Raw genomic sequence first — 288,358 nt, 5'->3', positions numbered from 1 at the left:
TAACACTTTACTCCACGGCTGAGAAGAGGAAACAGATCTAGTTAGCCAAGCCTCTGGGAGTGAAATGTGGGCCCTTCATTAAAAACAGAAGGAATCCCTTTGCAAATAAACTCTTGGAAAGAAACCTGGGCTAAGCCTTCTCAGAGACTTTGAGTTTTCATTGATTCCTTTGCATTCTATTCAAGTTTCTTGTTTGCAAGGCATAGAAGTTCTTCAAGCTAGTTCAGATCAAGGATGGTGGGGACATTGGAATAACTCAGAAATATTTACTGAGTATCCACTATGCTCAATGTGGATTGAGCATGTCTGTGATATAAGCAGACATTGCTCCACTATGTGCCAGGTCGTGAGCTAGTAGTCCCAGAAGCAGTGACCACACTGGACACAGGGCCTGTCCTTATAGAGCGTATAGTCTAGCAGAAGAAAAGCACTACACTCACAATTACACGATTTGTTATCTAATTCTTAGTGTGATATGCACTGTGAGGGAAAGGTATGAGAGACTGTGAGATTTACTGGGGTGGAAGAAATTTTCCTCTACCCTTTTAGTTTCTTCTGGCTGGTCTAAGAATTCAATTGACATGAGACAGATTAACAGGAGAAAATCAAACAAAGTTTACGAACACGTATACATGGGAGAGACCCAGGAAAACTAACTCCCAAAATGGACTAAACCCTCACCTTTAATACCAAACTTCAGCTAAAGACAAAAGAGGATACTCACGGTAGTGGTTTGGGGCTTCAAAGGGGAGAAAGACAATTCACATGGAGGTGGAAAAGAACATATTTTGTAAAAAAAAAAAGTTTGCTGCTTCGTGCAGAGACAATGGGACACAGAGAGTAATTATAACAGACTTTGCTGGGTTCCTCCCTGTCTACACACCTAGTTCTCACTATAGTTACCAATGATGGTAGCCTCCTGCCTGGAACTGGTCCTCTATCTACACTCTTTAGGCAGCCAGGGGGAAGGCCAAAGCTTCTTCCTGAGTCTTTTTTGGACCTTGATTGTTTTCAGCTCGAAATAATCCACATGCCAAAGAGACATCTTGAGGTGGTAAATATTTCTCTCCTACAGATCCCATAAGGCCTCAACCTAATGAGACCGGAGGAAAGGTCAGAGAAAGAAGTGATATTGAAAAGACTCAGGAGGGGACTTCCCTGGTGGTCCAGTGGTTAAGACTCTGCGCTCCCAATGCAGGGGGCCCGGCTTCCATCCCTCGTCAGGGAACTAGATCCCGCATGCCGCAACTGAGACCTGGCATAGCCAAGTAAATAAATAAATAAAGTTTTTAAAAAACCACTCAAGAGTATGCCTTTAGCTGGGATGAGGGGGGCTTATCTGGTACCTTTGTTTTTCTTCCTAATTCCCTTATCAGGCAATGCATTCCAAAATCTGCATGGAAATTGAAAAATTAAAACTCAGAGACAATGTCAAAGAATAATTCTACAAATGTATTTTATATTCCCAAGATCCTTCAACCAGAGTGCTCAGGTATTTTCCCTGAACAGATGTTCCTGGATCTTCCATTCACCCAGGGGTTTATTTCTTGGCTGCTCCAGACAAAATGCTGTTTAGCCTGACATTTAAAATGTGTGCGTCTATAGCACTATACCCAGAAGGCACCCCAGAAAGGAACTTTCATTGGTAAATGCACTGCCTTAGTCATGGGAATGGTATGACTAACAGGTTGTGTGAGTGCTGATTACTTAAGTATGACATTATTGAATTTTCAAGTTTTAATTTTCTATCTTCACAAACAACTGTCTTAGTCTGTTCAGGCTGCTATAACAAATTACCATAGACTGGGTGGCTTAAACAACAGAAATTTATTTCTCAGATTTATGGAGGCTGGGAAGTTCAAAATCAAGACACCAGCAGATTCAGTGTCTGGTGAGAGCCTGATTCTTGGTTCATAGACATTCTTGGTTCACAGCGTCTTCTTGCTGTGTCCTCACGTGGTAGAAGGGGCAAGGGAGCTCTCTGGGTCTCTTTTAAAGGGCACTAATCCCACTCGTGAGGGCTCCACCTTCATGGACCTAGTCACCTTCCAAATGCCTCACCTCCAAATACCCTCACGTTGGGGGGTTAGGATTTCAACGTATGAATTTGGGGGAGATACATTCAGTCTATTGCAGCAATTATCTATTTCTATAGTACTGTAGAACTAGTTACACTGTTGGCCTATGTTTCACACTTTACGTAGAAGGTATCATGTGCTTTTGACAGTTCTATTGTGTTTGCACAGTTACTTCTGTTGGGACTCAAGGCAGGCCAACCCCCCAAATGTCACAGTGGCATATTGATTATTTTGAATTAAAGTTAGTTAAGAAATGGTCAACGTAAGAGGGACACTCTGACCTCCTTTCTGTCTCCTTGAAAGCAGGAAATAAATCTCATGTGAAAGGTGCACGCTTATCACCAGAGATGGGGAATTCAGGCCAAGAAGACTGTAGAAACAAACCTTGTTACTTCTTTCATTGACTACCTCAAGCTCATACTCTGTTTAAATTCTTCTCTAATTGAGCACCCAAAAACTACATTTCTTTGTCCTGTCAATTCCTTACAAATTTATTGTTTCATTGTCTAAAAAGTATAAAAGTTGCCTACTTTGGCCACTTCTCACGTTCCATTTCTATGAGACCTCTGTGCGCATGAACTGAAATTTGTTTCTCTTTCTCCTGTGAATTCGTCTTGTGTCAATTTTATTATTAGTCCAGCCACAAGAACTCAAGTGGGGGAGAGGAGGAAATTTCCCCCTCCCCGACACTTTCCATCTGGGAAGTTGGAGAGGAGGCCCTTGCATTGACCCCTGCCCACTGCAGCCTCAGTCAAACATTGCCTCTGACTAAGAGCAACTGCCTAAAGGTGACAAAGCATCAGCAGACACTGAGCCTCTGGACAGGGTCCCATTTTACCCTTCCTACAACCATCTCTCCGTTGTATCCAGGATAACTACTGGATAGAGGAGGGGCCTCTTCTCTTCCCACAGCCGTTTCTCTCTTGCACGCTTATGGCGCCACCAGTACAGGCAGAGTTGTCTGGACTAAGAAAGCAAACTTACCTCAAATTTGCCCAAAACTCAGCACTTTCCATTTTGCAGAAACTTTTTTCAGTTATAGTTGCATAAAAGAATATTTCCTCTTTAAATTTCACTTTGAACTGTACCTTTGGCTGAATCTAAATATCAGAATGAAACTCAGTGAAAACCACAGTGTAGACCCCAAAGAAGTAAAGGTTTACTTGAAACCTGAAGATTTTCTCAAAAGTTTTTGAGAGGGTGCAGATAGAAAGAACCAGCCTCACTCAGAATTACAATAAGGAGTGACATCTAAAACCACAGGTTCTAGGTCTTGGCCACCACGAGAGGTGGGTGGTGAAATAAGAATCATAATAATGATAATAATAATAATTATCACTACTACAACTACTCCTGTGTATTAAGTTTTTACTGTATGCCAGAAGGTGTTATGCGAGCAATTTTTCAAAATCTCATTGGCTCATGCCAGCAACCGTCTGGGTAATTGTGATTAAGACCTCACTTTACAGATGAGGAAATGAGGCTTAGCGAATTCAACACAAATGGCCCATATTCTCACAGGCTGTAAGTGTCAGAGCTGGGATTGAGACCTACATTGACCTTATGTCAGTGCCCGTGTTCTTAACTGAGGCCAGGTAAAGTGGGAAATATTTGAAGTCATAATAAGCTGATTTCCAAATCAGGGGAGCAGAGTGTCCTTATTATGTCTGGATTCCTATAAATTAATGACAAACATCACACCCGTTATACATATACAATTGTATACATATATACTCTCTGAAGTTGAGGATGCTGGTGCTCTGGTTAACTCTTATTCTGACTACATGTGAGGCTCACCCTTATTGAAGTGCTTCTTACTGTGTTAATAAAAACATGTTTTATGGCCTGACCAGAAATGCTCTGTCTTGGAGCAAAGAAGGACTAGGGGGAGGCAGCCTGATAGAGGACTGTAAGCTTCAGCTAGGTTAACAAAAGTATTTTGGTTTTCTGTGGAGTGACTACAACACGCAAAACTGCTTATTTTGACAATACACTTTGGGGCTGTTGTACATGGAGAAAAGCTGGGACCAGGAAGGTAGATGAGTAATGATAGCACTAATAATAGGCATGTATGCAGCCCTTCTCAGTTGACGAAGGACTTCATATATGGAATCTCTCACTTGGTACAAATGTTTTTCATAATGGTTTATGTTGAAATAATTATAAATTCACAGGAGGTTGCAAAGAAATACACAAGGAAGTCCTGAGCAGCCTTCCCCTAGCTTCCCCCAAAGTTAACATCTTACACAACTATAGTACAATATCAAAGTCAAGAAAATTGCTACTGGTAAAATCCAGAGATCGTATTCAAGTTCTACTTGTTACATACATACACTCTCGTGTTTCTGTGTGTGTGTGTGTGTGTGTGTGTGTGTGTGTGTGTGTGTATGAGTGTGGGGGTAAGACTCCATGCAATTTTATCACATGTGAAGGTTTGTAGAATCATCACCACAATCGAGACGCTCAACTATGCAATTACCACAAAACTCTCTTGTGTTACACTATTATAGCCACACCCATCCTCTCTCTCCATCCCTGGCAACCACAAGTCTGTTCTCTATAACTATCATTATAGTTTTGTCATTCTGAGAATGTTATATAAATGGACCTATACAGTATTTATTCTTTTTAGATTGGCTTTTGCTCCCTCAGCATAATTCCCTCGAGACTCATCCAAGTTGTTGCATATATCAGTGGTGCATTCCTTTGTATTGCTGAGTTGTATTCCACAGTATGATTGTACCACAGTTTGTTTAACCATTCACCCACTGAAGGACATATGGATAGTTTCCAGTTTGGGACTATTAGAAATAAAGGTGCTATGAACATTTGTGTACAAGTTCCTGCATGTGAATTTAGGACCATAAAGTGGTTTGTAGTATTCCTTTATTATCCTTTTCATGATTACAGGATCTGCTGTGATATTTTTATTTTACTCCTGATGCTGGCTATTTGTTTCTTCTCTCTCACCATGGCTCACGAGCCCAGCCGCTCTGTGGCATGTGGGATCTTCCGGGACCGGGGCACGAACCCGTGTCCCCTGCATCGGCAGGCGGACTCTCAACCACTGCGCCACCAGGGAAGCCCTGTGTCTTCTCTCTTTGTACCTTTTCAAATTTGCTAGAGGTTTATCAATTTTATTGAGTTTTTTCAAAGAACCAGCTTTTTGTTTCATTAATTTTCCCTATTGATTCCATTTTCAATGTCATTGATTTCTGCTCTTATTATTATGTGCTTCCTTCTACTTTCTTTGGATTTATCTTGCTCTTCTTTTTCTAGGTTCTTAAAAAGATTAACTTATTGATTTGAGACTTTTTTCCTTTTCCAATGTAAGCATTTAGTGATGTAAATTTCCCTCTCACCACTGCTTTAGATCCATCCCATATATGTTGCTACGTTGTATTTTCATTTTCATTCAGTTTTATGTGTTTTTAAAATTTCCTTTGAGACTGTCTCTTTGACTCATGGATTATTAAGTGTGTTGCTTAGTTTCCAAGTGTTTGGAGATTTCACTTTTATCTTTGTTATTTATTTCTAGTTTGATTTTGGCCAAAGAACATATGCTGTATGATTTTAATTCTTTTAAGTTTGTTAAGGGTTTTTTGTTTTGTTTTTTATGACCCAGGATATAGTTATATTTTTGAATATCCCATGAGTGCTTGAAAAAGAAAAATTGTATTCTGCTGTTATTAGTTGTAATGTTCTATATATGTCAATTAGATCCTGTTGGTTAATTGAGTTAACATTGTCTATATCCTTGCTGATTATCTGTCTAGCAGTTCTATCAATTGTTAAGAGTGGGGTATTGAAGTCTCCAACTATTATTATGGATTTGTCTAGTCCTCCTTCATATCTATAGATTTTGCTCACAGCTGTGTTTTTTGCTGGTTTTCTTCATGGAATGACACTTTTATCATAATGTAATATCCTTCTTTGTCTCTGGTAATTTTCCTTGCTCTGAAGTTTACTTTATCTGGTATTAATATTGCTACTTCTGCTTTCTCTTGATTAATATTTGCAAGGTATATCTTTTTCCATCCTTTTACTTTCAAATTGACTATATTGTTATATTTGTAGATTATTGCTTAGAGACAACATATAGTTAGGTCATTTAAAAAATCTATTCTGCTAATCTTTGTCTTTTAATTGCTGAATTTAGGCTATTTACATTTAAAGTAATAATTGAATTGTTAAGACTTAAGTCTGTTTTTTCAATATTTGTTTTATGTTTGTTCCCTGTTTCTTGTTCTTTTTTTTTTTTTTTTGCGGTACGCGGGCCTCTCACTGCTGTGGCCTCTCCAGCTGCGGAGCACAGGCTCCAGATACGCAGGCTCAGTGGCCATGGCTCACGGGCCCAGCTACTCCACGGCATGTGGGATCCTCCCGGACCAGGGCACAAACCCGCATCCCCTGCATCGGCAGGCAGACTCTCAACCACTGTGCCACCAGGGAAGCCCAATTTCTTGTTCTTCTTTTTCCTTCTTCTTTTCTTCCTGTGGGTTACTTGAACAATTTTTTGAATTCTACTTTATTTATTTATAATGCTTTTGAGCATATTGCTTTGTACAGTTTTTTTTAGTGGTTGCTATAGGTATTACCACACACATACATAAATTATCACCTACCAATATTGGTGATATTTTACTACTTTGTTGACATTTTACTACTAATGTTGACATTTTACTACTTTGAGTGAAGTACAGAAATTTTAATTCCATTTAGGTCTCTTTACCCTCCTCACTTTTCAAATATAATTGTCTTAAATATTTCCTCTGCATGCATTGAGCTCCATATCAGGTAGTGTTATATAATTTGCTTCAGTCATAAAATATAATTAAAGAATCATGTGGTGAAGGATAGTCTATAATGTTTACTTCTAGTTTTACCCATTACATGCTCTGTTTTCCTTCCTGAAGATTCCTGTCTTCTTCTGGTATTTCCTTTCTCTTTAGAGACTTTTATTTAGCTACTCTTTCAAGGAAGGTTTGCTAGTGGCAAATTCTCTTAGTTCTCCTTAATCTGAGAATGTCTTGATTTCTCCTTTGTTCCTGAAGGATAATTTCTCTGGATACAGAATTTTTGATTGACATGTATTTTCTGCACTTGAAAAATATTGTTTTATTTCCTTTTGGCCTCCAGGCTATCATATAAGAAGCCCACTGTGATTTAAATTGGTGGTCCCCTATAAGATTACCTATAATCCTGTGATCTTCTTTGGTTGCTTTCAAGACTTCATCTTAAGTTTTTAGGAGTTTCATGATGCTGTGTCTTGGTGTGGACTTTTTTGGGTTTTATCCTAACTGATATTGGCTCAGCTTCTTGAATCTGTAGGTTTATATCTTTTATCAACTGGGGGGCATTTTCATTCATTACTACTTTGAATGTTTTTTCAGTCCCACTCTCTCCTTCCTCACTTTTTGGAACTCATAATTTTTTTATTTGTTTCAAGAGAATTTGTAAATTCAAGAGAATTTGTTATAGATTGTTGAAGCATTTTTATGACATCTGGTTTACAATTCTTGTCAGATAATTCCAACATGAGATTCATTTCAGTATTAATGTCTATTGATTGTTTTTTTAATTCAGATTGTAGTTTTCCTGGGTTTTGGTACGACAGGTGATTTTTCAAATTGTACCCTGTATGTTTTGATTATTATGTTAGGAGACTCTTGATTTTATTTAAATCTTCTATTTTAGCATGTAGTTGCCCTGCTTAGTTTAGTGTGTAGGTTTTGACCTACATGTATGGGCTTTAGTTCCAATGAAAGTTAGTTTTCTGAGCCCTTAGAAGCCATAATCCTGTGGTCATCTGCTCTGGGTTTAGGCCATCTCTCAAGATTTTAGAAACCCCTAAAGGAACCTGATTGCAGTGTTGTAAGCTTCTATGAAGTCCCAGGGGTTTCTATTCAACTACAATTTTCCAAGACCAGAGACATAGCTCAAAACCCACTGTTCTACTACTATAGTTACTACTATTTTGGCAAATTATATTGACTAAAGAGAATGTCCTCACAATGGTTGATGTTGACATTTTTATCCTTTCTGCCTAAAATGGGTCTATGCTGCAAATTATACCTTCCTAAACAGCATGCATATACCTTTTCCTTACTAATATATTTTCTTACAGAGTTTGCTTTGAAACAGTTTGTCAACTTCATGAAATGATGCTAGTTCATCTGAAATATTTATTATAACAAATACATTTTAACTTTAACTAAGAATTTTAGAGGATAATCTTTTTTATTATCTCTAAGAATTTTATAGGATAGTTTCATTGATAGACTAAGAGAAGTAGTACTGTATAACTTTCCCATACCATTTTCATTTTTAAAAAGTACTTTCCTCCCTGTCATAAACAAAATGGTGGGTACAGTTTTAGATAGGGTAGTCAAGGAATGCCTTCTCAAAAGAAGGTAATATTTGAACTGAGATGATACAATGAGAATCTAGCTATACAAACATCTGGGGGAATAGCCTCCAAGACAAAGGAAACAGAAGTGCAAAAGCTCTGAGATGGGAACATGATAAGTGTATTTGAGAAACAACAAGGAAAGAAGTGTAGCAGCATGAGTAAGGAGGCAAGTAATAGTGGAAGAGATCAAAGAGAATGACAGGAGTCATTCCTGTAGGACCCTATAGGCTATAGTGAGGACACTGGATTTTATTCCAAGGGATTCCACTTAGATAGGTAATAAGGCTTTGGAGGGCTTTGAAAGGATTTTGAATGACGTGATCAGATTTTCGTTTTAGAATGATCACTCCGGCTGTGATGTAGAGAATAAATTGAAGTGGGGTCAAGAGTATAATCAGGGAGAGCAGTGAGGATGCTATTACAGTGGTCCAAGCAAGGATGACTATTTTCTCTGGACCATGCTTAAACATATAGCCCATTGGTTTGGATGTAAGTGATGAAGAAAATGTGAAGGGTTAAGAATGACTCTTAGGTTTTTGCTTGAGCCACTGTTGAATGGTGAAGTCATTTACTGAGATGGGGAAAATTGTAAGAAAAACATGTTTGTGATGACAGGGAATCAAGTGTTCCACTCTGGCCTTGTTAAATTTGAAATGTCTTTTAGACATATAAAGGAAGTGGTTAAACAAGAGGTAAGATATATGAATGTGGAGCTCAGAGAAGAGGTCTGGACTAAAGATGAAAATGTGGGAGTCATCAGCATGCATAGATAATATATAAAGCCATGGGACTGAATGAAATCATTTAGAGAGCGCAGACAGATGAAAGAGCCCAACCTTCAAACTCTAGAACACTCCAACATTTAGAGGTGGGATAAAAGGGGGAAAAGTAGCAACAAAACGGAAAAAAGTAACCAGTTGGGTAGGAAAATATGGTTCACTGAAGTTAGGAGAGGAAATTATTTCAAAAAAGAAGAAGTGTTCTGGGACTTCCCTGATGGTGCAGTGGTTAAGGATCTATCTGCCAATGCGGGGGACATGGGTTCAAGCCCTGGTTCAGGAAGATCCCACATGCCGCGGAGCAACTAAGCCCGTGCACCACAACAACTGAGCCTGCGCCCTAGAGCCCACAAGCCACAACTACCCAGCCCGCGTGCCACAACTACTGAAGCCCGCATGCTCTGCAACAAGAGAAGCCACCGCAATGAGAAACCCATGCACTTCAATGAAGAGTAGCCCCTGCTTGCCGCAACTAGAGAAAGACCACACGCAGCCAAAAATTAAAATTAATTAATTAAAAAGAAAGAAGTGTTCAATCATGTTGAATGCTTAAGAGGTTGAATAATATGAAAATAGCAAAATGACTATGGAGTTCAGTAATGTAGAATTTATTAGTGACCTTGACAAATGTATTTTCAGTGGCGTGGTGGGGAATAAAAGTCCAACTGGGGAAGATTGAAGACTGAGTGGGTTAACAGATGAATGGATAAAAAAATATGGCATGGGCTTCCCTGGTGGCGCAGTGGTTGAGAGTCCGCCTGCCGATGCAGGGGACATGGGTTCGTGCCCTGGTCCGTGAAGATCCCATATGCCGCGGAGCGGCTGGGCCCGTGAGCCATGGCCGCTGAGCCTGCGCGTCCGGAGCCTGTGCTCTGCGGCGGGAGAGGTCACAACGGTGAGAGGCCCGCGTACGGCAAAAAAAAAAAAAAAAGGCATGTCTGCACAATGGAATATTATTCAGCCATAAAAAGGAATGAAGTACTGATACATGCTACAACATGGATGAACCTTGAAACATTACACTAAATGAAAGAAGCCAGTCACAAAAGACCACATATTATATGATTACATTTAAATTAAAAGTCCAGAATTGGCAATTCTACAGAGACAAAAAGTAGATCAGTGGTTTCTTAAGGTGTGGTAGGATGAGGGATATGGGGGTGATAGAATAAGGGTACAGAGTTTGTTTTTGAGGATGAAAATGTTCCAATTCTATGATTATACTAAAAACCATTAAATTGTACACTTAAACTGGATGAACTGTAAGATATGTGAATTATAGCTTCAATAAAGCTATATTTTTCAGAAAAAAGAGTGAATGGGAAATGAGAAAGTGGAGAGAGTATAGACAATCCTGTGCAAACATTTTTTTGCAAAAATTTTGCTTTGAAAAACAAATTTTACTTTAACAGGTAATAGCTGGAGGAGTATATAGCATCAAAAGAGAATTTGTTTTAAGATAGGAATTATTAGAATGTGTTTGTATGTTTATGGAATTGATGCAATAGGAAGGGAGAAATGAGTGATGCATGAAAGAGAGGTGATCTCTGAAGGTATTTCCAACTACCTGCAGGGTAGATCCACCTGGAGGTTCTATTGGCTTTAACTCAAAATTATATCCCAAATCCATCTAGCTCTTTTCACCTCCACCACTACTATCTTGGTCCAAGTCATCGTCATTTCTCAGTGGACTACTGTAACAGCCTCCTAACTTGGTCTCTTGGCTGCCACTCTAGGTGCTCTCAAATCCATTCTCTACCGTGCAGCCAAAGTGATCTTTCTAAATCTTGATTCCCCTGATTAAAACCCTTCAATGACTCACCATTTCCCTTACACTATAGTCCAAGCTCCTTAAGTTGGCCTACAAGAATCTCCAAGATCTGACCCCAAGTCTATGTCCTCATCTCTGACCTTTCTCCCCTTTACACATTAGGTTCAATCATTGTGACCTTCTTTCTGATCCTGGAATTCATGGATATCCTCTCCTCTCACAACCCACTTCCCACCTCATCACCCTGTAGCATGCCTTACTTCTCCTCATCTTTTAAGACATTTTTTCTAGGTTGTCTTCTTTGACCACCAATATTAAATTATGTCCCCTTCTATGTATTCCCATAACCCCCTGAGCTCTTGCTCTCACTGTGCACTGCATACATTTTTGTATCTGTTCAATGATCTCTCTTCCCCAGTAAAGTATAAGCTCCAGGGTTATGAGCAGGGTTAGTTTCTTCTGCGGGCTGTGAGGGTGAATCTGTTCCAGGCTTTTGGTGTTTTGTGGGCAATCTTTGGTGTTCCTCGGCCTGTAGAGCCATCACTTTGATCTCTGCCTTCATGTTCACATGGCATTCTCCCTGTGTCCAGATTTTCCTCTTTTATAAGGACACCTGTCATGTTGGCTCAGGACCCACTCTAATAACTTAATTTTAACTATTACCTTTTTAAAGATCCTGTTTCCAACTAAGGTCACATTCTGAGTTAGTGGAGGATAGGACTTCAGTGTATCTTTTTTTGGTCAGGGGTGGGGTGGGGAGAAGCACACAATTCAACACATAATACTGTTCTATCTCCAGTACCTAACCCAGGGCTTGGCTCCTGGCCTCTAATTCCCACAATGAATACTGAATGAATGAACGCATGCATGCCTGCATCCATGGACGAGCCTTAGGGCATCTGTGAAATGATAAGAAATGTGGTGTGTGTGTATGTGTGCATGCACACACATGTGCGTGTGTCCATGCGTTTTCCTGGGGAGAGGCCCCCTAGCCTCTGGTCCAATTCTCAGTAAGCTATGACCGTAGAAAGGCTGAGGCCCACTAGCTAATAGGGAAAACATGGCACATTTGCTATGGTATGGGGGTCCTTCATCATATGGCCCCACCTTGCTCTGCAGCCTGGCCTCTTAAACCTCAAACCTCATGTCTCCAGTCACACTGAACTACCTGTGGTGCCCTCCATGGGTCATTCTCTTGTTCACCTCTGAGCCTTTGCATATGCCATTCTCATCTCTGCCTCATCCAGGATCCACCCTTGTTCATCTGGCAGATTCCTACTCATCTTTTCAAAAATCAGCTATGGGGTTAGCCCCTCCAGGAGAGCTTCCCTGGCCTCTCTGGGAAGCATATCCGCTTCTGCGATCCCATGTTCACACCTTCACTAAAGCACCTGCCGCTGACAGATATGTCTGTTTCCTCCACCGTTTCCTCCGAGATCCTGGAGGACAGGGACAAATGCTTACTCACCTCTGAATCCCTACACTTAGGTAGGTGTCAGTCACAGAACATACCTTCAAGAGTGAATTAAAAAAAAAAGAATCACTGCCCTGGGGAAGATGAATTCCAATGTAAAGAATAACCTTCCCATTTCAATAATAAAATGTGTTGCTTAGTGAGCTAAATAGTGTTCATCTTCTAGACATTGCATGGCCACTCATGATGGATGATGATCTAGGAAGAGGATATGCACAGATTGGAGGTTAGGCTGCATCTGATCTCCTAGTCCTCTACCATATCTGAGAGTCTCTGATTCCATAAAAACACTACCTTCCTCTTTTCTTTACTTTTGAGTGGAATAGTGCTTCTGGACTGGAGGGCATATCACCTTTGAACTGGCTGAGTAGGCCAGGGTTAGAAAAGGTACTTTCCAGAAGTTCACCATCCCAGGCAGACTTACAGTGCCTGGCTTTGCCTTCTCAGCACCTCTGACTTCCCATCTGAAAACTGACTAATACTTGCTAATTGTATGTTCTGAGATCCTTTGATGAAAATGCCATAGTATGTAAGTATCAAGTACTGTTATGAATAATAAAAATGGATGAAGTTTCTGTTGCTTACTCCTTGAGAGACATTATAGAAAATGGTTGTTTCTTGCCAAATCACAAGTCATATCTGCATTGCAGAAAGGAGACTGATAAAACACAATAAACCCCTCAGTCCTTTACATTCAAGGTAGCAATGTATTTGCTTTTCCAAGACTCTCCTTAGTCCGTTCTGGCTGCTATAACAAATTACCATGGAATAGGCGGCTTATAAACAACAGAAATTTATTTCTTACACTTCTGGAGGCTGGGAAGTCCAAGATCAAGGCAGCAGCAAATTTGATGACTGGTGAGAGTCCACTTCCTGGTTTACAGATGGTGTCTTCTAGGTGTGTCCTCACATGGCTGAAGGAAATGAGGGATCTCTATGGGGTCTCTTTATAAGGGCACTAATCCCATTCATGAGAGCTTCACCCTCTTGACCTAATCACATTAAGGGTTAGGATTTCAACATACAAATTTTGATGGGGACACATTCAGTCCAAAGCATTTCCTGATTATAAAAATGCCATAGAACCTTTTGGTGTTATTGTGGGTTGTGCTCAGCAGTCTTTCATCAAAGACAATGAAGCCTCACTGCAGCCGCTGTCTAGTGTTTTGTCTACCTAGAGCAGCACTCCCCTTCTGGAAAGTGCTCCTTTCTCCACTCCCACCATGCGGTTGAAGGACCACTGCTATGTTCTTTCAAAACTCTGTTGCCTGGACAGTGATTGGTAAAGATGCAGGCGCCTGATCCAAGCTAGGCCAATCAAAATCTCTCCTGGTACTTCTAATACATTAGAGCCAGTAGAAATTCCTCTCTGACATCAACTCTGGGAGGCGTGAGTACAGATCTGGCCAGCTACCATGTATCCAGCTGTGTGAAAGGAATTAGTCTGAGAGTATGAGGCTGACACTCAGAAAGGCAGAGATGGGAGTCAGAAAAAGAAAGGGAGGGGGAAGGGAGAAAGAGAATCCTGTCAGTTAACAGAGGCTTTTGTTCCAGTTGTCCTTGACTTGCCCATGGCTTGGTTACATTAACCAATAAGTCTCACTTTTTTGCATAAGCAAAATCCAGCTGGGTTTAAGTGTCTGGCAGCCACAAGAGTCATGACTAATATACATATGGAACATGCTATTCGCTCCAAAAATGAATGAAGAGCCTTATAGTCTCCAAGTACTTTCAACTCAAGACAGAGTATTTTCTTTTTTTTTAAACCACTTTATTAAGGTATGATTGACATACTAAAAGCTGTACATTAAATATCAACATATACAACTTGATGAGTTTAGAGATAAGTACACACCTGTGAAACTCTCATCACAACCTTTGCCATAAGCATATCCAACACCTCCAAAATTTCTTCCCACCTCCTTCACTATTATTATTATTTTGTGGTAAGAACACTTAAACATAAGATTTACTCTCTTAGCAAGTTTTCCAGTATAGAATAGAGTATTGGTAACTACAGGTACCATGCTGTACAATAGATCTCTAGGACTTATCTTTTTTTTTTTTTGGAAGTATAGTTGATTTACAGTGTTGTGTTAATTTCTGCTGTACAGCAAAGGGATTCAGTTATATATATATATATATATATATATATTCTTTTTTATATTCCTTTCCATTATGGTTTATCTCAGGATTTTGAATATAGTTCCCTGTTAAGACTTATTCATCTTATAACTGAAACTTAGTACATTTTGACTAATATTTCCTTCTTTCTCCATTCCCCCAGCCCCTGACAACCACCCTTCCATTCTCTGCTTCTATGAGTTTGACTATTTTCAATTCCCCATAGACGTGATATCGGGTGGTATTTGTCCTTCTGTCACTGCCTTAGTTCACTTAGCATAATGTCCTCCAGGTTCATGAGACAGGATATTTGCTATCAAAGGGGCTTTTCTCAAGATCGTCCACTCTCCCTCCTGCAGTAATGACCTGGAGAGTAAAAGGAAAGAGAATGGACTGACTTGGACATGAAAGGGACTTTACAGGTCACAAGGTCAAACCTTCATTGTACAGAAGGGGAAATGGAACTCCAGAGAGGGGAAGGGACAATGCTCCCAAAGTCACACAGTAAGTTAGCAACTGGGCCAGAACTGGATTCCATTTTCCTTCTCTCTAGTTTTCCACAGGCCCCCAGTCTGAAATTATATAAATGAAATTGCAGTGCATTTTTCTTAAAACACCAAAGTTTATTTTCTTCATGAAATACACATCAACTCCCACCCCCCATTCATTCTATCCCTTCAAGTTTATGAATATGTAAAATGTCAAGAATTTCAAGTTATATATCTTCTGGAAAGTTATGGCCATGACACTTAAGATTTTAGTTCTACAAACTATTTTGATTCAAATCCATTTCTTGACTTAAGCATGAAGGGCTAATGAAGAATCGTCTCTAGTCTTTTCATTTTTCCTCTTGTAAAGCCACTGCTGTATGTAGCCTTAAAAAAAAATGATGTGACCAGCTTTCCTTTTGACAATTGTATCCTTAAGACTTTCACAAACTGATGACATTGTCATTGTTGTGAAATTGTCCTGCAGCCATTGTGAAAATATAGCACATATCTTGGAATTCATGATGAGATTCACATCACTGTCAGGCCCTTAAATATTTCTTCAGAAGGAAATGTATGCAAGTAACAGATCATTGCTGGTTACCAACCTCTCAGTTGATCAACCAAGCAATCAATCCCTGAGTGCCCATTAGGTATCTAGTACTCTTCTAGTTGTTTGGGTAACAAAAGAAATGTAAAGGCCCTGAGACACTTAAGATATATTACTATAGATATACTTTCCATTTTAAACTTGCAGCAGCTTCCTTATGGCAGTTACTCTTGTTTACAATAGGAAGCTACGTGCTACAGTGGAAAGAACACAGGCTTTGGAATTGGGCTGTGTTGGAACTGAATGCCCATTACTAATTGTGCAAACCTGGAGAAGTTACAGCCCACCACCGCCCCTCACTCTCCTCATCTGTAAAGTTATTATAATAAGCAATATATCTAGGGCTTCCCTGGTGGCGCAGTGGTTGAGAGTCCGCCTGCCGATGCAGGGGACGTGGGTTCGTGCCCCGGTCCGGGAAGATCCCACATGCCGCGGAGCGGCTGGGCCCGTGAGCCATGGCCGCTGAGCCTGCGCGTCCGGAGCCTGTGCTCCGCAACGGGAGGGGCCACAACAGTGAGAGGCCCGCGTACCGCAAAAAACCCAAAACAAAACAAATAAGCAATATATCTATTCATAATACTATTAATTAATAAATAATATAACTCTTCTTAATAACTTATAATGTATACCATCAATTCATAATCAATGTTAATGTTATTAATTAATGCTAATATTATTAATCAGCATTGTTAATGAATGTTAACATTAATAACTATTACCGTTAATGTTGATATTAATTAATGTTGATGCTATTGATATTTATACTTATAATAAATAAAGTTATTATTATTGTTATTATAGCAATAATACATATCTTTCAGGGTTGTTCTGGTAATGAAATCTTTTACCTGGCATATAGTAGGTGCTCAATAAACGCTAACTAGTATTATGATGGATAACCGAAATATATTTAAGTCCAGTTGTTCAAGAAAATGTGGTAACTCAGGGAAGTTTAGCAGGCATTTTAGGCATCTGTAAAGTATAGGAATTAAGAGCCTGGGCTCTCAAATCTAACAGAACTTGGGTCCAATCCCAGCTGTAGCACTTTAGCTGTGTGACCTTGGACAGATCACTGAACTTCTCAAGCCTCAGTCTTCTCATCCCTCAAATGGGGATAACATAATCCACCACATAGAGTTGTTGGCACTATTTAATGAGATAACAACTGGAAAGAATTGATCACAGTGCATTTGCTCACGTGTGATGTTGTTAGGACCTGCTCTGTAGAAACACTATGGCCACTTCATAAATTCCTGTTATTTTTTAAAATTTATTCATTTTATTTACTTTTATTTTTGGCTGTGTTGGGTCTTCATTGCTGCGTGCAGGCTTTCTCTAGTTTTGGCGAGCCAGGGCTACTGTTCATTGCGGTGTGCAGGCTTCTCATTGCGGTGGCTTCTCTTGCTGCAGAGCACGGGCTCTAGGCGCGTGGGTTTCAGTAGTTGTGGCTCGCAGGCTCAGTAGTTGTGGCTTGTGAGTTTTAGAGCACAGGCCCAGTAGTTGTGGCCCACGGGCTTAGTTGCTCCACGGCATGTGGGATCTTCCTGGACCAGGGCTCAAACCCGTGTCCCCTGCATTGGCAGGTGGATTCTTAAACAGTGCACCACAGGGAAGCCCAAATTACTCTTATTTAGACATCATTTTTCTCTCCAGTATTCACAGGTAGAAACAACTGAGCCACTCTTTATATTCATCTGCTTTTGTCATAGGTGTCTGAAAATAGCATAAAAAAACAGAGATTTAAGGATTACTTTTTTTTTTTTTTTTTTGCGGTATGCGGCCCTCTCACTGTTGTGGCCTCTCCCATTGCGGAGCACAGGCTCCGGATGCGCAGGCTCAGCGGCCATGGCTCACGGGCCCAGCTGCTCCGCGGCATGTGGGATCTTCCTGGACCGGGGCACGAACCCGTGTCCCCTGCATTGGCAGGCGGACTCTCAACCACTGCGCCACCAGGAAAGCCCCAGGATTACTTTTAAGAAGTACTTAACGATTTTCAGGATGATGCATCAGATTTCAAGAGGTCTCTATTATTTTTCAGAGCAAGAGATATAGGCATTCAGCAGTAACTTTTCTGGATACTAATGTACTAAGCAGTCTACTGTTTGGGGGACTTTCCAAGAGGAGACACATTGTAAATATATTAAAATGTTTACAATGAAATAAAATTAATCCTCTAGGTACTGTGAGATCGTGTGCAGCTAATATTTTATCATGAAAATACAACTGCTAGTATAGTTCTAAAGGAAAGAAAAGACAAGGTTGAAAGATTGCACTGTTTCAAATACATTTTGTAAAAAATAAAAATAAGATTAATTTAAAAATTTTTACTGCATTAAAGTTCTAAAGTTAAGTTTCTTACAATAAATATGTTTTTTTAATTAAAAAAAAAGATTGCACTGGACGTGGTGTCAAGGAGGAAGCAGAACAAGCTGACATTCGTTGACTGTTGGCCACATTACATGATCTCATTTAAACCTCATGACACCCCCATGAGGTGGATGCTCATGTTAGTCCCATATTACAGAGGGAAAAAACAGGCCCAGAGAGATCAAATAACTTGTCCAAGAGCACACAGTGAATTAGTGATTCAAACACGGGTCTAATAGAGAACAGACGTGTGGTTGCCAAGGGGGAGGTGGGGTGGGGGAGGGATGAAGTGGGAGTTTGGGATTAGCAGATGCAAACTCTGATATACAGAATGTATAAACAATGGATAACACAGGGTACTATATTCCATATCCTGTGATAAACCATAATGGAAAAGAATAGGAAAAAGAATATATATATACGTATAACTGAATCATTTTGCTGTACAGCAGAAATCAACACAACATTGTAAATCAACTATACTTCAATAAAATGAATTTTAAAAAAAGCATGGGTCTATTTAATTCCAAACTCCACACTCATTCCAGATCTAGCCCTTGCACTGACGCCAATGACCTGAGTGCTCTTGGACATGTCATTCAGTTTATTTGTGTCTTGAATCAATTAGGTAGCTTTGGGCTTCAAGGAGTAGAGTAACTAACACCAGTTTAAACGACAAATACATTTAATTTTCTCACATAATAAAAAGTTTGGAAATAGTTCCAGTGAGGAGACCGCAGCTCAAGCCCCACCCCCTTCTCTCTGTCTTTGCACGCTGCTACCTTCAGTGGGTAAGCATGGTCTCCCACTCAGCAGTGCACTCAGCTGCTCCAAGCATCACACAATCAATCACCTGCCAACTTCCAAAAGCAGCAAGTGGGTGTAGGGGAGAGACTTTCTATTTCTATGCCTCTCTCTTTGATCAGAGAGGAAAACCTTTTCCAGAAACCCCCCCAGTGGACTTCCGCTTTGTCTCATGGACCCAAACTAGGCCACATGGCCACCCATAACATAATATGAGAGACGGGTTTACCATGCTTGGCTTGAACAAGTAATGACAGTGGCTGGGGACATCTTCCCTGAGATCAAGGGCTCTTGGCTTGAAAGCCAGACACTATCAGGAAGACATGGAGCTGAGAAGGCCGTTGAGCAGGTACCCAACAGCGCCTGACTCGGGCCTCCGTTTCCTTAACAGCAAATGAGTAAGTTGCTCTGGGCCAACTCTCAGTGAGATGGAAGAGGAGGCTCTAGCTGCATTAAAAGACAAAACAAAAGAAAACCACACTTAATCACCAAATACACTTAATCAGCATATGTGTGGCCAACTCAAGCTCCTTCCCCATCCTTCAAACTACACTGGCCTTTTAAAGTTCTTTCCTCCATCAGAGCTGACCTTGATATTCCTTCTAAACTAAATGTTATGGATGGTGGTCCTAGGGGTGAGAGGGGATATGAAGGGCCTTGTCCTTCCCTGGCCTTTCCTCTCTCTCCTCCCCCCTCCCCCCATCTGAACATCTGATCGCAATCAATCTGGGTTTGGGAAGTTGTCCTGTTCCTATGCTGTTCATAGAATGTAATAAGATACAGTGGAAATAGTCCACTGCAGTAGCGTAAGAGATCCAGAACGGATTGGTTTTCTGTTAGATTTCTAAGTGAATTATACTTGACCTCAAGTCTATCTCAGTCAGAAAATTTTTTTAATTTAATTAATTTACTTATTTTTGGCTGTGTTGGGTCTTCGTTGCTGTGCGCAGGCTTTCTCTAGTTGCGGCGAGCGGGGGCTACTCTTCGTTGAGGTGCACAGGCTTCTCATTGCAGTGGCTTCTCTTGTTGCAGAGCACAGGCTCTAGGCGCACAAGCTTCAGTAGCTGTGGCACGTGGGTTCATTAGTTGTGGCTTAGTTTCTTAGAGGAAACAGCAATGAACAAGACAAAGATCTTTGACCTCAAGAAGTTTATACACACTCTCTGTTGGGGGAAATGAACATCCTCCAGTGAAAGCACAGAGGATGAGAGCATGAAGGAATTTTAAAGAGCCTCCAGGTTGGTTCACCCTCCTCAATGGATTGATGAAATCTTGGACCCAGAGGAGGTATGTTATTTATTGTACCTGAAGATACACAGCTGGTCCGTGGAGCTGGAATTTGAACCCATATCTCTTGAGTAATCATTGCCTAAGTTGCCTACATGGGTGGCTCCTCAATGGAGAAAGAATGCTTGGTGGTCTGTAGATGTGTCATCAAAGGTATCATCAGGGACTTCCCTGGTGGTGCAGTGGTTAAGAATCCGCCTGCCAATGCAGGGGACATGGGTTCGATCCCTGGTCCAGGAAGATCCCATATGCCACAGAGCAACTAAGCCCGTGCGCCACAACTACTGAGCCTGTGCTCTAGAGCCTGCGAGCCACAACTACTGAGCCCGTGTGCCACAACTACTGAAGCCCATGTGCCTAGAGCCCGTGCTCTGGAACAAGAGAAGCCACCGCAATGAGAAGCCTGTGCACCTCAACAAAGAGTAGCCCCCGCTCGCCACATCTAGAGAAAGCCCACGTGCAGCAACAAAGACCCAGCACAGCCAAAAATAAATAAGTAAATTTATTTTTTAAAAAAAGGTGTTGTCAGATGAGTGCAGGAAGGGGGGAGGGGAATGTTGAAGTGGCTTATTCATCAGACAGTAGTATTCTCCCCAAACATCTCAGCTTATGCATTAATTTCCTAGGGTTGCCGTATTAAATTTCCACAAAGTGGGGGGCTTGAAACGATGGAAATGGATTCTCTTGCAGTTCCAGAGGCCGGAAGTCTGAAGTCAAAGTGTAAGCAGGGTAGGCCCCTTTTTGGAGGTGCTGAAGGAGAATCAGGTCCACGCTTGTCTCCTAGCTTCTAGTAGTTGCTGCTAACCCTTGGCAGTCCTGGCTGCTTCCTAGCCCCTGGTGGTGGCCAGCAGTCCTTGGCTTGTGGCTGCATCACTCCAGTCTCTGCCTCCAGCTTCACATGGCTCTCTTCCCTGTGTGTGCCTGTGTCATCACACAACCTTCTTATAAGGACACCGGACTTCAGACTTAGGGCCCACCCTAATCCAGTATGACCTCATCTTAACTAATTGTATCTGCAAAGACTCTATTTCCAAATAAGGTCAAGTTCTGAGAGGACATGAATTGGGGGTGGGCACTATTTAACTCAGTACACCTTATATTAGGATTTAGTACCAGCAGAATTAGGGTGGGTGTTTGAATGATGTCTAGACTCTCCTTTAAATTTTTCTTCCTAGGGCAAAACAAACAAAAACAGAACTCCAGGTTTGGAAGGAATGTATGTAATAGCAGAATCTGAATGGAATGCTTCTTGTTGTTATTTGTAACTCCTCTTTTCTTGGAAAGTACCTAAGTGGGGAACTTGTTGATAGCTTCCTATTAGAAGATCATTTTAATGATTGGCCTCTGATTCTTCCTGGAATCAACTAGTCCATTCTTGAGACATCTTGGTATTGCCCCCCTTGCCTTTCTTTTTTCTTTTTTAAATTTTATTTATTTATTTATTGGCTGCGTTGGGTCTTTGTTGCTGCACGCAGGCTTTCTTTAGTTGCGGCGAGCGGGAGCTACTCTTCATTGTGGTGCTCGGGCTTCTCGTTGTGGTGGCTTCTCTTGTTGCGGAGCACAAGCTCTAAGCACACGGGCTTCAGTAGTTGTGGCACGTGGGCTCAGTAGTTGTGGCTCGCGGGCTTAGTTGCTCCACAGTGTGTGGGATCTTCCCGGACCAGGGCCCAAACCTGTGTCCCCTGTATTGGCAGGCAGATTCTTAACCACTGTGCCACCAGGGAAGCACCCCCTTTGCCTTTCTGCCAAGTCACATATTAACATACCAATTAGCTTCCAGCAACATTAGCAGGTGATCATCACAATTTCACAGAAAAGATAGCTGATCTCATCAACTTGGGCAAAGATTCTTGCAAGCAAATACCATGAATGGTCTCTTTACCAGTTATTGACACAATTCAAGTAGAATTTATGTCCATCTATTCTCATGGTCACTGTTTCCAATCCTGCAGATCAAAACCAGCTCACGTGGGATTCTCTGACTAGGGAGCAAATTCCAGGGCTTCCCCATCCTGTGGCTCCTCTGAATTCCCTGAGGCCAGTTGAAGGGACCTGCTGGGGAGATGGCAGGACCTCATTCACAGCGCAGCTTTTCAGCTGCAGAGTTGAGGAAGATTGCACAACTCTGCTACCAAAAGAGCAAAGCCGTCTTACCATTGATTTCATCTTTGAAATAGAAATCTCAAAAAAGAGACTGCTGCTTCTGGTGAGAAGTACAGCAAAGGCCCTTGTCTTAGGTAAAGTAGGGGTAATGGGAATTCAAAATCAGATCATGATGAACGTTTGAGCCTCTTAGATGATCTGGAGAATTTTCTTCTTTCTGCTCAGGATTACCTATTTTGTTTGCTTCATGACAACAAAAACCCTCTCACCATATGCCAGGGAGAAAGCTGAATGACACGAAACCAACCGTTGAAATCCTTAGGTTTGCTCAGGTTCTGGTATAGAGGAAAAATTCTATTGCCTCTCAGTATTGTTTTTTAAACCAAGCATGTCCAGTTTGTTCTTCCCAAATATGCCAACCAGATAGATCACGGCACCAAATAAGAAATAAAGCTTCCTAGTAATTCCTAGGTAAAGAGTTGCACTGACAGATATTGCAGATTGATTTCGTCCTTATCAGCAGACAAGTCGTTGGATCAGGATTTGTGCAAAAATAAGCCAGAGTCTAAAAGGTCTTCAGAAGATCTGTTTGTTGCTGGTGGTTTGTAATTATTTCTTTCATTGAAAGAGGAGAAACTTTTCCCCCACTGTGGCACAAATCTGAATATCCTTTCTCCACTCTGCACTCCTTACCCAGCCGGTCCTCCTCAAACAACGAATAGAGCTCCAAAATGAGTCCCAGGCTCCACTCCGATTGGCCTGCAATGTCCTTGAAGTGCAGTCATACATAATGAACATAATGATGGAGGTCAGGGGAGGGGGTGTAGCTCATTCTCTCCCTTTCCATTGATCTTTAAATAAACAGATGCGTTTTTACTACCTTTCTCACTTTGGGCAATTTTTTCTCCCTGTCATTTGCTGTATGGGAAAAATGTAGCTTCATTAAGCTTTTTCTTACAAAGCATGAGCTTGCAAATATCAATAGACATTTGTGTGTGTATGTGTTTGCTTCTCCTTTTCCAGCTCTATTGAAGCTAAATTGACATATAAAATTGTAATACATTTAAGGTGTACGGTGTGGTGATTTGACATACATAAATTGTGAAAGGAGTCTGACAATCAAGTTAATTAAGACATCCATCACCTCGTATAGTGAACTTTTATTTCACTTATTTATTTTTTGGGGCAGCAAGAAAACTTAAGTCCTACTCTCTTAGCAAATTTCAATTATGCAATACAGTATTATCAACTAGAGTCACCATGTTATACATTAGATCCTCAGAACTTATTCATCTTATAACTGAAATCTTGTACCCTTTTACCAATCCCTCCCCATTTCCCCACTTCCCTGTTCCTGGCAACCACTATTCTACCATCTATTTCTATGAGTTCCACTTTTTTATTTTTAAGGTTGCACGTATGAGTGATACCATGCAGTATTTGTCTTTCTGGCTTATTTCACTCAGCAGAATGCCCTCCAGTTTTATCCATGTTGCTGCAAATGGCAGATTTCCTTCTTTTTTTAAGGCTGAGTAATATTCTGTTGTATATAGATATCACTTTTCTGTATTCATTCATCTGTTGATGGACACTTAAGTCATTTCAATACCTTGGCCATTGTACGTAATACCACAATGAACATGGGAGTACAGATATCTCTTCTAGATAATGGTTTTGTTTCCTTCATATACCTCCATACTGTTTTCCATAGTAGCTATACCAATTTGCATTCCCACCAACAGTGTACAAGGGTTCCCTTTCCTCCATCACCTCACCAACATTTGTTATCTCTTGTCTCTTTGGCAATAGTCATCCTAACAGATGTGAAGTGATATCTCACTGTGGTTTTGATTTGTATTTCCCTGATAATTAGTGATGTTGAGCACCTTTTCACATACCTGTTAGCCATTTGTATGTCTTCTTTGGGAAAATGTCTATTCAGGTCCTTTGCCCATTTTAAAATTGGGTTATTGGTGGATTGGGGGAGAGGGGTTGCTACTGAGTTGTATGAGTTACTTGCATATTTAACCCTTTAATACATATGTAGTTTGCAAATATTTTCTCTCATTCTGTGGGTTGCACTTTCATTTTTTTGATGGTTTCCTTTTCTGTGAGAAGCTTTTTGGTTTGATGTAGTCCCCCTTATTTATTTTTGCTTTTGGTGTCAAATCCAAAATATCATTGCCAAGATCAGTGTCAAGAAGCATACCCCCCCTAGGTTTTCTTCTAGGAGTTTTATGGTTTCAGGTCTTACATTCAAGTCCTTAATCCATTTTGAGTTGATTTTTATGTATGGTTTAAGATAAGGGTCCAATTTCATTCTTTTGCCCGTGGCTATCCAGTTTTTTCAACACCATTTATTGAAGAGATTATCCTTTCCCCATTGTTTTTTTTTTTTTTTTTAGTCTGCCCTACCATCTGTTGTGCTGGATATTACCACCATCTTGGCCCAATATGACCTTCCCACTTTTCTCTGGGTCTCCCTACTTTCCACCTCCATCCTCTCATTATATCTTACCTACACTTGGAAACAACTCTAGTTTCTCCACTTACCTTTATCAACAAGTAATCCAAATATCAACTGCATATATAAATCCTTAGAAATCTCAGGTCTGACTCAGTAATCTATGACCTTTGAAGTCCAAAGTTTTCCTAATTCTCTTTATTATTTTTGTTTCTAATTTCGATGTACTTACACTCTCAGGACCTCCACTCTTCTCAAGTTCGTCTTCCCTGCAAAACCTGTCAACCTAGACATAGACTTAAGGGCCACCCTCTAATTATCTCATTGGGAATATAGTTTTTTAAAAAGCCTCAGCAAGCCTTATGGACTTTATTAAGGACTCTTTAAGATAACCCATCCCCATTGTATATTCTTAACTCCTTTGTCAAAAATTAATTGACCATACATGCATGGGTTTACTTCTGGGCTTTGTTCCATTAATCTATGTGTCTGTTTTTATGCCAATATCATATGGTTTTGATTACTACAGCTTTGTAACACAGTTTGAAATCAGGAAGTATGATGCCTCCAGCTTCTCTTCTTTTTTTCTCAAAACACTTTAGATATTCGGGGTCTTTTGTGGTTCCAAATAAATTTTAGGATTGCTTTATCTATTCCTGTGAAAAACGTCATTGGAATTTTGATAGGGATTACATTGAATCTGTGGATTGCTTTGGATAGTATGGGCATTTTAACAATATTAATTTTTCCAATGCAAGAACATGGAATATCTTTCCATTTATTTGTGTGTCTCCTTGGACTTAAACTACACTTTAGATCAGTTGAACCTGACACACATATACAGAACATTCCATCCAAGCGCAGCAGAATACACATTCTTATCAACTGTACATGGAGCATTCTCCAAAAGTAGATCATGTTAAGTCATAAAATGTCTTAATTCATTTAAGAAGACTGAAAGCATATTAAGCATCTTTCTTCCATCAATGTCTTATAGTTTTGAGTGCACAGATCTTTTACCTCGTAGTGTCCTTTTCTAGCTTTGGTACCAGGGTAATGCTGGCCTTGCAAAATGAGTTTGGAAGTGTTCTCTCCTCTTCAATTTTTTGGGAAGAGTTTGAGAAGGATTGGTATTAATTCTTTTTTAAATGTTTGATAGAATTTACCAGTGAAGCCATCTGGTCCTGTACTTTTTTGTTTGGGGGAGTTTTTTTTTTTCTGATTCAATGTCCTCACTAGTAATTAGCCTGTTTAGATTTTCTATTTTCTTATGATTTAGTCTTGGTAGGTTGCATATTTCTAGGAGTCTAACCATTTCTTATAGGTTATCTAATTTGTGGTATATAATTGTTCATAGTAGTTTCCTATGATCCTTAGTACTTCTGTGTTATCAGTTGTACTGTCTCCTCTTTCATTTCTGATTTTATTTATTTGAGTCTTTTTTTTCCTTAATTAGTCTATCTAAAGGTTTGTCAATTTTGTTTCTTTTCAAAAAGCCAGCTCTTAATTTCATTGATCTTTTCTATTATCTTTTTAGGCTCTATTTAATTCCTCTCTAATCTTTTTTATTTCCTTCCTTCTAATAACTTTGGGCTTAGTTTTTTCTTCTTTTTTTAGTTCCTCAAGGTGTAAAGTTAGATTGTTTATGAGATCTTTCTTTTTTTCTTAATGTAGGTGTTTTTCACTATAATTGCCTTTTAGAGCTGTTTTTGCTGTATCCCATAAGTTTTGGAAAGTTGTGTTTCCATTTTCATTTGTCTCAAGATATTTTTTATTTCCCTTTTGATTTCTTCTCTGACCCATTGGTTATTCAAGGGCAAGTTGTTTAATGTCCACATATTTGTGAATCTTCCAGGTTTCTTCTTATAATTGATTTCTAACTTCATACCATTGTGGTCCATAAAGATGCTGGATATGCTTTCAGTATTCTTAAATGTGTTAAGACTTTTTTTTGTGTGTGTGTGTGTGGTTTGCAGGCCTCTCACTGTTGTGGTCCCTCCCTTTGCGGAGCACAGGCTCTGGACACGCAGGCTCAGCGGCCGTGGCTCACGGGCCCAGCTGCTCCATGGCATGTGGGATCTTCCTGGACCGAGGCATGAACCCATGTCCCCTGCATCGGCAGGCAGACTCTCAACCACTGCGCTGCCAGGGAAGCCCCTGTATTAAGACATTTTATGACTTAACATGATCTACTTTTGGAGAATGCTCCATGTACAGTTGATAAAAATGTGTATTCTGCTGCTCTTGGATGGAATGCTCTGTATGTGTGTTAGGTTCAACTGGTCTAAAGTGTAGTTTAAGTCCAAGGTCTCCTTATTGATTTTTCTGTCTGGATACTCTATCCATTGTTGAAAGTGGGTATTGAAATCCTCTACTATTATCATATTACTGTCTATTTCTGCCTTCAGATCTGTTAATATTGCCTTATATATTTATTTAGGTGCTCCAATGCTGGGTGCATAAATAATTACAATTGTTATATGCTCCTGATAATTTATCAATAGATATTTGGATAAATAAATTATGGTGGATCTTTCAAAGGAAGATTTTTTTTGGCTAAAAAGCCAATAAAAAGCAGGAAGACCTCTATGTATCCACATGGAAAAATCTTTTTTAATACAATTTTTAAAAAATATTTATATATTTATTTATTTGTCTGTGCTGGATCGTAGTTGTGGTATGCAGGATCTTCATTGCCGTGTGTGGAGTCTTCATTGTGGCATGCAGGATCTTTAGTTATGGCATGTGGGATCTTTAGTTGCAGCATGTGGGATTTAGTTCCCTGGCCAGGGATTGAACCCAGGCGCTCTGCATTGGGAGTGCGGAGTCTTAACCACTAGACCAGCAGGGAAGTCTCTTTTAATACAATTTTTAAAGGTTACTTCCCATTTACAGTTATTACAAAATATTGGCTATATTCCCTGCATGGTACAATACGTCCTTGAGCCTATCTTAACACATGTAGAGATCTTTGAGATATAATATTAAGTGAAGAAAAAAGGGGGACACAGAACAATATGCATACTATAATCCCATTTGTGTAAAAAGAAAAAAAAGGAAAGAAAGTCAAAGATATGTATATGTGAACAAGTAAAGTCTGTAAGAAAACACAAGAAGCCATTGACAGTGGGTATGACCTCTGGGGAGGTTGAGGGGATAGAGATGTTCTCATTTTGTACTTCTTTAATTTTGAGGGGTTTTTATTCCTTACAGCTACTAGGTATTACTTTTGTAATCTTCATAAGCCTTTTAAAAAGTTAAATATATACAAATATTTGCAATAATACGCAAGTGGAAAAAAGGGAAAGAGAGTTGAAGGATCCCAGAAATCTGTATTTTCAAGAAATATCCCAGAGAATTCTGATGCAGATGACCCAAGACATTTTGACACATTTGGTCTATCTCTTTATGTATGTGGGTGCGTGTGGGTGTAAATTGTGGGACACTTGAAAGTAAATTGCAGACATTTTACCAGCACTTCACTCTTATATACATCAGCATGTATCTTCTAAGAACAAAGATATTCTCCTACATAAGCACAGTGCTATAATTACACCTGAAACATTTAACATTGATGAAATATTAATAACAAACAGTCCAAACTAAGATTTCCTAAACTGTCTCATAATACTTTTTCTTATCTTTTCATTCTGATCTCCAGTCGAGAATCATGTATTGCATTTAGTTGTCTCTTTTGTCTCCTGTAAAACAGTCCTCCACCCCCTTTCATTCCCTACCTTTTGAGTTCCATATTTGGGGAAGAACTACCTGCTCTACAGGTGGAGTTCTTGTTACATTTTTCCCTCTCATTCTACTCTTTTTCTAGTGTTTGCAAAAATAAGTCTCCAATTTCTGCCATGATTCTCTATTGAACCCACCAAGATCAGGCTTTTGCTCCCACATTCCATATTCGTATCAAGGTCATCAATGACCTCCATGCTCTCCCACGGCCTCCACATTCCCCAGTGACCTCCATGTTTCCAAATCCAATCGTCAGTTTTCAAGTCTTATCTTCCTTGACCCATCAGTGGCATTTGACACAGTGAATTACTTCACTTCCTTGATAGACTTTCTTCCCTTAGCTTCCAAATCAACATTCCGCCCCCCTCCCCTTGGCTTTTTTTCCCTACCTCACTGGCCATGCCTTAGTCTCCTTAGCTGGCTCCTCCTCACCTTCCACCTTTAAACATTGGAGTGCCCCCAGCCTCAGACCTCTGTTTCTACCTTTACTCACTTGTCTGCTTCTACTCTAACCTCATACAGTCTATTCTCGAAACAGTAGCTGGAGTGAGCCTTTAAAATGCTTAAGTTAGACCATGTTCCTCCTCTTTTCTCCTCAAAACCCTCCAGTGGCTGTTATCACAGGGTCCTTCCTCCATAGTTCCAGCTCTCTTGGGGCTCCTGTAATGCTGTTTCCTCTCTTTGCCTCTTCAGGCCCAGGGTCACCTGCCCCTACCCCATCCCTGTGATCTCTGTGGCCTTGTCTCCTATTACCCTTCCCCTCGGGTCACTCCATTCCAGCCAGTAAGTCCCCTTGATGTGTCTCAAGTCTGTTTCTGCTTCAGGTCTTCACTCTTGCCCCAGATAACCACATCGGTTGCCTCCACTTAATTAAGGGCCCTTCCCAAGTGTCACCTTCTCTGAGAACCTTGCTTCTCCACCGTCTGTAAACTAGCGACCCGCCTCCACCCTGCCGGGCACTCCCCAGCTCTCTTATCCTGTCTTACTTTCTCCATATCATCACCTTGCATATTATGAATTTTTTGTTAATTTGTTTACTGCCTGTCTGCCTGCACTAAAATGCAAGCTCCAAAAAGGAAGAGGTTTTGTTTTTTTCACAGCTCCAAGCCCAGTGTCTAACCCGGCATATAGGAGGCCCTAAAGAAACATTTTTCTGAATGATGGAATGAATGAATCATGTATGTATATAAAGGCATAGAAGAAAATCTGTGTGAATACACACTGAACTGATCATAGCGGTACCTCTGGGGAGTGGGATTATGGAAGGGGGACTTTCACGTCTGACTTCATACGCTTCTCTATTGTTTGAATTTTTATAGCCAGGACATATTATCTTTGTAATTAGAAAAATACAAACAATAGGCATTTTAAAAAGAACAAGAGCTTTAAAAAGCCAAAAAGCTGCTTAGGAGAACGGGTCGGGCAGCAGGTGGCAGAGTTGTTTCAACTTTTTCTTCCCTCTGCCAGGCTTTTGTGCATCAGACCCCACAGACGTGCCGGGCTGCTCCTGGCAGAATGCCAGTAAGAGTGGTGTGAATATAGGGAAAAAAGGCTGCAATTACCATACAGCATAATGTGACCAGTGGTTATATCTGTGTGTGGGGTTACCACAGATATTTTTTTAAATCTTCTTTACGTTTTTGTGTATGTTTTGATTTTTTTCCATAAGGACATGTAGTACTTGTGGAATATGAAAAAGAAAAGCACTTCGTTTTTTTGTTTGTTTAATTAAGTTATTTATTTTTGGCTGCATTGGGTCTTTGTTGCTGCGCGTGGGCTTTCTCTAGTTGTAGCGAGTGGGGGCTACTCTTCGTTGCAGTGTACGGGCTTCTCATTGCGGTGGCTTCTCTTGTTGTGGAGCATGGACTCTAAGCGTGCAGGCTTCAGTAGTTGTGGCATGTGGACTCAGTAGTTGTGGCTTGTGGGCTCTAGAGCTCAGGCTCATATGGCGCACGAGCTTAGTTGCTCTGTGGCATGTGGGATCTTCCCGGACCAGGGCTCAAACCCATGTCCCCTGCGTTGGCAGGTGGATTCTTAACAACTGCGCCACCAGGGAAGCCCTAGCACTTCGTTTTTTAAAAGAAAAAATTTAAAGGATGTCAAGTCCTGCCTCCACAAGCAGGAGGCTTCCCCAGGCCCAGATTTTCGACTCTTCTACTGCATTGCCCTGCCCATGAGAGCACCAAGGATGTGTCTTCAGCTAACTTCAGAACAATAAGCTGGGCGTTCAAACTTATCAATGTCAGTAGACTGAGGAATCACCTCTGCTTCCAGTTACTAAAAATTTCCCAGGACTTAGCTGAGGAGTTTGGAGTTATTGTTTTGAAGCCTTAATAGGTTCACAACTACAGCCTGTGTACATTTCCATAGATACATATCTAAAGAAGAAAATCTAGGAAAATGTTTTCATCAGACACTTTTCCCTTACCCTTCTCCCCAAGCTTTTCTCTGCTTTAGAACAGCTGTTCTCACCAGAGGCAGTTCTAAGCAGCATGGTTTTGTCCCTGCTAACATCAACCAATGATTAAATGAAGTGTGCAGCTCTACGTGGCTGAGACGAGAGGCAGGAGGGCCAGGCAGTGCTCATGCTGCCAGCTAAGTGTGACCGTCACTTGTATCACTGGACCTCCAGGGTCTACATGCTTATTTCACCTTCGGTTTAAGATTTTGTTGTTAGTGCCCCACCCCAGCCCTGTACACATTAATGTTCACCAACAGAGGAATGGATAAAGAAGATGTGGTGCATATATACAATGGAATACTACTCAGCCATAAAAAAGAATGAAATAATGCCATTTACAGCAACGTGGATGGACCTAGAGACTGTCATACTGAGTGAAGTAAGTCAGACAGAGAAAGACAAGTACCATATGATATCACTTATATGTGGAATCTAAAACATGACACAAATGAATCTGTCTATGAAACAGAAACAGACTCATAGATATGGAGAACAGACTAAGTAGAATTTAATCCAAGAACACAAAGTTGATTCAAATTCAAAGACCAATGGATAAAGAAGATATGGTATATATATACACAATGGAATATTACTCAGCCATAAAAAAGAACAAACTAATGCCATTTGCAGCAACATGGATGGACTTAGAGATTATCATGCTAAGTGAAGTAAGTCAGACAGAGAAAGACAAATATCATATGATATCACTTATATGTGTAATCTAAAAAAATGATACAAGTGAACTTATTTACAAAACAGAAATATTGTTAAAGATGTAGCAAGTAAATTTATGGTTACCGGGGAATGATGGGGCGGGGAGGGACAAATTGGAAGATGGGATTGACACATACACACTACTATATATAAAATAGATAACTAATAAGGACCTACTGTATAGCACAGGGAACTTTACTCAATACTCTGTAATGACCAATATGGGAAAAGAATCTAAAGAAGAGTGGATATATGTATACGTATAACTGATTCACTTTGCTGTACACCTGAAACTAACACAGCATTGTAAATCAGCTATACTCCAACATAAAATAAAAATTAAATTAAAAAAAAGATTTTGCTGTTAGTGCCCTACCCCTGTACACCTACCACACACAGACATACACACATGTGTACACACGTGCAAGTGCACAAACACGTAGCTCTGGACAGGAAGCACATGAGGCACCTCTGCCCCTCTGTATTTTCACCTGTTACCAGGCACCTCTTCCATCCCCAACTCATGCTGCCGGATCCCCCCAGGGCTGCCTGGCTAATGTCCATCATCCTATTGAACTTCCACGGCCCCAACCCTCCTCCATTCCCACTCCCAGCCCCTCACTCTATCCATACCATTCTTCACGTATTAATATTTCAGTCAGAGCTCCTTTGGATGCAAGGAACAGAGACCCACTCAAGCTGGTTTAACAACAAAGTGTGTGAGGGAGCAGAAAGGTGGGCACAAGTTATTGTGAGGAGACACAGATCTCATGGCACTCCCAAGAGAGCTGCCACAGTGGGACCTGGGATAGGAAATGAGGCAGCCGCAATTTTTGACTTTCCTTCCAGAGGCCTACGTTGTCTCTCTTGGTGTCTCTGCTCCTCTCTGCATATCTGTTCCATTCTTCTCTTTCTCTTGACTTGTTTCCTCCTAACTTTTGCTCAGGGATGGTCCCTCACATTTGGTCCAGCTCCAAGTCTGCCTGACAGCCTTTAGGTACCATCTTAGATGATGGCTCAGACTCTCGGCTCCCCAGTACCATATTCCCAAGAGGGGAATCTGATTGCTCAAGTTCATCTTCTTCAGCCAGGCCACAGGAGTCCTGAATAGGGCACTAACCTGCCTATGAAGAGGCCATCATTGCTCAAATGCCCACCAATCCAGCTGCAATCAGACAAGACTGGAAAGGGTGTGGTCTCATGGACATTTAGGGTCACAGGAGCGATGGGCTGGGCAGATTCCCTGTGGGTGGGCAGGCAAATTATTAGCATCTCTAGTACAGCAAGCCTGGAAACTGTGCTCTGATGATAACCTAGACCAAAGGGCTCTGTCTATCTGCAGGGACTTGCAAATCCTGCATGATATTCTTGTGCCCAGTCTATTTTCAGAGACTCTTACAATTGTCCTAAGATCCATCAGGCCTACTAATACCTGTCCCAGCCCCTGTCACCAGTCCCACACTGACTCTATTTAAGCATCTTTGTTGAAACAAAATGTGGTATATTCATACAATGGAATATAATTCAGCCATACAAAGGAATGAAGTAATGACCTGTGCAAAAACAGGGAGGAACCTTGAAAACATTATGCTAAGGAAAAGACACCCATCACAAATGACCACATACTATATGATTCCATTCATATGGAAGTCCAGAATAGAGACATCTATAGAGACAGAAAGATTAGTGGTAGCCCAGGACTGGGAGCGGGGGTGGGGTAGGGGAGTGACAGCTAAACGGTACAGAGTTTCTTTTTGAGGTCTTGAAACTTCTAAAATTCTAGAATTTACTGTGGTGATAGTGGCCCATATCTGTGAATCTACTAAAATTCACATTTCCCCAAAACTCAAAGTGGCAGAACTGCAGAAAGACTTTTTCTTGGACTAGTGAGAAATTGTTCAAACGAGGGAAAAATATTAGACACCCTAACTTCCAGTTAACTTTGCCTCATCACGAGATGAGTCATGAAATACACAAAGATACAAATCCCAGCAAAAGATAGTCAAGCGTGGTAGTGAAATTCCATCCCAGAGCGCTTGGTCTTCCCACACGAGTGTGAAGAATGAAAGCATAAGGGGATACATGCGTGGATGATGGCGTTAGATTCTGCCAAGGAGTCGTTAGAGTTTAATAGAGCAATTTCTGTCGTTTGTGGGAAGTGGCACATTTAGATGTGGGACAGGCTGCGGCCAGTAAGTCAGAACTAGTTTTGGAAACTCGAAAGTGGCCCAGCTTGTTTGACGGGCCCACAAGTGATGTTCTGTATCACAGCTGCATTTGTAGAACTTGTAGGGTATTATCTCAAAGTATTTTTAAGGATAAACAGAGCAGTAAAATGTTTCCAAAACTAATAGCGTAAAGAAACATAGGGAAAAGACCAGTGCAGCCGTATAGGAAAGAACCAACGGTAGGGCAAGCTTTTTCAAGGCTGACCTTCATAGAAGCTAATTTATATTATTCAGCTCTCCTTTTGAAAGTTCAGTGTCTCCTTTAGAAGTTTTCAAACGTATTTAACCATTAAATATTTTGAAAATGATAACCTATAGCTAGCACTCCAACATGGGCTTACGGATCACTCATGCAAATAGTAGAAAACATTACGTGGTTTTCACAATTAGTTGGTGCTAAAAAAACTGATTTATATGAAAAATATGATTTATATGGTTTATATGCTGATTTAGCCATTATTACAAAATTTGAAAATGGAGAAACTAAATCACTCTACTTGCCACTAAAAAGTACAACATATAACAAGAAAAAGCAATACTTATTTACATTTTTGTACAAAATATGATACATATCACAAGATATTTAAACATGAGAACAGTGAGGTATTCTTTTAAAGCATTCCCCACAACACTCACTTTATATTAGGAATGAAGTCCCATGATCCCTGTGTTAAGTATATTAATGTTAATAATAAAATAGTAAGTTTCTTCTTGAACTTGCTTTCTTGCCTGGTGATGTGAAAATCCTGTTTTACAAAAGTCTGCCTGGCAAAAGAAAGTACACAAATTGGCAGCATTTGGAAACGCTTAGAATAGACTGCTCTGACATTCATGAATTGTTCGGTATGCTATAGTTGTTTCCCTCCGATTTTTAGAAATTGGGTTGGGATGGGCCATCCTCACTTTGAAGTATTCTGGCTTCTTATTTGCTTGATGCAGGTACAGTTTGAAGACATAAATCTCTGCTTCTGGTGTCAAACTTCCTTCTTTCTGTCACAAGCTCACAGGAAATGAGCGGATGAAATAGACACATCGAATAGATAAGATATAATAAATAATAATATCACAAATACATGCCACCGGAAGGACAGACACTGCCCGTTCTGTCACCTCTACACCCCAGAAGAATTAGTAAATCCTCACCCAGCTTCCCTTTTCAGAGACTGTAGGAGGTAGTCCTGCCCTGGAATTTGACCCAGCCTCGAAAATAAAGAAAAAAGCTTTCCATTTCAAAGCTTCTACCAGCTCTTGGAGTAGGTGGTTCTGTGATAGGTTTGCACAGTCTGAAAGCAGAAGGGGAAACAAAACACAGGCACTCGCTTTGGGTGACAGTGGAAGTTGGCGGGGCCAGCTGGACAGGTTTCGAGAACCTTTGGAAGATGTTCCTCTTCCTCAGTTTGAATTAGACTGGACCGTCCTTGATAATTAATGGGGACCTATGTTGATCCCAAGAGGGGCAGATCACGTCCTAAAGGTATAGGCTTTTGAACCCGCCTGCCTAGGTTCACAGTTACCGTTCACTAGCTGTGTGACTTGGAGCCTCAAATATGTCACCTGTATAATGTTGATAAAAATAGTCCTTACATGATGCAGTCATTGTAAGGATTAAATTTCCATCTCACTGAGACGAAGACATCATCATCTGTAGGATAGACCATTATTTTATGTGCTACTAAAAGAGAAAAAACCAAACTACCCCTTAAACTCCATACGTCACTGATTTTGAGACATCCTGGTGGCAGAAATGTTAAAGTGTGATAAGGTGCTTACAGCAGTGCTTGGCCTATAGGAGGTGCTCAAAGTTTGCTATCACGGGGTGGAATCTCCAGGAAGATAGTCATTCCCGTCTTGAAAATGGAGGCCTTATTTAGAAAGGAAGCCCACAGCCTTCAATAGGGCAGAGTGAGACTAGGAACCGGGACATGTCCACAAAGGACCCTTATGGAGGGGTTAATTCTTTCATGCTTTTCTGTTGAACACCACAAAGGCCAAAGCCACTTTTAGTGTATAGTTTTGCATCCTGTCTCCGTCATTGTAATCTGTCTAGTCACCCTCATCCCCAACCCTCCAATACTCCTACAGAACTCTGCGTGGTGGAGCTCGTGAGGACTAGAAGGGGAACAGGGTCTGCTCCACTTTCAGCTCTGAGCTCGGGCCCAGGCAGAAGAGTGGCAGCACACTGGGAAGGACCATTGTCCAAGAGCCCCACGTGGTGACAGGCTCAGCAGTGAGCAGTGGCCTATGTGGGAGAATGGCTGACCCACACCCAGAGAAGTGGCTGATCAATGGACATCCGACTGAAGAGCAAACGTGAGGGCGCAAAGCTTCTTCCTCGGACTTTAGGAAAAAAGTGATCCTGGGGGTGGCAGAAGTGACTAATGCTTAGGACACAGAGCTGATGAAATTAGAAGACACCTTACACAATCCATGGCAGCAGTCATTGAATCAGATCAATATCTTCTCTATTTTGTCACTTTTAAAAAGTACGTTTCCACGTTTCATCATTTCTGAAATCAGAATGTGTGATTATGATGATGGTGAGATGTGATGACGACGATGATGATAATAACGATGGCTAACACTTATATACAACTTAATGTGTGCCAGGTGTCATTCTGAGCGCTTTATCTATATTAACTCATTTATAACCCTAGGGATTAGATTATCCCCTCTTTGACAGCTGAGGAATCTGAGGCACAAAAAGGTGAAGTCAGTTCTCCAAGATGTCTCACGGGCACACCTACTAAGTGGTAGAGTCACGACCCTAACCTCGACACTGTCATGCAATTTACCAAAACCATGGGATTTATGTTCTTTCCCCAGAGCTCTTTCTAAACCAATGGTGCCTCTTAAGCTACCCAATAGTACCTTAGAATCGAGGAAATCCAAGTGGTGGTTAAATGGTGCCTACAGTCCGATTCCAGCCCCACCTTCATGCACTGGGGACCGCTGAGGGACAGTGTAGGACAGTGCCAGAAGACACAGCCAGGGGCCTCTCCGTGCATTTGAGCCCCCTATGCCCTCTGATCCTCGGCTTCTTATAAAACGAGGACATTCATAACATTTTCTACCTCACAGAGCTGCTGTGATGATAAAAAGAGCTACTCCATGGGAAGTTCCTGGAACACAGCAAGTGCTCCTTAAATGGAGACCATTTTCATCTTTCATTTGACCTCCTGGTGTGCTCAGATGATGGGCCTTCCCCTCAGTGTTCAGTGAAGGGAGTGGTTCTTACTCAGTGAAGACTAGCATCTTTAACTAGTGCCACCCTTCAGTCAGCCCAGGCTCTATAGACTTTTCCAGTAGTTTAGAGGGTGCAGCAGTGGAAAGGGCTCCCTGCGAAGGCCATGAGGCACCCAGGGAACCACCGCTACCCCATGCCAGGCACAACTTCGTTCCAGATGGGAATGTATGACATTTGCTTACTTAAACTCAAAAACAACTCCTCTAGATTTTTGTTTCACGTCGTTCACCTTTTTCGAATGTTTCAAACCTGACTTAGGTCTGTGAGATGCCCCAGAGGGCTTTGTTAGGAAACACAAATACTCAGGTCAATGGAAAACAGACACTGCCATCTTGAAGCAATGGGTGACCATGCCAAGAAATACCTTCGAAATTAATGATCCACGTGCTGAAGTGGACCAGAGGGGATGTTGGGAGTGAGCCCATGGTAAGCAGACAAACCCGCTTCTCCCAAGCTTATTTCCTCCTGTTCTCTCCGTGGAATAGAAGACAAGGTTTTAATCCTCCCCAAGGTAAAAACCCTTTGTTATGGGTTACTATCATGGAATCAGTAAATTTTAAGAAGGGGTTGGAGAAAAAAAGTGTGGTCAAGAAGGGAGAGAAAAAGGTGCCGGACGACCCTAGTGGTAGGACATCTCTGTGGAGGAAGGGGAAATAGAATTCGAGGTTGCACTGTTGTTGCGTTTTCTTTTATAGGAGACATCTTTTTTTGTTGTTGTTGTTGTTGTACGCGGGCCTCTAACTGTTGTGGCCTCTCCCGTTGCGGAGCACAGGCTCCGGACGTGCAGGCCCAGTGGCCATGGCTCACGGGCCCAGCCGCTCCGTGGCATGTGGGATCTTCCCGGACCGGGGCACGAACCCGTGTCCCCTGCATCGGCAGGTGGACTCTCAACCACTGCGCCACCAGGGAAGCCCCTATAGGAGACATCTTGAAATTGACCTGCGGATTATTGTAAATAACTACAAGTTTGGCACCTAGCTCCCAGAGACCATCTCATCCCATTTTGCTACAAAGGTCAGTTAGGATGTGCCTCTCTGGTTTCTATTTTCACTTTGACCTACTCCTCTGGGAATGTACATGGATCTTTGGTTTGAAGATTTCAGATTCTCCCCCTCAGCAAGTGTCTCTAGGAGCAAGACCCAAACCACACCCAGCCACCATATCTTTGCCCCTAGTAGCAAACTCATGACCCTGTCATTATAAGCACACTGCTTCAACCAGCTAACCAGGTACAACTAAGCCAGCTAAGGCGTCAAGTCCTGCCTAAGAGTCCCAGGTAGGATTTCTTCCTCTATATAATAGCCGAACTCTGGATCTCATCCCAGTATTCAGCAAAATTTTGCTTTGGCTCAGCTTTTCTGAAAATGAAATCAGTCATCTCTGAAAGGTAAAGTGTCTGCTAGGGCCACCTCTGGGCATGGTGCCCACCCAACTCATAGTTTCCAGATAGTACTGTGGTGCTCATTTGGCCTTTAGAAGTTGACAGCCTTGATTCTCTGAGGAAGAGGCAGGTATGAAAAACACTTGGGGGAAATGTGTGGGTGGGTAACAAATAATTATAAGGCAGACATTTGGTGAACTATTGTTCTAGGTGTGTTGAATCCTTAGAGGATAAGTCACCACCTCCAATCTTTTCTGGAAGTAGCTGGGGAGAAGATAAATAATACATGAAATGAGCGTCACAGGTAGAGTTTAACAAAAACACACAAGAGCAGCTAGAGACACTGAGAGCTGGGTAACACTCGTCACAGACAGTGGGAGAAACAAGAATAGCATAATGATTAAGGGATAGGCAGTGGAAGGGGGCTGCCTAGGTTTAGATCCTGCCTTGCTATCCATAGGTCAGTAAGTTAATTAACCTCCTTGGGCCTCAGTTTCCCAATCTGTAAAATGGGTATAGTAAGAGGAGAGCTACCTTAAGGAATTATTGGAAGATTAAATGTGTTATTATATAGAAAATGATGCCAACACAGCTAAGCATATGATAAGTGCTCTATATCATTGTTTCTGAGTTCCAAATGTTTCTAGAATGTTCAACTGACTTTGGCTGCTATGCCAGTTTAGTGAGCAGCCATTACAAACAGAGCAATTCAAAGGCGGATGAGAGGAGAGCTGCTGTGAGTAAAACTTCCAAATTCAGGTCACCGATTACCGCCCGCAAAGTCTTATTCTACACACCCACATTTTGGGGGCAGGGGAGAGTGGGGAGTGTTTCCGCATGGAAATTAAAGATTGAAATTGCTTATTTCAGGAAAAGCAAAATTAAACAACATGGAGATACAACTGGGGCCGTCCCCCACCTACTTCCTAGGCAGCTTCATAGGAAGCTGGCATTGGCCCTTTGAGCAATGCGGGGTCATCTGGGTCTGGTTCTGTCACACACCTACTCTTTTCTATTCCACCATGTAACAAAGAACCAAGTCACCATTCTTCGGTTGCCGATCACTTTGATGAGTGCAACTCTTCATTTCCTAGTAACCGTTTCCTTCCTCATTACTAAGCCCTACCACCCGAAGGCCTCTGAGCTCTTCCACTCTGACTCAGAACAAGAAGCCCGCATGGCAAGCCCGACGCCATGAATCAGAGCTTTTCCAGTGTTTGTTGATAGGAAGGGAAGAATGCAGATATGGCAACAGTGATCACAATGTCGACGGCTTTGGAAACCTCTCAAACCAATTTCTAGTTGCTCGTCATCTAAAGATTGTTCCTGAGGGGTAAAGCACCTTGATGTGAAGGCGGAAACGATGATGCAGAGACTACGAAGGGCTCCCTCTCTACCCCACCTCATCCTATGTCCCACTCACTCCCCTGGCCCATGTGTGCTTCGTCCCTCTGGACAGGAAGAAAGGATTCAACACCAAATTCGCGTGAAGGTATTGGTGGTCCTAAGTGTGACTCCCTTAGGTAGGATTTACAAATTATTTTTGACCTCACCACGTAGCTTGTGGGATCTTAGTTCCCCAACCAGGGATTGAACCCGGCCCCCAGCAGTGGAAGCATGGAGTCCTAACCACTGGACCGCCAGGGAATTTGCTGTGTTTACAATTTGAAGGGAATCCCAGCTAGGCTAAGGAATCTCTAGTGGTGGACACCCAAACCTCTGTGACCTCTAGTTCCCAAACCCCAGAATGACATGAGCTAGTCTAGATGAGACCTTTCTCAATGATCCCAACTAAACCATTTCCCCCACCCTGGTCGTTCTCTAACCAATGACCCCTCTTCATTTTCTTCATAAGTCTCATTACTATCTAAAATCGTCTTAATAATTTATCTATTTATTTGATTACCGTTTGCCTATCCTGTCAAGTATGGTTTGTTCATTCCTGTATCCTTTAGGGCCCAAAACAGTGTCTGTCACATAATAGGTGCTCAGTAAATATTTGGAGAGCGAGTGAAAGAATAATGAACTGAAATGATTTTTTTAAAAGTTCTCCTGAAAATAAATTGTTCACCTCCCCATAGCCTTTGATAATTCAGACTCTGTACATTTTTTTACGGGGCAAACAAGACTACCCTCTGTCCCACCTGTACATTAAATTGCATATGGCTGTGGCTATGATAAGGAGCACCCGTTATATTGTCACCATCGTCACTCAAGGTACTTTTGGCGAGAGGTAAGCTGGAGTACCGGCCGCCAGAGGCCAGAACGCTCTCCTGGATCTGTACACACCAGCTTGGGGCTGGAAGGTAACACTTCACTTCTAACGTAATTGAAAGGCTGAAGAGGAGTTTGAAAGATGAAGATAACAGGTCTCCACACGACAACCCCACAGAGCTGAAAGTTCAAAGGTTTCCACTTTGTTAGATGTACATCTTCTAATGATCCCCCGCTCTCTATGGCCTTTGCCTACAATAACCCTCACAACAGCAATAAAGTGTGTAGGTGGCGAGTATTATTAGGCACATGTGCAGGTGGAGAAAGTGAGGCACGGCCAAGGCAGGGTGAGGTGAATCAACAAGCTGGCTTCTTGCGGACTCCGTTCAAGTCACCGCTCATTGAGTGCCTGCCTTGTACAAGGCATGATTCTCCAGCCATGTTAACCAATAACCCATGTTATTGCTCCCTTTCAGACAGACCCGGGCTTGCTTGGCTCAGGACTGGAAGAGGCTTTTCTGACAACCTACGAGCTGAGCATACGGCCAGAAACGAACAGAGCCGGGAAGACCAGAGCCCCTGAGATGACACACAGTGCTTAAGAGTGGTGGGTTTCCTGTGTAGAATGAAAGGAAGCTTCTGATTGGTTCATGAACACAAGGCTCACTCTGGAGCCAGGCACTGTGCTTCCCCTGCATTATCTCACTGGGTTCTCATAACCCTGAAGATATAAAGTATCTCTATCCCCCTTTTACAGATGAGGAAACTGAAGTTTACTGACTTGCCCGAGATCACAGAGCTAGTAAGTGGCAGAGCCACTTGAACAGGAATCACCGTGTCTCCCTGATTCTGGAGTCATCCTTAAGGCATCTGTGTTTCCAGCTGAAGACATGCCAACCGGTTTGCTACAGCATTCGGGCAGGGCACTGGGAATCTGTCATCCTACACAGACCAGAAGGCTCATTCAGCTGGAGCTCCACCATCACTGTTGGCTTCAATGGCCGCATGAACAGCACAAGCGCTCGAATGAGGAATGAACGCATGAATCATGTCGGTCTTGAATTTAATCTTTGAGAAGACGGAACCACGTGTTTAGAGGCTTCTGCTGGAAAGTAACATTTTATGACGATTTCTAGCCAACAGCAGGTATAATTTGTAAGTTCCCACACATAAAGGGCTGGCCTTCAGCTGTGCGATAAATGAGCCTCTCTAGGAAAGTTTTCCCCCAATGGTTCTGGAAAGTTGGGATTGCTTGCCTCCACTGTCTTCTCTTGTATGCAGTGACTAAGCAGGAGTAAGTTGCAGTGATCATGAGCAAAGGCTCTGCAGTCAGGCTGCCTGGATTCTGTTCTTGGCTCTGATTCTCGTTAGCACTATAATCTTAGGCAAGTTACTTCATCTTTGGGTACCTCCATTTCCTCCTCTGTCTCGTGGATTAACTGAGTTATTGTTTGTAAAGCACTTAGAACCTGGCCTGTAGCAACACTCCATAAGTTACCATGCTGCTTCAAGTAAGGAATGATCCTGTGATGAAGAACTGGCCTGCCGACAGACCACCACATAAAAGAAGCAGAAGCGCCAAGTTGAAGGTTAAGCCTACGAGTTAAAACTTCCGTGCACCAAGTATTTCTCTTTCGCCTTTCCAGTGTTTGTTGTTGAATTCCAGAGTAGTAGTTAGATTGTGCCCCACCAGAAGCCATACTCTCTGACACCAAAACTCAGAATTGCCCACCTCCGTCTTCTAGCAACTCTGCCTAGGTGACTCAGCACTCACTTTCTAATTCCCCCATAGAACTCTAAACCCGAGGCTGGCCTGAACCACAACAGTGGGTGACATTGGCAGTGTATTTTGGGTGGCCCCTCTCACTCCTTCCTTCAGCATCTCCCTCCTCCGATTCTCCCTGATACTCTGTGCCCTTGTAATGACCCTGCCTGGGCAGGGCTCCTTGCAAAGAGACACCCATCAGGCTATTGGTCTAGGGCTCCAGACCTTCCCCAAATGGGATTCTGGTTGAGCAAAGCCTACATCCCCAGTAGCTAGTTGGATTCAAATAGCCTAACCCCGCATTCACGAAACAAATGGGCTCCACCTAAAATTGCTTCCTAGGGACTTCCCTGGTGGTCCAGTGGGTAAAGCTCCACGCTCCCAATACAGGGGGCCAGGGTTCGATCCCTGGTTGGGGAAGTAGGTCCCACATGCATGCCGTAACTAAGGAGTCCAAAAGCTGCAACTAAGGATCCTGCAGGCCACAACTAAGACCCGGCACATCCTAAATAAATAAATATTTTAAAAAATAGCTTCCTAATCTTTGTGAACTGCAGGACTGATCCAAGACAATTTTGTCATCACCAAGTTGTTTTTCTCCATCCCCCCCTCATGATGGACTCCTTCCTCTTGCCAGTCCACCCTTGATAGGTAAGACCTCTATTTTTTCAAGGTCAGCCATAGCAAACCACATCTTAGGAGCATCTGAATAGGAGGTCTATAACATCTCTATTATGTTCTCAGTGGTGAAATATTTGATGCCGTTATTATCTTTTTTTTAATTTCTGAGATAATCTGTTACCATTTTTTCCCTGAAAGTTAAGAGCTTTGGGGAATTTTATATTGGAAAGCTCCAAAAGATTGAAAAAAAAAAGGCATGGTTATCTTTTCATGGATTCAGAAGAGCACATATTTTCAGTAAAATATAATATCAATTCATGCATGTGGAGAGTTTTCATGAAACATTCATCTATTCTTATGAAATGTTGGGTTTTGTGCAAATAGAACTATATGGTGCATGATTTTAGTATTGAATTGATGGATCTCCTCCCTGAGATCTGAGTTCTCTTACTTAACAAACACTTCCCTTCACTCGGCAGCCCTATACTTGGATTTGTTTGCACTCTTCCGCTCCTCTACACTGCTCCCATCCCACTCCACTATCAGTTGCTCATTCCTGTTTATTGTAGAAACAAAGAAAGACGGGACTTCCCTGGTGGTCCAGTGGGTAAGACACCACGCTCCCAATGCAGGGGCTCCGGGGTTCGATCCCTGGTCGGGGAACTAGATCCTGCATGCATGCCACAACTAAGGTCTGGAGCAGCCAGAATAAATAAATAACTATTTTTTAAAAAAAGAAATGACGACAACATGCTATGGGGTAAATTATGTCCCTCAAAATTCATATGTTGAAGTCCTAACCCCCAGTACTTATGACTGTATTTGGAGATGGGAGTCTTTAAAGAAGTAGTTAAGTTAAAAAAGGTCATGGGTGTGGCCCTGATCCAATATGACTGGTGTTCCCTATGAGAAGAGATTAGGACACAGAGGCACACAGAGGGAAGACTATGTGGAGACATGAGAGGAGATGGTCATCTACAAGCCACGAGGATAATCCTCAGAAGAAACCAACCCTGCAGACACCTTGATTTTGTATGTCTAGCCTCCAGAACTGTTAGATAATAAATTTATGTTGTTTAATCACCCAGTCTGTGGTACTTTGTTACGGCAGTCTACAGTCAATTAATATTATTCTTTTTGGATAGGTAAGGTGATCAAATATCCAAGTCTTTAATGACCTGTATATGCCAAGGGGCCAGGTATCCTGGGGCAAGTCCTCAAGAGGACAGATATATTCCAGGGCTCAGGGTCACTGATGTGAAATAGCTGTGGTTCAACCAATGGTGACTACAGAGCTCAGCACTTTGTCCTCACAGCCTGGGACTCTGGCCCCAGGAAAGTCTATGTTGTGATCCACTCAGTTTATGGGGAACAGTGAAGCTCAGGGGGGCACATCCATTTTGTGGATGCCCCTCCCTTCCCAGCACAGCCCACCTAGTCTGAGGCATGTAGTGAAAAGAGGTACCAGCTGCAACTGGAAACAATAGGCCTGATTGCCTTGGCCATTGACACAGACTCAGGTGAAGAGCCCAGAATAAAGGAAAAGAACTCTCTCTAGGACCACAGCAGAGAGACAAAGGCCCTGGACTGAGAAACCTGGCTTCTTAATCTGGTTCTCAAGGACCTTGAGCAAATTACCCAACCTCTCAGGGCCTCTTTTTCCTTATCTGTAAAAATGAATGGGTTGTACCCCCTTCCTGCTAAGGCAGGATTTCTCAAGGTGGGATCAGCATGAACCAGCTGCAGCCCAATCATCTGGGATACCTGTTCCCAATAGCATCCTGGGCCCTAACACGGACAAACCAAATCAGAATCTCCTGTGTTGGAATCTGCATTTTAGCCCATTGCTCCAAGGTCTCTTTCAACCCAGTATCTCATGAGTCTATGACCTGTTACCTACTCCACCATCCCCATCATCCCTTTAGAAACAGGATGACTTTCTCCCTGGACCCTTCGCTGTTCTTAGCTTCCGGTTTGATCCTCAGTGCAGCTAGTATTGTGCTTTCTGGCTCTAAAAGCCATATTTCTCCTTCCAGCAAAGGATGGCCCAGAGCAAGGAGAAAAGCAAAAATAAAAGTTTGGTGGGAAATAATTTCGAAACTTCTAAGTTAACATAAACTTTTGATATTGTCTGGCTTTTAATTTTCCAGAACTTGTTTGTCCTTCATGAACACAAATAATCAGTAGGTAGCCTCACTAAAAATTTCCTTGAACTGGTTCCTTTGACTGAAAAAACAACGGAGAGAAGGGTAGGTTCGCTAATCATTTGAGTTCTACCTCGCATAATTGTTTTGCATATCAGTATTTTGGCCTTTCCTGCTAAAGGTCTTTCCTTGGGTTTGCAAACAGGAGTTTGAGAAGAGTCCTGGTACTGACTGAGCTTTCTTGGTAATGTCACATAATTTCCAACCACAAAGTCAATTTTCATTTGAGTCAGAGCAATTAGAGGAAGACAATGGCTGTGGACAAAACGACTGAAATATTTTATCGAGGAAGCCAAATAGGTAATTCGAATGGGAAAAGGTCTTTTTTACAATAATGGGGTACAAGCTGCCACCTTTTAGCAGCGAGAGGCCCAGAAGATGTTCTTAAAGAAGAGGAGAAAATATGAGTATTCAAGACTCCCTCTCCACAGGTTATAGGGAATGGCATTGAAGGCTGCTTCCCTGGGTCCTTCTGTAACATCTGTTTCTATAATTCAAAGTTGAAACCTTGATTTCCAGTTGATTTAGCACTGCCTGTATTCCAGTGCCTGGGTTGGTGCCTCAGGGAAAGATGTTTATTTCAACTGGTCCAGCATACTATTGATCAGAGTCCCAAGATCACAAATACACATGATCTTGGCCTCAGTATAAAAACATACTGTAGAGTTAGCTAGAAGAGTGCAGAACACTCATTTTTAGCCAAGCTGAGCTTTAACTAAAGGCGTGGTACGCTGTTTAGAGGACAGAATAGCTAAAGCCACCAAATGTTTAAATGGCCCTTTTCACTTGAGAATACTGTCGCTGGAAGCTTTGTTACTTCCTGAATCCGGGCAGCCAGCGATGAAGAATTCTTTGGATGAAGGTCATGCTTTATTCATGAAATTCAGGATACTTTAGAGGGTCCATACTTTTTCCAAGAGGACCACAATGCAAATGACTTGGATTGATAATGCTTGTGGAAATCAACAAACACAAATTATAGATTGCAAGAACGTCTAAACGTTTACTGGTCTCGAAGTAAAAGGTAGGGTTGGAAGTTTTCAGCGACGTGACAAAATGCAGTAACCCTTATCAGAACTACAGAGTCTGGATGACACCTCCATCAGCTGAGCCACTTAGAGTCAGAGAGTTTCCGCTTCTCACCTTAAGGTGTAATGTGATACCCTTCAAGAGGCTAGCATCTTGGGGCTTCCCTGGTGGCGCAGTGGTTGAGAGTTCGCCTGCCGACGCAGGGGACACGGGTTCGTGCCCCGGTCCGGGAAGATCCCATATGCCGCGGAGTGGCTAGGCCCGTGAGCCATGGCCGCTGCACCTGCGCGTCCGGAGCCTGTGCTCCGTAACGGGAGAGGCCACAACAGTGAGAGGCCCGCATACTGCAAAAAAAAAAAAAAAAAAAAAAAAAAAAAAAAAAAAAAAAAAAGAGGCTAGCATCTTCTCACTTGGTTACCGCAGAGGAGGTAGGGTATAAACCCATCAGGTCACCTTCTCCATCAAACCCACCAACCAGATTAAAAGGTGTGGGAGAAGCGTCCACATATACAAGCCCCGCATCAAGGCCATCGAAACAGCTCTTTAGCTGGGAGTAGGTCATATAGGTGCCAATACAGAGGATGGCAGATGTGGGTCACTGAAAATGACTCGTCCCTTGGCACTCACATGTACTCCATTGCTCATGGAGGGGTACCTGTGTAGACAATCCTGAACCTGACGCTACTCAGGCCTTGGAGCTCCAACTTAAGGGTCTTTGAAGAAATAACTATCTCCACCAGAGAGAATAGAAACGCTTTGAGAGCAGCAGCCATGTCTTAAACCTCTTAACTCTGCACTTACTGCAGAGCAATAGGAGAAAAATCACAGTCTCACAGTGGTGTGATGTTACTAAAGGAAGCATTCTATTATGTTGCCTTTTAAAACGGTGGTTATTAAAATGTGGGGTAACATAGAAAGATGCTTATTAGGAAAGAGTAAGTAAAGATAAACACATGAGGTGATGGAGGTGTTAATTAACTAGCTGGGGGAATCCTTTCACAAGGTATATGTATATCAAATCATCACAACATATACTCTAAATATCGTACAACATTGTCAATGATACCTCAATAAAGCTTAAAAAACAAAGGTAAGTTTAAAAAAGCAGGATACAAACATGTGGGTTCTATAATTACAAGGAACATTTTTGTGTGAAGAAAAGATGAAGGAACTATGACAACAATGGCTATGCTAGAAAGGCAGGTTTGTGATTCATTTATTCCTTTTCTCTTTCTTTTCTTTGGCAATATCATTAAAGAATGTGTTTTCAGCATTTTATTTAAGAGAAGGGTTTCTGTCCAGTTATTGTAAAGCTAAGTTCCCAGGCTGGCAGCATGAGTTGATTTTTTCTCTTGCCTAACTCAGTCTTCCAGAAACGGAGAATCTCAGCGAGGTGAGCAATGCTTCATCCTAAAAAGGTTGCCTAGGAGAGGGGCTCCGCTGGGCTCTTGGCTGGCGATGAGTAGGCTCAGAGAAACTCTGAATCACCCCAGAATGAGACGATCAGCCTCAGTCCCGTCAGTTGCTCTAAATTGAGGTCACGGTGCAGCCCATTCTTCCGTGTGCCTGCCAGTGCAGTCTCAGCTGAGCCAAAGGAGGAGGATAAGGTCCAGACGGAGGCCCCTGATTTCAGCGCCAAGGGCATGGGCCTGAGGTAGGGAAAAGGGACGTGGAGGCTGCTGGGTGCGAGCTGGTACCTCCATTTCTCGGGAAGGAATATGACCTTCGTGGCTAGGACTTGCCGCTTAGAGCTTTCCCCGGTCCCCACAGGTCATCCAGTGAATCTAGGTTGACCAAAATATTTTGTGAGGGCTGCTTACTACATTGACAAAAAAAAAAATCTCGAAAATACATTTGAATCAATCCAGCAATTGTTTATTGCAAAAAATGAGGGGTGGAGGAACAGGGCACCCAAGAAGCTTAATACCTAGTACTTGCTGAGGACAAAAGAAACAGGTAAGTACCAGTGCCTGGTGCTACAGAGTGAAGTGCCACATGAATGGAAGAGAACTCCAAGGCTACCATGACAACCTCCAAATTTCTCTGCCACCCGCAGGGCACTGGAGCTGATTTCATTTGATTATTAGGCTTTGGTATTTGATAGTTATGGAATTTGCCTCTGAGAGCCAGGGCCCTCTACATATGATTTACAGAATCAGTTCCTCATAGGGACAAATTGGGAAACAGCTTAAGTAGAAAGATGCTCACGCCCACACAGTGTTCAGGGAGAAAAGGGGTCATAAACTTACATATTCAGTTGGAGTCCAGTGATGCCTTATGTATGCATATTTATTTCTTTATTGAGAGAGAGAGCATGCAAGCTGGCGAGCCTGGAAGGAAACACTCCAAACTGTTATCAGTGGTTATCTTTGGGTTGTGGGTGCTTCTTGTTTCCTCCTTTATATTTTTCTGCATTTTAAAGTTTCCCACAATGAGCACTTATCACTTTTCTCATCAGAAAACCAGAGCTCCATCAGGCATCGGTGGGTGAAGCATTCTAAAATGTAGAGGTGTCTGTGAAAAATAATAAAATGGGTTTAAGAACAATTTTAAAGAAATCCCTGGCTAACTGAAAATGAATTCTTAACAGCAATTAAGCCTCTTGGGGTAAACTTTTTTCCACTGAGATCCAGGGCGGCAGCCACACCCTCCCATAAAGCTGCTCTAGTATCTGAGCATCTTGACAGAGGGCCCAGGGCCTGAGCAAACAGGAGCTGAGGGCCTACTGTGTGCCCAGCAGTGCATGGGGAGGGCTGGGGCTGCCCTTTCTGCTCTCCATTGTCAGTGAACCCAACGCCCACTACTTAGAGGAGGAATTTGCATTTTATCTGACTACATCCCTTTCAGCATCCTCTACTGTAGTGAGAGCCACCGTAGCACAGAGGTTAAAAGCACAAACCCAGGAATCAGACAGATTTGGATTTTCGTCTGCTTTGGGCTGCTTACTAGCTTGGCCAGTTAACTGGACCCTTCCCGGCTTGGATTCTTTTCACAAGTGGCTGCTGGGAGCTTCGAATGAGGTAAAGCACATCAACTCCTCAGCATGGACTGGGCATGTAGTAAGTAGTCAGCCCATGTTCGTCCCATCCTATTTCCTTCCCACTCTCACCCCAGGTTCTGAAGTATTGCGGTATCTTGTCAAGGGTCAAAGAGGAAAGAATCTCAAAAACATAGCCATACAAGGCACCGGGTGAAGAAAGAGGATGGCAATGTGGGATGCAGTGAAAATATTTGATACCGTTTCCTGGCCATCCACAAGAAGCACAGATTTTCTGTGTGTAAGGAAGGGCCATGTTGTGTGGTAGATGATTCCGTTGCCATGGAGTTTAGAGAAAAGAGAGCTTCTGGAGGAGCTAATGCTGGGGCTGGCTCTTGGAGGGAGGGGTATGAAGGAGGTGTGAAAGGAGAGGGGGATATGGCAGGTAAGGTGAATGAGAGTGAAGGCACAATGGGGCAAGAGGGATGCTGGGCTGTCGGCCTAAATAAACAGCTTACTTACAGCAGCAGTTGGTGGGTAGAATATAGGAACAGCAGAGACCCTCGGGGAACATTCTGTGGTCCAAACTTCTCATTTTACATCAAGAAAAACTGAGACCCAGAAAGGGAAGGCCACGCGGCGACACAACTGGTCAGGAGCACAGCCAGGACGAGAAGCTTGGACTGGGACAGCCTTGGGGGCAGGGCTCCCGCCTTAGTCAAAATTGAGTGGGGGGGGAATAGAGGGAAAATGGGGCATGACTGCTAAAGGGAATGTTCTAGAATTTGAGGGTGGTGATGGTTGCACAATTTGTGAATATACCAGAAAGCCCTGAACTACACACGTTAAATGCACCCAATTATATGCTATGGGAATTATATCTGAATCAAGGTGTTATAAAAATACTGAAACCCCAGGGCCCATCCTGGGTCGTGGCCCAGGACGGGGGTTCAGCGGCTGGGAGAGGAATGGGGCAGGTGAACGGCAGGACAGCAGAGTGCGGTACCGTTCAGACCATTTCGCCACTGCGAAACCACTCACACCAAGCAGAAAAGCCTGGGTGCCTCCTAGGTGAGGTATTGAATTCATTCTCTGAAGTTCTCAGGTCTGGCCTTAGATGCCATTTCTCCCCCTCCTTCCCTTGCTCAGGATGCCCTTGATCTCTTCATAAACACTTGAGATCAGAGGGTGCCCTGATCGTAGGGGCACCAGGTGTTAGGTTCCGGGTGCTGGCAGGGCGCTAGCTGGGGCTGTGGAGACCCTGGGGTTTGGGAACTACTTGGGCCAACAGAAGCCCCAGGCAGCTCCCCCATGGCCTCTGGCAACACAACAAACCCCAAAGAGGGGTTCAGCCTTGATGTTCACCTGGGTTATACAGCTTTGCAACTTTCCACAACTTTTTGTGAAGTTATAAGGGCTCCCTCTTGACTATAGTGGTAAAGTTTTTGGTGAATCAAATCACATATCCCCACAACTATTTTTCCTTAGTTCTCTTTCATTTTTCATTCACTCACTCATCCCCCCAAACAGAAATGGCCCTTGCCCTTGTGGACTTTAGGATCTAGTGGAAGAAAGATCAATCAAATCATCACGGTGGTAGGCAGAATTCTAAGATGGCCCCCCAAGATTCCCATGCCCTGGTGTACATGCCTTCTGTAAATCCCCTGCCCTTGCACGTCAGCAGGACCTGTGACTACGATGGGACATCACTCCTGTGATTAGGTTACATTATACTGCAGAGGTGAAGGGATTTTGCAAATGTAATTAAAGTCCCAAATCAGTTGGCTTTGAGTTATTCAAAAGAGAGTTTATCCTGGTGGACCTGACAATGCATCACCAAAAGAAATTGTAAGATGACAATTTGGACAAATGCTACAGGAGGGGAACGCATGGTGCTATGAGGGTCTGCAATGGGGATCTTTGAAACAACAATCTAATACTCAGCACATTATGTTCTGTTTTCCAGGTGCTGTTCTTGGTGCCCTGTTTAGGGCTCACAATAGCCCTAGGAGCAGAGACCCATTGTTGGCCCATTTCACAGGTGATGAGATGACGGCATAGAGAGTTTAGTAACTTGTCCAATGTTGTGTGCTTAGAGAATGATGGAGTTGGGATTTGAAGCCAGGAAGTGTGGCTCTTGTTCTGAGGGTCCAACCAAGCTGCTTAGCCCAGAAAAACATTCCTTGGGTGGGCAGGTGGGCAGTGCTTGAGGGCAAACAAGAAGTTTGAGCTTAACCTTTCTTGCCTCTTTCCCCCTCTTTGGTTTCTATGGTACTGCCCAATCCTGAGTCTCTATTCTTTGACCCTGCCTTGCTTCTCTTCTTTCTTGTACCTAATTGTGAGATTCCTCCAAGTTATGGTTACTTGCTCTCCGCCCTCTCTTTTTTTAAGTTGTCTTTCTTTCTGAAAGTGCATTCACTCTAATGAATGATCTTTTAGGTACTGTGAGTCACTCAGTTAATTTTTAGTCATGAATCAAAGCTGATTTCAGAATCAAATGATGTACAGTCGACCCTCTGTATCCTCATCTGTGGAATCCGCAGGGTTCTACACCTGCGGATTCAACTAACCACTGACCGAATATTGACCCTCTCTATCCACAGATGCAGAGCCACAGAGCATCCACGGATACAGAGGGGGATCACTGTAAAGGACTTGAGCATCTGTGGGTTTTGGTATCCGAGGGGAGTTCTGGAACAAATACCCTGTGGATACTGAGGAGTGACTGTATATGTCAATTTGTGTAGAGGTAGTAAAAGTAACTTGAGTGAAGTGACTACTACACCAGTTTGCAATTCTAGCTACTCAGTAGCATCACGTGGGGAAGCTGCCCAGGTGATTCTAATGTGCAAATGGGGCTGGGAACCAATGGTTAATACAACCAGTGAAGCCAATCAGTACAATCTTCCTAAAGACCTTCTTAAAAGAGGGTCTAGGAGTTAGCATAGAGGGGTAGTCAGGAAGTGTTACTTTGTTTACAAGACCATGCATGAACAAACAAGCTAGAGCGGCAGTAAAAACATTCTACATCCACTGGTGCAAATGAAGAAACCGGGAAAACTGAAAATTGACAGTATATCACTTACCTTAGTGTGCTGCACACAGTGTTAATGAGTGTTACACAGGTGAGAAAAAAGGCAGTAAGAGGTGGAGGGGGAGCTGAGTGTACTGTGATAGCACTTCATATATATATATATAAAACTGAATCGTCAGACACTGAGAAGTATATATTATTATCACTATTTAAAATATTAGGAAACTGAAGCACATAAATGTATGACATGCCCGAAGTTAGAGATAGTAAGGCTGAACTATAAATTAACTTATGAATGAAGACTGTCACTATTCTTTCTCTTCTAAAAGCATTATCAGGGGGACTTCCCTGGAGGTCCAGTGGTTAGGACTCCACGCTCCCAATGCAGGGGGCGCGGGTTCAGTCCCTGGTTGGGGAAATAAGATCTGGCATGCCGCATGGTGAGGCATAAAAATAAATAAATAAAATAAAAGCATTATCAGAAATTGATGTTGAATTGTTTTGCTTCTTCACCATTTATCACAATAGTGTTCTGTTACTAAAGGGAATTCAAATAATAGATTTTCTAATATTAAGCTATTTTTGCATCTTGAATGAGTCCCTCTTGGTGAAGGTATGAGTATATTAACATACTGCTAGATTCCATTTACTAGTATTTTACTTAGCATAGTTTCAGAAAATATTTATGTGTGAAACTGATAGGCAGTTCAATTTTCCATGTTCTTTGTGAGGTTTTTAAAATTTTATTTTAACACAACACTGTTAATCAACTGTGCTCCAATATAAAATAAAAATTTTTTAAATTAATTAAAAATTTTTTATTTTATTGTGGTAAGAACACCTAACATGAGATTTACCCTCTTAATTTTTTAAGTGTACACAATTTTTAAAGCGTACCTATTGTGAGTATAGGTACAATATTGTACAGCAGATCTCTAGAGCTTATTCATCTTGCTTAACTGAAACTTTTGCCCATTGATTAGTAACTCCCCATTTCCCCCATCCCAACCGCTGGCAAACACCATTCCACTCTTTGATTCTATGATTTTAACTATTTTAGATACCTTATATAAGTGGAGTCATGCAGTATTTGTCTGTCTTTCTGTGACTGACTTACTTCCACTTAGCATAATTTCCTCAAGGTTCATCTATGTTGTCCCATACTGCAGAAGTTCCTTCTTTTTTAAGGCTGCATAGTATTCCGTTATATGTCTATACCACATTTTCTTTATCCAGTTGTCTGTCAATGGACATTTAGGTTGTCTCCACATCTTGGCTATTGCTGCAATGAACATAGGAGTGCTAATATCTCCCTGAGATCCTTATTTCAATTCTTTTGGTTATATACCCAGAAGTGGAATTGCTGGATCATATGGTAGTTCTATTTTTAGTTTTTTGAGGAAGTTTCATACTGTTTTCCATAATGGCTGCACCATTTTGTATTCCCATCAACATGTGCAAGGGTTCCATTTTCTCCACATCCTCATCAACACTTGTTGCCTTTTATTTTTTTTGAGAATAGCAATTGTGACAGGTGTGAAGTGATGGCTCATTGTGGTTTTGATTTGCATTTCCCTGATGATTAGTGACATTGAGCATTTTTTATGTATCTGTTGGCTTTTGTATGTCCTCTTTGGAGAAATGTCTATTTAAGTCTTTAGCCCTTTTTAAGATTGAGTTGTTACTTTTTGTTTTCTTTTTTGGTAATAATTCCTTATATATTTTGGCGAATAACCCCTTATCAGATATATGGTTTGAAAATATTTTATGCCTTTTCACTCTTTTGAATGTTTTCTTTACTGTACAGAAGATTTTTAGTTTGACATAGTCCCACTTGTCTATTTTTGTATTTGTTGCCTGTGCTTTTGATGTCATATCCGTGAAATCATTACCAAGACCAATGTTGTGAAGATTTTCCCCTATGTGTTCTTCTAGGAGTTTTATAGTTTCAGGTCTTCTGTTTAAGTTCTGAATTCATCTTGAGTTGATTTTTGTGTATGGTGTAAGATAAGGGTCCAATTTCATTCTTTTGCTTGTGGCTATCCAGTTTTCCCAACATCATTTGTTGAAAAGACTATCCTTTCACTGTTGTGTATTCTTGGCACCCTTGTCAAAGATAGTAGACAGTATATATGTGGATTTACGTCTGGGCTCTCTGGTCAGTTCCATTTATCTATATGTCTGTTTTTAGGCCAGTGCCATACTGTTTTGATTATTGTAGCTCTGTAATATATTTTGAAATCAGGAAGTATGAGGCCTCCAGCTTTGTTCTTCTTTCTCAAGATTATTTTGTCTATTCAGGGTCCTTTGCAGTTCCTTATGATATTTAGGGTTTTTTTTTCTACTTCTGTAAATAAATCCATCAGGATTTTGATAAGGTTGCATTAGATCTGTTGATCACTTTCGGTACATGGACATTTTAATATTAAGTCTTTCAATCCATGAACATGCAACGTCTTTCCATTTGTTTGTGTCTTGTTTAATTTTTTATTAATGTTTTCTAGTTTCAATAGACAGGTCTTTTACCTCCTTAGTTAAGGGTATTTTACTCTTTTCAGTGCTATTATAAATGGGATTGTTTTCCTAATTTCCTTTTCCAATAGTTTCTTGTTAGTGTTTAGAAATACAACTGATTTTTTTGTGTTATGAGTTGTGAAACTTTACTGAATTTGTTTATTAGTTCTAACAGTTATTTTTTAAAAACATCTTTATTGGAGGATAATTGCTTTACAATGGTGTGTTAGTTTCTGCTTTATAACAAAGTGAATCATCAGCTATACATATACATATATCCCCATATCTCTTCCCTTTTACATCTCCCTCCCCCCCACCCTCCCTATCCCACCCCTCTATGTGGTCACAAAGCACTGAGCTGGGGCTTCCCTGGTGGCACAATGGTTGAGAGTCTGCCTGCCAATGCAGGGGACACGGGTTCATGCCCCAGTCTGGGAGGATACCACATGCCACGGAGCGGCTGGGCCCGTGAGCCATGGTCGCTGAGCCTGCGCGTCCGGAGCCTGTGCTCCGCAACGGGAGGGGCCACAGCAGTGGGAGGCCCGCGTACCGCAAAAAAGAAAAGAAAAGAAAAGAAAAGCACCGAGCTGATCTGCCTGTGCTATGTGGCTGCTTCCCACTAGCTATCTATTTTACATTTAGTAGTGTATATATGTCCATGCCACTCTCTCACTTCATCCCAGCTTACCCTTCCCCCTCCCTGTGTCCTCAAGTCCATTTTCTATGTCTGCATCTTTATTCCTGTCCTGCCCCTAGGTTCTACATAACCTTTTCTTTTTTTTAGATTCCATATATATATGTTAGCATACGGTATTTGTTTTTCTCTTTCTGACTTACTTCACTCGTATGACAGACTCTAGCTCCATCCACCTCACTACAAATAAGTGAATTTCATTTCTTTTTTATGGCTGAGTAATATTCCATTGTATATATGTGCCACATCTTCTTTATCCATTCATCTGTCAATGGACACTTAGGTTGCTTCCATGTCCTGGCTATTGTAAATAGAGCTGCAATGTACATTGTGGTACATGACTCTTTGAAGTATGGTTTTCTCAGGGTATATGCCTAGTAGTGGGATTGCTGTGTTGTATGGTAGTTCTATTTTTAGTTTTTTAAGGAACCTCCATACTGTTCTCCATAGTAGCTGTATCAATTTACATTCCCACCAACAGTGCAAGAGGGTTCCCTTTTCTCCACACCCTCTCCAGCATTTATTGTTTGTAGATTTTTTGATGATGGCCATTCTGACTGGTGTGAGGTGATACCTCATTGTAGTTTTTTGTTGTTGTTGTTGTTGTTGTACGCGGGCCTCTCACTGCTGTGGCCTCTCCCGTTGCGGAGCACAGGCTCCAGACACGCAGGCCCAGCGGCCATGGCTCACGGGCCCAGCCACTCCGCAGCATGTGAGATCTTCCTGGACCGGGGCACGAGCCTGTGTCCCTTGCATCGGCAGGCAGACTCTCAGCCACTGCGCCACCAGGGAAGCCTCTCATTGTAGTTTTGATTTGCATTTCTCTAATGATTAGAGATGTTGAGCATCCTTTCATGTGTTTGTTGGCAGTCTGTGTATCTTCTTTGGAGAAATGTCTATTTAGGTCTTCTGCCCATGTTTGGATTGGGTTGCTTCTAACAGTTTGTTTTTTCTTGTTTTTTTTGTTTTTTTTTTGCGGTATGTGGACCTCTCACTGTTGTGGCCTCTCCCGTTGCGGAGCACAGGCTCTGGACGCGCAGGCCCAGTGGCCATGGCTCACGGGCCCAGCCTCTCCACGGCATGTGGGATCTTCCCAGACTGGGGCATGAACCCGCGTCCCCTGCATCGGCAGGTGGACTCTCAACCAGTGCACCACCAGGGAAGCCCCTAACAGTTATTTTTAATGGAATTTTTAGGGTTTTCTATATATGAGATTATGTCATCTGCAAACAGGGATAATTTTACTTCTTTTCTGATTTGGATGCTTTTTATTTGTTTTCCTTTATTTGTTTTCCTAATCTGGCTACTTCCAGTTCTATGTCGAATAGAAGTGGCAATAGTGGGTTCCCTTGTTTTGTTCCTGATCTTAGAGGAAATGCTTTCAGCTTTCCAGCATTGAGTATGGTGTTAGCTTTGGGCTTATCTTGTATGGCCTTTATCATGGTGAGGTACTTTTCTTCTATTCCTAGTTTGTTGAGAGTTTTTAATCATGAACAGGTGTTGAATGTTGTCAAATATTTTTTTCTGCATCTATTGAGATGATCATGTGATTTTTTTCCTTTCTTCTGTTAATGTGGACCATCACTGATTGATTTGTCTTTGTTCAACCATTTTTGCATCCTGGGTATAAAGCTCACTTGGTCATGGTGTTTGATCCTTTTAATGTGCTGTTGGATTTGGTTTGCTAATTTTTTTGTTCTTTTTTTAAATTTTTATTTTAACAATGTTGTGTTAGTTTCAGGTGTACAGCAGAGTGATTCAGTTATATATACACATATATCTCTTCTTTTTCAAATTCTTTTCCCATTTAGGTTACAGAACATTGCGCAGAGTTCCCTGTTTTACATGGTAGGTCCATTTTGGTCCATTTTGGTTATCTATTTTAAATATAGCAGTGTGTACATTTTGGTTATCTATTTTAAATATAGCAGTGTGTACATGTCAACCCCAAACTCCTAATCTATCCCTCCCTCCCCCATCCTTCCCCCACTAATATGTTTTTTGAGGATTTTTGCATCTATGTTCATTAGGGACATTGGCCTGTAGTTCCCTTTTCTTGTGGTGTCTTTGGCTTTAGTATCAGGTATCATTATCCTGGCCTCATAAAATGAGTTTGGAAGTATTTCTTTATCTTCAATTTTTTGAAAGAGTTTGAGAATGAATGGTATTTACCAGTGAAGCCATCTGGTTCTGGGCTTTTCTTTTTGGGGAGATTTATCACATCTTCTTTACCCATTCATCGATCAACAGACCCTTAAGTTGTTTCCATATCTTGGCTATTGTAAATAATGTTGCAATGAACATGAGGGTGCATATATCTTTTGGAATTATTGTTTTTGTTTTCTTTGGATAAACACCCAGAAGTGGAATTGCTGGATCATATGATAGTTCTATTTTTAACTTTCTGAGGAACCTCCATATTGTTTTCCATGGTGGCTGCACCATTTACATTCTAACCAACAGTGCACAAGGGTCCCCTTTTCTCTACATCCTCACCAACCCTTATTATTTCTTGTTTTTTGATAACAGCCATTCTAACAATTGTGAGATGATGGCTTATCGTGGTTTTGATTTACATTTCCCTGATGGTTAGTGATGTTGACCATCTTTCATGTGCTTGTTGGACATCTTTGGGAAAATATCTATTCAGATCCTCTGCCCATTTTTTTAATCAGATTGTTCCTTTTTTTTCTTTATTGAGAGGTTTTTGATTATCAATTCAATCTCCTTATTCATATTGGTCTATTCAGATTTTCTGTTTCTTAATGATTCAGTCTTAGTAGGTTGTATGCGTCTAAGAATGTACCCATTTTTCTAGGTTATCCAGTTTGTTGATGTATAATTCTTCATACTAGTCTCTTATGATCCTTTTTATTTCTGTAGCATCAGTTGTAATGTCCTTTCTTTCTTTTCTGACTTTATTTATTTGAGTCTTACCTTTTCTTTTCCTTCGTCTAGCTAAGAGTCAGTCAATTTTGTTTCTTGTTTCAAAAAACCAACTTAGTTTTGTTGATATTTTTCTATTTATTTTAAATTTCATTTATATCATCTCTAACCTTTGTTATTTCCTTCATTCTGCTAACTTTGGACTTAGTTTTTCTTCTTTTTCTAATTCCTTGAAGTGTGAAATTAGGCTTTTCTTTTGTCAGAACTCAATATTAATATTATGCTGGCTTTGGTTTAAAAATGGAGATCTTATTTTTCACTGTTCTAGAACATCTTTTTTAAAGTAACAAGATTGCCTGTTCTGGGCTTCCCTGGTGGCAAAGTGGTTAAGAATCTGCCTGCTAATGCAGGGGACACGGGTTTGAGCCCTGGTCTGGGAAGATCCCACATGCCATGGAGCAGCTAAGCCCATGTGCCACAACTACTGAGCCTGTGCTCTAGAGCCACAACTATTGAGCCCGTGCGCCACAACTACTGAAGCCTGTGTGCCTAGAGCCCGTGCTCCACAACAAGAGAAGCCACCACAATGAGAAGCCCGGACACTGCAACAAAGAGTAGCCTCCGCTCACTGCAACTAGAGAAAGCCCGCACACAGCAACGAAGACCCAATGCAGCCAAAAATAAATAAATAAAATAAATGTATTTAAAAAAGAGAAAAGATTACCTGCTCCTTGAAAGTTTGAAAGAATTCATTTATGAAGCTGTCTGGGCCTAATGCTGTTTTTTTTTTTTTTTTGAATTTATTTATTTATGGCTGCATTGGGTCTTCATTGCTGCACGTGGGCTTTCTCTAGTTGTGGCGAGTGGGGGTTACTCTTCGCTGTGGTGTGCAGGCTTCTGTCATTGTGGTGGCTTTTCTTGTGGCAAAGCACAGGCTCTAGGCGTGAGGGCTTCTGTAGTTGTAGCACATGGGCTCAGTAGTTGTGGCTTGCAGGCTATAGAGCGCAGGCTCAGCAGTTGTGGTGCACGGGCTTAGTTGCTCTGCGGCATGTGGGATCTTCCCGGACCAGGGTTCGAACCCATGTCCCCTGCATTGGCAGGTGGATTCTTAACCACTATGCCACCAGGGAAGCCCTCTAATGCTGTTTAGAAGAGTTAGCTATTTAAAACATTCCTTGTTCTTCCCTGGAGGTCCAGTGGTTAAGACTCTGTCCTTCCACTGCAAGGAGCAATGGCCAAAACCCCCCAAAACGTTCCTAGTTTATCCTATAGGGGCTTAAGTCAGCCCAGGGAACCCCATGAGGGACAGAAGAAATTTATTCTACTCTATCAGGCCAATTCTTTGCTCTTCCTGTTCACTTATTTACTCATTAGTGATATCCTTCTGTTCACCTGGTAAAACTTCTCTCTTCTTCTTATCCAAATATAGATTAGTTCTAAAATAATATTTACTGTGAAGCGTTTTTCCAGGGCTACATCTAGGGACATGATATACTTAGGGGCACTCCCAGTACAATGGGTATGTGATGCAGATTCTTTATATATGCAGGCAACTTTTGAGTTAAAAATGTTCTGGACTGGGCTTCCCTGGTGGCGCAGTGGTTGAGAGTCCGCCTGCCGAGGCAGGGGACACGGGTTCGTGCCCTGGTCCGGGAAGATCCCACATGCCGCGGAGCGGCTGGGCCCGTGAGCCATGGCCGCTGAGCCTGCGCGTCCGGAGCCTGTGCTCCACAACGGGAGAGGCCACAACAGTGAGAGGCCCGCGTACCGCAAAAAAAAAAAAAAAAAAAAAAAAAAGTTCTGGACTTCCTGAGATTGACATTAATTTTTCTTCTCTGTTTCCTCTACAGCCTTTTCCCAGCTATTGAATCAGATCCCCTGTGCTAGAGGAGACTGCTATAAGAAGAGGCACAGAACTAGGTGAGGGGGTGGGGAGAGAGTGGAAAACTATCAGAAACCTAATTGGGAATTATATTTTCCCTGCCTCCCCCCCTCCCACCCAAAAAGGCCTACAGTTCTTCCGGGCCATGGTTTGAGCCTGCCATTCTAGAATGTTCCATAATGCAACGATTACTTTCCTGCAGAGGTCATGAAACGTAGACTTTTGGCTTTCCGGTCTTGCTCAGAGATCTTCTACATTTCAGTGAAATACCAGTCCAGAAGCTGCTTTGAAAGGTGTCATATGCTGTCCCCAGCCTCGGTTTAGGAATAACTTGTGCAAAAGCCGCAATTGCTCTTCTTCACAAAACCTCTACTGTGGTTTTTGCACATCACTGCTACCTTGCACACAGCCTTTCCTCTTTCTTACAGGAGTAAGAGAAAGTCTTAGCACTAAGTCAGCTCTGTTCACATTTCCGGTTTCAGAGGAGCTAACTCTGAAAATGCAGTAATTTTCCTTGTTCACCAACTTTGTGGATACGCACCCCGCGGCTGGAAAAGTCTTATGCGTCCTAAGCTGCAAATGATAATTTTGCTCCCAGTTGGGAGTAGATTTTGAGAAAGGTCTTTTGTTCAGAAGTATGAAAATAGGAGCATTGGTAATTGACATTTTGTACCTGGTGGCTACTAATGATGTAAACCTTGGAATGCTGGGGGCAGAAGCATCCAGTGTTGGAGAAGAAGACAAATATTCTCTCGACTGTCCTCCCATAGAGCTCCAAAGCCTGGAAGACATCCTTTCCCAGAATACACGTGGTTTGACCTGGACACAGAAATGTGTGCTCTCGAAACACTTTTGCTGGACAAGAGAGATCACAAATGTGTGAACTCTCTTGTCTAGCAAATTAGCCAGGAATGGTCTTTAATTAAGACAGTGGTGCAGGGGTGTGAGAGTTCCTTTTTAAGGCGACTTCCTTAACTTCAGATAATTGGCCCATAATTCTTTTTTTTTAAACCTTGCTCTTTTTTAAAATAATTAATTAATTAATTAATTTTTATTTTTGGCTGTGTTGGGTCTTCGTTGCTGTGCATGGGCTTTCTCTAGTTTTAGTGAGCAGGGGCTACTCTTCGTTGCGGTGCGCGGGCTTCTCATTGCGGTGGCTTCTCTTGTTGCAGAGCACGGGCTCTAGGCACGCGGGCTTCAGTAGTTGTGGCCCACGGGCTCAGTAGCTGTGGCCCACGGGCTCAGTAGTTGTGGCTCGTGGGCTCTAGAGAGCAGGCTCAATAGTTGTGGCGTATGGGCTTAGTTGCTCCATGGCATGTGGGATCCTCTCAGACCAGGGCTCAAACCCGTGTCCCCTGCATTGGTAGGTGGATTCTTGACCTCTGTGCCCCCAGGGAAGTCCCCATAATTCTTTTTAAGCTTCCTTTTCTTGTCCTGGCTGTGTGGGAAAAGGTCAGGGAAGGGGAGAATTGTGAAAGTCTTTGGGGTCCCCAGAGCTCTGCTCCCTGACCCCAGTGCTCAGAAGACCCCACGCCCTCCCTTCTCCAATTTCTTTGCTGGCTTCTGGGTTTCCGGAAACCCAGCCCTTCTCAGCCCTGAGAGTAGCCACACCCACACCTTCTCAGGCAGGGCAAGGAGCAGCCTGCCCTCTGGGAGCCCCCCAACACACACACACAAGGCCTTGTGGGAAGGTGTCACCCGTGTGGAGGGCCGTGGGAGGCTATCCTTAGGAGGGGATGTGAGAACTGGGGGTTGGGCTTCAATGACAGGCAGTGGTGGGAGTGTTTTCTGCCTGCCTCACCCCACTTCCTTTTTCCCATTTGTTTCAAGAAGTCTTCCTTCTTGACTCACTTTTGGACATTTTCTGTACTTCTCGTGTTCTCTTTCTGAACTGTGACCCTCTTCCATCCACCTTGCTGCCATCTCCTCTATGTGAGCATGTCTCTGTGTCAAGATTTCTTTTTTTCTGCAGTTTAATTTTTATTTGTCTACAATTTTTAAAGGTTACTTTCCATTTACAGTTATTACAAAATATTGGCTATAGTCCCCGTGTTGTGTGTCAGTATTTCTTTTCTAATTTCTTTTTTTTTTTTGGCTGCACAGCATGCGGTATCTTAGTCCCCCATCCAGGGATCAAACCCACACCCCCTTCAGTGGAAGCACAGTCTTAACCACTGGACCACCAGGGAAATCCCTTGTGTGTCAGTATTTCTTTTCTTTCTTTCTTTTTTTTTTTTTTTGCGGTACGCGGGCCTCTCACTGTTGTGGCCTCTCCCGTTGCGGAGCACAGGCTCCGGACGCACAGGCTCAGCGGCCATGGCTCACGGGCCCAGCCGCTCCGTGGCATGTGGGATCCTCCCGGACCGGGGCACGGACCCGTGTCCCCTGCATCGGCAGGCGGACTCTCAACCACTGCGCCACCAGGGAAGCCCCGAGTATTTCTTGATATGTCTTATTCCTTGTCCCAGTCCTATTTATTCCTTGTCCCAGAACCAATCATTCTGAGGCTGACAAACCCACCCGTCGGCAGAGCCTGCCCTCCCCCGACCCTGGATCTTTATGTTGAGCGGCATTTTTGTTGGACAAGGAGCCCTTTACAGACTGACCTTGAACGATATCCCTTGGGGGCCACTCTGTAGGTGATGTGAGAGGCCAGCCCTGGAAATCAGGTACCCTTTACCGGGGGTAGGGGTCAGAGGAGCAGGTTATATGGAAGGACAGGGATTGAGGAGAGAGTGGGGCCTCTCCAGCAGCCCTGCTGCCGTCTGCAGAGCACAACAGCTTGGTCTGAACAAAAATGTTCCTAGTAGCAGAAAATGCTTCTAGGGAGGAGTTTGCTTTTGTTACATCCATTCACTAGAAAGGTACTGATCACCTACCGTATACCCAGCACCATTCTGAGTGCTGGAGATACAAGGGCTAGGAGAACAAGACAGACAGAAAGCATTGTCTTTATAGATCTTACATTCTAGAAACTGCTCCTGGACCAGTTGTTAGGACCGTGAGTGCTAGTCACAGCCCCATGAGTTATTAGCTATGAAACCTTGGACAATTCTCTGAGTCTCAGATTCTTTATCAACCAGAGGGCTATGCGGTTGAATGGGTTGAATGTGTTGATGGAGATGGAGGTGTGCTCTTTGAAGAGTATCAAATACCACACAAATACAGGCTTTTATTATTGTCTACCCTCCCCACTGCCAGGGCTTTTCAGGAGTATTTCCTAGCCTTGGATCTACAAGAAATGAAGGTACTCTGGGGCTGTTTAACTTGGAAAGATTCTGTGAGTGTATGAGCGTACTGGTGATTAAAGATAGGTAGATGGATAAATAGTTGATAGGTATATAGAGATATATATTTTTTACACAAGTAATACATAGCCATGTGGGAAACTTAGAAAATACAGACAAGTTAAAGCAAAAGGATAAAATTCTCCCAAAATTTACCACCCAAAGACAAATCTTGGGGGTGCCTTCCAGACTCATTTTTCTACGCACATATAGACCACTGTAGAGCATAACCAGAGGGACCACATAGTCCCCAGGCTTAAGAGTGTGTCCTCTGTTGATGAGCATCTTTCTCCTCATGTCTCAACTGGAGCAGCATTTCAGAAGGTGGGGCCATTTATTTCTTCCATTTATGGAAGTGTCATGTTAGTTTCCAATGGCCTCTGTAACACAGTGCCACAAACTGGGTGACTTACAACAACCGAAATGTATTCGCTCACAGTTCTGGAGGCCAGAAGTCTGAGATCAAGGTGTTGGCAGGGACATGCTCCCTCCAAAGGCTCCTTTTTGGCCTCTTCCAGCTTCTGGTGACAGCCAGCAATCACTGATGTTCCTTGGCTTGTGGCCACATCACTCCAACCTCCACCTCCATCTTCAGATGGCCATCTTTCCTCAATTTGAGTCCAAATTTTCCTTTTCATGTAAAGACATCAGTCGTTGGATTAGGGCCCATCCTAATTCAGTATGGCCTCATCTTAATTTAACTAATATCTGCAGAGATTCTATTTCCAACTAAGATCACATTCACAGATTCCAGGTGGACAAGAATGTGAGGGGGACGCTATTCAACTCAGTACAAGTGTCAACCCTGTTGCTTATTTAAACACGCTTCAGATACGGTTGGATCCCCCATGTCAAGAGAGAGGTCTCCAGGCATCAGTGACCCTGTGACAATAGGAGGCCCCAGGGCTTCCTGCTCCTCCCAGTCAGAAAACACTTGATGTCAAAATCCCTGACTGGATTAGACGTTGCAATAGATGTAGACGTGCTCTTGTGGGAGCCGGTCTAAATCCGCACTGGACAAGATGGCACTGTTCGCTGTGGGATATTGTGAAGGAGGAAAGTTTTCAGCTCCGTTTATTTACAGGTGAACGCCTGTGTTGCAGCAGCTCTCCAAGGTTGTGGTCATCGTCAACTATTAACTTCTGGGCAAAAATTAACATGCAGAGAGTGGAGGGCAACACACAGCTAATTGCTAACTACCACTCATAGGCACTTTGGAGACACTCTCAACTCACTTTTACACAAGCAGAACTATGGGAACATTCTATTTTTGCCACGATATTTGCACTAACATTGCATCACAGCGGTCCTTCTAAGTCAGTAAATGTATTTCTGTACCCAAATGTATTTCACTAGGAATCCTAAATCTTTTGATCCAACCCTTCCACCTCCCGCCCCACCCCCGTGGTCCCTGACATCTTACCATCTCACTGACTCTCCCCGCCTTCTTTTGCACCCTCCACCCTGCCAGAGGAAAAAATAGGCTTCCTGCCCCTGGCGTCTCCTTAATCAGATGCAGACATGGCTGGATGTTCTTTGCTGGACTGCTGAGTCAGAAGCCTGGATGGGTCAGCTCCAGTCTTAGTGAAGTGGCTCAGGAAGGAAGTACTGAGAGAGATGGGTGCCCGGTGCCGTCGGTGGATGGGAGCTGATGGCAGTGAGAAGACCTGAGCCTTCTGAGAGGCAACCTGATTCCTGGGAAAGAGCATTGGCTGGAAGTCTGGAGGCCTGGGGTGGTCTCTGCTCTGTCACTAACTTGCCGCCTGCTAACCCTCGTAAGTCATCCCCTTTCTTTGAGCCTCAGTTTCCCCGTTTCGGAAACCTTGAGGCTGGCCCCAGGAGACACGGTGGGAGAACTAGAGGGCTCCTGAGTCAGTCCCCATGAAGAAGACAGTCTCCTGTGAGGAGACCTAGGACATGAGTCAGGAGCAGAAGCGCTCATTTCAGAAATAGCCCCAGTGGGTTGTCGGAACGGACCACAGGAGGGATGAGGGAGGGACCGCCCTAGCCTGGGGTCAGAGCTGAAGAAGGCAGCTTGGAGGAGAGCAGTTAGAAGCTGGGGGAGGGGGAGAGAGAAGAGAGAACGCTGAACAAGTTAAGTCAAGAAGGTTTAGGGTAGGGGTAGATTAGGGGCCCCAGGGAGAGGCTATGCGGAAGGGTTTGGGGCATAGGAGCTAGGAGCCAGTCTATTGAAGTCCTGGACTCTGGAGGGAATGCAGAAGGCAATCTGAGATTGCAGTGAGGGAGGTGAGAAATGAGCTAGAACCACACAGACAAGTATCATATATTCAAGCGTATCAGGCTGATCTCTGAAGAAAGATGGGTGCCCAAAATGTACACGCCTGTACAGCACTTGATCCCTGAGACCCTTCAACCTGGAACAAAGGGGATGTTTTAACTATAAAGGCTTCATAAGGAGATGCTCCACCTTAAGGGCACAATGGAAAAACCTGAGGTGCTGTGCAGAGCCCAGAACAAGGCTGTGGTCCCAAGAACGCAGCCTCAAGAAGAGAAAGAGCCCCTGGTCTCCAGCCTCTGGGGCCTTGTACATGCTATTCCCTGTACCTGGGATGCATTCTTCCCTCACTCAGAAAATTCCTTCAGGGCTCGGATGTCACCTCTTCCAGGAACCTTCCTGGACCCGCTGGTGCCGTCACCTTCCTTCTCCTGCGTACACCCGCAACCCCCTGCACTCACTCTACTGAGATGCTTCCCCAGTGCACTGTGGGGCTTGTGTCTTTCTGCTAGACACACAGCAGTAGGTGTTTAAATCATACAAGGGATGCAGTAGCATCTGAGAGCCCAGTTATGACTAGAATTTCTTCTAGAATTTCCTTCAAAGCAGGCTTCTCCTGCTGTTTGGTGGGGGTGGGGTGGAGGGAGCAGCAGGAAGTGAGGGCACAGAAACTCTAGGACACAACTCTAGAGTATTTTTCCTTAGACCTAGAGAAAGAGGAATCACTCATCCATTCTCCCTCAGATACTAAGCCGTTGACTGCCTCAAGGACAACCTTCTCTTTCATGCCTTCTTTCCAGGCTTTGCCAGAAGGGCAGAGAGACACTGATGAACCAGTGTCAGGCATGGAGCAGAGAGCCTTACGTAATTTTCTCATCTAATCCTCAGGCCAACCCTATGAAGCAAGAACTATTATTATCCTTGCTTTATAGACAGAGCAACCGAGGCACAAAGAGGTTCAATAATTTGCCTAAGATCCCACAACAAGTACCAAAATCTGGCTATTTCCACCACCCTAATCTGCCTCTCAGAAGAATTGTTGCACTCAAAGAATATCCCCTAGTCTGGTTAATGGTGTTATTATCTTCAAACAATTTTCTTAAATGATTATGTTCTATATTTATGGAAGATTTTAGCATCCAAGAGGACGTGGATAGCAAGTGAGCACATGCAGAGATGATCAACATCATTAGCCACTAGCGAAATGCAAATCAAAACCAGAATGAGACAATACTACAGACCTATTAGAATGGCTAAGATAAATAATACTGATGATACCAAGTGTTAGTGAGGATAAGGAGCAACTGGAACTCTTAGTCAAAGCGATTCTTTGGTGATAGAAGGCAGAATAGTGGTTACCTTTGTGAGAAGTGGAGGTGATTGGAAGGAGACAAGAGGTGGGCTTCCAAGATACTATTAAAAATCTACAAGTCTACAATTTGGGTGATGATTACAATGGGTGTATTTACTTTATGAAAATTCATTAAGCTTATGATTTGTGCACTTTTTCTGTATGTAAAAGTTTACTTCCATAAGAAGTTTATTTTAGGGACTTCCCTGGTGGCGCAGTGGTTAAGACTCCACGCTCCCAATGCAGGGGATGCAGATTCGATCCCTGGTCAGGGAACTAGGTCCCACATGCATGCCACAACTTAAAGTTTGCGTGCCACAACTAAGGAGCCCACAAGCTGCAACTAAGGAGCCCGCCTGCCACAACTAAGACCCAGCGCAACCAAATAAATATTTTTAAGTTTGTTTTAAAAATTACAAAAGTAAAATATGCTCATTATAAAAATAATGCAGGGACTTCCCTGGTGGTCCAGTGGTTAAGACTCCATGCTTCCAATGCAGGGGAGGGGGGTTCGATCCCTGGCTGGGGAACTAGGATCCCACATGCCACATGGTGTGGCCAAAAATTTTTTTTAAATTTTTTAATAAATAAAAATAATGCAAAGGGCACAGAGGTATAGATTAAAAAGTAAAACTTGCTCCCCATAAACTCCATTGTATTGCCAGTGGTAACCACTGTTACCTGTGTTTCTTGTCTCCTTAAACACATAAACAAATACAGCTTTTTTCTTACACTAATGGAGAGTGGAGTCATGGTGCCTAAAATTTAGAAACAAAGAGTAGACATTTGCCCAGAAAATTCACCTTGGAGACATGGGATGGAGGTAGGCAGCTAGAGATTGAGGATTCTGATCATACTCTCAAAACTAATATCTGAAACGAGGCCAACATTCCAATTATCCCCATCCCCAACCAATTCATCCATGCTGGAGATGATTATCACCAACCCTCTCCTATCTTACTCCTCCTAAGCCTTTGGCATGTCAGAGTGAGTACAGCCGACTAGAAAGATAGCTGCAGAAGGAAAAGGGGTGGAAGATTCAGACTAGAAAAGCCAAGGACAGTAGATAGACAATGAACATGGGGATTTGTCAGTGGGGTGCTAGAAGTCAGGATACAAAGTTATGACAGGTGTATTTTCATCTAGGAAGCCTTCCTGGACATTCTCTCTATCCTACTTCCCTGCTGGGTAGATCCTCTTCCTTAACACTCCCACAGCATTCTGTCTTCACCTCTACCGTGGTACTTCTCACGTTGTTTCATGGTTGTCTGCTCATGTATTGATTGGCTTCTGTAGACTGGGAGCTCCTGACAGGGTAGGGACTATCATTTTTATCTTTGTATCCCCAGCATCCAGCTCAGCACCTGGGCCACAGTAGGCACTCGGTGAATGTTAATTTGAGCAAATAAACTGATTGAAGGAAATGTCTCCTGAAAATGCTTCTTACCAATCTCGTCTGCAAGTGTAGCGTCTGGATGGAAGCAGCAGAGATCACATCATCTCTGGCTTTCTGCTTCAGACCTGCATGGAGAATCCCACACAGTGCAACCAAAATCGGCAAGGCCACACGGGACTTTGCATTGGAAGCTTTACAATGTAAGGCCTGGCTTTGAAGAGGGTGCATAATACAGACAATTTTCTATGCATTGATCTGACTAATGGAAAATAAACAATAGCTTTTATTTATTTTATTATTTTTTTAACGTCTTTTGGAGTATAATTGCTTTACAATGTTGTGTTACTTTCTGCTGTACAACAAAGTGAATCAGCTATATGTATACATATATCCCCATTTCCCCTCCATCCCACCCTCCCTATGCCACCCCTCTAGGTGGTCACAAAGCACCGAGCTGATCTCCCTGTGCTATGCGGCTGCTTCCCACTAGCTATCTATTTTACATTTGGTAGGGTATATATGTCAATACTACTCTCTCACTTCGTCCCAGCTTCCCCGTCCCCCCGAAGTCCTCATGTCCATTCTCTACATCTGCGTCTTTATTCCTGCTCTGCCACTAGGTCCATCAGTACCATTTTTTTAGATTCCATATATATGCGTTTGTTTTTCTCTTTCTTACTTACTTCACTCTGTATGACAGACTCTTGGTCTGTCCACCTCATTACAAATAACTCAATTTTGCTCCTTTTTATGGCTGAGTAATATTCCAGTGTATATATGTGCCACAGCAATAGCTTTTAACTTACCTTCCTTTGACTGTGATGTGTTCAGGTTAACATGTTGATTGGTCAAGGTTTAAAAGCATATATATATATATGTGATTTTTAGCCTTCCAGATCCCACAGATATGCCTGGAAAGAAACTTTAAAAAGTGAATAAGTATAAATCACTTTGCTGTGCAACTGAAACTAACACAACATTGTAAATCAAATATACTCTAATATAAAATTAAAAAAATAAAAACAAAAAAAAGTGAATAAGGACTTCCTTGGTGGTGCAGTAGTTAAGAATCCACCTGCCAATGCAGGGGACACAGGTTCGAGCCCTGGTCTGGGAAGATCTCACGTGCTGCAGACCAGCAAAGCCCGTGCACCACAACTACTGAGCCTCTGCTCTAAAGCCTGCGAGCCACATCTACTGAGCCCGCATGCCACAACTACTGAAACCTGCACACCTAGAGCCCATGCTCCACAATAAGAGAAGCCACTGCAATGAGAAGCCTGCGCACCGCAACAAAGAGTAGCCCCCGCTTGCCGCAACTAGAGAAAGCCCGCGCGTAGCAACGAAAACCCAACGCAGCCAAAAATAAATAAATAAATTTATATAAATAAATAAATAAATAAACAAATAAAACCCCCAAATTCATGGGTCCAGCCCAGACCCCTACCCCCCAAACTCCAGACTCATAAAAAGAAAAGTGAATAAGTATAGGGTTATTTGTTGCAACATTGTTTAATATCATATGACTGGAAACAACCTAAATGTTCATCAAGAGGAGGCTAGTTAAACGATGGTGTGTCATTCATACATGGAATACCATGCAGTTGTAATAAAAAAAAAGGGAGCACTGGGCTTCCCTGGTGGCGCAGTGGTTGAGAGTCCGCCTGCCGATGCAGGGCACACGGGTTCGTGCCCCGGTCCGGGAAGATCCCACATGCCGCGGAGTGGCTGGGCCCGTGAGCCACGGCCGCTGAGCCTGCGCGTCCGGAGCCTGTGCTCCGCAACAGGAGAGGCCACAACAGTGAGAGGCCCGCGTACCGCCAAAAAAAAAGGGAGCACTTTGCTGATGTAGAGTAATCTCCAATGTATAGTGTTAAATGAAAAAACAAAGATGTAGACAGTATATTGTATACTACTGTGTGTAAAAAAGAGTGTCAGAGAATATCTATGTATTTGCTTGAAGGTGCATAAAAGCATCTCTGGGAGGTACATAAGAAACTGACAACACTGGTTGCCAATGAAGAACTAGGAGGAAAATGCAGAAGGAAGACTCTACACTGCACACTCTTTTCTATCACATATTTAACCATGTGAATGTGTTACTCAGTCACAAATAAATGTAAACCGAATGAAATCACAGCAACAATGGGAAACAAGAAAAGGTGACATCAATGTGAAATAAATTTTGAGGGATACCAGGAAGCAAGAAACCCAATGAATTTGGGCTAACAGAGAAATCAGAGCAGAAAACATTGCAATTCAAGAAATCAGAAGCAAGAGTGGGTTCTCTCAAGGAGGCAGCAATCTCAGAGTTGGTAAATGCAGAGCAGGGGTGGGCAGGGAAGGAATCATTATGGCAACTCAATAAAGAGCTGCAGTGGAACAGCTAGGACAGGTGGACCCCTTTTCTCCCTCTCTCCCTTCCCCCATGGACCCTTTGTCAGCAGCAACATTGGGCCTTTGCCCTCAGGCTAAAGTTGCCCGAGGAGGACTCTAGGGAGTGTGCTGAGACCTCCACAACGAATAGGCAAAAGAAAACAAAAGGAAAACCAGCCTCAGTCAAGAGCGAAACCCTCTAAAGGTCTCCACCCCCAGAGAAAAGCCCTCCTTACTTTATCAGTTGTGGGGGTCCCGGCCTTCCTGCCTCTCAACCCACATAACCTAAAGGGAAACCTGCCTGTTGACAAGCTCTACCCACTTAAACAGAACCCACAGCCGGCCCTCCCATTCCGGGGAGAGGTTTGTGGGGGAAACAGATCAATGCAATTGTAGAGGAAACCCATGCCATCCACCCATGAAAGCTAACATAGATCTTCATTCATAAATATGACCAGACAACTAAGGGTCACCAGACATTTGAGGAAAACTATCAACATGAAGGAGAAGGACCAAAATAAACAAATGGAACTGACCCCAGAGGAAAGAGAGATAATTAAAGGAATAGAAGAAAACGTAAAACAAATATATTGTGATTTGTATCGCCAGAGAGCCTGGCCAGTGCTGTTCTACCAGATTAGAATATTTTACAACTTCCCCTTCTATCCCCTGAAAAGAAAACTAAGTAATTGGGCAAAGATTTACTAATTCCTTACAATGTGTCAGGAAGCAGGGATTCTGAGATTTGTAATTATCTTTCCTCTAGAAGCTAATGGTAGGGAAATCTGACAAGTCAGTTATGATGTAATGTGTCGAATTCTATGATAGATTGAGCACAGAAGAGGGCACCTTGTCAGCTGGAAGGGCACGTTTCACAGAGCAGGTATCTCTTCAACATTAGTGGATAAAAAAGGAGGGAGTCATGATGTTCATAGGGGAACAGCTTGAACAAACACAGCACATTCGGGGAAATAAGCTTAGCGGGACATGGGTGATGTTCAAGTCTGAGCATGAGTGAGTGGTGGGGGATGAAGACAGAAAGGTGGGCAGGGCTGGGAACCTGTGCTATGCTTACAGTGGAAACACTATCCTCTAGGCTAGGGTTTTCCAGACATGTTCAGGGAAAAGAGTCCTTGAGAGGCCCTTTGTAGAACAAACAAAATGCTGATATATTTAACTCTTTCTTATGTACTGGAAATAACTTTCCTAGCAGAAACTCTGACTGTGTTCTAGGTTATCAATATAAAATCACAACCACAAGCCTAGTCACATCAGAATGTGTGCGATCCATTGTTTTTTTCGTTTTTTCCCTGATGCTTATTTGTTGCAGATCAATCGTCAGCTAGAAGAAAATCAGTAGTAGAAAAGGGTGACAGAGATTTGAGAAAACTTTATGCAAGAAAAACTGAAAAATGAAACAATTCAATCCCTTCACTTAATTCTTTCTCTGAACTAAGAAAAATATAGTCAGTATTTGACTTTATCTGCAGGCATTCCCCTGGACTCCCCAGGTCTACAGATTTCTCGGTAACCTAGTTTAAAAATCACTTCTGAATGCATTAGGCAACTGAAGATCTTTAAAGGGGACCCAACACCAGGGCCAGGCCACTCCTTGTTGGGGGAGAGACACACAAAGGACATCTGGTACAGAATCAGAAAGTAGAGCTAAAATGTGGAAGCTGGATAGGTAGCCAATGTTGCAGCAATCTAGAGGACCAGGCAGAAGAAGGATGGGAGAAAGAGGAGGCTTCAGGGATTACAGGACCATCAGGCTATTCCGGAGCTAATCCCATTCACATTGAACATGCCAGGAAACTGTCAACCTGCTTCCCTGGGTCTAATGCATCGTCTTAGGGGGGTAAAATCAGGTTAGATAATACGGTCAGTTACAGGATTTAGAGTTAACATTCTTCTGGTGATGTGGAGGACGGATGGGGTGGGGCGGGAAGGGAAGCGAGGCAATCAATTAGGAACGTACAATTCAGTCATGCAGGAGAGAGGGGATGAGGGCCTAGACTAGAATGTTGCCCAGGGGGATAGAAAGGAGTGGTGGCAGTCGAGAAGCTTTGGGGATGAGGAAGCCACTGGGATTGGGGAGTAATCTGGGCAAGAGAGAGGAAGGAATCCTTGATGACTCCCAAGTCTTGGACAATTATGTGGGTGTAGTAGTACCATTCACTGAGATGGGGAGAGCCTGGAGGGAGAACAAGTCTGGGTTGGAAGTGGAGTGGGGAGATGAGTTAAGTTTGGGGCATGCCAAATATGGGGTGGTTTGGGGGTATCCAAGTGGACACATTCAGAGGTAGCTGCACTTACAAATCCACAGTTCAGGGCTGCAGTTATACATTTGAGGTTTATCACTATAAGGTGATAGTGAAAACCATGAAAATGGATGGGAACCATCCAAGGCAAACATGTAGAATGAGAAGAGGGGAGGGGATGAGCATGAGGTTGGGAGAGACCAAAGTTTTAAGAGGTACAAGGGAAAAAGGAATCACATGAAGAAGGATTCTGAGAGGCAAGATGGGAGAGTTTTCAGAAGGATGACAACAAAATAATAGGTCAACAGACTACTGGAAATGTCACTGAAAATTAACTCTAAAAAGTATTCAGCCCAAGTGAGAGAGTGGCATGGCCCTATATACACTACCAAACGTAAAATCGATAGCTAGTGGGAAGCAGCCGCATAGCACAGGGAGATCAGCTCCGTGCTTTGTGACCACCTAGAGGGGTGGGATAGGGAGGGTGGGAGGGAGGGAGACGCAAGAGGGAAGACATATGGGGACATATGTATATGCATAACTGATTCACTTTGTTATAAAGCAGAAACTAACACACCATTGTAAAGCAATTATACTCCAATAAAGATATTAAAAAAAATAAAAAGTATTCAGCCCAAACTATTGTGCTAATAATGGTGGAAGCAGTTTCAGGGGGATATTGTAAGCAGAAGTCAGGAAGTGGAGGCAGGGAGATTGGACAATTCTCTCTTGAAGTTGGTCACGTGAACAAACGTGGCATTGTCGGCAACTCTGGTCCCTTCAGCGACCTCTCTCTCGGGGCTAGACTGATCTGATGGTCACAGGGTCCTTGCAGCTCTGGCATGCTGCCATGGTATGAAGCTGCTCCTGGAGAAGTCCTCGAGCCCCTTTTAGTTCTTGTGATAATTTTCCTTTAGTGGAACTAAGGTTCCTTGTCTAAGAACTGAAGCCTCTGACTTGACTGATCAAAGTTTATCACATGCATTGAAGCCACCTACTTGGCAGATGTAGTGAGATCTGCGCCCAGGACAGGATGCTGGGGCGTGGGAGGGGAAGACAGCAGGTGGTAACTATGCAGATAGCATGCCTATCAGAGGAGTTTGTTACATTTCCTATTTGTGTCTCAAAACAATCTTATAGGAATCACCAAAGCAATCTTATCATGGTTTCTAGACCAGGTTGGGATGTGGGGTAGGGATTTCCACAGCTACTTTTATTTCGAAGGCCATCTGATAAGACCATCAAAAGCCATTCAGAAACGCGTAATTCTACACACTTCAATGATTCAATTCGTTGTCAAGACGCTGGGTGTTTTTGATGTTGTTCATTTGTTTTTTGCTAGTATGTAAGGACTTGGCAATTATTTGGAAAACTCGTTATCATAGGCTAAACAAATAGCATAAAACCCAAGGTGAGAGTGTTTCTCTATATCTTAACAGCTTTCAAGCATCTTTCATGCACATAGGATTTCATAACAACCTAGAGGATAAGCAAGGTGGGTACAACTGCCCATTTGGATATGAGGAAACTGAGATCTGCAGAGGGAGAGTGATAGGCTCGAGGTCCACAGCAATTTATTGGTACACCAAGGGCTAGAATTCAGGTCTCTTAACTGCAGCCTATTTTCCCTAGTCCAAACGGATACATTGGCATCAACAGTTATCTGATGGACTGGAACAGTGTAGACAGACAACTTGGCTAAATCAAGCTAATATTCCTACTTTAACTTCAATCCCAGAGTTTTGGCCTGAATTACCCCAAGACGCTACTTCTCTTGGCCTTGGAAAAGGGTATTTTTCTTGAATTATCTTTCCAGCTAAATTTTCTTTACTAATTGTCAGCACTCCTCTTTGCTTTATGCCATGTAGACTTGCCTCGAAAAGCCGCCGGGACTTCGTTGGGTTTAAAGATGAAAGAAATGTTAACAAGCAGTTAGCCAGTGGGAAGCCAGTCGCAAAATCGATCCAAGCTTTTGTTGATGTTTCTTTCTTTCCCCATCTACCAGGTTCCCGATTTATATTAGTAAGATTGAAATTGAAATAATTCTATTGCTGGTGGATTCATTTGGCTCTTTCCTTGAAACTGGTGAACCCCAAACGTTAGACAGCGATAGGAAAGTACTGCCATTGTCTGTTAAGAAGTCTATGACATTTCAAGGCAAGAATGAATGTATGGAAGAAGAAACTTGTTTCTTCTTTACTAACGAAAGGGAAAGCCTGGAAGTGAATGAGATGGGTAGGTAAAAAAAAAATAGAAAAAAAAAACCTTTACGTAACTTTTTTTGCCGGGAGAGAAGACTGCGAAGCACATTTTCCAGGAAGTGTGGGCTGCGACGATTGTGCGCTCTTAACTAATCCTGAGTAAGGTGGCCACTTTGACAGTCTTCTCATGCTGCCTCTGCCACCTTCTCGGTCAGAAGACATCATTTCAACTCGAACGCAGCATGATCGAAACGTACAGCCAACCTTCTCCCCGCTCTGTGGCCACTGGACCACCCGTCAGTATGAAAATTTTTATGTATTTACTGACTGTTTTTCTTATCACCCAGATGATTGGGTCAGCGCTTTTTGCTGTGTATCTTCACAGAAGATTGGACAAGGTAAGATGAACCGTAGGCCTTTATTAACTAAATTTGGGGTTCTTATAGATGTGTGGGTTGGTTGGTTTTAGTTCTACCCAAATGATGGACAATGGTAAGAACCCAAATAGATAAGTGGTCTTGTGGCGCAGTGGTTGTGGGCTAGTTAGTGAGATGTTCCACTCTTTTCTCTGGTCAAGAACCTTGGCTCTGGAGTCAGACTGCTGGGTTCAAATATTGACTCGGTCCCCTACTAGTTCTGTGATCCCAGGCAAGTTATTTGCCATTTCTATGCCTCAGTTTCCACATTTGAGAAATGGGGATGTTAATGGTACCCACCTCATAGATTAAATTCAAGCTAAGACCAGAGCCAGGCACAAAATAAGTACTATGTAGGCATGAGCTATAATGATTTGCTAAGGTTTTGCTTAAAAAGTAAACTATTTTTTTTTCTGATGGAGACAACTGTTTTTCTTCTAAATCTCCAACTAGACAAGGAAAGCATCAATCTGAGCTGAAAATGCATAGTTTCAGGTTAGCATAGACATGGGTAAGTCCCTGAAAGTGGCGTTCTCTGTATAATTCTTCAAATGCTGATTGTAGTTGCAAGCTGCTCAGTTTCCCGCTGAGATGTTTTACGTTCTCAAACGGTTGGACATACAGAACAAAAGAGTGGAGGAAGTTAGCAGGTCGTTCTGCATTCTTAAGAAAAATAACCATTAGGATTTATCCTGTTTCCATGCGTTTACCCACCTCCACTCATAAGCATTATTGGCTGTGTTGAAAAAATCCCAATCATAGATGAAAAGGAGAAATTTGGTCCATTACTTGGCTGTTCCTAAAAGTCTAGATGTGGGAATTGTGGATGCACAGCATCTGAAGACTGCGTTTTCTCAGGGATGTGCGAGTGGCCATTATCGGGATGCCAATCTTGAATTAAGACTAGGAGGTTACCTATTGGGAGAAGGTGGAGCTGGAACAATTGAGGCAATTCTTGGGTTACCCAGATTTCAGGTTTCACTGCTGAGAAAAGAGCAGGGGTCTGGGTCTGCTTGTTTGTTTGTTTGTGTTTGGTCTGCTGGGCTCTGCCAATCAAATGCCTGGACATAAGCCTAGCCTCTAGGGGAAATACTGACCTGGGTAGATTCAAGTTTACCCTGGCACTTGGGTGTTCTCTTAATGACGGTGAAAGCCACCGGCTAGCTGGATCTTGTTTTGAATCTAAAAATGTAATCTGAATATAAGAAAATAGCACAGAATTAGTTGATTAAACAAGTGAATTCCATCTATTTACTTATTCTAAGACATTGGAAAATAAAATATCTCATTACCTTTGGGAATGAAAGATGATTTCTTTAAAAATGAAAATGTTTTCTGCAAATACTAAACTTAAAAAGAGAGAGATGTAATTAGAACTCAAGTTATTGATACACATTGCAAATTACCTTCACCAGAGCACTGCAACACAAACACTAAAACTAAGTGGGCAAATTAGCTCAGCAGAAAACTATTTTATAGACTGTGTTTATAATGACCAATCATTACTGAAGCAATGGGAAATATGACCATTAGAGAATGTTGCTGCTACAATACACGGGAAAAAGTACCCTTTGTGATGAAATTTCATTAGAATAGCTGTGATTTCTACCTAGCATTGCAGACCACATGACATTTTCTTTGCTGGCTTTTGTAGAGTTTTTAAACTGCTAATACCAGATATCAGTAATCCAGTATACTAACTTGTTATTATGCCCCGTTTATATCTGCAAAGTCCTCCTCATGTCGTTGAGGCCATGAAGTGATTGTAGAGGCAGACAGAAGTACAATGTCTCATGTCCCTGTTATTTCATAAATAGATAGAAGATGAAAGGAATCTTCATGAAGATTTTGTGTTCATGAAAACGATACAGCGTTGCAGCAAAGGAGAGGGGTCCTTATCATTACTGAACTGTGAGGAAATTCGAAGCCGGTTTGAAGACCTGGTCACGGTAAGGACCTCAGTTGTTGGGAAAAGTGTCACTGAAAAGTTTTGGTTGAGAAAACCTGCTAGGTTGGGACACTAAAACGTGACCATGTAAAATTTAAACATGTGTTATATATATACTATAGATGCATATCGCCATCATATGTACATACATGTATATATGGGTATGTGTATCAAAAAAACAGAAATGAAGCCAAAATCCTACGGTTAAAAGGGAAAGGAAAGTTGGAAGTGTGCTCGTCGAAAGGAATGCCCTTAAGAAGAACAAAAGTGACTCTCTCTGGGGAAGATACACACTCTCATGGACACATTCACACATGCACATGAGCTCAGACATGCAGATGCCTCAGGGGAAAGGATGAAGTCTACCAAGTTTGTTTTTTGCATTTTCTTATCTTTCCATCCAAACCTTGATGCCTTCCCACTGTGGACCCAGGGTCTGGTCCCCATTTCCCAGAGAAGCGATAACCATTGGCCACTGCAGCGTTGTCAGGCCACAGGTTAAGGGTTTGCCTTTACTGGGGGCGGTGGGGACTTCTGAACACTGATAGACTCTAACATATGAAGGAACGCTTCTCTCATGATGGGATTTCAGGTGCCATGTAAGTGAAATCTTTTCCTTTTACTGTGAGGAGAGGTGTGGGCAATTGGCGATGGACTGTCTCAGTACCGCTCGAACCAGACCCTGTATCATACCACCTGCTCATGGAGTCAGTCCCCTCTAGGGCCAATCAAGACCTGAGGCAGAAAGTCTGAAGCCTTCTAGCCCAACAGACTGGTGCCCAGCATGAAGTAACTGCAGTGGCCTATGATAGGTACCTAAAGCAAGAGTTTCTAGACCGTTTACTGAGGACATGCCCACAACATTAATTCCATCGCTGTAGACAAGGGGTCTAGGAGCTCTTTCTCCAGAAGAAGAACAGCAAGAAGCCTTTCTGCCTGTTTCCCCCTCAGAACACTGAGTCAGATACCTTGGGCCCTCCGGGGACTTGGGGGTCGTGACTAGGAGGCCGCATCCAGGCTGAGGGCGGCGCTGTGCCAGATGGGTGGGTATCTGGAGAAACCAACAGGAGTTAGCTCTCACATGTGGATAATATGTAATTAACCTGGGAGTGAAGGACCTGAGAGCTTAGTTCTGAGCTTATTCCTGTCCTCCTGTACTGTCCCCGGTGTGTCATTTTTAATCCAGTAGTGAGGACTCCGAAAGCTTATTCCTGGGTCACCTACGGGGATCTGAATGAAGCTCAAATCTCTTGCTGGCTTTTAGGTTCTTTACACTAATCTATGTTTTAGAGAAAGACTCCTAACTCTTTATTTGCAAGGCCTGAAAACGATTTGAGTTTCTCTAGTTCTTCAAGGCTTCTGGCCAGTATTACAGGGTATTGGAAGGTGTTGCAAATTTAAATGGGAATAAAGCCACTTTGAGAACAACGCTTAATAATCCAAGTAGCATATTTAATGTGCCGGGCTGTGTGACCTTGAGCAAATGACTTCACCTCTCTGGGCCTCATTTTTCTCATCTATCCAATGAGAGGGCTGAGATGATCTGCCAGGGCACTACCAGCTCTGACATCCTGTAATTATGTGATCAGACTTCAGTTACCCGCAAAGGCAGTGAGAGTGGCTGTTGGTGTCTTCCCTCCCTCCCTCTTTCTTACTGAGAGTTTTACATTTGTACTGCCAGTTCCTCATGGCTGTATTTCAGGTTGGATATGTAAAGCTTCCCAAATCAGCTACCCAGGACAAAAGTAAGGAAGAAAGTCAGTTTGGCCTCTTTGCTTATGCTTGCATGAAAAAAGTGACAGCTCCCAAGTTTCATACTCTGGAAAGGCAGACCTTCTCAGGCATGTCCGCCAGGGCTCCTTCCGTGCAACAGAGGAAGCCCCTTGCCTCCAGTGCTGCGGGGTGGAGTCCGAGTCAACGTCATCTGCGCCAACGATGCGCACGACAATCAGACACAAAGTACTCCAGCTCCCCAGTCCTGTTCCAACGATTGACCCCCGTTCCAATATCTATTCCCCGAAACTTCTCATTCTAAAACAATATTTTGGACTTTTTTTTTAACCCAACAGGCCAACTACAAAATAACCCCCAAACTGGATTATTTATATTCTTAGCTAATGTTAGCAGCCTTTCTTTCTGGGTCACAGTCTGATTGGTCCAGAACAACCCAAGGCCTGAATCACAGGAAGGGGTCTTCGAAATCATCAGATCCAATTATCAACCCAGAGCTGCTTCTTCTCCCCACAGCCGCTACCCAGAGGTCACTCAATCTCTGTTTGAACACCTCTAGTGACGGGGAACTCATTATTTCTTGAGGCAGGTCGCACCAAGCTGTCACTCTGGGTGGAAGATGGGATTCGGGGCTGATGTTAGAGTAGATGAAGGCGGCATTTTAAATAGTATAATTACACATTAAAACTTTCTCCCTCCCCCCAGCTCCCTGCTAGAATGATCAGTCCCATGATTGTCTGCTCGCCAATGCCCGAGGTGTCTTTGATAAGGTCAAAGCATCTCCTTTTCGAGTTAAAGGTCAAGCTATCCAACCCTGCCACATGGAGTTCCCACTAAGAGAGAAATAACTAATTCCAGATTTTCTGAAAGTCAACTTTCAAAAGTCTTTCAGTTGAGGTGGGGAGTGAAGCAAGAGGGGTAAAAAGGCTCTGGGGAGTGTGGCTGGGGCAGAGTTCACAGAAAGGCAAGGCCGGGTGCATAAAGGGCAAACTTTGCTGACTTCACATTTTCATGTTGGCCAAGCCCTGACACCAATGCAACCACCTAGCCTAAAAGTATCTCACCCTCGATCACCACACTCCATCTTTTGAAAAGACACGAAATATTCATTTGTTTGCTTGTTATCTCACAAACATTTTCCTGTTGCAGCACTTTCACACTGCCACACTTCAGCTCAAGTGGAAAGTTGAAGCTCTGGGCCCCGTGAGAGTTTTGAGGCGCGGGCCCCCGGTTAGGCTCCATGACTTACACCCTCACATCTGGCACTCAAGCCGAGCGTACAAGGAACCCCTCAGCAGTAACAACACTAATACCTTATTGGGGAGGAACGAAAAGGAAGGGCGCTGTAGAAAATTGATTCCAGGAACTGGAAGGCACACAGGACTTTGATTATCAGAAGACGTGAAAATACTATTGCCTTCCTTATCTGTGCTCAGAGTACAGCGTTAAGCCCAGCCTCGGAACGTGATCTCAGTTTCTACTGTCGGCTTCAACCTCAGATTCCTTGGGTGACCTCATGCCTGCCCGTTAAGCCCACCGTGCCTTTTATTCAGTATCTTTAAATCTTTAAAACGGCAACAGCAGCCTTTATTACCTTCCAGTCTGTGTAGATGGTACTCTCTGCTATAGCTTCTTTAAGTGCCTCTAGCCTTCCTGCAGTTGCTAATGAGAAGAAACCCCTTAAGAAGTGCTGCGTTTGGCTTGGAATGGAACATCAGCCGCATTGGGAGATTACCTGAGTTTCCTATACGCGCTGATGATTCTAAGTAAGAACGGGCCACACAAGGCAACCAGCAACAAGAGAATCTCTTCAGCCCATTGACGGGGACAACAAAATTTTTTTTTAAAGTCTGAGGATCTTTTCATAGTCTGGGATTTCTTCCCAAGGTCAAACTTACTATTTCCATTTCCTAAGAGATTTCAGACCAGTTTTATTCTAATAGATACATACCATGGTTTATGTTAATAATATTCTATATACCAGTTCCCAGGGTAGAATCTGCTCCCCATTCAGCATTATTTAACTCGTCAAAGCCAGGGAGGTTGGGGTCATAGGAGGGGTCAGGATGGCAGTCATTGGTCTGGAGAGAGCACTGGAAGATAATAAAGCCCAGATTCTGTTTCCAGGTTCACCCCTGGGCTTTCTGGGCTGTCAGCTCATCTGTCAAAGCCATGGGCTCCTAATCGGTAGGATGGAATTAATGACAGGACCTGAGTCTATATGATAATCTTCACCAGAAACAGGCAACAGAGTAATGGCAGGTGCCAAATGAATGAAACCTCCCTCCAAAGCCCCCGCCAGGGTTCCTGTCAAAATGACCTTTTGCCATGATTCTTATTTTAGGGTATAATGCAAAGCAAAGAAGTGAAGAAGAAAGAAAAAAACTTTGAAATGCACAAAGGTAGGTTGCTCTTTACCATTTCTATAAATACTTAAAAACTAAAAGGAAGCTTTAGGCCGATCATACTGAACAACCCAGTGTTGGATCAGGGAACCTGTAGCCCTGGAAATAAAACAGGAACACAATTGCCACATCAATACCTTCTCTGGTGCCTGTGATTTAGAAAGGAGTTGTATGGACATATTTATAGTGAAGCCTGTGTTCCTTTAGTGCTGACGATACCAAGTATGAAGAAATCACATTATTTTCAACACCTTAATCAAAGCAACCAAACAGCCTAGTACCACCTACAGAGGATAAGATGACAAGACGGTCAGCATTTGGTAGCGGTGTCATTCATCACTCAACGAGAACAGTTTTTTCATGGGGAAACACGGCCAGGGAGCCTCGGAGACCCAGGAGTGATTCAGTGTGACAGCGCTGTTCTTTGCCCTGTTCTTGAGGTCAGAGCATCTCAAACATCCCAGGGTTGGAAGGGACCTTGACGGTTCTCAAATCCTGCACCATCCCCGGATCACGAATCTCCTTCACAACAGCACTGACCATTGACTGTCTGATCAAACATGCCTAGACACCTTCTAGCTCATAAAGCAGCCTGGGCCATCTCTGAAAAGCCCTAATAATTATAATAATAAGATTACTCTATACCCGAGAGAAGGCTTTTCTCCTCTGGAGTTGACATTTGTTCTTATAATCTCCACTAACTGAATCGAGTTCTGCTCTTTGGAGCCATACTAAAGAAAGTATATAATTCCTCTTCTACACAGCAGCTGTCCATATGTTGAAAACAACAGTCATGGCCCCTGAGCCTTTTCTTCTCCAGGGTAAACCTTCTCAGTGTCTCCCATTGTTTCTCCTATGACCCTTTCCAGGCTTTTTCTTGTCCTCGTTTAGGTCCTTTTCTGGACACACTAACTTTCTCTGTTCTTTTTAGAATGTAGCACCCCAAACCAAATACAATAATGCCTGGAGTGACCCAAGCAGCTGAGTATGGGGAAAATGGAGTGTTGGTAGATGGGTGTTGTTAGATAAACTGCTATAGCACAAAGTCAGCGTAAAAGCTGGTATGGCTTGAGTAAATTTAATACACACAAAGAAATACATACATACATACAGAGATACAGATACTGTTTTCTGAGGCAAAGAGCTTGCTTTAACCATTGGTTTGGATGCAAAGGGTCACCTGATTTCCATGAAGGCGTTGCTTTCAGAATGACTGTAAATATGTTGAGTGGTACCATGTTGTCTGTTAATTGCTGTGAAATTTGAGGAAACAGTTCATGTGGGTGCTGCCTAGCAGTCTTTGGGAAAATGATACACTTAACAAAGCTGGTCATTTAGGTCATGCAGCTTGACTCGTTATTCATAGGACACCTACAGAGTGTCCAGCTCCAGGCTCATTACTGGGAAAAAAAACCAAACCAACTTCCACACCGTGTCTGCACTTAGGAGATTCAGTATGTGTAATTAAGGAGCAAACCTTTTACATGAGCAACAATTAGAGGTAGATATAACACTGTGGCCAGTGCTTGACCAAATCAGACACCATAAGCATTTTACTAGCTAAGTGTGCAGACACGACCTTTGGGCCCACTAAGATGACCAATGGATGGGAGTTGTTCTTAAAATCAAGATTCAAAATGTGTTTAATGAAGATCATTTTCTTTAGCCTGTGTCAGTCTATGTAAAGCGGAGTCAAGTACTGAATGACGAGTGGAAGAATGGGCTCGGTGTAAAGAGCCGACTCAGTTGTTCAGATTTTAGAAACCAACATTCCCCTCTGGTTTCGAGGGATTTCAAGGCCATCTTATCCTTCCTTTCACATAACCTATTTAAGTACAGTCTCTGTGACCCAGCTGCAGAACTAGACCAAATCGTTCTGTGGCCAGTTTTGTGTTTCTTTGGCCTGACAGTTGGTCTTTGGTTTCATCTCAGGTGATCAGGATCCTCAGATCGCGGCACATGTCATCAGTGAGGCCAGTAGTAAAACAGCATCTGGTAAGTCCGAAGCATCTGAGCATCAGCCACCCGAGGGGGAAGGCCAGGAGGCTAAAGCAAGGCAGCCTAACAATTAGGCTCCCGTCTTCCTCCGGGGGCCAATTTACAAAGCTACCCAGACATGCCTCGTGCACTTGCCCTTGTCTTCAAAGTAGGCTCAAATGCACAGATGGGACTTGAAGGGACAAAAGGAGGTGGGAAGCAATCCCGATGTTCTCATTAGGTTCTTGCTCTGTGGCTGATTCTAAATGATGAATTACTGGGTGGAGGGACCATTATTCTGATAACACGGAAGAGATGGCACGTAGTGACCTGCTAACTGGGAGCATCCCTCGTCCTAACCCCTCTTCACTATATGCAAATGGGCCTCAAGGGGTATTTCCTGCCATCTGCCAATCCCTGTATGATTAGCCCCAGCTTCACTGGGGCCAACCTCAGGGAAATTAAGGGTAAAATCATTCTGCAAAGATCAATAGATGCCAGGATGTTAGATTTTCCAATGAAGTAACAACAGACGACATACTGTAATCTTTTCAACTCTCAATGATTTTCTTTCCGTATACGTTCTGCCATGTACCCCTTTCTCATAAAATACACTTATGGGAGAATATCACAACCATATCTGGTATGTCCAGGGTGGTCATCCACATGATACAGTCTCATCCAGATTGGATGGATGCCAGCAACAGAGACACCTCCTAGAAGAATAGCTCGCCTTGCATACATTTCACAATGCTCACATATTCTGCCGAAAGGCCCATGATGACTGTTGGTCCTAGCATGGTTGACAGTCCGCATCACAGTATGTCTGCAGGGGATCAGGTGAGAAGAAAGTCACATTTCTTACCCCACAAGCCTCTCAGATCTACTTGGTCACGCTGCTCCAAACTTGCCCTACATCTCACAGCAAGGATGAAAATTAGGTAAGGACTTACAAAGATAAACTTTGTGGACTCAAAGATAGGGAACCTGCCCGTGTTTTCTCAATCAGATGGTCCAAAAGCGAAAACATCATAATGAAGCATTTCTAGAGTGATCTGGAGGCCCAAGAAATGTCAGGCATTGCAGGATGCCTTTCCTAATTACTAAAGGATGAGTCTTAGCAGGTGGGGTCTTGCACCCTGATAGGCCTAAGAGCACCAAATAGGAGCTCAAATAAAAGCCCAAGGAAGCAAATGCATCGATACTTTCACTTCTCCCCACCCTCCACCCCCGGCAGTCTAGCTGTCTGTGGGGGCTGAGATTTGAAATCGGCTGCACACACTACTTTGAACCCAGTCAACATCTCAGGCGAGAAAAATGGCACATTGTTGGTGGGTACTTCGGCTTAGCCACAAGAATACAGGCACTTTCAAGTTGGTGGCGCCCACTACAATGGGAGATCAAAACACACAGTGAAATGACAGGTTTATTTTCATACTTCCTTGCCTAATTTTAGTCCCTGCTGTGGGAGGCGGATCGGGTTTGCTAGAGCATGATCAGGTAGGAAGAAATGGGGTCTTTTCTCTGTGCTGAGCTGAGCAAGAGAGATCGGCAAGTCTTCGACTTGGGAAAGTTCAAGGAAAGCGAGATACGAGTTAGTATTAGCAAGGACTTTGAGTATTTTGGAAGGCGTGATTTATGACCTGGGATTTCTAAGTCATTCACATTCTTTTAAGTTCAAGGGCAAACTGGCTTTAAGAGCTCTCAAGGGGAGAAGGAAACTCACTGGGCTCTGTTACTTGAGTTAATCTTCACATGTCTCTGAAATAGGCTGTAATATGAGCCCCGTGTTACAGGTAAGGAACTGAGAGGCTCAGGGAGATTGACTTGCCCAAGCTTAAATAAGGCCTGGATGGGAACCCAGCTCCGTCTGACTGTGCAACCCATGCTGATCGGTCAGCCGTGGCTCCTCCATAGACTGAGGGCTGGATGGGTCTTTCAGAATCCCTGACGACCCAAACTTCCACTCCTATGTGAAGCCAGTGTCCAACACGAAACCATATCGTCTGTTAGAATCTGAATCATGTACGCTCCACCTGACCACGGTTTTTTCCCCTCTCCATTACAGTTCTCCAGTGGGCCCCCAAAGGATACTACACCCTAAGCACCAACTTGGTAACCCTCGAAAACGGGAAACAGCTGGCCGTGAAAAGACAAGGACTCTATTACATCTACGCCCAAGTCACCTTCTGTTCCAATCGGGAAACTTCGAGTCAAGCTCCATTTATAGCCAGCCTCTGCCTAAAGTCCCCAGGTGGATCGGAGAGAATCTTACTGAGAGCTGCAAATACCCACAGTTCCTCCAAACCGTGCGGGCAGCAATCCATTCACTTGGGAGGAGTCTTTGAATTGCAACCGGGTGCTTCGGTGTTTGTCAACGTGACTGACCCAAGCCAAGTGAGCCACGGGACTGGCTTCACGTCGTTTGGCTTACTCAAGCTCTGAACGGTGTAAGCTGGCAGGTTGCGGCTGGGCTGACGCTGGCTGTCTTCACAATCCAGCAAAGCACTTAAGACCGCCCCACCGCAGCCCGTTGGACTGCCTATTTATAACCCTAGGATCCTCCTCATGGAGAACTATTTATTATACATCCCAAGGCATGCAGGGCTGCAATGAGTGAATTACCGGGCGGAGGAAACCCCTGTTCCATAAGAGCTTATATTCTGAAGCAGCAACCCCACTGATGCAGACATCCAGAGAGTCCTATGAAAAGACAAAGCCATTACACACAGCTCGAATTCTGAGTAAACAGCAGAAAATTAGCCAAGTTTAGTTTTGTTTCTTTGCGTGCAGTGTCCTTCAGTGGAGAATGTATTTGATTTCTCAGTGAAGATGCCGGAGGGAAACGCGGAGCCTCAGCTCACATTCAATTACGGTGGATTCTGGGTCCCTGCGGCCACGATGGAGGTGGGGCAGACTTTAGAAAGTATAATGCAATGGAGAACCGAAAACCCTGCTCCCCGCCAGTCACCCTGACACTCATTCGCATCCTTTCTTTCTCTCCTACACACACACACACACACACACACACACACACACACACACACACACACACACACACACACACACACACACACACAGAGTCAGGCTGTTGCTAATCAAGTATCTTATTTCAACCCTGTTCCTATCTCCACCACTGTCGATGGGGTAGGCGGGCAGGGGGGCAGCTCTGAGGCTTCCCACTCCTTCCAGAGAAATGACTGGATTTAAAGGAAATCTATTGTATCTACCTGCAGTCCCCATTGTTTCCAGAGTGAACTGGTGATTATCTTGTTATTTATTTTTTGAATAATAAAGATCTCTTAACATTATTGTGGTTACTTAGCATCTGAAGCCCCAGGCCAGGGGGGAGGGGGATCACTTGGAGGGAATGTTCCCAACCCTTGTGATACTTTCAGAAACTTGGTTCTGAAGCTTGTAGCACCACAAAATATCTTGGTGACAGCACACTCCCTGGAAGGCTGTGATAACCTTTGATGGATGACAGGAAAGCAGAGCCAGTGAAAAACCTGCTCAGGAAAGGTTGCAGAGGATTGAAAAAAGGCTGGGCTTTTTCTTGATTAATCACAGCTAAGCGAAGCTTAAAGAGAAGCAGTTGCTCATCTTTTTAATAGCTGTCAAGGCGGTTCTGCCTTAGGTGAGAGGACAGGGAACTGGGACAAACTGAAGGGAAGCATTGGCCTCTCAGTCTTGTCACTTCCAGTCAAGGGGCTTTTCATGTAAGAAGCCCAGAGTGGCTTCGTCATCCTTACCGGTAGGGGGCCCTTCTTAAGGCAAATACCACGTGTCCAGGCAGAAAAATATGACTGTAGCAATAAGACAGGGGCATGAGGAGAGTTGGGGGCAGCTCTACGGCCGCTGGCCCTGCTCTTTGGTCCTCGGGATGGCACAGTCCCTTCCTGGCTGAGTGACTTGGAAGGCCTTAGAGCATGAATTTCTAACACAAGGCTGAAGTCGTGCTAGACAGACTTGCTGGGCTGTGTATAGATACTTTCTCCAACAAGAGAACTTTGGTCTGAGCCCTCGTGACATTTGTGGATTCGAGGACTCAGTCAGGGATGTGTCCACAGTGCGATCTTGTCCTCTGGAGCAAAGATCCTTCTTCAGCGTTGCCCTCGGCACGGGAGACTTGAAGGAAGGCGGGCAGCGAGCAGACACTGCTCATGACGTTCTCACAGGTAGACCAGGACCCGGTCTAGCTGATGGGAGGGCTTGGCCCAGTCCCGAGGGAAGAAGACAGTACACAGGCCATGAATGTCCCTCCCTCAGGGTAGCTAAGCGCCCACTTTGGAGCACAGCCATGGGTAGGCAAGAGGGTCATAAGAAGGGAACTCATGTCCAGCCTGGACAAACCTTTTATAGTCTTTACACACTCACATCCTCTGTTTAAACCTTGCCCCTGCACTTCACGCCCCCTTCTTCTTCTTTGGAAATCATTATCTCCCAGACCATCTCTACCTCTAGTAACCATGTGGCTATGGCTAACAATATCTGTTATCAGAAGGAATGCTATAGACGCAGAAACAAATTTTCTAGGCGAGCTCCTCTGCTCCCATGCTTTCTGCTGCCCTCTACATGCCAGTTCCCGCAGCCCCAGCCCAGAACTTTCTCCTAAGCTTCAGGTTCACATAGCCAAGTGCCTTCAACCCCTCAGACGGCTTCCTCCTGACGTCACCCTTGCCCTTCCCAAGAACTCCAGGGCCCATCCCTCCCCCTCTCCTCCTCCTGTCCTACCTGCTCAAAGGGGGCTGTCTCTCCCAGCGCATGGGTTCAACGACCCCCTTTGTGCTACTGACGTTATGCCTTTAGTCCTGACCTGCCCCCTGGAGTGTGTCCCCTTCTGCCCGCATTTCCGAATGGTGGGCCCAGGAGTCAAATCCAAGGCATCCAAATGGAACCCTTGATCTCCCCACAGCCCACGATGGGACCCACTTTCTGTGTTGCCCATTCCGGTGAAGGGCAGCCTCACCCCCCCCCCCCCCCCGCTTCCTGAGCCAGAAACCAGGCTTGACTCTTCACTGCCCTCCCTCCCACGTCCAGTCCTACCAGCCCAACACATCAACCTTATTTCTTAAATACCTCTTAATCTACTTCTTTCTGTCTCCACTGTCACGATCCTAGTCCAAACTCCTGTCATCTCTCTTCTGGAAGATTACAACGGCCTCCTAGACTCTCTGCCTCCACCCCGTTCCCTCTCATCCATTCTCCATGTGCGGCCGGAGGTGAGAGCGAATTCTTTTTCTTTTCGGCTGCACCACGTGGCATATGGAACCATAGTTCCCCAACCAGGGATCGAACCCGCGCCCCCTGCAGTGGAAGCAATTCTTAAATACAATTCTGATGTCACCACTCTCCTACTTCTTAACGACCTCAGAATAAAGACCCAAATAATTAACTTATTTCTTCTCCTGCCGATACCTCTCTCAGTGCGTTAAGTTCCAAACCTCAGTTCCTCTAAGCAAGGCTACAAATGCTTTGCTGCCTTAGGAGAGATGGGAATGCTATTTTCTCTGCTTGTGGCTCCCCTCCCCTCCCCGCTGCCCCCCGCACTTAGGCTCACAGCACTTACAGGGTGGAGGTGTTTCCTCTGATGCCGGGAGCTGCTTCTAACCCAGGAGTCCATGAAATAATTCTGTGTGTTGGTTAAAGCAAGAATTTGCACTGCCTTAGGCCTTTAAAGCAGTCTGGGAGACACAAAAAGGGGACATGATTTTTATTATGTCCTTTTTTTCTGTGAAGCACATCTAGGCTCCACAGACAAGTCATTTCATCTCTTCTGAGCCTCAGTGTCCTCATCTGTAAAGTGGGGATGCTAAGAATACATCCTTTGCAAAGTTTATGAGGATTTGATGAGACCATTCCCAGAAAGCCCGCAGGAACAGATTATCCTATAAAGAGCACGAAGGTGGGTCTCCACGTGGTCCCCAGCACACCAGCCTGCACCCAGGGGCATAGGTAAACAGGATGGCATCTTAAAATGACTGAAACCTCTGAGACCAAGGCGAATGAATGCCTGGCGGCCCAGGTACACATGAAAGGCCTTGCCCATGTCGTAGACCAAAGACCACACCCAATTTGAAGCAAAGCGAAAGCAAAAAAAAAGAAAAAAGGCAAGATTAGAGTACATACCGAACACTAGAGCAGGCCTGTGTGTAGCAAAGACTCTTTCTTATAGTTTCCTTGTCAAAAACGATTAACCATCGGAGGCTGGGGATTGCCAAATTTTTCAGTAGGCTTGAGTAGTTCCATCTTTACGATATTTAGGAAGGTTTAAAAACAAAACTATGATCACTAATTCTCAATCTAGAGGACATCAGCTTATAAACTTCCCCCTTCCAAGATAAACAACAAGGTCCTATCGTATAGCACAGGGAACTATATTCCCCTGATACACCATAATGGAAAAGAATATGAAAAAGAATATGTATATGTATGTATAACTGAATCACTCTGCTGTACACCAGACACTAATACAACATTGTAAATCAACTATACTTCAATAAAATAAATTAAAAAAAAAACTTCCCCCTTCCATACCGCACTTCTCTGAGTAACCCCAAGAGGCAATTCAGCAACTTTCAAGAAAACCAGTTAAATATATAGCTGCTTTCCATTCCCCATTCCTGGAGCTCCACTCAGTTATCTGTCATATTTTTCCTGCTAATGTAACCCCACTTAAAATCCAATAATTTTTGATCACTCACTCCTATCCTCTGTACCTCTCTGATGGTAAACCTCTTTGAAATCCAACATGAAACCTTTAACACATCTTCGATCTGATTCACATTATTTATTTATTTATTATTTATTTTTTTATTTTGGTTGTGCTGGGTCTTAGTTATGGCACGTGGACTGTTAGTTGCGGCATGCAGACTCTTACTTGCAGCATGCATACAGGATCTAGTTCCCTCACCAGGGATCGAACCCCGGCCCCCTGTGCTTGGAGCACGGAGTCTTACCCACTGGACCACCAGGGAAGTCCCTGATTCACATTTTTTATTACTAGGAGTTAAAGACTTGGTTTTTTATCCATTCACCCACCCATCCAACACTGATTGGGATGATACATTCTGTGCTATGCACTTGATGGATATGATCCAGTCCCTGCCCTCAAGTAGCTTACGGAATGTTGCATCACAGGTGTGCAAATGTTGAAAGCCCAGCGTGAATGCCGCAGCGGGGGTCAGGACCAGTGTAACAGGGAATACACAGGAAGGACGTGTAACTCGGACAAGCGGGGCAAGGTAGGTGTCAGGAAAGGCTTTCCAGGACAGGTGGCACAGACTGAGTCTTGAGGGACGTTGAGGGGAGGAGGGGCCACAGGGAGGAAAGGAGGACCAGAGGGAGAGCACAGAGCATACGAAAGCAGAGATTGTGAAGCTGGATAAAAGGTCCAGGGGAGCAGCAGCAGGAGTCAGCTCGCAGAGGGCCTTGTGTGAGAAGGAATCTTGGTGTACAGGTCAAACAGCACATGCTGAAGCCCAATCTAGGAAGAGCCTTTGTGCTTATTTGGCAGACAGAAGCTTCCCTCTGAGCTGCTTGCCCAGAGGGGCTGGCTCTACAGCTTGGCCGAGGTTGCCTGCTTGCCAAGAGCTGGGTCAGACTGGACCCTGCAGGCCTGGAGGCTGCTGAAAGCTTAGAAGCCCACTGGCCTTCCGCTATTGGCACCAAGGCAAGTCTTCACAATTCTTCCAGACAGAGAGCAGAGACCCCAAATTATGGGGAAAGTTGGCTCATTCAATAAATATTTCTTGAGTAGGTTCTACGGGCTTGACCCTGTATGAGGCCCCGAATTTACATGGATGAAAGGAGCCTATTCCCCCCTTTTAAGGTAATTAACATTTAGTGTGGAAAAAGACACAAGCAAATAAAGTGCAGCGTGATGGAGTCTGGATTCCCTGAGGAGGCAACACTCGAGCTTTTTTTTTTTTTAATTTATTTGAAAATTATTTCAAACGTACAGAAAAGTTGCAAAAATAAGAACAGTACAAATAAAAAGTGGTTTCTGAATCATTTGAGAGTAAGTTGTGTACCTCACGGCCTTCACCCCTAAATACTTCAGCGTGTATTTCCTAAGAATAAAGATATTCTTATTTATAACCACAGGTACAGTTATCAACTTCAGTCGATTTAACATTGATATTGATCTTCCATTTGTATTCCAATTCAGGTAAGTCATCCAATAATATCTTTTATAGCATTTTCCCCTCCAGCACGGGATCCAGTCTAGGGTCGGTATTGCATTCGGTTGTCATGTCTCTTTAGTCACCTTTAATCTGGAACATTTCCACAATCTTTGTCCTTTTTTTTTAATATAAATTTATTTATTCATTTACTTCTGGCTGCGTTGGATCTTCATTGCTGTGTGCGGGCTTTCTCTAGTTGCAGCAAGCGGGGGCTACTCTTCCTTGCAGTGCGCAGGCTTCTCATTGCGGTGGCTTCTCTTGCTGCGGAGCACAGGCTCTAGGCGCGTGGGCTTCAGTAGTTGTGGCATGCAGGCTTCAGTAGTTGTGGCTCGGGGGCTCTAGAGCACAGGCTCAGTAGTTGTGGCGCACAGGCTTAGTTGCTCCGCGGCATATGGGATCTTCCCGGACCAGGGCTCGAACCCAGGTCCCCTGCATTGGCAGGCGGATTCTTAACCACTGAGCAGGGAAGTCCACAATCTTTGTCTTTAATGACATTGACTTTTTAGACTAATATAGTAACAATCTGTCCCCTTTAAAAAAAAAAGTGTTCCTTATTTTGAGTTTGTCTGATGTTTCCTCATGATTAAATTCAGGTTATGCTTTCCTGGATGGAAAACTACATAAACGATGTTGTGTCCTTCACAGCATATCACATCTGGAGGCACATGATGGCTGTTTGCCTCCCGCTGTTTTTTTTTTTAATTATTTAATTTATTAATTTATTTTTGGCTGTATTGGTTTTTTGTTGCTGCTCGCGGGCTTTCTCTAGTTGCAGTGAGCGGGGGCTACTCTTTGTTGCAGTGCACAGGCTCCTCATTGCAGTGGCTTCTCTTGTTGTGGAGCATAGGCTCTAGGTGCACAAACTTCACTAGTTGTGGCATGTGGGCTCAGTAGTTGTGGCTCGCAGGCTCTAGAGCACAGGCTCAGTAGTTGTGGCGCACGGGCTTAGTTGCTCCACAGCATGTGGGATCTTCCCGGACTAGAGCTTGAACCCATGTCCCCTGCATTGGCAGGCAGATTCTTAACCACTGCGCCACCGGGGAAGTCCCTGCCTCTCATTGTTGATGTGAATTTTGATCACTCAGTTAAAGTGCTGTCCAATTTCCCCACTCTATCTAGAGTTACTATTTTCCACCTTGCAACTAGTAAGCACTCTTTGGGGAAACACTTTAAGACCATACAAGTAACTTGCTCGTCATCAACGTTTCCCTCTATATTTTAACACCCAGTGATAATTTTTGCCTGAATCGGTCTTTACTATGATGGCTGCAAAACGGGGATTTTCCAACTCCAGAGTTCCTTCCACGTTTACCAGTCAACCCTCAGCATGGTACTGTAAACAAGAGCCTTCCCTTTCTCCCCACTTACTTATTTATCAATATGGACACATAGATTTCTACTTTTTCCAATGTTTTCAAATTCATTACTGTATTTTCGTGCTCAAATTTTCCCTTATTTGGCCAGTAAGAGCCTCTTCAAGTTTGCACCTGTGTCTTTGTAACATGCCCCTATCATATTTCTGAGCATTACTTTCTGGCAGAACAAGATGTGCCAGGCTCATCTTGTACCTTTCCTGCCTCAGCCGTAGAATCGGCCATTTCTCCAAGGAGCCCTCATTCCAGTGCAGAGTATAGGGTTTAGAAACCAAGTTCTGGGCACAGCTGTGTTCATTGCTATTAGGATGTCACTTCCCCTAGGAAATGTATGTGTTTAGATGCCTATGTATATACATGTAGGTACTAAAGCTGTCAGCCTTAGCAAATAAAATTTCAGGGTAGGGACTTCCCTGGTGGCACAGTGGTTAAGAATCAGCCTGCCAATGCAGGGGACACAGGTTCAATCCCTGGTCCGGGAAGATCCCACATGCCACAGAGCAACTAAGCCCACGTGCCACAACTACTGAGCCTGCGCTCTAGAGCCCACGAGCCACAACTACTGAGCCCGCATGCTGCAACTACTGAGCCCACGTGCCATAACTACTGAAGCCCATGCACTCTAGGGCCCATGCTCTGCAACAAGAGAAGCCACTGCGATGAGAAGCCCACACACCTCAAAGAAGAGTAGCCCCTTCTCGCCGCAACTAGAGAAAGCCTGTGCACAGCAACGAAGACCCAACACAGCCAAAAAAAAAATTTTTTTTTAAAATTCAGGATACCCAGTTATATTTGGATTTCAGGTAAACATTGAAAAACTTAGTATAAATATATCCCATGCAGTATGTGGGACATGATCTATACCAAAACATTATTTGATGTACAGCTGAAACTCCGATGCAACTGAGCGTCTTGTGTTTTATCTGGCAACGCTAATTCATACATACACACTACATACATATAAATGTACACATATACATGCAGAGATACATATGTACATGCATTTTAGAAATCAGGAGTTCACATAGATACTTGAGCCGACTCTAAATGGAAAGGAATGAATTTGCTTGATGGACAGGGATGGGAAAGGGATTCTAGGCAGGGCAAATGGCATATTATGGGACTTAAAAGAAATTCAAGGAGATCCAACTTTACTGAGTGTGGCGGGGAGTAGCAAGAGATTAAATTTTTAAACAGGTGAATGACATAGATCTTTTAGATAATCATTCTACTGGCACCAAAGAGGCCAGACTATTGGCACCCAAGAGGCTAGACTACAAGAGGCAAAGAGATGCATTAGTCTGAGGGAGAGATGATAAGCATCAAAAATAGGCAACGGAGGATGGGGAGAAGTTCAGGGGTTACAACAGAGTTAAAAATTTTAAGACTTGATGACTAAATGTATAACGGGTTAATGTATAAATTTATACAGGGTTGAGGGAGAGGAAGGAATAAAGGACAATACTTGTTTTTCCGGTTCGGGCAACTAAGTGGCCAGGGGTGCTATGTACTGGGATAGGAAACATTGGAAGAGCAGATCTAGGACTACGAATGAGGAGTGCAGTTTGGGACATGCTGAGTTTGAGGTGCTGTAGGACGTCCAAGCTGAGATGTCCACAAGGTAGCTGCATCCATGGGTCTGGAGCTCAGGAGAAAAGGTCAGGATGGAAAAATATGGACCAGGGAGTCATCTACACTTTGATGAATAAAGTTATAGGAATAGACAAGGTTGTCTAGGAAGAGGCTATAGAAAGGAAGAGAAGAGGCAAAGAGTGTCAAGGATCAGCGACATTCAGGGGACAGGCAGGAGGTAGATCCAGCAAAGGAGACTTTGGGATGGTCAGAAAGGTTGAATGAACGCCAGGAAAGCTGGGATCATGAGAGCCCAGGAAGGAGAGATTTATCAAGGAGGCAAGGGTCAGAAACTGCAGAGAGGTCAAGATGGGTATTGAAAAGCGCTCCCTGGATTTGTCAGTAAGAGCTCATCAGTGACTTCAGGAGAGTAGATGGCCGAGGTAGAAGCTGACTTGGCAAGTACCAAGTGCAGAGGAGGAGATGCAGTAGCAAGAGCATGGTTTCGAGAGGCAGACGGACCAGGGTTTCAAATCCCTGCTACACACATACTAGCATATTGTTCAACCACTGTACCTTGGTTCACCTGTGAGATGGGGATAACAATAGTGAATACCTCATAGGGTTGTTGCAAGGGTTACAGGAGCTTAACTATGTAAAACAGTGCAGAGCCTAGCACATGGGAGGTGCCACGTTACAGCTATTGCTTCGGCTTCCTACGCTGAGGCAGAAAGGTAATATCAGGTGCCTATAAAATTGATGGCTACAGGGGCTTCCCTGGTGGTGCAGTGGTTAAGAATCCACCTGCCAATGCAGGGGACACAGGTTTGAGCCCTGGTCCGGGAAGATCCCACATGCCGCAGAGCAGCTAAGCCCGTGTGCCACAACTACTGAGCCTGCACTCTAGAGCCCGTGAGCCACAACTACTGAGCCCGCGTGCCACAACTACTGAAGCCCGTGTGCCTAGAGCCCGCACTCCGCAACAAGAGAAGTCACTGCAATGAGAAGCCCGCGCACCGCAACGAAGAGTAGCCCCCCACTCGCCACAACTAGAGAAAGCCTGAACGCAGCAACAAAGACCCAATGCAGCCAAAAAAAAAAAATAGACAGCTACAGAAGTGGAAGTCAGGGGGCTTCCACTGACTATGGCTTCAAGGTCATAACACGGCAGCTGTAATCCAAATCCAGTTTCAGAAGATGCTGCTGCCACTACAGTCTGTCACCCATAGGTAGTACAGAAGCCACGAACATATCCTTGGAACTTCCTGCCAGCCAACAAGCCCCAGGAAGATAGCCTCTGCTAACTGAATCTTTTCAAACATTGCACAAAGACATCTCATTGGCAGAAGGGAAAATGTATCAGAACCCACACTGTATCGGAACCCTAGCTGCAAGGGAGTCTGGGCTAGGTGCTTTTTTAGCCTTGGGGTTGCGGGTGGGGGGAGGAATGGATGCTGAGTAGTAACAGATAATATCCAGTGTATCTATCTTGAGGGTGGAGCAAATATTTTCATCCTGACCGCTGACCCCAGCATTCCACCTGTGGTCAAAATAGAGCAAAATTGACAAAATCCTGCAAAATACAAAGAGGGATGGAAACCAAACAAGGGATACGCTCGAACAAGAGAGTGAATATCTCTTTCTCTTATATTGGAAGGAAAATGGTGAGAAGAGGTACAGACAGTTTATAGGTTGGGGGCAGGAGGAGAGGGGTGGAGAAGTTACAGAAGGTTCTCTCTCAAGAGATGTATTATCTCTTTAAAGTGGGGAACAAATATCATCTGGCCTGAGTGAAAAAGGTAGAAGCTGGTTCAGGGGCCTGATGAGCATGGATAGCTAATGAGGGAAACAGAAGAGGAAGCTGACACAACATGAGAAATCTTTCTGCACACCAGCTAGCAAAAAAAAAAAAAAAAAGAAAGAAAAAGAAAATGAAGAAGAAACACAGGACTTATTTTATAAAGCATTGTTATTCTTATTTATTGAAAATGTCCAGTTTAAAAGTCTTCAAAATAAAAACAAGTTAGAAAATTTGAGCTGTGTAAGAAGGGACATGACAGAAGAGGAACTGAAAGGCCTCGAAGGGCAGCAGTTTGACTACAGAGTAACAGGGACCCATTTATAGAGTACTGTAAACAACACAACTATGGAGACACTGCCGTCAGGTTAACATGGCTTCATTTCCCATATAGGATTATCGAGTGGGAGCGCGGACACCACTCTGCACGAGCTACATTACCCAGAGTACACAGGGCCTCTCATCAGAAGGGCCACGTCCCCAAAACATGCATATGGACACGTCTCTTTAAAATAAAGACCTTTCAATATTTTAAGCAATCCTATATACCTTATCAACTAAAGTACTTTGTAATCACAAAAATGTTTCCTATGGATATAGTTTGCACATTTATTGCAAGCCATTGACTAACCACAGACAGGGCAGATGCTATGATCTGTGTTGCTGTTACTGTTGTTTTCCATTTGGAGATGAAGGACGGCATCTCTAAACTGTTGGGCTATAAACAGAACAACAGCCATTCCTAGCAATCTTGTTCGGTCTTCGGCTTCCAAAGACAGCTGGGTGTGGCTGGCTGAGATTGGTCTGCAGGAACAGTCCATTTCCCGTGGACGGTGTCATTTCTGCTGTGCAGCAAGCAGTCAACAGCCCCGTACCATGTAGTTATGGGAACTGAGACCCACCCTGTACTAGAAAGGAAAAGGGCTTAACAAGCTGGGGAGTTCAAGCTTCAAGTTTGGTTCCTAAACAACACTCACAAAACCCACATTTATAGGCACCCATCAAATGTATGTGGGAGACGACTTTGCTCAGTCCACTGGTCCTTGGCCTCTCTTTCCAGCGATCTCCTCCACCTGGCCAAACTTCCCGTCTTTGGGACAGACAGGGGCAGGTTGCACTGCTCTGTCCTACAGCCCCAGGCCAACTTTCAACTGTGCTGAATTTGGATGTGTGTTGCCCTCCTGTGACCCTCTTCTAAACCTGGCTTATCACAGTTCTAATTTCCCAGATGCTTACAAAGGCGAGGGTTTGATTCAACAAGCAACTTGAGTCAACCAGTTCCAAATAATCAGCTTCACTAGTAGCCAGCACACAGCTACTAGAGCGGCCCTTTCTTTCCGGCTATCCAAACTGGGCCAACAGCACGTTTCTGCAAACAATGCTTAGAGTCCTACTCGAAGAGGCTGGTGACTATCACAGCTTCTCACAGCATATATGGTAGAGCAATCAAGGGAATTAAAGCTGTCTGCTAGGGCACAACATCTCCTCAAGTGTGGACTGAAGGATGAGAAGTCGCAGTTTGAATATGTGATGTAGAAAAAAGTAAGTGCTCACAGTCTGTATTTTTAAAAAGCAAAGCACAGACACACCAGTTGACACACCGCTTGGTATGCTTGGCTAAAAGCACTGCGGAAATAGAAAACTTACACGCAAGGCAGAAGGTTAGGGACAAAACCTACCATGCACTGGCAAGAGATGGGCAACTCTGCTACTGAAGGGGAGGACTGTCCAGTGCAATTTGCTAATGGATTTGGTGTTGGCATGGGTGACCAGAGCTTCTGTCCCAGAGTTAAAATGTAAACCAACACGAAAGGAGGGAGGGCACTACGGTTTTCTTGGTCTTATAGACAAAATAGGGTAGTCATTAAAAAAAAGTGTGCATTGAGGACGGCCCAGGGAAGGGCAGCTGGATCACTGGGCAAACTGTGTTAGCCTTTCACCCTACGCCAGTCGGAGTTCCAGAAGTGTTGCCTTCAGTAAATCAGGTACTGAGGGGCTGCCAGGAACAGGAAAGCATTGGGGGAGAAAGTCAAGTTCACATTTAATAAGCCATGGCCGGCCACTTTGGGACAGCAGCCAGCCCAAAAAGAGTGACCCGAGATAATGGCTGGTAAAGAGGCACTATGAATTGAAAGCCATCTGAAGGCCATGTAAGTCATTTGCCTACATTAGCTTCCCTTTGCTTACTGAATGGAAAAGACTGGGGAGATGTTCACCCCCTCTTGCTTTGACCTCTGTTAAAAAAAATAACCAACCAACCAATAACCAAACAATAACAAACACTGAACCAAACAGAGAGAGAGAGAGAGAGAGAGAGAGAGAAAGAGAGAGAGAGAGAGAGACACTAAGATACGAAATAAAAACCAGAGAAGTGAGCAAGCTGAGTCAGATCACTCAGCTGGACACTTCCCGATGCCCTGCGGGCACCCTCCAGCCGCACTGTGATGGTTATGGGAGAATGGAGGGCTTGCTACTGGACTCGGCCCGCATACACTCATCAGTTTGCTTCAACAGCCTCCGGACCAGCTTTTCTAGGTCCCTTCTTGATTTCAACTCTTCTTCCAGGCACTGCTTCATTCTTTTATTCTCCTATGGTGGGAAAAGGTTGGTTGGTTACCAAACAAAGGGACCCCGCCTCAGGGCCCCTCCTGCTCGGTCTCTTGGCAGTGACAACACTTTCCTGCCTCAAGTTCCTCTCCCTCAGCTTCTAAGACAAGGCAGCCTCTTGATTGTTCTACTTCTCGCTGACCATCCCTTGAGATATAATACAAGCATTCTCTAGGGCTCTGGCCCTGGCCCTCTTCTAATTCAACACACTTTTCACTTAGTGTCTCTTCTCTTTCAACTCAAATAACTACATGGGTGCCTCCCCTGTCTCTCTGGTACTGACCTCATCTCAGCTCATGAGCACCAGGTCCACAGTCCCCAATGCCAGCTTAGATGTGTCACAAGCACCTCGGACTCATTACGCCCTAAAGTGAACTCAATCTCTCCCCCACCCCCCAAACTTCTCTTCCTCCTGTGGCTCTTGATTTCCGTGAAGGGCACCACCATATCAAAGTAGATACCCAACACCCCTACACTGTTGGTGGGAATGTCAGTTGGTGCAGCCACTATGGAAAACAGCGTGGATGTTCCTCAAAAAACTGAAAATAGAACCACCATATGATCCAGGGATCCCACTCCTGGACATATACCCAGACAAAACTATAATTCAAAAAGATACGTGTACCCCTATGTTCATAGCAGCAATATTCACAAGAGCCAAAACATGGAAACAACCTAAGTGTCCATCAACAGATGAATGGATAAAGAAGATGTGGCGCATATATACAATGGAATATTACTCAGCCATAAAAAAGAATGAAATAATGCCATCTGCAGCAACATGGATGCAAGTAGAGATTATCATACTAAGTGAAGTAAGTCAGAAAGAGAAAGACAAATATCATATGACATCACTTATATGTGGAATCTAAAATATGACACAAATGAACCTACCTATGAAACAGACTCACAGACATAGAGAACAAACTTGTGGTTGCCAAGGGGAGGGGGATTGAGGGAGGGAAGGACAGGGAGTTTGGGATTAGCAGATGTAAACTATTATATATAGGATGGATAAACAACAAGGTCCTACTGTATAGCACAGGGAACTATATTCAATATCCTGTAATAAATCATAATGGAAAAGAATAGGAAACAAGAAGGTCTCTATGTGTATAACTGAGTCACTTTGCTGTACAGCAGAGATTGGCACCACATTGTAAACTAACTATACCTCAATTAAAAAACAAAAAAACAAAAAACAAAGTAGATACCCAGGTAAAAAGACTCATCTTCCATCCCTGGTTCTTTCTTAATCCCCACATCATGGTGCCATTTTCCAAAGGCTCTAACTCTGCGATGTGCCTTCCTTTACATCTGTGTCCCTCCTCCGTAGCCTGAGCGGCTCTCCCTCCTCAGCTCAGGACTTTATCACGTCTCACCCTGAGTTTTATAATAACCTCCTAAGTGGTCTTCCAGCCTCTGGTCTCTCTCCCTTCAATCCATCCTTTACCCTGTCACCAGGTACAGTCAGTCCTCAAACCCAAGGGAGAGTGTCCCTCATGGAGCACTGGATCAGATCTGCAGAGGAGCCCACGAATCATGATTTATGGTTCTGTTTACACTTACATGCTCATGACTGACTTATCTTTTCTTAAATTCTGTTTGCAAAAGTCAGGGAACATGAAGTTGTAACTAAGTTTGTGATCCTATTGTAAATCCCTGAATAGGTATATAGGCAAGCTGCAGAAATTGAAACCCAAGGCCACGTGGTAAAATCAACAAAACCCACCTGGCTGACACAAGGGAACTAAGAACCCCCACCTCACCACCTTGCTCCTGGCCTTCTCCTGAGGGCATCTACCAGTGCGCAGCAGGGAAGAGGGAGCAGGCCCGTTAGGATCTGAGAAAACGACTTTCGAATTTCATTACCTGTTTCAGCTCTTTGACCTCATCCTTCAAGGCATAAACAGTATCGACAAGGCTCCTAGAACACAAAGATAAAGTTCATAGATTAATAGATGGCACTGAGATATTGTTAAGTGATACTTAAGAAGAAAAGCAGCTTTATAGAAATACAGATCCTGAAAAGCGGTGGTCTTGCTGGTGAATCGGAAGAGATACTGCTATGAATGGTCCTTGTGTTTCTCATTTTTATGGGCTAACAACCAGCATCACACAAGCTCTTTCTAACACCGTGTCACCGCACGTTTTCTACACTTCCCTCCTCCTCTGCTGCTTGCTTCCCAGCTTAGGCAAGTACTAAAAAAATAAAACAGACTAGTGTATTGTACACCTGTAACTTATATAATACAGTACATCGACTCTACTTCAACTTTTAAAAATAAATAAAAAGAAAATGGGGGGGAAGGGTAAGCTGTGACAAAGCGAGAAAGTGGCATGGATACACTACCAAACGTAAAATAGATAGCTAGTGGGAAGCAGCCGCATAGCACAGGGAGATCAGCTCGGTGCTTTGTGACCACCTAGAGGGGTGGGATAGGGAGGGTGGAGGAAGGGAGATGCAAGAGGGAGGAGATATGGGGATATATATATATATACACATATGTATGTATAGCTGATTCACTTTGTTATAAAGCAGAAACTAACACACCATTGTAAAGTAATTATACTCCAATAAAGATGTAAAAAAAAAGAAAGAAAGAAAAGTCAAGAAAAAAAAGAGACTAGGGCTCCTCATAAGGTTTGATTTCTCTCTTGGGGGCAGGAAGGACCATCACCTGACATATTGTAATGAGAGGTGTCACCAGGCCCTGCCTATCCTACGCTATCTGTGCTATGGCATTGCCCTTCTCACCTATCTGACCCTACACCATCGTACATGACACAAACACAAAGTCAGGGGCATTATTTCTAAAAGATTCCATATATTCCAAAAAAGGATAAAGCGCCTTGGCAGAACTGTGGAAGAGTCATTTCCTCTCTGGCTCTCTCCCTGGACAAGGACATTGGAGATCTGGGCTCCAGTTCTGACCCTACGACTTGCCAGTCCTCTAACCTTAGGTAACCAGTTTTCTTCTCATCCTCTCTTGGTCTTATTTTCTTCACATACAAAATGGGGATAATATCACATTCCCTGAAAACCTCATAAAGTCATTGTAGGGGTTAATATAGCTATAATAATAGTAATTATAACGATCATCATTTATTGAGTAATTATCATGTGCTAGCCTTTGTACTTCTTATTCCATTTAACCTCACAAAAACTCTGAAAGTATTACTATCATACCCATTTTACAGATGAGGAAACTGAGGCACAGAGAGGTGATGGAACTTGCTCCAGGTCACACGGCTAACAAGTACCAGAATCTGGAGTTGAATCAGGGCTGTTATTCTCTTGAGCCCAAGTGCTGTACCATTTGGTCGTATCACTTCATACACCAGATGGAAAAATACATTGACGATGCCAAGCACTGTGAAACACGCTGTCCTATGCAAATTTAGGCCTGACTTCAGAAATGACTCAAGTATATACAAGTACTTAACCTGATTTTCCCCCGTTAGGTCACCCTCACTATTGTGCAAAGCTAAGTCAGGGACATAATTTCCCTGAATCTCAGTTTCCTCATCTGTAACAGTGGTGAAAGTAACGTTTATCTCCCAGGATTGCGGTAGGAGTTTAAATGAGGTCAAGTATGTGAAAATCCAGTGCCTGAGTCAATAAATGTGAGAGGCATCCCTCTGGGCAAGGGAATTGGTGCCATGGCCTTCCCAATGCCTCCAAACCGCATGTGGAGTGGTATTCTTGCGTGCCCTGAAGTCCCTTCCTGACCTCCTCTGCCTCTCCTTTCCCCTTCCCTTTGTGGCGGGCAGCCCTCCCCAGGCTCCCAACTGTACAGTCAGCCAAGAGGGCCACATTCTCAGATAAGGAGGGACTGTCCTTCCGTGCAGGCTTGGCCACAGCCACGTTGCCCTGCCAGAACCTTCTTTCCAGCCCCCAGAAAAATCAGAAAAGGTTTAGCCCGCTCTACGCACTTTTCTTCAATGATGGTCTGGCCGTTGCTTCTGGTTTCTTCAATGATGAGTTTCTCTTCCTCGGGGAGTAAGACTTGGGGAACGGAATCCTTGCGAGCACCTACAGACAAGGGCGGCAAGAGGCGAGGGAGGGAGTTTACTAGGGGAAACTATTTGTTGGGGGTTAGCTCCTTTCTACCGTGGTTTTTGAGGGGTCTTCATTGACGGCATCCGGCTGCCTGGCGCCCCGAGAGCAGTCATCCAACATCTGCTGACGAAATCCTCCTGACGGGAGAAATTCGAAATGGCCAAATACACTGATTCCATCCTGGGGGCCGGGGGCACATTTTGTATTCAGAAACACAATGTGAAAAGGCTGCTGTGAGAATTGTCCTCAACCAAGACCCCATCTTGTCCTGTTTTGCCTCTTCCAGAGCAAAGAGCCAGCCAGTGACCATTCCTCCCTGCGCGTCTCTGGGGAACGGCACGCCACACCCCGTGGGTTTTGTATTTGAGTAAAAATCATGCAGAACGTAGCACTGCACTGGGACGCAGCATGCTTAAAGGGCCTCAGAAGCATCACTCACTCCCATTTGTTCTCTTTACCATCCTACACGGTGAAGCAGGGTCGGTGAAGACCATTTTGATGGAGGGTAGAGGGGGCGTTGGGGAGATGATCACAACAGCAGCAAAGATGCAGGCGTCCTTACTGCTCTCCGCTCACCATCTCCAGGCTCTGGGATGGAAGAGGTGACAGAGCAGCCATGGGACCTGACCAGACAGCTCTCCTGCACCTGCAACCTCCCCGTCCCTTCTGGATCCTTCCTCTCAGAGCCACTGGCTTCCTCTCTTCTAAGCCAAGTTCCTTCCAGTTGTGAACACTCAGTGCCTTCACTCAACCTCCATCCCTTTCCCGAGGTGGATGTGTCCCTGCCTTCCTCGGGGCCCAGTACTTCGTAGGTGCTTAATAAGTGCATAGCAGGCTGGCCGACTAACCAACCGACTGGATGCAGCGAGAAACAATAGCGGCCGCTTCTATGGGTGCAGGACTTCTGGCTGGAGAGGGATGGAGGGTGTCGGTCACCAGGATGCGAAAACGCTTACCACGTGCCAAGCACTATGCTAGACACTTTCCACACAAAAGAGGGAGGCCAGGGAGGACGGGGGTGGGGGAAAATGAGGTTCTTGAGGCCAGAATGCCTGCCCGCACCTCTGAGCAAATCTCCCGTCTCTGTCAGTGTGAGGACAGGAGGTGGCGGGAGGTGAGGTCGGATTTCGTATGACGGCTGCTGCTTCTGGCGTCTCCTTGCCCCCCTCTCTTTTTCCTCGTTTTTGCAATAAAAACTGCTCTCACTTTCTTTTCCTGACTCCTCGAACCTTGTTATCAGGGCTGGGCATGCCCAAAGCCAGAGGCAGGTTTGGTCTGAGAAGCAGAAGGTGTGACAGTCCCCCCTTCAGAGTCAAATGTGTCAACTTCCACATAGAATGCTTTCCCCATGACGACCTGAGAGACATGTTACTTTGGAAGCATCGGTCAGGGCAGTCCACTGAGGAAGCCCTGCCCACACTCAAGCCAGGCCTCAGTGGCTGTCCAGATGGAACATTATGGAGAGCTTATCTCCTACACAGATGCAAGACCCTCACACCAGCTGTCCTGAATGCCCATAATAATGAAAGACCAAGGACATAAGCGATGTGACCTGGCTTTTCTAAAAGCACAAGGATGAATCAGAAAGTATTATCTCGCTTTCAGTTTGTAGCCTGAAAGTTGTTGGGGGAAATACCCTCACCTAATGGCTCCCTGATAAATTGTAGACATTCTCAAAAGGCCCTGCTAAGCAGCTACATTTCCAGATTTTCAGAGCAACTCTGAAACTTGAGTTTGGTGAAGCTCTGTTTGCTTAAATATGCAGCTGATCAAAGATAGTATTTTGACTTCCTTTCCAAATCTGCCTATAAGAAGAGATTAGCATCAGTTCACAGACACAGGAACTCTCTGGGCTCTTTAACTAGTGTTGGTGAAGGTATCTGCGTACTTCAAAGGAGAGTGACTTTAAAAAAAAATTTATTTTCATTTCTATCACCTCCAACTTTTTTACTCTTGCATCTCTCTTTGTCTCTGGGTGAAAAGAAACAGTGGGTAAACAAACCGCTTGGTAGCTAAAAGCAGCTTATCTGAAAGATGCAGCCCTGTGCCCGCCCCTCTGCTGCAAGTCACCTGCTTTACACACCCTGCAGCCCATCTGGGTTGCTGTTCTCTTTTTCTAAGAGGCAGTGAGCAGTAGCAGAGAAACATCACTCATTAGAGAAAGTGGTTTGGGGGAACCTACTTGAGCCGTGGCCTTGTTGAAGGTTGGCACTGGTACAGTAGGCTTCGATCACTTTCAGAATCTGAGCGTCCTCTTCCAGAGCAGCCGTACCTGTCAAGTGTAACGAATCGTGACTCCTCAGGAGATACATGCCTCCGGACCCTCGAAATGATGCAGTGCACTCGGGTGCCAGGCACTGGCTTCTCTGACCAGTGGCCTTAATGAAAGGCAGGAGAAAAAGCTGACCGGCTGGCATGGTGGAGCAGAGACACATCCACCTTGGGAAAGGGATGGGGCACCAGTGAGTTCAGCACCGAGAGTGGCCTGCTCCAGAAGCCACTTGGAGTTCGAAATTGGAGGGTCCTGCCAGTGTCTCAGAGGCTACAAGGCCAGCCCTGGGCTTGCTGCTGGCCCCAGTTCTCATCCCATACACCACACCCTTCCTCTCCATCAAATTTCAAGGCTCACTTTCTCTAGGAAGCTTTCCACCATTAATCCCACCCATTTTTTCCCAACCAGCCAGCCTAGTCACTGATTCTCCCTCTCATTCCCCCAACCCCCTCCAACTCATTCTAGAAATGACTGTTAACACGCTGCTGTGCACATCCAGGGGTGAGGTGAGGGGTAGGGGAAGCAGAAGCTAGAGTCCAGCAAAGATTTATCCAGACTGTATTTCAGACTGATACACACAGCTCCGTCACCCCTTGGTGATACATCACTTACTCCTTCATGTGTGTCCCAGAGTACCTTGTTCCCAGAGAGGCAAATGTGTGCGTATCGATTGGCTGACCGACTTTGCAGCCTGCCTCTAAACCCAGCCCTGTTTCTATATGCCAGCAGGCTGCCTCCTTGACTAACTGAGAACATCACTGAACATTAAAATTCCAGAGGATCTCAGGCTTTGGGCCTATTTAGTCGATCTCAGTAAAGGCAAGTATCTCAGGTGTTAGAAACTAAGAGGGAAGAAAAAAATGTCTCCATAGCAAATGGGTCCCTTTAGTGGTTCTAAACCAGGTAGAGCCAAATGTTCAACATGAAAACTATATAGATGGTTTGTCTGCCTAAGACAACATGAAAAGCAGCAGGAGACAGCTTATTGCAAAAGCTGAGAGGTGGCGGCCAAGCCTTCCCATGCATTTTTCTTTATGTCAAAGGTGATGCTGAGAACATACTGCTCGAATCCTCTTCTTTCAAAAAATTCCTCATCCATAACCAACTTTCTAAAAGTACGAAACACATACTTTTGCGGATGACATATTCCTCCTCCGATGGCTTTCTTTCGGTCTTTCTTTTGTGAAGAAACTTCTTCATCGTTTTGGGGCTTTTACCAGATTCCTGTAAGGATAGAGGTTTCTTTATGAATTAAAAATTTCCCCAAAACACAAATTAAAAAAGCAAATGAAATTAAATAGAATGGCTCTCTCTTATTTTTGACAGTCTCATTTAGGAGGGTATCAGGATTTAATACTATACACAATAAAAATGGTTCCAATAAACTCTAAAAGGTTAAACGAAACCGAGGCAATGCTATTGTCCTCTCAATTGCCATAGAGATGGGAATAAGAATGGTGTGGGCCTACTGCAGATACGGCTGCTTCTCCAGGAGGCCAAATGCCTTTAGGGTACCATCTGCAGAGAAAGTAATGGATGTCAATCCTAGAGAAATAACAGTATTTCCTAACTTGGTTTATATTCCCCACTGATACAGCTTTAAGGGAATGAAATAACAATTGTAACTATTAATGGGGTATGGACCACTTTTTGAAGAGCTTCAAAACTATTTAAATAAATTCTCCTTAGCGACAGTTCCACAAAGAAGAATATCAATTTCCATTTGTGAGACAGGAAAATTAAGGCAGAGAGACTAAGTAAATTCCCTGTAGTCAGAGAGAAGAGCCAAATGAAGGATTTCCTGATAAATAATTTGGGGTTAGGCATAGCGTACCTACAGCAAGCTTAAACATACATCTATAAAGTTATATTTTTAATTAGTAGAAAAAAGAGAGATGAATTATTGGATTTGCCTTTGCCATATGAATAACCAGCAGGTCTAAAAAGGTGCTCATTAAGTACCCAAGTAAACGGTGATCATCTTATTCCAATCTCCCATGCAATGTATATACAGGATGCATGGTTAACAATCACTACCTTAAAAATAACTGCAACAAAGAATTTAATTTCTTCCACTTAGCCTCAGTGATCCACTTAGACTTGAAAACAGACAGACATGAAAAATTCACATGTGACAAAAATAACAGGAAAAATAGAAAGAGCATATAAAAAACCCCACGGAAAACAGACATTTTAGAGGCATTAGAAGATGACATTTTCGCACATATTTCACAAGAGCCTACTTTTCTGAAGAAAGTACTTACATGTCAGAATTGTATCTTCATATTTTAGCCACCAATTGTAACAAGGGACAAAACAAGCATAAAGGAAAGCTTCATTCATCAAAGGTTACAGCACAGCATTATATGATGTCACTGTACGCCAAAGATATCGTTCTACCCTTACCTTTAAGATATAAGACATCCTCTAAAGTGAATATGTAAAGAAAGAGAAGATGAGCGTGAGAGGTCGATGGTTATAATGACCAAATCCATTTATCAATAATTCTAAAACAACATTTGAAATGTTAGTGTTATCATAAATTACACAGAGAGAATATCATCATGTTTCCCACATTAGTTTCAGATGCAATATCATCATGCAAAAGCCCAAGGAATACAGTTCTGTGCAGAAAAACAAATGCTGAAAATAACTGAACTACACATCTCCCAGCAGAAACAAAGTGATCATGCCTTAGTTTTAATGGATTAGTTCTGTGAAGGATTAAGTCAACTTTACCCTTCAAAGCTCACCTTAATTTGAACTTAGTAACTGACAATTACAAAATATCCATCATTAAAAAGGGGACTTAGGTAACTATGAAGTGGCACTCCTGATTTAGGTAATCAGAGGAGAGAATTGGATAACTGCAGGAATCACTGGTCAGTTTCCAAAGCCAACCTGTGGGGCTGTTTCCTGGCCAAATTCTGAATAGAGGTACGTAATAAAGATTTGGCTCAAGGATTATTTCTCCTATCATGTCAGGTTAAAAGGATCAAAAAATCCTCCCATATCCAAATATTGTCCTACTTTTACTGCACTAAGAACTGGAGGCAACAATTAAGTGAAACAATTAAGTGAAGCATGGTGTTTTAAATCAAAAACTCAAAATTGAGCTAAGTCTGCGCCACTCATCAAAACACACATTTGACACAAAAACATATGCTGCCTTTGCACCATAATTCTAACACACGTCTCATAATTGTCACAGACTTAAATCTTCACTCGGTAAGACCTATTTAAAGAATAGTTACTAATATATGAGGATCTTTTCCGAAAGCTGAAATGATGAGAAACTTGTTAGGGGGAAAAAAAAAAAAACAAACCACCGTTTGGATGGAAAAGGTAATGCTCTGCACAGTTATGGAAGATAGTGACTGACATTTCCTGACTGCCACTTCTAGACAAAAAAAAAAAAAAAAACACCTTGAAATCCGCATTCTACCCAAATATCAGATGTTCTCTAGGGTTGTCGCTTAAAAGCCTCTTTTTAAAAGACACTCCTTTCACTAAATTCTTTTTCTCTTTCCACTGCAGCAAATAATTCAGACTTTCATAGTTCAGACCCATGGCTTGGACCCATAAGACTTTTACTGATTTGGTTTAAGGGATCAAAATGATTCCAAATGCAGAGTTGGGACTGCTTGGTTAGCAATTCAATGCTAACGAAGTGGCATTTGTTTGAGATGTGTGTACATCATGACCTATTTATAGAATTATCATATAATCATAAAGGCAAGCCAGAGGCACTCCAGGGGGAGACCAGGGAAACTCAGGCAGTGCACAGAAACCTTGTGGATATTCAAGAAATATGTGTAGATGGACAATGCGGAAATGGAAAATTAATTTTAAAAAATCACTGAGTCTAGCAATTCGAGATTGACTGACATGTATCACCTATCATCAATTCTAGCACATGCCCACAGAACTCTTTGTAATAAGCTACGAAATCAGCTTGTCTGAAGCATTTTATACCATATGTAGCAAAATTACCTCTTTATAACCTAGCGCTGCTGATGGTCTAAGTGGAGGCGCAGGTCGCAGACAACTTAAGCTCCACGGTTTTATAATTTGAGGAGGCTCCAAGGGTCCTCGGGGCTGTCCAGTAGAGCTAAAAGACTGGGAGAATGTCTGATGAGATGTTGGCAATCTGCCATCTGAACCCGACCCCTGGGCCACACACTGAGAGAACAGCAATAGCTTTGTTGCATCCGCAAAGGCAGCCCCGGAAAGGAAAAGACGGGAAAACAAGTCTCCAGTTGGAGAACTGGCGCTTTCCAGTCAAGACTCTGGGGTCTCTAAGGAACAGCACAAAACTCACTCCACATCCCATGATCCTGCCCTCCCTCTGTCCTGGAATTTCATTCAAGTTAGGTGTTTTCTCCCCTCTAAGGGAGGAAAGTGGAGTAACAGTCAACATTTAATGAGTTTGGTCATGTGTGTGGCACTCAGTTAGGCACTTAAATAGGTTATTTCCTGAGAAGAACTTAAGACAAACTTTAGCAAAGTGAAGTAACCAGCCAGCAATTGGCAAAGCCAAGATTTGAACCCAGATCTGATGCCAAAAGCCCTTGTTCTTTCCACCACACACTGTGCTCAAAACTGGAATTTGGGCATCACAGGTTTGAGTGTTAACAGACAACACAGCACATCTTCAATCTCACTCGGCAAGTACAGTAAAATCTCATCAATTCAAATTCCGTGAACTCTAAATTTATGATAAAATGGAAGGAGACAACGCTCAAAGTTCACCCTTAAAGGTTACTGAGGGAATGTGATGCATAAATGAGATTGCATGGAGATGTTCAAGTACTCACGAAGGTAAACTATTTCCTTTGACTTAGCACATTATTAAAAAGAACGTAGTGGTTGCTGATTAAAATAAATGCTGTTTATCATTAAAACATCTTAGCAGGACTTCTGGCCAGAAAAACTTTGCTAGCAGTTAGTTGGAGTACCTTAATACTGTCAGACAAAGCTGCACACCTCTAAGTCAAACTCTGTTCATTGGGATGGGTCTCCCTCCATAACAAGAAACCAGAATTAGTGAGGTTTGACTGTACTTCAAACCCTACAAATACAGACTATGCAAAGGCTAAGGGCATGCTCACCACTTCTTGTAAGTCCTCAGCAGGCAAGATTTGACAAGAGACTCAATAATCCCTGGACAGGACAGATGGAGTACTTACGGAATGAGCACTACAAGATGATGATGATGTTTTGGATAAGGAACTGCAAGAGGCGGGTCCTCTGATCAGCCTGTACAGATGCTCCAGCCAATCCTGGAAGCCTTGGTTGTTGCCGCAGTGGACCACAATTCTCTCTACTATGTTACCTGCATCACCCGATCAGGAGCATTTGGAAACAAAAGGCAAGGAGGAGCTTGAGCTTGCCTCATTCATAAACACACTTCATTGCAGCTAGGACTTGGGTGTCTATTTTCAGGCGTTTTCATACCTATGAGCTAACCCTGTTGAAACTTCTCTATCAGGAACAGATAAGCTCTGATAATAAAGTAAAGACATAAATGCTCATATCTGGTTTATAAAACCATCCTGGATTTCTACCACTTACAGAATCTTGGAAGTAGTAGAAAACTTCACGCTAAACAAACTCCCAATCCAAAAATGTAAGCACAGGGTCCATCTAGTTCATAGTCTAAAATGAGAATATTGTATTGCTTTACCCAATATCAAAGATGAAGCAAGGGCTTCCCTGGTGGCACAGTGGTTGAGAGTCCGCCTGCCGATGCAGGGGACACGGGTTCGTGCCCCGGTCCGGGAAGATCCCACATGCCGCGGAGCGGCTGGGCCCGGGAGCCATGGCCGCTGAGCCTGCACGGGCCGGAGCCTGTGCTCCGCAATGGGAGAGGCCACAACGGTGAGAGGCCCGCGTACCGCAAAAAAAAAAAAAAGAAGCAGCAAGATCCAACTAAGACTGGTTCCAGTCTCTGGGCCAACACCAAATCTCGGGCTCCCTATTGGGAAAGAAGGGGGTAAAGCCTGCGGCCAGCATCCCAGTGTTAGCCATCGTGTCGTGTCAGTGCAAAAAGTGCAACCATCAGGTGGATATCAAACAGGTTTGGAAAAAGGGACAAGAGGCCAAAATGTCACAGAGCATTATGGAGGTGTGGCATTTTGCTCAATTTGTGAAGAAAGTTTCACGGCTTTTCAGCACTTTTTAAAAACACACCCAAATCTTGCTAATTCATAGGCTGGTGATAAAATGGCTCCTCTGCCACCAGGGAACAGACGACAGAAGGGAGAGAAAATTACATTTACATCGGTCCATTTTGTTATTTCTTAGCTCTAACAGATAGCTCTTATACAAGAGAAGATTGAAACTAATGGCAAAGCCGAGGCTTTTGAATGACCAGGAGGTTTCCCTGCTATTGCTGTAGACTAATTAACCCAGGAAATGTAATATGCTTTGCCATGCCCATGTAAAACTTGCTCACGGATTTTATAACAGAAAATAATAGCACTTCTTTATTTCAACCCCACTGCATTTCAAAAAGAATTTGAAGTAGCTACATGAAGAAGAGAAAATTACCTACCAGTGATTTCAAATGTGTAGTCATTCCCTTCAATTTCATCTAATCTAGTCACCACCATTCCTGCTATTGGTATTTTTCCCTACCAGAAAAAGAATATCCCCATTAATTCTGTGGTTATACATGTCTCTGCTTATTTGTTAGATTTTCTGACCCTCTTAGGAATCACTGGTGAATTATGGAGAGACATATTTCTTTGGTCTGTCCATAGATAATATGTTTCCCCACTTTAAATTTTAATCAGACAAGAAAGCAAGGGGAAAATGGGGGTTGTGTTTTGCTAACACACCCTAAACCATAAGGTCAGGATTTAATCACAGTTTACTTTTCTAACACATTTTCCTGATCATCAGAAAACAAAGTAGAAACTCGAATTTCATGAAAATTAGTAATCGCTAGGCCAAGATAGGATATAGGCAACAGTAACTTACAGTACTCCGTGTTTTGGGAGCAGACTAAAGGAAGTTGAATTTCCTAAGGAGCTGAATGACTTCCATCTCAGAAACTTGAGTCACGTGATGTGACTGTAATAAGACAACCATAGGGGCAAGTCTCAACTTTATATTTTCTCAGCAATAATGATATGATATGGGCCTGGAAAATTCTGTTGCTAATTCATCTAGTTGCAGACTTCAATTTCTATTTACACATTCATAATCTAGCTTATAACCAGAGCAGTGGACATTCAGGATACACTCATTATGCTAACACATACACCTCTGAGAGAAGGAACATCTGCTCTTATAAACTGTTTAATTACATGAAGGGCCAGACAGAACATTCTGTCTTTTCTGGCTGGAGCTTTTAATGCCGGAGTGGAAATATTGCATCTGGATGGAAACCTGTTTTCATTACGGGTCTTGCTATTTGCTTTATATGAAATCTACTAACCTGATAGATAAAGCCACTCATCCGAGGACTTGCAGATAACATTATCAAGACACTTGAAAATAACATGAGGTACCGCTCCTCTTTTTCCTGAAGTGGAAGGAAAAAGATTAAATGAAAAATATAAATTGCACATTTTGCTTATTAAGAATTTCTGGAATCATTTTTGTAACATAGATCTTATATAAGGCAATGAAACACAGTGATTTTTTTTTTTCAGTACATGGGCCTCTCACCGCTGCGGCCTCTCCCGCTGCGGTGCACAGGCTCCGGATATGCAGGCTTAACGGCCATGGCTCACGGGCCCAGCCGCTCCGCAGCATGCGGGATCCTCCCGGACCGGGGCACGAACCCGCGTCCCCTGCATTGGCAGGCGGACTCCCAACCACTGCGCCACCAGGGAAGCCCCCACAGTGATTTTTTTTTTTAAAAAAAAGGATATCCAACTTAAAAGTATAAAACGCATTTAATTTTACTTTGAAAATGGATATAGGCCCCCAGTTTATCTGTGTCCTTCCTATACATAAGAGTTGAATACAAACAACCACGCTTGTTTCCCAAGCACGTAAGCCTGAAAAGTCACACAGTTAATGCCTTCCTGCCCAAGGTGCAACCAGAGCACAATGTAAGTCTCAATGTTCTCAAAGTGAAAATGATTTTACTTTGAAAAGTGGCCAAATAAAGGGGTTTTCAGGTGATAGGAAATTTATTATGCCCTAACATGTATGGTAAACTCTTCCTAAAATTACCGTTAATCAATAACTACACAATAATTATTATACCCATATAAAACAAAGAAGGAAACACTTTTTAAAATGGCACTAAAGGAAATTTTACACACGAAGGCTTCTCTGAACCCCTTAGACATGCAGTGAGTAGATGCCAAAGATTGCACTGGGCTCGTGCATCCGGCCATCTTAGCTACAATTATCCTCATGCCTGGCTCCGTCTCCTTTCTCCCGCTTGAGAAGAGCAACTTTCAAGGCTAATTTTTCTAAAGTGTTCTGCGTTCTCTCACATATTTCTCTTGCTTGGTCTCATCTCCTGCTCTTGCTTCCAGCTGCCTCTCCTGTCTAACTGGCTTTTTCTGCTGCCTTTAGCATATGTACATCTCCTGTCCATTTCATAAGCTTTCACTTGCCCCCTGTGGCGCCTTAGCCATAACACCCTATTTCTTGACATTTTATTGCCAAATTACTTGCTGCCTTTGTTTTCTCCCCATTGATCCCTCTCTAACTGCACCCCTGCTGCTCTCTCAAAGTCTTCAATCACTGCCTTCTAGAGAAATCCAATGGCTTCTTCCCAGTCTCCATACTCTTTGACCTCTGACCCTTCTGCAGCACTCAGCAGGCTGACCATTTTCAAATGCTCCTCCTAGAATTTCCACGACACACCACACTCCCCTGATTCTCCTCTATCTTCTGCTTTGTCTTTTTTTCTTTTTTTAATCTTTTGGCCTCGCCGTGCAGCATGCGAGATCTTGGTTCCCCGACCAGGGATCGAACCCCAGCCTCCTGCACTGAAAGCGTGTAGTCTTAACCACTGCACAGCCAGGGAGTCCCTGCTTCGTCTTTTTCCGGCACTGATTCATCCTTGCTTTACCCAAGAGGTTTATCCCAAAGGTATGAAAGACTGTTAGAGTCGCTGCATTAACCTTCCACAGGGTATCTGCATTTTAAATGAGATTGCTTTTTTTTTCCAATTTTTAAATTGAAGTATAGTTGATTTACAATGCTGCAAGTGTACAGCAAAGTAATTCAGATACATATTCTTTTTCAGATTCTTTTCATTTTAGGTTATTACAAGATATTGAATATGGTTCCCTGTGCTATATAGTAGGTTCTTGTTGTTTATCTATTTTATGTATAGTGGTTTGAATCTGTTAATCCCAAACTCCTAATTTATCCCTCCCCGCTTTCCCCTTTGGTAACCACAGTAAGGAATCTCTGACAGAGACCTGTCAGGGAGTAGAGGAAGATGTTTGGGGAGGGAGAAGATGATGGTAATACCCCATAAATCACACCAGGTGATGTAATCAACCTTCTTCCCCCACCCCGCTCCCTTCCTAAAAGACATAATCCATCTTCAGGCTTCTGTGCTTCTCTCTGGATATTTACTTCCCAAGAAGGCACATCTGTCAGGGGCATGTAAACCTCTGCCTCTAACTCTGACCTCCTACCCACATTTCTATACCGTTTCAACAGCTGCCTACAAGTCATCTCCTCCTGGATACCCACCATCACTTGAAAGTTACCAGGTCTGAAATGACATCCGTCATTTCCTCTAGCCTCTGGCTCACCACTTCCTACAGGCTTTCCCTTCTAAACAGGTCTCATATTTGCCCCTTAAGTTTCGTTCTCTCTGCCACCACCTTCCTGGGGGGTACTTACCACTTTCCAACCCAGATGGCCTGTCTCTAGCCCCATCCCCTCCAGTTTAGCTGACATACACAGCTGTCAGGTTGTCACTGTCACAACGAAACGCCCCTTTCGTTTCACCCCTGTTTCTCTACTACTCAGGCCTCGCATGGTTTCCTGCTGAGTCCAGCTGAAATATCCTTGGCTGACATCCGAGGTTCTTCACAACCTGCCTCTCTTGAACCCAATGAATTTGCTCTTTCACTCTGCCCAGGATGCTTCCTCTGCTCCTAATAAACTGGCTGGCTCAGTGCGCTGAAGAAAAAAGGCCACATCCCTGCTCTCTCCTGAGATAAGAATGACCTCTCCCTTACAAAATCTCCCCCCTCTCTCTTCACGGCCCCCTCCTCAAGTCCTATCTGCATACAGTCTTTTCTTGGTCTCTCCCTTCTCTGAACTTCTGTGGAATCTATTGTAGGGATGGCATGATACGGCATTGACTATTTTGGTTTGTTTTCTAGCTGCAGCTTGGGTTTTAATCTGTCTCTAATGAGTTCTTTGAAGGCAGAGATCATGGCTGTTCTTTTCTCTTAACTGCTCCCACAGCACCAAGCAGAGGGCTGGGCAAAGAACAGGTGCTCAGTTTCTGATGCGAAAAGTCTGAGCATTTGACCTTGATGGAAGAAGAAATAAAGGAAGAAATATATAAAAGACAGAAGAAAGGGTGTTGAGATTTGAAACCTCTTACCTCACATGTTCCATACTGCACCATTACTTGTGACATAAAGATCACATTTCCCAAGGTTTTAATATCCTCCCCTTCCCATGCCTGAATAGGTTCCGAAAGTATCTGCAACTCCAGCTGTTTTCTCTTTCTGAGGTCTTGGCACTGCCCCTACAGAACCAAAGCAGAACATACTGAAATAGGAATTCTTCTGAAACAGACCTAAAACAAGGCTAAAGTAAGAAGCGGCTCTTGACTATCAGATTTCCGCTGAGTCCCTATTCTCACCACGAGTCCCATCACCTGGTCCGTTCCGGACAGACGGAAAGATTCACTACCTTAAATCTCTAGCCTTCAGCCCCTAAACATTTTGTAAGGAGGAGCCATTTCTCATTTTGCAAAACATCAAGATAAAGTGGTAGAAGGAAGGGGGTTGCCTCTCCCTCCCCACAAGGAGTAAGGGAAGACAAGTAGCAGAATCACATCAAACAGGACCAGTAGGTTCAGATCTGCTGCTCGGCGTCCCTGCTCGCTCCAGCTCCTCTCCATCTTGCCTACCTTTGCATAAATCGTGCTTTGTTACAAAGCAATTTTATTTTTCTAACTCAGTTTCCAACCAAGTGACATCTTACTTTACAAAATGACTCCAAGAGTTATCGAAAAAGAGAAAATTAAACTCCTTCTGCCGCAGTGAATCAAACTGATCTTATAATGAAACACAGGCACTGCCCTATACTTTGTTTGGGGACCAGTAGTAGATTGCTATGAAAAAGTACTAAGCTAATTTTTATCCCTAAAAGGATTGGAAAAAGGGATACAACTGAATTTCACAAATACAAACTGAAAATACAAGCCAAGAAATAACACGTGGGGTATGACTACTATATATTTGTACACAGTATATACTATATACATATATATCTCACTGCTTCAGAAAATGTGAAGTTATCTTAAAATAATTTAACAGTATTCACTCCAAACTGAGTATGAAAATAAGCATATGGTTAGTTATGTTCCTGTTTCCAAATGACTATCATAGTGTTTTGGGGCATGTTTTCTATAAAAGCTCTGCTGCCCCTTTCAGGTAAATGGAAACTTGAGGAAATAAATTCATTGTACACATATTTTTGAGGCCTAGAATGGGAATAAGTATACTATAACCGTCAAAGCAAGTTTTACAACATGTAAAATGATTAGAATGAAATATCATTTTTCAAATGAGACATTTTATACTCAATTTACATAGGAAAAAAGAGAAGGGATACAAATAATTATAAATGTCATGGGTTTCAGTGGGCTGTTCCATTAGGTTGAACCATGTCAAACTGCCAATATTCCACCATTTTTTACCTACAACAGCAGTTTTAACCTGATACCTTACACTCTGGTCTTCAACTTGCTGTTTAACTGTGGGCACGTCAGGTACAGATCTTTCGACAGCAATAAAAACGAGGTGATGGTGAATGTTGCATAACAACCTTACAGCAAGAATCAATAACTAAACGTTGATCCCCATCACTTGGAGTACTACAGAAATGTCTAAAATTAAGCTCAACTTAATCACCCCAAATAACCTTTTCTTTCCTCCTAAAATGCCACCAAGCAGTTTTACCTCAGTGGGTTCAAGAGGACACTAAGCCACTGTGCTCGAGATTCAAGATAAAAGGTAACTTTGATAGCACTCTATATACAGCAATTGTATTTTAGTCGGGTTTCTTTTTCCTTCTAGATTTGATGAAGGATTTCTTTTTCATATGCAAAGAATAGACTCACACCCTTCGGCATAAGTAGATGAATCCGGTATTGATGCCGATCAGTGAAGGACGAGTTGCACAGACATAAGGTGAGTAACACGGGGGTAAAGACAAAGAGACAAAAGGAAACCCCCCACCTACACAGCCATGCTTAATGTGGCAGAGACTTCAAATGAGTGCTTTACACCCTCAGCCTGGCAACCTTTCACAGGTAAGCATGATGTTTGGAAGACAACAGTAAATGAAACAATCACTGCGATACGGTCACTAGAGCTTATTGTTTCCACTCTAGAGACCTTTGCAGAAGGAAAGAAACATTACACACAAGTCACGCTTTTAGGAACAAAGCATACAAAATGGAGAGTTATAATTTTAGAGCGTCACCTACCATGAGAGTTTTGAATGCTATGATTGCTTTCAGAATATCCTGGTGATCTGGATGCGTATCCTATTAAAGGAATACATTTTAAAACAGTATTAAAGGAGAACAGAGCAGTGATTGCAGGGCTTAGGGGTGGGAGGAGGGTGTGGCTGCAAAGGGATCCAAAGGAGACATTTTGAGGGATGATGGAATTGTTCTGTATCGAGATAGTAGTGGTGGTAACTCGAATCTATACACATGTTAAAAGTCATAGACCTGTACCCCAAAAGAAAAAAGTCAGTTTTACCGTATGCTAACTTGAAGATTAAAAAATAAAACAGCATTTGAGCATTTGGAATCTCAGCACCTCTAATGATTAGGTGATGAAGAAATTAAGATGGCTGGGAACACATTATATATTTGGTAACAACATACTAGGTACAGTTATCGAGGCAAGAGTTCCCATTTGCCTTTTTGCTGTTATACCGTGGATAATTAATAATAATTATGTGGGGGGGCATCATTAGGTCATGTTGTTAGTAAATGACAAGAGGTAGGGAATTGTAGAAACAGAGTGGTGGTTAGAGAGAACTCAATCCAATCTCATTTCCTACACCGCCTCCATCTTCTTTCAGCAGACTCAACATGGCAGACGGGAAAAAATTCCAGGTCTCATACCATGTGCTCCTTCTTAAGCAAGCTGATTATATTTGGTCTGCAATTCCACGGTACTCACAACCCTGAAAAGTGGACAGGTTCAAAATGGCTTTGAGGGATCCACATCTGCATAACTGTTTATGAAGGGAAAGTAGGGCTCCTTGCGGGAGATGTCCAGCTAACCTCTGGAATTCAGCAGCAGTAAAAGGAAGACAAAATCTGCTGTTTGATCAGCTTTGGGTGATAAAATACAGAGCTGAGTGGACTAAGGCTCTGACCCAAGCCAAGAGCAGCACTGCTTATGAAAAGAAAGGTTGTACTCCTTTATAAATGTATCCTTCTGCAAATCGGCTGATCGTTGAGAAGTTCAAGTTCTACTCTGCCAGGAGCCAGCAGCCATACTCAGTGACCAGAAAGCTGGATAAAGTGTCTCACCAGATGGTGAACCTGTTCTCAGGATACGTATTATCTGATGGTGGGAAATGAAAGGCAGCCAAAGGCAGGTGACCACCAGCACCAGCGGAGGAGGAGAGGAAACGGGCTCTGAGACAAAAAGGGCCAGGACAGAGGATGCAAGCAGTGGGAGCACCTGGGATTTTATTTCCTCAAATGAAGTGTCTGTTTGTACTTCAGCACTGAGCAGTTCCAGAAACTGGGGCCACGCGTTTCTGGATTTTTGTGATAAACAAGGAGGGGCAAACCACAAACGGTTCGGTGAACAGGTTTAGCTTTTGGAAAGCCATCCAGAGGTCAACACCTTCCTGCAACCTTTCTCTTTAAAGATAATCAAACCCTTTCAAACCTCAAAACCTTTCCCCAGACACAGGAAGAACAAGTAGGGTAAACGCAGCTTCCCCCCTCGGGCCCTCCTCACCCATCCCCATCCCCCATGCTCCATCACACAAGAGCGGCTCGAGAAGCTACCCCTGCTGACGGGCTTCTAATAAAGAGGATTTGGGCTCTTGAGGCAACAATATTCAATCCTCAGGCCTCAGCGCAAATCTGAATATTTAGAAAAGGTGATAGCTATGCTACAGCTGTTGCAAGTAAACTGTGCATTTTTAAACAAAAAATGTGAGGGGGCTTTGACGGAGATGTATGGCTGCGTAAACAGAGAAACTGAGACTGGACCCATTTATTCATCTTTAAAGAAACACCAGAATCTTCCATTGTAATCCAGAGTCATGAAGCTGAATGACCACAGTGCTCTAGGGATAAACATTCCTGTCTATAATGAAAAATGTTCTGTACGTTTTCTGATGCTGTTCTGCTTTGTTTAGCTCCCACAAGAAAGCTGGTTCATATATCAGAGCAACAGAAGGTTTCTTGGTGGAAGATTTCTCTGTAGAACCACCATCTACAGATGAGAGGGCAGAAGTAAACCTAAGTCAACCAGTGAGCAGAGACTTGAGGAAGCAACAGGACCGGGGCTGGGAGAAGAGAGGGGAGGGAGAATGATCACGAATATTTAATAGTAAAGTATGGGTATCTTTCAGTTATTAGATGAATAAGTCCTGGGGATCTAATGTACAGCATGGTGACTATAGTCGATAATACTGTATTGTATACTTCAAAGTTGCTTAAAAAAAAGAAAAGAAAAGAAAAGATCTTGAAAGTTCTCACTAAAAGAAAAAGGTAGGTATGTGAGGTGATGGATGTGTTAATTAACGTGATTGTGGTCATGGTTTTACAATGTATGTATATTAAATCATCACATTGTACACCTTTAAAAAATCACGTTGTACAACCTAAATATATACAATTTTTATTGGCCAATCATACCTCAATAAAGCTGGAAAAAATAAGTAAAAATAAGTAAAAAAAAATCTTCAGAGGGGGAAAAAAAAAAAGAATGTCCCATTCTTATTTTGCTGCATAAAGAGGAAAACTAAAAGCCCGGGAAGAGGGAAGACTGGATCAAGTAAATTTTGAAACCCAGGTTTTTTCTGAACTCCTCAGTAAGGCTAGTTTGGAGGCGGTACTGGCTGCTTCCTCCAGAGCAGAGGCTCATCCTTTGTACAGGAGCTTAAAATAGCTCGCCTTCCCTTACCTCCATATGCCGTTCCAACTCTTGCAAGAGAGTAACATACTTTTCCAGTCGCATGAAAGGTTTGCTGAGACTTGTTGTTAAAATGAGGATACCTGGGCTAGATGCACCTTGATTTTCCATAAATCGTTCCAGATCATCACTGGCAAAAGAACGAATATAGTTTTGTTACTGCTTAATATTCCATGTAAAGAGTTACCAACTGAACATGATTTTCCTGTATTTCACAGCATAGAAAACCAAATAAATTTTGGATCACCAGCACAAATGCTGTCTGACGCACTTCAACTCAATTCAATCAGCATGGCGCACAGCACTGGGCTACAGCGGTGAACCAGGCACTTATGATCCCTGGCTTTATTTTCTCATCCAACAATTATTTATTGAGCACCTACTAAGTGACAGGCTCTGTTCTCTGTTGGGAATACAGCCGTGAAGAAAACCAAAACCCCTGCCCTTAAGAAGCCTGCACCCAGAGGCATGGGGCATACAATCTATCATACGACCTCAACGTCAGGTTTGAAAAAATCTTTTCTTAGTCACTGCAAACATTCTAGTTATTGGCTGATGAGATGCCAAGGGGAGTAACTCACCAAGAGCTCCCTATCACTGGGACACCCACTTGTAATGAGCGAGAATCAAGTCCTAAATCCAGATAGCAGCATGTTTGCATGTCTAATCACTTAGCCTAGGATCTGAAAACAGTGCAGCAGCCTACCCAAATAACTCGGCTTTAAAAAAAAAGAAAAGACTGTAGGGAATTCCCTGGTGGGCCAGTGGTTGGGACTCTGCACTCTCACTGCCGTGGGCCCGGGTTCAATCCCTGGTAGGGGAACTAAGATCTCACAAGCCGCGAGGTGTGGCCAAAAAAAAAAAAAAAAGACTGTATTAATATCTTAGGAACCATGTTGTGCAAATGTCTAAGTCTAAGCCTGGGTTTTCTCTGCCCTTCAGCACCCTCTGGACTGTCTCCTTTCCACCAATAGGATACTGAGTCCTGGGGCTGCAAGATCATTTTAGTTTATATCTCTGCAACATAGAATTAAAGAAGGAAACCTGCCTTATCTCTTGACCCCTCTCCCTCCCTGCTCACCCACGCATATCTAATCCGTCACAAACCTTCTTGTGCCTGTTTATTCCTTTCCATTCCCACTGCCACTGACTCAGCTCAGGCCTTCATCTCTCCGGTCTAGTTCACTGCAATAGTCCAATGGACCCCCCAGCTTCCAGGATTTCCGGCTTGTGAAGCACCCTGCAAACCACCACTTAACTCCTGTTGCTTTCCTACTCAGGAACCTCCAACTGCCTGCAAGATCAAGTCTTAACTTTTTGGATTCCCACTGGCCCCACCAATCTTCTCATCCCTCTCCAAGAGGAACCCTCTACTACCAAATGATCTACTTATTCTCCTAGAACACATCTTCGACAGCGGTTCCCAACTGTGGCATGTTGCAAAAAGTTATGTTGTGTTCAAAGAAACTTGCTATCAGTGAAAACCTACTAGGGGGTTTGGGGGTGTGGTGGGTTGCAGGTTACCCCTATTATAGATACTCTCCCTCTTCTTGGCTTTTGCAAGCAGGAGAGAAAAAGACATCGTTTCAGCTGTTACACAGCAACCTTGAGTCATGCAGAATCACAGGGATGTCACGGAAGATAGATCTCATCTGAGTGGTCACATCTAACCATCAAGCCTACCTGTTTTATCAGTTTTTGCAGTCTTGCTCCAGAAGCAGCCAAGGGGAGGGAAGTGCCCTGGACTTGAAATCATAAAACAGATTCAGTGACCCTGATCAGTTACCAACCTCAGCTGACTCATTTGTAAAGCAGAGATAAAACCTACTTCCTACTAAAATTGTGAACCTTAAATATTGGGGTTTATAAGACTAAAATCTTTCATGCTAAGATCTCCGCATACATTTGTTCTTGTTTAATATTCACAACAACATTCCAACACAGGTGTTATCTTCATTTTACAGACGAGAAACATGAGACTCAGAAAGGGTGAGTGAAAGCAAGTAAATAGCTACATTAAGGTTCATACCCAGGTCTGCTGGAAATCACTACTGTCTGATGCTCGATGTGGAACACAGCAGTGGCATGGACCATCTCTGAGGTCTAAACCATGAAAAAAAGGAGGGTGGGAGCTGAGCTGACTTGAATAATGCAGGGAGAACTTCTAGAAGAAATAGTGTTTTGGACCTAGAGATTATCATACTAAGTGAAGTAAGTCAGACAGAGAAAGACAAATATCATATGATATCACTTATATGTGGAATCTGAAATATGATAGAAATAAACTTATTTACAAAACAGAAACAGACTCACAGACATAGAAAACAAACTTATGGTTACCAAAGGGGAAAGGGGGTGGGGAAGGGATAAATTAAGAGTTTGGGATTAACAGATACACACTACTATATATAAAATAGATAAACAACAAGGTCCTACTATATAGCACAGGGAACTATATTCAATATCCTGTAATAAATCATAATGGAAAAGAATATGAAAAAGAATATATATATGTATAACTGAATTACTTTGCTGTATACCTGAAACTAACACATTGTAAATCAAGTAGATTTCAATAAAAATTTTTAAAAAAGAAATAGTGCTTAATGCAAGCGACTAGGGAAACACAGGTTAACCTGCCTGTGGGTCAGATTTGGCTTAGACTAAAAAATGATCATCACATATAAAATATAATTAGGAAAATAACTCGAAGTTGGAGAGAGCATTTGAGTATGTAATTTTGAGAAAATCACTTTCCTAATTTCTTTTCAATTTGGTAAACAAGTCTTATTTTTTCCTTTCCATGAGTAAATAAGTACCTGCATCCTCAACGTTCTACTCTAATTGATACAAGGGTTACAACAATTAAAAGCAAATGCTAACGTGTACTTTATTACTTTCCATGCAGCATTCTAACTTCTACTTTCCATGCAGCATTCTAACTTCTAGGCTTGTTAAATATTACAAAAGAATTTAAAAATTTTTTTCAATATAACGTGAGATCACTATCTCAGAATAAAACACTGGCTATTAGGGAAAAAGTAACATTAGACTAGTGCAACAAAAGAACAAAACTGCCTTATAAAGCCACTGCCCATTATGATAAATAGATCCTCAAAGACACATTTTACTTAGCCAAATAAATTTAATGCACAAATTAATATCATACACAAATATAACATGCAAATATATGTCAGTATACCAAAACACAATCTGTCTTTCAAATGCAGCTTTTATGTTTTATACAGCCTGCTTGAAGTGCTTTTCAAGTTTAACAGGTTCTGTATATGTGATGTGATACCACAGAAGCAGTTTTCAATGTATGAATGTTGTTTGAAACTCAACATACCCTTAGAGAATGCATGGTGGATGGGGCTCTGGTATATTCTAGGTTGGGCTGGAAAACTGAAGAAAAGTGTCATACATTATAATAACACTACAGGGCTTAACCATCTCATATAACAGTGTTTCTGTAGAATCTTTGCATAGATTTCCACTTTGAACGATGGTAACTCTAACTAGAGCAGCTAGAAAAGGACCAGATTTTCCCCTCTTTTCGCCTCACTCTCTCGCCACCAGCCTTTCATGGGACTCACCGTGGTCTGGAATGGGGAGGTGAGGCACGAGGAACTGGGAGGCTGGGCGTGGCCAGTGGAAAATCCCCGGGATGCCGCTCACACTGGGTTGGGTGGATCTCACTTAGCCCTTTTTTCACTGATCCAGTCCCAGAGACTAGGCTGCCTGCTTCCTCCCCACCACTTTTTGTTTGTGGTCAGTCTCACTTGCTCCCTTCCCTGGTTCCTCAAAGACAGAACAGAATCTAGCCTCAGAATTTTTCCTATGTGCTTCGTCCCGGAAGCAAGTACACAGCTCTGAGTTTTTCTCAAAGTCTTCATTGCTGACAACAGTGGTAAACAGAGAGTGAATAAAACTAACAAGAGGAAAAGAACACGTGGTGTTTGTGGTAGTCGCCGCAATAGAGCCGGAAGTGAGGTCCAGATCTGCCTCGGTGCTAACTCTCTCCTCCTCTCCCCGCTCTGTCTTTTCACGCCGCCGGGTTCCTCTCCCTTGTGAAAAGGATGGATGCCACAACGAAGCACGGGAGAGAAGTGGGTATTTTTGTAAGGGTGAAGTTTCTCCCAGGAAGAAATAAGAGCCACAATAGCAAGCCAGAAGGGGAGAGAGAGGGGAAATCCCAAAAGACCTCACCCAGGGCCGAGCAAAAGACTGGGGCAGTCATTCAAATATATGTAAATATGCGGAACAAACATATCAAGATTGGGGTCTGCTTATATCTCCAAATTCAGATAATGCATCACTGCACTTTTCACAAGGCACCAACACACAGTCATACAATTTTCAGGCTGCGTCTGGTCTCACTGTCAGTCGTCACAAGCATTTCTAGTATGATACTGCTACCTGCCGGCCGAAATGAAGAAGTTCACCTAACTGGCTTGCTCTGACTCAGATTTTCCCGCCTCTAAGCGTCTACAGCTTTAGCAGAAATCCACCAATGTCCCTATTTCAGCTGAAACCTTCATATAAAACAGGATTTTAATCTGAATTTTCTGAGAATTTCACTCAAGTATGCTTTGCCTCTAGTATGTCAGCATAAATTATGACAAGATGCCTAGAAAATAGCTGAGATTATATTAGAAGCACCTCTGAGGATAACCCCAAGTATTTTAATTTAATTTTCATTCCTTACATGTAAATAAACCACTAAGGTAAAAATTCAGTTCTATGGGACTCCAGTGAGTCTTCCATCATTTCAAGGGATATTATAAAATTCTCCAAAAAAATCACTAATCATATATAAAATAGATAAACAACAAGGACCTACTGTATAGCACAGGGAACTATATTCAGTATCTTGTAATAACTTATAATGGAAAAGAATCTGAAAAAGAATATATATATATATATATATATATACACATAGATATATGTACACTGAATCACTTTGCTGTACACCTGAAACATTGTAAATAACTATACTTCAATTTAAAAAAATCACTAACCAAAATCAAGCAAACAGGGTATAATAATTTCCCCCCAAAGTTGAGAATCTTTCAATTAACTGTGCAACAAACTTTAAATCATAATGTTTGAAGGAATCTCTACTGTTATTTATACTTTAAACTCCTAACATGGATGAATGCAGAGTCAGTAGTATTTTAGTACATAGAATTACAACAGAAAATTCTCTAAACACTACAAGTCTGCCATCTGAGGTACACCCTTTCTTTCTGGTATTTATCCAGAATTGCTGTTCTCAGATCAGAAGAAAAAGAATACGTGCTCATATAAATGACAAGCTAACATGATGGGATCTCTTTTCATTGGCATTAAGAAATTTACCCTTATCCACACAGGATGTTTACGTAGCCATCACAGGAAAAATGCCTCTGAACCATATTTTTCTTTATTGAAGATAAGTAGTGAAGTATGAAAACATTCCTGGAAATAATAAAAACCAATTCAGGACTGAGGTTCCCTCGGGGGAGGGAGGGAGGAGCAGGAAATATTGGAAAGTATACACAGGACTCCAATTGCAGCTACAATTTGATTCTTAAGCTGAATGGTGGGTATGTGGGTGTACTTTATTTTATCTCTGTTCTTTGTATGCTTGAAATATTGCATAATTTTTTTTCTAAAAAACAACGAGAAGCTGGTAGAAGACGAATAAAGCAGACATGGGAGGTGGCAGCAAGTACCTTGTGCTGTATGCCGGGTACTTGGTGTACATTATTGCATTGAATCCTCACACCAGCCCTGCAAGGTAGGTGATTTTATCCTCATTTTACAAGTGAGGAAACTAAGGCTTAAAGATTAAGTGAATCCCCCTGGGTAACACAGCTTCTAAGTGGCAGAACTGTAAACTGAGACAATACAAAAGTGGGAAAAAGTTTTTAGGCTGACATCAAGGAGAGGCATGAAGGGGACGGTGGCATGAGATGCTATGTGGACCCATCCCCCGGGGAAACAAGTAGAGCTACTGGAACCTATAAAAACAACCATTTAAAGTCTCTAGCAAGTGTTCCAATGACATCTGGTAAATGAAGAAAACATTTATTCAAGAAAATATTCTAAAACTCAGTAAGAACAGGGAGAGCTTGGTATTTGAGCCATGACCTGCTCTCTCCCTCTCTCCCTCCTCCCTCCTCCTGGCTCAGTTTGCCAGAAGCCACTCCAGGCAAGTGTGGACAAGAGAGGGCTCCCTCTGCCCTCAACTCCCAACCCAAGGACACAATATCTCACTAGCGTATCTCAACTGCTTCAGCTCTGAGTTGAAGATGCTGAATGCCTAGTGAGTGTGGCTGAGAGGTTGGACGGAGAGGGAGGACGCAGGCTGAAAATACTGGCACCAAATTACCCTCACCCCAGCTCGCTTGCAGGGTAGAGGTTCTGTGCTGGGAAAGGTAAACAGAGAAGAACAGAGGCTACTGCCCTGCCCAGCACCCAGAGCAGTGGCTCAAAGATTTTGCCCAGGGGAAAGGCAGACAGACTATAGGAACAGTGAGCTTTCCTCAAAGGAATTGGTTCTAGTTGAAAAACAGTGTGGGGAAATTCAAGCCTAAGGTCTCTTGCAAAAGCAATGAAGATTTTGGTGGTAAGCAAATGAGAGAAGGTTGGTCCTCTTAATTAAGAACAACAAGCTACACAAGAGGCCAGCTAGGTCAGTAGAGAGAACCAGCAAATTTCAAAGACTGGTCTCAAAAAACTACCCCTAGAATAAAGAGCCCAGAAATAAACCCACAGGCCTACGGTCAATTAATCATTGACAAAGGAGGCAAGAATATACAATGGAGAAAAGACAGTCTCTTCTATAAGTGGTGTTGGTTAAGCTGGACAGCCGCACGTAAATCAATGAAGTCAGAACACTCCCTCACACCCTACAGAAAAATAAACTCAAAATGGCTTAAAGACTTAAATGTAAGACAGGACATCATAAAACTCCTAGAAGAGAACATAGGCAAAACATTCTCTGACATAAATTGTACTAATGTTTCCTGAGGTCAGTCTCCCAAGGCAATAGAAATAAAAGCAAAAATAAACAAATGGGACCTAATCAAACTTTAACCTTTTGCACAGCAAAGGAAACCATCAACAAAATGAAAAGACAACCTACAGACTGGGAGAAAATATTTGCAAACAATGTGACTGACAAGGGCTTAATTTCCCAAAATATACAAACAGCTCATACAACTCAATATCAAAAAAACAAGCAACCCAATCCAAAAATGGCCAGAAGACCTAAGTAGACACTTCTCCGAAGAAGACATACATATGGCCAACAGGCACATGGAAAGATGCTCAACATCACTAATTATTAGAGAAATGCAAATCAAAACTACAATGAGGTATCACTTCACACAAACAGTAAATAAGAATGTTAATATAACAAATGCTATAAATATATCCTCACTCTCCTTTCTTCTCTCAGTTTCATTAATAGAAAATTATATTAATAATAATGATGGCGGGCTTCCCTGGTGGTGCAGTGGTTGTGAATCAGCCTGCCAATGCAGGGGACATGGGTTTGAGCCCTGGTCCAGGAGGATCCCACGTGCCACGGAGCAACTAAGCCCGTGCGCCACAACTACTGAGTCCGCACTCTAGAGCCCGTGAGCCACAACTACTGAACCCGCGAGCCACAACTACTGAAGCCCGCGCGCCTAGAGCCTGTGCTCCGCAGCAAGAGAAACCACCTCAATGAGAAGCCTGCGCACCACAACAGAGTAGCCCCTGCTCTCAGCAACTAGGGAAAACCCACGTGCAGCAGCAAAGACCCAATGCAGCCAAAACTTAAATAAATGAATAAATAAATAAATTTAAAATAATAATAATAATAATGATGGCAATGTATTATTGGGTTCATAACATATAGACATAACGTGTATAACAACAGTAGCACGAAAAGGAAAGTGGAAATAGAGGTATACTAGGAGTAACATTTTTATATCTCACTAGAATTAAGTTACTGTAAACATGAAGCAGATTCAGACAAGATATATATATGGAAAGCCTCAAAGCAAACACTAAAAACATAATTCATGGGGGTGGGAGCAGGGATTGACTGGAATGGGCATAAGGGATCTTCTGTGACAGAAATGTTCTTAAGTTGGATTGTGGTGATGGTTGCACAACCCTATACATTTATTAAATGTAAGTTAAACAAATTGCTTAAAAAGTAAAATAAAATAAAATAATTCAAAAACCCATAAAAGGACATTGGGTTTCAGCTCTGACATCCAAAGAGCTTAGAAATTATTATTACCATCCTCGCAACAAGAAAAACACTGAACAAACTGAAAATCAATTACTTTTCTTAGATCCACTGAGAATTGAGATCACAGGGAAAACCACCACCCCCAAATCTAGAAAGACAGGCAAACACAAAGAATTAGAACTGAGATCAACTTCCCTGAGGAGAAGCCACTGGAGCCAGTAACTGGTAGGACCACTCAAATGGAAACTGTGATGAACTGCAAGAGTCTGAGCGCGGACTAGCTTGACAATTAAAAACTCCCAGGGGGCTTCCCTGGTGGCGCAGCGGTTGAGAGTCTGCCTGCTGATGCAGGGGACACGGGTTCGTGCCCCCATCCGGGAAGATCCCACATGCCGCGGAGTGGCTGGGTCCGTGAACCATGGCCGCTGAGCCTGTGCGTCCGGAGCCTGTGCTCCGCAACGGGAGAGGCCACAACAGTGAGAGGTCCGCGTACCGGAAAAAAAAAAAAAAAAAAAGCATCTGCCTGCCAATGCAGGGGACATGGGTTCAATCCCTGGTCCCGGAAGATCCCACATGCCGCAGAGCAACTAAGCCTGTGTGCCGCAACTACTGAGCCCACATGCCACAACTACTGATGCCTGCGTGCCTAGAGCCCGTGCTCTGCAACAAGAGAAGCCACCACAATGAGAAGCCCACGCACCACAATGAAGAGTAGCCTCCGCTTGCCACAACTAGAGAAAGCAATGAAGACCCAACGCAGCCAAAAATTAATTAATTTAAAAACAAAAAAACAAAAAAACCTCCCAACAAAGAAAAGCCCAGGACCAGATGGCTTCACTGGTGAATTCTATAAAACATTTAAAAATGAATTAACACTAGGGACTTCCCTGGTGGTCCAGTGGTTAAAACTCCACGCTTACACCACAGGGGGTGTGGGTTTGATCCCTGGTCAGGGAACTAAGATCCCACGTGCCCCATGGCACGGCCAAAAAATAAATAAATAAATTAAAAAAAAAAAAGAATTAGGGCTTCCCTGGTGGCGCAGTGGTTGAGAGTCCGCCTGCCAATGCAGGGGACACGGGTTCGAGCCCTGGTCTGGGAAGATCCCACATGCCACGGAGCAACTGGGCCCGTGAGCCACAACTACTGAGCCTGCACGTCTGGAGCCTGTGCTCCGCAACAAGAGAGGCCACGATAGTGAGAGGCCCGTGCACCGCGATGAAGAGTGGCCTCCGCTTGCCACAACTAGAGAAAGCCCTCGCACAGAAACGAAGACCCAACACAGCCAAAAATAAATAAATAAATATTTAAAAAAAAAAAAAAAAAGAATTAACACCAATCCTCCTCAAACTCTTCCAAAATAATTAAAGAGATAGAAACACTTTCAAACTCATTTTATGAGACCAGCATTACCCTGATACAAGAGCCAGAGAAAGACACCACAAGAAAAGAAAACTATAGGCCAATATCCTGATGAATATAGATGCCAAAGTCCTCAACAAAATACTAGCAAACCAAATGTAATAGCACACTGAAGGCATCATACACCATGACCAGTGGGAAATATACCTAGGATGCAAGGATGATTTGACATACAAAAATCAATCAATGTGATACATTACACTCAAAGGGAAAAAGATAAAAATCATATGATCATCTCAATAGATGCAGAAAAAGCATCTGACGAAAATCCAACATCCTTTCATGATAAAAACAAAAATGCTCAACTAATTAAGAATAGAAGGAAATTGCCTCAACATAAGAAGGCAATATATGAAAAGCACATCATACTCAATGGTGAAAAACAGAGCTTTTTCCTCTAAGATCAGGAACAAGGCACAGATGCCCACTTTGGTCACCTCTATTCAACATAGTACTGGATGTCCTAGCCAGATAGGCAAGAAAGAAAAATAAAAGGCATCCAAACGGGAAAGGAAGAAGTAAAATGATCTCTGTTCACAGATGACATGATTTTATATGTAGAAAACCCTAAAGACTCCACAAAAAAACTGGTAAAACTAATAAACGAATTCAGTAAATTTGCAGGATCCAAAATTAACATACAGAAATCAGTTGCATTTCTATACATTAACAATGAACTATCCAAAAAAATACAGAAAGAAAGAAAGAAGGAAAGAAATCTCATTTATTGATACAATAGCATCCAAAGAATAAAATACTTAGTACTAAACTTAACCAAGGAGACCAAAGACTTGTACACTGAAAATTACAAAACATTGATGAAAAAAATTAAAGAAGGAACAAACAAGTGTAAAGACATCCCATGTTCACAGATCAGAAGAGTTTATACTGTTAAAAATGTCCAGACGTCAAAAGTGATCTACAGATTCAATGCAATCCCTATAAATCCTCAATGGCATTTTTTTTTTTACAGAAACAGAAAAAAACAATCCCAGAATTCATATGGAACCAAAATGAACCCCAAATAACAAAGTTGGAGGTTTCACACTTCCTTATTCCAAAACATATTACAAATCTACAGTAATTAAAACAGTATGGTTGGCACAAAGAAAGACACTAGATCAACGGAACAAATTAGAAAGCCTAGAAATAAATCTATGTATATATGTTTAATTGATCTTTGACAACGGTGCCAAGAATATATAATGAGAAAAAAACAGTCTTCAACAAATGGTACTGGGAAAACTGAATATGCACATGCAAAAAAAAAAAAAAAGAAGGAACTGGAACCTTACCTCACACCACACACAAAAATCAACTCAAAATGGATTCAAGACTTAAACATAAAACCTGAAGCTCTAAAATTCCTGGAAGTAAACAGGAGAAATGCCTCCAAACATTGGTCTTGGCAATGATTTCTTGAATATGATACCAAGAGCACAGTTAACAAAATGAAAAATAGGCAGGTGGAACTACATCAAACTAAAAGGATTTTTCACAGCAAAGGAAACAATCAGCAAAGTGAAAAGGCAACCTATGAAAAGGAAAAAATGTTTACAAATCATATATTTGATAAGGGTCTAATCTCCAAAAAAAATAAGGAACTCCTACAACTCAATAGTAAAGATACTAATAACCTAACTTAGAAGTGGGCAAAGTAACAAACACATGAAAGGATGCTCAACATCACTAATCATAAGAGAAATGCAAATCAAAAGCACAATGAGGTATCACCTCACACCAGTCAGAATGGCCATCATCAAAAAATCTACAAACAATAAATGCTGGAGAGGGTGTGGAGAAAAGGGAACACTCTTGCACTGTTGGTGGGAATGTAAATTGGTACAGCCACTATGGAGAACAGTATGGAGGTTCCTTAAAAAACTACAAATAGAACTACCATACGACCCAGCAATCCCACTACTGGGCATATACCCCGAGAAAACCATAATTCATAAAGAGTCATGTACCAAAATGTTCATTGCAGCTCTATTTACAATAGCCAGGACATGGAAGCAACCTAAGTGTCCATCGACAGATGAATGGATAAAGAAGATGTGGCACATATATACAATGGAATATTACTCAGCCATAAAGAGAAACAAAATTGAGTTATTTGTAGTGAGGTGGATGGACCTAGAGCCTGTCATACAGAGTGAAGTAAGTCAGAAAGAGAAAAACAAATACCATATGCTAACACATATATACGGAATCTAAAAAAAGAAAAAAAAATGGTCATGAAGAACCTAGGGGCAGGGCAGGAATAAAGATGCAGACCTACTAGAGAATGGGCTTGAGGACATGGGGAGGGGGAAGGGTAAGCTGGGACAAAGTGAGAGAGTGGCATGTACATATATACACTACCAAATGTAAAACAGATAGCTAGTGGGAAGCAGCTGCATAGCACAGGGAGATCACCTTGGTGCTTTGTGACCACCTAGAGGGGTGGGATAGGGAGGGTGGGAGGGAGGGAGACGCAAGAGGGAAGAGATACGGGGATATATGTGTATGTATAGCTGATTCACCTTGTTATAAAGCAGAAACTAACACACCATTGATAAGCAATTATACTTCAATAAAGATGTTAAAAAAAAAGAAGAGGGCTTCCCTGGTGGCGCAGTGGTTGGGAGTCCGCCTGCCGATGCAGGGGACACGGGTTCGTGCCCTGCTCCGGGAGGATCCCACATGCCGCAGAGCAGCTGGGCCCGTGAGCCATGGCTGCTGAGCCTGCGCGTCCAGAGCCTGTCCTCTGCAGCAGGAGAGGCCACAGCAGTGAGAGGCCCACGTACCACACACACACACACACACACACAAAAAAGTGGGCAAAGGACTTGAATAGACATTTTTCCTAAGAAGACATACAAATGGTACATGAAAAGATGCTCAACAACACTAATCATCAGGGAAGTGCAAATCAAAACCACAATGATATTTTATAATAACTACAAAAGAAGTATAACCTTTAAAAATTGTGAATCACTATATTGTACACCTGTAACTTATATAATATTGTACAGAAACTATACTTCAATTAAATATTACATTAGTATTTGTTTGAGGAAAAGAGATGCATGACCCCTACTACATGAGACTGTATACATTTAAGTAGAGAAGTGTAATAGTTACTGTAAACACACACACACACACACACACACACACACACACACACACACACACACATACAATGAGACATCCCCTCACATCTGATTAGGATGGCCATTATCCAAAAATAAATAAATAAATAAAGACAAATGTTGGCAAAGATGTGAAGAAGTTGGAACCTCTGTGCATTGTTGGTGGGAATGTAAATTGGTGCAGCCACAGTGGAAACAGTATGGAAGTTCCTCAAAACACTGAAAATAGAACTACCATTTAATCCAGCAATCCAACTTTTGGTTATTTATCTAAATAAACTGAAATCAAGGTCTCAAAGAGACATTTGCATTCCCACAGCCAAGTCGTGAAACAACATAAATGGCCATTGCTGAATGAATGGATAAAGAAATGTGGTATGCACATGCATACCTCTTTAAAGAGAAGGAAATCGTGTCATATGTGAAAACATGGATGAACTCTGAGGACATCATGCTATTTACCACAATAAAAATAGAAGGAAAAAAAGTGGAGGCAAAATGAAACTTCCTTAGGCAAATAAAAACTGAGGGAAACTGTCACCAGTAGACCTCCTATCAAATATTGTTAAAATAAGTATTTCAGAGAGAAGGAAACTTGGACCCACATGAAAAGGAAGAGTGTCAGAGAATAATAAATGCAGTTAAAATAAAATCTTTTTTCTTATTCTTAATAGATCTAATAGATACCTGTTCAAAGTAATAAAAGCAACAGTATATTGAGTGATTTTATGTTATGGATACATGAAATGAATGAGCACAATAAGAGATGAGGGGAAAAAATTTAGAATACTCTGTTATAAGGTACCTGCATTACCTGTGAAATGGTAAGTGTTATGTGAAAGTGCTGTTAGGTTAGTTGTAAATGGATATTACAAACTCTAGGGAAATCACTAAAATTTTTTCAGAAAAAGACAAAGAGAAGAAGAGAAAATGAAATCACATAAAATGTTTAACTAAAACCAGAGAATGCAGGACTTCCCTAGCAGTCCAGTGGTTAAGACTCCGTGCTTCCACTGCAGGGGGCAGAGGTTCAATCCCTGGTTGAGGAACTAAGATCCCACATGCCGGGTGTCACAGTCAAAATTAAAAATAATAATAATAATAAAACCACAGAAGGCAGTAAAAGGGGGGCAGTAAAGAAAGAACAAGGGAAATTAATAGAAAATGGTTACAAACATTTTAGATATTAATCCAACTATAACTATAGTCACTTTAAATATGAATGGTCCAAATATGTCAGTTAAAGGACAGAGATTCTCAAAGTGGATTAAAAAAGCAAGACTCAATTATATATTGTCTACAAGACACAGACAGATTATAAGCAAAGGTATGGAAAATGAAATATTAACAGCAATCAAAAGATAGCTGGATTAGCTATATTAATTTCAGAAAAAGCTGACATCAGAACATGGAAAACTATCAGGGATAAAGAGAGAGAATTACAGAAAGATACAAGGGCCATTTCTCCAACAAGACAAAGCAATCCTTAACATGAATGCACCTAACAACAGAACATCAAAATACATGAGGCAAAAAAAAAAAAGTGATAGGACTTCCCTGGTGGTGCAGTGGTTAAGAATCCACCTGCCCACCAGTCCCCTCCACCAGGAAGCCTACACAAGCCCCTGAACCAACCTTATCCACTGGGGGCAGACACCAAGAACAATGGGAACTATGAACCTGTAGCCTGCGAAAAGGAGACCCCAAACACAGTAAATTAAGCAAAATGAGAAGACAGAGAAATACACAGCAGATGAAGGAGCAAGGTATAAACCCACCAGACCGAACAAATGAAGAGGAAATAGGCAGTCTACCTGAAAAAGAATTCAGAGTAATGACAGTAAAGATGATCCAAAATCTTGGAAATAGAATGGAGGAAATAAAAGAAACATTTAACAAGGACCTAGAAGAACTAAACAGCAAACAAACACTGATGAACAACACAATAAATGAAATTAAAAATTATCTAGAAGAAATCAATAGCAGAATAAATAAGGCAGAAGAGCAGATAAGGGACCTGGAAGATAAAATAGTGGAAATAACTACCACAGAGCAGAACAAAGAAAAGAGAATGAAAAGAATTGAGGACAGTCTCAGAGACCTCTGGAACAACATTAAACGTACCAACATTCGAATGATAGGGGTCCCAGAAGATGAAGAGAAAAAGAAAGGGTCTGAGAAAATATTTGAAGTGATTACAGTAGAAAACTTCCCTAACATGGGAAAGGAAATAATCAATTAAGTCCAGGAAGCACAGAGAGTCCCATACAGGATAAATCCAAGGAGAAACACGCCAAGACACATGTTAATCAAGCTATCAAAAAATAAATACAAAGAAAAAATATTAAAAGCAGCAAGAGAAAAGCAACCAATAACATACAAGGGAATCCCCATAAGGTTAACAGCTGATCTTTCAGCAGAAACTCTACAAGCCAGAAGGCAGTAGCAGGACATATTTAAAGTGATGAAAGGGAAAAATCTACAACCAAGATGACTCTACCCAGCAAGGATCTCATTCAGATTTGATGGAGAAATTAAAATCTTTACAGACAGGCAAAAGCTAAGAGAATTCAGAACCACCAAACCAGCTTTACAACAAATGCTAAAGGAACTTCTCTAGGCAGGAAACACAAGAAGAGGAAAAGACCTACAACAACAAACCCAAAACAATTAAGAAAATGGTAATAGGAACATACATATCGATAACTACCTAAAATGTAAATGGATTAAATGCTCCAATCAAAAGACATAGACTGGCTGAATGGATACAAAAGCAAGACCCGTACACATGCTGTGTACAAGAGACCCACTTCACATGTAGGGACAACCTAATATATTAACAACCACTGAGTTCTACACTTTAAAATGGTGGATTTATGGTATGTGAGTCATATCTCAGTAATGAATCAAGTAACCCAATTTAACAATAGGCGAAGGATCTGAATAGACATTTCCCCAAATGAAGGTACACCAATTACCAATAAAGCACATGAAAGATGCTCAACATCATTAGTCATTAGGGAAATGCAAATCAATATCAAAATGAGATATCGTCACTTCATACCCTCTAGAACGGCTATAATCAAAAAGACTGATGATAACAAATGTTGGTGAGGATGTGGAGAAATGAAACCGCCATAAATTCCTAGTAGGAATATAAATTGGTGTAGCCACTTTGGAAAACATTCTCACAGTTCCTCTAAAAGTGAAACATAGAGTTACCGTATGACCCAGCAATTTCACTCCTACGTATCTACCCAAGAGAAATGAAAACATAGGTCTACGCAACGACTTGTACATGAATCTTCATAGTAGCACCATTCACAGTCCATATGTCCACAAACTGGCGAATGGAAGAACAATATGCGGTATCCATACAATGAAATATTTTTCATTGTATGTACGGCAATTTAAAAAAACAATGTACTGTTAAGTGCAACAACATGGATGAACCTTGAAAACATTATGCTGAGTGAAAGAAGCCAGACACAAAAGGCCATATGTTGTGTGATTCCACTTAAATGAAATGTTCAGAATAAGCAAATCCATAGTGACATAAAGTATTTTAGTGGTTGCCTTGGGCTGGCAATGGGGAGTGACAGCTAATGAGTATAGGTTTGTTTGGAGAATGATGAAAATCTTCTAAAATTGATTGTGGTGATGGTTGCACAACTCTGAATATACTAAAAATCATTTAACTGTACACTTTAAATGGGTGAATTGTATGGTATGTGAATTATATCTCAATAAAGTTACTATATTAAAAAAGAAACGGTAAAATTTTATTTCTTAAGCTGGGTGGTGGGTACATGGGTGCTCATTTTATGATAATTCTTTAAGTTTGCATTTAGATTATTCACTTTGTAGGTGAAATACATGTGTTAATAAAAACATTTTTTTTAGAAGTCTGACAGACCTGGATTCTAATTCTGGCTCAACCACTTAACAGCTATGAGTACTTGGGCAGATTACTTAAGCTTCTAATGTCTCATCTGTAAAGCAGAGATGATGGTAATAATAGTAACTCCCTCGTAGGCTTTTACATCATGTGCCTGGCACATTGTCAGTGTTATTTTTAGCTCTAAGCAGTTGAGCCACTTGCCTAAATAATCCAGAGTCATGGCTTCTCTTTCTTTAAACTCCAACTTCCATATTTGCTATGCCACAAGAGTTCACAACTTTCATCCGGGAAGTAAAATTCACCTTCAAGTAGGACCTACTGAATTCTACCTTCAAAATGCCCTTACATAACAGCTCTATAAAGTCAATCAAGCTCCTAATGAACCAGGACAAAGCCAAAGTTTCCATCACTTCTGAGGTTGTTGTCACCCACTGTTCCAGCCTGGGTCTGGGAGTACAAGTCAAATTAAGAGAAGAATAATCTTTTCAGTCTTAAGCAGCCTCCAGAATCATGTCGGTTCTGAATCTAGTCTCCGAGTTCAGTCATAAGAGACTCTGTGTGTTGGTCTTCCTATTGTCCCACCTGGATTCCTAGCACATAGCTTCAAAGTCCAAACTGTGTCTTCAAGCCTATCCTACAGAATTCTGGCCCAGATGAATGTATCAGTGAATGTGTCAAGGGTGAGTCGTCAGAGTGTAAGGAAGGGTAGGAGAGATGTGAGCTTATCTGGGTCCCTTGTAAGGACTCTTAAAGGAGATACTGTGCTGCTGTTCTCCATGAATCTGAAATAATTTATATTCATGTATAATTGTCATCAGAGACCTTTGCTTAGAGTACCTGACACCCAGTTCACAGGGTTAGTTTCCTTCCACCTTTCCCTGCTGATACCTGCCTTTTAGCCATATTACTACTTGAGACTTCCTCTACCAGACAAAGGGAGAGTGAAAAAGACATGAACCTAGGCAGCTTAGCTCTGCAGCAACTTGGATAAAACATTCACTGGGATGGGGAAGGCTAAACCATTGGCTCTGAATAGAATTTTACTTCAAGAAAGCCTTCCCTGACCCTTCGTTCACTCCACACTTTGATACCATGTTCAAAGTCTCACAGCTTCCTTTTAATTACCCTTTTCTAATACAACATGTTTACAACATTTAATTTCATGTCTATTTCTCTCAAGAGTCTATGCTCCATGAGGGAAGGGACCTTCTCTTCCTTGTTCACTACTGTATCCCCATCAACTACTATAGGACCTTGCACATAGTAGGTGCTCAATAAATTATTTGTTGCATGAATGGACAATAAATCCATATAACAATGAATCAATTTCTGGTATGATGAATGGGGATAATCAAGAGTTCAGTGGGAGATCTTGGATTTCCAAATGAGGTAGTCCTGGGAAAGGATATCATTGCAAAGCAGCTTTTTGGGGGAAATGTTAATGATTTACCTGTGCTGGGTGAGTACATTTACAGCTGAAGGATGATTTGCACAGTAAGCCAGATACATAGATTTAAAATGAGGCATGAGGTTCAGTAGACAGCCACCTACTTTGTGTTGGTTTTCTGGAAACCTGTAAGCAAAACAGGTGAAACACAGAATGTAAAATAGGAAACGGGATAAAGGAAGATGATTCCAATTAAACCTGGCAACACGCAAACCTTATAAATTCTTTTGCCAAAGTTAAAAAGAAACTTCTATATTATAACCATTTTATCTATGAAATGCGAGTTCTTGGCCACTGTTTTAAACTCTAGCCACCAAACATAGCTCCAATATATAGGGTCAGATACTTATTTGGAATTACTAGGGTTTTTTAAGATACATATTCAAATTTAGCCGGGCACACGAAATATACTCTTGACTAATTTGCATGAAGTTCAAGTACAGACAAAACTAACTGAATCCAAAAATGGCACATCACAAAGGAGTATTATGTAGTCTTGGTGGCCTGGTGTTGCTAGGCGAGGTGACATCCAGATGTTTAGAATTACATGGCATCCATTTTAGTTTGCAGAAAAATCAGAAAAACACAAGAAAGAAAAAAAATTACTCGGAATTCCACCATTCAGAGATATCTATTATAACAATGTTGGCATATTCCTTGGACTCTCTTCTACATGTTTCCATATAAAATGAAAAGCAAAGATTACAAGTCTAAATAGTAATATGCTCTTCTCACTTAGTCACCATCTTTCCATACCAATAATATGGCTCCCACTGCATTTGCAGTGGTTCCTCAGGTCTCTTTACAGGGGGTTCTCACCAGCTTCGTCCCTGGACAACCTGGTGTCTCATTAAGCTCAAGAAACAGGCAATTGCCCCAAATTCCCTATAGACGACGAAAGTCACCAATTCTCCGAGATCCACTACTTAGAAAACGAATCTTGCTCCAGAAACATATTGCCTGATGATCATCACAGTTCATTCTGCACTTCAACGAGCTAGCTAGCCATCAATGATGCGTTGTGGTTCACATAAAGATATTACTTGGGGCTTCCTTGGTGGCGCAGTGGTTGAGAGTCTGCCTGTCGATGCAGGGGACGTGGGTTCGCTCCCCGGTCTGGGAAGAGCCCAAATGCCACGGAGCGGCTGAGCCCGTGAGCCATGGCTGCTGAGCCTGCGCGTCCGGAGCCTGTGCTCCGCAACGGGAGAGGCCGCAACAGTGAGAGGCCAGCGTACCGCAAAAAAAAAAAAAAAAAAAAAAAAAAAAAATTACTTAGAAAAGTAATCTGCAATGTACAAAAGAAAAATATCTAATCGATGACAAAGGCATCATCCATGGTCGATTTAGACCTTATTTGTCAATATGATTTTTAAATAAAGTGAAAAATAACGGACCAGATGTAGAGTCCTGATAAGCAACTAGTGGGTTGACTCTGTGAGTACCACCACCTAGTAGATTTTCTCTGTACTGGGACAATTTATCAAAGTTGGAATAAATGTATAAATGCATAATAACTGCATAAATATCAAGTGCCCCTATCTAAGACAACAGTTAAAAGAAAACAAAACACACCAAAAAACTCAATGTTGCCAGCTATCCTGGTGGCGACGTGCGACACTTACTTTGAACATTCTTCCAAGGCTTGGCAGAGCGTCTGTTGAAACGTGCATACTTCCTCGAAGTTTCCCAATAAAGATGTAAATTCCACAGTACTCAGACTGAAAAAAATATATATGTAGTTTCAGTGAAGAGAACTTGGGGATGACTCTAGTTATCTATCTCTAGTCTAGTTAGCTGATAGTTTGCCAGTAACTGGCAAATGGGAGAAGGGAAGCAATCCCTATATTTTAACTTTAGGTTTTTAATTGACACCAACTCTGTGATCTCAAGCAACTTTCTAAAGCTTCTTTCCTTGATTTCCCTTTTCCATAACAAGAATAATGATCCTAAAGAAAATGAATGTTTGTAAGGGACATTTAGGTATTTTACAAAGCAAGGAGTAAATGAATAACAAGTGCTTAACATCTAAGCATCTACAGAGAACAGATTGGTGGTCGCCAAAGGGGGGGGAGGGGGGTGGAATGGGGGTCAAAAGGTTCAAGCTCCTAGTTATAAAATAAGTAAGTCATAGGGATGTAATGTACAGCGTAGTGACCATAGTTAATAATACTGTACTGCATAGTGGAAAGAGTCACTGAGAGAGGAGATCTTAAAAGTTCTCATCACAAGAAAAAAATTTTTGTAACTGTGTGTGATGATGAATGTTAATTAGATTTATTGTGGTGATCATTTCACAATATATACAAATATAGAATCATTACACTGTACACCTGAAATTAATATAATGTTATATGTCAAATACATCTCAAAAAATATCTAAGTATCTAAATGGGTAGAATACATCATAGCTGGGAATAAGTGTAAAAACTTTTGAATACTCTCCTCTAGAGGAGCTGGGAAAGTTAATTGAAAGACATTACATGTGCTATTCATAAATCAACTAAAGGAAATCTTGAGCGGAAATAGGAGGGAAGAAAATAGTACTGATGTGTTTGTTTGCCTTTGGAATGGAATGGAGTCAAACACAAACTGAACCATTTTAATCCAGTGCCTCTGTACTAAGAATTTTCTCATCCTTTCTTCCCCTACCAAATAATAGGTGATAAAAACAAGAGCCAGCACTAATACAGCGCTTAACACTGAGGTAAGCATTTTACAAATAACAACTCGTCTTAACCTTACAACAACTTTATGAGGTAGGTACTATTGCTGTCTCTGTTTTACACATAGGGAAATCCAGGCACAGAGAGGTTAAAGCAAATCAGCCAAAGTCCCAAACCCAGTGAATGGTGAAGCCAGAATTTGAACCCAAACATTCTAGCTCCAGAGTCCATGCTCCTAACCACTTTTTTTTTTTTTCGCGGTACGCGGACCTCTCACTCTTGCGACCTCTCCCGCTGCGGAGCACAGGCTCCGGACGTGCAGGCTCAGCGGCCATGGCTCACAGGCCCAGCCGCTCCGCGGCATGTGGGATCTTCCCGGACCGGGGCACGAACCCGTGTCCCCTGCATCGGCAGGCGGACTCTCAACCACTGCGCCACCAGGGAAGCCCCTAACCACTTGTTGAGAGAAAACTTTTCTGAAGATTTACTTAAAAGGCCAGTGTCTGCCACATGTTCTTTCTCCTTAATAATACAAGGGGAGGGTTTCCAGGAGAGTAATTTTTGCTGACAAAGAAAAGGAAGACCCAAAAAGACGTTACCAGTAACCCCTAGAGTATAAAAAGCACCCAGTTCCTCTGCTCTGATGCCCTCCTGAACCACAAGCTGGAAAACCCCTCTCATGGGTATCAAAAGTGAAACCCTTTAGCCAGCTTCCCTGGCTGCTGTTCCCCCATAGCAGCAAGAACCTGACTGGGAGCTTATCTGGACCTTCCAGGATCAAACAATAAACAGTCCCCTTTGCTCAAATCACTTTGGGGTCTACAAGGCAGAACCAATGGGAAGTGACTAGAACTGCATTTTGAATTTCCTTGGGAACAGTGCGGTTCTGACTTGGGTCTCTCATCTCCTCTGCCGTGGCTCTTTTCTTTTCCTTTGACTATTTCTTGATTGCTAATCAGTCACTCCTCCATTTGAAATCTTACCATCTTTGCTGCCAGGGTTACCACTTCAGTTCCCCTCTCCTCCTCTGCCTGTCACCTCTAGAACACGGAACCACATTTTACTCGGTGGCAGGAGATGCAGTGGGTTGAGTCTGGCCACTGACTGACTGTGTGATGGGCAGGACAGTGAGCCTCTCTGGACTTTGTTTTTTTTTTTATTTATTCAATGAGGATAGTCATTTCTTCCAGGGCACTAGACCCAATGATTCACTGAGGTTCCATTCAGCTCTAAGGGCTATGATTCACAGAGCACTTCATGTTTCACATAATAATAACAAAAGCCACTTTGTTGTTGATCATTTAAACTCTGACAAAACACAGGAATACAAAATCCTTTCATACTGAAGTAAGATTCCCATAGTGCCATGAAAATAACCGAGTAGGAAATTTAACAGGACATTATGCCTAAGCAAGCATTATTTAGGAAAAGGGAGAAAATAGTGAAATACATTAAACTTATTTAAGCCTGAAGCCAACAGTTTAGGCAATTGTTTGGCAAAAATAAACTCTTAAACTGAGGTACAAGAAGAGGTTTCTGTCCTCCATTCTATGTATCAACTGCTAAATTTACCATTTGACTTATAGATCATAATCTCCAGTAAAGTTTAATCCATTAAAATAAAAAACACACATAAATGCAGTTAGCTATTATTTGTTACATATGCCAGGCCTACAAGCACTAAAAAATGAACGGTCAATATTTTTCTTTTGTGAAAAGTAAGTTTTCAATTCAGGCCTTCAGATTTCTAAGACCAGGATAAGGTTTGAATATTTTTAACACCTCTTTCTCATTCACTTTTGCCTGGGTGAAATACTGGCTTGAATTGCTCTTAGGAAGATTCACAAAATGCCACGCTTTTTCCATTCTGGGAGCATGGGAAAGAGTTTCTGCCGTGGCAAGCCAAGGTCAGAGCGAGCGCAAGAATTTCCACTGTCTGTGCTTTCTGCATAAAAACACCAGCAAGTCCTTTTTCTGGAAGGTAAAACTAGATGTATCACTTCTAAAACGTACAAGATAAAAATGGTGACAGACAGAAAGGCAGATCGGCTCATTCCCTCCACAGCCAGAAGAGAAAGAAAGCCAAGCTCTCCAAAAGCTACATCTTGCATAATTTCTGTTGTCCTGACCATGTTCTTGGCAACCTGTGATCTGTGGAAATTCTTCTAAAGGGCAAAATCAATTATTCAGTGACATAAGAGTAATGACTCCATCTACTGACATTATCTTGCTTTGCTTAGCGAGAGGTTTAAAATATAAATCTTACTTGTTATTGGACTGCAGGGGTCTTAAGTAAGTAACAAGAAGAGACTGAAGTTCTTTAGCATACTCTTTTTCAGTGTCCAAGATATTCTGTAACACCTATGGAGAAACAAAGGTCAAGGTATTGTAACTGTCAGAAAAGTCCAAGGTAAAATGGAGTTTTAGATCTTTTAACCAAATTATCAGGAAAAAAAAGTCCTATTTATTCAGCTACACTGTAAGTAAGGAGCACAAAATCTGTAAACTACTCTAGTTTACTAGAGTAAACTACTAATCTAGTAAACTACTCTAATAATTGCATGACAACTGGTTATACTGCATAACTCATACGAACACATTTTTTCAGAATTACCCATAATTGGAGGGGCCTTGCCATTTACACAGTACTACTCAGAATGCTTTCATGTGCTTTAAATCATTTTATCCTCAGCAAAGGTCTCAGCTAACAAAGGATCATCATTCCCATTTTATGGATGAGGAAATTGAGATCAGCTACCTCAAGACATAGAGATTCAGTGTCAGGATAATTTCATGATAACTGATGTCAAACATCAAAAAAGATTTTTTTATATTATGTTCTTGAGAAAATCTTCAGGTGACAAAATCTGAGGACACTGAATTTTTAAGCAGTTAAAGCTGGCTTTTTAATAAAGGTAAAAAGTGCTAGTATGAACATTTCAAAGAGAAAAAGAAGCTGAAATGTGAGGAATTTAACAAGGAAAATGATGCTTACCAGTATTATTAATGTAGCCAAATGAAAATCCTATCGGCAAAACAACCAATGTACAGGTCCATAACTTCTCTGCCCCCACCAACCCTGGGGTCACACCTCATTTCCCAGCCTCTTCTGGAGGCAGCTATAACCTTCATTCTAGGCTCCTAGAGATCACCAGGTTAATATTTTGGTGTATTTTCTCTCATATCTCCTAATCCATTCAACACAAATTTACTGAGTGCCTCCTTAGTGCCAAAGGCCATGCCTGTCCTTAGGGAGTTTCTACTCTGTCTTCAGAGGGAGCCATTAAACACGGGCTCACAAGACAATGTGAAGCATTCTTAGCCAGGAGAAGCCCCTTAGCCTACCAATATGCCAGACATATACTCACAAGACAGTGCATGATGATCTGCTATTGACAGGTGGAGTGGACAAAGCAACTGGAGGTCCAGGTAGCTGTGGGTTTTTTAGGAAACAACTGGACTGGAAGGTGGTCATCCAGGCTCTGCTACCAACGGACAGGTTGCTTCAGTTTTAAGGCTCATCTCAGATTATGACATCTCACCTACCTCAGGGACCATTGTGAAGAGGTAAGTGTGAGACACTGTACAGGTAGGTGCTGGGTGAGCTGGGAAACAGTCCCTCCAATTTAAGGGGTTAAAAAAGGTTTCTCAATGGCAGCACTATTGATATTTCAGAGCAGATAGCTCTTTGTTGTGAGCAGATGCCCTGTGCACTGTAGAATGTTTAACAACATCCCTGGCATCTACCCACCAGATGTCGGTTGCATGCCACCCCCTACCCCATTATGACAACCAAAAATGTGTCCAGACATTGCCAGATGTCACCTGAAGGGCAATATCACTCCTAGTTGACAAGGACATAGGCCACAGGGTGGTTTCAAAAGCTAGGGCTTAAGTTGTAGCCCCTCCTCCCAGCCACTCATGTCTACTTTCAGTTTCTCTATTCCTCAGGGAGGAATGCCTACTCTCTAAAGGTGTAAGTGTAAATTTAAGGGCCTGGAGGTACCAGTGCTCTGTGAAATTAATCCAGGAATGGAACAGAAATGTTACCCCTATAGAAAGTCGAAGCACAACAAAGGAAATTAGAAACTATCTTGAGATGAATAAAAAAGAAAACACAACATCAAAACTTATGGGATGAAGTTCAAGCAGTTCTTAGAGACTGTAAATAGCTGTAAATGCCTACATCAAAAAGAAGAAAGAGGACTTCTGGTTTCCAGTCCAGCATTTAAGGCATTTGGAAGTCATCACTCCATCCTAAAAGCAAGTAAACAGTTGAACAACTAGAAAAAAACTTTGCTTACATCTGTCAGGGAATTGAGGTCACAGGCAAAAATGGTACACTTAAAATTGGAGAGACAGACAGGCAGATAGAGAATCATAACTTGCTGGACCAGAAGACCATGAGCAGAAGCCTCCGTGGGAAGTGGTATCAGGGTAGGAAAACCTGAACTGTAATTGATGAATTGCTGGGGGCTCAGTGCAGAAACACCTGAGAGTTAAAAACTCTAGGGGGGGGCTTCCCTGGTGGCGCAGTGGTTGAGAATCCGCCTGCTGACGCAGGGGACGCGGTTCGTGCCCCGGTCCGGGAAGATCCCACATGCCGCGGAGCGGCTGGGTCCGTGAGCCATGGCCGCTGAGCGTGTGCTCCGCAACGGGAGAGGCCACAGCAGTGAGAGGCCCGCATACCACCAAAAAAAAAAAAAAAAAAAAAAAACTCTAGGGGATCCAGTCACAGAGGAGCACACCCACACTTCTGTGACGTTTACCTCCAGAAGCTGTACCAGGTCATCACAATGAAGATAGGAGGAAAATCTCCCTTGTGCTTCAGGAGAGGGAAGGGAAAAGTAGCCATTTTGAAATTTACCAGAGCATTCTGTTCTTCATAACAAGGTCTGCCCTCAAGAAAGTATTTTACCAAACCCTAACCTATTGGGGTTTTATCAGAGCCTAATATACCCAGGGGAAGAGAAATACCCTACTCCAGCTCCCTCCAGCCTTCCTGTCCTATCTAAGGGAGGGGAAAAAAGACTGAGAAACACTGCTGCAGTTCACAATCTAGGGACATAAGCTCACCAAAAGCCTGAGACCTAATCATAGGACTTGAGAACACGTCCCCTGACCCCATACCTTACCACCATATTACTAAAGGCCTATTTACTGCAGTTCCTCTTACCTAGTACATCACATCTGGCTTCCAACAAAAAATTACAAGGCATATGAAAAGGTAAAAAAACACAGTTTGAAGAGACAGAGCAAACATTAGAACCACAATCAGATATGGTAGGAATATTGGAATTATCAGACCAGGATTTTAATATAACAATGATTAATATGCTATGGGCTCGAATGGAAAAAGTAGACAACATGCAAGAACAGATGGGTATTGTAAGCAGGAATAAATACTGAGAAGGAATAAAAATGAAATGCTAGAGATCAAAAACACTCTAATAGAAATGAAGAATGCCTTTGATGGGCTTGTTAGTAAACTGGACCACTGAAGATAGAAGCTCTGGGCTTGAGGATGTGCCAACAGAAACTTTCAAAACTGAAAAGCAAACAGAAAAAACCCTGAAAAATGGAACAAAATATCTAAGAACTGTGGGACAACATCTAAAGGTGTAACCTATGTGTGATGAGAATACCAGAAGGAGAATAAAGAGAGAAAGGTACAGAAGAAATATTTGAAACGACAATGACTAAGAATTTCCCCAAATTAATGTCAGACACCAAGCCACAGATCCAGGAAGCTCAGAGAAAACCCAGCAGGATAAATGCCCCCCCTGCAAAATGTCCCCTAAGCACACCATATTCAAACTCCAGAAAAATCAAAGATAAAGAAAAAAAATCTTGAAAAAAAGCCAGAGGATAAAAATACTTTACCTATAGAGAAGTTAAGATAAGAACTATACGTGACTTGTCAGAAAGCATACAAGCAAGAGTAGAGTGGTGTAAAATATTTAAAGTGTTGGGGAAAAAAAACCCCACCAACCTGGAATTCTGTACCTTGTGAAATTTTCCTTCAAAAGTCAAGCAAAAATAGACTTTCTAGGACAAACAAAAATTGAGGGAATTTTCTGGCCAGCAGACCTGCTTTGCAAAAAGTGGGGTTTTTTTTTTTAAAGTTCAGAGAGGGACTTCCCTGGTGGTCCAGTGGCTAAGACTCTGTGCTCCCAATGCAGGGGGCCCAGGTTCAATCCCTGGTCAGGGAACTAGATCCCACATGCTGCAACTAAGAGTTCGCATGCCACAACGAAGATCCCGCCTGCTGCAACTAAGACGCAGCGCAGCCAAATAAATAAATATTTAAAATTTTTAAAAATAAAAAAAATTAAGTTCGGGTGGGATAGGGAGGGTGGGAGGCAGATGCAAGAGGGAGGGGATATGGGGATATAAGTATACGTATAGCTGATTCACTTTGTTATACAGCAGAAACTAACAGAACAATGTAAAGCAATTACACTCCAATAAAGATGTTAAAAAAATAAAATAAAAAATAAAGATCAGAGAGAAAGAAGATGTTATAGGTTAGAAACAGATCTACATAAAGAAAGAAAGCATGAAAGAAGGAATAAGTGAAGATCAAATAAAAACTTATTTTTCTGTAAATCAACTATACCTCAATAAAAAACTTTTATTTTTCTTCTTAATTGATCAAACAGATAACAGTTTGTTCAAAATAATAATAGAAACAATGTATTAGATTATATATATATATATATATATATATATATATATAAAATGCTTATGTGTGCTTATGTATAAGTGAAATGAATGACAGCAATGATACAAGGGATAGGAAGGAGGGATTAGGAACACTTTGTTATTGTAAAGTACTTGCACTTGTACCTGTGAAGCAATACAGTGTTATTTGAAAGTGGACTTGGACTAGTTCTAAATGTATATTGCAAACTCTAGGGCAATCACTAAAAAAGTAAAAAAAAAATTCTAAAACTACACAAGCTACCAAAACTGACTCACAAAGAGGTAGAAAATCTGAATATCTCTATAACAAGTAAAGAGATTGAATTAATATTCAAAACAACTTCCCATAAGTTAAAGCCCAGGATGAGATTGCTTTATTGATTAATTCTACCAAAAATTTAAAGAATTCACATCAATCCTTCACAAACACTTAAAATCCTGGCAAAGAAGAGTGTACAAAGTTAGAGTGTATACTTCTCAATTTCAAAACTTACTAAAAAGCTTCAGTAACAAGACAGTTTAGTACTGGTATAAAATAGATATATAGACCAATGGAATAGAATTGAGAGTCCAGAAATGAACTCATGGTGAACTTATTTTTGACAAGAGTGCTGTGAACTTCCAATAAGGAAAGAGTAGTCTTTTCAAAAAATGGTTCTGGCTAAATGGGAAAAGAATTTGATAAAGAATAGATACATGTATATGTATAATTGAATCACTTTGCTGTACACTTGAAACTAACACAACATTGTTAATCAACTATACTCCAATACAAAATAAAAAGTTTAAAAAAAGGCATATAAAAAGTGGTGCTGGGACTTCCCTGGTGGTGCAGTGGTTGGGAATCCACCTGCCAATGCAGGGGACACGGGTTCAATCCCTGGTCCAGGAAGATCTCACATGCTGCAGAGCAACTAAGCCCATGCGCCACAACTACTGAGCCTGTGCTCTAGAGCTTGTGAGCCACAACTACTGAGCCCGTGTGCCACAACTACTGAAGCCCACGCGCCTAGAGCCCGTGCTCCGCAACAAGAGAAGCCACCGCAACGAGAAGCCCAGGCACCGCAAAGAAGAGTAGCCTGCACTCTCCGCAACTAAAGAAGGCCCGTGCACAGCAACAAAGACCCAACGTAGCCAAAAATAAATTAAATAAATAAAAACAACCAAAAAACAAAAACAAAAAACACATGTACCCTTTGATTGTGCAATCCCTCTTTAAAGAAAAAAAAAGTGGTGCTGGGACCACTGAATAACTACATACAAAGAAAGAATTACTCCTACTTCACACCATATACAAAAATTAACTCAAAATGGATTCAAGAGTTAAAACTACAAAACTCTTAGAAGAAAACAGAGGAGGAAATCTTCCTGATCTTGAATTCAGCGATGGATTCTTGGATGACACCAAAAGCACAAGCAACAAGAGAAAAAATAGATAAACTGAAATTCATGAAAATTGAAAACTTTTATGTATCACAGGACATTATCAAGAAAGTAAAAAGACAACCCACAGAATGGGGAAAATATCTACAAATCATATATTTGAAAAGGTTCTACTATTCAGAATATATAAAGGACTCTTACAACTCAACAATAATCAGTTAAAAGTTGGCCAAGGATTTAAATAGACATTTCTCCAAAGAAGATATACAAATGGCCAATAAGCACATAAAAAGATACTCAACATAGTTAACCATTAGGGAAATGCTAATCAAAACCACAATACTACTTCACACTCATTAGGGTGGCTATAATAAAAAGAAAAAAATAGAAAGAACAAGTGTTGGTGAGGGTGTGGAGAAACTGGGACCCTCATACATTGCTGGTGGGAAAGTCAAAAATTGTAACTGCTGTGGAAAAGTTTGGCAGTTCCTCAAAAAGTTAGACATCGAGTTATTATATGACCCAGTAATTCCACTCCTAGAGAAATGAAAACATATGTCTGTGCAAAAATTTGCACATCAATTTTCACAGCAGCATTATAAATAATAACCAAAAAGTGGAAATAATCCAAAGGTCCATAAACAAAACCTGGTATATATCCATAATATGGAAGATTTAATCCGTCATTAAAAGCAATGAAGGGACTTCCCTGGTGGTCCAGTGGTTAAGAATCCGCCTTCCAATGCAGGGGACACAGGCTCGATCCCTGGTCGGGAAACTAAGATCCCACATGCTGCCGGGCAGCTAAGCCTGTGCACTCTAGAGCCTGCACACCACAACTAAAGAGCCCGCGCACTGCAACTACGAGCCTGCATACCACAACGAAGATCCCGTATGCCGCAACTAAAACCCGACACAGGCAAATAAATTAATTAATTAAAAAAATACTTTCCTTCTTTAAGAAAAAAAAATGAAGTACTGATACATTCTACAACATGGATGAACCTTGACAATACTATGCTAAAAAAGAAGTCAAACACAAAAGAACAGATATTGTATGATTCAATTTATATGAAACATCCAGGATAGGGAAGACCCATAGAGATGGAAAGTCGATTAGTGGTTGTCAAGGGCTGGAGGGAGTGACTACAAACGGGTACAGGGTTTCTTACTGAGGTGATGAAAATGCTGGAAAGTAAGATGGTGGTGATCATCACACAACTCTGTTAATTTACTAAAAATCAGTGAATTGTACACTTTAAAGTGGCGATTTTTGTGCTGTGTGAATTATGTGTCATTATAGTTGTTATTTTAAAGTCAAAGCACAAATTTCTCATCTGTTAATAGAAACTTTTCTGTTTTTTCTCTGACTCCAAGTCCTCATCCAGTAGTGTCCTTCCAAACTCAAATGTGTCCATTGTTAGCGGTCTCTGCCCAGCTGGGCTGCTGTTCATTGCAATGTGTTAAATAATCATTTATACTCATGCTCAGCACTAGGATTCATTTTTTTATTCTTAAAAATGGAGAGAGCTGCACTAGAATTCAACAGTACCACATTTTATTAAGAGGTAAAACTCATAGGCAGACTACCGTTTTAGCAACATTTGTCTACAGTATTTGTATTGGAGGAAAAAGAGGATGGTGGCCTGGCTTCCCACTTATATTCAGGAGAGAATGAAGTCATCTCATCATCTCCTTTGTTCACATTTTTCTAAAGAGACCATGTCTGGTAATGAGCCATCTCACATCCTCAACCTTGCTTTCAAGCACTGTTGTCTGTAACTGTCACACTACCCAAAGTATAATGTCCATTGAAAAAAAAGAAAAACAAAACAAAACAGTCATTGCCTGAGGGAATTTTTAAATTAGAAAATTCACGGACATTATTTATATCACAAAATGTGATTTTTAAGACAATTAAACATCACTGCTTTAATTCCATGGTTGCTATAATTCAACATTCCTCCCCCCATTGAAACAGTTTTATTATTTTAACTTCCTTTAAAATGCTATCACAGGTAGTTCCTTTAAGAGAAAGCACTAAGATGTTGCAAGAAAGGTGCCAACTGTCCTGCTCCAGTGGATTTAATTGCTAGGCGAAGCAGCACACTTTCTAAGGGTTCCATCTGTGCTGGAACCACTCATATGGGACAAACGGAGGTAGGAAGGCAGACACTCCCTGCTGCCTTTGAGTAAGTTCTGGAGAGCTGAATGGAAACATACACTAAACTCATATTGTTGCAAGTCTTGAGGGTGGCTAAATGCTGACTTTACAAGCTAAATTGACACAGGTGATTAATGAGTCCTTCATTAAATAATGCAAAATTTGTTTGAATGATGATGTACTAAATAGCATTGCCCTTGCTGTGGTTTGATTAGTAGAAATGCTCATCAGGGTGGATGCCTGGGATTCTCTCCCAAATTCACTTGGCTTTTTATTGCTTTCCTCAATCTCAGAAGACCAACTGATGAACTGCGGAGACTGGTTCTTTATTTTTCAGGCCACAGGGCATCTACTGTAAAAGGATAAAAAGGGAAGCAGACAGAGAAGGCTATGTGTTCCCAAACAGAAGGCCTCAGTGGTGAGTCAGAACGCAAACAGTTTGGCAGGCCAACCAACTTCAGAGCAGTACAATCTGATCGAGATGAAATCCACTCAAATACTAAAATGGACTGTGTCCAGACATTGCCTTTGCCTCTCTGACTCCATCTTCACAAGGACAACAGAGTATCCTTTTGCTCAATTAACCTCTGACTAAATTCAGAATAAAACAGATGGTGAGAAGCCATAGAAAAAAGAGGTGGAGGCCTTTTGTACCTCCGTCCTGGGCTATTGATTTTCCAGTAAAATATATTTCCTCCATTTCCTGGAAAGGCTTTAGAGTGAGTTCATTTTTATAACTCTGTTTTCCATAAGGGAACAAGTCATATAAGTCTGAAGAAATTATTTTAAGAGGCTAAAATGCATAAACAAAAGCTGGAAACAGAGATACACCCCATGATAAAGGAAGATTATAATGGCCCCAGGAAACCTTAATCTAAGCAAAACCATCATATTATAGGAATTCTGAGATAAGTATATGCCTGCAAAAACGGGTTCATGTTGGTAAACTCCTAGGAGATGGGTAAAGGTAATACACTACGGTATTTATGTCATACTTGACGTATATGGCAGAAGAGCTCGCCTGTTTACATTCAAGTGCAGTGATCAATTTCACCCCTCCAGGTCCTTGGTTTTCACAAAACAAGCAGCACTCTTGCCCTGTGATGGACAGATTCTGCAAAACAGAGATGGACTCTGAAAACTCTTGTCACCTCCCTGACCTCAGATGGAAGATATGGATGAGTTAGGCAGGAAATGGGTAGGTAAAAAAGAATAGGGGATATAGAGAAGGAATAACTGGATAGATGTGTAAGGTAGTTTAGGCTGGTGGTTTTAAAAAAGGGAGGGTGCACAGAGGTTTTTTAGGGCAGTGAAATTACTCTGAACAACACTGTAATGGTGGATACGTGTCATTATACATTTATCCAAACCCACAGAATGTCCAACACCAAGAGTGAATGGTAATGTAAACTCTGGACTTTGGTGCTAATGATGGGTCAATGTAGGTTCATCAATTGTCACAAATGTCCCACGCTGGTGGGAGATGCTGATCCTGGGGGAGCCTGTGCATGTGTGTGGGTAGGTGGTATACAGGACATCTCCAACCTTCGGATCAATTTTGCTGTGAACCTAGAACTGCTCTAAAAAATAAAGTTTCTTTTAGAAGGGTAGATAAGCACTAGAAACGCAGAGAAAATTCAGGGTGGGAGCAAGTGGGTAAATAGATGAGTGAGAGAGAAAAGGGGGGTAAACAGAAGATGGGTGGCAGAAGCAAGAACTACAGGAGGCTTCCTGGGATTCTGATGTGATTGAACGGGTTTCAGATTTCTTCCCACCTTTCCGACCGCACGGAGGTTCTGGTAAGACATCAGCCACACGTTACAATAAAGGAGAAGAGAGTTAGAAAAAATAAATAATACTGGCCCTTACTGATTATATTTTCCTGTTTGGATGTAGGGAAATGTCACCTCTCACTCTGCAGCTAGATGCTCATCCCCAGAGTTCAGTACAGGCAGACCTCGTTTTATTGCGTTTTGCTTTATTGCGCTTCACGGATACTGTGGGTTTTCCACAAATGGAAGGTTTGTGGCAACCCTGCATCAAGCAAGTCTATTGGCGCCGTTTTTCCAACAGCATTTGCTCACTTCATGTCTCTGTGTCACTTTTGGTAATTCTCGCAATACCCCAAACCTTTTCATTATTATTATATTTGTTATGTGACCAGTGATCTTTGATGTGACTATTGCAAAAAGATTACAACTCGCTGAAGGCTCAGATGTTGGCGAGCATTTTTTAGCAATAAAATTTTTTTAAATAAGGTGTGTCCATTGTTTTTTAAGACAATGCCATTGCACACTTAACAGACTACAGTAAAGTGTAAGCATAACTTTTATATGCATTGGGAAAACAAACAACTCATGTAACTCGCTTTATTGTGATGGTCTGGAACTGAACTGGCAATACCTTTGAGGTGTGCCTATATTAGGATTATTGTGAGTCTGGCCTATTTGTGGCAGCACGAGGGACTGCATTCTTACATTGGGCTGCACCAGTTGCAATAAATAAGAATTTCACCCTCCGAGAGGCATTTTGATGGGGATAGAAGAGAACGCAGTCCATTCTGTGACCTGCAGGGACGGACTGCAGGCACGCACATTCTTGCCTGGATGAATGTGCTCACAGGGTTCCCCCTGCCTGATTTCCCTTCCAGCTCTTCTCTGCTTATCTAAGTCCTGACATGGCATCAATCCTCTCTCCCATTCAACCTTTCCCTTTATTGGTTCTCAAATTTTAGTTTAGTGAGTATCAGCTCACCTCGGGGGGGATGGAGAGAAGGGGGCTGAGGGGGTGTTAAAAATGCTGTTTCCTGGGACCTATTGCCAGAGATTCTGATGTAACAAGCCAGATGTGGAGACCAGATATCTGCAGTTTTAACAGTCTCCCTGGGGGCTTTCAAATGCAAAAGATCCCCCAACCACATTTGGAGCAACTCATTTTAGGACAGTTTATAACTTGACATCACTGTCTGCCACGTGGCTTATACCATCATGTCTGTCCTGTCTTCCCAGTGAGACCATGGGTGCCAAGACCTAAGCACTGCATGCAAATTAAGCCTGACAACTAAGCTACATAGATTCCTCTTTCTTTTCTTTTCTTTTTTTTAGTTTTATTGAGGTCTAATTGACAAATAAAAATTGTATATATTCAAGGTATACAACTTGATATTTTGATATATGTATACATTGTGAAATGATCACTACAATCAAGCTAATTAACACATCCATCACCTCTCATAGTTACCATTTTCTATTGTTGTGCTTATTATTAATTTTTTAATCCCTCCTGGCATGTAACATCAACTTACAATAGGCAAAGAGAGCCAATGAGAAGATTATTAGAAAAATAATTCAGAGAAAATGATATGCTTTTCCTCAGTAGTAAGAGAAGTTTAACAAATGGCAGTGAATTCTGAGGACAATGAAGGAAGCAAGGTCAGGAGCAGCAAAAGCCTCTAGGCTGCCATGTCCCTAAAGGATGAGCTAAACTCTCATTCAAAACAACGGGCCAGGAGAGGCCAAGCCTCAGTTAGATGCATTAAACATGCCCCTCTGAAGAAGGCAGGAAGGAAGGAAACTACTTTTTGACATGTACTGTTTACATCATCATTCAGTGCTAAATATTTTGTATTTCGTTGATGACTTCCTTTTAATCCAAGGTTTTTTGAGCTTTAAAAAAAAAAAGCCTCATGGCAGATGCAGGTCTGAGTTGGGTACCCCATGCCACTCGTGATGACACCGGAGAACTTCTAAACATTTCAAAACTGATGTGCCACCAGAAGCATATCGAGGCCTAAATGGGGCTGAAATCAGCAGACAATCCCTTGGAAACCTGAAAAAGGGGAGAGAACGTCTGCAGACTTGCAAATTCCAAGAGGTCTCTATCCTGCCCAAGTTTACAGGATACGACAGTTAATTTTATGTGTCAACTTGTCTGGGTCACGAGGTGCCCAGATTAAATAATATTTCTGGGCATGTCTGTCAGGGTGTTTCCAGATGAGATGAGCCTTTGAATCAGTAGCCTGAGTAAAGCAGATTGCCCTCCCCAATATGTGTAGGCATCATCCAATCTGTTGAGGGCCCATATAGAACAAAAAGGTGGAGGAAGGGAGAATTTGCTCACTCTGCCTGACTTCTTGAGCTGGGACATCAGTCCTCTACCCAAGGACTGGAATTTACACCATTAGCTCTCCTGGTTCTCAGGCCTGTGGACTTGTACCGAACTATACCACCATCTGTCCTGGGTCTTCAGCTTACACATGGCAGATCGTGGGACTTCTCAGCCTCCATAATCACGGGAGCCAATTACTTACAGTAAATCTCTTTATATGGATCCTGTTGGTTCTGTCTCTCTGGAGAACCCTGACTAATACACATGACCAAAATAAAGGAAGCATTTGGACTAGCAAGGACTCGCTGAATGCAAGAGCATAAGAACAGGTCTGGTCAGCGACAGTATTGTCAGGGTCTGAGAATAGAAAAATCTCCATGAAGGAGAAATAATGAAGAATACATAATTTCTGTTTAAAATACACACACACACACACACACACGTCATAGGCAATATATATGTATATATGTGCACACGTGTGCACACACGCGCACACGCACACACACACATAGACATCTACCTCAAAGAAAGATTGTCATGAGGTTCACCAAGATGTTAATAGTGATCATCTCTGAGTGGTGGGATTACAGGTGATATTTATTTTCTTCTTTATACTTTTCCTGAACTGTCTGACTTTTTTAAAATCATTGTTTACATAATGTTATGTAGTCAGAAAAGAAATACTTCCTGTTTTAAAAAAAATGAAGTAAAAATTAGTCACTACTGCCCTTATAGTACTAGCAACAGAAAATGTCTACAATTACTGACTCTTAGAGAGGATAAGAGTTAATATAAGATCAGATGGGAAATAAAATTTGTTACATTTTTACCAAAGAAAAAAAGATCAGATGCGGACGTCTTACATGTGGGTGAACTTGATTTTCCAGGTCTCCAAATACTGTGGGTGAGCTAGAATTATTTTGGTTTGTCTAAGGTATTCAACACAGATTGGGAGGGCAATCAGAACACTCAGAACATATTTTGAATTAGTTGCTGCTAAAAATTTGCCTAAATACTCAAAAATGTGAATTAGAAAAAAACACCAACAATCAACCCAAATCCCTTCACATGCATATCTAGTTACAACAACATGTCTAACTGGTCTCAATAATTCAGCAATATTTACACCACAGCTCTACAGTTCCTTCCCAGGCCATCATGGGCTCTCCAAGACCTTCTGTTTTATTAAGTTTGGTTTGAGACAAAATCTATCAAAATTTAAATACATATATATATATTTTGGCTCAACAATTTAACTTCTAGGAATCCACCTCACAGATCTTTTTTTTTTCACCTCACAGATCTTTATATACTTTGCCAAAGTTACACACACAGGATGTTCACTGCAGAATTGTTTATAATTGCGAGGAACCAGAAATAATGTACATGAACTCCAACAGGAGATGGGTGATAGAAACTACAGTACAGGGGCTTCCCTGGTGGCACAGTGGTTGAGAATCCGCCTGCCAATGCAGGGCACATGGGTTCGAGCCCTGGTCCAGGAAGATCCCACATGCCACGGAGCAACTAAGCCCATGTGCCACAACTACTGAGCCTACACTCTAGAGCCCACAAGGCACAACTACTGAGCCCGCATGCTGCAACTACTGAAGCCCGCACACCCTAGAGCCCGTGCTCCACAACAAGAGAAGCCACCACAGTGAGAAGCCCATGCACCGCAACAAAGAGTAGCCCCCGCTCGCCATGACTACAGAAAGCCCGCGGGCAGCAAAAAGACTCAACACAGCCAAAAATAAAATTAATTAAAAAATAAAAGAGAAACTACAGTACGTCCAGAGTTGGTATATAGTATATATGGGGTTTACATAACGCCCATAAGAATCACAGAGGTTAGTCTGCCTTGGATAATCCCAGCATTTTAAATTGGTAGACTCAGCAGAGGCAGAGAGAGACTGAAAGCAGAGCGATGGTGTGCTCCAGGTCCGCAGGGAGAAGCAGCTACGGTAACACTTTCACCTACCATTTGACTGTGCCTTTCTGTTAAAAATTAAATCCTTGGGGGTCGCCTGGAAGCTAAAAGTGGTCAGAACCAGAGGCAGGGGGGAATTATGTGAAGGTGGTCAAAAGGTACAAACTTGCAGTTTTAAGATAAATAAGTACCAGGGATGTAATGTACAACATGATAAATACAATTGACTCTGTTGTATGCTCTTCATGACAGTTGTTGAGAGTAAATCCTGAGGAGTTCTCATCACAAGGAAAACATTTTTTTTTTATTTTTTAAATTTTGTAACTCTATGAGATGATGGATATTCAATGACTGATTGGGGTCATCATTTCATGATGTATGTAAGTCACATCAGTATGCTGTACACCTTAAACTTACACAGTGCTGCATGTCAATTATATGTCAATAAAACTGGAAGAAAAAAAGGAAATAGAAGGTAAATAAATAATTGAAAATGATATAATGTTAAGTGACAACTCAGGACACAAATTGTGTATATAGTATGATTGCAACTATGTAATGATATATAGCTATATAGGTGTAGGAAAAAAAGGCATCAAAATACTGCCAGTTTAAAAAGAAAAAGTGATCAGGGATGAAGAGAGAAGGGAGCCTAGCTCTGTTGGGTAACGTTTTAACCTCGGAAATGTAAGAGGACGAACAGTGACAAAATTATCCCCTATGATTATTGTCCAGGTTACCTATGAAGCTCCTACTTGATTCTTCATGCCAACTACTATTCATGTCATCATTACAGAGCAAATGCACTGAAGAATGAAATTCCATTTTTTGAAACCAAATGTATAGAGAGATTTAAAAACTGTTTAGGGACTTCCCTGTCACTCCAGTGATTAGGACTCCACACTTCTACTGCAGGGGGCACGGGTTCGATCCCTGGTCGGGGAACTAAGATCCCACAAGCCGTGTGGTGCGGCCAAAAATAAAATAAAATTGAAAAATAAAAACTGTTTATCCATGGACACATGAAAGGAGCACATAGTACAAATGCACATAGAGCATTGGGTGAAAATTGAAACTGTATTTCAGCTGTGATGGGGAAGATGACAGCGATACTAGACAGGGAGACTTAGAGGTCATGATGACTTGACCTTTTCATTGCTGACTGGGCCAAGTCTGGAAAGGAGACATGGAGGAAAGCAGAGAGTAGATTAAGGAAAAGGATACGATTTCTTTTTCAAATGGGAACTTATTTTGAGTATTGCACATGCCCTATTTATAGCTGATATATTTTGACATATCTGTGCTCAAGCCAGAGCCATCTCATTCCTCCCTCTGTGCCAAAGGGCAGTCTTCCCTTTGGGCTCTCCTCAAGAACAAGGTTGATAATATTTCAGAGGCTATCGTAACTGGTTGATTTGATTCTAAAATAAAATCACAGTATGCAATCACTTAAAACGTATTGCATTAGAGGAACTTGGGAATTCACCTCCTAACTATCTGGTAAGGCTAGATCTAACTGCTAAATTTCCCCATAATGTCTACATATTAGCTGATTTCTCTTTTGCTGCAGTTTAGTAGACCTTGCTCTGAACCTTTGTGCTACCCTTGAATTTCTCAGTACAGTGGTTGTAAAACTTCTAGACATCTGTAACAAGCCTACAAATAAAAGAGCTCCACTGTCATTAGTGGAGACCCTTGCAATGCAACTTTCTCCAGTCTTCCACTGGTGTCGCCTCAACACATCAGTGGTTCTCCATGTAGAGAGTCAAGAAAATTTTTGTTCATCATCTGAACACTCACCACAGTATAATAATTCTTGGTAAGTGGAGTAGTTTCAAATCCTTTGACAGCCTTGGGGGAGAGAGGTCTCTCTGTGAAAAAGACATTTAAATTATGTTAATATTATACAGGTGTAAGATGAACAGTTTATAACATAGGGCAACTAACATACTATAAATATTGTCAAGTGGAAGGCTCAGTGGAAATGTACATTCCCAAATAAGTGAAAGTATAATCTTACTAAACTACAGCTGGTCAAGCTAGAGGTTTTTTTTTTGTTTTTTGTTTTTTTTTTGTTTTTTGTTTTTTTTTTGCGGTACGCGGGCCTCTCACTGTTGTGGCCTCTTCCGTTGCGGAGCACAGGCTCCAGACGCGCAGGCTCAGCGGCCATGGCTCACGGGCCCAGCTGCTCTGCGGCATGTCGGATCTTCCCGGACCGGGGCACGAACCCGTGTCCCCTGCATCGGCAGGCGGACTCTCAACCACTGCGTCACCAGGGAAGCCCTAGACTTTCTTAATGACAGGGTCAAGGCAAGAATTTCAGTTCCAGTTTGGGCTGTTTCTTCACTCCAGTCTGCCTCTCCATTCAACTTATTCAAAACAGATAAGCAAAGCCAATGCTAACCAAATATGTATATTTGTATCTTGCAACTTACTATACAAGAATAATAGCAGCCATCCTTTCTTAGGGCTGTCTATTGTGCCAAAACCAAAATAATCAGAATCTTGAATACACTGAAAACTAGCAGAAAATTCTTCTTTTATGTATCATTTTAATATCATTACGCTGTGCTATAAAAAGATGCCTTTCTTTTACAAAGTTCATCTTACCCATATATACACTAATATGTATAAAATAGATAACTAATAAGAACCTGCTGTATAAAAAATAAATAAAATAAAATTCAAAAAAAAGAAGCCATTTAGGTTATAGGTTCTCACTACACCTAATACCCTCTCTGAATTTTGCAAAGTGGTATTACTCAGGTACCAAGGGCCTAGAGAAGAAAGAAGATTTGGGAGAATATGCAGCATGTCCCTGCCTCTATACAAGACTTCTTGGTTTCACAGCCAAACACTAAGCTGCTTTAACACCCCCTAAGATTTTATTACATAATTCAAATAATTTTAGTGCCACATCTCTATATGTGGTTTCTGATGAGTTCTATGAGTACGTAAACACACACTTCTGTCATACAGTATTTAAAGAAATATAGTTTATATAATAAATACTATATCTAGTACAATAACCCACAATTTTATTAGAACTGAAAATCCTAAACAGACCTGACTAGTTTTCAGAATATCCTATACTAGCCCCTCTCAAACACCACAGTACTCTGTGGCATATATTTACACTCTAAATGAAATAAATTTAGGGGCTTCCCTGGTGGCGCACTGGTTAAGAATCCTCCTGCCAAAGCAGGGTACATGGGTTCGAGCCCTGGTCTGGGAAAATCCCACATGCCGCAGAGCAACTAAGCCCGTGCGCCACAACTACTGAGCCTGTGCTCTAGAGCTCGTGAGTCACAACTACTGAGCCCACGTGCCACAACTAATGAAGCCCGTGCGCCTAGGGCCCTGCTACACAACAAGAGAAGCCACCGCAAAAAGAAGCCCACGCACCGCAACGAAAAGTAGGCCCGGCTTCCGGGAAGATGGCGGAAGAGTAAGATGCGCAGATCACTTTCCTCCCCACAGATACACCAAAAATACATCTACGCGTGGAACAACTCCTACAGAACACCTACTGAACGCTGGCAGAAGACCTCAGACCTCCCAAAAGGCAAGAAGCCCCCCACATACCTGGGTAGACAAAAGAAAAAAGAATAAACAGAGACAAAAGAATAGGGACGGGACCTGCACCAATGGGAGGGAGCTGTGAAGGAGGAAAAGTTTCCACACACTGGGAAGGCCTTTCGCGGGCGGAGACTGCGGGTGGCGGAGGGGGTAAGCTTCGGAGCCACGGAGGAGAGCACAGCAACAGGGGTGCGGAGGGCAAAGCGGAGAGATTCCCGCACAGAGGATCGGTGCTGACCAGCACTCACCAGCCCGAGAGGCTTGTCTGCTCACCCGCCGGGGCGGGCGGGGCTGGGAGCTGAGGCTCGGGCTTCGGTCGGAGCGCCGGGAGAGGACTGGGGTTGGCGGCGTGAACACAGCCTGCAGGGGTTAGTGCACCGCGGCTAGCCGGGAGGGAGACCGGGGAAAAGTCTGGACCTGCCGAAAAGGCAAGAGACTTTTTCTTGCCTCTTTGTTCCCTGGTGCGCGAGGAGAGGGGATTAAGAGCGCTGCTTAAAGGAGCTCCAGAGACGGTCGCGAGCCACGGCTAAAAGCGCGGACCCCAGAGACGGGCATGAGACGCTAAGGCTGCTGCCGCCGCCGCCACCAAGAAGCCTGTGTGCGAGCACAGGACACTATCCACACCCCCTTCCGGGGAGCCTGTGCAGCCCGCCACTGCCAGGGTCCCGGGATCCAGGGACAACTTACCCGGGAGAACGCACGGCGCGCCTCAGGCCGGTGCAACGTCACGCTGGCCTCTGCCGCCGCAGGCCCGCCCCGCGCTCCGTGCCCCTCCCTCCCCCCCGGCCTGAGTGAGCCAGAGCCCCCGAATCAGCGGCTCCTTTAACCCCGTCCTGTCTGAGCGAAGAACAGACGCCCTCCAGCGACCTACACGCACAGGCAGGGCCAAATCCAAAGCTGAGCCCCGGAAGGTGTGGGAACAAGGAAAAGAAAGGGAAATCTCTCCCAGCAGCCGCAGAAGCAGCGGATTAAAGCTCCACAATCAACTTGATGTCTGTGGAAACATCAATACAAAACGAATCATCCCAAATTGAGGAGGTGGGCTTTGAGAGCAAGATTTATGCTGTATAGCTTTGCTTCCACCATTGTCCTAGCGTTCTATCCGTCCGTTTTTTTTTTGTTTCTTTGTTTTACTTCTTTTTTTCTTAATAATTATGTTTTTATTTTAATAACTTTATTATATTTTATCTTACTTTATTTTATTTTACTTTATCTTCTTTCTTTCTTTTTTCCTTCCTTCCGTCCTTCCTTCCTTCCTCCCTCCCTCCCTCCCTCCTTTCTTTCTTTCTTTCGTTCTTTCCTTCTACTTCTACTAATTCTTTCTTTCTACTTTTTCTCCCTTTTATTCTGAGCCGTGTGGATGAAAGGCTCTTGGTGCTGCAACCAGGAGTCAGTGCTGTGCCTCTGAGGTGGGAGAGCCAACTTCAGGACACTGGTCCACAAGAGACCTCCCAGCTCCACATAATATCAAACAGCGAAAATCTCCCAGAGATCTCCATCTCAACACCAGCACCCAGCTTCACTCAACGACCAGCAAGCTACAGTGCTGGACACCCTTTGCCAAACAACTAGCAAGACAGGAACACAACTGCACCCATTAGCAGAGAGGCTGCCTAAAATCATAATAAGTCCACAGACACCCCAAAACACACCACCAGATGTGAACCTGCCCACCAGAAAGACAAGATCCAGCCTCATGCACCAGAACACAGGCACTAGTCCCCTCCACCAGGAAGCCTACACAACCCACTGAACCAACCTTAGCCACTGGGGAGAGACACCAAAAACAACAGAAACTGCAAGCCTGCAGCCTGCAAAAAGGAGACCCCAAACACAGTAAGATAAGCAAAATAAGAAGACAGAAAAACACACAGCAGATGAAGGAGCAAGATAAAAACCCACCAGACCTAACAAATGAAGAGGAAATAGACAGTCTACATGAAAAAGAATTCAGAATAATGATAGTAAAGATGATCCAAATCTTGGAAATAGAATGGAGGAAATAAAAGAAACATTTAACAAGGACCTAGAAGAACTAAAGATGAAACAAACAACGATGAACAACACAATAAATGAAATAAAAAATACTCTAGAAGGGATCAATAGCAGAATAACTGAGGCAGAAGAATGGATAAGTGACCTGGAAGATAAAATAGTGGAAATAACTACTGCAGAGCAGAATAAAGAAAAAAGAATGAAAAGAACTGAGGACAGTCTCAGAGACATCTGGGACAACATTAAACGCACCAACATTCGAATTATAGGGGTTCCAGAAGAAGAAGAGTAAAAGAAAGGGACTGAGAAGATATTTGAAGAGATTATAGTTGAAAACTTCCCTAATATGGGAAAGGAAATAGTTAATCAAGTCCAGGAAGCACAGAGAGTCCCATACAGGATAAATCCAAGGAGAAATACACCAAGACACATATTAATCAAACTGTCAAAAATTAAATACAAAGAAAACATATTAAAAGCAGCAACGGAAAAACAACAAATAACACACAAGGGAATCCCCATAAGGTTAACAGCTGAGCTTTCAGCAGAAACTCTGCAAGCCAGAAGGGACCTGCAGGACATATTTAAAGTGATGAAGGAGAAAAACCTACAACCAAGATTACTCTACCCAGCAAGGATCTCATTCAGATTTGATGGAGAAATTAAAACCTTTACAGACAAGCAAAAGCTGAGAGAGTTCAGCACCACCAAACCAGCTTTACAACAACTGCTAAAGGAACTTCTCTGGGCAAGCAGCACAAGAGAAGGAAAAGACCTACAATAACGAACCCAAAACAATTAAGAAAATGAGAATAGGAACTTACATATCGATAATTACCTTAAATGTAAACGGACTAATTGCTCCCACCAAAATACACAGATTGGCTGAATGGATACAAAAACAAGACCCATATATTTGCTGTCTACAAGAGACCCACTTCAGACCTAGAGACACATACAGACTGAAAGTAAGGGGATGGAAAAAGATATTTCATGCAAACGGAAACCAAAAGAAAGCTGGAGTAGCAATTCTCATATCAGACAAAATAGACTTTAAAATAAAGACTATTTGAAGAGACAAAGAAGGACACTACATAATGATCAAGGGATCGATCCAAGAAGAAGATATAGTAAATATTTATGCACCCAACATAGGAGCACCTCAATACATAAGGCAAATACTAACAGCCATAAAAGGGGAAATCGACAGTAACACATTCATAGTAGGGGACTTCAACACCCCACTTTCACCAATGGACAGATCATCCAAAATGAAAATAAATAAGGAAACCCAGGCTTTAAATGATACATTAAACAAGATGGACTTAACTGATATTTATAGGACATTCCATCCAAAAACAACAGAATACACATTTTTCTCTAGTGCTCATGGAACATTCTCCAGGATAGAGCATATCGTGGGTCACAAATCAAGCCTTGGTAAATTTAAGAAAATTGAAATTGTTTCAAGTATCTTTTCCGACCACAACGCTATGAGACTAGATATCAATTACAGGAAAAGATCTGTAAAAAATACAAACACATGGAGGCTGAACAATACACTACTTCATAACGAAGTGATCACTGAAGAAATCAAAGAGGAAATAAAAAAATACCTAGAAACAAATGACAATGGAGACAAGACGACCCAAAATCTATGGGATGCAGCAAAAGCAGTTCTAAGAGGGAAGTTTATAGCAATACAATCCTACCTTAAGAAACAGGAAACATCTCGAATAAACAACCTAACCTTGCACCTAAAGCAATTAGAGGAAGAAGAACAAAAAAACCCCAAAGTTAGCAGAAGGAAAGAAATCATAAAAATCAGATCAGAAATAAATGAAAAAGAACTGAAGGAAATGATAGCAAAGATCAATAAAACTAAAAGCTGGTTCTTTGAGAAGATAAACAAAATTGATAAACCATTAGCCAGACTCATCAAGAAAAAAAGGTAGAAGACTCCAATCAATAGAATTAGAAATGAAAAAGGAGAAGTAACAACGGACACTGCAGAAATACAAAAGATCATGAGAGATTACTACAAGCAACTCTATGCCAATAAAATGGACAAGCTGGAAGAAATGGACAAATTATTAGAAATACACAACGTGCCAAGACTGAATCAGGAAGAAATAGAAAATATGAACAGACCAATCACAAGCACTGAAATTGAAACTGTGATTAAAACTCTTCCAACAAACAAAAGCCCAGAACCAGATGGCTTCACAGGCGAATTCTATCAAACATTTAGAGAAGAGCTAACACCTATCCTTCTCAAACTCTTCAAAATATAGCAGAGGGAGGAACACTCCCAAACTCATTCTACGAGGCCACCATCACCTTGATACCAAAACCAGACAAGGATGTCACAAAGAAAGAAAACTACAGGCCAATATCACTGATGAACATAGAAGCAAAAATCCTCAACAAAATACTAGCAAGCAGAATCCAACAGCACATTAAAAGGATCATACACCATGATCAAGTGGGCTTTATTCCAGGAATGCAAGGATTCTTCAATATACGCAAAACAATCAATGTGATAAACCATATTAACAAATTGAAGGAGAAAAAACATATGATCATCTCAATAGATGCAGAGAAAGCTTTTGACAAAATTCAACACCCATTTATGATAAAAACCTGCAGAAAGTAGGCATAGAGGGAACTTACCTCAACATAATAAAGGCCATATATGACAAACCCACAGCCAACATCGTCCTCAATGGTGAAAAACTGAAAGCATTTCCACTAAGATCAGGAAGAACACAAGGTTGCCCACTCTCACCACTATTATTCAACATAGTTTTGGAAGTTTTAGCCACAGCAATCAGAGAAGAAAAGGAAATAAAAGGAATCCAAATCGGAAAAGAATAAGTAAAGCTGTCACTGTTTGCAGATGACATGATACTATACACAGAGAATCCTAAAGATGCTACCAGAAAACCACTAGAGCTAATCAATGAATTTGGTAAAGTAGCAGGATACAAAATTAATGCACAGAAATCTCTGGCATTCCTATACACTAGTGATGAAAAATCTGAAAGTGAAATCAAGAAAACACTCCCATTTACCATTGCAACAAAAAGAATATCTAGGAATAAACCTACCTAAGGAGACAAAAGACCTGTATGCAGAAAATTATAAGACACTGATGAAAGAAATTAAAGATGATACAAATAGATGGAGAGATATACCATGTTCTTGGATTGGAAGAATCAACATTGTGAAAATGACTCTACTACCCAAAGCAATCTACAGATTCAATGCAATCCCTATCAAACTACCACTGGTATTTTTCACAGAACTAGAACAAAAAAATTTCACAATTTGTATGGAAACACAAAAGACCCCGAACAGCCAAAGCAATCTTGAGAACGAAAAACGGAGCTGGAGGAATCAGGCTCCCTGACTTCAGACTATACTACAAAGCTACAGTAATCAAGACAGTATGATACTGGCACAAAAACAGAAAGATAGATCAATGGAACAGGATAGAAAGCCCTGAGATAAACCCACGCACATATGGTCACCTTATCTTTGATAAAGGAGGCAGGAATGTACAGTGGAGAAAAGACAGCCTCTTCAATAAATGGTGCTGGGAAAACTGGACAGGTACATGTAAAAGTATGAGATTTGATCACTCCCTAACACCATACACAAAAATAAGCTCAAAATGGATTAAAGACCTAAATGTAAGGCCAGAAACTATCAAACTCTTAGAGGAAAACATAGGCAGGACACTCTATGACATGAATCACAGCAAGATCCTTTTTGACCCACCTCCTAGAGAAATGGAAATAAAAACAAAAATAAACAAATGGGACCTAATGAAACTTCAAAGCTTTTGCCCAGCAAAGGAAACCATAAACAAGACCAAAAGTCAACCCTCAGAATGGGAGAAAATATTTGCAAATGAAGCAACTGACAAAGGATTAATCTCCAAAATTTATAAGCAGCTCATGCAGCTCAAAAACAAAAAAACAAACAACCCAATCCAAAAATGGGCAGAAGACCTAAATAGACATTTCTCCAAAGAAGATATACAGACTGCCAACAAACACATGAAAGAATGCTGAACTTCATTAATCATTAGAGAAATGCAAATCAAAACTACAATGAGATATCATCTCACACCAGTCAGAATGGCCATCATCAAAAAATCTAGAAATAATAAATGCTGGAGAGGGTGTGGAGAAAAGGGAACCCTCTTGCACTGTTGGTGGGAATGTAAATTGATACAGCCACTATGGAGAACAGTATGGAGCTTCCTTAAAAAACTACAAATAGAACTACCATATGACCCAGCAATCCCACTACTGGGCATATACCCTGAGAAAACCATAATTCAAAAAGAGTCATGTACCAAAATGTTCATTGCAGCTCTATTTACAATAGCCCGGAGATGCAAACAACCTAAGTGTCCATCATCGGATGAATGGATAAAGAAGATGTGGCACATATATACAATGGAATATTACTCAGCCATAAAAAGAAAAGAAATTGAGCTATTTGTAATGAGGTGGATAGACCTAGAGTCTGTCCTGCAGAGTGAAGTAAGTCAGAAAGAGAAAGACAAATACCATATGCTAACACATATATATGGAGTTTAAGAAAAAATATGTCATGAAGAACCTAGGGGTAAGACAGCAATAAAGACACAGACCTACTAGAGAATGGACTTGAGGATATGGGGAGGGGGAAGGGTAAGCTGTGACAAAGCGAGCGAGAGGCATGGACATATATACACTACCAAACGTAAAATAGATCGCTAGTGGGAAGCAGCCGCATAGCACAGGGAGATCAGCTCGGTGCTTTGTGACCACCTAGAGGGGTGGGATAGGGAGGGTGGGAGGGAGGGAGATGCAAGAGGGAAGAGATATGGGAACATATGTATATGTATAACTGATTCACTTTGTTATAAAGCAGAAACTAACACACCATTGTAAAGCAATTATATTCCAATAAAGATGTAAAAAAAAAAGAAAAAAGAAATGTAGCCCCCACGAGCTGCAACTAGAGAAAGCCCGCATGCAGCAACGAAAACCCAACACAGCCAAAAATAAATAAATAAATAAAATCTATTTAAAAAAAAGAAACCACTTAATAAAAATACAAGACAGCGATCATAAATGCTTAACAGTGTCACTACAGACTGTCTTCCCTACCCTCATTTTCTCCTTTGCTTCATTTTGTTTTATGTTCCATTTTTATCTTGCTATATTGTATGCTGCTTTAAACTCTTTCTGGGGACTTCCCTGGTGGCGCAGTGGTTAAGAATCCACCTGCCAATGCAGGGGACATGGGTTCGAGCCGTGGTCCGGGAAGATCCCACATGCTGCAGAGCAACTAAGCCCGTGCGCCACAACTCCTGAGCCTGCACTCTAGAGGTCGCAAGCCACAACTACCAAGCCCGTGTGCCACAACTACTGAAGTCCATGTGCATAGAGCCTGTGCTCTGCAACAAGAGAAGCCACTGCAATGAGAAGCCATGCTCCACAACAAAGAGAAGCCCCCGCTCACTGCAACTAGAGAGAGCCCACACGCAGCAACGAAGAACGAATGCAGCCAAATAAATAAATAAAATTAATTAATTTTAAACCAACTCTTTCTGATGTATGGTGGAGTATAAATAACCAAATATTATCATCAGGACTTGATTTTTTTTCTTTTTAAAAACAATATTTTCTAGTTTTATATCTATTACATTCCTACCCTAAAAAATGCAAACTATAGAAAAGAAAAACCAACAATTAACCCATCACCCAGAGCTAACCATCATCCAGAGTAACATTTTGAAGTACGTCTTCCCATTCTTTTTTTTTTTGCTATTAAAATAGATTTTTTTTAATTGGGGTATAGTTGTTTTACAATGTTGTGTTAGTTTCTACTGTACAGCGAAGTGAAGTAGAGTTCCCCGTGCTATACAGCAGGTTCTCGTTAGTTATCTATTTTATACATATTAGTGTTCCCATTCTTTTTATACATGTGTTTGTGAACACACACACACAAACACACATAGATCTTTCTTACTTCACCTACAGCTTTGTAATCCTCCTATTACAACATTATTTCATGAACATTTTCCCATTTAACCTTAATTTCTAATTTTTATTATATTTTAAATATCCCTTATGTTTATTTGGCACTTAACTGCTTTTAAGACATTTTATTTGATCTTTACAACTACCCTGTAAGGCAGAGATGATCTCGTTTTGTAGAGGAGGTCACTAGGGTGCAGGAAAGTGACGTCAGCTGCTTAAGGCCATGAATTTGGGAAATGGCAGAGCCAAGACTGAAGCCCTGGTGTGTCTTGACAAAAGCCTGTGCTCCTAACCAACAGGACGTCCAGAGATGAAGCTACTGAAGGGCCCGGTCAATGGCATGAGCAGTAGTTCCCCCCGGAGTTCAGAGGGATCATCGGTTTGATCTGGGATGGTCAGAGAAGACCTTGCTGGGCAGGGGGTACTTGATCTGTCCCTGGAGGGGGGCTAGAATTCAAATAGGCAGAGAAGACAGTAGAGAGTTTCCTAGGCAGGGAAGATGCCAGAAGCACAGCTGTAGAAATGGCAATGCTCAAGGCAGTACTGTTCCTGTGACAGTGAACTGTCCAGCTGGGCCGGGCTGGGTAAAGTGTAAATAAAACAAAAAGGCAACAATGAGGGCCAAATCTGGCACTCCTCAATGCCCCAAAACTGGGGCATAACCAGGTTTGGAAAGCTTCATGCAACTTCAAGGTCTGCCTGGATCCACATGGTGGCTTCACAAGGCTTTACTGGGTAAATTTGAGCAATGCAGAGCCACCCAGCCTATTACTTGAGATTGCAAATGACAGAGTCAGGAATTGAACCCAAGTATTGTACTGCCCAGCATGGTGTTCCCCCCAGCACACCATGGTTTTGCACTCGTAGGCATATTCAAAATCGACAGTTACCAAATTCTTTCTGGTTTTTATTAGGCAAGTTTTCTACAATGTACCCTTAATGCTACTCAGAATTCGGTTGTTTTGTGCAATTATGATGTAAACCAGTCTTGATAAAAATGAAACGTTCTAGAGAAACCAGCAAGATGTGACCACCTTTTGAAAGCAAGGCCAAAAGGAAGGGTAAACAGTAATGGAGAGCCTGCCAAGACAGAAGAGGAAAGGAAGGGCCACAGAAACTGGTCACTGTAACTGAAAAAAAATGTTAACTATGTGAAGTAGAACAGAGAAACATGAATTGAAAGAAAACAGTGGCTGCCATAGAGATTCCTGGGTGGCTGAACAAGATGCAAAAAGAGCTGGTGCTTTGATAAGATCAATAAAATTGTTAACAAGGATTTACTGTAGGACTTCCCTGGTGGCGCAGTGGTTAAGAATTCGCCTGCCAATGCAGGGGAAAAGGGTTTGAGGCCTGGTCCGAGAAGATCCCACATGCCACGGAGCAACTAAGCCAGTGCGCCACAACTACTGAGCCTGCGTGCTGCAACTACTGAAGACTGCGCCTAGAGCCCGCGCTCTGCAACAAGAGAAGCCACTGCAACGAGAAGCCCGCACACCGCAAGGAAGAGTGGCCCCCGCTCGCCGCAACTAGAGAAAGCTTGCGTGCAGCAACAAAGACCCAACACAGCCATAAATAAATAAATGAATAAAATATATATTTAAAAAAGGATTTACTGTATAGTACAGGGAACTATATTCAATATATTGTAATAACCTATAACAGAAAAGAATCGAAAAAAAGAATATAGATATATATACATATAACCAAATCACTTTGCTGTACACCTGAAACTAACACAATATTGTAAATCAACTACACTTCAATAAAAAAAATATTACAGCGAAAAAAATTTTTAATAAAATAAAATTGTCAAACCTCTAGCAAGACTGACAGAGGAAAAAAGAGAGAACACACAAATTACCAATAGGAGGAATGAAGTAGGGGATATCATTACAGACTCTGGAGATGCCCAAAAGATAATAAAGAAATACCATGAACAACTTAAAACACATAAATTTGATAATTAGGTATGAAATGGAGCAATTCCTCAGAAAACCAAAACTACCACAGTTCACCCAATATTAAATACACCATTTGAATAGCCTTATAATTATTCTGGAAATTGAAGTTATAAATTTAAAACTGTGGAAAAAAGAAATCTCCAGGCCCATATGGTTTCAGTGGCGAGTTCTACCAAATGTTTAAGGAAGAAGCCATAGCAATTATTCCCAATCTCTTACAGAAAATAAAGAGAAGGGATCACTTTCCAATTCATTTTATAAAGTCACTATTAATTACACTGACACCAAAACCAGACAAAGACAGTACAAAAAAGAAAACCGCTGACCCATACCCCTCATGAATTTCGATGCAAAAAACGATAACAAAGAATTAGCAAACAGAATTCAGTGATATTTTAAAAGAATTGTATACCATAGAATTCATCTCATGGATGTTGGTTAAATATTCAAAAATCAATCAATGAAACCCATGGTATTAATAGTCTAAAAAGAAAAATCACATGATAATAGCAATCGATGCAGCAAAAGCACAGGACAAAATTCAACACCCATTCAAGAAAAAAAAACTTCCAGAAAAAAAAAGGAATAAAGAGGAACTTCTCCAACTCAATAAAGAGCATCTATGAAAACCCTACAGCTAGCATCTTAACTAGCAGTGAAAGACCTAAGGCTGAATACCTTCCCCCTAAGATCAGGAACAAGACAAGGATGCCTGCTCTCACCACTCTCAGCGTAGTGCTAGAAGGTCTGGCTGTCCCTGCAGCCTTGGTGTAGGATGGGGAATCAATACAAAGAGAAGAAGGAAGACAGATTTGGAAGGACAACCTTAGAAAGTCTTTAAAAATGTAGTCCTGGGCTTCCCTGGTGGCGCAGTGGTTGAGAGTCTGCCTGCCGATGCAGGGGACACGGGTTCGTGCCCCGGTCCTGGAAGATCCAACATGCCGTGGAGCGGCTGGGCCCGTGAGCCATGGCCACTGAGCCTGCGCGTCCGGAGCCTGTGCTCCGCAACGGGAGAGGCCACAACAGTGAGAGGCCCGCGTACCGAAAAAAAAAAAAAAATGTAGTCCTTGCAAACAACTGGCCCCATGAAAAAAATTCAAGGGGTGGATGCAAAGAAAAACACCAGCACTAGGTTTCAGTGACAGTTTCTTGCCTCTTGTACCTCCTTTGCCCTCCACCACTGCCTACTCCCGCCACGTGCAGTCCTAGCTGAAACCCACCCTCGGCAACACGCAGAGAAGGAATAAGAATGTGGACGTTCAGAGGAGACAAGTCCAGTCCCTGGGGGTGGTTCAAAGTGACAGGAGGGGAGAAAAATTTGTCACCCCAAAATGTCTCTTTGGCATGTGGATTATTTTGAGCTGAAAACAATCAAGGCTCTAAAGACTCAGGAAGTCTTTCTTTTCACCACCCCCTTAGCTGGCTAGAGAATTTAGGTAGAGGGCCTGTTCCTGGAACAGAGCTATCAGCAGAGACATATGCAAAGAACGTGTGCTGGGTATGAGGGGGGCAACTCTCAGAGATCAGAGTCCACTCTGTGTCCCACTGTCTCTGTCTGGCCCAGCAAACGTTTATTTACCAAACATTTGCTTTTCCATCTCTATGTCAATTGCCCTCCCGCCCCTTTGAAGTCCCAAACCCCTACCCCCAACATCCTCTTTTGTCTTTAGCTGAAGTTGGTATTTAAGGTGAGGGTTTCACCATTTTGGCGACTTATTCAGTTCTCCTGGGTCTCTCCCATGTATACTTGTTATTAAACTTGGATTTCCTCCTGTTAATATCTCATATTGGCTTAGTTCTCAGACCAGACAGAAGAACCAAGAAGGGTTAGAGGAAAATTTCTTCCTCCCTGATATGACCTAACATGAAAACATAAACCTTTTACATGGTGTTTCTAAGGCCATTAAAAAACTGGTCAATTCAATTCAATCAGTGGAAAAAAAAATCAGTCAACGTAGTGAAGAATTCAAAGGGCTTATTGTGGTGGCCTCTCCCGTTGCGGAGCACAGGCTCTAGGTGCGCAGGCCTCAGCAGCTGTGGCACGTGGGCTCAGTAGTTGTGGCGCACGGGCTTAGTTGCTCCGCAGCATGTGGGATCTTCCCAGACCAGGGCTCAAACCCGTGTCCCCTGCATTGGCAGGCGGATTCTCAACTACTGTGCCACCAGGGAAGCCCAACCCTCCTACTTCTGATGTAAAGATCCCTTTCCCATTAACTCTCGATTCATTCCCCTCCCTTGCTGAGGTACAGATTCCTATGCCTGTTGGTGGTGACAGGTCAAAAAGAAATCTAGTGATAACTAGCTTTCTCTGGACATGAAGCATCTATGTGATACACCCAGAAGATTAAAACAGGAAGTCTAAATATAAAGCCCAATCCTAGTTTTGGATTTTAATAAGTAGGAAGAGTCATTTCTTAATCTGCCTTAATACAAATTTAATTAGCCATCTACCTAATCCCCTCACTTGACATCTATATTTACCTGAAAAGAAGAAGTTTTAGAAGGATTTAATGATCCCTTAACTGAATCAGTTGCAGAAAACAGAACTTGCTTAAAATATCTGCTCCAATCATACTTCCTCAATATTTTCTTGGCATGGACATTTTGCCAGGAAAATTTTAATGCAAAGTCCTGACAAAACATGTAGCCTCTCTCGGTAACAAAGACACAAATAAAAAAAGAGATATAGGGACTTCCCCGGTGGCACAGTGGTTAAGAATCTGCCTGCCAATGCAGGGGACACAGGTTTGAGCCCTGGTTCGGGAAGATCCCACATGCCGCGGAGTCACTAAGCCCATACGCCACAACTACTGAGCCTGCGTGCCACAACTACTGAAGCCCATGTGCCTAAAGCCTGTGCTCCACAACAAGAGAAGCCACCGCAATGAGAAGACCGCACACCGCAACAAAGAGTAGCCCCTGCTCACCGCAACTAGAGAAAGCCCACATGCAGCAACGAAGACCCAACACAGCCAAAAATAAATAATTAATTAAATTTTTAAAAAGAGAGGGATATAATTTACTACCTTACTGATGTAGTGGCAGACATGACTTTGATGTATAAACAAGTTTATTTACAAGTTACCACTGATTTTGAAGAAAAGGACTGAAAATTGGATAAATGGCTAGTTTTCTTATTTATAATGTATCTGACTCAAATGAAATAAAGGAGCAAGGGCCCTTAATATATCTTCTGTAGTTTATATAATGACTAAGTTATTCATACAAGTATTTTTCATGAAGATCCCTGAAAAAATATTTTTAGTCAAAATCGGGTTTACTTTTCTCATGTAACAAGAAATTGACTGGTAACAAGGGCTTCCTAATGTCACCAGTGTCCGGGTTCCATCATCCTTGGTGAGAGGCTTTTATCATCATGGTCACAAAAACCTACTCTATCTTCAGTCTTAAGCTCATGTTGAAAGGTGTGTGTGTGTGTGTGTGTGTGTGTGTGTGTGTGTGTGTGTGTGTGTGTGTGTGTGTAAAACATTATACTCAAATATTCTATTTCTTAACTTTCTACACTATTACACTGGTGGTTCTGTAGGTCCTCAGAAATCAACCTCCTCCTGAAGAGAGGAAGAAGATGTCCCCAGGGCTTCGGCCATAATTATCTCTAGACAAAAGTTATAGTAGAATCTAAAACGTAAAAGGCCACTCCCCAAGGGCAAACTTCCAGAGCATGAAGTGCTCTTGTCAAGGGAAGAAAACACTGCACAGCTCTCCACGGCATAGCCATCTGCAGGGTTAAGGGCTGTCTGGGGCTAGGGTTGCTTCATTTGGTTTCTAAGACAATCCTGAAGAACCTGTAGTATCAGCCTGAATGGTACCCCAGGCTACCATGAACAAGTATGTCAGAAGTCCTGACTACTTGAGTGACCTCAGTATTACACATCTGCCCCAATAGTAAGCAGATGGTTCCACGCCTGATTCAACTTCATAAAGCACCCAGAAGTTGTATGGCGGAGGAGTTTAAAACTCCAATTTGAAGGTTTCGTTTCTTTGAGCTAGGCATTTAACTTAGAAATCATTTTTTTAACTCTTTAAAAATAAATTTTCTTTCCTGAGCTTACTTAGCAGTATGGACTTCGTGGAAAGAAATTCCAAAGTTGACAAGTATTTTCTAGACCAAGCATAAAACAGCAGAACATTGAATTTATATTGTCCTTCAGCAGCATCCTAGGTGGGTTTTGGCCTGCTTACTGTTTTGTGGAGGCAAGACTTGGGTGGGAAAGAATTCAAGTCAGCAAAGACCTGACACCTACTTTCCCAGCAAGACCTTTGCGTTACACCTAGCTCATCTCTTCCACGGTCCCCTAAACTCGCTCTGCTCACCTACCACAGCTCTTTCAAGGTTTTTGATCTCCCCAACCAATCACTACAACTTAGATTGTCCTTCTGGGCCTATCCACACAGTCTCCGTGTCTTTGAGGGTTCAGCTCAAGCCCTATCTCCTCCAGGAAGCCTCTCCCGACCTCTCCAGCCACCGTGTTCTCTCTGTCCACTGATGATCTGCTATGTATCTGACCCTTCATCATCCACCACTTCATACTGTCCATTGTCAGTTTCCATTGTCAGTTTCATCTGCAGCTCTTCTCTCTCTCCCGTGCTCCGAATCCATACTGCCAACCTGCTAGAAATCTTCAGAATGATGACTCGCTGGCGCCTCCACTCAACATGTCCAAAACAACTCATCATCTTCAGTACCAATTACCCCCCCAGCACGCACGCACACGCACGCGCACACACACACCCTTCTCCCATCTTCTCTATTAATGGAGTTCAGCATGTATGTCTAAAGCACTGCATTAGGCACTATGGAGATAGGAAGGTATACAAAGATGAATAATTTCCCTTTGACCTACATGTCAGGATGAGTTAGGCACCCCTCTTCTGCTCACCAGTCTCCAGAGTACCCTGTATTTGGAAGTTATCATTCAATATGCTAATGAGATCTTCCCCTCACTAGACTATGAACACCATGAGGGCAAGGGGCATGCCTTAGGTTTCTGTGCCTGACCGGTGCCCAGGCCAGAGACTGATAGCCTAGTCCTCTGCTGGCTGGCTAGGTGGATGACATCACATGCCCTTAAGGAGCTCACCACCAAGCTGGACCCCTAGACTTGGCGTCATGCTCACCTCTTCCCTTTTCCTCATAGCTGATTATCAGCCAGTTTTCTTGATTCTATTTTCACAATATCTACTGCATCCATCCACTTTCTCTTCCTCTCCACTGTCGCCAAAGTCACCCATGCCACTATCTGGATTGCTGGGACCTCAGCAGTAGTCTTCACTGGTTTCCCCACATCCTCATTGGTTATCCCCACCACTTCCCTGCCATCCAGCCCCAACACCACCACTAGAAAGATGTCCCTAAACCACATGCAACCCCCTGCTTACAGCTTGTCATTGACACCCTTCTTAATATAGGTCCAGCTCAAGGCCCCACCCCTTCACTTCACTCACCAGACCCTCAGCCCAAATCCTCCTACCACCCACTCCATGCTTCCCTACTTCCCGGCTTTAACTTAGTGACTCCTTCTAACCTTCTGCCCATCATAAGCCTCTTTTCATCATTCAAGAACCAAATCAAGTGCTTTTTTCCTCTGAGGTTATTGTTAATCACATCGTTTCTTTACTCCTCCAACAGCTTTGTACGTAGAGCTTTGTCTGTGTGACTCTGTCCTATCCTGTCACGGTTGGTTGTGTACACACCTATCTTGACTACTAGACTGTAAGCTCCTTGGGGGCAGGGTCCATGAGGACAGATTTTTATAGCCCCCTCCCCACCAAGTACCCAGGAGATGCTCAATGAACAAGCTAGACAGAATTGAATGACCTTTTGATCCCTGGTCCGAGAAGATCCCACATGCCTCAGAGCAGCTAAGCCTGTGCACCACAACTACTGAGCCTGTGCTCTAGAGCCTGCAAGCCACAACTACTGACCTGCGTGTCACAACTACTGAAGCCCACATGCCTAGAGCCCACGCTCTGCAATGAAGAGTAGCCCCCACTCGCCGCAACGAGAGAAAGCCCGCACATAGCAACGAAGACCCAATGCAGCAGAAAATAAATAAATTTATTTTTTAAAAAGAGAATTGAATGAAGTGCCCCACAATATTCATTGATTTTACAAATATTTACTGAGCCCAACAACACAGAAAAAACATCTCTGCCCTTGTGGTACTTACATTCTAATGGTCGGATACAGATGGTAAATGAAATAAATAAGTAAATGTACACTATGTTAGATAGAAAGAAATGGTAAACAAAAACCTACAAAAGGGAAGGGGGATAGGGGCAGTGGGAATAGGGTTCAATTTTCTCCTGGGTGACCGGGGAAGGTGCTACCCTGAAGCCAATGAGTGAGCAAAGACCTGAAGTAGGTAAGGGAACCAGCCGTGCTGATATCTGGGGAGAGCATTCCAGGTGGAGGGACAGCAGGTGAGGCAGGAGCCTGTCTGGAACAGGTAACCAGGAGGGCAGTGTGGCTGAAGTGTGATGAGTGAGGGGGAGAGAGGTCAAAGAGAAGGCCAGAGGGGCCACCAGAGGCCAAATCCTGGAGGGCCTTGTGGGCTATTGGGAATGACCTTGACCTTTACTCTTTTTGAGATGGGGAGCCATTATACTACTCAAGTTACACTTTGAAAGGATCACTCTGGATCTACTGAGTTTAAATTAGATTACAGGGGTGACAAGGACAGGAGCAGGGATGCCAGTTAGGAAGCTACTGCAATAAACTAGGTGAGAGATGGTCCATATTCTTCCAGTCTGAGGCCTTCCCTGACGAGCAGGCTTCCTGGCCCCAGCTAGCCAGACCTATCCTTGACAGTTGCATAGGATGCTTCTAAAGGTTAGGTTCCCTAGGTGCTCAAACCAGAGCCAGAAAGCTGCCAGGTGAGTCCTTAACTGAGTTGTAAACCAAAGAGAGTATAGGAAAAGCTCTAAGGGAAGGGGCCAAAGACCAGGAGAAACAGCTCAGGGCAGTCGGTCCACAAGGCAGGGGCCAGACTATACGCTATAAGGCTACAAGGCATCTCAATAAGGGACACTATAAGGAGTGCGTGCTGTCTGTCTGCCCCCCACAACCCCTCAAACAATGCTTGGGACTTCCAGGCCAGGAAGCAAGAGCTGTTCCTTTTAGTTTTACAGATGAAGCCAAGTTAGAGTGAATCTGTAAACTTATTTAGAGATCTTAATGAGATTACACAAATTGAAAGATGCAGCAAGGGGTAAAAATCGGCTGTGAAAATCATCAAAACCAAGGAAATTTCAAGCACAGCCTGTGAAAATACTTCAGGGCTCAACAGAAACGTCTCAATTCCCAGTAATATTGCATTGGCCAAAAAGTTCGTTCAGGTTTTTCGTAACAGTGTAATGAAAAACCCGAATGAACTTTTTGGCCAAGCGAATTAAAAACTGTTAAGACATCTACACATACATATATAATTATAAATCTGTTACTAAACACTTATTCCATTAAAGGAAATGCCCCACCTTCACCCAACGCACAACACAGAAATGCATGAAACTAAATTTTATCTCAAATGCTTTAGGGAAAAGCTCCTCACAGTGGTTATCTGGGGGAGGAGGTGAAGGAGAGGGGAATTTTTATTATCTACATTATCTATTTCTATAAGTTTTAACTTATTTACAGTGAGCCTATAATTTTATTAAATAATAGTATTAATTTTGAGGCATTAAAAAAAGCAATAAAGGGACTTCCCTGGTGGTGCAGTGGGTAAGAATCCACCTGCCAATGCAGGAGACATGGGCTCGATCCCTGGTCCAGGAAGATCCCACATGCCGCGGAGCAACTAAGCCCGTGTGCCACAACTACCGAGCCTGCGCTCTAGAGCCCGCAAGCCACAACTACTGAGCCCACATGCCACAACTACTGAAGCCCACACACCTAGAGCCCATGCTCTGCAACAAGAGAGGCCACCTCAACGAAGAGTAGCCCCCGCTCGTCGCAAGTAGAGAAAGCCCGCACACAGCAACGAAGACCCAATGCAGCCAAAAATAAATGAATAAAAATAAATAAATAAATAAATTTATTTATTTTTTTAAAAAGCAATAAAGACATTAACCAAAGGGAAAAGTATACTGAGGCGCTAACTACTTAAAAGGAGCCCTTGGGTAAATAGCTTTGAAGAGTGAAGAGATATAATGATGTGAATAACTGAACCTTATTTTATCTGTATCGTGACATTTTTATAATGCTAGGGATTTATTTGTAAATATAGGCAGGACCTAGTTTCTTTTTTTTTAATTAATTAATTAATTTTATCTATTTATTTTTGGCTGTGTTGGCTCTTCGTTGCTGCGCGCAGGCTTTCTCTAGTTTTGGCGAGCAGGGGCTACTCTTCATTGCGGTGCGCGGGCTTCTCATTGCGGTGGCTTCTCTTGTTGCGGAGCATGGGCTCTAGGCACGCGGGCTTCCATAGTTGTGGCTCGTGGGCTCTAGAGTGCAGTCTCAGTAGTTGTGGCGCACGGGCTTAGTTGCTCCGCGGCATGTGGGACCTTCCCGGACCAGGGCTTGAACCCATGTGCCCTGCATTGGCAGGCAGATTCTTAACCACTGCACCACCAGGGAAGCCCAGGACCTAGTTTCTTAAATAATAAAAGGGAAGTACATTACCCAAGCAAGTTCTAGAAAGATTACTGATGAGTGATTAGATTGCATTCTCTGGGTATCATTAGTGAGTTAAGGGCAATCTTTTTCAGAATCAAAGTGGCCAGACAGCTTCCTGCAGTCCTATGATTATTATTTCTCCTACACATCTCTGAGGCATTTAGACTTAGGTCTGCTCAAAGAGCTTAGGGCTAAAAAAGGAAGTTAGCACATGACCTCTCTTATTGTTGTATTCTGCCATGGTGATCCTTAGAGTAGCAGGAAGGGCTTTGTACTATATTACACAGGCTAGAATTAGTAGACAGAAGGGGACATAGTTAAGGTGGAACAGTTGTCTGAGCTTTGAATTCTTTTGCTTTTTTAGGTTTTGCTGCCTTGATGTAGTCTAAGTACAACTTGGTTTCAAGATATCTAATCATAGATTTTTTTCCCAGTTCTGTTCTCGTCTTATTTTTGACATACACATACAAGTACAAACAATTCTGTTAACCAATGAAAACTACAAGATTTTTGGTCCGAAGACCGAGAAAGTACAAAGGTCACAGTCAAAAAAGCTTTGAAAAGATTGACTTACCACTGGATTTAATTTCTCGGACATAATTACTAGGGAACCAGCCTGTTCTCCCATTTAATGTGCCTTCCCACCAGCCTCCTTCTTCAACTCTAGTGACATAAATGATGTCCCCTTTACAGACAGACAGTTCATCTTCATTAGTCTGCTTAAAGTTGAATCTCGCCTTTACTATCAACTGGTGACTTCCATTTTCCGTCATCTCCTGGAGAAACAAAAGTCACACCAGATTAGGCGCTCATCTCAGTGAGGCAGGGGCAGACATTCTATGAATTTAGGCAAATAAAGTAGGGTGACCAAGGATAAAACCTCAGGTCCATCTCAGTCTTGAGTTTTTAATTTAGGAACGGGCCTAACATGGGTAGGTCTTGGGGGAATGAGGGGAAGGGGATTAATAAAGCCCTCAAAATTGTAGGCAAACTTTTGCATTTGTGAGAATGTGTATTTTGGAGGGGGTCATAGCTTTTATTTCCTTCTCCCCCACCAATTATCTAAAGATATATATATATATATATATATATATATATATATTTTTTTTTTGGCCACGCCGCTCAGCTTGCGGGGATCTTAGTTCCCCGACCAGGGATCGAACCCAGGCCCCCTGCAGTGGAAGCTCGGAGTCCTAACCACTGGATTGCCAGGGAAGTCCCAAAAGATACTTATTTAAATGAGCCAGGAAACAAAGTAAAGTAATAAACTATCCCACTCTGCCTCTACCCAACACCCGAAGTCTTACATAATTCCGTGACCAAGATTAGGTACCAACCTCCTCTCATAAAATCTGCCTCCCCCTTCCAATTACTAAGAATATCTTAAATTGGCTAAGACTTATTCATATGCGAAGATCAAATATCCCACAGTTACCTAAGTCTGGAGTTCTTAACCTGTCACATGTCCCTTTGAGAAGCTGATAGCACAATAAGCCTTGACCCAAAACACAGACCAGTAAGTTCACACACACAGATTTTACAGACAATTTGAGTGGGCCCAAGGGTATGGAACCATAGAGTGCTCATCAGCTTCTGAAAGAGATCTGCAGTCTCCAAAGATTAAGTGCTTTGGAAGTAATTAAAGTACTTTGGAAGTAATAGCTCATGAGGGCTTAAAGCAAGTGGGTGGATTTTGACAAGGAATAAAGGTCTCAAAAGAGCAGAAGCTAGGGCGCTCCCTCCCAAATGAAAGCTCCCATGGGGGGGTGGGGGGGAGGGAGATGCAAGAGGGAAGAGATATGGGAACATATGTATATGTATAACTGATTCACTTCGTTGTGAAGCAGAAAATGGCACACCGTTGTAAAGCAATTATACTCCAATAAAGATGTAAAAAATGCAAAAAAAAAAGACCAAATGCAAAGATAACCGAGCTATCCCAATATAGGAGCTCGTCCTGGGCTCAAAAGGAATGCAAAGAGAAAAAGAAAATGACAGCGGCAATGATGAGAGCAAGTAATATACATTGATTGCCTTCTACGCGCCAGGCACTATTTAGTTCTCCTAATAAGCCCGGGGGAGAGGGGAAATAACAGCAAACTTCCCTCCGGAAGTCGCCCTAATGACTGACATTTGCATAGCATTCTCAGTTGCTCAGTTCTAGAAAGGGACAGGACTTTGGGGCTTCAACCCCGATTTTCAGACTCTGCCCCACATGCCTTTGATTTGTTCCCATGGGCCAGCCTGAACTGGGGCGAGGTTCCAAATTCGTTTTCTCACAACACCCCAAACAACAGGATGGCTATGTCACCACCTATGGAGATGTAACCGAGACAGCAATCGAAGTTTACAAATTTTAAAACAGGCAGGGGGAATTGGGGACCAGACTTACCACTGGCTTTGACTGCCTTTGCAGCCCTGGAGCTGGGCTAGAAACTGCTCCCTGTGGGTTTGTCTGAGAGCTATTAGCAGCGCTAAGAGAAGAGGAACGTCCACATGGCCTTTCTGAGAGCTGATCTGTGAAAAGAGGAAAAGGCACCGTAAAGAGAACCCCTTGTGTCAGAAAAACATCTACAGCTTAATATTATCTTTCACGGGACATTATCAAAGGCAACCTAATCATAATTCTAACTGCTCTATGATGAACATGCCGAGCTTATTTCATTCCCCCCCACCGCCTCCCTTTTTGGTGACCAACTTCTTTTCTTAACCTTACTGGCCATTGCTCTCCAGTAGAATGAAAAACAGCGACAGAACCACATTTTCTCTTAACCCATTTCCCTACAACTCTTCCCTCCTGAACCCGTTGCAAGAGTATGCCTGTTAGCCCAGGCAGAACTATATTGGGTACCAAACAGCTGTTTGTGGCTCTTATTACTTTGAAATATTTCAAATTTCTCGCTTTGTTTTTTGGCCTATAACTGAGTGGTTCCTTTCTTCCTCACATGGAACAGTCTGTGTGGCACATATAATGTAAAATCCCTCTTATGCCTGGGGGAAGGGGTGAGGAGAATGAGAATGAGAGAGAATGTGTGTTTGAGAAAGATGCAATCTTGATACTGGAATTATTTTTTAAAAAAAATCAAACTCAAGAGTCTTCTCTTCCTTGAAACCTTGTGAAATTCAATCAGCCCGGCGCTGAGCTGGGTGTTTTCAGTATGGCGAGAGCCGTACTAAAGGGAGGAGCTGGCTTCCTGACAAATTCAAATGAGGGTTCTTTTCCTCTCCATTTATTTTTAAAAGATATAAACTGCAAAAGTCTAAAGCCCAAACATTCCCGAGGCGACAAGCTCAGTATCCAAGTAATTTCCTTGATGCTGTGGGTTTTAACTTTCACCTCCTTGTATTTTATAAATATCTGTGGCAAGGGAAGAGACTGGAAAACTTGCTAGGAGAGTTTGGCAAAGGAACATATAATTTGTATGGCATAATGTTCGAATTATCCGATCCTCCCTGCCCAGAACTGGAGAGTTGTCATGTGTGTTAAATATAGTTACTTGAATTAGCTGTACTTTCTGCTATACGCCTTGCAATAGCTCCAAAGCATTTTCTTCCAGAGAGCAAAAGAACAACTTCAGAGAAGTATTTTTACATTTATTGCTATTATATACAGCTCTTTTGACTAAAACTATAATTACTTGATAGCTTCCTAGATGCTCCAGCCTATTTGGCACTTGATTATGTTGTCTGTTCTTGTTCTCTCGTTGTTTCACGTGGGTAAGTTGAGTCTCCCTAAATAGACGGTAATTTTCTCCAGGGCAGGGACCAAGTCTTACACTTCCTTTGTAGCACCTGGCGGTGCTGGGCACACAGCCTGTTGACTCTCTACCGGTTTGAGCATCAGGACCCATGATGGAGCATCAGGGCTCTGGAGTCAGTCAGATGTGGGTCTGAATCCCAGGTCTGCTGCTTACTTTCTACTTGGGCCACTATGGGCCTGACTTTCCTTATCTGTAATACGGACCTAATACTAACAGGTCCCAGGCTTGTTTCAAAGATTGAATGAGACCACCGATGGCTTTTAGGACAGCAGAGACCCATGGTAAGGGCTCAACACATTTTAACTATGGTTATTACTGCCCAGCTGTAGGTAAGATACTATATCACGGAAGGAATGAAGTTATACTTTAAGGTTGTCATCATCTGCTTCGCATTTACTAGGATTTATATTTCATTCCGCCAACGTGATGCATACTAAACATTTAAATAAATGATGTTCTTTTCACTCACTATGAACCTGAGGTTTCATTTCCAGCGCAAGGTTACTGAAGGGTTCCTTAACATGGACAAAGGCATACAGAAAACTATGAGAAAAAATATGTCTCTGGCGGAGAAAGGGAAGTAACGGCTGCATTTTGTAAACTTTATGAAAAGGGGAACTGATATTTTTTCCTTTTTATTTTCTGTCTTGTTATACTCCACTGCCTATTCAATAGCTTTGAATGAAATTGTTTCTTGGTTCTTATTATATTAAGGGCATTAGAATAACCTCTGTGACAGTTATGTTTAAATCCTAAACTATGACAGATTAAAGTATCTGGCACCCATCAGGGTTTCTTTAGGGGGAGGAGAGAAGTCTGCCCCAATCGCACAATCCTGGCTATAGATAGTTGGCTCCTAGGGTAATCAGAGACATGTGAACCCAAATGTGTCACCCAGAACCCATCTGTCCCAAGCCCTGCTTACCTTCTGTTGCTTTGCTGACAGCTAAAAGAGTGCTCAGAACCTTGGAGAAATTGACCCCTGCATGAAGGTCATCAGGATCAAATACCTATGAGAAAGGAAATTGAAACTGTTAAGACACTGTAAGTATTCAACTCAACAAACCAAACTATCAGAAGGCCACTTCCTCTAGCTCTCAGGAGAAAAAAAAATGTAAAAGCCAAGACCCAAACCTCTGTATACCTTTGGGGGAGAAATGAAAGCAGCAGCTGAGCTGCCTAATGACATGTGGCAGGCCATCAGTGAGTCAGAGAGAAGCAGTAATGGGAAATGAGAGCCACGCCGAGGCCAGGGCCCACTAGGAAATGCACAGACCTGCTCTTCTGACCTGGGCCCATCAATACTCTCAGCCCAGTTACTGGAAACTGTGCTGGGTTACAGTCAATGCCCATCACCTACAGAAGGAGGGGAAGCCTTTGTAACACACTTTCCTCTGTACAGTTTATTCACTGTTGTCAGCCAGGGCACTGTCTGCAGGGCTTTCCTCTCTGCAGCCCATCCTCCCCAAGGCCACCCACTGGGTCCCAACTCCATGTCGCCCAACTTTCTGCCCAGGCCTGCCTCTTGCTCCCAGCCTCAATGCCCGGTTTCTGCCCCTTGACCTTGCCCCTCTCAGCTCATCTTCATGGATTTGACCCTTGGGCGGCCTAAGCCTATAGGTTCTTCCTGGCCTTAGGTGACTATTCCAGATATGACCTCTGACCTTCCTGGTATTGCTCAACTGCCAGCAGCAAAACATTAAAGAAATACAATATTTCACTTGGCCTGTCGCAACCACCATTCTGATATCCCACTGTCCCTAGGGAAGATACCAAGCAGTTGTTATTTGAAAGACAATTGTTAATTTAAAAATGTATTCAGGGCTTCCCTGGTGGCGCAGTGGTTAAAAATCCACCTGCCAATGCAGGGGACACAGGTTCGAGCCCTGGTCCGGGAAGATCCCACATGCCGCGGAACGACTAAGCCCATGTGCCACAACTACTGAGCCTGCACTCTAGAGCCCGCGAGCCACAACGACTGAGCCCACATGCCACAACTACTGAAGCCCGCACACCTAGAGCCCGTGCTCCCAACAAGAGAAGCCACTGCAATGAGAAGCCTGCGCACCGCAATGAGAGTTAGCCCCTGCTCACCAAACCAGAGAAAAGCCCACGTGCAGCAATGAAGACCCAACACAGCCAAAAATAAAATAAATAAAATAAAAATAAATAAATTAAAAAAATAAAATAAAATGTATTCAATATCTTGTAATAACCTGTAATGGAAAAGAATCTGAAAAAGAATAGATATATAGATATAAAACTGAATCACTTTGCTGTACACCTGAAACACTGTGAATCAACTCTATTTCAGTAAAAAAAATTAAAATTTTTAAAAATATAAAAATTAAAATGTATTCATTGTTTTAAAATGTATGGAGGCGTCTTCTAGTCTCATAAACGTGTATTTGAATCGAGAAGTATGCTCAAGCACAGGCACAACCTATTAATCTGCCAGCCAATGATGCCAATCTATATATATCTATAGGTAGCCCGACGCCCACCTTCTGGATGGAAACACACCTTCAAAAAACATTTCATTCCAGGATGTCTAGAAGTTTGCACCCTTTTTTTTCCCAACGTGGTGATGGGAATAAAATGTACCTTTGCACGTTGGACATGGTTGGTAATGAGCCTAGGATTTTGAAGGATCTGTCTTCCCGTCAGGTAGAGACATTTGTTCCATATCTAATCCTCATGTTTTCTGGGAGCCGCGTCAAGACCCAATTTTATCTTTTTTGTGTACATATTCTAGAAGACCTAAAATCGGTCTCTCGAATGAAAATATAGAGTGTCGGGGCTTCCCTGGTGGCGCAGTGGTTGAGAGTCTGCCTGCCGATGCAGGGGACATGGGTTCGTGCCCCGGTCCAGGAAGATCCCACATGCCACGGAGCAGCTGGGCCTGTGAGCCATGGCCACTGAGCCTGCGCGTCCGGAGCCTGTGCTCCACAACGGGAGAGGCCACAACAGTGAGAGGCCCGCGTACCACAAAAAAAAAAGAAAGAAAATATACAGTATCTATTTTTTTTCAAATTTGAGGGGGCATCAGTATAAACAATATATGCAAATGTGTGCCCCTTCTGAGACTTAGAACTCTTTTTTTTTAATTTTTTTTAATTTTTGGCCGTGTTGGGTCTTTGTTGCCGCACGAGGGCTTTCTCTATTAGCGGCGAGCGGGGGCTGCTCTTGGTTGCGGTGCACAGGCTCTAGGCACGCACAGGCTTCAGTAGTTGTGGCACACGGGCTTCAGTAGTTGTGGCACATGGGCTTCAGTAGTTGTGGCTCGCAGGCTCTAGAGTGCAGGCTCAGTAGTTGTGGCGCACGGGCTTAGTTGTTCCGCAGCATGTGGGATCTTCCCGGACCAGGGCTCGAACCCGTGTCCCCTGCATTGGCAGGCGGATTCTTAACCACTGCGCCACCAGGGAAGTCCCCACACTCTTTATTCATTTAATCAATGAATGTTTTGCATTCAAACTTAAAATGACTGAAGAGCCCAATCACATCTAAAAATGAAACACTAATACACTTCTAGCAAAGGGGGAATGTCGATATTACTAAAGAGTTAAATGACACTACGATCCAACTATGTTCCTGAATGCTACAGTCTAAAATGCAAACGTTGGACTTCCCTGGTGTTCAGTTGTATTGGTACTTGGCTGAATTTGAGAACAAATAAACTGATCAGAAAATGAAACGTGCATCAACAAGAGGCACTGTGTCTGCTTGAGGGAAGTTGCCTGCACTATACACAGTTCCCTTTATAGAAAACCTCAATACACTAGAATTTACCCACAGATGCTGTAGTGAAGCACTCGGAACTCCATAGGAAGAAGTTGGAAGAGGCCTCTCGGGACCAGCAGAGAAGGCAATGCCTGAGGGTTATGATTTCCAAGCAGATGGAAGGTTAGATAGAACCATGAATGCCCTCGACGGCACTGCACCCTCACGAGCCTCACATGGAACAGTACCGAACATTCCACCCCAGACCTTTCTTCCATGCACTTGAGATTGGTCACCTACTAAAATAGAAATATTATTTGGAGGGAGTGCAATACTTTCAGCTGTTATCAGTCTTTCACATCTTAGTGGAAACGAGAGGTGTGAGACCAAGTTTAGAGATGATGATGTGGAGAAAAACTAAGGGCACTGGCGCCCAACTGGGAAAAAGCAAGGGAGATTCCCCCAGCATGGAGAGGGTGCGGGCAGAGCAAAGAGAAGTAGATTCCAATACAAGCCACTTGCCTAGGCCTAATCCCAGCCATTTATATGTGCAAAATGGAGAACCAATTCCCCTTTTCTATCTGCAAAGCAGTGGGATGGTTAAAAGGTGATGCAAATTTGTACTTTGACGCCGTTATGCGATTTCACAATACAAAGTCCCGATGCCACTCATCTCCCTATACTCTGTGCAAGCCTCACTCGCCTGTTTAGTGTCTCTGGTATGAAACTGAGTCCCAGATTAGCTGAACTTTCTTGATTCCTATTTTGGTGCAGAAATTAGCTGCTCGGTTCCAGTTGGATCTGTGAAGGTCAGATGAACAGCAGGATTCCCTCCCTCCATTTACCACTACTGTGAGGCAGACAAGTAAGAAAGGATTGCTTCTTAGACTACAGCTCGATGGTTTCAAGGTCCCACGCCTGCAACGGGATGAGGCAAGGTTCAAGCATAACAACGACAAAAAAACATTTACTTTACGCTGGGTAAGCAATAGGAGAGACAAGGATTAAAGTTCATTCAAGATTTTTTCTTAAGTATTTACATAGAGCCAGCCTAAGGTCTAATCCTACATCGGCAGCTGAAATCAGACAAGGCATTTCATTTTTAAACATATCCCCACATTTTTCCATTTTGGAGATCCACAATGACAGCAAAACCTATTTTCCATCCACTAAACACCAGGTGTTAATTCTGAACCATTGGGGATCTGCCAGTATAAACTGCACAGAAGTTAATATTTATATGGCTTTACAAATAGATCCTTTCTGGAGGAGTTTTCAGTTTCAACATGTATGCTGTTTTATGACATTTTCCCCAAACTGAGAAAAGCAAGGAAGCACAGGAGAAGACACTCCCCCCAGCCACTTGGTAGTCCTACAGCTACGATTTCTTGACTTACAAGCCCTTGCTATGCGCTATATGCTGACACCATGCTTGGAGTCTTCATTGCCCTTGATTCTCCGAACAAGCCTGTAATGTGTCTACAATTATTTCCCCCATTTTATAGATAAGTAAACAGTGACTTAGAGTAAGCAGTTAAGTCACAAAGCAAGAAAGTGATGGAACCAATAAAAATACACAAGAAAGTGCTCCAAGAGGCATCTTAGCCCTGTATGCCCATTTTATGTTTTCATAAGACATGAAAAAGATGAGAAAGAAATCTGTGAGTTTGTACACAAAAAGAAATCCCTTGCTGCTGTCGATACGTTTGTACACAAAAAGAAATCCCTTGCTGCTGTCGCTATGAAATCCCTTGCAGCATCTGTACCATACGCAGTAAGTTTGTTACAACCTCTAAGATGACTTAATTCAACTAATTGTGACAAAGAGAAAATGGCCTATATGAGAAGACCGTCTCCCCAGGGGCTTTGCCTAACTCATGTGCTGTCCTTCTCATTTCAAGGGGCAGCCCTGACCCAGCAGGCACCTGGTCATGTTTGCCAGAAGGGGCTTAGGGCTGCTCTGAGTTACTTCTATTTGTTCATCTGGTTCCATCGTCCACATAAGTGAGGTGTTAGCTGGGGGTGGGGGGTGCAGGGGGAGGGCGGCATCCAGCCCATGGTTATAGGACCAAGTGAAACCATTTCTCGGCATCATGCTCTCAGCACCTGAGGTAACCAGTCACGGCCCCAGCCACATCCTTGTTAAGAGAAGAAGCCATACCGTATGCTAGTTCAGATACCTAGTGATGGGTGACGCCTGTGATGCCTCTAATGTCATGTGGCTTCAGTACCATTCAGTGAACTTCATTTAAAGTTAATATAGGGTTTGAAGTGATCACAATAGGCTCCATCACTCAACTATTAAAGTCTAATCAACTGCAAAGCAAGTGATTCAGTGGGACCACATGGACATAGCTTATGTTTCAGGCCCATTTTTAAAAAAAAATTCCAAATATTTCAGGAACATTCCATCTCTTCCTTGTTCTTACTGAATAAGATCTTAAATTAACTTAGCCCGTCTTGAATCACATTCTCTTATCCTCACAGCTGAGCACGCTGCCTCTGTTAACCCCTGAACTTGGGAGGAAATGTCATTACGTTGTGCGACAGAGAAGCAAATCTGAGCTGCTTAGTCATATTTCACCGGGTGGCAGTGCTCCTGGCTCTGTGGACATGACCTGGGATGCTTCCACTCAGCTCCTACTAAAAGCAGCCACCAAGTCAGCAACAAATAATGCTCTCAGCTCAGAAGCTGGACTCAATTCGTCACTGGTATTCCACTTACTAGAATACGGTGGATGGCATGTGTGCCCTGCCTGGTTTTAAATAATAACTGTTTCAATTTGATATGGAGTAAACCCTGCTCTCTACTTCTCTCTTATTTCCTTCCTTTCTCTCCATTTCAGCAATTTAGGGAACAAGATGTGACTTATGCATGTAGTTGCAATAACATCAGTATACTGAAAAGAGCCCTGATGTGAGGGTCAGGAGACCTTGACTCCATCCCAGATTTGTCACTGCCGAGCAGTCGTGAGGACCTAAGGAAAGCAACACTACTTTCTTTGTGGCTCTGTTTCGCATCAGGACAGTGAGAGATGTCTTTGACCAAAGGAGCACAGGAAAAGGCCTGCTGGTCCATCATCTGAATAGGGGCTCCCAAAGGCAGCATCTCGGCGGGTCTCCAGGGTCCAGAATCTGGCCTTCAGTTCTCAAGGCTCTTGAAACTGGACTTATATTAACCACATTCACAAAAGGCCAATGCAGAAGCCAAAATGCCAATTTACTAATTAAAAAAAGAAAGAACCATGAAGAGGATTGGATACTCCCATTTTATGGGCCAGATCACTCTCTCCCAATAGAGAAATCTACACAGTAAGCCAAATTACAATTAGAAATTTGCTGGATAAAACAGAATCAAAGCAAAGGGAGTCTGGGGTATCACGGCCTAACATAATTATTACCTGTTTAGAGTTGATTTTTTCAAAATGTCATTTTTTTTACATCTTTATTGGAATATAATTGCTTTACAATGGTGTGTTAGTTTCTGCTTTATAACAAAGTGAATCAGTTATACATATACATATGTTCCCATATCTCTTCCCTCTTGCATCTCCCTCCCTCCCACCCTCCCTATCCCATCCCTCTAGGTGGTCACAAAGCACCGAGCTGATCTCCCTGTGCTATGTGGCTGCTTCCCACTAGCTATCTATTTTACGTTTGGTAGTGTATATATGTCCATGCCTCTCGCTCGCTTTGTCACAGCTTACCCTTCCCCCTCCCCATATCCTCAAGTCCATTCTCTAGTAGGTCTGTGTCTTTATTCCTGTCTTACCCCTAGGTTCTTCATGACATTTTTTTTTCTTAGATTCTATATATATGTGTTAGCATACGGTATGTGTCTTTCTCTTTCTGACTTACTTCACTCTGCAGGACAGACTCTAGGTCCATCCACCTCATTACAAATAGCTCAATTTCATTTCTTTTTATGGCTGAGTAATATTCCATTGTATATATGTGCCACATCTTTATCCATTCATCCAATGATGGACACTTAGGTTGTTTCCATCTCCGGGCTATTGTAGATAGAGCTGCAATGAACATTTTGGTACATGACTCTTTTTGAATTATGGTTTTCTCAGGGTATATGCCCAGTAGTGGGACTGCTGGGTCATATGGTAGTTCTATTTGTAGTTTTTTAAGGAACCTCCATACTGTTCTCCATAGTGGCTGTACCAATTCACATTCCCACCAGCAGTGCAAGAGGGTTCCCTTTTCTCCACACCCTCTCCAGCATTTATTATTTCTAGATTTTTTGATGATGGCCATTCTGACTGGTGTGAGATGATATCTCATTGTAGTTTTGATTTGCATTTCTCTAATGATTAATGATGTTGAGCATTCTTTCATGTGTTTGTTGGCAATCTGTATATCTTCTTTGGAGAAATGTCTATTTAGGTCTTCTGCCCATTTTGGGATTGGGTTGTTTGGTTTTTTGTTTTTGAGCTGCATGAGCTGCTTGTAAATTTTGGAGATTAATCCTTTGTCAGTTGCTTCATTTGCAAATATTTTCTCCCATTCTGAGGGTTGTCTTTTGATCTTGTTTATGGTTTCCTTTGCCGTGCAAAAGCTTTGAAGTTTCATTAGGTCCCATTTGTTTATTTTTGTTTTTATTTCCATTTCTCTAGGAGGTGGGTCAAAAAGGATCTTACTGTGATTTATGTCATAGAGTGTTCTGCCTATGTTTTCCTCTAAGAGTTTGATAGTTTCTGGCCTTACATTTAGGTCTTTAATCCATTTTGAGCTTATTTTTGTGTATGGTGTTAGGGAGTGATCAAATCTCATACTTTTACATGTACCTGTCCAGTTTGTCCAGCACCACTTATTGAAGAGCCTGTCCTTTCTCCACTGTACATTCCTGCCTCCTTTATCAAAGATAAAGTGACCATATGTGCGTGGGTTTATCTCTGGGCTTTCTATCCTGTTCCATTGATCTATCTTTCTGTTTTTGTGCCAGTACCATACTGTCTTGATTACTGTAGCTTTGTAGTATAGTCCGAAGTCAGGGAGCCTGATTCCTCCAGCTCCGTTTTTCGTTCTCAAGATTGCTTTGGCTATTCGGGGTCTTTTGTGTTTCCATACAAATTGTGAAATTTTTTTTTCTAGTTCTGTGAAAAATGCCAGTGGTAGTTTGATAGGGATTGCATTGAATCTGTAGATTGCTTTGGGTAGTAGAGTCATTTTCACAATGTTGATTCTTCCAATCCAAGAACATGGTATGTCTCTCAAAATGTCATTTTTTAAATGGCCTATATATAAATTCGGGCTTTAACTTGCCACCACTGCCTCGTGGGACTCGAACTGCAATTGTGGACAGCTTTGACCATCTATGTCCTTTTGTCTCTGTGGATTTATATAGAGTCACTTTAGATAATTAATACGGGCTTCTAGATGACTTGGACCTCATCTCATCCACAGCTCGGAAGTCAAGCTCCCCAGAGCTCCTGTAATAGGAGCAAAGACCTGAGCGTAATTGTCACTGCTCACACCTCATCGAGAAGTCCCCAAATCCACTCCGGGATGGTTTCCTCAGCATCACTGACATCAACGTATCCCACCTTATGATCGCCATTCTTCCTTGTTAGCACTCACCTAGGGCAAAAACCGCTTTCTCCACAACAGAGATTTATCCTCAGTTGAGTAGCAAGTGTTGAGGAAAGTGGCGAATGAATGAGGAATGATACAGGCATCTTGGTGGGGATGGTCCCAGGATTAAAAAGAGAAAGAACAACTGGCTTTGGATAATCTCACCGAAAAGAGAGTAGGCACGAAGGAAAGTGAAAGATGAAATCTCTCTTGTCAATAGCGTTTGCCAAGCCAAGGGTGGGAAGCCAGAGGCTTAGAACCAGCTGCCTCTCAGCCCGCTGGCCGCTGTGGCCCTCCCCCTGACCCTCCTCCTGTGCCTCTGTCACTAGAGCCACACTGGCTGCCAGTTTTGAGGGATGCGGGCGGATGGGTGATGCCCCAGCTGCTGGAGCATCTGTGCACCAGAGCTGGGGGTGTCCTTCCCAAGCCTCAAGCCACCACCACGTCGGAGAAGGGGACTTACTTCTTAGTTGTGAAAATTGGAATGAGGAACACATTTTCCCAGGGACATAGTGTCACCTGCGCCACTTAGTCTCTATGACATCCACAGTTCAGCCACATTAGTTATTAAACTAGCCGCTGTGGGCCAGCCAGAAAACAGAATCACCACGTAGCACCTTGTTTCTATGGGAAAATGTGTTCTGTGTTCCTAACAATAACTTAAAAACAAATATTTGGAAAATAATCCATTTTTATACTGAAGAATGCCTGAACATGGGGTCCCAGATCAACGTCCTCATCCTTATATTTCTTCCTTGTCCTTTCACGTAAAGGAGGAATTAAAAAGAAAAAAAATGCCCTAGACACTCCGAGTACTATTTATTTTGGAACTCCCCGTGATGAATCCAGTGACACGTGTGAAGACCATGAAAATAAGCTCAGAACGTGTAACAGCCGACAGTTCCTGACTGTTTAACCGTCCAGGCAGTTAAGGAGGAGACTCTCCTGTGAAGATAGGGTTCCTGCAGCCCCTGTTTTCCTAGGAGCCTCCTGCGATTTAGGGTTGGAGCCCGAGAACCTAGCAGAAGCAGCTGCTTCGGGACAACTTCATGCACAGGAGAGACTGGTGTTAAATGAGCCCTACCCAAAGCTGAGGGAGGGAGGAGGGCAATGAGCACAGGAGCCCCTCCTCCAGCGGTCTCATCCGCTGCCTTCCTTAAAGTCCTCCACTGACTCACCCTCACCTCTCTTTCTTCTGAACAGCTACAGCCTTGCAGTCTGGGTAGATGCTGTAATATTCTGTATTTATTCTGTGAGGGTTAAGATTAGCCCTGGCTTTCCCATTGGAAAGCCAACTGTTTGCAGTGCAAAGGGTCCCCCAGCCCTGGTCCAGCATTCAACACATGAGACACTCGATAAATAGTCATTCATTGGTGGCTTGACGGAATGGACTGTCAGAGAAACTTAAATATAAATTGCACCTAGAATGTAAGCCCCACGAAGCCAGTTCTTTCCAACCTTTTTCACGGCTGGATCCTCAACGTCTAGAAGAGTGCCTGTCACATAGTTGGTGCTCGATAAATGTTTGATGAGTTAATGAAAGTTTAGAAGCTCTCCCCAATTGGTGATTAATTATAATTGAGGAAAAGGCATTGCCGAAATTACAGTAAAGGCAAAAAGAAATATCATTAGGGAAGAAAAAAATCCATTTCCATGTGACTTTTCAGGAAACATCTGTTATCTAAAATAATATACACCTGTGCTCATCTGCAAACTGAAGCCCTGTGACCATGACATGACCAAAGATGCTTCAAACTCCATGGTGGTGGATTTCATTAACTCGTCTGCCAATGCGATTACTGGCGTGTCCCAGGTAGTACAGGTTCCTTTAAATCTCCTCCCAAAGCACCATGATGTGAGCACTATAGAGAAGGGACACCGGAAAGAACTGGGAGATGTTACTGTTTGGCTGGGCTGGGCTATCTTTTTTTTTTTCACTGTTTATTGTAAAATAGCTTAAATGACAGCCACTAAGAGCCACATTCACCTGTTCATCCCTTGCTCTAAAAGAGGCTCTGAGTCCCAGCAGGGCACATGGGATGTGGCAAAACACGGCAAAGTAACCCACGAGAAGTAAGAAGAGGTGATAGGCAATTGGCAAGACTACGAATCACACACCTGAAGTCCCTCTTCCACCAGCTAATCCGGGTGGGAAGGATGTTGTACCAAAGTTTCTCCCACTTTCTTTCAAGATCACCTTCCACCATTCATTCGGCAAAGACTTTTGGCGCACTTTGCTTACGTCTCTATGTGAGTCACTTTTTCAAGCCTGCCCTTTTCAGAGATGTCCATCAATGCCTAACAGACATCAATCAACCAATTAATTAACTAATTAATTAATTAACTAATTAATTTTCCTCCACCTGACCCCAAACAGGATCTGTGCCTAGGAAACCATCCAAACACAGGAAGGTGGGTGCTCGGGAGCTCAGATAGCCAAGCCATCAGGAATGGTGCTTTCAGTTAAAATTCACATCTCTCAGCCTAAGGTAACCCAGCCTATAACTGCCTACAAGGTCAAGTCCACGCTCTTCGAGCCAGCATTCAAAGTCCTTCTCAAGCTGGTCCCACAACTAGCAAGCCCATCGTTTCTCATCATCACCTCTTTGTATGCCCCAGAATCCTTTGCTTCCTTCACCGTGCCTCTCTCTGCTATGCACACTTCTCCTTATGAAAAAGTTCCCTCAACCGTCTGAATCCTAGCAGTCCTTAGGAGCCCATCCTCCATCACTCTCTTCCATGGGGTCTTCCCCCAACACTACACCTCAGTACACAAAGGGCTTCTCTTTCTCGCAACTCTGTATTATGCTCTAGATTCTGGAAGCTTGGCTACCTAGCCATCCACTTCTACATGCTGCGAAACTCCACTATTTCCCATACACATGCTGCCTTTTTCCACAATTCTCAGTACTCACCATGTAGACAGTGCACAAGCACTTGCTGACTATTCCTCTTTCCTTTCAACCAAAAACTTAAGCAGCTATTTCTTCCACCAGAAACACCTGTCCTTTGGTCATACCTTCCCCAGAAGGAAAGACAGGAGAAGGTAATTTTTTCCTGGTAGAACTTGATAAATCAGGCCTCATATATTTTCCATCACTTGGGAAGATAGATGCTTCTTTTTGAAGAATATGATTGAGAGAAGCAAAGAAAGCTGGCAAAGCATTTACCTCACCCAAAGGAAGTGAAGTTACTACCTGGGATCATTTGGAAGAATCAAAGTTACGGAGTCCTGGATGTGCAAATCTCACACGTGGACAGCCCAGTGAAATCGAGAGAGTTTGGGTAACATAAGGAATAAGAAGAGACCTGAGCACTGAAAAGGCAGAGAAGGTCTTCCAAATGACACTGTGGCACCTAATCTCTCATACTTTTCATTTTTTTTTTAACTTTTAAAAACATGAAACAGGTGCTCCAGCTTGACATAAAGAAACTGAGTAATACTGTATTAGGAAGGACCCAGCTTTCTTTTTAGCCTTATTTTCATCCACTAAAGAGTCATTTCTATGAATAAAGTCAGCTGTTGATAATGTACATATAGACTGTTAGATATGCAATCTATCTAAAATAAATTTTTAAAAATTCATTACCCATTCAACAAATATTTACTGAACACCTGGTATATGCCAGGCACTAATACATAAATTTGTTTTAAGATAAGAAATAAAAAGGATGCTATATAAAATCTAGCAAATAAAATCACCCACAAGTATACCAACTGTCAAACGTTGTTTTTCATTCTGTTCTCTTTGCTTGAAGATGATTTTTTCAATCCCCAATCAGGATTTTCCCCAATCCATCCCCAAATACCAGCATATCATCAAATAATGCAAACTGGTCATTTTACAGTAAAAATGCTGATTTACACTATCACAACACACATTTCTCCAAAGAAGTGGCTAAATTTCTTTTGTTAGTAAAATACCGCATTCTCTTGGTTTGCATACATTTCTCAGAAATTATTGGTAAGTAGCCCCAGTTTGCTGGAAACCTAGCCATGAAGAACAGACAAATTACAAGACAGAATGTTCCTCAGTGTTGAGACCTGCTTCACAGGCCGGGCTCTTCATAAAAGCTGTTAAGAGCTTGACCCCTTCGAGATGCCTCTTAAAGTAATATCCATGTGTTTCCAAAGCATGAGGAAACCTGTATGTTATTGTCTAGGGTGAGACAAGTCCTTATAACACTTTCACTCACTGCTTTGCAAACTGCTGCATTTCCTCCCACCTTAATTTAATTCCTTCTCTTCCCTATTGCCCTATTCAATCCCTCAATTGACATGTCTGATCTCTGTAATAATATTCAAGTCCCCAAGAAAGTATAAAGCTGGGATTTTACTCTCTTTCTGTAAGCAGAACTAAGTTAGGAAGGTAAATCTTCTGCCAAGAAGTCAATAAAAATGACACGTGGCTATTATGTCATCTGGGGTGATCCACATCTCTGAACCCACACACCCCTCTGTGTGGAAGGGTCCAGTTTGCCAGGGTATGACAAAGCGGGGAGCTAATTAGACAGATGTCTGGTGTTGTAAGTCCATCTTCCAGATGACAACAGAGGAAGTGGCAATGCAGATATGGAGCAGCTTCTGGACTGAGTGGACATACACTTCCTCTAAAAACGTAGGTAAGCAAAGGCCCTAAGCAATAGGCAAGTGCGCTCACTCTTCTTCATTTGCAATTCAAAGGCCAGACCTTGTACTTCCTTTTGGTACTAACCCCAAGGTCATCATGTTGTGCTGGCAATGTCTTCACCTCTCAGATTGATCCTGGGGGGGTCGCCTCAGTGATAACGTATGACCAAATTAGAATGGGGCTGGAGTAGGGGAGAGTGGCCAAGATTGTGTGGTTTGAAAAAAGGGCTGTATTGTGCTCTGTTGCCCCAGAAACAGCCTGGATTAGAATCAACATTAAAACCAAATTAAAGGGGTTTCCCTGGTGGTGCAATGGCTAAGAATCTGTCTGCCAGTGCAGGGGACACAGGTTTGATCTCTAGTCCGGGAAGATCCCACATGCCGCGGACCAACTAAGCCCGTGCGTGTGCCACGACTACTGAGCCTGTGATCTGGAGCCTGTGAGCCACAACTACTGAGCCCACGTGCTGCAATACTGAAGCCCGTGTGCCTAGAGCCCGTGCTCTGCAGTGAGAGAAGCCACCGCAGTGAGAAGTCCGCGCACCGCAATGAAGAGTAGCCCCTGCTCGCCGCAACTAGAGAAAGCCCGCGCACAGCAACGAAGAACCAACGCAGCCAAAAATAAATTAATTAATAAATAAATTTAATTTAAAAAAACAAATTAGAGTTGAGTTAGATTTAAAACAAGATAACTTTGACACCTCCCATCAGGAAGATTCAATTGATCAAATTTTGCAATAAAATGCCTTCCTTTTGGTATTATCAGCATACATTCAATCCAATTCAGAAACTATATTTTTCCCTTTTAAGTATTACATACCGTGGGGGGGGGGGTTGTTTCTTTTTGTTTTGTTTTTGTAGAGGCAACTGATTTTTTTTTTTTTTTTTTTTTTTTGCGGTACGCAGGCCTCTCACTGTTGTGGCCTCTCCCGTTGCAGAGCACAGCCTCCGGATGCGCAGGCTCAGCGGCCATGGCTCACGGGCCCAGCCGCTCCGCGGCATGTGGGATCTTCCCGGACCGGGGCACGAACCCGTGTCTCCTGCATCGGCAGGCGGACTCTCAACCACTGCGCCACCAGGGAAGCCTGAGGCGATGAGTTTTATTTTCTCCCCTCGACTATGCCCAAATCAACAGGTTTATTACTTATTTCCTGGGAGCAAGGGGGAAAGTTTTTGTCAGTCATAACCAAAAACAAAAAACCATTTGTTGAATTGTTTAATTCAACTAAATCAGGAAGCATCTTGCTCTGGGGTGGATTTTTAAATTTCAAGCTATCGTAATTACAAAACAAATGCATTTGTTTTAAAAGACACACCAACTATTTCATCCAGGTAAACAACAGAAACTGAAAATATCCTTTTTACACATTCTCCTAGTTTATGCATAGACTAGAAAAGAGTGAAAGGCTTTCCTGATTTTTCAAGTCCAAGAGGAATCCGTCCAAACCGTTTCTATTATTAGCACACAAAATGGTAGCTAAAGAAGTTACTGTGGTTAACAACTGAATAATTCATAGTCTCGGAAGAATTCTGTTGCTTTGTCTTCTCCACTTCCTCTTTAGAACTGGATCCCCAAACATATTTCTAATCCTGAGTTGTCATAAAGGCAACCATATACAAATTCTTCTCAGCACTTAAAAATTGGCCACACTAAGCACTGAGAACTACAGCAAGACATTAAGCTGGAGACTTAATAGGATCTCTTATAACCAGTTCGTGAAACTCTTAAGATTACACATATATTGTCAGAAATTAGAGTCACAGGTTCCAGTCTGTGTCCCATGGATATCACTGGGCTATAACATCACTGAAATTTAAACTGCCTTTATGCAGTCTTCCAAATAAAATATGTAAACACAGTAAATATGACCTACAAATAATTTTAAATACATTTCAACACCCTCTAATCTAAATTCAAATTATTTTCTATGAAGTGAGGCACTGAGAATTTCAAGTCTGGAAAAAGAAAAAAAACACTTCAATTAGTGAGTGAAAGAGGTTAATAATGTTGACAGGATGAACATTTCTGCTGTTCGCCAGGACAAGAGAGGTCAAGCCCGCCACCACTCTTCATCTAAAATTCCCAGAAACTGTCAACTTTATTTTGTCTTCAGAAGAGGGATGTTAAGAATTAGAAAATATGTAGGGATTTTAACCTTTGACTTTATTTTCCAGAAACGTTTTTCCAAAAACAAGCGATCTTTGCCAAATAAAGCACAGACCTGAGAAACAAAATGGGTGGATATTTTGTTCCTGGTTTAAGTTTCATCCCCGTCTAAATTCTCAGTGTGGGAATTCCCTGGTGGTCCAGTGGTTAGGACTCCGTGCTTTCACTGCCAAGGGCCCTGGTTCTATCCCTGGTCGGGGAGCTAAGATCCCGCAAGCCGCATGGCACGGCCAAAAGTTTAAAATATATATATTTTATATATATATTACATATACCTAATAAGTGACTACCTCGGGTTAGTTCAAGTCCAAGACTCAAGCTCTTAGCCACTGTACTACTATACTACTTCTCAAGAACAAAGCTTCCCTGACCGGGAATCAGACCCAGACCAAGGCAGAGAAAGTTACAAATTCTGGCCACTAGACCACACAGCATGTGTTGGGTTGCCTGATCCCACACCAAAAAGGCCCTGATGGTTATGTTTGGCAGTCTGCTTTTTATAGTTTTTGTCTCCTGCTGATTTCATTGCTTCCATGTTACACATAGATATAGACTCTTTCTGCCATCGCCAGCAAGTCTAATCTAGAGCAACTTCTCTTCTCCCTTTATCACAACTTTCTATTTAAACGCTGTTTTCCAGTTTACAAAGTGCTTCCACATACCTTATCTCATTTAATCTAATTTGCTATTTCTAACCAGTATGGGGATGAGCAACCAGATTACCCATAATTCCAACAGGCTTCAATAAATAAAAGTAATTAGGCTCTGAGTGAGGGTCTGAGGCAGTCTCCTAGGAATAAAAGTGCACAAGTCTAAGGACAAAGATGGGGCATCTCTTTTGCAGCCCGGAGCTTCCCCGACCATTCAGTCATTCTAGCAATCATTCATTTAATGAACATTAACTGAGCACCTGCTATGTGCCACGTTCTGTACTGATTGCTGGCGTTATATGATCAAGTTCTGGTTCCTGCCTTTGAGAAGCTCCAAGGCTAGTAGAGATGGAAATGTGTCCACAGACTACCATGGTGAGAGTGGGCAGGTAGCGAAAAGGTAGCTGGGCACAAGGGATTATGGGAAAATGGATGCTAACTGCCCAATCCAGCAGAGATTTCCTAGACAATCCGATGCTGAGGAGGTTCTCAGCTTGGGGGCAGACACTAGAGGTTGCTAGATGGCTGAACTCTAGATAAACCAGGGAAATAGTTGTTGACTCTGGCTGTGCATTAGAATCACCTGGGGAGCTTTCAAAACCAAATAATAACTTCAGAAAACTTTGGGGCAGCACTTACTCAAGCCAAACATATACACACCCTATGGCCCAGCAGTTCCATTCCTATGCATAAACCCAGCAGAAATGTGCACCAGAAGACATGCGCAGGAATATTCATAGTAGCATTGTTCATAGCAACTCCAAACTGGAAACAACCCAGATGTCCATCAACAGGTGAATGGATAAACAAAATAGCGGACATCCACATGGTGGAATACTACTAGCAATAAAAAAGAAAGAATGACATGGGGAACTCGTACAAATATTACCCTGAGTGAGAGAAATCTTATACAAACAGATACATACTATATGATTCCACCCATATAAAGTACAAGACAGAAAAAAAGGAATCTATTGTCTTAGAAGTCAGGGCAGTGGTGCCCACTGGTGAGGGGTAGTGACTGAGAAGGGGCACAAGGCAGGTGGCTTTTGAATGCTGATGATGGTGTGTTTCTTAATCGGTGTGCTGACTGTACAGATGTGTTCAGTTTGTAAGGATTCATCAAACTCTACTTAGGATTTGTGCAGTTTCCTGAATTCATGCTATATGGCAATAGAAAATTCATTTAAACATTAAAAAAAAGAACAAGAAATACCAAGGCCTGGGTCTCACTGCAGACCAATTAACCCAAAAGCTCAGTGTGGGGAGATCCCAACATTTGTATTTTTAAAAAACACCCCAGGTGGCTCTAATGTGCAGCCACGTGTGCAAACCAAGGTTAGGCGTTCCTGTATGTATCAACAGCTCCTCTGGGGGGATAGCCTGGCACGTAGCAAAGGGAACAAGTTCTGAAGTAAGGTACGTCAACAATTACATTCTGGCTCCATTTTGCACTGGCAGTGTGTGGCATTTGTCTGCATCATCCCCAAACCTCAGTATAATGGGAACAATATCCCCTCCCTCCCAGGATTGTTGTGAGGATTAAATAAAATAATATACTTAAAGCACCTAGCACAGTACCTAGAACATAGTAGGTGCTTGAGAAATGGTAGGTACTCAACTCCTTTTCCTCCTTCGTGTCTAAGTTCCAGTGATGAGCAGATTGCTGTTAACGAACAAAACTCACGCTCTCCAATTTCCCCTCCTGAATGAGTTTCTTTGTAAAGACTGAAGTAATATTATACTTGGGCTAGTGATGTCAAACGAATGTCGGACATTTCTGGGCCCTGGTCGCTCACTCTGTTCAGCACCTGCTACCCCGGAAGGTGAACGGAGGGGAGGCAGACTGTAGGTAAATACAAACCACAGACTCTCCTTTGGAAAGCTTTGTCCCTGTCCTCACTCCTAAGAACAGCACTAGCCATGTGAGTTGGCAAAAGGAACAGAAAAAATTAATAGCTTGGAAGGCATATCATCCATGAAATGTGCCAAATGAAACACTTTTGTATAAAATGTCATGTTTTCGTAAAAACAAACAAACAAAACAGAATCCTGGGCTGAGAGCAGGAGATTCAGGTGAGAGTTTTGATGATACCACCCGTCAGCTGTATGACTTTGCTTCACTAAACTTTTCTGTTTCTCTGGCCAATGAAAGTAATGCCATCTCTCCTACAGCCTTTACAAGGGCACAGTGAGTTTCAGATAAGATAAGTAGAAAGCTTTCCAAAAACTGAAGCAGCAAAGAAAGGCAAGACTGGAAATTTACTTTTTTCCAAACTCCAATCACCAACCACCACCCTCCCTCCCCAAGACTGAGAACTCTCTGATATTAACTGCTCCAAGTGTACGCAGAGACTCCACCAGCCTGAAGCTCGCTTATGTAAGAAGAGACTGCAGCACTGCCTGGCATGTAGCATAATACTTTGCTTAAGAGAAATCCTTGGAAATGCCTCAGCTGAAGTACAAGGGCAAGCCCAGGCCTTACGTTTTGGAGACAGGCGCTCTCAGTCACGGAACACCAGAACTGTGGCTCGAGCAAATGATGTCATCCGAGCTCCTCTTACCATGGTCAATGTCAAAAATTAAGACAGGAAGTTCAAGGACAAATTGTGGGGTTCCCAGGCAAATATAAGTTAGAAAAGCAGTTTGGACCTTAGAATCTTGCCTTAAAAGTTGTCTCCTATTCTGTAATGGTTTTTGGTTTATGTGAAGCTTTTCTTGACAAAAATATACATAGTTGCATAGAAAAATATATTCCCTTAGGACTCTATTTTTACTCCCACTACGCATTAAGAAAAGAAAAAAAAAATCATGTGAGTCACCCCTAGATTCAAAAACAATATCAAACCAAATGTAAATATATAAGATTCTCGAAGAGACAGAGATAAACTTAAGGGCTCTCCACTCTAGAGCTAAGAAACGAAATCGCTCACATACCTGTTGGGTTCCTAAATGACTGGAAAATGAAAACTCGAAATTAACCACAGGCACGTTGAACACCTTGGAAATACAGGACTTTCCCCATCCACAGACCATTCCTGCGACAGACCTGTGTACTCAACACCGAAAATACCCCCAAATGTACAGATGCCGGGGGTTGAGGGGTGGGGGGAGGTCAAGTTAGTATCAAAAAAATAGTACTGTTGACTACCGCCCTGGTTCCGGGGGAAAGAAGGAATCCGGTCTGATGCAAAGCTCGCGGCCAGAGGCGGACAACTCGCCCCTAAGTTTGGCGCTTCCCAGCTCTCCGCCCGCGGCCCCCGCCCCCGCTCCCCGCACCCCGGAGCTCAGAGCCCCGCGAGGCCCTGGCGGAGGACGGACCCCGCGGCCACGGCCCGGGGAGGAAAGGCGGCTCCTCTCCAGCCGGGGTCCTTCGCCCCCACCCCAGGCCCTCGCGCGCTTCCCTTCCCCTGACGCCCTCGCCCCGGGGCAGGTCACCTGGCTCGGCCGCTGCCCGCTGCTCCTCCGGTTGCTCGCTCGGTCCAGCCGCGCCGCCGCCGCCTCCGGGAAGCCGCTCGCCCTCCCGAGTCACGGGGCCGGCGAGCGGGCGGCCGAGCCCGTGCCAAGGCTGCGGGAACAGTTCCACCCGGCCGGAGCTGGGACCCTGCCCCGAGCGCGGCCGCCACCAGGGCGAAACTGGAGAGCTGGGCTCGGCTCTCCGGGGCGGGGAGGGGCGGCTGCAACTTTGCTCCTGGACGCGGGCGAGGAGGGGGCGCCCGTCTCCAAACTCCGTGCAGCGCCCGCAACCTCTCCAGTCCGGGGATTTTTTTTAATGCCACCCTTTTTTTTAATATAAAGGGAAGCCAGATTCTTGCCCTCAAGTTCTTGTTTCCAGAGCGGCGGGGCCGCTGGGAGGGCGGAAAGCTGGGTGCGGGAGACGCGCCCCGCTGGGTGCGCTGGCGGCGAGCCGGTCGAGGGCGCGAGGGGCAGCGGCGGACGGGCAGCGGCTGCCCTGGGAAGCCGCCTTCGCGGCCGCTCCGGACCCTGCTCTCAGTACCTCGCTGGCCCCCTCCAGCCCGGCGCCCAGAGCTCGGGAGGGAAAGCGGCCTGGAGGGACCGGGCCAGCGGCGTGGAAGCAGTGACCCGGACCTGGATCGCCGAAGTAGGAACTGGAAGTGACAGCGGCGCAGGGTAGAGCCGCCGCCGCCGCCGCCGCCGCCGCCGCCGCCGCCGCCGCCGCCGCCGCCGCCGCCGCCGCCGCCGCCGCCGCCGCCGCCGCCGCCGCCGCCGCCGCCGCCGCCGCCGCCGCCGCCGCCGCCGCCGCCGCCGCCGCCGCCGCCGCCCGGGTAGCTGTGGCAGCAGCAGAAACCGCGGAGCAGCGGCGGCCACACTGCGCATGCTGCTGCCGCCCAGTTCGGCCCCGAGCCCCGGGCTGCCGCCGCCTGGCCTGTAGCGGGCCTCTGCCAGAGCCTCGGGTGGGAATCCCGGCCTCACAGAGCAGCCCTGCCTGGTGGCCCGCTTCCTCCTCCAGCCCCCGACGCAGTTCGGACCCCCCAAGCTCTTTGGTGAGCCGCTGAGACACCCCAGCAAGGAAGCGCTCTCCAGCGGCCCTCCACATCCCTCCTTTCCCCCAGCTGTCCTGGCTGCCCTTCCCGGACTCTCGGATAACAGGCCCCACATCAGATCGTCTCTTTGATGGAGAATGAAAAGGTTCGTGATAGATGGGAAATATTTCCGACCTTACTTGAAGTCCAGTTTTTACAGAAATACAATGCAGTCGGTAGATTAGGATGGCCAGAGTCATGGGTGTCATTTGATGTAACTCACGGCAATTCCAGTAGGAGTGTCAGATTGGCTCAACAGAAAGAAAAAAAAAAAGACCAACAACTTACAAAATCCTCTTTAGTCTTCCCACTAGCTCAAACTGAGCGACTAAATATACAAGGCTTTCCCCAGCGGAAACTGATGGAAACGGGCCAGTTAAAAACAGTGTCCAACAGTGAGACATTACCAATCACTACTCCAGTCTCTTCATTTTACAGATGAGTCAACCGAGGCCGAGGGAAGGGGACTGTGACTTCTCCGAAAGAAGGTGGCAGGTTCAGGGTCTGAAGGAAGGTCTGCTGCTACCCACTGCAGCTACTGCTTTGTTGCCTGGCCTTCTGCCTCACTCCAGGCACTTGGCTCCAGGAAGGCTTTGCTCTCCTAGAGCCGGAGCTCTCTTACCGGAGATTTCGCCTTGACTCATGAGGAGAGCAGCCCCTGGGAAACGGCAGATCGTCCATCCCACAGGCCCCACTTTGGGGAGGGCGCCCCTGCTGTTCCAGTGACAAGGCAGACAGGAGGCAGTGAGACGGAGACAGGAGGGGGCAAAGAAAAAGCCATACTGATACCAGCTGATGAGAGAGACAGAGAGAAGGAGGGAGAAAGAGAGACAGAAGCACTAACTGAGCCTCATGTACATTCAATGATATCCTTCATGAGCAAAACATCTTTTTTACAAAGTAGGGTTGGCCCAGGAGCAGAATAGGAGAGGGTAGGGTATCCCTGGCAATATGCGGGTCATAAGGGTGGCAGGTGACAAAGCAGAAGTACCTGTTGGGGATGAGGCAGGGAGAAAGGCTGGCTGAAAGGAAAACCAGAGGACTAGAGCTGAGACACACCAGTCCTTCCTGGGGCTGTAGCCAGGACCATGCAATCAGAGAGGTAGCACCCTGGCCACGCTCAAATGATCGCAAGAACTGTATCTGTCCCTGATTCCCGCCAAGTTCAAACGCAGAACAAAGACAAAACTAGCATTGCTAGGACAGTGTTGTCAAGGGGCTTCCTGGTCACATTAGCGACACACTACCTAGACATGAGGATTCTTCCATATGTTCTGGAAGATTTTCTCTTGAGGCCTGAGTGTCCTCCCTGCCCCCTCCATTCTGTAAATAAATAAATAAGAAAGATGTATTTGCTTTGCAGAAAAGGAAATACAAATGAACTCTAAAGGCATGAGAGATATCCAAACTCACTAGGAATCATGGAAGTCAAATTATAGCAATAAATGAAATACCATTTTCACCCAACGTTTTAGCAAACATTGAAGATAAATAATATCCAGGGCCACCAGGGACATGAAGAAGGCACTTTCTACACTGTTGGTAAGAGTATAACTTCAGCATTTTTGTAGAGGAATTTGAGAGTATCAAATTTTCACACAGTAATTCCACTTCTATGAAGAAAGATGCAACAAGAATAATGACAGATGTGCACAAACCTCTATGTGCACATGCAACATGATCCACTGGTATTTATCCCAGGAATGCAAGATTGATTTAACAGATGAAAATCAATCAGTGTAACACAACATAGCAGTACAATAAAGGACAAAATCAGTGGTCATCTTAACAGATGCAGAAAAAGCATTTGACAAAATCTGGCACCCTTTCGTGATAAAAACACTCAAAACCTAGGAATAGAAGGGAACACCTTCAACCTGATAAAGAGCATTGAAAACCCACAACTATCATGATGCTTAATGGTGAAAAATTGAAAGCTTCCCCCTAAGATCAAAAACAAGACTAGGCTGTCCACTCTCATCACTTCCATTCAACACTGTATAGAAGGTTTCAGCCAGGCATATTAGTCAAGAAAATGAAATAAAAGGCATCCAGATTGGAAAGGAAGAAGCAAAAGTATCTCTGTGCACAGATGACATGATTTTGTACAAGAAAATCACACGGAATCCAATAAACTATTAGAACTAATGAACAAGTTAAAGTTGAAGGACACAAGATCAATATACAAAAATCAACTGTATTTCTAGGCACTTGCAATGAACAACCCAAATATGAAATTAAGAAAAAAATTATATTTGTAGTAGTATCAAAAGGAATAAAATACTTTGGAATAAATTGGACCAAGGAGATATAAGGTGTGTACACTGAAAATTACAAAACATTGTTGAATGAAATTTTAAAGACCTAAATCAATGGAAAGACATCCTGTGTTTATGGATCAGAAGACTTAATATTGTTCAGATGGCAATATTCCCCAAAGTAATATACAGACTGAACACAATCCTTATTAAAATTCCAGCTGGCTTTTTTGCAGAAATGGACAGACTTATCCTAAAATCTATACGGGCACACAAGGGATCCAGAATAGCCAAAATTATTTTGAAAATGAAGAACAACGTTGGAGGGCTCATGCTTTCTGATTTGAAAACTTACTACACAGCTACATTAAGCAATTCAGTGGGGGAAAGAATAGTCTTTTCAACAAATGGTGTTAAGACAACTGGATATCCACATGCAAAAGAATGAATTTGGACACCTATTTCACACCATACGCAAAAACTAACTCAAAATGGATCAAATAACTAAATGTAAGAGCAAAACTTGAACACTCTTAGACGAAAATGTAGGGGTAAATCTTCATGACCTTGCACCAGGCAATGGTTTTCTTAGCTATGACATCCAAAACACAAGCAACAAAGAAAAAAAGATGAATTTGACTTCATCAAAATTTTAAAACTTCGTGTTTCAAAAGATACTGTCATCAAAATACCAATGGCATTTTTTACAGGACTAGAACAAATAATTTTAAAATTTGTGTGGAAACACAAAAGACCCCAAATAGCCAAAAAAATCTTGAGAAAGAAGACCAGAGCTGGAGGAATTATGCTCCCTGACTTCAGACTATACTACAAAGCTACAGTAATCAAAAGAGTATGGTACTAGCACAAAACAGACACATTGATCAATGTAACAGAATAGAGAGCCCAGAAAAAAACCCACACACTTATGGTCAATTAACCAATGACAAAGGCGGCAAGAATATACAATGGAGAAAAGACAGTCTCTTCAATAAGTGGTGCTGGGAAAACTGGACAGCTACTTGTAAAAGAATGAAATTAGCACATTCTCTAACACCATACACAAAAATAAACTCAAAATGGATTAAAGGTTGGATACTATAACACTCCTAGAGGAAAACATAGGCATAACACTCTTGGACATAAATCACAGCAATATTTTTCTGGATCCTTCTGCTAAAGCAAAGGAAATAAAAACAAAAATAAACAAATGGGACCTAATCAAACTTAAAAGCTTTTGTACAGCAAAGGAAACCATTGACAAAATGAAAAGACAACCTACTGAATGGGAGAAAATATTTGCAAATGATATGACCAATAAGGAGTTAATATCCAACATATATAAACAGCTCATACAACTCAACATCGAAAAAACAGACAACCAAATTAAAAACTAGGCAGAAGACCTGAATAGACATTTTTCCAAAGAGGAAATGCAGATGGCCAACAGGCACATGAAAAGATGCTCAACATCGCGCTAATCATCAGGGAAATGCAAATCAAAACCACAATGAGGGGCTTCCCTGGTGGCGCAGTGGTTGAGAGTCCACCTGCCGATGCAGGGGACACGGGTTCATGCCCCGGTCCGGGAAGATCCCACATGCTGCGGAGCGGCTGGGCCTGTGAGCCATGGCCGCTGAGCCTGCGCATCCGGAGCCTGTGCTCCGCAGCGGGAGAGGCCACAACAGTGAGAGGCCCGCGTACCGTAAAAAAAAAAAAAAAACACAATGAGATATCACCTCACACCTGTCAGAATGGCTATCACGAAAAAGAACACAGATAACAAATGTTGGGGAGGTTGTGGAGAAAAGGGAACCTTCCTACACTGTTGGTGGGAATATAAATTGGTGCAGGGCTTCCCTGATGGTGCAGTGGTTAAGAATCCGCCTGCCAATGCAGGGGACATGGGTTCGAGCCCTGGTCTGGGAAGATCCCACATGCCGCGGAGTAACTAAGCCCGTGCACCACAACTGCTGAGCCTGTGTGCCACAACTAATGAAGTCCACGTGCCCTAGAGCCCACGCTCCACAACAACAGTAGCCACCGCAATGAGAAACCCGCACACCGCAACAAAGAGTAGCCCCCGCTCACCGCAAGTAAAGCCCATGCGCAGCAACAAAGACCCAATGCAGCCAATTAATACATTTAAAATAAATAAATAAACAAACAAATAAATAAATTGGTGCAGTCACTGTGGAAAACAGTATGGAGGTTTCTCAAAAATAGAGTTTTGTAGAAATGTAGAAAATGTAGAAAACATTATATATTAGGTTTGTAGATTATGTTTGTAGGTTTGTATATTAGGTGTATGTTAGGTTTGTAGGTTTGTATATTAAGTTTGTAGGTTTGTAGAAATGTAGAAAACAGTATGGAGGTTTCTCTAAAAATAGAACTACCATGTGACCCAGCAATTCCACTCCTGGGTATATAACCAAAAAAAGCAAAAACACGAATTCGAAAAGATACATGCACCCCAATGTTCATAGCAGCATTGTTTACAATTGCCAAGGTATGGAAGCAACCTAAGTGTCCATCAACAGATGAATGGATAAAGAATATGTGATACACACACACACACACACACACACACACACACACACACACACAATGGAATACCACTCAGCCATAAAAAGAAGAAAATTTTACCATATGCAGCAACATGGATGGACTTGGCATTATGCTAAGTGAAATAAGTCAGACAGAGAAAGACAAATACTGTATTATATCACTTAGATGTGGAATCTAAAAAATACAACAAACTAGTGAATAAAACCAAAAAAAAGCAGACTCACAGATATAGAGAACAAGCTAGTGGTTACCTGTGGGGAGAGGGAAGGTGGGAGGGGCAATATAGGGGTAGAGGGGAAAAAAAGAGGTTATTATGGGATTATATGAAATCATGTGTGTGAAACTTTTGAAATTTGTAAAGCACTATAGAATTTAAAGGATTTTTCATTCAATAAAAAATAATTTTTAAAAATTAAGTTAAATTAAAAAAAAGAAAAAGGGGAAATATTAGAAAAAAAGAGAAACTATCAAAGTCTGGGAGGTGCTTCAGAGATACCTTTGTCTCCTAGGTGTCTCAGCAGACTTCCCTGACTAGTTGCTAGCTGTGTGATCCCCTAGAGACCCGAGGACACTGTAGCCATATGAGAACACAAAGATGGAGGTCACTTGCAGAGGCCAACTGGCCACCCAGAGGGTCAGAAGGCAACAGCTCTTTCATGTGGTCACTGTGCCCCACAACCAACACTCAAATTGTCAGTGTTCTGCTGCATCTCCAGCTTCATTTTTCTACATTTCCAAATTGACCATTTCAAGCTGCCACTCTTTTTTATATAAATAATAGTGTGTTCTTGGCAATAATCAAGCCCTGCTCTTCTTGCTTTTCATACATTAACAGTTTTATAGCGTCAACAAAAAAGTATTCAGCATGCCCTATACTAGGCACTGTCTGAGAGATACTCTAAAGTGACAAGATACGGAAACAATCTAAATACCCATCAGTGGGTGAATGGATAAAAAAAGATGTGGCATATGCACACAATGGACTGTTATTCAGCCATAAGAAAGGAGGACATTCTGCCATTTGCGACAATAGGGATGGAACTGGAGCACATTATGCTAAGTGAGATAAGTCAGACAGAGAAAGAAAAATACTGTATGGTCTCACTTATATGTGGAATCTAAAAAAGTCAAACATAAAAAAACAGAGAGTCAAATGGTGGTTACCAAGGGGTGGGGGTAGGGTATGAAAAGTGACGTTGTTTAAGGGTACCAACTTGCAAGGAGTAGCAAATATGCCGTAGTGCTCTAATGCGCGCTGTAGTGAACACAGAGAACAATATTGTACTATACTTAGGTATATTACAATATATAAATCTATCAAAGTAACACATTGTACACCTTAAATTTACACCATGTTGTATGTCAAATATATTCAATTTTTAAATAATTAATTTTTTTAAGTTTGCAAATATTTATGTTGATGTCTGTCTCCCTAGCTACTTGGGAGCTTGAGACTGGATGGTCAGTATTCTTGGCTGCTTGAGTACACCCCAGCTTTGCTTTCAGTCTCATTCCTTATGTGCTGATTTTATTAGGCTTCCCTCGGGGTTCTAGGAGTGCCTTGGTATGGCTGCTATACACCCCTTACAGACATAATTTTGCTTTTTTTTTTTACAGGCATAATTTTGTGTACAAAACTACCTAGTCATAAGAGTGTGAGCAGCTATTATGCGTGTCTTATGTGCAGTGACATATGAAGTGTGTTCTAAGTGCATTATTCCATTTGATCTTTAAAACAATCCTATGCAGTAGATATTACTAATGTCTCCATTACACAGATGAGGAAACTGGAGCAGAGAGAGGCCAAGTAACTTTTCCCAGAGTCACACAGTCAGAGTCAAGACTCTGACCCAAGTCTGTCAAACTAGAGAAGGTATGTGCTTAACCATGATGCCAGATATTGCCTCCTTACAATATTCATCTGATGCTCAGGCCAGCCTGAATTATCAAAAAGAAATCAAAATATGCCTGCTGCCTTTCATGTAAGAAATGAAAATTATGTTATACTTTCTTAGAAAGATTTGTATCCAAAGTGGCTAAAAATTAATGGAGTAAGCATTAGTTATCAGAAAAATCCACTTATGTGAAATGACTCATTCTCCAACAATGCCAGACCCAGGAGGTGTTCCTTTTTTTCTTTTTTTTAAATTTATTTATTTATTTATTTTTGACTGTGTTGGGTCTTCGTTGCTACGCACGGGCTTTCTCTAGTTGCAGAGAGCGGGGGCTACTCTTCATTGCAGTGCGCGGGCTTCTCATTGCAGTGGCTTCTCTTGTTGCGGAGCATGGGCTCTAGGCGCACGGGCTTCAGTAGTTGCGGCTCACGGGCTCAGTAGTTGTCGCTCGCGGGCTCCAGAGCGCAGGCTCAGTAGTTGTGGAGCACGGGCTTAGTTTCTCCACGGCATGTGGGGTCTTCCTGGACCGGGGCTCGAACCCATGTCCCCTGCATTTGCAGGTGGATTCTTAACCACTGCGCCACCTGGGAAGTCCCCCAGGAGGTGTTTCTGTATCATCTAGTATTCTTAGAACCACAAATAAGCTCGGTATACCTTCTGACAGCTTCAGAGTGCATAAATCACTGGCAACCTCACCATGTTTTTATTTATCAAATAAAAAAGAAAATACCATGATCTGCTCATAGCAGACATGATTCCATAAGGGATATAGAGTAGGTTACACCTACCTCAAAAGCCATACACACTCATGTGCCCATGCACAAACACACACACACAGAGTGCTAAAATTTGGCAATAGGGAAATCCGGAATAAAATATTCAGAGACAAGCATAGCTTGATGCTATGGCTAACTTTAGGAAAAATTCTGAAGGAAGCAAAATTTATCTGGGGCAAAGGTACTTGTACTACTACTACTAATAGCTAACACTTGGAGAAGACTTACTATGTAACACGCACTCTTCCGGGACACAGATTCATTGAAATCTCACACCAATCCTATGAGACAGGAGCTGCTATTCTTCCCATTTTACAGGTGGGGAGACTGAGGCAGAGAGGCATAGTAAAGTAATATGCCCAACGTCATAAACCTACTAGTGGGAGAAAACTGAGATTTGAACCTGAGCAGTCTAATGCCCGAATCCAGGCTCAAACCACTACTAATGCTTCTCCACAAGTAATACTAGTAACGCACATCTACACTTCTTATGTCCTTGATCCTGTGCTGAGCATTCTACATACATTACTTCATAGATCTTTGGAGGTTGGAGGTCTTAGCTCTAAATTATTATGCAGTATCTCATTTGATCCTTACCACAACCCCATAAGGTAGCTATTATTGTGTCCATTTTACAGATAGAAACACTGAGGCACAGAGACATTAAATAATTTGACACACAGGCGAAAGTATCACCTCCTTTTCAGCAACACCCCCTATACTTACTGTAAGGATCCACATAACGTAAAAGAATGCAACGTAACTTAATTTACAATTTCTACCTCAGGGCCAGGTTCTTTCAAGGCCTCTGTTCTAAAGTGTTAGTGGGAAAAAGTGACAATAAGTTTTCCACTCTTCCCAACTCAGGGGGATTACAGTAACCCTCTGCAGCAGCCAGTGGCCTGCTTTGGGCTCCACTTAAGTAGGGACTCACACCATACAAGCTCTGGCACCGGAAGCCTGCTTTCAGGGCTTGGGTGCTATTTTTTAAAGGTACCATATTTTGGTTTTGTTTTTTGTTTTGTTTTTAATTGAAGTATAGTTGCTTTACAATGTTGTGTTAATTTCTGCTGTACAGCAAAGTGATTCAGTTATACATATCCATACATTCTTTTTTATATTCTTTTCCATTATGTTTTATCACAGGATATGGAATATAGTCCTCTGTGCTATACAGTAGGATAAAAGGTAACATATTTTGCTCTCTTTTTCTTTTCTTTTCCTTTTTTTTTTTTTTTTTTGGTGGCATGCAGGATATTAGTTCCCTGACCAAGGATCGAACCCTTTCACCCTGCAGGGGAAGCGCAGAGTCTCAACAACTGGACCACCAGGGAAGTCCAGAAGGTACATATTTTGAATTTTTATTTTGTTTTGTTTTGGAATTGTTTTCTGGAAAAGACAAACTAGCAAGCCACGACTGGGGACCACCAATCTTAACCATGGTTTCCATAAAATGCTTCCTCTGTTTCACAGTGAAAATAAACCAAGTACTTTTACTACAACACCATCTTCATTAGCAGAGTGAAAAACGATGACCACGAGGAAGGCAACCTGGGTGGGCTTACCTCCACTTGAAGGGCTGCACATCCTTTCAGGAAGTCATTGATGTTGTTGGTGCAGTCAGCTTCAGTTTGGGGCTCCAGACAGTACTAGGGAAACAGAGTCAAATGTCACTTGGAGACTGTCATCACATGTGGGTCACATCATTGCATCGCTCACTGATAAGTAGATAAGGTAGGCTTTTTAAGGCGGGGCCAACATTGCTGTCAATCCAGGAAGAGAAATTAACCACTGAAGGAAGTGATGCAAAAATCTAAACGGTCGGTCTTGTTTCAAATGTCACGAAACCCTTAGTCCCAAGCCGTCTCTACTTACAAACTTTTTCTCATGCTTTCTGCCAAAGTGTAGTAATAGCAAATTAGAGAGACCCTGAAAGTTTTCTGATCCTGGTTCCTGCTTCCAACCTATTACCACCCTCCCTCCTCCTCATGATAATTTATTAAAAAGTATATTTTAAAAAAAAAAAAAAAAAAAAGTATATTTTCCCCTTCACTGTTCTCCACATTTGATCACATTTCTCAACATTTTCCCACCATTTTATCACTGTTTTTCAAGTTTGAGAAATTATAAGCAAAAGAACTGTACTCAGCCTCACATTCCCTGCTGACCTTAAGAAAATAATAGTAGGGCTCCACCTTTAAACTTACTTAAAGTGCCCACTTTTTTTTTGTTTTTTTTTTTGGCCGCGTCAGGTCTTAGCTGCGGCATGAGGAATCTTTAGTTACGGCATGTGGGATCTAGTTCCCCGACCAGGGATTGAACCCAGGCCCCCTGCATTGGGAGCGTGGAGTCTTAACCGCTGGACCACCAGGGAAGTCCCAGTGCCCACTTTTTAAATCACATCCTCGTGACCATGGGTTTCCAACATTCACAATTTTGGATTTTTAAAAGAGAGTAAGGTTAGTTTCACTTTGAACACACGTTGCATTTGAAACATATATTTGGTTTCTATTGTTTTAACAGAATGTGTTGTAACATTTTGGATTATTTCTCCTGGTTGCTAAATAGCCTTTCTTTCTTTCAATGGATATTTTATTTCTTTGTGAAGAAAATCTACACTGAATTTAGTCATACCGTCAATAAACACCATCTGTATCTCTTATAAATCATCCCATTTTTCCTCAGATTCACATGCACCCCAAGTTCAAAACATGTCCTCAGTACACAGGGAGGTGTAACATGCATCTCTATGACAGAGCAAGCTCGTGACATGGGTGTTCTCCTTGTCCCTCGCACCAGTGGTGTAACAGGTTTTTACTGTACTAATCTTCGGTGGCCAATTACTAAAGGATAACATTTCATTTTCCGACTTTTTCCAACTACAAAAACAGAAAGCAAGTCGAAGTCTTAGAAAGAGATTAAAGTAGGAGCGTCCTGTGACCCAGGCAATCGAAAATCTCCAGAGTGACATTATTGCTGCTCTCTTGTGGTAAGCAACCCCAAAGATACTGCAAATTTCCCTTACCTTTTCTATAGAGCCAGGCCTAAGTCTGTTGATCAGTTTGCATAGCACTACCCCATTTTTCAGCGAGGACTTCAAGAACTCCTCCGGATCACAGATGGTCTTTTTGGGGGAATCTAATACTCCCAAAGATATAAGCCATGTCACGATGCGTTCTTCTGGATTCATTACTGAGGACTGTACACTCTGAACAGCTCTCTGGGGCAGCTGCAAGGACTAAGCCACATCCGCGATTGCATCTGCTGTTGTCTTCCTTTTTATGAGTTCTCTTCTCGTGCTTGCAGCGCAAAGCTCTAAAAGAACTTTTCTTAGACAACGGTGGAAGCCACTCCAATTATGGGATTTGAAAACCACAGAGCTCACACTCAGAGATGTGGAAATAGAATGAATGGGGGGAAAAAGAGTCCTGGATAACACTGGGTTTCTTTTTCAAAATCTGCAAAACAAATTCATTGGGATTAAAAAAGAAGAAGAAGAAATACATACACACACACACACACACACACACACACACACAAACCAACGGGTGCAAGGAGCTGTAAAGGAAGGAAGTGAGGAGGCTGCCGGGGAGGGAGGAGAGAGAAGGAAGCGAGTGCTCTGGGAAAACAGAGGTAAGCCAGCACTTCAGGGGACCTTAGAAATGAGATACTCATGGGCCAGTCTGAGAAGAAGCTGTCAATATATAGTCTAGCCCCAGTGAAAATCTGGTTTCTGTCAAGAGGAAGATGCCAACTGGCTCTTAGGTCAGACAGATCTGAGCCTCGTGGGGAGCTGTGCTGGCACAACAGGGCTCAAAGAAGGTAGGCTGGGAAATTCTTCCAAGAAATGGCCACATGTCCTCACACTGTCTCACCGAGATGATATGTCACAATCATGCCTTGCAAAACATGTTGAGTGGCACAGTGACAACATGCCAAGCAGAGGAAGATTGTGCCTGCCGTCAGCCATCACTGTGTATAAGCACAAGCTAGAAGAATGGCATTTTACTTTGCAGCCAAAAAGCTATGTTGAGGGAAATAGACTAAGGATAACATCTGACATCCTGTTTACTTGCATTCTTGAGTGATTCTTTTTCTGGACCTGGTTCCACTACACAATCCAGCTGCAGTACCCTTAGCAAAGGCTCAGACACAGTGACATCAACGGGTAAAAAGCACTTGAAAACAGAGCTTTTGAGAACAAAAGAACACTTGTCCTCTGTCTACACTACAGTCTAGAAAGTTGATGTTTCCCCAACAAGAAACACTGCCTTAAAAATCCTGCTCTGGGAAAAAACTGGTCTATAACAAGAGATCTGAACTATTCTTAAACATCTTCATAACCACTTAAAATAGTCATATTATTGGGAAATGTATGATAAGGCCAACAGTATAGCCTCATCTGGGCAAATGCGTGGTACTCGGCATTACCACCCTCTCCTAGTGCATGGGATCCTGCTAAGCTTCAGAATCTTTTCAACGCAGTTTTAGGCATCTACTACCAAATAACCAGTTTAGATAATCCTGCTGCCTGTTTTCAAGGCTTCCCCTTCTTACCCTGTAGTAACACTTACCAGACTTTACTATTATCACTTGTCGATCTATCTCCTCCACCAGAATGTACCCTCCCCTAGAGGAGGGGTCTTGTCTGCCTTAATGAACACTGTCCCCAGCAGAGTGCCTGGTACACAGTAGATGTTTTAATGGCTTAAAACAAACATGTTTTCCTTGCTAATGATTTTTATACTTTTACTGAGATATAATTGACATAATGAATTGCACATATTTAAGTTGTATGATTTAATGAATTTTGACATATGTATACATCCCGTGATACAATCACACACACACACACAATTCAGATAAACCTTTCCATCATCCCCAAAAAGTGTTCTTGTGCCCTTTCAACCCCATCTTCCCTCCCTTCCCCCAAAATCCCAGACAACGAACAATCCCCTTTCAATCCCTATAGATTAGTTTGCATTTTCTAGAACCTTATATAGAACTTTCTTTTGTCTGGCTTCTTGCACTTAACATCATCACTTTGAGATTCATTCATGTTGCTGTGTCTATCAATAGTTCTACAAGAAAGATTTGACCTCCAAATATTTGGTTTGATATAATTATATTTATGAACAAAATAGGTATAGTCAATCAGAAGTTATAATTGACTTTTGACCAATGACCCCATCTATGTAATGGAAATAAAACCAAAATCCATGTGTTGATCAATAAAATTCTTAAATCTGACCTGCTTAAACATATTTTGATATGTCATTTGGCCAGTTTTCATGACTGCTCATCAAAATTGTACTCTATAGACGAACAAATCTGGCAGTATTATTGAGGTATCACTTACATTTTTTGGTGAAGAACAAAACCTGAGTAATTTCAGGAACCCAGTCCAGTCCAAAATAGGCTTGAGCCCACTGGGGTCATCAGGGTGAAAATCCACCTCATTTTAGACACTGGCTATAGTAAATTACTGTAAATAATAATCAGAAAGGCAACTCCACCTCCTCAAGGCAGAAGAAACAGTTCTACCAGCATGAAGATTGGAAGTTAGGGTTGGTATGGTCAAATGTCAAGAAAGCAAGGCATTCCAGGACAGTAGCAAGCATACGGGTGAAATGACTAACCATGGAACACAGGGAAATGGAAAGGAGTTGATGAACTGGGGGAACAGAGTGGGGGGTTGAAAGACTGGAGATCACAGTGGCACAAAGCACAGGCTTTACACAAGAGTGTGAAAAAATAAAGTAAAATAAAACAAAACAAAATAAAATAAAATACTATACAAAAGTTATCTTGTCAAGATTGGAAGAAGAGAATGGCAGAAGTAAAGGAGGAATAAATGTATCCTGGACTTGCATGAAATTGCATCCGTGGCTCATTTAATTCAATAAGAAGCCTAAGTTTTCTCTTCCATTGTATGAATATTAGAGTCTATCCATTTTGATGAGCAGCATTACCTGCTCTCCTCCTGCTATACAGAAATCTATCAAACGTTTTACCTAAGCACACAACATAATACCAAATATGAAATCGATTTCATAGTAATCTTAAAATGTAGACATTGAACTTTCTGAAAAGATGCTTTAAGTCCAAGTTCTATGAACTGGACTGTAATTTTGAATTTCTATAATCTTGGTATTGTATTCCAGTAATATTGCCCAGATTGGTTAAAAGGTGACCAGTATGGGCTTCCCTGGTGGCGCAGTGGTTGAGAGTCCACTTGTCGATGCAGGGGACACGGGTTCGGGCCCCAGTCCAGGAAGATCCCACATGCCACGGAGCGGCTGGGCCCGTGAGCCATGGCTGCTGAGCCTGCGCGTCCGGAGCCTGTGCTCCGCAACGGGAGAGGCCACAACAGTGAGAGGCCCGCGTACCACAAAAAAAAAAAAAACAAACAAACAAAAACGGTGACCAGTATGGGGATTTCCCTGGTGGCGCAGTGGTTAAGAATCCGCCTGCCAATGCAGGGGGCACGGGTTCGATCCCTGGTCCGGGAAGATCCCACACGCCACGGAGCAACTCAGCCCGTGAGCCACAACTACTGAGCCCACACACCACAACTACTGAAGCCCACATGCCTAGAGCCCGTGCTCCGCAACAAGAGAAGCCACCGCAATGAGAAGCCCGCCCATCGCAACGAAGAGTAGCCCCCGCTCGCCGCAACTAGAGAAAGCCCACGTGCAGCAACGAAGACCCAACGCAGCCAAAATTAAAAAAAAAAAAAAGTGACCAGTATATGCTCTATTTTGCAAACTGTATTTTTTGCAGATTTTTTCAGGTTAAAATTATACATAGCTATCACCCAAAATAAAGTAGAACATAAATTATGAGCATATTTTTTAAAAAGAACAAAGGTCTGTGGTTCTACTTCAGATCCTTAGTACCACACACCGTGGGCCACTGAACCTGCCTCCTCATTGGTTTTCCCACCTCCATCCTCTCATCCTAATGAACTCTCTGGCAGAGCACACTTTGGTTGATTTTCCAAAGCGCCTGTTTAATAGTGTAATATTCCTGCTCAAAAACTCTCTAAGCCTCTCCACCACCTAAAACCATGATTTACAAACGACAATGTACAAAAATAATCACCTCTTGCGAGGGAGGGAGGAGAAAGGCATGACAGTGGAACCTGAGCCCAAATCGCTAATATTATATTAAAAATAAAAAGACCGGGCTTCCCTGGTGGCGCAGTGGTTGAGAGTCCGCCTGCCGATGCAGGGGACACGGATTCGTGCCCTGGTCCAGGAGGATCCCACATGCCGCGGAGCGGCTGGGCCCGTGAGCCATGGCCGCTGAGCCTGCGCGTCCGGAGCCTGTGCTCCGCAACGGGAGAGGCCACAACAGTGAGAGGCCCGCGTAATGCAAAGAAAAAAAAGACCTACAGGAAATAAGGCAAATGTTAACATTTGTTAAAAGTGATTCTTGGGTACACTGGAACCTATTATATTACTTTCTTTACTTTTCTGAATTTGGAATATTCATAATTGATTTTTTTAAAATTTAAATCTCCTGGGGCACTTGTTAAAAAGATTTGGGGGCTCAGTTCTCTAATACTCTAGTTCAGAAGATACACAATGGGAGAAAGGAATCTATATTATTAAAGTATCCCCTTGATTCTGAGGCAGGTGGACCAAGGTCACACTTGGAGGAACAAGTTGGTTTATAACCTTACACTCCACCAAAATTTCTGCCAACACCTGGGTCATTTCAATATTCACAAGAACAACAATACAACATCGGGACCACTCAGTTTCTTGACCTCCTGTACCTGTAATTGATATAGTACCTCTCAGCCCCTCTCTATGCTGTGAAAATGGATCTGGGGCCTTTCAATATATTTTCCCTTGCCAGCTGGTGCGATATGAACTTTTATCAGTAGATGGTGGTGGAAAGACCTGGCAGGAAGAAGGGGTTTTTTTTTTTTTTTTTTTTTAAGAAGGGGTTTTAATTGCTGTGTCCTGTGTGCTCCCCCCACGGGCTCCTGCCGAGACCACCCCCTTTGCTAGTGCTTGCCGTCTGTGCACTGGCTTCCTCAATGCACAGCGGGGAGCAGCTTCCCCTGGCACCACCCTTGGGTGGTTCTGTAGCAAAGTGTCTCTAGTGAGACACCTCCCCTGTGAACGGGAAACATCCTAGAGAGGCACATTTTCAGCAAGTTCCAGAGGGTGGATGTCCAGCAAGTTCCACTGACTCAGCACCACAGGCGACTCCTCTAACAAGGCCTGGATATCAGCTGTACACGGAAAGAGGGGTTATCACCGCTCTATGGGTAGTGACTATTATATATCGTTTTTATATTGTCTGCTATTGTATATTATATCTGGTATTCCTAGAATTCCCTTTACTTCTCACTAGCCAATCTCTTATTATCCAATCCCCTATTATCGTTAATAATTCTTGATGTTAAACTTTTCCTCTTAAAATTCCCCTGTGGTTTCTCTGTCCTGATTGGACCCAGATGAACATGCGTCATCATCTTCGGTGAACACACCTCCACTTTAGCCAACCACTTGCAAGGTCACACCCTGTACTTTGTCATCGCATAAACTTCTCTGCCTCCTGAATCATGAATTCAAACACTACATTTTCTAACCACAAGCTACTGTCTTTCCAGCTTGTTTATTCAGTTACTCCCACTACGATTAATCCTTAGCGTCATAGGGATCCTCAAAGCATGGTTTTCCAAGATGATTATACAAATTTGCATTCCCACAAAGCAGGGTATGATTTCCCATGGCTCCATATCATAGCTAACACTCCATATTATAGACTTTTACATTTTCTTTTCTTTTCGTGGGTGTGAAATTTACTTTTGTATGATTGCTAATAAGGTTGAGCATTTTTTCTTTTTTCTTTTCTTTTTTTTTGGCCACTCCGCACAGCTTGGGGGATCTCAGTGCCCTGACCAGAAGCAGCACAGAGCCCTAACCACTGGACCGGCAGGGAATTCCCGAGCATTTTTTCATATGTTGATTGGCCACACATATTTCCTCTTCTGTGAAATCTTGCTCATTTCTATTGCCCACTTTTTACTAGGTTGTTTGTCTTTTTGTTATTATAAAATTACATAAAATTTGTAATACCAGGAATCCCCTGGCCACCCAGTGGTTGGGACTCCATGCTTTCACTGCGGAGGTGGGTGTGTGTGAGGGGTCCATGTTTGTTCCCCAGTAGGGGACCTAAGATCCCACAAGCCACATGGTGCAGCCCAAAAAAAAAGTTTGTCATACCCTATGGACACTAAACCAATGTCAGGATGTAAGGCCAACTGGCCCGAGGCAGGGGAACACAATCAGATTCACAGGTTGCATCAGACCGAAACTCTCCGGACCACCCAGTTCCAGGAACTGACCTGGAGACATTCCGGACCACCCAGTTCCAGGAACTGACCTGGGGACTTTGCACCCGGCCCAGCCTTCCCGCCTTTCGAGGGGCGGGACTAACGGTCCCCCAGGATACCCGAAAAGACCACCAAATAAGGAATACCCTGCGCCCTCCCAGATTCACCACACCCCTTTCCCTTCTTCCCCTATAAAATCTTGCCCAACCCTCGCCCGGGTGCGACTTCTCTGGCCCCTTTCTCTCGGACCAGTGAACCTCGCCCGGGAGCGCTCCCTAATAAAGCTCACTTGAAGCTTTCCACCGTTTCGCGGTGCCGTTTGTTAAGATCCGACCTTACAGAAAACATATGCTAAGTTAAAGAAGCCAGTCACAAAATATCATATATTGTATGATCTCACTTATATGAAATGTTCAGAATAGGCAAATCCACAGAGATAGAAAGTAGAACTGCAGTTGCCTAGGACCCGGGTGAGAGTTGAGGGGAAATAGGGATTGACTGCCAATGGATATGAGGGGGATTTGGTGGGGGGGGGGAGTGAAGAAAATATTCTACAATTGATTTGGTGATGGTTGCACAACTCTGTAAATATACTAAAAGCAATTGAATTGTACGCTTTAAATAGGTAAATTATACACTATCTTAATTATGTCTCAACAAAACTGTTATTTTTAAAAAGGCCATTGTGGGACTTTCCTGGCGGTCCAGTGGTTAGGACTCCGCACTCTCACTGCTGAGGGCCCGGGTCAGTCCCTGGTCGGGGAAGTAACATCCCACAAGCCTCGAGCTGTGGCCAAAAATAAATAACTAAATAAATAAGTAAAATAAAAAGGCAATTGTGATGAGCAACAAAAAAAAAAAATAAAAACGACTGTTTGGGCTCTAGCCGTCATGTCTGCATTCCAGCCAGGAAGTCAGGATGGGGGACGAAAAATGAAACTCCCCCCTCCCCACACACAGTTTATTAGGCAAAATTTATAACATACTGAAAGATTGAAGGAATATGATGATCTCCTTTGTCCCCACCATCTAGATTTAATCACTGGTAACATTCTGCCATATTTCACTTGCCTATATAGGTGCAGTAACTATATATTTTTTAAATAAACTATTAAATAAGTTGCAGACATCCTATCACTTCACCCTAAATACTTCAGCATGCCTCTCCTCAAATTAAGGACATTTTCAACATAACCAAAGCTCTATTATCACAATTAAGAAAATTAACAATAATTCACTAACGCCATCCAATTTTCAGTTCATATTAAGACTTCCCCGGGACTCCCTTGGTGGTCCAGTGGTTAAGACATCACCTTCCAATGCAGGGGGTGCAGGTTTGATCCATGGTCGGGGAGCTAAGATCCCACATGTCTCACGGCCAAAAAACCAAAACATAAAAACAGAAGCAATATTGTAATAAATTCAATAAAAACTTTAAAAAAAAGACTTTCCCATTTATCCCTAAAAATGTCTTTCAGAGCTTTTTTTTTTCAAAGCAGCATGCAATCAAGTTGCCCCTACTCATGTCATAGAACTGAATTTGCTTCTAGGCAAAAATCTGAGTGACCATAGGGTTCGTCCCCATTTGTTTCCCTTCTCTTGGGATCAAAGTCCTGTGCTGCCTGTTGTCTCAATTTCTGGAAAGAGTTGTTTCATATATTCTGACTAGTTTTCTAGTTGTTTATACTGGGAGGACAAGTCCATACCACATAATCCTTCATGGGTAGAAGCAGAAGTTGGCTTAGTCTACTTTTAATTACGTCTTCTACATCATACAACAAATGAGACCTAATATAGTTTGTTCTTGTTAATTTATAAGGGCTTTTTAGATATTAAAGATATTAACCTTTTAGTATATATGTTTTAAATTGTTTCCTAGTTAGTATTTGCCTTTTAAATTTTATTAATTTCTTAGCAATTACTATACAGAAGTTTTTAAATTTGTATATAATTAAATATACCAATCTTTCCTTTTATGATGTACACCTTTTATATCATGCTTAAAGTTCTTCCTCAAGGTCACTTTAGAAATTTATCCTAGAGAAATAATGACAAGTTCGGAAGGCAATAAAATCACAATCTACAGAACAACAAAAAAAAAAATTAAGAAATTAGGCCTCATCAAAATTAAGAACTTTGGGGACTCCCAGGTGGCGCAGTGGTTAAGAATCGACCTGCCAATGCAGGGGACACAGGTTCAAGCCCTGGTCCAGGAAGATCCCACATGCCACGGAGCACCTAAGCTTGTGCAACACAACTACTGAGCCTGCGCTCTGGAGCCCGCGAACCACAGCTACTGAGCCCACATGCCACAACTACTGAAGCCCATGCGCCTAGAGCCCGTGCTCCACAACAAGAGTAGCCACTGCAATGAGAGGCCCACGCACCACAGCAAAGAGTAACCCCGCTCACCGCAACTAGAGAAAGCCAGCGTGCAGCAACAAAGACCCAACACAGCCAAAAGTAAATAATAAATAAATAAATAAAATTAAGGACATTTGCTCTTTGAAAGCCCATTTGAAGAGGATGAAAAGACAAGCTACAGACTGGGAGACACTATTGCAAACCACAGATCTTATAAAGATCTACCATCTAGAACACATTTTTAAACTCTCAAAATTCAACAGTAAAAAATAAACAATCCAACAGAAAATGGGCAAAAGACATGCACAGATAGTTCATGAAACAGGATATGTGGATGGCAAATAAGCACATGAAAAGATGTTCAATATCACTAGCTACTAGGGAAACGCAAATTAAAACCACAGTGAGATCTCACTACACACATATCAGAAGACCTAAAATAAAAAACAGTGACAACGCCAAATGCTGCTAAGGATGCAGAGAAACTGGATCACTCCTACATCGCTGGTGGGAATGTAAAGTGTTACAGCCACTCTGGAAAAGTAGTTTGTAGTTTTTAGTTTCTAAAAAAACTAAACATGCACTTGCCATAGAACTCAGCAGTAGTTATTTCTACTATTTTATCTTCCAGGTCACTTATTCATTCTTCTGCCTCAGTTATTCTGCTATTGATTCCTTCTAGAGAATTTTTGATTTCATTTATTGTGTTGTTCATCGTTGCTTGTTTGCTCTTTAGTTCTTCTAGGTCCTTGTTAAACGTTTCTTGTATTTTCTCCATTCTATTTCCAAGATTTGGGATCATCTTTACTATCATTACTCTGAATTCGTTTTCAGGTAGACTGCCTATTTCCTCTTCGTTTGTTAGGTCTGGTGGGTTTTTACCTTGCTCCTTCATCTGCTGTGTATTTCTCTGTATTCTCGTTTTGCTTAACTTACTGTGTTTGGGGTCTCCTTTTAGCAGGCTGCAGGTTCGTAGTTCCTGTTGCTTTTGGCGTCTGCCATCAGTGGGTAAGGGTGGTTCAGTGGGTTGTGCAGGCTCCCTGGTGGATGGGACTGGTGCCTGTGTTCTGGTGGATGAGGCTGGATCTTGTCTTTCTGGTGGGCAGGACCGCATCCAGTGTTGTGTTTTGGGGTGTCTGTGAACTTACTATGATTTTAGGGAGCCTCTGTGCTAATGGGTGGGGTTGTGCTCCTGTCTTGCTAGTTGTTTGGCATAGGGTGTCCTGCACTGTAGCTTGCTTGTTGTTGAGAGGAGCTAGGTCTTGCTGTTGAGATGGAGATCTCTGGGAGAGCTTTCCCTGACTGATATTACATGGAGCCAGGAGGTTTCTGGTGGTCCAATGTCCTGAACTCGGCTCTCCCACCTCAGAGGCGCTGGCCTGACACCCGGCCGAGCACCAAGACCCTGTCAGCCACACAGCTGGATCCACATCAGAAGAGGAAGGAATAGGAAGGGGTTCCTCAGAACTAAAAGCCTCACTGTTGGCCTCCTGGCTCGGTCTCTGCAACATGTAATCCCTTACATCATAAGCTGATGGCTGGTCCAAAGCATTGCTCTCCTCCGACTGGCTTCCCAGTATGGCTTCCTGAGTTGCCGCAGTCGGCTTCGCAACAGCAACTGCCTCAGACTGGAAGCCTTAGTTTTTTATTGTTACAATTTAATGGCTTCAAACAACACAAATTTGCTGTCTTACAGTTCTGTACGTCAGAAGTTCAACATGAGTCTCACTGGACTAAAATCAAGGTGTCAGTAAGGCTGTGCTCCTTTCTACGTGCTAGGGGAAAATCCATTTCCTTGCCTTTTCCAGCTTTTAGAGGTCACCAACTGCTATTGTCTGAATGTCTGTGTCCAACCCCCAAAATTCATCTGTTGAAATCCTAACCCTCCAAGGATGATGGTATTAGGAGATCAGGCTTTTGGGAGGTACTTAGTTCATGAGACTTCACCCCTCATAAATGGGATTAGTGTGTCATTTTTTGTTTGTTTGTTTGGTTGGTTGGTTGGTTGCACTGCAAGGCTTGTGGGATCTTAGCTCCCCAACCAGGGTTTGAACCCAGGCCATGGCAGTGAAAGCGCCGAGTCCTAAGCACTGGACCGCCAGGGAATTCCCAGGATTATAAAGGAGGCTCCTAGTCCCTTCCACCATGTGAAGACAGTGTGAAGGCGGCAGCTATGAACCAGGAAGAGGGTCTTCACCCAACCATGCTGGCAACTTGATCTTGGACTTTCCAGCCTCCAGAACTGTGAGAAATAAATTTCTGTTGTTCTTAAACTACCCAATCCATGGCATTTTGTTATAAGAGCCTGAACACCATTCCCTGGCTTTTGGCCCCCTTCTCTGTCTTGAAAGCTAGCAACAACTGTCTTTATATCACCTCTCTGACCCACTTGTATGCCTCCCTCTTCCATTGTTTAAGAACCATGTGATTAGATTGGGCTCACCTGGATAATCCAGGCTAATCTCCCCATCTCAATGTTCATACCCTTAATCCCATCTGCAAAGTACCTTTTGCCATGTAAGGTAACATTCACAAATTTCAGGGATTAGCACATGGGCATCTTGGTGAGGAGGGCATAATTTTGCCTAAGTTGGAGAAATAGGATTAAAAACAAAATCTCTCCAAACTCAGAAATCCCTTCCACAATGGTAGTAGAGAAAGAAAACCATTTTCGTTACTGAATAAGCATTAAACGAGAATGTGGTGTGGATCACAGGTAATCTATTAAGAGATCGCAAAGACTGAAAGCAATCTCACCATTTTGTATGGCCAGGCAGATACAACCTATTACATACATGTTTTTTTTTTTGGCTGCACCACGAGGCTTGCAGGATCTTAGCTCCCCAACCAGGGATTGAACCCAGGCCCTCAGGAGTGAAAGCAAGGAGTCCTAACCACTGGGCAACCAGGGAATTCCCAGGAAATAATCTTTGAATACATCATACCTATAGTGAAGAGTTAAATCAGATTTTTTTTTTTTTGGCTGCATTGGGTCTTTGTTTGCTGCACGCAGACTTTCTCTAGTTGTGGTGAGCAGGGGGCTACTCTTCATTGCGGTGTGCGGGCTTTCATTGCGGTGGCTACTCTTGTTGCAGAGCATGGGCTCTAGGCACATGGGCTTCAGTAGTTGTGGCATGTGGGCTCAGTAGCTGCAGCTCGTGGACTTAGTTGCTCCATAGCATGTGGGATCTTCCTGGACCAGAGCTGGAACCTGTGTCCCCTGCATCGGCAGGCAGATTCTTAACCACTGTGCCACCAGGGAAGTCCCTAAATCAGATTCTTGATTTACACAAAAAAACACACTTTTTACTCATACATTAATTTCACAAATTGTTATGAAGACTTTATTGCTTATGCTTTCAAATGATTTACTATTGACTATTACTTTGTAGTTCTTTATGAGTTCTTTCCCATTCTAAGCCTACGGAGCAGCTTAACTCAGGAACCTGATCATTTAAATTTTTCATTAAGGGACTTCCCTGGTGGTCCAGTGGTTAAGACTAGATGCTCCCAATGCAGAGGGCCTGGGTTCAATCCCTGGTCAGGGAACTAGATCCCACATGCATGCCACAACTAAGAGTTCATGTGCCACAAGTAAGGAGCCCGTGTGCCACAACTAGGACCTGGCACAACCAAATAAATTAATTTTAAAAAAAGTTTAATTAAGAGTTTTCCTTTTAGAAACTGAAGATGATGTAAAGAAATGGAAAGATCTTCCATGTTCTTGGGTTGGAAGAATTAATACTGTTAAAATGGGCATACTACCCAAAGCAATCTACAGGTTTAATGCAATCCCTATCAATTTACCCATGGCATTTTTCACAGAACTAGAACAAATAATCCTAAAATTTATATGGAACCATAAAGACCCAGAATTGCCAAAGCAATCCTGAGGGAAAAGAACAAAGCAGGAGTATCAGGCAATTGCTTCATCAGAGGTTTAATCCCCTCTGCAAAAACTGGAATCCACTGTCTACAACTTTTTTGTACCAGTCTCAAAATTATCTAAGTTTTTTTAGTGACTATTAGATCTGCAAAATGGGCTGCCTCCTAGACTGTCACACTCTGTGGCCTACAGCTGACAACAGATGTCCTGTTTTACCTCAGATCAGCAATACTGCAATTTGTCTAGTGAAGCCTTATGTCCTTGTGAAGCAAAGAATTGTACCAAAGCCAAAGTATCAATTAGTTTTACATTGCTCCTTGGTTTCTGAGACTAGCAGCAAACCATCTACATTTTGAAAATTATAAATCCCTCTAGTGGAACAAGTTTCTCTGGTTTCCTGTAAATGACTAGGAAAAACAGAAGGGGAGTCTCAAAACCCTTGAGGAACTCTTTGCCATAAATACTGGACTCCTTCATAAGCAAAAGCAAGTAAAAACTTAGATTCATTCACTAGAGGAACAGAAAGAGAAAGGAAGGAAGGAAGGAAGGAAGGGAAGAAAGAGGGAAACAGGGGAGGGGGAGGGGAGGGATGTGAGCCAGGGCTTATGGTAGAAGATGCTATTACAGAACTGGACTCCCTAGTAGCAATAGAGGTGTTAAGATTCTGGAATATGTGAGGTCAGGTGGTAGCACTTAAGCATCAGAAGCAAGGCGGGTATAATTACTGTAATGGGCAGCAAGGTTAGAATCTCATCAAAGTATGCCTGACCCACACATCTCAAATGAGATGATTCACAGAACACTGTGTTCTTAGGGGCAAGATAGAAGAAAAGGGTATTATGTGCTTCTACCTCTCTCACTCTCTCTCTCTCTCTGTGTGTGTATATATATATATATATATAAAGATATATATATATATTTTAAAAGATATATATATACACATATATATGTATATTTAAAAAGATTAAAAGTAAGCAGAAGTCTGAGGTTGCTATAGACTGAATGTTTGTGTCCCTGTCAAAATTCATATTTTGAGGGACTTCCCTGGTGGCACAGTGGTTAAGAATCCGCCTGCCAATACAGGGGACACGGGTTCAAGCCCTGGTCTGGGAAGATCCCACATGTGGTGGAGCAACTAAGCCCATGTGCCACAACTACTGAGCCTGCACTCTAGAGCCCACGAGCCACAACTACTGAGCCCACATGCCACAACTACTGAAGCCCGCATGCCTAGAGCCCGTGCTCCGCAACAAGAGAAGCCACCGCAATGAGAAGCCTATGCACCACAACAAAGAGTAGCCCCCGCTTGCCGCAACTAGAGAAAGCCCGCACAGCAACAAAGACCCAACACAGCCAAAAATAAATAAATTAATTAATTTTTAAAAATTCATATGTTGAACCCTAATCCCCAATGTGAGGGTATTAGGAGGTGGGGCCTTAGGGAGATGATTAGGTCCTGAGGGTGGAGCCCTCATGAATGGGATTAGTGTCCTTACAAAAGAGACCCCATAGAGATCCCTCACCCCTTCTGCCATTTGAAGTTACAACAAAAAGTCGGCTGTGAACCAGGAAGTGGGTTTTCACCAGGCAACAAATCTGCCATCTCCTTGATCTTGGAGTTCCCAGCCTCCAGAACTGTGAGAAATAAAATGTTTATGCTTTATAAGTCACCCAGTCTCTGGTGTTTTTACAGCAGGTCAAACAGGCTAGGACAGAGGTCAACTGCCCCAGTGGAAAGTCACAACTCCATTCCCAATTTCCAGAACTAAGACAGTTCTCAGACCCCAAAACCCATAAAACGAAGGTGAGGCCATGTTCCCATGAAGAAGGACCCTACAACAACATGGCAAGTGTACCCGGTAGTGATTTCCCCAGTCTGTCTCCAAAAGGATCTACGACCATTTACTCAGCTGGAGAAAGTGGAATATACTTTTGAGGTCAATTGGAACCAGGAAATAAGTAGACACTAATACCCAGGAACCCAAAGTGCTACTGTGGTTGCCCTGTTAGATGGGGGTTTATGAGGGTCAGGTAATAATAAGGAGATAAAGAGTACTGGCTCAGATCTGTCTCTGTAAATCCAGCAGTCATCTCCATGGCTCCCAGATGAATAATTGCAATGAATATATTAGCAGTTAGTAGAAATCTTACATCAGTTCCTTGATCTATAAAGTAAGAGGTATTGTAATAGGAAAGGCCCTATGGAAGACCCTGAAACTCCTCCCCCCAAAAAACCCTCCAGTGGCCAAAATGGTAATTTTTTAAAAAAAAAATCACATCCTAGTCAGGGTGCAAAGATTAGTGTCACTATCAAAACATTAAATGATGCAAGAGTCATGATCCCCATCATATGCCCATTTCATCAGTCTGGCACCTGCCCAGTAATAGTCCCAATTACATTTACTGAGCTGGATGTGGTATCTTTACTAGAGCAGATTAACACAGCCTCTGGTAGGTAGTAGGTGGTCACAGATTTGGGCAAATATATTCTTTCACACACATCAGGAAGGGAAATCAAAAACAGGTTCCATTCATGTAGGACAGATACCAATATATATTCACAGTCTTATCCCAGGGCTTGTTATTTCTCCTGCCCTCTTTCATAATATAGCACAAAGGAAACTTAACCATCTGGATACTTCATAGAACATCATATTGGTCCACTATACTGATGGTGTCATGTTAATTGGATCTGATGAGCAAGAAGCAAAAGTACCGTGGATGCCCTGATAAGACACAGACTCTAGAGAATCAGAGATAAACCCTACAAAGATTCAGGGGCCAGCCATATGAGTGAAGTTTTTAGAGATGTAACGTCTGGGGAATGCTGGGACATTTGCTCCAAACTGATGGACAAATTGTTGCACTTTGAACCTCCTACCTCTAAGGAAGGCTACAAAGTTGGGCCCCTTTGGGTTCGGAAGCAACATTCTGCACTTGGGAATACTGCACTGGTCCATTTATTGAATGACTTAGAAGTTTTGAATGGACCCCAGAGCAAGAAAGAGCTCTGTAGCAAGTCCAAGCTGTAGTAAACACAATCCTACCACTTGGGTCATATGATCCAGAAAGTTCCATGATTTGAAAAGGAGCTCCTGGCATGCTACTGGGCCCTAGAAGAGATTGAACACCTGAATTTGGGACATCAAGTGACCATGTTCCCAGAAATGCCCATCATGAGCTGGATTCTGTCAGATCTACCCAGTCACAAGGTTGGGCAGACCCAGCAGCAATCCATTCTAAGACAACATGGTACATCCAGCAGGACTAGGCTCAGTCAGAGGACACAGGAAGCTGTAGGAACAGGTGGTCTAGACACTTACGTCACCCACCACTATTGCACTGGGGCCTCTCCCTCAAATCCCACCTACAGGCACATGAAAGGGAGCATCACTTACGACCAGCTGACATACAAGGAAAGAGCTCAAACTTGGTTCCGGATGGGTAGGCTCAGTGTTTGGGTACAAGCTGAAAATATGCAGCTGCTTCCCTACTGCCCCACTCAAGGATGTCCCTGAAAGACAGTGGGGAGAGCTTTTGGTTGTACACTTGGGCATCCACTTTGTGTGGAAGAAGTGGCCTGAAATTATAATACATATTGGTTCACGGGCAATAGTGAATGGCTTGGTTTGTTGGTCAGGGACTTGGATGGGAAAGATGGAAAGATTGGGGTCAAGGAGGTCTGAGGAAGAGGCATGTGGGTGGACTTATGGGAATGGGCACAAAGTGAAGGTCTTTGTCTTTTCACGTTAACACCCACCAGAGAGCATCCACTGCAGAAGCAGCACTAAATGACCAAGGAGACAGGATGACTTGGCCAGTTGATATCAGCCAGTCTGTCCTCTGCCACCCAGTCCTTGAACAATGGGGTAGGCACAGTGGCAGTGATGGTGGCTATGCATGGGCCCATCAGCAAGGGCTTTGCCGATGTACACATTGACATGGCCAAATGTCTAACCTTCCAGCAACAGAGACCAACACCAAGTCCCCAGTGTGGCACCATCTCTTGAGGATATCAATCAGTCTCTTGCTGTCAAAATGATTACATTTGACCCCTTCCCTTTGAAAAGGTCAACTGTTCATTTTGACACACATGCCAAGTATGGATTTGCCTTTATCGGCCCACAGGCCTCAGTCAGCACCACTGTCTGAGGGTTCACAGAGCATCTGATCTACCAACATATGCCAAATTCCTAGTCCCATGGGGAGAAGTAAGTGAGGGGCACAGAGAAGCCTGGAGTGTTACTTCAATAGATATGTCCCTCCACCTGCAAACTAGGGGAATAAGGAATAAGTAACCTCTTTGTCTTGGGTTGGGTTCCCCTGGAGCAGTTGCTGAAATGTACATTCAATTAACTTAAGGAAGTGCTCCCAGGACGAACTAATAAGAGAATGGAGAAAGTGGGACGGGAAAGGGGAAGAAGCTAAACGGATGTGTACTTTCTGGCAACATCTTGTGGAGGGGTGCTTCAGCGTGATGCAACAGGGGAACACTGAATGTAAATTCTGCCTCAGAGCTTGTCCCAACTTGAGGCAAAGAAACTATATTTTCCTACTCCCACAGCAGCCAGTCACTGGGCAAAGACCGTCAGCGGCTTGCAGGTGGGGAGGAAAGGGATTGTGTAAGGATGACTGTAAACTCACAGGCAATGCCAGCTCTCTGCGTGTGCAAGCAAAGCACTAACCCCAAAACAGGCTTCCAAGAGCATTAGAGACACAGATGCAGGCCTGTAGAAGCAGAGAGACACGACAGCCAGCAGAATGGTACTCACAAATTGTTAAAGGGATTGGAGGTATATGGAAAAACACTTGTTTTCCTTTACACACTCACTACTCTCGGTACTAGCCACCAAATATGTGTGGGGTTTTCCCACACCAAGCAATTCTGCGACCCCAGCTGGGTGTCCTACAATTTAACTCAATTCTATCACTATCTTCAGGTAGACAGTGTCAGATCCAACAGGTTACGGGCTCAGTCCCACAAGATTGTCCCCATGTCAGGGGCTAAACAAAAATCCAGGTTGTTACTTGTGCTTCTGACCGACAGGCTATAAATCGGAAGTTCCCACGACCCCCTACTCGGGTTTATTAATTTGCTAGAGTGGCTTACAGAACTCAGGAAAAGAGTTTACAGTTGACCCTTGAACAACACAGGCTTGAACTGCGAGTGTACACTTATACGCAGATTTTTTCAATAATAAATACGACCATACTACACCATCCGCCATTGGTTGTATCCGAGATATGAAACCTTGGATACGGAGGAACTGCCTGCACGGAGCAGATTTTCAATTGCTTAGAGGGTCGGTGCCCCTAACCCTCAAATGGTGCAAGGGTCAACTGTACTTACTATTATCAGTTTTACAACTTACAACTCAGGAATATCTAGATGGACAAGATGCACTGGGCAAGGTCTGTGGGAAGAAATGGAGAGCTCATGCCCTCTCCAGGCATACATACCATTTTCCCAGTACCTCCACGTGTTCACCTGGGCAGCGCTCTAAACCAATCCTTTTGGGTCACTGTGGAAGTTTCATTCCTTAGCCATGAATGATTAAATCATTGGTCACTGGTGATAGATTCAAGTTCTACCCTCTAATCACAAGGTTGGTTCCCCCGGCAACCAGCCCCATCCTTAGGGGCTTTCCAGAAGGCACCTCATTAACATAAACTCAGATGTGCTTCAAACGGGCTTGTTGTGAATAAGAAAAGACACTTAATCTCTCTTATCACTTAGGAAATTCCGAGGGTTTTAGAAGCTCTGTGCCAGTAATGGTGAGGAAGACCAAGTATATATTTCTTTCTTTTTTTTAAAAATCTTTATTGGAGTATAATTGCTTTACAATGGTGTGTTAGTTTCTGCTTTACAACAAAATGAATCAGTTATATACTATACATATGTTCCCATATCTCTTCCCTCTTGCGTCTCCCTCCCTCCCACCCTCCCAATCCCACCCCTCCAGGTGGTCACAAAGCACCGAGCTGATCTCCCTGTGCTATGCGGCTGCTTCCCACTAGCTATCTACCTTACGTTTGGTAGTGTATATACGTCCATGCCTCTCTCTCGCTTTGTCACAGCTTACCCTTCCCCCTCCCCATATCCTCAAGTCCATTCTCTAGTAGGTCTGTGTCTTTATTCCTGTCTTACTCCTAGGCTCTTCATGACATTTTTTTTTTCTTAAATTCCATATATATGTGTTAGCATACGGTCTTTGTCTCTCTCTTTCTGACTTACTTCACTCTGTATGACAGACTCTAGGTCTATCCACCTCATTACAAATAGCTCAATTTTGTTTCTTTTTATGGCTGAGTAATATTCCATTGTATATATGTGCCACGTCTTCTTTATCCATTCATCCGATGATGGACACTTAGGTTGTTTGCATCTCCGGGCTATTGTAAATAGAGCTGCAATGAATATTTTGGTACATGACTCTTCTTGAATTATGGTTTTCTCAGGGTATATGCCCTGTAGTGGGATTGCTGGGTCTATTGGTAGTTCTATTTGTAGTTTTTTAAGGAACCTCATACTGTTCTCCATAGTGGCTGTACCAATTCACATTCCCACCAGCAGTGCAAGAGGGTTCCCTTTTCTCCACACCCTCTCCGGCATTCACTGTTTCTAGATTTTTTGATGATGGCCATTCTGACTGGTGTGAGATGATATCTCATTGTAGTTTTGATTTGCATTTCTCTAATGATTAATGATGTTGAGCATTCTTTCATGTGTTTGTTGGCAATCTGTATATCTTCTTTGGAGAAATGTCTATTTAGGTCTTCTGCCCATTTTTGGATTGGGTTGTTTGGTTTCTTGTTACTGAGCTGCATGAGCTGCTTGTAAATTCTGGAGATTAATCCTTTGTCAGTTGTTCATTTGCAAATATTTTCTCCCATTCTGAGGGTTGTCTTCTGGTCTTGTTTATGGTTTCCTTTGCTGTGCAAAAGGTTTTCAGTTTCATTAGGTCCCATTTATTTATTTTTGTTTTTATTTCCATTTCTCTAGGAGGTGGGTCAAAAAGGATCTTGCTGTGATTTATGTCATAGAGTGTCCTGCCTATGTTTTCCTCTAAGAGTTTGATAGTTTCTGGCCTTACATTTAGGTCTTTAATCCATTTTGAGCTTATTTTTGTGTATGGTGTTAGGGAGTGATCTAATCTCAGACTTGTACATGAACCCGTCCAGTTTTCCCAGCACCACTTATTGAAGAGGCTCTCCTTTCTCAACTGTACATTCCTGCCTCCTTTATCAAAGATAAGGTGACCATATGTGCGTGGGTTTATCTCTGGGCTTTCTATCCTGTTCCATTGATCTATCTTTCTGTTTTCGTGCCAGTACCATACTGTCTTGATTACTGTAGCTTTGTAGTATAGTCTGAAGTCAGGGAGCTTGATTCCTCCAGCTCCGTTTTTCGTTCTCAAGATTGCTTTGGCTGTTTGGGGTCTTTTGTGTTTCCATACAAATTGTGAATTTTTTTGTTCTAGTTCTGTGAAAAATGCCAGTGGTAGTTTGATAGGGATTGCATTGAATCTGTAGATTGCTTTGGGTAGTAGAGTCATTTTCACAATGTTGATTCTTCCAATCCAAGAACATGGTATATCTCTCCATCTATTTGTATCATCTTTCATTTCTTTCATCAGTGTCTTATAATTTTCTGCATACAGGTCTTTTGTCTCCTTAGGTAGGTTTATTCCTAGATATTTTATTCTTTTTGTTGCAATGGTAAATGGGAGTGTTTTCTTGATTTCACTTTCAGATTTTTCATCGTTAGTGTATAGGAATGCCAGAGATTTCTGTGCACTAATTTTGTATCCTGCTACTTTACAAAATTCATTGACTAGCTCTAGTAATTTTCTGGTAGCATCTTTAGGATTCTCTACGTATAGTATCACGTCATCTGCAAATAGTGACAGTTTTACTTCTTTAACGATTTGGATTCCTTTTATTTCCTTTTCTTCTCTGATTGCTGTAGCTAAAATTTCCAAAACTATGTTGAGTAAGAGTGGTGAGAGTGGGCAACCTTGTCTTGTTCCTGATCTTAGTGGAAATGCTTTCAGTTTTTCACAATTGAGGATGATGTGTGCTGTGGGCTTGTCATATATGGCCTTTATTATGTTGAGGAAAGTTCCCTCTATGCCTACTTTCTGCAGGGTTTTTATCATAAATGGGTGTTGAATTTTGTTGAAAGCTTTCTCTGCATCTATTGAGATGATCATATGGTTTTTCTCCTTCAATTTGTTAATATGGTGTATCACGTTGATTGATTTGCATATATTGAAGAATCCTTGCATTACTGGAATAAACCCCAGTTGATCATGTTGTATGATCCTTTTAATGTGCTGTTGGATTCTGCTTGCTAGTATTTTGTTGAGGATTTTTGCATCTATGTTCATCAGTGATATTTGCCTGTGGTTTTCTTTTTTTGTGACATCTTTGTCTGGTTTTGGTATCAGGGTGATAGTGGCCTCGTAGAATGAGTTTGGGAGTGTTCCTCCTTCTGCTATATTTTGGAAGAGTTTGAGAAGGATAGGTTTTAGCTCTTCTCTAAATGTTTGATAGAATTCACCTGTGAAGCCATCTGGTCCTGGGCTTTTGTTTGTTGGAAGATTTTTAATCATAGTTTCAATTTCAGCGCTTGTGATTGGTCTGTTCATATTTTCTATTTCTTCCTGATTCAGTCTTGGCAGGTTGTGCCTTTCTAAGAATTTGTCCATTTCTTCCAGGCTGTCCATTTTATTGGCATAGAGTTGCTTGTAGTAATCTCTCAAGATCTTTTGTATTTCTGCAGTGTCAGTTGTTACTTCTCCTTTTTCATTTCTAATTCTATTGATTTGAGTCTCCTCCCTTTTTTTCTTGATGAGTCTGACTAATGGTTTATCAATTTTGTTTATCTTCTCAAAGAACCAGCTTTTAGTTTTATTGATCTTTGCTATCGTTTCCTTCATTTCTTTTTCATTTATTTCTGATCTGATTTTTATGATTTCTTTCCTTCTGCTAACTTTGGGGTTTTTTTGTTCTTCTTTTTCTAATTGCTTTAGGTGCAAGGTTAGGTTGTTTATTCGAGATGTTTCCTGTTTCTTAAGGTAGGATTGTATTGCTATAAACTTCCCTCTTAGAACTGCTTTTGCTGCATCCCACAGATTTTGGGTCGTCGTGTCTCCATTGTCATTTCTTTCTAGGTATTTTTTTATTTCCTCTTTGATTTCTTCAGTGATCACTTCGTTATTAAGTAGTGTATGGTTTAGCCTCCATGTGTTTGTATTTTTTGCAGATCTTTTCCTGTAATTGATATCTAGTCTCATAGCATTGTGGTCAGAAAAGATACTTGAAACAATTTCAATTTTCTTAAATTTACCACAGCTTGATTTGTGACCCAAGATATGATCTATCCTGGAGAATGTTCCATGAGCACTTGAGAAAAATGTGTACTCTGTTGTTTTTGGATGGAATGTCCTATAAATATAAATTAAGTCCATCTTGTTTAATGTATCATTTAAAGCTTGGGTTTCCTTATTTATTTTTATTTTGGATGATCTGTCCATTGGTGAAAGTGGGGTGTTAAAGTCCCCTACTATGAATGTGTTACTGTCGATTTCCCCTTTTATGGCTGTTAGTATTTGCCTTCTGTATTGAGGTGCTCCCACGTTGGGTGCATAAATATTTGCAATTGTTATATCTTCTTGGATCGATCCCTTGATCATTATGTAGTGTCCTTCTTTGTCTCTTCTAATAGTCTTTATTTTAAAGTCTATTTTGTCTGATATGAGAATTGCTACTCCATCTTTCTTTTGGTTTCCGTTTGCATGAAATATCTTTTTCCATCCCCTTACTTTCAGTCTGTATGTGTCTCTAGGTCTGAAGTGGGTCTCTGGTAGACAGCAAATATATGGGTCTTGTTTTTGTATCCATTCAGCCAATCTGTGTCTTTTGGTGGGATCATTTAATCCATTTACATTTAAGGTAATTATTGATATGTATGTTCTTATTCCCATTTTCTTAATTGTTTTGGGTTCGTTATTGTAGGTCTTTTCCTTCTCTGTGTTTCTTGCCTAGAGAAGTTCCTTTAGCAGTTGTTGTAGAGCTGGTTTGGTGGTGCTGAACTCTCTCAGCTTTTGCTTGTCTGTAAAGGTTTTAATTTCTCCATCAAATCTGAATGAGATCCTTGCTGGGTAGAGTAATCTTGGTTGTAGGTTTTTCTCCTTCATCACTTTAAATATGTCCTGCCACTCCCTTCTGGCTTGCAGAGTTTCTGCTGAAAGATCAGCTGTTAACCTTATGGGGATTCCCTTGTGTGTTATTTTTCCGTTGCTGCTTTTAATATGTTTTCTTTGTATTTAATTTTTGACAGTTTGATTAATATGTGTCTTGGCGTATTTCTCCTTGTATTTATCCTGTATGGGACTCTCTGTGCTTCCTGGACTTGATTAACTATTTCCTTTCCCATATTAGGGAAGTTTTCAACTACAATCTCTTCAAATATCTTCTCAGTCCCTTTCTTTTTCTCTTCTTCTTCTGGAACCCCTATAATTCGAATGTTGGTGCGTTTAATGTTGTCCCAGAGGTCTCTGAGACTGTCCTCAGTTCTTTTCATTCTTTTTTCTTTATTCTGTTCTGCAGTAGTTATTTCCAGTATTTTATCTTCCAGGTCACTTATCTGTTCTTCTGCCTCAGTTATTCTACTATTGATCCCATCTAGAGTATTTTTCATTTCATTTATTGTGTTGTTCATCGTTGCTTGTTTCATCTTTATTTCTTCTAGGTCCTTGTTGACTGTTTCTTGCATTTTGTCCATTCTATTTCCAAGATTTCGGATCATCCTTACTATCATTATTCTGAATTCTTTTTCAGGTAGACTGCCTATTTTCTCTTCATTTGTTAGGTCTGGTGGGTTTTTATCTTGCTCCTTCATCTGCTGTGTGTTTTTCTGTCTTCTCATTTTGATGATCTTTCTGTGTTTGGGGTCTCGTTTTTGCAGGCTGCAGCTTCGTAGTTCCCGTTGTTTTTGGTGTCTGTTTCCAGTGGCTAAGGTTGGTTCAGTGGGTTGTGTAAGCTTCCTGGTGGAGGGGACTAGTGCCTGTGTTCTGGTGGATTAGGCTGGATCTTGTCTTTCTGGTGCACAGGTCCACGTCTGGTGGTGTGTTTTGGGGTGTCTGTGGACTTATTATGATTTTGGGCAGCCTCTCTGCTAATGGATGGGGTTCTGTTCCTGTCTTGCTAGTTGTTTGGCATAGGATGTCCAGCACTGTAGCTTGCTGTTCGTTGAGTGAAGCTGGGTGCTGGTGTTGAGATGGAGATCTCTGGGAGATTTTCGCCGTTTGATATTATGTGGAGCTGGGAGGTGTCTTATGGACCAGTGTCCTGAAGATGGCTCTCCCACCTCAGAGGGACAGCACTAACTCCTGGCTGCAGCACCAAGAGCGTTTCATCCACACGGCTCAGAATAAAAGGGAGAAAAAGTAGAAAGAAAGAATTAGTAGAAGTAGAAAGAAAGAAAGAAAGAAAGAAAGAAAGAAAGGAGGGAGGGAGGGAGGAAGGAAGGAAGGAAGGAGGGAAGGAAGGAAAAAAGAAAGACGATAAAGTAAAATAAAATAAAGTAAGATACAATATAATAAAGTTATTAAAATAAAAAAATAATTATTAAGAGAAAAAAAGCAAAAAAATGGACGGATAGAACCCTGGGACAAATGGTGGAAGCAAAGCTATACAGACAAAATCTCCCACAGAAGCATACACATACACACTCACAAAAAGAGGAAAAGGGGAAAAAATCATAAATCTTGCTCTCAAAGTCCACCTCCTTAATTTGGGATGACTCGTTGTCTATTCCTGTATTCCACAGATGCAGGGTACATCAGGTTGATTGTGGAGCTTTAATCCGCTGCTTCTGCGGCTGCTGGGAGAGATTTCCCTTCCTCTTCTTTGTTCTCACAGCTCCCGGGGCTCAGCTTTGGATTTGGCCCCGCCTCTGCGTGTAGGTCGCCGGAGGGCGTCTGTTCTTTGCTCAGACAGGACGGGGTTAAAGGAGCCGCTGATTCGGGGGCTCTGGCTCACTCAGGCCGGGGGGCGGGAGGGGCACGGAGTGCGGGGCGGGCCTGCGGCGGCAAAGGCCAGCGTGACGTTGCACCAGCCTGAGGCGCGCCGTGCGTCCTCCCGGGTAAGTTGTCCCTGGATCCCGGGACCCTGGCAGTGGCGGGCTGCACAGGCTCCCTGGAAGGGGGTGTGGATAGTGACCTGTGCTCGCACACAGGCTTCTTGGTGGCGGCAGCAGCAGCCTTAGCGTCTCATGCCTGTCTCTGGGGTCTAAGCCGATAATCGCGGCTCGCGCCCATCTCTGGAGCTCCTTTAAGCAGGGCTCTTAATCCCCTCTCCTCGCGCACCAGGGAACAAAGAGGCAAGAAAAAGTCTCTTGCCTCTTCGGCAGGTCCAGCCTTTTCCCCGGATTCCCTCCCGGCCAGCCGAGGCGCACTAACCCCTTCAGGCTGTGTTCACGCCGCCAACCCCAGTCCTCTCCCTGCGCTCCGACCGAAGCCCGAGCCTCAGCTCCCAGCCACGCCCGCTCCGGCGGGTGAGCAGACAAGCCTCTCGGGCTGGTGAGTGCCGGTCAGCCCTGATCCTCTGTGCGGGAATCTCCCCGCTTTGCCCTCCGCACCCCTGTTGCTGTGCTCTCCTCCGCGGCTCCGAAGCTTTCCCCCTCCGCCACCCGCAGTCTCCGCCCACGAAGGGGCTTCCCAGTGTGTGGAAACTTTTCCTCCTTCATAGCTCCCTCCCACTGGTGCAGGTCCCGTCCCTATTCTTTTGTCTCTGTTTATTCTTTTTTCTTTTTCCCTACCGAGGTACGTGGGGAGTTTCTTGCCTTTTGGGGGGTCTGAGGTCTTCTGCCAGCGTTCAGTAGGTGTTCTGTAGGAGTTGTTCCACGTGTAGATGTATTTCTGGTGTATCTGTGGGGAGGAAGGTGATCTCCGCGTCTTACTCTTCCGCCATCTTCCCGGAAGTGACAAGTATATATTTCTTATTGTAAATCACAATATCTCTGGAGGGGATCTAGGCAGAACAACAGTAACCAATACAAATCCCTAACATTCCTCAGCTTTTTAAAAATATACGTTCATTGGGAATTCCCTGGTGGTCCATGGTTAGGACTCTGAGCTCTCACTGCCGGTTCAATCCCTGGTCAGGGAACTAAGATCTCACAAGACGAGCGGCGTGGCCAAAATATATATATATTTTTTCTTTATTGATGCATATTTTACATATCATACAATTCACCTATTGCAAGTGCACAGTTCAATGATTTTTGGTAAATTTACCAAGTTGTGTGACTATCACCATAAATCCATTTTAGAACATTTTCATCACCCCAATAAAACCCTGTTTACTGTTAGTGTTTGTTCCCATCATGAGGCCCATGCAACCACTTTCTGTCTCTATGAATTTGCTTGTTCTGGACAGTGCAAATAAATGGAATCTTACAACATGTGTGATACAATATGTGTATCAATATATGTAGATACAATCTGAAAACTTTTGTGTCTGGTTTCTTTCACTTAGCATAATGTTTTCAAGGTTCATTGGCATATTAGCATGTATCAGTACTTCATTAATTTTTATGCATGAATGATACTCTACGGTATGGGTATATCACATTTTGCTTATCAATTCATCAGTTAGTGGACATTTGGTTTGCTTCTACTTTTTGGCTATAATGAATCATCCTGCTTGGAACATTCTCGTACTAGTCTTCTCTTGGGTATTCATTCACCCTGGGAAATAATTTCTGGGTCATATGGTAAACTTATAACTAAACATTTTAAGAAACTGCCACACTGTTTTCCAGTGTACATTCTGCCCCATGTACATTCCCACCAGCAATTTATCAGGTTTCTCATTTCTCTGTATCTTTGCCAATAATTGTTATCGTCCACCTTTTTTATTGTAGCCATTCTAGTGGATATGTGATGTTATCACGTTGTGTTTTTTTTGTTTTTGGGTTTTTTCTGTTTCTGTTTTTGTTTTTTGGCCATGCTGCATGGCTTGCTGGATGTTAGCTCCCCTGATCAGAGATTGAACATGTGCCCTGGTCAGTGGAAGCACCGGGTCCTAACCACTCGACCACCAGGGAATTCCCTTGCATTGTGGTTTTTGGTTTTGTGGTGTTTTTTTTTTTGGCTGCATTTGGGTCTTCTTTGCTGCGTGCAGGCTTTCTCTAGTTGTGGCGAGCAGGGGCTACTCTTTGTTGTGGTGTGAAGGCTTCTCGTTGTGGTGGCTTCTCTTGTTGCGGTGCACAGGCTCTAGGTGTGTGGGCTTCAGTAGTTGTGGCACGTGGGCTCAGTAGTTGTGGCTCACGGGCTCTAGAGTGCAGGCTCTGTAGTTGTGGCGCATGGGCTTAGTTGCTCCACGGCATGTGGGATCTTCCCAGACCAGGGCTCAAACCCGTGTCCCCTGCATTGGCAGGCAGATTCTTAACCACTGCGCCACCAAGGATGTCCCCTTATTTTTTATTAAACACATATTTTCTACTGTCTCTTTTTCATTCATTTGTTAAATAATTTCTCTATTTTTTGAGTTATTTTTCTTAGTGGTTGCTCAAGTCTTTTGTAGTAACCTACATATTACTTTTTGTGGTTCTCTTTATTTTTTCCTGTGGTTTCAAATTACTGTTTGGTGTCATTTATTTGCTGTAATATAGTTTCCTTCCTTCTCCCCTCCATCATGATACTATTATATACATCACATCTTTATATGTTAAGAGCTCTAGAATAAAAAAAAAAGCCCAAGAATACAATTTTATAAGTTGTTTTAAAAATCTATTCAGATGAGAGGAGAGAATATAACACATATAATTTCTGCCTTTTTATAATTGCCTACATAATTACCTTTACTATGCTCTTTTCTCCTTTGTGCAGATTTGATTTAATCTCTGGTATCAGTTCCTTTCAACCTAAAAATTTCTTTTTAATTTAATTTATTTATTTTTGGTATTTCTCGTAAGGTAATTATGCTAGCAGTACATCCTCTCACTGGTTGTTTATCTGGGAATTCGTTTTGCCTTCAGTTTTTGTTTGTTTAATTGCAAAATGATCATAATAAATCTAGTTAACATCCATCACCGCACATAATTAACATTTTTTTTTCTTGTGATGAGAGCTTCTAAGATCTACTCTGTTAGCAATTGTCTTCAGTTTTGAAGAATAATTTTCTCTGGATATAGGACTTCTGTTTGACAGATTTTTCTTTCAGTACTTTGAGTCTCATCCCACTGCCTTCTGGTGGTCATTGTTTCTGATGAGAAGTCAGATATAAAGGCACATGTTTATCACATGTGCAGATTCACAAAACCATCACCACAAAATGTAGAACTGTTCCATCATCACAGCGTTCCTCAAAACCTTCCATGCCCCATTCCCCAATCCTTAACGACTACTAATCTTTTTCTCATCTCTATAATTTTGTGATTTTAAGAACGTTCTATAAATGAAATCATATATTATGTAACGTTTGGGATTGACTTTTTTCACTTAGCATAATGCTCTGGAGATTATGTAGTTTGTGGCATGAATCAAGTTCATTCTTCTTTATTGCTGCATATTATTCCATGGTATGGAGGTAGCACATTTTGTTTAATCATTCACCCATTGAGGTGCATTTGGGTTACTGACAGTTTGGGGCTCTGATGCATAAAGCTGCTTTACACATTCCGATACAGGTTTCTCTGTGAACATAAGTTTTCATTTCTCTGGGATAAGTAGTCAAGAGAACGCTTGCTGCATCATATGGTAAGCGTAAGCATAATTTTAAAAGAAACTTTTAAACCGTTTTCCAGAGTGGCTACACCATTTTACATCACCACCACCAATGTGTGAGTGATCCAGTTTTGGCACATCTTCACCAGTATTTGGTGTTATCACAATTTTTCATTTTAGCCAAGCTGACAGGTGTATAGAGATATCTCATTGCAGTCTTAATTTGTGTTTCTCTAATGGTTAATGATGTTGGCCATCTTATCAGTGCTTATGTACCATCTGTTATTTTCAGTGAAATGTCTGTGCATATCTTTTGCCTAATTTCTAATTAGGTTGTTTTCCTACTTTTGAATTTTGAAAGTTCTTTATATATTCTAGATACAAGACCTTTGTCAGATATGTGGTTTGAAAATATTTTCTTCCAGTCTTTAGCTGGTCTTTTCCTCCACTTAACAGAGTCTTTTGCAGAGCAAAACCATTTTATTTTGATGAGGTTCAATTTGTCCATTGTTTCCTTTAAGGACTGTGCTTCTGTGTCATCAAAAAAACCTCTCCACTTAGCCTTAGGGCCCAAAGGTTTTGTCATATTTTTTTTTCCTAAACGTTTTATAATTTTACATTTTATATTTATGTCTGAGATTCATTTGGAATTAACTTTTGAAAAGGTGTGAGGTTTAGGTAGATCAAGGTTAATTTTTTTGCCATAGAGATGTCTAATTGCTTCAACATCATTTGTTCAAAAGGCTATTGGGACTTCCCTGGTGGCGCAGTGGTTGAGAGTCCGCCTGCCGATGCAGGGGACACGGGTTCGTGCCCCGGTCTGGGATGATGCTGCATGCCGCGGAGCGCCTGGGCCCGTGAGCCATGGCCGCTGAGCCTGCGCGTCTGGAGCCTGTGCTCCGCAGCAGGAGAGGCCACAACAGTGAGAGGCCCGCGTACCGCAAAAAAAAAAAAAAAAAAAAAAAAAAAAAAGAGTCCACCTACCAATGCAGGGAACACAGGTTCGATCCCTGGTCCAGGAAGATCCCACATGCCGTGGAGCAACTGAGCCTGCACTCTAGAGCCTGCGAGCCACAACTACTGAGCCCGTGTGCCACAACTACTGAAGCCCACGCACCTAGAGCCCGTGCTCAACAAGAGAAGCCACAGCAATAAGAAGCCCGCACACCACAAAGAAGAGTAGCCCCCGTTCTCTGCAACTAGAGAAAGCCCGCATGCAGCAACGAAGACCCAACACAGCCAAATATAAATAAATAAATTTTTTAAAAGGCTATTATTCTTTCTCCACTGAATTATTTTTATGCCATTGTCAAAAATCCTTTGGGCATATCTGTGTGGGTCTATTTCTGAGTTCTCTGTTCTCTTCCATTGATCTATTTGGCTATCCCTCCATCAATACTACATTGTCTTGATTACAGTAGCTATGTATTAAACCTTAACATCAAATAGAGAGATTACTCTCACTTTTTCAAATTTGTTTTAGGTATTTTAGGACCTACGCCTTTCCATACAAACTTTAGAATAAGCTTATATATGTGTCTGTGTCAATTTATATGATCATATGATGTTATTCCTTAGTCTGTTGATAACAGTAGATTATGTTAATTGATTCTTGAATATTGAACCAATCTTGTATTACTGGAATAATCCCACTTGGTTGTGGTGTATGATTCATTTTGTACGTTTCTAGACTTGATTTGCTAATATTTGAGTATTTTTGTGTCTAACTTCGTGAGAGATATTAGTTTATAATTTTCTCTTTTATGCTCTCTTTGCCTGATTTTGGTATCACAGTAACACTGGTCTCATAAAATGAGCTAGGAAGTGTTCCCTTGTTTTCTATTTTCTTGGGGAGATTGTATAATATTGATGTTAATTTTTTAAATCTTCGGGAGAATTCTCTGGTAAAACAATACAAGCATGGAGATTTCTTTTCCTTTTTTTAAAATAATAAATTATTTATTTATTTAATTTTGGCTGTGTTGGATCTTCGTTGTTGTGTGCAGGCTTTCTCTAGTTGCAGCGAGCATGGGCTACTCTTTGTTGCGGTGCACGGGCTTCTCATTGTGGTGGCTTCTCTTGTCGCGGAGCATGGGCTCTAGGCGCGCGGGCTCCAGTAGTTGTGGCACGCAGGCTTCAGTAGTTGTGGCTCACTGGCTCTAGAGCACAGGCTCAGTAGTTGCGGCGCACGGGCTTGCTTGCTCTGCGGCATGTGGGATCTTCCCGGACCAGGGCTCAAACCCGTGTCCCCTGCATTGGCAGGCAGATTCTTAACCACTGCGCCACCAGGGAAGTCCTGGAGATTTCTTTTTAAGGAGTTTTTTTTAGTTTGTGAATTCAAACTTCTTTCCTGGTGAAAGGACTATTCAGATGATCTATTTTATCTTGGTTGAGTTTTAGTACAGGCACACCAAATGTTACTGTTCTTCACTTTATTGCACTTTGCAGATATTGTGTTTTTCACAAATTGAAGGCTTATGAGCATCAAGCAAGTCTATCAGCACAATTTTTCCAACAGCATTTGCTCACTTCGTGACTTTGTGTCACATATTAGTAATTATCACAATAGTTCAAACTTTTTCACTATTATATTTGCTATGGTGATCTGTGATCAGTGATATTTTATGTTATCATTACAAAAAGATTGACTCACTGAAAGCTGAGATAATGGTTAGCATGTTTTAACTATATATATATATATATGTGTGTGTGTGTGTATATATATATTTATATATATATATATATTTATATTTATTCTTTTTTTTTTTTTTTTTTTGGCTGCACCACACGGCTTGCAGGATCTTAGTTCCCTGACCAGGGATCAAACATGGGGCTCTGGCAGTGAGAGAGCAGAGTTCTAATCTCTGGACCACCAGGGAATTCCCCTAGCGATAAAGTATTTTTAATTAAGGTATGTACATTGTTGTCTTAGACATAACGCTATTGCACAGTGTATGGTCAGGCCACTCAAGATGGCTGTTCTCTTGCTTTCTGTACATCCCCTGCCCGACCAGTGCCTGCTTCATCTACACCCTAAGCACATGACTGACCTTCTTACATACTTGCCCCAGGCCCCAGCTAGTGACTGTTCTTATCAAAGGGGCGGTGAGGGGCGTGCCCCTCTGCTAGTTCCCCTGGTAACCCATGATCCAATCGGATGTCAATTCTCCCTGTAATTGGCAATCTCCCCTCCATCCGCTGCACACGGTGGGGTGTTGCTCCAGAACGTTGCTTCAGACGTGTAAGCTCCCCCATCCATCAAATGAGTGATGTCTCTGTCACTGCCTCCGGCCCCTTTCTTTGGTCTTGAAGCTGGGCAAGCACAGGGCTTGTAGGCTGGCGAGGTGCAGCCCAACACACATTTAATAAACACAGTATAGTGTAAACATAACTTTTCTATGCACTGGAAAACCAAAAAATTCGTATGACTCTATTACAATATTTGCTTTATTGTGGTGTCTGGAACCAAACCTGCAATATCTCTAAGGTAAGACTGTACTGTTACTAGGTTCTCCAAAGAAACAGAACCAACCAGATATATATAGATATACAGAAAGAGATTTATTATGAGGAAATGTCTCATGTAATTATGGGGGCTGGGAAGTCCCATCTCCATCTGCAAGCCCAGGAAAGCTTGTGGTATAGTTCCAGTCCAAACCTGAAGGCCCAAGAATTAGGGCAGCCAATGGTGTAAGTCCCAGTTCAAGTCCAAAGGCCTGAGAACCAGGAGCACAGATGTCCAAGGGCAAAAGATGGATTTCCCAGCTCAAGTAGAGAGCAAATTCATCCTTCCTCTGACTTTCTGTTCTTTTCAGGCTCTGAATCTATGATGCCCATCCACATTGGTGAGGGCAGTCTTCTTTACTTAGTCTACCAATTCAAATGCTGATCTATTCCAGAAACACCCTCACAGACACACCCAGAAATAATGTTTTACCAGTTATCTGGGCATCCCTTAGCCCACTCAAATTGACACATAAAATTAACCATCACAGGTACCTTGGGGTTTTGAAAGAGTTGGTACATTTCTTCTGTTTTCAAATTTATGAGTGTCAAGTTGTTCCTAATATTCCCTTTTTCATCTTTTCAGTGTCTGTAGGATCTGTAGTTCTAGCCCTTGTTTGACTCTTGATATTGGTATTTATGTCTTTTCTTTTTTTATCTTTGTCAATCTTGCTAGAGGTTTATCAATTTTATTGATTTTTTTTTTGGAGAATCACTTTTTGTTTCATTGATTTCTCTATTGTTTTCCTGTTTTTAATTTCAGTGATTTCTTATTATTTCCTTCCATCTGTTTTCTTTGGTTTCATTTTGCTTTTTGTTTTCTAGTTGCTTGAAGAAGGGAACTTAGATTATTGATTTGAGACCTCTCCTCTTTTCTAATGTAAACTGCATTTAGTGTTATAAATTTCTCTTTGGTGGGATTGTAAAATGGTGTAGCCACTCTGGAAAACACTGTTGTGTTAACATGGTAAGCAATGAGTTACCATATGACCCAGCAGTTACTACCCAGCAGTTTCACTCTGAGGTATATACCCAGGAGAATTGAAAACATGTTCACACACACACAGAAACCCACACAGCATTATTTATGGCAACCAAAAAGTGTAAACTACTCAAATGTCCATCAGTCGTTGAATGGATAAACAAAATGTGTTATGTCCATACAATGGAATATTATTTGACAAAAAAGAAAGTTCTGATATATGCTACAACGTGGATGAACCTTGAAAATATGTTAACTCAAAGAAGCCAGTCACATAGGGCTACATATCGTATGATTCCATTTACATGCAAGTAGAAAAACAGGCAAATCCATAGAAATAGAAAGTAGATTAGTTATTTCTAGGGCCTGGGAGCAGGGAGGAATGGGAAGTAACTGCAAATAGGTATGGGGTTTCTTTTTGGGGCAATAAAAGTATTCTTAGATAGTGGTAATGGTTGCACAACTCTGTGAATACACTAAAAGCCACTGAACTGTACACTTGAAAGGGGTAAATTCTATCTCAATGAAGCTGCTATATATATATATATATATATATATATATATATATATATATATATATATAAAATTTCCCTTCCAGCACTGCTTTAGGTGAGTCCCACATATTTTGATACGTTGTATTTTCATTTTCATTCAATTCTATGTGTTTTTAAAAAAATTTTCCTTTGAGAATTTCTTTTTGATCCGTGCGTTATTTAGCAGTGCTAAAGTTTTATTTCTAAGTGTTCATTGATTTTCCTATTGCTTTTTCTTTGGCCGTGCCCTGAGGCATGTGAGATCTTAGTTCCCCAACCAGACCAAGGATCGAGTCCGTGCCCCCTGCAGTGGAAGCGCGGAGTCTTACCCAATGGAGTGCCAGGGAAGTCCCTCCTGTTGTATTTCTGTTATTGATTTCTAGTTTGGTTCCATTACAGTTAGAGAACATACCCTGTGTGGTAGGCAGAATGATGGCCCCCCAAAGATGTCCATGTTTGATCCCCAGAACCTATAAATATGTTATATTTCATGGAGAAAAGGAGTTAGAGTTGCAGATGGAATTAAAGTTACTAATCAGTTTACATAAAATAGGGAGATTATTCTGGATTATCTATGTGGGCCCAAACTAATCACAAGAATCCTAAAAACTGGAAGAAGGAAGCAGAAAAAGTCAGAGAGATGCAACATGACAAGGACTCCAGCTGCCATTGTTGACTCTGATGGCGGAGGAAGGGGGATACAAGCCAAGGAATTAGGTAGCCTCTAGAAGCTGGGAACATCCCTCAGTTTACAGCCTACAAGTAAACATGGACCTCAGTCCTGTAACCACAAGGAAATGAAATCTACCAACAAAGCAAATGAGCAAGAAAATGGACCTTCTCGAGCCTACAGAGAGGAATGCAGCCATCCTAACACCTTCATTTTAACCTGACGAGACGTGGACTCCACCTCCCTGTGCTGCAGTCAGGAAAGTGTCCCAGGCCAGAAAACTGGAGTGAATATGCAGCTCACCTCGTGCATTTCCCTTTTCTCCGGGATTGTACTTTTGTGATACTTACTGAGCAATGCCTGAAAATAGCTGTCTCTTTATACTTTGTCCAGTTTTACAGTTGTTTATGGTGAGAAAGTAGGTTCAGTACCAATCACCTCATTATGGTCAGAGGTGGAAGTTGTTTTGTTTACTTTTCTGTTACACTTTAATTTTTTTAATGTTTTTTAAAAGTTAAAGGAAGATTACTACAACACACAGGTAGTTGGACTCCTCAGGAATGAAGGTTTAGGTTATACCACCAAGTAAAATACCATTAACTGAGGTAAAAGGGTATATAAAATGGATCTCTTAGGGAGAATATAAATACCAATTATGGCCCTGTGACTAGTTACCTAAGCAAGGGTTGTAGATTCCACTTGAATTTTGTCCCATGCTGTATGAACTCTTGTTTCCTCCCAATACTTTATATAGAATGTTTGGGGATAAATTTAACATTTTTAGTTCATATCTAGGAGAATATAGAAGATCCCAGAAATTCTGCATTTGGAGTTGAATGCAATTATTCAGAAAACTTTGGGTTGTCTTTCTTTGGGGTTGGCCACGGAGCAGTATATTTGAGGACATGTGTGAAATAGTCGAAGTGTGTTAGGCAGAGAGACATTTTTAGAAGAGTACATAAGGGGAGAAAAGTGTTTTCAATCAGTCAACACATTCGTTGAACTCCTACTCTGCCAGGCTTTTGAGACACATCAATAAACAAACAGGTGAAGTTCCCTGATCTCACGGAGGTTATATTCTAACAAGGGAAGACCGAAAATAAGTAATGGATATAATAGGTATATAATATAGTATGTAAGAAGGTAATAAAAGTTATGGGGGAAAAACTAGAGCAGGGTAATGGAGTTCAGGCCTGCTGGGCATTGGGAGATGGGATGGGCAGATTGCAGTATTAAATAGGACAGTCAGGAGAGGCCTCATTGACGGGTGAGATGAGCAAAGGCTTGAGGAAGATGAGAGTTAATCAAATGGATGTTTCGGGGTGGGGTGGGGTTGGGTGGAGTGGATCAGAAGTCCAAGTCAGCCCTATTAGGTTCTCTGCTTAGGGTCACTTAAGGCTAATATCAAGGCATTGGCTGGGTGGGGCTATTAAGGTTCTGGGGAAGAATCAGCTTCCAAGCTCATTTGGGTTGATGGTATTATTTAGTTCCGTGTCCTTGCTGGCTGTCAGCCTGGGGCTGTTCTCAGCTTCTAGAGGCTACCATTATTGCTTGACATGAGTCCCCTCCATCTTCAAGCAAGTTCTGGTACATGAAATCCTTCTCGTGTTTGAATCTGACTGCCTCTTTTGCTACCAGCTAGAGAAAAATGTTTTGTTTTGTTTTTGCGGTACGCGGGCCTCTCAATGTTGTGGCTTCTCCCATTGCGGAGCACAGGCTCCCGATGCACAGGCTCAGCGGCCATGGCTCACAGGCGCAGCCGCTCCGCGGCATGTGGGATCTTCCCGGACTGGGGCACGAACCTGTGTCCCATGCATCGGCAGGCGGACTCTCAACCACTGCGCCACCAGGGAAGCTCAAAATCTCTGTTTTTAAAGAGCTCATGAGATTATATTGGGCCTACTCAGATAATCTCCCTTTTGGTTAACTCAAAGTCAACTAATTTTTTAAAAATGTTTATTTATTTATTTAGCGTGTGCCGGGTCTTAGCTGCGGCACATGGGATCTTCATTGCGGCATGCATGTGGGACCTAGTTCCCCAACTGGGGATCGAACCCTGGCCCCCTGCATTGGGAGTGCGGATTCTCACCCACTGGACCACGAAGAAAGCTCCGAAGTCAGCTGATTAATAAACTTAATTATATCTGCAAAATCCCTTTTACCATGCAACGTAACAACCGTGACTGTGACATATCATATTCAGAGTCCTGGGGATTAGGCAGGGAAATTTGGGGGGCCATTTTGGAATCCTGCTTACCACAGACACAAAAACAAATAGAAAACCTGAATAGACTTATATCTACTCAAGAAATTAAATTTTCAATAAAAAAATCTTCCCACAAAGAAAATTCCAGGCCCAGCTGATTTCATTAGTGAATTCTATCATTTAAGGAAAAGACAGTACCTATCCTGAACACACTCTTTCAGAAAACAGAGGAGGGGGGAATTCCCTGGTGGTCCAGTGGTTAGGACTCCTCGCTTTCACTGCTGAGGGCCCGGGTTCAATCCCACAAGCCTCTCAGCGAGGCCAAAAAAAAAAAAAAATAGTAGAAAACATTTCCTGATTTATGAGACTAGATTTACCCTTCACACCAGTTATAAATTTATTGCCTCTCAGCTCCAAATTCACTCTTGTTGCTGCTCCTTCTATGAAAATGAGTCTGAGCCTTTAGATATTCTTCCTTTGCCAACTGGCATAACATTATGTAAAAGGAAAACTTTCTTCCTCTATACTACTACTCTCAATACCTCTGGCCACCAAATGCGTGGGTATTTTCCCACATTGACCTATTCTCTGACAACAGCTGGGTGGCCTGCAATTCAATTCAATTCTATCTACCTGGAGTTAACGTAAAATTCCACAAGTTAAGACCTCAGTCCCACAAGACTGTCTCCACTTAAGATACCAATCACAAGTCTGGGCCTCCTGTACTTCTGACTGATCAGCTGTAAACCAGGGGTTCTCACCACCCCTTCCTCCAGTTCAATAATTTGCTAGAACAGCTCACAGAACTCAGGAAAGTGCTTTACTCACTATTACCCATTTATTATAAAAGGATATAACTCAGGGACAGCCAGATGGAAGAGATGCATAGGGCAAGGTACAGGGAAGGGGCATGGAGCCTCCATGCCCTGTCGGGGCACACCAGCCTCTCAGCAACTCCACGTGTTCACCAACTGGAAAGCTCTCCCGTTAAGCCTGTGGTTAGGGTTTTTATGAAGGGTTTGTTACCGTAGGCTGATTAAATCATTGGCCACTCCTCTCCCCTCCCTGAGGTGAGGGGGTGGGGCTGAAAGTTCCAGCCCTCTCAACACCCAGTTGGTTCCCTGGCAACCAGCCCCAAACCCTTAGGGACTTTCCAAGTCATTTTATTAACATAAACTTGGGTGTGGTTGAAAGGGGATTGTTATGAATACCAAGAGACAATCTTTTTACTTTTACTACTCTAGAACTATTTTAGGAACTGGGAACAAAACCCAAGGATTACAACAAAAGATGCCCTTTTCACCTTTATCACTCTGGAGCTATTTCAGGAGCTGGGAATGAAGACCCAAGTATGTGTTTACCATATCACAACATCACATTAGGTTTTGTCAGTAAAGGACACTGGAGACATTGCAAGAGGAAAAAGGGCTTTGCCTCCTGGTTGAGGTAGGCTTGCTTGGCAGGCTCCGGTAGCATGTGCTTCTCCAGCCTGGGCAGCTTCTCCTGGTGGAGGTGGGCATCTCCCGCTTCAGGCCCTTACTGTGCTCACAGCTTCTACAGTGCGCCATGGGCGGCAGCTTCCCCAGAAACTCCCCTCCCTGGTCAGTTTTATAGCCAGAGTACCACTGGTGAGACACCTCCCTGTTGAAAGCCCTAAGGGATAGACTTCTAGCAAGTTCTGTGGGTGTGCCACCACAGCGACTTCCCTACGATTCAACAAGCCAAAGCTATGCCTCTCCCACAAGGTCTAGATTTCAGCCCCGGGGTGATTATTATGTTATTCTCCTATTGTATCTGGTATTCCTATATTCTGAAGAGTTCTCTTTAAGTAATCCCTCATTATCCTATCCATATTAAATAATTCTTTATATCAAACCTTCCCTGTTCAAAGTACTGTGAAGTTTCCCTCTCCCGATTGGACCGAAATAAATACTGAATTGGCCTAGAGATGGACCCTGCAGAGTGACAACTGCAAACCCACAAAAACAGGATTTGGGGATTGGTTTGTTCATGGCTTTGGGCTTGAGGGCAGTGCTCCTTGCAAATGAGAAAAAAAAAGGATGCTAGTGATCCGTGGCCTGCAGGGACAATCACAATGTATCAAGTGCCAACTGAAGCAGTGCTCTGGAAGCTCAGGTAGCTGCTGCACCCAGCCGGTACACCAGTAATGATGACCATCAGACTCTGGCGTTGGGTGGATTTTTCTGAGTTCATCTGAGTGCTGGTCCTGCAGTATCTGTAGAAGTAAGTCTCTCCCTGCTTAAAAATCCTGTGATAACTTCACCTGCGGCAGATTCCTTGAAAGGGAATGGTATTCTCCTTAAGATCCACCACAACCACTTCCAACTGCCATTAAACCCATAACTAGGGTCAAACCTCAGGATGCTCCAGGCGGCCAGATACACACTACAACCCAGGAAGAAGAGCTTACACACCAAACTGGGAGAGTGGATAAGCAAAACTGGGGATGCACACCTTCAAATGCTATACTAGTTAGAAGCAATGGACTAGATATGTATTTGCAACATCTTCAAATCTTCAAAACATGGTGATGAGACGTTGTAAGAAACAGTTAGATATACAATACCATACCATTTAATTTTAAATATATGCATATAAAACATTGATATACATTCAATAAGAACACATACAAACAAAAAGGATATACATTAAATGCATTATAATGGTTGCCACTGGTGGGCAGGGAGTGGGAATAAAAAAGTGAAAATAAAATGAGAAGGGTCTTGTGTGGACTAATCACAATTAACAAAAATTGAGATGATTCAGGAGAGAAAGAAGGAACATTGGCTTGTAGTAGAGACTTTCAGTCCTTGACAAGATGCTGATCTAACATAAGGTGCTGGCTCCCTCCAATTCCAGCCCTGAAGATGGCACACATAAGGAAAACTGACAGATAATGATGAAATCTCCTACTTACGCAGCATTTACCATGTACCAGGCACTCATTTAATCTCCCCAGCCAATGCTATATTATTAACCCTATTTTACAGATAAGAAAACAAGTACAGAGAGATTAAGTAACTTGCCTAAGGTCACACAGCTGGTAATGCTGGAGTTGGAATTCTAACACAGATAGTCCAGATAAAACTGAGGAATACCCACACACTGGAGAGAGCAAGTCTGGGATGCTGCTGGAGATCAGGGGCTAGTGGCCTAAAATGAAAGAGGGGCAAGCACCACGGACAAGAGAGCCCAGAGGGGACTTCCCTGGTGGCGCAGTGGTTAAGAATACGCCTGCCAGCGCAGGGGACACAGGTTTGAGCCCTGGTCCAGGAAGATCCCACATGCCGCGGATCAACTAAGCCCGTGTGCCGCAACTACTGAGCCTGCACTCTAGAGCCTGAGTGCCGCAAGTACTGAGCCCGTGTGCTGCAACTCCTGAAGCCTGCGTGCGTACAGCCCATGCTCCACAAGAGAAGCCACCGCAGTGAGAAGCCTGCGCACTGCAATGAAGAGTAGCCCCTGCTCACCGCAACTAGAGAAAGCCCGTGCGCAGCAAGGAAGACCCAACGCAGCCAAAAATAAATAAACAAATTTATATAAAAAAGGATACACATTAATTTTAAGTACAGTAATGGACCTAGGTATATATGGTTCCTACAGAGATACTGAGGTAATTCAATGCAAGAGTAGTCTTAGCAACAAAAGATGCTAGAATAAATTTAAGTCCATATATTAAGAAGTAAACTTAAACCCCTACGTCACCATTAAAAAAAATCAATTCAAAATGAATCATAGACCTAACAATTTAAAACTACCAGACTTTGTAGAAAAAAGGAAAAAAATCTTCATGACCTCGAATTCAACTGACCTATCACAGGAAGCAATAACCATGTTTGATTAGATTTAATTTGCTCATCAAGAAAAATAAGAAAAAAAAGGCAAGACAGACTAGGAGAAAATATTCATAACTCATGACAAAGACCTTGCATCCAGAATATACTGAGAATTTTATATTTAAAAGAACTGTTGAAATGGACGAAAGACTTGTACAGTTTTTCAAAGAACGTATAAAATTGGCTATAAGAACATGAGAAACTACCGAATATGAAATAGAATGTGAGATATTAGATTAGATCCTGGAACAGAAAGAAGACACTAGAAGATTTGTGAAACTTCAATAAATTCTAGTTTAGTTCATTGGTACCAATGCTAATCTTAGTTTTGACAAATACACCATGCTTACGTAAGATAATAAAGTTAGGGCAAACTGGGTGAAGGATATACATGAACTCTGTTATCTATGCAACTTTTCTGTAAATGTAAAAATCATCCCAAAATAAAGTTTTTTAAAAAGTGCTCAGCATCATTAGTCATCAGGAAAACGCAAATGAAAATCATGTGATACCACCCCACCCATCCACTAAAATGGCTGAAATGGACCAGATCAACAGCAGCAAATGTTGGAAAGCAACCAGGACTTTCATAAATTGCTATGAGAGCATAAGATGGCAGTCACTTTGAGTAAAATATCTGGCAGTTTCTTAAAATTAAGCATATATCACCTACCCTATTACCCCATCAATTCCACTGCAAGGCATTTCTCCAGGAGAAATGAAAATATGTCTAAGACCTACATAAGAATATTCAGAGCAACATTATTCCTCATAGCCCAAAACTGCAAACAGCTCAGATGTCCATCAATAAAATGGATAAACTACACTGGAATTCTACCCTGCAACAAAAAGGAACAAACTACCAGTACAACTATATGGATAAGTCTCAAACACGCTGAAAGCTAAACACAGAAGATACATTGCTGTAGGATTTAACTTATACAAAGTATTAAAATATGCAAAAATATCCTACACCAATAGAAACCAGGTCAATGTTGTTTCTCTAGGGGGTGGGAACTTCCTGGAGGGCAATGTTCTGTCCTGATGTGCAGGTTACCGTATAAAACTAAGTATTTTTCAAGACTAATCAAACTGAACACTTGACATCTATGCATTTCACTGTAAATATTTCAATTCAAAAAATTTAAGTGCTACTCATTATTCATTGGATATACAAATTTAAACCACAATGATACAATGTACCCAGTAGAATGGCTAAATTTTAAAACACCAGACATCGGTGGGGTCGAGTAACCAGAATTCACATTGTTAGTGCTAATAGAACTTTGGGAAAATCGTCTGGCAATTTCTTATAAAACTTTCTATCTTACAATCCAGCAATTTCATACCTGTTTTCATCTCTAATCATGTACAGACTTGCATGAGAACATTCATTCACAGGGACTTTATTTGTAATAGCCAAGAGCTGAAAAAGCCCAGGTTTCCAGCAATAGGTAAACCGTACTTTGCTCATACTCATATGCGTACACAACATGGCTGAATCTCAAAAGCACTTTGCTTAATGAAAGCCTTATAGGACCCATATTTTTATTGCATTTATATTCAATAACAGGCAGTTCGTCTTTAGGGGATAGAGGCCAAGAATCGTCGAGGAAGGGCCACAAGGTAACTTGCTGGGGTGACAGCAACGTTCTCCACTTTGATAGTTTGTAAGGTTTTACCAAATCTCATGGTACGCTTCTGGTTGAAATTTCAGAATTTATGAACATTGAGCTTGTTATTGTTGTGAATGCCTGTTTTCAGGTTATTGACATGTGCAACTGAACAAAAATTGATGTGATGGATTTTAAGTTTTTCTGGAACAACTGGTATAGAGCTGAGGTTATTTACAGAATGACAGTACTGAAGCTTTTTCTGCAACCCTAATGCTCAGCTAACACTGCTTTTCCATGTGATGAGTTCCTTCAACTGGCTATATAGCCCAACCACAATATCCTGTTTTACATGCTTATAAAAGTTAATACATGTATCAGGACCCACAAAATGAAGGCTGCCAGCAGTGGTCTGGCCCACCTCACAAAGGTAAACCTAAGTCAGCACACATTTACAGGAAAACACCCCATCAAGGTGACCTTTAACATACACCCATCACAATCCTCCAACTTTAGCTAGCTCACCTTCCCCTAGAAAACAGGACCCCACAGCCAATGATGCCTACTCTGTAAAACTCTTGCCCCAAATGCCCTGGGAACAGTGCTTTGCTGCTTGTGAGCCACTGCACTCCCGACCCATTGACTGTTCTCCCTTAAATAAAGGACAACTGTCACTAAATTAGTTTTATCAAGTGCAAATGAACATGAGTCAGATGTACATAGAACAGTAAAGAAACTTACCAATAAAGAAGTACACTAATCATGTGCTGGTTTAATGGCATCCCCATTAAAGAGTTGGTCTGAAGTGGGACTCTGCCAAATCAAATTAACCAACCTGCCTTCTTCCCAGGAGCCAGCAGGAAATATCAAAAGCACTACAGTACATCTTTTGTACTTTAGCTTCTAGTTCTTTGGTGTTATTGCTCCAATTTCAGGGTAAGGATTAAATGAAATCATCCGAATTACCGTGATACCTACCTGAAACTCCCTCTCCTAATGAAGGAAGCCTAGCCACAGGATACCCTCAGTGACTATGTTCCCTGGCAACTAACTGCAAGGGCTAACAGTGCCTGAGAACTAGGGTTTGGGGGAGGGGAACATGTGGAGATCATTATTTAAAAGCCAAATGAATCCCTTATTATAAAAAAGAACCCAGGGCCACAAGAAAAATGCATGTTAAGTTTTATTAAGGTTCAAATACAAAACATTCCAAAAAGAGAAAAACCATTATACCTAAGTTCTATATTCAACTACCAGTTAAACAAGAAAAACATGTTATTCTGTTTCTTTTACAACCAGTATAAAGCCAGAAGAATCAAGACAGATTCTTTTTCCAACAGGAGCAGAATTAAATCTGCCGGGTCAACAAACTATTTGCCAAACAGCTGTCTGGTCATTAAGCGTTCTTCAATTTAGTATTCATGTTTACTATGATTAATCTCTATGTTCTACACTTATCTTCAAGATAACCTAAATAAAATCTCAAGAGCCAAAAGGTCCACGGAAGCATAAACCCAAGTATTTAGATTACAGAATGACTGAGGAAAACAGCTATGTAAGTGCAGTGGTTTTTTAAATTTGATCAATACCCTGATGGTCTGTGATTAGAAGAGCCCATCAAAATGAGGGTTAAATTTCTTGATTATTTTCCATGATTGCAAATGTTAAACATGATAGTACTGATATTTACTAGGCAAAAATTCAGAAGGTGAGTTGGTTTCTCCTAATCCAACAACTCAAATCTGTTTCCTTTGAGAACATTAGCTTTTACACTATTGGCTCTAGTCTCCAATGCAATAAATGACAAAGCTGTACTGTATCTTGATTTGTTTCTAAGATATGAAGTGGGGTGAGGGGTAAAGTAGGCTTACAAAATAACTTAAAAAAAATAGCAAAAGCCAAATGGCCCGATTTTGTTTCCAGTTTTTAAGAAGTGTGCTTTTGAGCATTTTATGTTTCCAGTTACTTTAGTTTCCAGATATTAGTCTTCCCTTTAGTTTTAAGACTAAATCTCACTCCTGGATAAACTAACACCAAGAAATATTTTACCTGCTGAAAATCAGACACTTTACTGGATAAAGTCACCTCTTATGCCTTTCATTTTTCTAATCCGACTTTCTGACAATCAGTGGTAATTAGGAAGTTCTAAATTGCAGTTGTCCCTATGACTTTGGCTAAAGGAAATGAAAGTCAAAGCTGTAAGATCTACATAAAGAACCATGAAAACTTCCTGACTACCTCCACTTACCAATTTCTTTAATTGCTCCCCTTTCTCCATCTGGTCAATTACTTATTTTAAGTAACTGCCACTCCCTAGTTACAAGTGCTAACCAACGTTGATGCCTTCCTTAGATCCACAGGAACCCTGGAAGGCAAAAATCTTGTCTGCACCAAACCAATTCTGATGAGTACTGCTTATGCAACTGTTGTGCCTTAAGGACAATCAGCATTCTTCTGCTTCAACAACTCTGTAAAATGAAAAGCATGTTATCACATCACAAAGTATTTACTGTTTTAGACTGGAAATTACTGGCCCCCCTTACCTATTCTTTAAATACATTACTTTGTTGCTTTAACTGGCAACATGTATAACATTTGCTTTAAATTACAAGCTCAAAAAAGCAACCATAAAAACCTATAATTCCTGTAAGCATCACTTTGGTAATGAAGACAATAACTATGTCATCATTTTACTAATAAAATCGTTACTCAAACTAGGGACTCGGTGGCAGCTGCATCTGTTCACCCTTCAGCCAGTCTGTACTGTGGCCAATCAAACAATCAGGAACTGATGAAAAGGGTGTCATTTAAAAAACGCACAGGATAAAATTTGAACCTCATACAAGTTAAGTCTGCTTACACGACAAAACACTAACTGTAACGCTCCAGCCAACAACTGCTTCTGAAAACAGTATTAGCAAAATGTATGCATTCAATAGAGCTACTAAAAGCATTGCATGACTGAGCCACTCATGGAAATATGCCTGTTTAAGATAACGTCACCCCACATTTGAACGAATAATGTGCCAGGTGTTACACATTAGAGCACTTTTTATCCTTGTAATCCAAGCATTAGATTATCCCATTACAAGTAACTTGCCAATATCAACATATGCAACACGGCAAAGCTGTAGTATTTAAACCTACAAAGGTCACTGCTTTCGGAACTTACCTTAGCATTGCATTTCTCTTGCTGCCAGCTTTATCTATTGTGAATCAATCAGCACTCCATGACCATCATGACCATGACCAAAATTCTCAACCTGTAAAAATTAAATAGGTAACTAGTTATCCCTCTTAAGGAAATTCTTCAAAACTTGCCTATAACTGCCCCCTTTTCCAGAAAGAAAAGGCAAGTTCAGACTTGCAGCTTAACGTATTTCATGTTCTACTATTTCTCTTAAGTGGTGGAAGCTTCACTGGCTTGGGATGGACTGGAATGGCTTAAATGGTTAAGTTGCATGGCTTATGGATCCCCATTCTGTTCCAATGGTGCACTGCCATGTTAAATCCATAAGTTGAACGGACAAAACTTATTTGAAGGAATAAGTGCAGTGTAAGGATTTTTAGTTGGAGGTCTTCAAGTTTACTATATTCAAGAGCATCTTTTTCAACTTCATGGCTGGACCTGGGTCATGCTGCCTCAGGTTTTGCTTTTTAAAGACCACTTGCAATAGATTTTCTCCATACAGTGTAGTTTCACAGAACTAAAAACAAGTCAGGCATCCAACTAAATGTCAGGTTTGCAATGGCTTACAGGGGTAAAGAGAGGGGGACCCCAAACTTAAGCCATTTCCTACATTGACTAAAAGAATAATTTGAAAAATGTTAAAACATGAAGCATGTTTAAAGGTCTTCATCAAAAACAGATTTAAAAAAATACCCCCTCCCAAGCCCCAGATCGCTATTGGTAAACAACAGCTGTATTAAGGCCTTTAAGTGTCATACATGCTTTTAAAAAAAATCCAAGTGTTGAATTTGGAGGACTTCTAATATGCTATCGAACACTTTGTTTTCCAAAAGTTTTTTTTTAATCTAGAAAGCATTTCCATTGCCATGAGGTACAGTATGTTTCACTGTACTATGAGGAAGGTAAGTGTTCAATTTCGACTTAGACGGAAAAACTAGTTTGCTTTGCTTACCATCTTTGCTGTTTCACAGGCATTTGATGCTTTAAATCTGATGTGGAATGCTGATAGATTCACTTTTTAGAAGTCATAAGCCTTTGAGAAGTTGGAGATAACTTCATTGCTTATCTATTTTCTCCTTTGCAATCAAGCTGTTCCTTAAAAGTGAGACACTACAGAGTTGCAAAAATTTGAAACAGTAAGAGCAAGCATCGTTTGCAGCTTCATGGTTGGTTTTGGCCAAACTTTTTATTTAGTATTCTGTAGTTGCTTAACACACACTTAAATGGTCTTATTGGGGAGGGGGAAAGGGGAGGTTCTTGTAGATTCCCAAGGAAATGTCAGAAAAGCAAAATATGGCCAGCACTATCCATTTGCTTTTTTGGGTTTACTGGGCGAATAGCATTTTCCTTACAATATAAGCATCTGATCTCAGGTTTTTCATACTGAGAACATTGAGATTTCAGTTTGAAGACACTCTGAAATCCTAAGAGTAGCATACCCCGAACCACCCTCTAATAGCTAGCTTGTTTGTATAGGCAGGAGGAGTCATCTCTCCATTTTAGATGAATAGATATTTTGTGAAAGATCTTAGAATTGCTTGCCTCATCATTTACTGGGGAAAAATTCATAGAAAGTGGCCTTTAGGGACACTTTTACTTGGAAAATTACAATACTAGTACACATGTCAAGTCTTAACACACTTAACATTTGCTCGTTGAAAGCAATTTCATAAAATCAAAGATTAAACATGTTTTACTCTTTTTCCTCACAAGAACATAAAAATTATGGAAGGGGAACTTAACAGGAAATTTAAAAAAGGTAACACAATCTTTCCTTTTAGTAGTCCTTGGGTAGTTATGATAGAATAGGTTCCACTTTTGTTTGTTTCTTTGAACAGGGATTTTGGTCCAAAGTTTTGTTTGTTTTTAATATCTGCTTCTGCCTCCCCCTCTATCAGATCGGCTTCCTCCACGGCCACCACCTCTTGGTGCTCCGCGGCTTGAACTGCTGTAGGAATCTCGTGGAGGAGGGTACCCCCTTTCCATAGAAGGGGGAAGCCCTCTTTCTTGTCTGCCAACCCGATCACGACCACTTGAGTAGAGATCACTTCGGCTGCTTGAGTAACTGTCTCGACTTCCACCATATCCGTCACGTGAGCTGCTGTAATCATCATAGCGACTGCTTCCACCATAAGATGGCGGGGGCCCTCGTGTAGGTGGAGCACTACGTGAGTTACCTGCAGGGTCAATGGTCAGGTAATATGGCAACACTATAAATTGTATATATACAACATTTAAATCTGAATTTACAGAATTCTTGTATTAAACGTTTACTTTCTCAACTGGGAGGTTTTAAACTCTGCCATTGCTGGCCATTAACAGGGATTTGCTCATCTGCTGAGATACGGAAATGGATGGGTTTTAATGTTTGTTTGAAAAGACTGAAGACGGTGTATTTCAAGAGGATATTCCAGACAGCTTGTTATTTTATAGTAGACACTCAGCCACTTTCCAGTGATAAGTTGCAATTTTGAACTGTAGACTTTCCTTCATATTGCAATGGTAAACATTTGATCTTGTTAATAAAATTTTTAATTGTATTTTCACTGTTGGGGGAAAACACATAAGGCTGCCAATTTAAGCAAGCAAAATCCCCTCCAAAGCAAGCCAACAGCCTCAAAAAAAAACTTAGAAAAAACAAAAGCCCCTCACAAGACTAGGAAAAGCCCAGCTGATTAAGTTACCCCCTTAAAAGCAAGCAAACATCCCTTTAAAAGCAAGCACCACAACAGCCTAATAAACTGGCTCATGAACCTAAAAACTCAGGCTGGTGATATTCAAAGACCCTCAACCAAAATCTTACCATAACTCTCATATGAATCTCTGTAGGAACCTCCACTTGGATGATCTGAATAGTCACGATCACGACCATAGCCATCTCTATCACTAAATTAAAGAAAAAAAACGTATTACAAGCCCCGGAACATCAATTTTTACAGCAAAAAAATTTCTTTTACATCAAGCCATGACAGCAACAGCAAAGTCACTTACCTATAGCCTCTGGATGGATAGTCATCACGTGAACTGGAATGACCATAATCACGGTAAGTATAATCTCTTGGTGGTGGTGCATAATCTCTTGTATCACGAGAACTTGGGTAATCTCTGCTTGAATAGCTAAAGAAACAAAAGCAACTTGGTTCATATTTTTGATGAGCTCTCCCCTTCAACCTTAAGTATTAATATTAGAGACAAAAACTACTATGCTTTTCTGTTACCTGTCTTTAGTAGAATATCCATCATCTCTTGGGGACAAATAAACATCTCTACGAGAGGGCAGGGGTTCCCTTCGAGGTGGACCTCCATAACTATCTCTTCCACGTGATACAGGAGCTTAAGGAAAAATGTCCATTTTAAAAACATACCCAGTGAAAAGTCAAAACGTGAATTTATATTCAGGCAATGAAAAGTAGTGATTCAACCAAATATGACAATATGGATGCAAATGAGGAAATCCTCTTTAAAATTTCTTATGTACGCCAATCTTTTCAATGATCTAGGTACAGTTTTAAGCATCATTTTTAGGATTCGCCTCTCAATCCTTCCTTGTGTTATGGTGGTAGGACAGACTGTCATAAATGGACCATTTACCTCTTCCTCCCATTCCACTGCTGCTGCGAACTGGTCCTGAAGGGGCAGATCTTTTAGGAGGAGGACCCCCACTTCGTGGTGGTGGTCCTCTTTTTACTGGAAGTGGTCCCCTGGAAGAACTCATGTTAAAATTCATGGAATAACCACCGTCGTCTACATTAGAACAACAACAAAAAAAAGAAAATCATGTTAATATAAGTACTAAGAAAAATCTATAGTTTTCTTTGCTTAATCAAGAGTATGACCATTTCTGTTTAGTCGGGGAATCTTGAGTTCTCACTCATATGTGACTGAGCATGAGAACTGTACAGTGTATATAGAGTATACACAGAAAACTACATACAAGGAACTATACAAAGTGTATATAGTTCCCTATACGGTAGTCATCTATTTAAGTCTGCATAGATTAGCAAAGTAGACACGAAGGGTTCTCCTGAGGGTTCTTTTCAAGTTACTTCAAAAAAATATATACACTGTTTCATTTTCATATGACCAACACCTAATACCTATCAAAATTTTTCTGCAAGTGTTTTTTCCTACAGAATGAATTCACCTGGATAAGGAATAGCTAATTGTTAATTATTTCAAGACACTGTAATTTAACTTAGGATAGCTTCTATGTTTTCCTTAAGTCAATCACTTTGGTAGATGAACAAGTGTTCTCAATTTCAAAAGCTAGGGCCTTTAAAATACTTATTAACCAAAGCACACACTGGTGTGTTTACAGTTCCTAACTTATACACCAAGCCTAAAGTAAACCTAAGTCATTACCCATGTGCCCTCCACGTGAGGGAGGTCCCCTGGTTCCTCCACTTCCTCCTCTTCCGCCTCTAAGGCCTCTTGGAGGGCCTCTGCTTCTTGGAGGTGGAGGTGGTCCACGTCTACCACTTTCAAATGATGGTTTAGTGGCTTGTTCTACCTTGATGGCTTTTCCATCTAAGGACTAAATAATATCAGTGGTTAATTATGGAAACTTAAAAAAAGAACTTGCAGATCCACTATGCACTGCGACACTAGTATGTCCTTCAAAATGCTGTACCTTTCTGTTTAGCACTTAAATACCTAGTCTTTTAAGATAACTGCTTATTTGAACTAAAACCTAAGGTGGATCCACTGTACTGCTAGGTCGGTAAAGTTTAAAAACAATGCCAGACAATGACCAACTTATTAAGACAAATAACCAAAAACAAAAGTCAAGGATCCCAGACGAAGTATAATACCGAATATTCTAAAACTGAAGGATTCTTGTCAAGAATACACTTTACAAAATTTCGTTCTAAAATTACAAAGGGCTAGGATAAGAGGGTCCTGGAAAAGTATACACTCAGTAAAATTCAAGAGCTGCCCTAGACCAGACTTGAGTAACATTGTGCTATTTTACGTACTAGGAAACACGGTATTGTGCAGTCTCACCTTTCCATTCATGTCTCTCGCTGCATCCTTAGCATCTGCTGGGCTTTCGAAGGTGACAAAAGCAAATCCTCTAGATTTGTTGGTTTCACGATCTTTCATCAAGAGAACTAAAGTAGTTTTCAGGGGGAAAAGGAGTGTTACTCTATTTCAAACGGAAAAACAAAAGTAAATCTGTAAAAAGAAAGCTCAGAACTTCTTAGAGGACAAAGCACATTATCATTTCATATGATCAATGCAATCAAATTCATCACAGCTTACCTTTTTTAAAAATTACAATAACCCTGCATATACTTTCAGATAACTCACCTTCCACTATTCGTCCATATTTGCCAAATACTGCTTCAAGAGCTTTCTCATTTGTTTCTGTATTGAGGCCACCGATGAAGAGCTTTCCTGGGCGATCTGCTTCAACCATTTTTTCCCTCTGGTGAAAGTCTGTTGGAAAAAAAGTGTTAACCCTCCCTGGAAAAGTTTACCCAACATGTGTACCGGGGCTCATTTTTCTTGTTTACTAAAATCATTCCTTAATAGCATAATACACAGAAAACAATTTTTTCTAAGCCTTACCAGGAAACCAATTTAACTAGTTCAGTGATAACTGTTTACATTAAAATGGTTAAAAAAGCCAACTTAAGGGAATTTCCTGACGTCCAGTGGTTAGGACTCTACGCTCTCACTGCCGAGGGCCCAGGTTCGATCCCTCGTCAGGGAACTAAAATCCCACAAGTTGCACGGCACGGCCAAAAAACAAAAGCCTACTTAACTAATGCCTTTATCCTTAATCCACTTTGGCAGTCTTAACCAAGTAACCACAACATTTCAAAAAGTGAATTTTAGCTTTAACACTAGATTTGTTGCCTTTTAAAAATTCAATGATCACATCCCAATTACCCTAATGATTTTTTTAAACTGACTCAGTCAAGGTCACAGGCCAAACGTAGGTCCGTAAGACCAAGCCCTCTCCCGAGAACTTTGCCTTTCATTGGGATTCCCTAGTAAACCTTAGGACCAATTTAAAGTTTTAATCAAGTTATGACCCCTTCTTCACCAGCCCCTGCCCTGCTCGCTACGTTGTTTACTTTTTTAAAAAGTGTCAATATCATCGGATACAAAGTAACGGAACGTGGAAGCGCGCACTGTAACACTAAGCACTCCATGACTGCAGCGGAACCCAATTAAAACCCGTCATTAAAAACCGCGTGGAAAACACAAAATGGCGACACTTGGATTCAGCCCAGAACAACCGCCGCCGGTCAGGGGAGTAACTTTTCCCACCAGCGGAGGCTGAGAAAACTCAAATGGCTTCCGCTCCAAGGCTGCCAATGAACAAGGACCCCGCGCAAAAGTGCAAGTGCCCGCCCGGAGCGCCACCGCCATCCCAATGCAGGTAGCGACCACGGAGGCGCGGTCCCTCCTCGTCCCGCTCAGGCCCCGACCTCCGCCACCTCCCGCCCCCAGAGGCGACAGCCAAACTTTCTGCAGAGGTACACTACGAAGTGGCACCCCAGCGTCTGCTCTCCTTCGACACTCCCAGGTTTCCCTAAATAGGTCGGCACCTCTGGGTTCTTAAAATGGCGCCCGCCACCCCCATCTCCAAGGAGATAATCCCAAGTTCTAACGTGGCAAGAGTGAACGAAAAACAGACTGTAAAGGAGAGGACCCACGTACCGGAGGGGTGGCAACTGTTTCAAGCTCCTACGAGCTCGCCGATCGCGGCTTCCTAGCAGCTCAGCACGCGGGAGGGTGGTCGATCCCGAGAAAGGAAGCGAGAAGCCAATCGCACTACTGCGCAACGAGGGCGAACAAAGGAGACAGCAAACTTTATACTGCCCGGGAACGAGGCTCAAGGACCCGGATGCAGGCGGAGCTTAGAATTTAAAATGCGAACGGGTGGGGAGCGTTTCCCAGCTTCCCCATTAGCTGCCTCCGCTGTTATTCACTCTTCGCTCCTCCCCTTTTCCTGGGCCCTCAGCTCTCCAGCTGGCCCCGATTTCTAACCGTTTTCCCAACCCCCACCGGTGCTCCCCAAACCCGCGTTTTTGCTTTCCGCTAAAATGGTTCAACGGGCTTCATGTAAAAAAGAACTGAAATTTTTTGCGTGTTCTGGTGGGCCAGGCATAGTGCTAAACTTTACACCCATTAACTCTAATTCTCAAAACAACGTTGATGAGGATAGAATTATGCCAGTTTTGCAGAAATGAAAAACAAAGAAGCTTAGAATTATTGTATTAAAAATACATTTTCCCCAAATATCTTTAACAAGAATTTTTAGTGAATGGGGAAAATTCTGATAAATAAGTGTGAGGTGGGGGAAAAGAACTGTACTAAACAGACAGATTATCCGTTTACATAGAACAATTACTGAGCATCTACTAAATGGCGGGCAGGCTCTGGGCTTGGCCGTGAGGGTACAACCCAGCAAAGCGAGACAAGGGCAACGCGCCTCATTGGTAAGGCTGCCAGATTTAGCAAATGAAATACAGGATGCCCAGTCAAGTTTGAATTCCAGATAACAAATACTTTTTTTTCAATATAAGTAGATCTCAATATCATATAAAGTAAACTTATTCACTGTTTATCTGAAATTCAAATGTAACTGTGTTTGTTTGTTTGTTTTCCGGTACGCGGGCCTCTCACTGTTGTGGCCTCTCCCGTTGCGGAGCACATGCTCAGCGGCCATGGCTCAAGGGCCCAGCCGCTCCGCGGCATGTGGGATCTTCCCGGACCGGGGCACGAACCCGTGTTTCCTGCATCGGCAGGCGGACTCTCAACCACTGCGCCACCAGGGGAGCCCGTAACTGTGTTTTTTATCTGCCAATCCTACTCGAGGAGGGGATTACAAAAATTTTTTATTTTCTAATTTCTTTACAAACTAAGGAGAACATTTAAATACAATTAACAAATAAAACAATTGCATCTTGTGATTAGTGCCAGGGAAGAAGTAAACTCAGGGCTTTGATGGACAACATTTGGGAGACCAAATTCGATTTAGCCCTCAGGGAAGGTCTATCTGAAGAGGTGGCTTTGGAGATCAGCTCTGATGGAAGAAAAGAAATCCGCCTCGGGAAAGCTGGGGTGGGGGTGGGAGATCCGAAGCTTTTCAGAGAAACAAGCGCAAAGTGGAGGGAAAGAGGTTGCATGTATCAAGGGACAGAAAGGGATCCAGGGCGACCGGAATTTAAGGGGCATAAAATGAGGGAGCCAAGGTAGGCAGAACATTCGAACCCATTAAAAGATTGCAGGGGCCTTCCCTGGTGGCGCAGTGCTTGAGAGTCCGCCTGCCGATGCAGGAGACACGGGTTTGTGCCCCGGTCCGGGAAGATCCCACATGCTGCGGAGCGGCTTAGGCTGCTGAGCCATGGCCGCTGAGCCTGCGTGTCCGGAGCCTGTGCTCCGCAACGGGAGAGGGCACAAGAGTGAGAGGCCCGCGTACCGCAAAAAAAAAAAAAAAAAAAAAAGATTGCAGGGGTAAGTGTGGAAGCAGGGACACCAGTGGGGCTGTGTGAACAGACCAGGAGAGAGAAGACAGTGCCTTGAATTAGGGTTCAGCAGTGGATCTGGGGAGGAAGGAACAATTGCTAGGTGTATATGGCAGGTAGCATGGACAGGATTTGCTAATGAATCAGATGGGAGAGCACTGGGGTTGAATTCAAACAACAGGGTAAGTCATTATGGATGACTATCTGGTATTAATAGGTGGTGGCCATTTATCAAAATGGCTGCAAAGGAGCAAGTTTGGGAATGTGGGCGAGGGTGAAGAAATCTGATGCTCAGACCAGAGATCAGGGCTAAATCTGTCGCTTTAGAAATAGTAATGAAACTCATCAGAGTTAATGGGACCACCAAAGAAGAGAATACAATGGGGAAAAGAAAAGAAGTCTGTATTAATTACTAAAAAATACATGTGGAGAGGAAAACACTAGAAGGAAATATGCTAAAATGTTACCAGTTTATCTTGGGGGAGGGGTAGAATTTATGGACAATTGTCACTTCTTCTTCACAGTTACAGTTAACTCTGCCGTGGTGAATTACGGTATGTGCCAGGCAGGTGGTAGGAAATGATGCTCAGGTCGTGGGTAAAAGCTCCAAGGAGCTTTGGAACCAGCTTTGAATTATGAACATTAATGGAGGGAATAGTACTCAGTTCAATAAGAATATTTGTCCTTTTTTCTTTTCCCAGCCAAATAATAACAAGTAAGGCAAAAGTCACGTCCACTTGCCTTCAGAATGAGTTATGTAAATTATTGAGTAGCGATAGTTGGGGATTGGCCAGGTTGGCAAAAAGCACTTAAATGCTCGCCTCAGCAAAGGGAGTCTGCACCCCCAGGCAGAACTAGGAGAAATCCCTCCCCCTGGGCCAGCAGGTGCTCTTTCTCTGTCTCAGATCCAGGCAAAAGGACTAGAGGGCCTCTGCCGGACTAGGGGAGAACGGGGCTGATTTCTACCATAGATGTCCCTGTCCCCCTGGGTCTCGAGAAGGAAATGTGCCTCCCAGTGGAACAGATTACTCTGGTCTTTGCAGTTCGTGCTCAGGAATGTGGGAGGTGGGGAGTGGAGTGCTCTAGACTAGGGGGCCAGCACTTCCAATGACCAGAAGAGAAAGGGAGGGGGTGGGGAATGGCTAGTTGAGGAATCTGTAGGAGAGCATCATTATGGCTGTAGCTTAGAATCTAGAGGTGAGACACAGAGGACAAAGCAAGTACCTGGAGAGGGAGGCAGAGGGCCTACTGACCGGATCAGAGGGCACTGGAGAGGGGAGCCTTTTTAAGAGGTAAAGCAAGATAATCAGATTTCATCTTAAAGAGATCACAGTGGCTGCAATCCAGAGACTGTACAGGGGAAGGGAGGGGCAGGAAGCAGGGTGTTGCTGATGTAGTCCCAAGAGAGAGGGGATGTGGGCAAGCTAAGTGTGAGCAGCTCTGGCCAACAGGCAATCGGGTAAGCAGACTGCCCAAAACTAATCTCTGAATCCCATCCTTCCCCTTCATGGATCTTCTAGATTTTTCCCTTTACTTCTTTCTTTCTATTTACTCCTTTGGATTATCATTAAGTATAGTTATAATTTTCTTTTTACTCTAATTTTTCCTTTGCCTCATTGTTGCTCTCCAGATGCCATCTCAATGATTGACCAATGGTCTGAGTCCAGTGATCTTACTTCTCCACTAGGTATCCTTGGAATATAATCAGTGCTAAATAAATGTCGGCTGAATGAATTACAAGCTCTTTTTATCCTCCATGTTACTTAGTATGAGATGGGTGCATAGTAAGTGTAAGGCCAACTGGCCCGAGGCAGGGGAACACAATCAGATTCACAGGTTGCATCAGACCGAAACTCTCCGGACCACCCAGTTCCAGAATCTGACCTGGGGACTTTGCACCCGGCCCAGCCTTCCCGCCTTTCGAGGGGCGGGACTAACGGTCCCCCAGGATACCCGAAAAGACCACCAAATAAGGAATACCCTGCGCCCTCCCAGATTCACCACACCCCTTTCCCTTCTTCCCCTATAAAATCTTGCCCAACCCTCGCCCGGGGGCGACTTCTCTGGCCTCTTTCTCTCGGGCCAGTGAACCTCGCCCGGGAGCGCTCACTTGAAGCTTTCCTCTGTTTTGCGGTGCCGTTTGTTAAGATCCGATCTCACATTTGGTGCCGAAACCCGGGAGGGGTACCAAGCCCCGCGGGTTACCGCGCGGGCCGCTCCTCCCCTCCCCCAGGAGACAACCAGGGAACCTCTACTCATCCACCCGATCCGGCAGAAAACGGGGTAAGTCCCCCTCCCTTGTTCCCTCCGACCCTCACAGTCCCTGCCCACCGGACTCCCTGTCCTTAATCGCGGACGCGTCAGGGATTCCTCCGTCCTCTCTCTGGGCCTCGGGCAACTGTGGAGACGTCCCAATCGCCTGACCGCCCTCCGACCTACCGTGAATTGGAGACTGAGACCAGGGACGCCTTTCTCCCTCTCCATTCACTCAGGGACAGACTGGGAGTCATGGGAACCTCACAATCGAATCCAGATCCTAAGACGCCCCTGGGGTGTCTCCTAGCCAATTTTACAGCCCTCTGCTTCTCCCAAGATCTCCGTTGCCGACGGCTTATTTTCTATTCCACTGTGGCCTGGCCACAATATCCTCTAGACAATCAATCCTGAAGGGACTTTCGATTTTAATATCCTCCGTGATCTAGATAATTACTGCCGCAGGACGGCAAATGGTCCGAGGTCCCCAATGTTCAGGCCTTCTGGTATTTGCGCTCCCGCCCCTCCCTTTGCGTCAATTGTTCTACCTCAAATCCTCCTTGCCAAACAAACATCTCCTCCATCCAAAACCTCGATCCCCTTGGATTCCTCCCCACTAACCGACCCTCCCGAATCTCTCGCCTCTCCCCCCTCCAGAACTCCTCTCCAACCTCCACCCTACCCTGAAGCGGTCCCTCCTCCTCCCGAACCCGCTCCGGCCCCTCCAACCGCTCCCCGCCTCCCTCAACGGTTTCTCCTCCCATGCCCCTTGCTTCGCCAATTAGTGCACATACACGCTCTCACGACTCCCAAGATTGAAATCTCCTGTGCCCTCTGAGGGAGGTAGCAGGAGCGGAAGGACTGGTCAGAGTCCCTGTCCCTTTCTCTCTCCAGGACCTCTCTCAAATTGAAAAACGATTAGGCTCCTTCTCTGCCGACTCCTCCCACTACATCAAAGAATTTCGCTACCTATCTCAAGCTTACGATCTAACCTGGCAAAATATCTTTGTGGTTCTGTCCTCTACCTTAACCCCTGACGAAAGGGAAAGAATTCAAACTGCTGCCCGAAACCATGCAGATCAGGTTCACCTTACCGGCAATTCCATGCCTGTCGGAGCGACTGCCGTACCTGGCACCGACCCAGGCTGGACTTATCAGGATGGCCAAGATGGCCGCCGTAAACGCGACCTCATGATCCAATGCCTCCTGACTGGCATGCAGGCTACCGCTCATAAGCTGGTCAATTTTGAAAAACTAAAAGAGATAACCCAAGAACCTAACGAAAATCCAGCTATCTTTCTCAATCGCCTTACAGAGGCCTTAACTCTCTACACCCGGCTGGATCCCGACAACCCCGGCGGGGGCAGCGGTCCTAGCCACCCATTTTATCCCCCAATCAGCCCTGGACATCCGAAAGAAATTAAAACGGGCAGAGGACGGCCCTCAAACCCCTATTCGAGGTCTGGTAAAGATGGCCTTTAAAGTGTATAATGGCCGTGAGGATTTGGCAGAATCCAGCCGACAGGCTCGGATGCACCAGAAGGGGGCCCTCCAAACCCAAGCTCTTGTAGCCGCCCTAAGGCCGGCCATCTCCCATGGATCACAGCATCCACGAGGTCCGCAAAAGGCAACCCCGCCGGGGGCCTGCTTCAAATGCGGAAAAGAAGGCCACTGGGCTCGCCAGTGTCCCAATCCCCGACCTCCTTCTAAGCCCTGTCCCAGCTGCGGGCTAACGGGCCACTGGAAGAGTGACTGCCCTACGACTGGCCCTCCCTCAGCGTCTCCACGCGGGGGGCAGGCCGACCCAACGGCATTACCACTCGAACTGCTGGGATTGGCTGACGACTGACGGCGCCGGACTCGAAGACCCCCATCACCCTCGCCGAGCCCAGGGTAACGCTACAGGTAGCGGGTAAGTCCATCTCATTTCTGGTGGACACGGGGGCTATCTATTCGGTCCTGCCTACCTATTCCGGGCCAGTTTCTCCTTCCCAGATCTCGGTCATGGGTATTGATGGCAAATCATCCTTCCCACTCCAGACCGGTCCACTCCCATGTCATATCGAAGGACTCTCTTTTACTCATTCCTTCTTAGTCATACCATCCTGCCCAGTTCCCTTGCTAGGCCGAGATGTCCTTTTCCACTTAGGGGCCTCCCTCCAGCTGGTTAGACTTGACCCTAAGTCCCCTCCTCCCAACTCCTGCTTCCTCTTCTCAGCCTGTCTCTAGAACCCTCCCCCTCCTATTCCCCTCTTCCAATCACACCAAACCCAATCAATCCCCAAGTCTGGGATACTTCTAAGCCCATAATAGCAACACACCATTCCCCCATTCTCATCCGCCTAAAGGACCCCTCCAAATTTCCATCAAGGCCCCAATTTCCCATCTCTGAGACTCACCTTAGGGGCCTACAACCTATTAGCACCAGACTCCTAAACCAGGGACTCCTTATCCCCACTGACTCTCCCTGCAACACCCCCATCCTGCCTGTCCGCAAGGCCTCTGGGGATTATCGCCTGGTCCAGGACCTCCGACTAATGAATGAGGCCATAATTCCTCTCCACCCAGTAGTACCAAACCCATACACCTAGCTCTCCCATATCCCCCCAACCACAACCCACTTTACGGTTCTGGATCTCAAAGATGCCTTTTTCACTATCCCCCTACATCCCGACTCCTATTTCCTCTTCGCCTTTACCTGGACAGATCCGGATACTCATACTTCCAGTCAGCTCACCTGGACAGTTCTTCCCGAGGGCTTCCGCGACAGTCCTCACCTCTTCGGTCAGGCGCTGGCACGGGACCTCACTTCCTGCTCCCTTACCCCCAGCACACTCCTTCAATATGTAGATGACCTCCTCCTTTGTAGCCCATCTCTCAGCCTCTCAAGACAACATACTGCAGATCTCCTCAATTACCTTGGCTCTCGCGGTTATCGGGTCTCCCCAACCAAGGCTGTTATCTGTATCTTCTGTAACCTACCTGGGGCTCCACCTTACCCCTACCACAAAAGGTCTAACAGCCGACCGCACCCGAATTATCCATGAACTCCAGCCTCCGGAAACAGCGGAGCAAATTCTCTCCTTTTTGGGCCTTATAGGATTTTTCCGACACTGGATCCCTAACTTTGCTCTCCTCGCTAAACCCTTATATCTAGCCGCTAAAGAAACCCCTCAAGGGCCCCTCACCTCTCCTTCCGCCGTTCGACAGGCCTTTCTCACCCTCCGTAACGCTCTGATATCTTCTCCCCTTTCTCTGCCCAACCCAAACCGACCTTTTCACCTTTTTGTGGATGAACGGGCCGGAATAGCCACTGGACTCCTTGCCCAGCCTGTAGGGCCTTTCTACCACCCCGTGGCTTACCTCTCCAAACAGCTAGACCCAGCCATTCGGGGATGGCAACCATGCCTTCGGGCCCTAGCAGCGGCAGCCGAACTGACCAAACAAACACTCAAACTGACTCTGGCCCACCCACTAACCGTGTTTTCCTCCCACCGGCTGGTTGACCTCCTAGGCCACAAGTCTCTCTCCCTCCTGGGCCCCTCCCGCATCCAGGAGTTCCACCTAATATTCATTGAAAACCCAGCTGTTTCTCTTGATCTCTCCCCTCGCCTGAACCCGGCTTCCCTCCTGCCTATCTCTGGCACCGGGGGTTTTCCATCCCATTCCTGCCCTCATGTCATAGAAGCCTTCAAACCACCAAGAGAGGGACTCTTTGACATCCCTCTTTCAAATCCGGACTGCACTCTCTTTGTGGACGGTAATTCGATACTCGGTCCTGACAGACGCCGACGGGCAGCCTACGCGGTGGTAACTATCTCAACTATTATTGAGGCTAACAGACTTCCAGAAGGAACGACCTCCCAAAAGGCTGAACTAATCGCACTTACACGAGCCCTTAACCTTTCCAAAGACCAAAGGGTTAACATCTACACAGACTCTAAATATGCCTTTCTCATTGCACACAGCCACTCAGCACTATGGAGGGAATGCGGATTTCTGACCACTAAGGGATCCCCAGTGGTCAACGCTTCCCTCATTGCAAAACTCCTGGAGGCCCTCCAGCTTCCTAAGGAAGTAGCAATTATCCATTGCAGGGGTCATCAACTCCCATCCAACCCAATAGCACAAGGTAACTCGAAGGCCGATTCTGTGGCCCGAGAGCTTGCAAAAGGGGATCCTCCAGGTCCACTCCTATTTTTTACCAGTCCTACCCAACCCACATATACCCGCACGAGGAAGCTGCCTTACTATCAAAAGGGGGACGCAAAGACAACAAAGGATGGATTTTTATAGACAACAAAATGCCCTACCTCTGGCCCAAGCAGCCGGCCTCCTATCAGACATCCATAAATCCTTACACATTGGTCCAAAAGCAATGTTCCGTTTTTTGGACCCCCTCTTTCATCTGCCAGGACTTAGAGAGGCCATCTCAAAGACTCACATGGCCTGCCAAACCTGCACATCCGTCTCCCCACAAGGAGGCCTACGGCCCTGAATTCCTACACACCAAATGCGTGGACATCAGCCTGGTGAAGACTGGCAGATCGACTTTACCCATATGCCCCGCTGCAAACGCTTCCGATATCTGCTCACTCTCATTGACCCCCTTTTCAGGTTGGATCGAGGCCTATCCAATAACTCAAGAAACGGCAGACACAGTCGCCACCATCCTGCTTCAACACATCATCCCCCGATTTGGTCTGCTGGTCTCCATTCAGTCGGATAACGGACCCGCCTTTGTCTCTCAGGTGGTTCAACAGGTATCAGAGGCTCTCCAGATCACCTGGAAACTCCACATCCCCTACCACCCCCAATCATCCGGTAAGGTTGAACGCGCCAATGGGATCTTAAAAGACCACTTCACCAAACTGTCCCTTGAGGTCCGTGTCTCATGGCCCGACCTGCTTCCTCTAGCCCTTACCCGAATCCGAGCCTCACCTCGGACTCCTACTGGCCTCAGTCCATTTGAACTACTTTACGGCCGCCCATTCCTCCTTCACGACCTACCAACCCAGAGTCCACCCCTAGCCTCCTACCTTCCCTATCTCTCCCTGCTTCGCCGCCTTCTCCGCGAACACGCTGACCGTCATCTACCAACAGTGACTGTCTCTGAAACTTCCTCTCTCCGTCTACAACCCGGCAATAGCGTCCTCCTCAAAGAATTACACCCTCAATCTCTCAGGCCACGGTGGACAGGCCCCCATACGGTGATCCTCACCACTCCCATGGCAGCTAAACTCTTGGGACACCCCTCCTGGTACCATGTCTCCCGCCTTAAAATGGCCCCAACTCCAGAGACTCGGACGGCCCTTCTGCAGGGTCCCACGAGACTACGGCTTGTCTGTCACCCTGTCTCTCCTCCTGCTGCTCCTTCTGCCACTGAGGACTCACCAGATGTCCCTATGGCGCTTCCATGTCCATGGGACATGGCAAGCTAAAGGTAGGACCCACACCCGAGTCCTGGGCACGGGAGACTGCCAACCAGATGGGTGCCAGGCCTTAGTAACAGTCCAGATCCCCATCTCTAACACAGAAGGTGTTCCCCTGGGATGGTCCACCCCTGCTGTCTGCTTCACTTACGATCAGACCCAAGACTACTGTCAATGGTGGAATGAGACCTATGGGGGGTGCCCCTATCACTCATGTAACATCCATGTGGCAAAACTAGGTACCAGGAGCTCGCTCCGACAATCCCACCTGCTCACCACAAATGGCAAGGGTCAATTATTCATCAACATCAAAGATCCCTGGGACACAAGATGGGTAAAAGGTGTACAAGGAAAAATCTACCGATGGGCAACTGATGCCTACCCCGTGGGCTCTATCAGGGTCTTTCGCTCATATATCAGTTTGATTCCCAAAGTTATCCAACAGTTGAACGAACAAGCCACTGCCATCCAGGAAACAGAACAAGCCCTAAGACATCAACTACCCCACCCCGAACACAAAGAGGATCCTTTCTCTTGGTTGACCCTCGTCTGTCAAGCAGTACAGATACTCAACCACACAGGAATAGGTAACATCTCCGACTGCTTTCTATGTGCCTCGCTTGGCCGGCCACCCTTGGCTGCTGTCCCACTCGACCAGCCCTTCAATTCTACTTCCCACACCTCCCCAAACCCACCTTTTTCCCCGTTAAAAGTCCCCATATTCCTTGATTCAAAAAATCTCACCATCTGTTACGGCAGCCGCCCAAATCTAGCTGATACTGGGTTTCTTTGCAACTCATCCCTCACGGTAAACACATCAGTTGAAGCACCACCAGGCACGTTTTTGTGGTGCAATGGTTCCCTCACAAAAGAGATCAATTCTTCCTCCCCCTTCCCATGTATCCCCGTTACTCTCGTCCCACAACTCACACTATATAGCCAAGCCGAATTTTCCTCGCTAATCACGCCGCCCTTTACCCGACGAAAAAGAGCTATCTTTCTTCCTCTGGTCGCAGGCATCTCTTTCGCCTCCTCCCTGGTCGCTGCAGGCATGGGGGAGGAGCCCTAACACACAGTGTCTCAACATCCCCTGACCTAGAACAGAAACTCCAGCTAGCCATCGAGGCTTCTGCCGCCTCCATCACCTCCCTCCAGCACTGGATCACCTCAGTAGCCCAAGTTGTCCTCCAAAATCGACGAGCCCTGGATCTCCTGACGGCCAACAAAGGAGGTACCTGCCTCTTCCTACAGGAGGAATGCTGCTATTACATCAATGAAACAGGACTCGTCGAAGACAACGTAAAAGCCCTCCATCGCTTAAGAGAAGAACTCCAACGCAAACACCAACAGTCCGCCTCCCCAATTCCCGATTGGTGGTGGTCCACCCTCTATACCTGGCTAACACCAGTCTTAGGCCCCTTAATTCTCATCTGTATCTTGCTCACATTTGCTCCCTGTTTTCTTAGGTTCCTTCGCAGGCGCATGGAGGAAGTCTCTCGGGTGGCCACAAACCAAATGCTCCTCGGTCCTTACACCTTGCTTCCTACAGAACCCCCCACTGGTCTCCCCTAAGCCTCGGACCTCTGGTCGCCCGACTCCCCTTTCGACGCCCCCATTCAGCATGAAGTAGCCAGAGATCAGAACGCCGCCCCATTACACCAAAGATGTCAGGATGTAAGGCCAACTGGCCCGAGGCAGGGGAACACAATCAGATTCACTGGTTGCATCAGACCGAAACTCTCCGGACCACCCAGTTCCAGGAACTGACCTGGAGACATTCCGGACCACCCAGTTCCAGGAACTGACCTGGGGACTTTGCACCCGGCCCAGCCTTCCCGCCTTTCGAGGGGCGAGACTAACGGTCCCCCAGGATACCCGAAAAGACCACCAAATAAGGAATACCCTGCGCCCTCCCAGATTCACCACACCCCTTTCCCTTCTTCCCCTATAAAATCTTGCCCAACCCTTGCCCGGGGGCGACTTCTCTGGCCCCTTTCTCTCGGACCAGTGAGCCTCGCCTGGGAGCGCTCCCTAATAAAGCTCACTTGAAGCTTTCCTCTGTTTCGCGGTGCCGTTTGTTAAGATCCGACCTTAGCGGGGCAGGGGTGGGGGTGGGGGATGATTGATTTTTCAATAAATTGTGTCAAGACAATTGAAAGCTGTTTGAAGGGGAAAAAATCCAGATTCATACCACACTTTTTACTTCAAAATAAATTCCAGCTTAAAGGTTTAAATGTAAAACCACTGAAGTACTAGAGGAAAAATGGGTAGATGCTTTTATAATCTTGTCATGAGGAACATCCATCCTTTCATTCATTTAACAAATATTTATTCAGTGCTTATTATGTGTCAGCACTGTTTGGGGTGTTGGGAATACATCAGTGAACCAAAAGACAAAAGTCCCTGCCTACCTGAAGCTAACATTTTAGTGAGGAGGGCTAGACAATAAACAATAAACCAAATAAATTATAAAGTGTGTTTGAAGATGAAAGACGCTAGGAAAGCAATAGAGCAGAGTAAGAGGGGGAGGGTGTCAGGAGTAGGGGAATGGGAGGGTGCAAAATTAAAAGGGTGGATCAGAGTTGGCCTCAACCAAGAATGTGACATTGAAGTAAAGATAAAGGAGGGAGAAAGCCAGCGGGGGGGAAGAGCCATCTTGGGAAAGAGCATGCCAGGAAGACTGAAGCATACCTGCCCCATTCTAAGAACAGCAAAGAGGCCAGCGTGGCTGAAATTGAATGAGCAAAACACAAGAGTAGTAGAACCTAAGGCTGATAAGTAGCAGAGGGGCCAGATCATGGAGGGTTTTGTAGGCCATTGGTAAAGACTTTGCCTTTGTTGAGGAGAAAAAATAATTTTCCCTCTACTCTTCTAGGTTCTTGACTAAGACCACCCCCCAAAAATAAGACATTAATAGGGGCTTCCCTGGTGGCGCAGTGGCTGAGAGTCCGCCTGCCGATGCAGGGGACGCGGGTTCGTGCCCCGGTCCGGGAAGATCCCACATGCCGCTGAGCCTGCGCGTCCGGAGCCTGTGCTCCGCAACGGGAGAGGCCACAACAGTGAGAGGCCCACGTACCGCAAGAAAAAAAAAAAGACATTAATAGAAGAAAAACAAACAGAAGTTTAATAACATGCATACCTCCTGTATACATGGGAGATAGCCGTGAAAACTGAGTAATTCAGGAAGTGACTCAAGCCATCATTTTATTTTTAAATTGAAGTATAGTTGATGGACAATATTATATGTTACAGGTGTACAATATAGTGATTCACAAGTTTTAAAGGTTATAATCCATTTAGTTATTGTAAAATATTGGCTATATTCCCTATGTTGTACAATATATCCTTGTACCTTATTTTATATATAACAGGTTGTACCTCTTATCTCCTACCCCTATCTTGCCCCATCTCCTCAAGCCATTATTTTAAATACCATCTTCAGCTAAAAGAGACGTTGTAGTAGCCGGTTATGGGAGGCTATCAAGCAAAGCACAATAAACAAGAATAGGGTTGTGATGCAAATCGAAATTATTACGGTCTCCATTGATAAGAGTTTCTAGAGATAAAACCATCCTCCTCTTCCTGGTATAGAGAGGAAGACACACAAATGGAGATTTCCCTTATAAATGTAAATATCTCTTACGAAAGGGTAACTTTTCGATTTTCAAAGCTTCTCCTGTATCTGCTGTTTCTTAAAAATAGTCAGCTCGAAATACTCCTCATGCCAAAGAGGCATATTGTGACTTTGAGGTGGCCAGTTCTGCTCCCCTTCACCTTTTTTTTTTTTTTTTTTTTTTGCGGTATGCGGGCCTCTCACTGCTGTGGCCTCTCCCGTTGCGGAGCACAGGACCCGGAAGCGCAGGCTCAGCGGCCATGGCTCACGGGGCCCAGCCACTCCGCGGCATGTGGGATCTTCCCGGACCGGGGCATGAACCCGCGTCCTCTGCATCGGCAGGCGGACTCTCAACTACTGAGCAACCAGGGAAGCCCTCCCTCTCACCTTTTACTGTGATTGAAATCAGGAGCCATTGTAGGGTCTTGAGCAGAGGAGGGACACATCTGTCTTACCCCAGGACGGGATCCCATTGTTGCTCTGTGCAGGATACACCATAGAGAATGTCAACTGAAAAAAAGTGCATAACCTAAAAGTTGAGAATTATGTTTTATTTGGCAGAATTTCGAGGACTTAAGCCCGGAGGACAGCTTCTCAGATCTCTCTGAGACACAGCTCCAAAGAGGTAAAGAAGGAGCCAGGATATATAGGAGTTTTTTCAACAAAACCCAGGTAGTTGGAACATCAAAAGATTACTTTTAATTAAAGAAAACCAGACATCCCAAGTTAATGAATTTAGCGTTTTTTCTGTGTATGGGAAGATGCAAGAGTCTGGGCTCATTGAAATCCCTTCGATATGTACCTTAACTATCCAGGGCCAATATCCTGTTCTTTCCCATTCAGGGTGCACTTTTGGGGTTGGCTAAAGATCCTGCACACACAACTAAGACCCGGTGCAGCCAAATAAATAAATAAATATTTTTTAAAAAGCTATTGTAATAATGCCTGGATGGTGGGGACAGCAGTGCCTGCGGTGGTGAGAAGTTGTCTGATCCTGCATGTATTTTAAGGGTAGAACCAAAAGGACTTCCTGACACAAAACCCAGATGGCATGAATGAAAAGACTGATTCATTTACCTATAAAAACATTCATTCATTCTCCAACTGCTTTGGTGGCTCATTCATCTTTTTTTTTTCAAACTGCAAACTAGGGAATTCCCTGGTGGATCAGTGGTTAGGACTCCACGTTTCCACTGCTGAGGGTGCAGGTTCGATTCCTGGTCAGGGAACTAAGATCCCACAAGCCACGTGGTGTGGCCAAAAATAAATAAATTAATTAATTAAATAAACTGCAAACTAAATATGTTCAACAGTGGTTCTCAAAAGCCTTTGTTATTTCTGTAACTTTATTAAAATTAAAAAGACTATATATATATATAAAATAACAGAAAACTAGGACCTCTATCAGCTTTACTAGCTGTGATAATAGGCATTATTTGTAATTATATATTATAAATTAGAAATTACATGTAACACATAATTATAACAAAAACTTTAGTTTTGAAAAAAGTTTTATTCAAGAACTTTCTAGTCCAGCATTTTTTTAAATTGACATGTATTCACACATACACACACAAATAATACAGATACATAACATTTTTCTGAACGATTCAAGAGTAAGTTACTTGCATAAAGCCCTTCACCCCAAAATATTTCAGTAAGCATTTCCTCTAAATAATAATATTCTCTTACATTTACACAGTAGAGTTTTCAACTTCAGGAAATTTAATATTGATACAATATTTTTATCCAAGCAAACGATATGCCAATTTTTTAGTTGACCTAATAATTATCTATGTAGCGTTAATTCTTTTTTTGAATATTGGAATTTTATTATTTTTTTTTTATACAGCAGGTTCTTATTAGTTATCCATTTTATACACATCAGTGTATACATGTCAATCCCAATCTCCCAGTTCATCACACCACCACAACCCCACGCTGCTTTCCCCCCTTGGTGTCCATACGTTTATTCTCTATCTGTGTCTCAATTTCTGCCCTGCAAACCGGTTCGTCTGTACCATTTTTCTAGGTTCCACATATATGCATTAATATATGATATTTGTTTTTCTCTTTCTGACTTACTTCACTCTGTATGACACTCTATAGATTCATCCACGTCTCTACAAATGACCCAATTTCGTTCCTTTTTATGGCTGAGTAGTATTCCATTGTATATATGTACCATATCTTCTTTATCCATTCGTCTGTCGATGGGCATTTAGGTTGCTTCCATGACCTGGCTATTGTAAATCATGTTGCAGTGAACATTGGGGTGCACGTGTCTTTTTCAATTATGGTTTTCTCTGGGTCTATGCTCAGTGGTGGGATTGCTGGGTCATTAGGTAATTCTATTTGTAGTTTTTTAAGGAACCTCCATACTGTTCTTCATACTGGCTGTATCAATTTACATTCCCACCAGGAGTGCAAGAGTGTTCCCTTTTCTGCACACCCTCTCCAGCATTTGTTGTTTCTAGATTTTTTGATGATGGCCATTCTGACCGGTGTGAGATGATATCTCATTGTGGGGTTTTTTTTGTTTTGTTTTTTGTTTTTTTTTTTTTGCAGTACGCGGGCCTCTCACTGTTGCAGCTTCTCCCGTTGTGAAGCACAGGCTCCGGATGCGCAGGCCCAGCGGCCATGGCTCACGGGCCCAGCTGCTCCGCGGCACGTGGGATCTTCCCAGACCGGGGCACGAACCCACGTCCCCTGCATCGGCAGGCGGACTCTCAACCACTGCACCACCAGGGAAGCCCCAGGGAAGGGCTTTTAAAGGCAAGGTGAGGGAGGGGGTGGCGGGATACCTGATCAGCGTATGGACGTTCTTCTGACTGGTTGGTGGTGAGGTAACCAGGTGGTATTTCGGGAAGGAGTCAACGTCATCAACCTTCTGGTTCCAGTGGTCTGGGATCTACACGCCGGTGGTCAGCATGCCCTTACCTTCTTCCACCCAGTGGGGGTCTTAGTATCTGCAAAACAACTCAGGGATATGACTCAGGTATGATCTATAGCCCTTGAGGAGCAATTAAAGGTCCATGACTTTCTCTTATGGCTAAACTATTATTATTTTGTGTTGCTTATCTGTTTTCCTCTGCTTCTGCATTTTCTCACTTCTATGATTATATTTGCTCTTTGGAACTCGGGGAAGGCCTAGGAGGCTAAAGCTTTTCTACAGACAAGAGGCGGGGGACACAGGGGGTCTACCCCCCAGAAGTCTCTGCAGGGTCCTGCTCTGTTTCACAGGGATCAATCCGTGCCCTGCCCTGGCCGGGAGAGGGCCGCTCCCTCCTCCCTGGGCCCCCTCTTGCTTTCAAACGTGACCTCACACTCTGGGAATGGTCTACGCCCCCAGAGTGGGAGCCCTAGCCCCCAGCCTGGGGCCAGGCCCAGAGTAGGCCTTGGTGAAGGTGTCCTATGAGTGGCTGGGAGCACATGGTTCTCCCACCCCTGGGCTGGGGACCCAGCAGGTCGGCACCTGGGGGACCAGACTGGATGGGATGCAGCCTCAGCCTGGGCCTCCCCTCATCCCTCCCCAGAGCGAAGCGGTGGAGATAATGGATCAGATCGTGCACTGGGTGCAGGAGGACCCCTCTGGGCTGGGCCGGCCCCAGCTCCCTGGGGCCCCGGCCGCGGAGTCCATGGCGGTGCCCATGCTGCTGCTCAGCCTGGTGGAGCAGCTCGGGGAAGCTGACGACGAGCTGGCAGGCAGCTACGCGGAGCTGGGGGACTGGTGCGCTCGGAGGATTCTGCGGCACGTGCAGGTGGGGCAGGGCAGCGGGCGGACGGCGGCCGCCAGACAGGGCCGGGGGAGCTGGGGGGCAGGGCGACCCCCTACGCCCCACCCCCGGGGCGCCTCCTCCGCCCGCACCCACCCCCGGAGCCGGGCGCCGATGGCTCCCTTTACAGACGGGGAGATGGGGCGAGGTGCGGCCCAGAACCCTCGGGAAGGGAAGGAGGGCCCCGGGGGAGCCGGGGTGGGTGCCAGAGCCCCAGGCAGGTCAGGGAGCAGGAAGCCTGGCCAGACTCAACTTCGTCCCAGGCCTCTGCACAGCCCAGTCCCCCTGGTCTCAGCCTCCGCTCAGTGCCTTACGCTCCCCACGTCAGGGTCCCAGGCCCAAAGCAAGGGTTAGGACAGGTCCAGACCCTTGGGAGTGAATCGGCTCCTCCTCCAAAGCCCCTCTGAGCGAGGCCACCCAAGCCTGCAGATCAGGAGGGAGGGGGCGTGGGAGGGCGCGTCTTTCTTGTTGGATGATGGGGCGGGGGTCAGGGGGTGCTGAAGGCCAAGCTGCCTTCTACTCCTCCCTCGGCAGAGGGGTGGGCAGGCTGTGCTGGAGAATGTGGCAGAGGATGGCGAGGGGCTTTCTGGCTGCTTGGGGAGACACCAGAACCCAGGTGAGGGGCGAGGTGGGCTGGGGGGCGGCCCGGGAGAAGGGAGGCGCTCAGCCTTGGTTCTGGACTCCAGATGCGGGGAGTGCCCTCCTCCCTCCGCCCTCAGCACACCGAGGACCAGGCAGGGGAGGGGGGACGGGCCTCCCACGCTGGCGTGTCAGCAGCAGGAGGGTGACCCTGGGGCAGACTGGCAGGGCTGGGGGGCTCAAAGCAGGCCCCACAGTGGGGCAGAGAGGAAGGGAGTCAGCGGTCAGCACAGCGCTTGAGCCCCCCGCCTGGGGGAGGACACGCGGCCTGCCTTACCCGAGCGCTCACCAGGCCACGCGCTGGAAGCTGGCTGGTTCCTGTTCCGTCACGCCATCCAGAGAGGTGACCCCAAACTTCAAGCCCACGTTATCGACAAGTTCCTATTGTTGCCTTTCCGCTCTGGGTGGGATCCCGACGATGGAAGTCTCATCTACTTCCAGGGTGCTGATGGCCTATGCCCCACCCAGGTGGGAATGTACTCAGGGCTACATGGTACTAGCCTGTCGAAGGCTTTCTGCCCAGGGAGGTGCGTGTTGTCATCACCCATTTCAGAGAGGGGGACCCGGGGCTCAGAGGAGTGAACCTGCCTGGTGTGACCCCAGTGGGAAGCTCGACTCCTGTGCCGGTGGCCCTCAAGCTCACATGCACAGGGAGGCCGTGAGGGAGCGCAGGCCATGCCCACGCGGAGACACATGGCCCTTCATCTTGGAAAGGCTCTCTGAGTGACCCTAAGGCATCAGCAGTGGGAGCAGCCGGGGTTTCGATTCCAGGGCTCAAGGGGCACCCACCCCAGCCCTGCCCTTTGGGAGGGGCTACTTGGGCTACATCTGGCCCAGGAAGCTAGTCGCGATCTGATGGGCGGTTAAGGCCCACAGAGACGTTCATCCCGTGGTTAAGCTCCAAGAGCTTGGGCCAGATGGAGTCTGAGCCAGGGCCCGAAAGATGGGGGTGACTCTCCTGCTGACAGGGGTGGTGGAGTGGGGTCCAGGGCTCTCAGATGCCTGCCTCCGCTCTGCTCTCAGCTGGAGTGGGCCATGAAGCTCTGGTGGCCGCACAGCGAAGCCATGATCGCCTTCCTCATGGGCTACAGTGAGAGCGGGGACTCCGCCTTGCTGAACATCTTCTACCAGGTGGCCGAGTACACTCGGTAAGTGCTACTTCCTGGCCTCAGCGGTGTGGAGGAGACCGCAGGCACGGCACACCCCCTCCTTCCCCCCCTCGCCGGACGTGTTCCCTCAGTAGGTCTGAGAGTTCCTGGAAGTCCCGGCCCTGGTGCCCTCCGTTCAGTCAAGAGAGTGGCCCCTGCCCCACTGGAGCTCACATTTGGTGCTGATGGGACCGACCATAAACAAGTAAACCAGCAAACATAGATGGTGATGAGAGCTCTGGGAAATAAAGCAAGGTCAGGGGACTGGGGGGCTAGTGGGAAGGAAAAAAGCTGGGGCTTCAGGAGGGGAGGCCAGAGGGCACTAGGCGAAGGCAGGGAGACCGGGCTGTGGCTGTCATCCTGGCTAGTGAGTGGGGGCCTGGCCCGGGGTGGGAGCTCCAGCGGCTCAGGGGTCAGAGTGTGGTCGAGCGGGAGAGGTGTGGGCTGGCCACGTGAGGCAAGGTAACCTTGGAGTACAGAAGGAAAGGAGAAGAGGGAATAGGCAGGCCCATCAAAGGAGAGAGAATCATCTGCGAGGTAGGAAGGAAGCCAGCCCCCCCGTCCCCCCCGCAGAGGTCCGAGTGCCGTGAGCAGAGTGATGAGCTGTGCCAGCTGCTGCCGACGGGCACCTCGGGTGCTGAGCCCGACGGGGAATGAAGGAAGATTCCCGATGTGTTTCTAAAGCCACGACTCACTCCATTAGTAAACCCCAGTACGGGAGGCATTACAACAGGGGGGTCTTATTCTGAGGTCTGTGGGCTTTGAAACCTGAGAGAAAATTCCACCTTTATTTGCACTAACCTCTAACTGAAATCCAGCATTCACGTCCATCATGAATGAAAGCAGTGAACCACAGTATTAGCAGTGTCCGACTTTGTCACCAGTAGAAATTCCAAATGTGTTCGTGTTATGCTGTGGTTAGAGAGGCATCTCCAAGTACTGCACACGCTCGTCACTGCTTCCAAACACGGGAGCCACAAGACCAGAGGCGATATATGTTAATATTGAATGCATTCATAGAGAACATGTGTTCGAGGTGATCGCTCTTAACTGCATAAAGTGAAATTTAAGGAATATATTTTCAAGAAAGAGAGATTGTATCGAACAATCACAAAGGTTATAAACAACAGGTAATTCACTATGCACTAATCATCATAACAATACAGAAAGCAAAAATTCAGACATCCATGGAAAGCCTGGACAGGAAAACAGTCAAATCCTTTGTTATCTTCCCGTGTCATATCCAGTAGTCGAATAATAAGTAAGGACATGGGTAATGTCACTGGAAACATAGAATGAACAGATACAGAACTAGTTTTCCCCCCTATGAAGAATACACCTACTCATAGGTCCCCATTTAAAAAGACATTTTTGGTAGTGGACTTCAATGTCACTGATTTATTCTATGGTCCTTCTGAGAAGGGGTTCCACTCAGGTCTCTATCTGAGGAGGAAGGGCCTAGGCCAGGGCTCTGAGGTCTATCCTGGAGCATCTGGAAGGAACTGGGCAGGAGAGAAGCGAGGAATTTGGAAAGGGTCAACAGAGCTGCTGGGCAGGGGCAGGCTTCAGGTGGCTCCGAGGGAGGGGGAGATGTGTTTGGGACCTGTGGTGAGTAAGGGAGAAGTCAGACCTCTGTACGGGGTATCTACAATGTAGCGTCTACAATGTAGCGCTATCTACAATCTCATCCACTGCAAGACAGTCCTCTGAAGCAGGGAACAGGAGCTCCAAAGGAATAACTTGTTACAAAGTTACATGGTAGGTCAGCACTTCCTCAGGGTTCCGTTTCTTTTTACATAGTTTTTTAAAAATTATATTTATTTACTTTTGGCTGCGCTGGGTCTTTCTTGCTGCGCGCGGACTTCTCACTGCGGTCGGTAGCTACTTTTGTTGCGGAGCACCGGCTCTAGGCGCGCGGGCTTCGGTATTTGTGGCGCACGGGCTCTAGAGCGCAAGCTCAGTAGTCCCAAGCAGGGTTTTTGTTTTTGTTTTTGTTTTAAATTCCATCTTGCAAGGTTTCATCTCACAGCCTGCGGCCCCTTCCCCAAGTGGGGTTAACTAGCTGCAGACTCAAAACTCCACCCCCCCCGAAGAAAAAGGAAA

The 288,358-nt window shown here is 43.1% G+C and overlaps 3 protein-coding genes and 1 non-coding gene across 12 annotated transcripts; 1 reads left to right on the top strand and 3 right to left on the bottom strand.

Annotated features, from left to right (window-relative positions):
* The first annotated feature begins 75,501 nt into the window (after positions 1-75,501).
* CD40LG (CD40 ligand) lies at positions 75,502-87,333 on the top strand. The gene is made up of 5 exons (XM_019919029.3): positions 75,502-75,856; positions 77,692-77,823; positions 81,898-81,955; positions 83,891-83,953; positions 86,004-87,333. Exons 1-5 carry the CDS (start codon positions 75,701-75,703, stop codon positions 86,378-86,380), a joined length of 786 nt encoding a protein of 261 aa, XP_019774588.1. The 5' UTR covers positions 75,502-75,700; the 3' UTR covers positions 86,381-87,333.
* Positions 87,334-93,237: 5,904 nt separating this feature from the next.
* ARHGEF6 (Rac/Cdc42 guanine nucleotide exchange factor 6) lies at positions 93,238-216,671 on the bottom strand. Of its 8 annotated transcripts, none has more exons than XM_019919027.3 (22): positions 216,040-216,671; positions 214,580-214,663; positions 185,149-185,233; positions 182,855-182,979; positions 181,037-181,238; positions 160,049-160,119; positions 144,226-144,320; positions 140,919-141,014; positions 139,300-139,422; positions 121,151-121,289; positions 118,471-118,530; positions 116,353-116,499; positions 113,251-113,337; positions 112,363-112,441; positions 110,996-111,141; positions 109,800-109,937; positions 108,213-108,233; positions 106,937-107,030; positions 105,717-105,806; positions 103,408-103,507; positions 101,344-101,398; positions 93,238-99,453 (listed from the first exon to the last, which is right to left on the bottom strand). In XM_019919027.3, exons 1-22 carry the CDS (start codon positions 216,202-216,204, stop codon positions 99,313-99,315), a joined length of 2,343 nt encoding a protein of 780 aa, XP_019774586.1. In that variant the 5' UTR covers positions 216,205-216,671; the 3' UTR covers positions 93,238-99,312. The 8 variants fall into 8 exon arrangements, with proteins under 8 accessions (XP_019774586.1, XP_019774584.1, XP_019774585.1 ...); XM_019919025.3 differs by having other exon boundaries at positions 109,800-109,925; positions 216,040-216,233; XM_019919026.3 differs by lacking the exon at positions 108,213-108,233 and having other exon boundaries at positions 216,040-216,235.
* Positions 216,672-258,891: 42,220 nt separating this feature from the next.
* On the bottom strand, positions 258,892-267,740 carry RBMX (RNA binding motif protein X-linked). 2 transcript variants are annotated; one of them, XM_033848995.2, is made up of 11 exons: positions 267,584-267,740; positions 266,222-266,350; positions 265,916-266,022; positions 265,274-265,445; positions 264,503-264,655; positions 264,130-264,244; positions 263,903-264,028; positions 263,715-263,797; positions 261,864-263,088; positions 260,894-260,984; positions 258,892-260,189 (listed from the first exon to the last, which is right to left on the bottom strand). In XM_033848995.2, exons 2-9 carry the CDS (start codon positions 266,328-266,330, stop codon positions 262,778-262,780), a joined length of 1,176 nt encoding a protein of 391 aa, XP_033704886.1. In that variant the 5' UTR covers positions 266,331-266,350; positions 267,584-267,740; the 3' UTR covers positions 258,892-260,189; positions 260,894-260,984; positions 261,864-262,777. The 2 variants fall into 2 exon arrangements, with proteins under 2 accessions (XP_033704886.1, XP_073655300.1); XM_073799199.1 differs by having other exon boundaries at positions 260,894-263,088.
* Positions 266,098-266,169, bottom strand: LOC117310471 (small nucleolar RNA SNORD61). Its single transcript, XR_004524616.1, has one exon. It is a non-coding gene; the product is annotated as a small nucleolar RNA SNORD61 (small nucleolar RNA).
* Positions 267,741-288,358: the final 20,618 nt, after the last annotated feature.

The sequence above is a fragment of the Tursiops truncatus genome, chromosome X, assembly GCF_011762595.2.
Source record: "Tursiops truncatus isolate mTurTru1 chromosome X, mTurTru1.mat.Y, whole genome shotgun sequence".
Classification (NCBI taxonomy): Eukaryota; Metazoa; Chordata; class Mammalia; order Artiodactyla; family Delphinidae; genus Tursiops; species Tursiops truncatus.
The sequence above is the reverse complement of the archived record's forward strand: the minus strand, read 5'-3'. Positions and strand labels throughout refer to the sequence as shown.

Bases quoted from the DNA above. Each gene is read 5' to 3' on its own strand.
- CD40LG (XM_019919029.3), top strand. From the start codon at position 75,701: ATGATCGAAACGTACAGCCAACCTTCTCCCCGCTCTGTGGCCACTGGA. The intron at 77,824-81,897 runs GTAAGGACCTCA...TTCTTATTTTAG, and splicing joins GGTTTGAAGACCTGGTCACG to GGTATAATGCAAAGCAAAGA. The intron at 81,956-83,890 runs GTAGGTTGCTCT...GTTTCATCTCAG, and splicing joins AAACTTTGAAATGCACAAAG to GTGATCAGGATCCTCAGATC.
- ARHGEF6 (XM_019919027.3), bottom strand. From the start codon at position 216,204: ATGAATCCAGAAGAACGCATCGTGACATGGCTTATATCTTTGGGAGTA. The intron at 214,664-216,039 runs GTAAGGGAAATT...CTGTTTCCCTAG, and splicing joins GGCCTGGCTCTATAGAAAAG to TACTGTCTGGAGCCCCAAAC. The intron at 182,980-185,148 runs GTAAGCAGGGCT...CTCTTTTCACAG, and splicing joins TGTCAGCAAAGCAACAGAAG to ATCAGCTCTCAGAAAGGCCA.
- RBMX (XM_073799199.1), bottom strand. From the start codon at position 266,330: ATGGTTGAAGCAGATCGCCCAGGAAAGCTCTTCATCGGTGGCCTCAAT. The intron at 265,446-265,915 runs GTGAGACTGCAC...GATATTATTTAG, and splicing joins CGAGAGACATGAATGGAAAG to TCCTTAGATGGAAAAGCCAT. The intron at 263,089-263,714 runs GTAAGATTTTGG...TTGACCCTGCAG, and splicing joins AGATTCATATGAGAGTTATG to GTAACTCACGTAGTGCTCCA.